General features: G+C 40.5%; 2 protein-coding genes and 1 long non-coding RNA gene across 14 annotated transcripts; 1 reads left to right on the plus strand and 2 right to left on the minus strand.

The window, feature by feature from the left end:
• Positions 1-6,791: 6,791 nt before the first annotated feature.
• On the minus strand, positions 6,792-49,783 carry KIF25 (kinesin family member 25). Its single transcript, XM_050895100.1, has 15 exons — positions 49,709-49,783; positions 48,745-48,810; positions 44,434-44,550; positions 42,358-42,496; positions 37,354-37,457; positions 36,012-36,100; positions 34,440-34,482; positions 28,976-29,043; positions 24,494-24,568; positions 19,991-20,140; positions 18,724-18,900; positions 13,767-13,918; positions 11,025-11,222; positions 8,307-8,462; positions 6,792-7,056 (listed from the first exon to the last, which is right to left on the minus strand). Exons 1-15 carry the CDS (start codon positions 49,781-49,783, stop codon positions 6,899-6,901), a joined length of 1,767 nt encoding a protein of 588 aa, XP_050751057.1. The 3' UTR covers positions 6,792-6,898.
• A 5,354-nt stretch (positions 49,784-55,137) lies between these two features.
• Positions 55,138-188,552, minus strand: AFDN (afadin, adherens junction formation factor). 12 transcript variants are annotated; one of them, XM_050895088.1, is made up of 34 exons: positions 188,151-188,552; positions 150,479-150,674; positions 148,739-148,851; positions 147,752-147,915; positions 146,222-146,382; positions 145,043-145,200; positions 139,238-139,349; positions 138,667-138,834; positions 137,037-137,081; positions 130,463-130,557; positions 129,466-129,728; positions 127,822-127,891; positions 125,597-125,715; positions 118,808-118,869; positions 117,694-117,899; positions 113,958-113,978; positions 113,072-113,217; positions 110,672-110,766; positions 107,638-107,903; positions 106,985-107,128; positions 103,844-104,042; positions 101,951-102,054; positions 99,291-99,377; positions 78,931-78,996; positions 78,699-78,772; positions 78,061-78,179; positions 76,823-77,017; positions 76,474-76,565; positions 75,848-76,036; positions 72,118-73,140; positions 65,380-65,514; positions 62,839-63,130; positions 58,490-58,574; positions 55,138-57,334 (listed from the first exon to the last, which is right to left on the minus strand). In XM_050895088.1, the coding sequence occupies exons 1-34, from the start codon at positions 188,259-188,261 to the stop codon at positions 57,190-57,192; spliced, it is 5,520 nt and encodes a 1,839-aa protein (XP_050751045.1). In that variant the 5' UTR covers positions 188,262-188,552; the 3' UTR covers positions 55,138-57,189. The 12 variants fall into 12 exon arrangements, with proteins under 12 accessions (XP_050751045.1, XP_050751046.1, XP_050751053.1 ...); XM_050895089.1 differs by having other exon boundaries at positions 65,380-65,508; positions 148,739-148,854; XM_050895096.1 differs by having other exon boundaries at positions 63,034-63,130; positions 148,739-148,854.
• A 2,987-nt stretch (positions 188,553-191,539) lies between these two features.
• Positions 191,540-195,516, plus strand: LOC127015082 (uncharacterized). Its single transcript, XR_007766269.1, has 3 exons — positions 191,540-191,593; positions 193,773-193,945; positions 194,101-195,516. It is a non-coding gene; the product is annotated as an uncharacterized LOC127015082 (long non-coding RNA).
• The last annotated feature ends 92,842 nt before the right edge of the window (positions 195,517-288,358 follow it).

Below are 288,358 nucleotides of genomic sequence, written 5' to 3' on the forward strand. Positions count from 1 at the left end.
CCCGGCGAGGGCTTGGGAAATGGGTTGGGAGAAAAGGAGTGCGGACACCTGGATCTCAAACGCAGATGAAACTCATCAGAGCATGTGTAATGCACATCATTGTGTTGGGAATGTCGGCGCTGCTTGGCCAAAGCACGTAGGGCTGGAAGTATTGGAGGCCTGTGGCTAAAGCGTAAAGAAGGACTGCTTGCTAATGCATTGGCTGCCCTGCAAAATGCTCGCATTTCTGAATCTACTTGTGTCTTTAACCTGGAGCTTGTGTTATTCAAAGTGCCAGCTCAGAGCATGTAGTGGGCAGAGTCTGTGTGTGTGCGCTCAGAAAGAGGTAGAGGAGGCTCATGCTGCTAAAAACCCAAACGTCTGAAGTGAGGGAGGAAGTATCATCTTCTGTCTCTTGGATCCTCAAAGCTTCTGGTGTGGCTTCCAAAGCTTTTTATAGCAGTGGGTTGGCTTTGTTGTTGTTGTTTTGTTTTTGTTTTTGTTTAGAAGAGGGAAGGAACTGATTAGTAAAGTCCAGAGGAAAATGAGAAGGAAAACCATTCCTTCTGGTGCTTGCCTTTAAGTGAACTGCTGGGCAGTGACTCATCCCAGCCAGGATAGTAATTTCATGTAACAGAAGAAGGGAAGAATGGACACGTGTTGGAGGAGATACTTGCAAGCATGAAGCTGGAGGAGCTGGAAGAACATGGGGGTGATAATTCAGCTTAACTGTGGCTCCCCAGGGTAATGAGCAGAGGTGCAACAACTTCAAGCCTGCAAGTCTATGGGTAAGAAAGATGTGCAAATCTCATGTTCCTGGAGTTTGATATCTGTGGATATTTCCCCCCATTGTTTCTATCAAAGTTGATGCTAAATATTTGTTCCTGATAGCTGGAGACCTGCAATTCTCTTCTTTTGTTGTTGGATTTAGGCTCTCGTGTTTGAACTGTTAGTACTGACATGTGAATGTCTGGTCACTTGACCATTGAAGGAGTTGAGCAAGTTTTCTGAGGCTGATCTCCAAGTCATTAGAGACATGTCATGTACCAAACAAATGAGGTGAATCTGGAGCATCGCATCATGTTATTCAAGTATTGAGTTTGGGACTCCTCTTCCAAATGCTTTGTCTGATCAATCTCAAACTCTTGGCTATGGGGAAGAAGGATCATCTCTTTTCTTTTTTAATCTGAGATCTTAGGTAAAAACACAGGTGGAGGGGCATGTTGTCATGAAGTAAGGAGGCGGACAAAATCGTCTCTTGAAAATGCTCTCGCAGTCCCAAGAGTTCAGCGAGGGATGTGCAGTAGAGCACAAAGACGCGTTACCCGGTGGCTTCAGCGCACTGTGCAGCCCCACGTGGTTCCTGCTGCGTGCCAGCACCGTCGGGGAGGCCCTAGGTTACACCCGAAACGAACGGCGCTCACGTGCCTTCGCAGCCATGAGCCTGAGTCCCTGGTACCAGCCTATTGCCAGGTGCAAGCTGAAACCTTTCGAACACTGCAGTGCCCCATCCCTTAGCTGCGTTCACTCTCCCTGCCCCCGGGGGCATGCTGTGACATGCTTGCTTCTAAATGTCACCAAAGAAGATTTTGATGCAGCCACGGGACGGTTATTGTTCGGACACATTGCCAACCTTAGTCAAGACCGCGGGCACCTTGCCACTTAAAGATGAATTCAAATAAACAAAACCGAATGCAGCTGTCCGCTCCCCCGGCCTCCCCAGAGATATTTGCGTGAATTCAAGAAGGCTCAAATTTTATCTTAGATTTTTTTGTCTCCCTTTATATAAACGAAATTAAAAGGGGTGAATGCATTGCAAGATAAAACCTGGTTTGTTAAAAATGGATGTAAGAAAAAAGAATTGTAGGCAATGTTTTCCCTCACTCATGCCCTTCAATTAGATCACCCGGTGCCCTCCTTTGTATGGTATGTGGCTTGCATTTTTGTCTGGCTGGGGCTATGGTTAATGTTGTTGCTCAAACGCCAAGTTGGTTTTGTGAAAGGCCGCAGTACGTTTGGCGTTCCTGCGCTCCAGGCCCATCTGCTCCTCTGTGAGCAGACGCTGCTGCCTCTTCCTCTGGTTGGAAGGGGCCTGCAAGCCCATCAGTTTGCAACTGCTTGTCCACAGCAGGAGCCGAAAGCCTTTCCCAATAACCTCTTCATTCTGCCTGTGCCTTGCATTCTGCAGAGGTTTGGAAAAGTGCTTCATAAAATGGAATCGCAATTTAATAACAAATTAAACATTTTTGTGAACCTTCCAATGCTAATTATGGTTTTCCTAGCCTGGCTAAAACCAAGAGCAGCCTTTCTTTGTGGTGTGGCTGCTGCCAAGGCATGAAGCCACATGTGGAAATTAAATATATAATTTTCAAACGTCAGCATAGGTCAAGGTTTTGTTTAAGAGTGGGCCAAATGCACTGGCTGGTTTAATTACTGCTTTTTTTAACCTCGTGATGAGATGCAGCACTGTTAAGCAATTGTGGATCACATGGCTTCCTTGGGCTCTGCTGATAAGAGCAGTCCCAGGTGGTGAGGAAGATTAACGTCTTGTCTGCAGAGGGTGCAGAATGCTATGAACTGCAGTGAGAATTTACAGCGTGCCAGCCACGTGCTCGGCGTGGGGCAGCTCTTGGGGCGCGGTAAGCTGCCCTGCATAAAGGCATTCCCTGGAGAAGCTGAAAAAAACATCCTCACAGGGAACTGACGGGGAGCAGCTCCTGTGCCATATGCTCTGCCCCATTGCACGCTGCCTTCCCCTGTATGGAAAGCTGGGTGCTGCAAGTGAACCGGGGACAGATTCGCAAAGGCTGAAAGAAGGTGCGTTGGACCAGCGCTGCAGAGCTTAACATTAGAACTGAGTAGGCGTGGTAGGGATCAAGGTTGACAAAAGAAGTGAAAAACCTCCACAGCAGTTGTACATCCTTCAAAATCAGGTTCTTGTGCAATCACTTTCCCTGGCTGTGGCAAACTGAGAACTGGGGCTCTAAACCCTTTGTCTGGACTCCCTCACTAGACTAGGGAGGCAGAGGTACTTGTTGAAAGTGGATCTATCCTGTTAATCCCTTTCCCTTGGCTGCAAGGGGAACCAACAACTGGAGTTGATAAATTCCATCTGTAATGATAAATCCACAGAGAAATGTGGGCACCAAGCTGTACTTTTGGGCCAAATTTTGGACTTGTACCTTGAAGGCTACTGTCTGATTCTAGATATGTCTAGAATTCTGCTAACTTTGTGTAGGTCTATGTGTACGCATATCTGTGTGTGTTACCCTAGATGAGTGCTTACTGCTATTAGGACTTGGGGATTGGTCTGGCAGAGTCCCGTTTTCCCTGCCCCAGCTCCAGATCTGCTGAATGTCCTGCAAGCCAGAGCATTCACTTGTGCAGGGAGAGACACACATCCTTTGTCTTTGAACTGGATCCAAATTTTCTGCTTTGGCACATGGGTTAGAGGATGTGTGGGTAGGGTGCCAGGGGGTGAGGGGTGCTTGCAGTGTGGAAGCAGCTTCCACCTTTACGTAAGGTGCTCGGGGTACATTGGCATGAATAGCAGACCCTGGGCCTCCCAGGCAGCTGCTGTGCTGGTCAGGCTTCATGCCATTGACTCCTTGGCCCACTTGACACTAAACCAGGATGCTGAATACCGAAGTATTCAGAAGACCAAATTCTCTTGTGTTTGCTGTGGTTTCAATAATGGGTAGGCTTTTTGAGGAGGAGATGGAGGCTCCTAGCTACTGTTGCTAAAATGGTTTGCTCAGCTCCTCTGCAGGGCAAGGAAAAAGGGAGAATAAATTTGAGAGGGGCATCTGAAGGCCAGTCCAACGGGTACCTGGGGTTTGTGGTGCCTTGCATCGCTGTGTGGAGGAATGCCTCTTTCCTACGGCTAGCCAGGGGATGGCGGAAGGTGCGACGTAGCTGAGCACTGGCTGAACTGTCACAGGAGAAAGTGGGGGCCCAGTGGAGGAGAATGAGAGCCCAGCAGGGAAAGGTTAACGTGTTGACTGCCACCAAGGCATGCTGATCGTGGATAGGAGAGAGGACCCCCCTCTACTCAGCAGTGCTCCCTCCGAAACAGTGACCCAGTGACCTGGCTGAGCAGGCAGGAGGTAGAGCAGGGTGAGAGTGCTCTTGCTTCAATGCACCAGGAGACCAGCTGAGCTCTGGATTATGCATTCATGGGCTTCACTGAAAGGATTTTCTCCTCATTTATATAGTTTTTACTCTCATTTGCTTGTGCTCCTGCCCTCCCAGAGAGCAAAGCTGTATTAGCAAATAGACAGGCACTCTTAAAAACAACCACCTTTTTCCTGGTGCTTGAGACAGGAGGTCATAACTTTTTAGAACACTTTTGAATATCTCTTTCTTTCTCCCAGTGTTGGTACGTGTGTTTCAGCTTTATAGTGTCAAGATGATGAGGACTGGTTTATCAGGATAGGTTTTAGTCAACAAAGGAAACCTTAAAGTCAGCTCTGTAAAGATCTGTCACACCTGCTTTTCTAACATAGCTGTTATTTCACAGCATAAAAGAGCTGAAAACTAAAAAAATTACAGCAGAGAAGTATAGGGCCTTGCATATGCTGTTTTCCTTGCTCCTCAGGACATCAGTTACATGTCTGAAGATCCTTGCCTCTCCTTTAGCAGGTCCGAGTGAATCTTTGGGTAGAAGACAATTCAGCTTAGACACCGGAGTAAAGCTGTTTCACCCTTACAACTCCTTCTTTCCTTCAGTGCATCACATCTGACACTGGGATTGAGCAATCACATCTCTATAACCCAGGAAATTCCAAAACTGAAAGTTATTAGAGCAAAACGTTAACTTTGCTGCCCTGCATATCCTGCACACTTCATTGTGCAGGTCAAACAGCGAGTGATACGCTATGCTGACAAGGAAAACAGGAATAGGGAATGCTGTATATGCACAATTTGGCAGAGTTAATGTCAATGTAGAAACTTAAACTTTTGGTATTTGCTGATATTTGAGGGGTTTATGTCTCAGCTTTAAGTATTGCTGATTTTCCCCTACCACACAGATTGTAAATAAATGCCAAGTTTTGAAAAGCAGCTCCAGAAAAGAAAGCGCAGTTCATGACAAGTTACATTTCTATGTAACGCTTAGGAAATGCCAAATCCTTAAAAATATTTGAGGAACTTACTTACTTACTTAAAGATGTTGGTGGAATCAGCTAGCCCTCCCTTGTCGCTTAACCCCTTTTAGAGCTCTAATCTGGGCTGCTTTAGTAGCCTAACTGTCAGGAGACTAAAAGGCGACCTTGAAGCTGTCTGCTCCTGCATTTCATTTACCAGGCTAACATTCCTCACTCTGACACTCTCTCACCTGAGATGGCTTGAGTGACCATTCAGCTTCATAAGGTCCTGTGTCCAGATTCTTTTTCTACCCATCTGTTACTGCTGGAATCAGGTAAAGTTAAGGCATTTTTACTCTTGCGACGTTACTTAGGAAAACAAGTATTATTACAGCTCTCCAGTTGCAATGCTAACGTTCTGAGCACCAGAGCACTGCATGCAACACAGCAGCTGTTATATATTCAAGGGTGAAATTCCAATAATAGTATGCTATGTAATCTCTGGATAAATATTTATGCTTGTGAAGGTTAAGTGACTTGGAGTACTATAAACTGCAGCCTTTGGGGCAGGCCACTGCAACTTAAGCCTTCTTGCAGTGACCTACCAATGACCTCTCTCCCAGACTAGAGGGAGAGTGATTGCTGGAGGTGAAAATTCAGAGTGGATCCTCAGGCCTCTGCTGAGCAATAACACAGTGCATAAAACACATCAGATGTTATTTGAACCCAACTACTCATCTCAGAACTGCTTCGCATCTCTAACATTGCTTAAATTGCCTTGACACTTCTCCCAGTGTAACTTCATTCACAAATCCTGCATGATGTTGTCTCAATGTTGGTGCAAGAGGGTGAAAGCCTCTTGAAGATGACAAGCATCATATCACAAGCTGAGTTTTTGGTGGTTTATTCATGTGATGTATGGGAAGCATGTAGTTATCCTTTTCTAACGTGCAGGGACATCTTCAAGGTTGGGATGTGGTTAACTTGCTTCAGAAATGCAAGTGAAAGAAGTTGTACAAGTTAGATCCCATTAGGATCTGTAGTTCAGGGCCTTTCGGCCCTCATAGAGCAAAAAACCCCCCCAAAACAGGCAAAGCTGTAGTCTTAGTGAACTCAGCGGAGTTGGGATTCACTCCAACCATTTAATTTGAGTGTGTTTTCAAAACGTTGTATAATCCCTCATTTGCTTCCTAAGCCACATTCCAGAAGGATAACAGATATAGCCTTACTCCTTTTTCTCCATCTCACTAGTGCCATTACTTCCTACCTAAAACCAGAGAACAGAACTCCATTCAGGACAGCTGATGGGTTCCTTTATACTCCTACTTGTTGATAGTCCATTAGGAATGACCCCATCTGTGCTAGACAGAAGAGCAAGCCACGATGATGTGTCTCATTTTAATCCAAGCTGGGAGGAAGTATTTCACTTGCTGCTTTGAAGCACTGGAATGATATTTAGACTCCTGTCTTCTCCTGAGAAGACAGAATGCACCCTTGGCCTTTCAGAAGCGAGCCATCCTAAATCAGGGCTCTGTTGACTTAGTTCTACTTGCCCAAAGGAAACACATCACCAAAACCATGTCTTGAAGCAGCTTTCCTGAAAAAGCCTGATTTATTTCTGTGCCATTCCACCATGGTTGGTAGCTGTTGTCAATACTTGCTATTATCTTTGGAGCAAGAACACTATCAGCAGGTTTATGGCTTACTAATGCCGTGTTGAGGATTGTTTATTTTATCTGGCAGTTGATATCTAAAAGAATGGCTTTAGGACAACAATATACATTTCAGTCTGAGGAACTCATTAATAATACTTTAATCCACAGGAGTCTTAGGTTTTATTTTGCTTTACTCGGCACTGGGAAATTTTTTTTCTTGACTTGTCCTCTCTGAACTTGCCGAGCACGAGTTCCAAATCCCAGAGACTGCATTGATTCTGTTAAGTACTTCTGGTCAGGAGAGATGCACAGCATCACCAACAATTTAGCATCACCTCCTAAAAGCACAAAAAAGACAAAACATACTTATTTACCTCATTATTTTCAGTAAGTTATACACTGCTAATGTATTGTTCTACACAACAACGAGCATAGGCTACCATTGCTTTTATGAAGCAGAAGACTGCCTGTGAAGAGGGCTGTTGAAAACAGACAGCTTCTTCAAGGGAAGTCTATATCTAACGATATGATATTTGCCCCAGTAGAATAAATGTTTCACAATTTGTAATGTAGGTTTTTTTCCCCTTATAGCTGCATCAGTTAGTCAGCATTTATGTTATGGGTCTGGGCACTTCATTAAGCTTTGTGAAATGTTTGTAAATTTGGGGTAATGGCAAAATGGCTTATTTGTGTGACAATAAAGCAAAACAGACTTAGAAGTTCACAGAGAATGATTAAATAAACAAGGAAATTGCCACTTTGAACACTTCACCTAAACAGTGTCACCCAAGTCATACACCAAGCATGGTTAAAACCAGGCTCAGTGCCCATACAACATAGCTCCTAAACTCACTTATTTCTTTGGCTTTCCCTTTTCACAGTGGGGACTCCAGCACTAGGTGAAATTCAAAGTTCAAGCAAAAATTAATAGTCTTTCAGAAGCTCTCAAGAACTGTTACCTCAGTCACTGTCAATGCCTTGAACTGGAGACAAAGCATAAGGGCTGATGCTTTCTGGCTGAAGAAAAATGGACTAACATACTGTATGGATGGACACAAATCTGACATTACTGCAGGAATTACACTTGCTTTAAAACTGTTTCTGCATAGGTGAGGAGCTAGAGAAGAGGAGGTGACTGAAACACAAAAAGAAGTTGCAGCACAGTACCATGCATATGTTCTGTCTCCCTCCTTTGTCTTACTGCTACAGGGCACAATGTTAAGGAATGTGCAAATATGTGACCACACCCTGTAGTAATAAAGATTGAAGCTTAACATAGAAACTGTACCTGACATGAAACATCAATGAAATGCAATTATTACCCTTTACACAATCCTACTAGAGATGCTGTGACTTTTACAAGTGTATTCCTAAACTGAACCGTGGAAACAGCAAGGTTTAGCCAAATTCAGGAGGCGTTCAGAACTCTCACTGTGTACTCACACTGCTCCAAAGCCAGAGTCTTTGAATAGAGGCCCACATACAAGGGAGGAGTACAAGACCGTCCTCTAGTTTTATACAACAAAGGAGGGGAAAGATTGGGAAAAGAAATCTATATTGTTAAACAAAAGTCAGAATAATCCCTCACCTACGGAGTCCTGAAGCAGATGCGTAAGTTTACTGTTTCGATATGGTACATGAGATCGCTGTTCTGCTATTGCTCCAAGAACGTCTGCTAGGGCAGACAAGCTGCGGTTAATAAATGATGTCTCTCTCAGTGCTGCACCTGTCACTCCAGACATACCTAGTATAGTGTAGAAAAAGGCAATGGTAAGACTAAGCAAAGCTGCTTCAGCTGTAACGTGAAAAATTCTGTTGCTGTATCATCTACTTTTGACGCAACATTTTTGAACACAAATTCTGAACCATGACTTCCAGTCCACCCATGCCAAAAGCAAGATGCAGTGGTTTTTCACTCTGGACTGCCAATACATTGTTCAGTACTTCTGCTCTTTTGAAGGAAGGTTAAAGAAGGTTCAGTGCCTGCAGATGGTCTAAAGCATCTCATGTTAAAGTTGATCTCTTCAGCTGTACAATGCATCTTGGCTCCATATGTATTAAGAACAGGGAACTGAGAAAGTAGGAACACCATAAGACCAGACAAGACAACACTGCTTTTGAAAACACCATTCCACAGTGTCCCCAGAGAGAAGCCTGTTGTGTTCCACCATTTTTTATAATAGTTAACTGCCCCATCTGTATCCCTCAGGAAAAACAGGAGTGACACTGGTGGCATAAGCTGCAGAAACAAAGCTGTACAGCAGCCATAAGTGTGAGGGGTTTATGTTCACCAGAGTCTGTAAGGTGCCGTTTTGTGGTATGATTTGCTGTAAAAAAATTGATAAAGGAAAATGATGCCCTTCTACCATCCACCCAGCATGGTGGTAGGTAGCTATGCTGCCCTTGAGCAACACTGGAAAGGTTTGGTCTACGCATCACGTTGCACCAATTTAAAGAGGTGCGGCAAGCTCAACTCTTTGATCAGTCTGGATGAGTGTGCAGTTAAGAGTAATTAATTCCTCCTGTCCTTACCTCTGCCATTTGGGGAAGAGAAGCTTGCTATTAGCATTTTGCATCACATTATTCAAATCCAACCCTTCTTCAAGATAGTGGATGAGATACAGATGCATCTGCAATCACTTCTCATTACCCAGAGCACATGATCCATGCTAGGCACAGCTAATGGTAGCGGGATGATCAGATGGGGCTAACAGTTTCCTCAGCTGCCTACTGTCGCACCTCTGGAGAGGTGCGACAGAGGCTAGGGATCTTGTTTTCCCTTTAGGCCAGCATTTTCCAAACTGGGAGAACAAGAGAGGTGTGCAAGAGGCAAATGTGAAAAGGCACAGTAATAGCAAAAAAAAAAAGTCTGGACAGCGAGGGCTGGAGAAATGTGACTGTGGGAGAGGATAGGGCTGGAGTGGTAGAGTCTCTTGGCAGAGAGGCACAGAGCAAAACAGTTTGGAAGACCCTGCCACAGGGTGTCAATAATCCGAGATAGGATGTACCCCAGACTAACTTTACCGGGGTCATTGTGTATACAGCCATCCCCAGGCTTCTTTTATAGCAAGTAAAGGTGGACTCGAGACAATGGATATCACCCTAGAGCAGAGAACTGCAAATAGGTGAGGAGGTACATGTTTAAAGTGCTGATTATCTACATTTGGTTAGATGAACTTCCACAAAGCATTTAGCTGAGTTTTCAAACTGAAGCCTAGTTTGCTAAAAAGGGACCACTTAGCTTGTAAATGCTGTAAATGATCCAGGATGGCTGTAGAGCTAACAAAGCAGGGCGCTGAAGTGTTTGAGAAGCCTGCTGTACTGCTGCTCACTTAGATTTGTCCACATTTTAAAACAACTATGAGTTAACAGCTGCCCTCACTTTTATCAGAGTAGCTGATGGCAGAGGTCAGTCTGCTGCATGTGCTGGGCCACATCTAACATTGATGTAAGCGAGCACAGCTCTTTCACCGGAGGATCTGGCCCACCAAGCCCCAAACCAAGTAAATGTTTGTCATGGTTGAACTGAGAGAACAAACACACACACTGTTGCTCAATTACATGTTTACTAAACAGTTTCCAGCACTCAGAACAAATGAAAAAAATAATGTTTTATATTAGGTTTTTCTGTAGAACAAAAGTTTAACAGTGAGCAACAGCAAGAATTCTTGGCAGTAAAGTAAAAGGCTCTTTCATAATACTGGTTCAGTTTTCAAAACATTATTTCTGGAATGGTACATTTGGCTGCATGGCTTTTCTTGGTAAGAAAGCTTGTCCTTTAGGAAATAATCAAGTTTTTGAAATTATTGTGTGCATACAGGAAGCAGGAGGAGGAAAATGCTTTGAAGAAACAATGAAAACAGTATTATCTTTTCAACACTAACTTCCTCCAAGACTTTTTCCACAATAAGGCAGAAAAACCCACACGTGGTGATACCAATTATTACAGATATTTGTAATATTTAAATAATTTATGCACTTTAAACATTTCTGTACAAAGACATGCTAATTTTCAGAGTAGAAAAACAGGCCTAATAAAACCAGTCTGAACAAATAATATACCTATGATATGGGTAACCGCCCTAGGCTTATTTCAAGCATATGCAGTCAGATTTTCAGTTAAACTGTACCAGTGTAAAACTGGAACAATCAGCCCCCAAAGTTTTGTTTATGCCAGGATCTGTGGGTTTAAACCACCCGCCATGTGAAAGCAGGGTAGCACGTATCCCCACGTAAAGAGGTAAAGGCAACTATTGTAACCTAGATCTGGGAGGATCCATGCCCATAAACAGACATGTTCACTTACCGACACACTCGCTACCAGCCAGGTCCACCAGCTGCAATCTAGTTTTGACTTGCTTCATTTTCTCAGTTGCTTCAAGTTGTGCTGGTGAAGAGGCTCTAGAAGAAGAGGTGGATTTATTGTCTCTCATTTTTTGTGGAAAGGTGCAGGAAACCTCTTTATTTAGTCTCTGACTGGTTTGTTCATCTTCCCATGAAGTACCTGGTTAATAGAAAAAACAAACAAGGAGAGCTTCTCACTGACACTGGAAATGGAGATGGGGAAAAAATGGTGCATCAACAGGGGACGTGCAATATCTGCTGTTTTAGGCTATTCTAACAGAAGCAATATACAAGTCGGAATCAATGACACGGGCAGGCTGAATGGCTTTTTCTATCTTATTTAAGGTTTTGTTCATCAAACTGATCGTACAAGTTGGTAACAAGACTTGGTGTATGTTGTCTTGTATCTAATATCCCCGTTGTTCACACTTCTGTGTGGAAAACAAGAAACAGGAGTCCAGTAAGGACTTAAAGAAGCATTTTCTCATGTTTTAGATTGACTGCAACCAAAGTGAGATTTTGCATATTTGGGAGCAGTAAGCTCTGCAGTCTGTTTCTATATATTTGAAACATGACCTGCTGGTGCTCTAGCAAAAAAAAAAAGTTCATCCTGCGTCTTCTATTTTGTCCTTTGCCCCTGTTCCTTCTAGACTTCCTTCAGCCCTCATATCCTACTGCTGCATCTCCACGTGAGCTATTAACCTCAATAGCATTACTCCCACTTATTCAGGTTGGTTACCTACTACTGCTGGTAGTTCTGTAGCTGCACTAGACTGCTTCATATCTTTCCTCTTCCTCAGCAGCAGCATCTGGCTTTCACTCTGCTGGGAAGGAAGAGGAAGACAGATTCTTTGGGAAAGCTGCTTTGACATTAGCTCAGCAGGAGTATATGCAAAAGGGCTTTCCCAAAGCAGTTTTGCTTTTCTTCTTCAGTGTTCTGGTTTTCATCCACCTCTCTCTCTCTCTCTCTCTCTCTGAAAGACATAAAAGAATAGAAGCTGCATACTCTGCTACAGGTAATAGAGACAACAGACTCTCTTGGGGACTTAAAGAGTCTAGTTGCGATAGTACAAAGTTCCCAACTGCAAAACTTGAGTAGGAACAGACTGAATTGGGTTGCAGAGCTCTGTACCTCTCCAGCTAGGCTGTTGCTAAAACTCAAGCTAGATGTTCACAGTGTAGATGGAGCAGCTGTGTTGGTTTACACAGAATAAATGGCTTCAGGCTATACAATGTAAAAATAAGTGTTCTCACTCCTCTTCAATTTGAGACGAGGAAATTAAGTAACTGCTCTCCTCAAACAACAGAGAATACTGAAGCAAAATGCTAAAAGACCTTAATCAAACCTGAAAAAGTGCTGGCTTGTCAACCCTGGCCCTGGCTCTAGGTGCAGAACTTATCATAGACTTCATAACTTTTTATTTAGTGACTTAGATCTCCAGTGTTGAGATATTTGACAATTGCACCTAGCTTTTAAATCAGGAATTTCTCTTTTTAAATAAGACAGAACGCGCTGTCACACTGCTGTAGCGAGGTCCCATTTGCAGTGCTGCTCTATCCCCCCACATTGCACATCTTCATCCATGTGCTATAAGCTGAAAGCCTGAGTCTGCATTCAACATAAATTTGACATTTCTATGGAGTTTTGCTGCCAGACAACATGGCATAGTAGGGTGACTGCAATTAGAAGTGGCAAAGGGAAGTCTGGACTAGACAAGATGGCTGGTGCGCTAACAGTGCAAACACTGTGTTTTGAAAAGTAGCATCTGTCTGATTGACAAGAATCTGGAACTGGCTAGAGCTAACATCTGGAACGCTGGAGCTGCAACTTGGGAAGTAACTGTGTCTTTTGGCAAGGCCCATAGGTAAGCGAGGGCACTGTTTGTTCTGTTTTGCTAATATTTTTGGTTTAATTTCTGATAGCAATCTAAGGGAAAAATGTTAAATATTTTCCACTTTCTAAAACCATATTGTTGTTGCAGAGTATGAAGGAGATGGACCACAGCACTGGAAGCAGAGAGCCTAATTGCAACATGAGCAAAAGAAAACAAAGTTAACCCCCAAAAGCCAAAGTTATTCCTAAAGTAATAAACTGGTAGGTCTTGGTGTGGTAATGAAAAGTAGAAGTATAGGTTTTGCCATAGTAAATAAGGCAACTATGTTGTCTGTTCCTACAGTGGCCTATTATTAACAGTTCAAGAGACTCTGAATTTAATGGACGTTTTTGCAAGGCAGCAGGTAAAAAATAATTTTCTCACCCAAAAGCATATGATGATCCCTAAAACGCGTGGTTAGTTTTACCACAAACTTAGCATGAATAATTATATATGTCATACGAAGTGATTTAACTACTGTATTTGAGTATCTATTATTGATATCTTATCTATCTTATACCTTATCTTATGACTTATTGATAAAATTTATTTCATTAGTTGTTTCATGCTATAAAACTTCAAGAACTCTTAAGTCAAGACGTGAAGAAAAGTGAGAAGTTTTTATGAAAGTGAAAGTTTCAGTAGCATTCAAACATCAAACTGGTCTGTTATTTAAGAAGGTATGTAGAAGTTAAACAATGGAAAAGAACTGAGAGAATGTGTTAAACAGTGGAAAAAGGAGGAAAAAACAATATGAAAATCTCTCAGTCCACAGACTGTTTTTCAAAAACCAACTGGCTCTAGATGTATTTTAGTAACATCCTACTTACCAAAGTTATCTCCAGAGACAATTGTGGTTATGGTCAATGTAACTACCAGATGAGAACGAGAGGAATGAGCATGCACCAGTGTTGGGTGCCTGACTCTCAGCTGTAGGCCTTTGTTGACTAGATGCAAAAATTCAGATGCATTTTCAACAGTCCTAGAAAGTAAAGAAACAAGCAGAAGATTTAACTGACTCACAGTAAAAATCACACAAGAAAGCTGACAACTTAGATGCGAATCTGAGCATTTCCACTTCCCCGCTCTTCTAACTCCTAATACTAATCTCAGTTTTGAGCTGCACAAACAACTGTATCTAGACTTTTTCAGGTGGGATATAGTCCAAGATGAAAATTCAAGACAACAGCTGTGATGTAGTACTGAAAGTGCTGAAGAAGTGGCCTGCCAGCCTTGCAGGTCTATAGGTACTGTAGCCCAACTCTAGAAGTGACTGAAATTTCTACACCTCCACACTTTGGAAGAAAAGACACAGATTTAGACATTCCTGGAATCTCTGGTCTTACAGAAGTGGAGTTGTCCAGTTTATGTTAAGGTAGCTCCTGTTCTTTGGGAGGTACAGAATTAGGGCAAAAAAAAAAGAAATTTCTCTGGGCCTTTGGAAATCATATTTCACATTTGGAATTAAATCCAGAATCCTTGGAAAAAAGTTCAATTCCACTGTTCGATGAGCAGAGACTCCAGCACAGTGTCAGAATAGACAGGCATAAGTTTCTATAGACCATTTTATCTTGTACTATCTGTCGTCTTTTCCAGTTAAAGGAAATACTGCAAATATGACCAATCGAAGGGCAAAAACCTAACACAGAAAGTGAAATAAACTGATTAGGTAAAGAAAAAAACCACTATGATTTCCCCCAGGTTTGCAATGTTTAAAACAAATGAGGTAAGATTGCCTACCCTTTCCTTTCACTGCATTGCCTTCTTCAATAATCACTCAAGTTACATCACCTAAACATTAGTTTCTAGATGGGAGTATAAATTATTATGACTGCATATCACAGCCTGGTTACTGAATGCCCTGTAACCCCAGAACCATTAATAACTCTCCTGACAGGCTACAGGCTTTGTTCCACATCACTGCACTCAGCAAAAGCAAGCATGCAATAGAAGGTAAGGCCTTGATGACTTAGATTTGGCCGATTTCGGTGAAAGTCACACTGGGCACAAACTTACTTTATGCTAAGAAGAGCCATACTCGAAGAGTTTAGAGACCAAAGAGCTATACCCAACTAAAACAATTGCCCCTGAAAATAAAGCAAGGGCATCTGAAGAACAGAAAAACACTTAGCCACACCATGCTTATAGACACTTAAGAGAAGCAGCCACCTAAAAGCAGCTCCCTGTGTAACCAGGGCTGCAGGAGCTAAATGATCACTATAGACTTCACCTATCAATCCTGAGCCGCACATGCTGGCCTGCCCTGTAAAATCTCTACCTCTGTGCACCCACTGGTAGTATCTCCTTGGTTGTTTGACCTGGCACCAACAGGGAAGCAGTGGCTGTAGTTCCTACTGTGAGAGAAGGCAGAGCCTCACACTGGGGTGATCTGACTATTGCCTCAAGTCCAAGGAGGCTGATCTTGCCTTCCTGAGTTTTGAACTGCATCTTCCAATAGCTGGTCAGCCAGGACTGGACAGCCTGAGAGGGAAGCAGCCTTCACTAGGATGTAGCAACAGGCAATCGGCTTCTGCAACTTGCTGCTGTGCACTGGCAAGGGGTCAGTGCTAGAAGCTGCTGTCTTCTAGCTAGCGTTTGCAGAAGAAGGTAGGCCTCAGGGTATGCGGTCAGTGCCGGTCACCTCCTGGGAAACTGCAGTTGACTTTGGAGGTAAACAGCATCCCCAGCCCAGTGCTGCAAGCTTGGCACAGCAGCTTCTCAGCAGGACTGACAGTAGTCATTTTTTAGTATAATCTCTACGACTTTATCATGCTGTATGTATTGCACGTTCCAGGACCAGATTCTACAAAGAGAAGCCCTGTTGTGGTTAGGTTAAAAATTTGATGCTGAATGTTCTCCAAAGTCAACCAAGCCATAAAAGAAGAAAGAGACTGAGGCTTTTGTGATTCAGTAAGATGTACATGTTAGCAGGAAAGAGACTACTGTACCTTAATGGATATATGGAGAAGCCAATGAGACCCAGCAGGCCAATATATTCTAGATGAAATATTATCACAAATGAGGATGTGTTTTTATTCAAAGCACCAGCTGTTTACTTTAGATTTCAGGCAGCTGGGTGGCCTCATTTAATGGTTCCCTTACTTTGTTTGGGTTTGCTTTTTCTTATTAACCTTTCTGTGTAATTATTAATATAACCTGTTTATGAATTGGACTTTTTTCGCTGCTTGCATTGTAATTGAGATACAAGTCCATATTCTTATTTGTATTTGCATTAGAATTGAGTATTTATCAATTGATTGAGATAAGTGGTTTTTGAGAGGTGCTTAGTTCAAGGTGCCAGGTTCCTTTGCCATAAATTAAAATTTACAGAAATAAACAGAGCAGCCATTTTATGAACTGGAAGGACAAATGAAACCTTATTGCAGTTCTCGTTCCTGCCTCTAGGGCACAAGTCCAGCTACATCTCACCCCTTCCTTCCCCAAAGCCTAGGAAAAGAGATGGGTCACCCACTAACTATGCAAAGCTCCCTTGGGAAGGGGACTTGGCGTTTTTCAGGAATGAAACCAGGCCAGCATGTTGGTTACTGAAATACCATAATTAAAAATTCCTTGGAGGTTCTGATGAAGCAGGAAAAATTCAACTCCCATCATACCCACACTATATGCACCCATTTTCATTTTCTGTCATACAGTTCCTTTCTTCTCTACTCAAAGGAAAAAGATTAGCTACTTCAAGAAAGATTCAGCACACACAGGTTAGGCTCCACTCCCAACCTCTTCTGCAGGAGTTTTTCTTTCCCTTGACAGCAGAGTCTTAACCAGATGCTAAAAGTTCGAGTAGAGTCACAGTTGGGGAAATCCAAGAACAGAGACTGAGAGAAACCCACCAGTCAGCATAAGACAGACAGAGAGGGCAAAAGGATTCATCACTTCAAGCTCCAGTCATTTTTAATTCAATCCACGCTCTTATGGAGCATGCGGAGTGCAATCAAGGATGCAGAATTTCTGTGGAAATCATATTTAATCTCAAGACTGAAGAGCAGGCATACCCCAGATACAGATGTTAATCCTTCCTAGAATATTGCAGTGATTATTACTTCATAGAAAGAAAGGAGAGTTATATAGCCCCCATGGTGAAGAAAACCACTTTACAATTTCTCTGGGGTCCCACCTCTTTATGAGTTGTTCAATGGCTAGAAAATACAAGTCAATAAATGCGTATAACTAGGTAGAATAAAAGTATGTTTGCGCAACCCTCCAGCACATTCTTGTATTTTTATCAAGGCTTTCTGGCAATAGCATAAACCCACATAAACAAACAACTACTAGTCTGCTTATGTGACCAAGTCCCACAAGACAAAAATACTGACTTCAATTATTTACACTGAGGGTGTGTTTTATTTTAATGGGGAGGGGGGGAATGCTTTTCATATCTGACTTCTAATTCCTCCTGGAAAAGTAAAGATTAGACCACGACAAGCATTATTATAGAGAAATGAAGAAAAACATCATGTTTCCCCGAGAAACATAAAACACTATAACACTGTGCTAAACATGTCAATAGGGCAAGATGTTTCTTTTCACAAACATTATCTGCCCAAGGAACAGAACATTTTTTCGAAGTTGCTAGACCTCTCCGTAGTGCACAAGCAGAAATGTTCCCTTCTGGAATCTGTTCACGTGCTGGGCACTCACAGGGAAATGTCCAGTAGCTTAATTCCACTGGGTAGCATCACCTCTCTGGTGCCACTAGTACTGCTTGTCATAATTTGGTTTTGTTAATGTTGATTTAATACTAGCATGAACACCCCACCTGTTACTAAAATGAAGCATCTGAAACAGATTCACTCTTGCTAATGCATGAATTGTTATAAATGTGATTTTTACCATCTAATTAGCCAAGGTGAGTGTTTTACATATAACAAGAAAGTACTGCACATTTGCTTTGTATACTACAACATAGTAACACCAAGAATCATTCCCATGTTTACTAGAACAAGCCTTTGCAATGCTCAGGAAGTAGAAAAAGGCATTAAAATAAGTAGCCTTAACTACCTTAGGTCTCCCTACACTGTCACGATATGTAAATAAGAATCAAACTTACCGTACACCGATGCTGGGAAGGTATGCATCTTAAAACTGAATGAGTAGAAGCTTAGCTACTTCTTAGCTTTTAGTTTGAAGAACCTGGATTTTCAAGAACTACAGGTTCAAATACCAGCATATCAATTCCCACTTTAATGCCTCCAGTTATGAAAACAGAATAATAACCAGTGTAAGATGGGTATTTATATTAAAAGATCACTTAAAATCTTATTCTTTCTGAAGTATTTTTTTTTAACTCCCAATGTGTGTAGGGAAAGCTAACACTCTACAGCGGCTTAAAAATCTGCAAGAAATACATACATTTGTATTCTAATCTGTAAATTTTATGATTTAGTAAGACTAAAGGGAAAGTGCTTTGTGACTGGGTTACCCCTTCTTTTTCTACAGCTGACAAGGTGCCCTAGATCCAGCAACAACAAATCCAGTAAACAATACACAGCTATCTTCAGACATTCTGAGTGGAAGGCGCTTAACACAGGAGTACAACCAAAACTAACTGTACTGTTACTTCAGAAAGTATTTTGACATTTGCAGCCAACTGCAGTCTAATAGACTGAGCTAATGGAAACAGTGAGAACCATCCAATTTTTTCTTTTGCATATGATAAGAACTCATTATTTAGAAGTGATAACTGGTGCCTATAGTGCAATTTTGTGACAGCTATGCATTGCATTGACACCAGATCATAATCGGATGATAAGGATCAAATCATGTACTTACTCATACGTAAGCAATGGAACATCGCTCTTTCCTTCTCTGGTTGTGACAACATCACGTTTGACGCCAAATACTTTTCCACAACTATCTTTGGCCAGAAGATCAAAAATTTCATTATTATACACTTCTACAACAGAAACCTCAACCCAGGAACTTCCTGGTGGCTTTTCTGAAATAAGCCTGGTGAATAAAAATAGAAAAAAAAAAAGGAAAGAAAGCCAAAAAATGTAGAAGTCAAACTCCAAGCGAACAATCTTTAAATAAAGATCTATTCTTTAATTGTAATCTAATTACAATCTGATAAAAGTGCTTATTAAATGTCCACAGTTGTGGCTTTGCCTCATCCACATGCTAATGTTAAGCTGAAGAATCAGAATACACAGTTAAATTATATGTGAAGCAGCAAATAAAACTTCATTTTCCAAACAGCTGTGCCAGCTTAAATTGTTTTACTCCACTAACCTCCCTCCCTCCTCAAGATTTTTTTATACCATTTCTCTGCTGGACATTATTGGATTCAGAGCTCAAGGTATGATAAACTCGGGCAGAGTGCAAGCAACAAACAGGCAGAGATGGTAGACTGCACAGCTAGACCTGTAAGAGGTTATCTGTCCACAGCCTCGGAAAATTCATAAATTAAAGGCTTGTCTATTCAGGAGAGTATGTGCAGTTAGACACAGTTATTCTGGTACAAAACTGGATCTTTTTGATTTAACTTATACCCTTCTCCACGAGAAATAGGCTTAGCTGGAAAAACCTCTAATGGCTCTTCTATTATAACATAACAGCATATCAGTTCAAATCATGCATTAGGTTCAACTAAAAAAATCTAAGAATTCTCAAAGTGAGAACAGATCATGGTTAAAAATCCTACTATCATTCTTCTTTGGGACTGGGTTTTAATCTGGATCCTCTTAATCTATTCCAATTGTCAATTTTTACAAAACTTATAAGAACTTAATTATGTTTTGGACTCCCACAACTATGGTTGAAACATATTCAAAAGTTAATTAGGAGTCTGAAGGACAGATGGACTGATAACACACATCAAGATTGCATAAGCTTATTTTCTTAGAAAATCAGTCTAAGCAGGAGAGAGACTAGAAATCTGTATCAAAACTCACATATTGAATGGCAGTCAGCAAAGCTATAAATATTAATAATTGTGAAGCTGAAATCTGTAATAGTAAATATATTACAAACACTATTTTATCCTTTCTATAAAGTTTAAGGTGACTGCCACTGACACGAGCCTTCACTTAGTTGTTACCTGAACACTTCTTGGGTAGCTCGAGGAATAATTCCAAGTTCTGATTCATCTTCTATGGAGAATGCAAAGTTCTCCTCTGACTGTGGTCCCAACATTGTGTATGTCTTCCCACTTCCAGTCTGCCCATAAGCCATGATACACACATTGTACCTGAAAATTAAAAGGGCCTTCATTTATTTTACCAGTACCAAATGTGTGTGTTAGGTGGCAAGTCAAACCCCAAACAACTTGGGAACACAAACTGAAACAAAAAATAAATACACTGCCCTGCAGATTTCTTTCTGGAGATCTCAAAATCTAACAGAAATTAAAGTACTGCTCATAACATCGCCTAAACAGATTTTTATTTTTTGAGCAGAGCTGAAGGGCAGGGAACTGACAAAAGAGGGATGCTTAGCCTGGAATGACTGATGAGGTTAGATCTCCTGTCTGCCCAACTTCCAGTTCGTGCACTACCGAGCTGCTTGTTAATCAGCTCCTGAACCACTGCAGTTTACAGTACAGCATTTTAAAGTAAACCATCGCTGGGTTTGATTTGTCTTACAGTGCTGTGCTGCAAACCACAGCACTAATATCTTAACAGCTGGGAACAGTACACTCTTCAGCTCTCGTAGTCTTTTTCAGGCAGGCTCATCAGTCATAGCCCCCAGTCACCGGAAAAGATAAGACAGCCCTAATAATAAGAGGTACAAATTTTAAACCAAATGCATTAGTTCAGTATAAGCACGCACACAAAGATACTCTGGAATAAAGGTGGTAGGAACTGCTCTGATATGGACTTGTAGAAGGTGAAAATGTACAATGTCACTGCAGAGGTACAGGCACCTAGGAAACACAATTCATCTTCTGAAGTAGACATGTAAAATACGTCTAACGAACAGAACTCTGAAAATGCCTGTTTCTCTGCACTGAAAATAATTTTTAAAAAGTCCACAGCTGTGAGCTCTGTTGTGATGTCTGTGCCGCAGAGATCTGAATTTAGATGTATGAATCCTATCCAGAAAGTGTGTTTCTAACAGAGTCGGATCAAAGTCAACATCTTAAGCAAAACAAAAAGAAGTCCCTACTCGGCTGCATCTGCTCTGCAGCACCTGCCAGCACCTTGGTGTTGACCACAGAACTGTGCCAGCAAAAACTCTTGGAAGACATGCAGTTATGCTGACAGGACTGCTCCTTCCCTGGAGTATCATCTTGTTTGTTCAGAGACACAACACTAGCAGAATCTCCATACACAAGGAGTGCTTTGCAGTATGCTGAAATTTCTGCTCTACTAGAGAGTTGCAAGAATGGGCTTGCTCCTGGTCTGCCAGGGAGTAAAATTTCACTGCCTAAGCTACCTCCTCTGTGGGCAGACCTGAACAGCTGCTTTTGATTATCCGATGCTTTTCCTCATATCAGAAATGTTGTTTCAAGCACATGCCAGCAAATTTCAATGAACACCCCTCATCTAATTGTTTTAAATTTATGGTTTCAAGTCATGAAGTACTTACATGGCCGCTGCAGAGAAATATATTTGTAGCGATTTTTTGCATATTAAACATGCCTATAAGCAATTATTTTTGGAGGATTATTTAGAAAGCTTTCTCTTGTTAGAAAGAAATGTGGGCTGATAAGCAACACAGCAAATACCTGGGTGCCCCTTCTGGGGATGCGAAGTCAAAGTTGCAGTCAGTGAACCTATAGTAGCGTCCCTCCACATTTCAGGATGCAGACTATAAAATAGAAGTCTAGTCATAGATTTGATGAAATAAAGGAGATGAGGTAACTGTAACTGAAAATAAAGAGCACTACAGCAAAACGAAATGTGCTAGAAATTAGGGCTGTAAATCTGAAACAAGAGATTTCTCTAAGTATTCCCTGCTGACATAACTCTACTTGCATTTATGTCAGTGGAAAAGCTCCCACTAATTTTGGTAGTTTTCAGCTAAGTTAACAATGAGCAATTTTCAAAATTCCACGCCTAACGCACACTGCCTCGCCAGCCCGTAGCTTATTGAGACTTCTAGCCTCGCTTCAAAATCAGAGAGATCTTTGGAACCAAAAAGGGAGCCAGAAGTTTGCAAATAGTAGTTTTCCTTAGGAAAAACAGAATGGAAGTCTTCTTAGAAGTCTCTCAAACTTTCATATAGTCCAGCTATTCAAATTTTCCTTAATTGCTACTTGTTAGAAAGTAAGCATCATGGACAAAATAGATCTGACAAGATACAGATGATATGATTAGAAGCTAAGTAGACAGATGCTTCTAACATTGAAGATAGAGATGCAAATCAGGTATCAATCAGTGACAACTTCTCTGCCAAAGTCAAAACAGTATTTCAGTAAGCCCCAATGAGCTAAAACTATCCGAAGCAGTATTATATCTAAGTAGGCACAGGAAAGAATGAATTTTTGGGTGATTCAACAAGAAGACAAGCAGCAGCAGCAGGCTAGTTTATATTTACCTAGTTTACTTCGTTGGTGTTCTGGTTCCAATGTAAGGGTTTCAAATAGAGCAACCTGAAAATTTCGGACTATGATTCACCTATGTGCCCTGACATTCCTCCTTCTCCACTCTGCTTCATAAGTTATATTCTTGTTTAGAAAAGGTCTTATTGTCAAGCTAGAATACCAATAGTTTTGTAGTATTTCTCTCCTGAAAAGAGTGTGGGTGTTCAGTATAGCAAAGTTATCACTAGGAAAGAACACTGTTAAAGGAAATCAAAGGAAGAGAAATGTATTCTTCTTCAAAATAAATAAACAAGTTTGATTCTTCAATGCTGTAAAGAAAAGAAATGTTATCTTACTCCCTAGCTGGCCCTGTACAGCTAACTGTAAACTTTGAAGCCTGCTGTACTTTGTCTGTTTTGCATATGGAACAATCTTTTCTTCCTGTATATTTATACTGAAAAATGAAACAATTCATTAAGAAAGAAAAATAAAGAAAATATAAAGGAGTGGAATACTCCTTTCTACTTAAGCTAAAAGTTGTTACAGACCACTTTGGAGCCCAGACTAAAACAATCAGGAGCAGCAAAAAGGTTCAAGGTTCAGACTAAGTATGTCTGTTTCCGATTTGCAATGGGAAGGCTGCTGAGAAGCATCACTGGCACACACAGCCTTGCCTTCCCTGAAAATCCGCTTCTGTTTAAATGGCACTTCTGGAAGAACAAGACAACTCTTTTGTTTTCAATAACAGAATATCTCCTAACTGAATACAAAAATCCTAGCTTTTAGGACAGGATTCTCTCAATGTGGAAATTAGAAAGAGGGAAGCACAGCAGATCAAGGTACAGATCAGATATGTCTGAAGATACATAGGCAACGTATTGAGCCAAAGAAAACATGTTCATTGCAAAAGGAAAAGCAGAGAGAGAAAACAGTAGTTATAAGGACTTCTTCAGACTCCGCCAACCTAGTGGTCCCTAGGCTGCTCAGCTATGGAAACTGTGGTTACTCATCCTTGGTAAACTAGAATAATGCCATCTGGGCCATATAGGACTTCCCTTAGCCCAGGCAGCCCTTGTGGACCCCTCTGTGGCATGTGTAAAGGGATGGCTGGCATTTCCCAATATTCACAATATCCTGATATGCCTCTTCTAGGCTGCTTTTAAGAAGGAGGCTTGGAAACTTCCGTGTGCAGACTGCCAGGAACAAAGATTGCCACTGTTCAACTACGCCACTGTGGAGGGAAAGGGACTGGCTTTCCCTCTACAGGGAGGGAAAGGTCCATGACAGCTCTATAACCACCATCTATAATTGAGTGGAATTAGAGTGGGGGTGAGAAAGGACCAAAAGGGCAGTTCTGCATAAATGTCAGTTCACACCTCAAGGATTATAACAGTATGCACTTCAAGGCTTCTTTGCAAGAGTAGCTTAAGTTGGGTCTAGTATAAGCAAAGAATCACACTTCATGAACTTAGTGGCTAAAAGTAATTACACATACTTGTTAGCGGTTGTTACTGATCAGTTTTGTATTCAAACCAGAATTCTGTTTTAACCCCAGTGCCTGAAGGAGCATTAGAGCTACGACTGAGGATGCTCAGTTCTGGTTCAACCAGGAATTGATTATACCACCTCCTATGGCCTGTGCTGTACACAAAAACAGAGCAGAAGATCAGAGAGTGGCCCTGGCAGGCCTTTCATATATGAATACACTGTTGGAAAAGGTTTATCATATTGTGTCTACAACTGAAAAACAGTTATAAAACATAACCTACCAAAACACAAAAAAAGATAGTATCCTCCATTAGAAGCAATGCTTAAGTTTGCCAGAAAGAGACCAGAGAAAAAAACTAATTTTTTTTTCCCAAATTTGTCTGCTCTGCTAAATTTTGTAAACAGTGTTTTCACTGTTTATATGGGGAAACAACAGTCACTTGGTGTCGAGTAGAAAGAAAACAGGAAAATGCAACTGCAAAGCCACAAAACTTGACAGGACTGCCACTATTAAGACATTTTTTTTTAATTGATGGATTTCAGTAGATTATTGCCCTTTAGCTTTCTTATTCCCACCTTTTAACTTACCCATCCAGGAGAGATGTTAGCAAAGGGGCCACATCTGCAAATACTGTGTCTTGAGACTCCGAAGCATTGTAAACTCTGAGGAGCAAAGTGCAATGATTAACTGAAGAAAAAATATAAATACGTTGTCACAATACAGGAATACAAACTAGGGAAAATGTAGCCCAGTGACATAAAACTTGTGACCTGCTGACATTTCTATGTCAGGGGACTGAAAATTAGAACTCCAAGATTCTCACCCACTTTTGGGGAGTGGCTGTTGTCTGTGCTGGAGGGAACGACCCGCAGGTGTACACTTGTGGCTCTCTGAGCTCATCCTAATCCTTCTGCCTGCCTCTCTAGCAGACGGAGTCTTTTTTCAGGCTGTACTGGATCCCTGCTACTTTCTCCCACCTACCAGACTGCGAAATATCCCTGCTGCCTATGTCTCCTTTGTGTCACACGAAGGAAGGGAGTGGTCAGGCTGCGCTTCCCTTTAGATGTGGACAAGGACTGGGGAAAAAAAAGAGGTAGAGAGGCTGCAAACTTGCCTCAGGACTTGTCTCAGAAGAGTCAGTGGCAGAGCAGAAATCAGAAGGCCCCTGAGGGTCATGTTTAAGGACACACTGTCTTTGCAGGCAGCATTGGCCTAAGGTATTTCCATCCACACCCCTGCTGAACTATCTACTCTGAAATAAACACTTCTCACTCCACGGAAGACTTTCTTTTACATTGTGATGTGGATTTCGGACTAATTTTTAAACAGAATGAAAGCCAACTAAATTGAATGAGTTATTCCACCTCTTAGAAAAGAGCAACAACAGTACAATCCCAAAACAATGATGTCTAAAACAACTGCATACGTTTCTTTAAATTCAAGGGGAAAAAAAAAAGATAACACAGGTCTCTTCAAAGAAATTTTTCGTCCAACCCTTTCAACTATAAAGTTTGTACAACATAAAATCAAGACCTGAAATAGGAAATCATCAAAGGGAGGAAATTCTGATTGTAAAACGTGGACATCCTAACTCATTCATTTCTTCTCTAGCACACCAAAAACGTATCCTCCCCAAAATAACAGCCTGCAGCAAGTACTGTTTATACAAGACAAACAGAATCTAAAACATGAATGTCATTAGCCACACTTAAGTATTTGAGGTATGAATGTTTATCTTTGGAAAAAGCTTCCTTTTCTGATATCTTTCTGTTGTGATTCTTGGGGTTTTTTGTTTAGCTCTGTTTTCCAATGAGTGATGTGTGTTCTTTATAGCTTATAGCAAAATGACTGATTAGAAACAAGAATTTTGGTAGCAGCAAACATTACAAAGCATAGTTATTTCTCTGCGTATATAGTATACTAGTACACTTCACTTAGCAGTATCCCACAGCTTGTATATGATACTACAAGTTTAACTGAATGAAGACATAGTGTGTCCTTTAACATTTACTCAAGCCTCTTTGTATATTTGACCAGGATCTGGCCACTACAGTCTGTAACCTGCAGAAATGTAGATTTTGTATTCATGTTCTCCATAAATAAGACTATACAGAGGGATCACTGATAAACAGATACAGAATTAGAGCCAACCCACTTAGTTCAGCATTTTGTTCCTGACAATAGCCAGAGGAAGGAGCAAGAAACACTATGGTGGCTGGAGACACAATAATTCATCTCTGTGCCTCATCCTAATCCTTAAAAGCTGTAAACTGGCCTCAAAACTGAAATATGAATTGAATCTCTGTTTCAAAAAAAATATTATTAGAATTAGTATTCAGTTTCTCTTTGCATCTTGCTGAATAACATCCTTGGCCTGGAGTAACATCCTGCGGCAATGTGTTCCACAGTCTAATTGTAAGTTGCATGAAAATGTACTCTCTTTAATCAGGAAAGGAGCACTTGTCTGGCTTGATGGACAAATACTGCTTGTCTTGCCATTCCACTCATGTGCTGTCATACTACACTGGGAAACCAACAAATATGCAGAGATGTGGCACAGTTCACACTGGGAGGACACAGACACTGAATAACAATACTCCATCCTTGCTTTGCATGCATACACGCATATGCTTCAGTAAAGTTTGCACATCAAATCTGCAAGGTCAATATAAGAGAGCAAAAGCACTTCCAAACACTTTTCTCTGCTTCATTTATCATCTGCAATCGATGAAATATTCATTAGCACCAAGTCCTCCATCTTAACCAACTAGGCCTCTAACTCAATATGTGTTGAAATAATATTTTCTTCTTAACACATCAAAACATCTCAGAGCCACTACATAAAAAAAAAAACCCAAACTTAAAAAGGTATTTTAGAGATGAGAACATTCATACTGCCTTCACTTGCTGTTGATGGGTTTTGCTGTCAAATAAAGCAAACAGATTGCTACCGACCACAACCAAGGCTAGAATCAACCAGTCTTAGTAGTCTGTTTGCACTGCAAAGCAGTACAGCCATAGCTAACTATGTCCGGTTCAGGTTCTGGTAGCCGTTCAGAGGAAAGGCACAGGGCTCCATGTTACAGTAACTACTCCAAATATTTACTCAACTTCCTAAAGGGGTTTTACTGCCACTACTTAGCTGCTGTGGCTCAAATGCTACCAGTACCCAAACGAAGTAGTCTGAAGTTGGCTTGAACCAGTTTATGCTACGCTGTAATCACAGCACTGGCTGAAGCATGGACACCCACTTAATTAGCTATCATCTGAGACCATGAAAGATGCAGCAAATCCAGAGAATCTCTTCTATAAGCCCATGTACTTTTACCAGAATGATGACAGATTTGTCCCTGTGTAGTGAGTAATGTTAATTTCACCTTGAAAATTCTGAGCTTCTTTTTTATTTTGCTAACTGATTCGCCAATAAAATTATAAAAGCGTAACATGCTGAAAGCTGGAATTTTCTTCCTGAGCTGAAATCAAATATTTTGACATTTATTAGTTCCATAAAACGTTGCTAAAAAAATAAACATTTTTGAGTTCATAAGAACCATATGCTCTTCTGTTTATAAAAAAGAGCTGTGCTGGGACACTGAAAAAACATTCCCCGAGAACTGCATTCTTTGGGGGATTTACATTTTTTTAACCCTTTTCCTGATTATCAGGATCTACACCACACATCGAGAATCACAGCACCTCTGGAGTCCTGTGTCAATACCATTAACTGTGTTGCTCTACAGAGTTGAATTCCAGCATTATTCTGCAGTTACTTCAACTGGTATGGCTGTGATAGCTATAGCTGGAGGGTGAAAGGAATTACTTCAAGTAGCTTAGCAGACATGCGAGGGGGCCGTGTACCTTGAGAGATCTCATATGCCTTGTATCAAGGAAGTCCTACAACCTATGGGGTCAGTAAAGCTTCCCCAAGATTTGCATTATCTCAGGAATTTTCAGTTGTTTGGTGGCCTACACAACAGCAGTCCCCAGTCTTCATGAGTAGAAAAAGGCAGCATCTTAGAAGAATGCCTCAGGAAAGGGTGAACGACTGGCAATGTTTAGCAAATCTACAGGAGTTCAGGCTGAACACGCTCAGACCTCAAGTTTAAACCAGGACAGATAATCCATGTTGGATACATTTGACTTTAAATCAAGTTTTGCCTTCAAGCAAGGAAGCATGAAATTGTCCTCATGTGTTCTGTTTCCAGAGGGTTTGAAGCATGGTTCAGGGTAGAGGGCCTACTGTATGAGTCATTGCAATGTATAGATGCAATGTTTGCATTAGAAAAAAGGCATGGGGCAAAATTTTGTATTTCTTGGTTTACAGAGATCTCATTTGTATTAATTTAACTCTTCATTCCTGTTTTCAGAGGTTCAGGTCAGCTCCATTCTGAAAGAACATAAGGCACCTTTCAGCCTGACTCCCTGAAGTTTTCTGTCTCGCGGACTGACTCTCTGGTGTCTCATAAGGCACAAACACCATTAAAACCCTTATCACAGCTGGTGCATTCAAAATCTCTCTCGTCTATGTGGATTCTTGAGCATCTAATAAGGAAAGTGGTCCCACTACCGCCTTTCCCTTGGGGAGCATTGATTTACATGCCACTGCTCTACCTTGCTGTCTATGTTCAGGCCATTTTAACTCTAAGTTAAAAGTAGCACAGCTGAACATCCGAGTCTTACAAGTCCTCAGTCCAGTTTCTGGCTCAGTCATGCTGCATGTCTAATGCTGAAGTCATGCAATCCACCTCAGTTCCTTCCCTTTAAAATGTGGATAACACTTTGCTATCTCACAACATGTTGCAAGGATCACGAGAGCTACTCAGACTCTGAAGAGCGTCAAATAAGTCTCTACACAGGTTTCAAACTTAGGCATATCAGTAGTCTTCACTGAGAGGGAAGGCTAGGTGTGTCATCTGTATCCTGAAGTGCATTACTCTGTCCTAGGAAGAACGTGAATACCACATAAATAAAAAAATATGAACATTACCTTCTAACCAATGCCTAATAAAAAATTAGCCTTCACTATACAAATCTTCCAGCAACCCAGATCGCTACACAGGACTACACACCTCTCAAACTGAAAAGTCTTGTTTACTGATGCATGACCAGGACGGCTACACTTTACAAGGACAGTTTCCTAAGAGAAAAACAGAATACTTACAGTTAATGTCATAGGCACACACACAAAAAGAAATATTTATCATTTCTAACGTTCCAGGTGACAGCAGTAATTAAGGATCATGAAGTCCAAGGCCCTTCTCCAGCAGTCACCAACACATGAGGCTTTAGAGCCTGTATACTGCAGTGAACTAGCGAGACCACGAGAAGGGATCTCAAAGCACATTCAGATTATTAAAGAACAACCAACACAAACTATGCGCACTTAAGTTCACGAGAAAGATCCAAACCCTTACCTGAACTTTTTATGTGCCTAGAAAGCCACAAGCAAGTAAACCTAGCCTCCCTAACTGCCACTACAGGTAGAAAAAATGGCAAAGAGAGCCCTTTTTTTATTATAGGGCCAGTTTTCACAGTGCCTTTTCAGACTGATTTCATATGTATTTGTGCCTAGAACTGAGCAGAAGATGCACGTCATAGAATAACATGCTAGTCCACAACTGTGAGAAAGAGCTGCACTAGCACAATTGCTAGAATTCCACAAGTTTTTAGTGGAATCCACTTTCCAGATGGATTATACAGTAGTTTTATAAGTCTGACAGATATGTAAGCAGCTCTTTAATTATTACCAGAGTGTAATCACAGCAGTCTGGCATGCCTTACGTAGCAACTTGTGTGCCCTTCCGCTCCTCATGGCATACGTTGCTTAATTGCAGAGAAAAGTAAAGAAAAAAAATGTGGGGGTTTACAACAATTTGTGTGGAAGCTCACTAGCACACAAAATACTTCATCTAATTCAAGGAGGTTTCCTAGCTTACGAACCTGCGGTTACATTACGGCATTTGATGGGAGTACTGAAATTCCTACTGTGCTTCAGACAAGTAGCTTGGAGTGCTGAACTAATGGCCTTCAAACGAGTATTGACACAGACTGAAGTCGTAAAGAGCTGAGCAAATAACGATTGCATAACAGTATGTCCAGCATGCAAATAGCTACTAAAAATCAAATTTCTTGTTTACAGTTTACAAGTATTTCTTCCTCTCTGGAGAAGGCCAATGTATCATTATCAACCTAATGATGACAACACTTACTCTACAGAATGAGCTATGGTACCCATCCCAGTACTGGCAAATCTAGCAGCAGTACAGATGTGAGCACAACACTTTGCTACAAAATGGCCTGACACAGAAATTCTAATAGGATCAGTAACCAACAGGCTCTGGAAGAAGAAAAAAAAAAAAGGAAAGAAGAAAAAAGAAAAAAAAGAACAAAAAAAGAAAAGGATATAGAGTTATGGAACACATTTCTGATTCAGATATCAAATTTACCTGCAGAACAGCTTTCCCTAAGGTGAGAAATGGGACAGAAAAATCTCTATTTGCATAACATAGAAACAGAAGAATTGTTAATAGGCAGAAGTTTCATACGAGCATTTGTAATGACCTTCCTTTCTCAGGAGATCAGTATGGCCTAACATATCCACCACGGCTGCTGGCCTACAGTATCTCGTCAGGTTTCCCTGTCAATAGTGCTTATGAAATCCATACAGCTGTCTCACATGAACACTGAAGAACCTTATTTTCACCCCAGAGTCACAGAATACTCCCAGTCTGAGTTCTTTCAGGGCAATATGAATCATGGAAATGACAAAAGGATACTTCATAAATACACACAATCTGTCCTGACACCCAAGCCTGACTCCCCAAGCCTAGGGAGCAGTTCAGTAAGTGAAATTCAGTAAGGCAGAGAAATAGTTTTAAATCAGTTACATGGAATCGTGGATATAGACATGATCACAGAATCCAGCTGTGGTAATTATAATTTCTTATCGCTTGTTACTGCGTATCTGCTGAAGGCTATGCCCCCTTTCCCAAGACTACCGCTCCACAGCAGAGCCAATGCAAGGGAGACTGTGACTGCTCCTCGTGTTTCACTGTCAACTTCAGTGCAACTGGCTGACATAGCACTGAGGCTGACACAGACAGCTTGAAGGATTTCCCACACTGGGTAAGCACCAGGGGAAGAAACCTCTAGCTGGGGATGGTGATAAGCAACTGGGGAGCGATAACGTCTCCAACTGCTATAGCTACATCCATCTGATCCATTACAAAATTATCTTCCAAGAAAAGGAGGGTCTTGGCTGTGTTAATTCATGTTTTCCCAGTCCTACCTTGAAGAAATGACAGAATCTTGCACCTTCCCTGATATTCAGAGCAGCCTCTTTGCCATCCCCTTTTTCTCAACTACTCACAAGTGAAAACCTTCTCAAAATGATTTGAAAGGAATTAATCATGTAGAGGCAGCCAGTTTCTTTTCTCTGTGCCAAAGGAAGTTGGATTCAAACATCACTGCAGGTATTAGGCTAGGGCAGGTGCCTCAGGTGCCTATGTAGTTGTGGAGACAGACAAACATATTTGAAGTTTAATTTGATCTTAGGTGAATGACTTTCCCTCTGGAAAAACATGACACCTATATTCACTAGCGCACACAGCACACACTGCCAGAGATGGACGAAATTATAGAAAAGCAGCAGATGGGATCCTAGACCAGAATCACAGAATGGCTGAGGTGGGAAGGGACTTGGAGAGATTGTCAAGACCAACCCCCTGCTCAGAGCAGGGTCAGCTACAGCAGGTTGCCCAGGACCGTGTCCAGTCAGGTTTTGAGTATCTCCAAAGATGGAGAGTCCACATCCTCTCTGGGCAACCTGTTCCACTGTCTGACTACCCTCACAGCTTCTTCTCCTGCTTAAGCTGAATTTCCTGTATGTCAGTTTGCATCCATTTCTCCTTGTCCTGTCACCACCAAGATGAGTCCGAGCATTCAGTACCTCATCTACTCACTTTCTCTGGTAGCGACAATACTGACACTGCTCAGTGTCCTAATCTATGTGAAGTAGTTCAACCTGATGTGTAGTGTGTACTCACTCTCCACCATTATTGCACAACAAGCTTCAGGAGAAAGGCTCAGACAGTTGTTACTGTTATGCTGAGGAGCTGGGCATACACAGGAAAGCAAAAAGAAAACTTCAAAAATCTTAAAGTAGCTCAAAAACTGAAATGAAATACTCTTCTCTACATTCAGTAAAATCCTAAGCCTTTTTTAGACTTAGAATCAGAATAATGGTTCTCTAGACAAGATAAGCAATATTATAGAAAAGATCACGTGTCTTTTGAAGAATGATATGAATCTCTAAATAAACAAAAGAAAAAACACTCAAAGACTAAATGGAATTCATGTAGTCTCAATCTCACAAAAAGATACACAACCATTCTGTCCAAGTGTCAGTTCTGCCTATCTACAGACAGTTTGAAGGAAGTCTTAACAAAGCTTCCGACAGAGGCGAAGCAAAGCTACTTTATACGGTGATTTCTGTTGTGGTCTTTCTCTACGAGACAGATGTTTTCCCTATTCTAGTTACAGCATGACAAAGTTGTAGCATCGATGAGACAGATCAGCATATTACTAGAGCTCCAGTCCAATCCAGGAACAATGTCAAGCTGAAGCTTGTCCAGAAGATCCAACCATAGTTTCCGATATGTATGCTGGACTGTGTTGTGACTCTGGTTCTCAAATGCAGCTCTGCTTTCTAACGCACATTACCTCTAAAACAATCATGGCAGATAACTGCCTGGTTATGTTATACATATATTTTCAGAGAAAAATCTGGAAAGACAGCCATGATCTAAAAAGCAAAACTAATAAACTCAGCACCTCTATCACATATAGTCTTCCTTCACCTTGATCTAAAATTTCCTTTAAATCATAAATACTTGTCTGGAAAATGGTTAACTTCTTTCCAGAAATATGAGCTTTGACTGTGTTGCAACTAAAAGCTCAATAACAAACCAAGCCCCATAATTTTATCTGAAAATTGCATATTTATCCTAGCCACAAGCATAAGACCTTCAGTTGTTAAAAGCAAAATAAGCAGGCAATAAACATTGTTTTCCTTTACTTTTGTTAGATTAGTCTGAATCGACTGCTTTTTGTAAAAAGTCAGTTGTAGTTTTATCCTCCCTCATGAACTTGGATACTTTAATGAAAAATATTTTCTTTAAAAAAAAAATTCGTATTAAGAAACTAACACAAAGACTTAAGGTGTTTGATCAAAACTAGACAGCATTTTAACCAAATAAATGTCAAGGCAAACCAATAAAACATTTGAAGTCAATGTCGTGTTTTCCAAAAACAGGAAGTTAGTATCTTGCAAATTTCATTTTACAATCAAGTTCATGCATGCATTTATTTTCCTGGAATATTTCATAAGGACTTTTAAATATGAGAACAGGTTAGCATATTGAGGGTTACCGGGTCACTGTTTCATACAAACTAAAATTCATAAATTGGCATAAGTAAGCAGACACTGCTTTGCCTGTAAACATATAGATATTGTAATACATCAGATATCTATATGAAATAATCCCAAACCTAAATATTATCTAATTTTATCTTTATGCAATAAAATTTAACAGGTCAGAAATGGTTGTGGCATTTTATAGTACAATAAATGGGTCATGGCATCCAGAATACTATGTTTACCATTACAGATCCCTGTTTTTTATGTCCTGACATATTTACTCTTTCTTAGCTGACTCTTCATGTGCTCCATTAGTTTCCTAATTGCATATATATCTCTCTCTCAGTATCCACTTTATGCAAGTGAGATCTGCCTAATGAAGCTATAATTTGGGAGATTTAAATGCATAACATACTGTAGGTCACTTCAGCAATATTTTAAGCACCATACTATAGAAGAGAACTTGGCTAATCACCATGTAAGTAACAGTGAGCAGCCAACTAAGAACTGTGGCAGCTAAGAAAACTAAAACCCAAGTTAATACTTTGACCTTAGCTCACACTACTGTGCCTTTTAAAATTTTATATCTTGGTTATGGCCTCAATTAATGCTGGAATGTCATCTGGATTTGCAACCTCAATGCTTACTCTCCTTCCTCTGATGGATCTAAGCCAGGACACTTTAACATGCTTGACTGCAGTACCACATAGGCTGTTGTGGTTCATGAGATACCATATTTCTCTCCTAATGCATTAGTTGTATTGCAATAATAAAATGAAAAAAGCCTGACATAATTTTAGAAAATAGTTACAGCAAATACAATTGGCTCAAAGGGACTGACTGCAGGAAGTCTGCAGCAGTTTGACTACTGCAAACACACAACCTCTGGTTCATGGATGGCTGCACCAGCAGAAGCTCCAAGGTATTACTACTACAAAGAGTCAGGATGAAAATAGCACAAATCACCTGCTATTGCACCCATGGGTGATCAAAGCTGGGCACCAACTGACAAGAAAGTACCTCATTTTTTTAAAACCCATGGTTCACATGTCCCTCTTGTTTCTCCTTCCTAGTATCTGTGAATGTGCTTTTGAATTTCACTGTCAAATACTCACATCATCAGCTGCATATGCGACTTTTTCTGAAATGTTTCTTTGCCTGTAAGAAAAACACCAATTATTTGCCACCAATAGGGGGGAAAAAAGGTACCTTTCAAAGCATAAGTGTTCCATTTAGCTGAGGAAAGTCAATGCTCAATATGTCTGTGAACTACACATTGACTGAAGAGTACCTTTCAGAATTGCCATTATTATTGTACCCGATGTACATACTAACACCACAGTTAACTGTGAATAAAAAACAAATTAAAGTGCAATCAAGCAAAACAGTCTGCTTAAAAAAAGAAATTTGGAACAACTCCAATTAAGGCTAATTCACATGCAAGCCATTCTATTATTTTGAGATTGTAACATGAGCTTATAACAAGAGGCTTTCACTTTAGAATATTAAAGTGAAAACCACCCTCTTTTTAGGTATTTGTCCCTGACCTTGCATCCATTACTAGTCCAAAAACTGATTCGGATTGCTGAGGTGTATAAATTCATTCATGTGTGTAAGTGTTTTGAGAATCAGTCCTTAGTTTTACAACAAAGTTTTATTTAAATTACTTTTTGATATATTAAGAAAAGTTAGTCTCAATGATTTTTTGTTTGGCCCAGTCCATCCTGTTTTACACTGCAATTCAGCACCTGATTGCACTATTCCATACAGCAACAAAAACAGTGAGTGGGTTCCTTCCCAGGTATATCAAGCACAGGCTAATGCAAGTTTCCCCTTCAGGCTCCATGGAATTTCTTGTCTGCTGGTTTTGATGTTGCTTTAATTAAAAAAATTCTGTATTTTTTTAAAGATTTGCCAAAAATTAATAAACTTTAAAACACTGAATGTACTCTTTCAGAATTACCAGCCAACAAAAGTAAAATAAAGCCCCAAATCAGTTATTTACTGATAGAGGAAATGATAATGTTACTGGTTTCTAGCCACCCACCTAGTTTTCCCCTTCTTTCTTTGTTTATGTTTCAATCCCTACCTTCTTTTATGTTAGTCATCTATAGAGAATTCAGCTTGTTATAGCACATACTTGCATTTAATCCCTCTTTTCCTTTTGGATCTTGGAATGTTTTGACACTTCAGTTACAGTAAGTGTATTATAAATTAGGGATGCAGAGCCAAATTACACTGAAATAGAATTACCAGTGTTTGGCTGACAGCAAATCTGTTCTATAGCATTACAAAACAAATGTAATGCTGAGTGTGTTTCTCTACCCACGACTTCTGACAGTTATTACATTACTGTATCCCAGAATTTGTGTAGGATAGCGAATATACTCTAAACTGATTGCAGCTGTGTTACTTCTGCCAAGCCAGGCATAATCCTGGCTTGGCAGAACAGCTACGGCTTTCTATTCAGGTGGACATACTTTTAGACAAGGGGATGAGATTAGCTAAAGCCAATTCAGCAGGACAAAGAAAAGGAAACAGCAATTAGTTTTTATACCATCATCGTCTCCTCACACATAAAACCAGAAAAATCAAGAACACAGTTGTTCTTAGATACATATAACTATTGTTTTCTCTGTATATTAATTATGAGTCAGCTAAGATCTAACACAGCCAAAGTAAGTTACCTATCTTGTGATATCGAATGTCCAGCAGCAGTATCAAAAGGTAGTAATGGTCGGATCCTGCAGTGGACTCTGATATTTCCTCTCAGTTCCTAGGGTTAGAATATTAAGATGTATTTAACACAAACTACTGGAGAGGACAAATACACTGGAATTTGTAAAGCAGACATGAACGTGTTTAAGAAAGCAGGTGTTTACAACATCACAGCCTTAGACTCTGTGGAGAGAAAAACAGTATCAATATCATTTGCTTTGAGAAGTTAGGAGAAAGTACTTGAGGAAGTATGAGCTCTTTAGAGCTCTGGAATGGTGTAGCCCTCTCCAGTCTATATGGACAAAAAAAGGCTTTCAATCTGAGCCATTTTTCCCTCTTCAGTCTCCTTCCTCTCTACTTGAGCTTCTTCCGACACCTATATTAACTCAATAGACAAGATTACACACTCCATTTCTCTTCCACCAGCCCTGAGGAAGATGTGGAATATGAAACATTTTGTACCTTTTCCTCTCCACCGTGTGTTCATACATGACTAAAAAGCCAGTAACTGATTTTTCTCTGCAGGCTGTTTCAGACTTCAGTTTATCTAACCTGGTGTTTTTCCTTCCTTTTTGTTGGTGATCAGTTCTTCTCGTTTTGTATTAGTGAAAACAGCTTGCCTGTGATGACTAGTGACCACTGGCATTAACTCCTCACTGCCTTGGCAAACATCCTTGCAGTAAACTGCAACACAAGGCAGAGTTGGGAAGGTAAGTAGTAAGTACTTTTTAACAAAGAGCGAGCTTCATTTTCCCAGGCAGAAAAACTTAAAAGAATTTTGTTTGAAGGCAGCTTGTGTTTCTAAAAATCACGTCCTGAATCAGGCAACCCAAAACTAGTCATTTGGGCAGGTGGGGAGGCAGAGTAAAGCTAAAATACAAAAAAGAAAAAAATAATCCCAAATGAACCATCACTAATGGCTGAGCAGGATACAGCTAGACATATCTGGAAAAATAAAAGATGACCATTTTGCAATTTCAAGTTGATCATTTTAAGAATTCTAAAACAATTTCAGAAGCTGCAAATTTAGAGAAGAGGATGAAGAAACCGAAGTTTTGTCCACTATTCAAAATGGATGATACTCCTTAGGGCAATATGTTGCACGAGTGCTTTTGGAAGATGCTTGTGTAAAAAGAATGGGGTGGGGTTTATTCTAAGACAAATGTGCCTCAGCAAAGAAATGCATCATATATAGGCAGCTGGGGGAGGTGATATATCCATGAAAAATATATTCATTAGTTTTATCGGTGAGGAAATTATGGGCATAATTACAACAAAATAAGAAAATGTTCTGTCATTAAATATACTTACAACTAAGCTGTTATGTAGAGCTCTCCTCTTTTGTTTTTCTTTCTCATATCTCTCTGTCACCTCTTGTAGAGACTGCTCCAGATCAAAAACTTTTATCTGAAACACTAGAAGAAAGCTGTTTCAAAGAACTAAACTCTGTGACTTTACAAAATTAATTTTCCAGTAGCACCTCATGAAATACAAGCATAAACCTTTTTAACTTCTACCAAACTTTAATTAGGAGGGTTAGTTCCTGATTTACTAGACACCTGTGAAAAATCCCACCATACTTCTTGCTATGAAATGGCTATGTGAAGTTACAGATAATTACCACAGGTATACATGTGAAATCTTGAAAAACAATCAAAAATACAAGATATTTAAAGGCAGTTCAAATGTGTCAGTTTAGTTAGACTAATGTTATCTGTCAGTGAAGCCTGAAACCTAAACTTGAAGCAACCTGCTTCTGGATGGGGCTGTCACTTGCAAGGCTCATGCCATATTTGCAGATTATTAGATTCATGCCAGCTAACTCTACAAGAAGCTAACCTATCATTTATCCTCAGACGCATTTACCGTGCTAATAATCCTGTAAAAGAGCTATAAGGTTCCCCTTTAAGATAGGTGCATTCGCTTCATGGGTAGGATTTCATAAAAAAGATTGATCTTTTGAACCCCAGGGAATCTCCATCACAAAACTGAGGAAAGCAATATGAGTCATTATAAAAGCCTTCTAACTTCACAAATGGTTTTATTTCAGCCCAATTACATTAACACTGAGCAGGCCTAAAACAAACATACAGCCCAGAAGGCACATGTGACTGTAAACCTGTGTAAAAAGCAAGCTTTTAGGAACCCCAGTGGGAAATCAATCTCCCCAGCAATTAGTGAGCAGTTTGAAGACACAGAGCATCAAGCAGTCAAAACCATGGTCTCAAGAGCTGAGTTAGCAGGATGGCCACCAGCCTCAGTACGTGCTACCTTACAAAGAAAGGAACAGACTTAAAATCTCAGCATGTCACACATATGATTTATGCTCTCTGGTATAGACTAAAAATCAGATAACTTCAAGGGACATTTGTCTACACTAGAGATTTCTCAGATCTTATTTCTGTAATACCCACGCTGTTCACCCCCAGCTCATAATGTTCCTCCACAAGTGCATGCATGCAGGGGAAACACGATGTTAATAGCTGGGGAATCAAAGTCGAGGAGTTTCGCTAAGAAAAATCCTTTTCTTGCATCGTGTATGTGGAGTAACACTAGTTATGTCTTGGTTTGGAGAATCACATGCAAATATGTTACAATAAATTGTCAAAAGTGACTCTTACAGTCACTGACCCCTAATCATACAGTATTTTTCAAAATATGAGGTTGGAATCCATTGATTATTTAAGTAATCTCCATAATAAGCATCTTCATTTATAAATTTGCGTACACACACTTTCAGTTCTTGAAGTCTCTTGAACAAGCTGTAAAGCAATAGGTGACAAGGGTACTCTTCCATTCTTCTAGTCTTGAAAGTAAAAAAAAATTACTAGTTTTTTCAAAATTTAAGTGGTCTCTTCATCAGGACTCTGAGAAGCCTACTGGACATTATAGATCCAGTTTCAGTTAACTTAGGCCCTGATTACTCTTTTTTTTTTTTTTTTTTTTCTAACTAGCCTTCCTATGGTGAAGATGACTGTGAAAACAGAAATCAGCCTTGGGGCTTCCTAATTTGACACCAGGGCTTATGAGCAGACAGGTGAAAGACTGCAAGCTCTAGAAAATGAGTCAAGTTGTCGCATTTAGCAGATGGTATTTTGATATTTGTAAGAGTGAACCATCAGTTTTAACGTCCATCTTCTGTAAAGCTTTATGTGCAGCACAGAAAAACTTCTTGAATAGAAGCTCCACAGAGCAAGTTTCCTAACGCATAACTTATTTCTGACCTTTTAATTTTTCTGAAAGTAGAGCTATATAGTTATAGACACTTATTTAACATTTTCCTAGTGTTCGCTTGGCATCAGCTGCAAGCTATTCAGAAGTTACATTTTCATCCATAACCTAGGGGCAGCCACTGGGTGCATCTGTTTTAAAATACTACTAACGCACTCTTCATTATTCAAGAGAAGTAGTCACTACATGCCTGCAGCCATTATAGACATCCCTTTCCCTCACGCTTTGCCCATCTCATTGACCTATACAGAACCTTTCTGGGAGAGGGGAATGCTGATTTTTCTGTTTAAACATCACTGAGCGCAGTTAGGAACTTCATCAATAATGGGACTAACAGTTGTAGAAGAGTGATGGCTTGCAAACACGTTCGGGATTGTAATGTTTCTTTAATTGACGGTCCTGGTTAAGGAGCTTTTCATCCCCTCCCGTTCGGTGCTGCACCAGACCTTCTGCTGCGCTTGCACAACTGCTTCCACGGTCACGTGGAGGTCTAAAAGCAATCCTTCTTACTGAGTAATTTCTGTCCCGCATCAGCTCCCTGATCTGTTTTTTCTGCAGTCACACAAACAGTTATACCAGCATAATGGAAAGGTCCATGACAGGGACATGAACAACAGGAACAGCATAACGTAGCACAGCCACAGCATAGCTCAGATATGGATGTGTAGCTGTCCCCATAGTTCCCTGGGGGTTTTAATGTTTCTTTCCATACTAGATTCCAGTTTAAAAAGGAGGTCAATCTGACCATGCCTTCTAGGATAAGCAGCTATGATGTAATAGACTTAATTCCAAAACTTCTTTTGAATTCAGCTGTGTTTTATATCCTGGGCTATAACATTATACTTTGGGCTGCTGCAATATTTGTGTTGCTGGATCCAAGGTCCCTCTCATCCTCCCCCCCTACTCTACACTAAGAAGGAAAGGCTTTCCAAAGGCAGCTGAGCTGGTCAGACTCTGCTGTCGAGTTGAGGGTAAAAGATGATGGTAGTTCACATTCCACAAATACAAGTCATCAGCACAGTGCAGAGCTCAGCTTTCTCCAAGAGGAGCACAGCACATAGGTGCCAGCATAAGAGCAAAGTGGGAAATAAGCTCCTTACCCAATTTTTCCTCTTCTCCACCCCAGAGAGAAAGTGTCCTGGAACCACAAAGGATATCTAAGTCACTGGGCTGCAGCAGCTTTCACAAAATGTGTCAGTAACCTGCAGCAACTCCTCTGTCATATATTCACTTGGACGGATTTTGCTCCTTAGCACCCGCCACTTTGCCAAGCAGTGAGAACAGCGGTTTCCCCTCTCTGAAAATACGTTCTGCATGCACAGATACTGTCGTTTCCTCTTTCTGATAAGACCTGTGTAGTGAAGCAATCTAAAAAGTCATCTTAAATTTTTAGAAATTCCTACCCTTCCAAAACTCTACGGAACTACTGCATCTGCCTCAGCAGCATCATTTGCAGTCAGGTGGCCAGTATTTTTGCTAAAATGATAGCAGCTTTGTTTATGAGGGAAACAGGCCTATAACAAAAGAATGGGTACTTCTCTCTCTTATGAATTACTACTATTTAAATTTCAGTGGGAAAGATGGCAATAGGCTGGTTTTCACACTGTGAATAAATATTTCTAAGCAAGGGACTACTCAGTTATTACAGGAAAGTTTTATAGTTTGCTGCATGCCAACTACAGCCTTGAAATTAACCTACTTGAATGTTTCTTCTATAATTCTCTCCCTCATTTTCAATCTCTATTTTAGGATTAAACTGATAACATATATTGTCTCTAGAATACATACTTTGGGCTTTCTGTTTACAAAAGATTATATGTAATTTAAGGATGGCAATTCTGACTGTTATATTTAACCTTAACAACAGAATCTTCATCTAAAACATTTGACAGAGAACTGAAAAATGGCCCAATTAAAAACATAAGTCATCCACCTAAGTACCAACACACTATTTTGTTATAGGCAAGGAAGCTTCTCCTGGTTATGATTTCATAGAACAATGCACCACAAAGGACAAATTGAGAACAGTCGAGGAATTTGCAAGGCCTCATAAGGAATACTTACTATTTATTTACACCACAACAGCTCAAGTGCCAAATCCAACCTCCTATCTGTTCATTTAGCCCCCTACTTCAATAAGGGAAACATTCACTTTAACTAGGGTTAATTTTCTACTTTGTTTTTTTCCGTTTCAAAGACAACTTGATTAAGCATTTTCTCTACATGGATAATACAGTAATCAAATCAATTTTAACCATAACTTAGTACATAACATACAGGGACAAGTTCTGCAAACACCCATCACTGAGAATAGGGTTTGTTGCTATTGACATGAGTAATCCCATAGGAATCAAAGCAGTCCCAAAATTAAATATTTCAACCAAAAAGTAAAGCAGGAGAAAAATGTACCTTTTAAATGGCAACACATGGATATCAGAGCATCACCCAGGGACTCTGATTATAAATTTGTGTATTTGTTGTGAGTTCATCAGGCTGCTAAGCTTCCAACAATTTAAGCTCCGCATGTGTCATATGCTTCTCAGGCCTGGTAGGAGCTCCACCAGAATCAAGGATATTTGAAAGCAGGTGCAGAGATCCATGCCAAGAGATCCAGGTGTAGGATCAATGTACTTAGTCCTCAGTGATGAGGGCAGAGAGCACCAGTGCACTGCAGGGTCTGTTTTATACGTACACATGACCTGAGTCCTTTTCTGGTACAGTCAAAAGCAGACAAATTTCAGCTAAAGCAACACACTCTTTATTCAGCTATTCTAAAATAGTCAAGATAACAAGCCTGAGAACTTCAGATTAAGAATGTTACAGCTGAGCCAACTCAGCAGCAGTCTAGCAGGAGCTGCAATCAACACAAAAGCTAAATCCAAATTATCAGTCATAACCTCTGCAGACTTATTTGTACTCTAACGCTTCAGAACTCCTTGATGATCTAATGTCAAACAAAAAACAAGTGCTACAATTTCAGTGACACGTTTCTTAAAAATCAAACTCAACCTTTTAATGTTAGTAACATTTAACAATGACATTGTTGATGTTAGATGTTTGAAATTTAAGTGCAATGAGCCTTACTTTGCATTGCTTCATTTTGCAGCTGTATCCCTTGGACTGCTGTCAAAACTTGGTAAATGTAAGTTTTGCTTTGACGCTGAAAGTCTTTTGAAAGCTCAAGAGCAAATGAATGGAGGCTCTTCAGGTCTTGCTTAAGCCTCTTCTCAGCAAGAAGAAAAAAATATGTTATAAAGACACAAAATAAGCAGTTAAGGAAGAATCAATGTAACACTACCACAAATAATTATGGTAAGATATCACAGTCAGGAAGAACCCTCTACTTGGTGAAAGGAAGTCTTCAGGATTGTATCTTTCAGCATATTTAGAGAAGGATCCTGCAAGATAGTTAGCAATGTCATTTCCGAATGACTTCAGCAAGACTTTATGGATCCTTACCATCTTATGGTATATACTTTGACCATAACACAGCTTCAGGTATAACAAAGTCTCTTCCTTATTTCATCAAACAAAAATAAGTGTGTGTGAGCATGTGTGTGTTCTGTCCACTTATAAGACACATCCAGAATTAGCAATGAAAAATTTGATCCATATATCCCTTACTGCATTCATTTTCCACACTTTGATCAGGAGGTATTTGCTAAGCTTCACTCTAAGTCATTTCTTAAATAAGCCAGTTCTATGCCTTCCTATGAGAATAGATGTATTTTGAAAGTTCAGAAACCTTTATTGTTCAGAAAAGTATTTGTATTATGGATATAACTCAGCATAAGATACATGATGAGACTTTTAAATGTTTATAAGAGCAGCTTATATTCACTTAAAAGTCCAAATAAAGTAAAAACAAATTGACCTGATTTTAGGATTAGTAGACTTCTTGACATCTAAGTCTTGGAACGAACATCTAAAGCCATCTGTAAGATGAACTTAACAATACCTTATCTCACAGAAGCACTGCGATGTTTCATTAGTCAGCCTGCTACAAGGTGTTACATATTCTGTGACATTTTATTTTTCCAACTGTGGTACTGACCTTGAATTAATTGGCTAGTTTCAATGATAAAACAATAATCTAATCTAAAGGGAGAAAATCACTGCATTTCTCACTCTCAAAAGCCACATAATATAACTGGGAAGAAGTGAGTGGGGGTTTTTTGTTTGGGTTTTTTTTTTAATTACAGGTATAGGATTACCATTAATCTAGACTTATATTTGGAGAGCTTTACTCTCTCCTAACATTCATCGATCTCTGATAGTAAACCATCTCAATCCACTGGTATTGCATCACAAGCAGTTCTGCCATTCTAGCTAACCTAAAATGTAAAATACCACTGCAAAATTTACTGAGCAGAATCACTGTAATTAGAATAGAACAGAATAGTTCAGTTGGAAGGGACCTACAAGGATCATCTAGTCTCACTATGCTACAATTAAGCCACATCCTTCTGCCTGTTAAGAAGCAGATTTCTTACCTGAGATACTTTTCAGTCATTTTATGCAGGCATTCAGTGCTGCTCTGAGAAAAGCTGACATTTGTTAGTGTCCCTAAAAGGAACTCACTATTCAGCAGAGCAACTTAAGGAATAAGTACTTCAACAAAGCAAAATATTATGGTATTGGTACTGGGAGAACAGTTCCAGTCTCTCTGATGCAAGATTAAGACAACCTGAGCGAGCATACAGCAAACTACTCCCTCTTGTGAGGTCTGCCAGAGCAGAGCTCTTAGTGAAATCAATGGGGCTCTCCAATGCTTTTTTAAAGGATCTGCCTATCTAGTTAAAGTATATCACAATTCTTGGTTTTTAGGGAATGTCTATATGATAGTCAAATCAGGGATTGCAAGGTTTTTATTACAAAAATATCTAGTTCGGGTATTGATAGCAGCCTATACTTAAGATCCTGGAGCTCAGGAGCACTTTTACCAGCTTCTCAGGTGACTTTGCAGCCTATTGCAGCAAAACCACTGTAAATTTTATGCTAACTCAGGCACTCCTACACTTCACTGCAAGCACTGCTGTAAATACAATAAAGCCATAGATCAGGTTCATATCTGACCATTTTCTGGGTTCTACTATATTTGATAAGCATGTAAATGTTTAGGGCATAGATTATGCCTACATTATTGCTAAATGTCTTTACCTTTATTGCTCCGTGCAGCTGGGTTACAACAGAACTCCTCTGCAATTTCTGCTGCTGGCCATGAGCAGAGTAGAGCTGCAATACTTCCTTAGTGCTTCTTCCAGCCAACCCTTGATACTGTTAAAAAAAAAAAAAAAAAATCCCCTAAAAAATCACTTTAAAGCACTCATGTGTTCCATCGCATTCTGTCCCCTTTGATTTTACGTTTTTCTGAGTCATGTGAAGGATCACCTCGAGGTAACTAGCTAACATCAAAATATTCTACTTCCTTAGGGTGGTAAACCTACTAAAATGCTTTTGCAGTACCTAAAACCCCTTACTTATGTTTGAGGTGGATCTAAATGGTTAAAACTGTGCCTTCACTTAAGGAAAAGGGCTGGTTACATAGCTGGTTTAAGTGTCTTCTAGAAACTAGATTAGATGGTAACTTTTAGGCTAACTTTTAGACTGGATAGAAGGAAGAAATTTTTTACAATGAGGGCAGCGAAACACTGGAACAGGTTGCCCAGAGAGGTGGTTGATGCCCCATCCCTGGAAACATTCAACATCAGGTTGGACGGGGCTCTGAGCAACCGGATCTAGTTGATGATGTCCCTGCTCATTGCGGGGGGGTTGGACTAGATGGCCTTTAAAGGTCCCTTCCAACCCAAACTATTCTATGAGCTACATTTAATGCCGAAAGCTCTCTGAAAGGACATAAAACAGAACGAGGACACACATACACATGTGTTAACTGCCTAAGTCCTGAAGGAGCTGGTAATACACAGCCCCCAACTTAGTGTTCATTGCTCTAGCTTCCTGCCAGCACTGACTCCGTTATATTCAGTAGAGTTGCAACGGTGCAAAAGTGTACCAATAAAGCACTAAGCTGGGTCTTCAGAGATCAAAGCAACCAAAGCAATTTTGAAAGGATGTGGAGAAGAATGCTTTCTAATAATCTAAAATCACCCATTATGCAAAAACAATTTTTATGGCCAAATTTTTTTTGAGCTGTTGAAATCAAAAGGAAAACAGAAATAGTGCAACTTTAGATATTTACAGGCAAGAATACAAAAAAGAAATCTCTGTGGAGTACTTGTGAAATTCTGCAATACGACAGAATCTGTATTATATGAAAAACTGCATTTTCATCATTTACTGACAGTACTGGTGCTTAAAATGAGCTGCAACTTCTTCACTTACTTTCCCCTGCAACCTGTTGACATCTATCATTCCTTAACCAGTACTAATAGCCTCTTTCCCTATTTTTGGAATGCACTTGTCTCTAGCGTATATTTAGTTCCTACTTTATTCAGGCCATAAATTCTGTGACTGCAGTTCCCTGTTATTTAAACTAACAGAGCATAGAAGACTACAACGACATGAAAGAGCTAAATTTATTCACATAATGGATTAATTCCAATCATCTGACAATGGTAGGTAAAAAGTAAACATTTAACTGCAGTTTAACTACAGACAACATCTGCAAGAACAACAATACAATGTCCTGGAGCTGTTAGAATAAAGAAAGACTATATTTTCCAAGAAAAGTATTTCACTTATCTAAACCAATCTTTTCCTGTGGCTTTTTCACCTTCACAAAGCATGCATCTTCTATTTACAAATGCAACCTGATGTCCTGCACAGCTATACAACACCTTAGCACCAATATAAAAAGTTGTTACGTGGAAAAGAAATAGCAGGAAGAGATGATTTTAAAAGAACTCTCATTTTTTTGTTACAGGCTTTAAGCTCTCAGAAATTGAGACTGATTCTATACAGTGTTCATGTGTTCTTTTACTCTGAGAATTTTCAAGACTCATGTTATTCAGATGCAATATTTACAAACATGCTTGACAAAAATGCATACAAGTAGCTCAACAGAATTAATATCTCTAATCACATGTGAAAAGTTAAACATATGTATAAGCAACTACAGCACTCAAGACTTATTGTTAAAAAAGCTTAAGCTAGTTAAAACCTACTTTTAACATCCAATGCATTTTCCATCATCTGCACAGGTTCCCCCTGACTCCTCCATTTTTCTCAACACGAACAATAAAAGCGGAATGGTCAATTCCGTTGCAGTCAACCTCTCATCACTTCCACTATCAAGTTTATCTTTATTGCAAAGGCTGCCTTGGTTTTGAGGTTTTCTCCATTACAATAGTTTTACCACTCATCAGTATTTTTTGTATGCCAGAACTTGCAAATTTGTGCTCATGCATGAGAAGCAAAAAACTGACTATAAAACTTTTTATAGTCAGCTTTATTATAAACAGAAGTGAAACCGAACTATTTAATAGTGTTCTCCAAAGTGAAATCTCAGTTCTGCAATCAGATCCATTCTGGCAGACTTGGCTTTATGTATGGAAGACAGCAGGATCAGGACCTCAAGGACTGCGAACAAAAGCAAGAGGTGTGCAGGTAGACAAACACATTTCCAAATAGGCAAAAGCAAGTCTACAGAGAAAGAATCTGACTTCTTATGTTCAACAACAACCCTTACAATATGCTGCTAGGATAATAATATACCAGGCTGCAGATAACAGTGGCAGTGCTGATATTTGTGATTGTCTTAAGGATACAAGCAAGGGAAGGTCTATAGCAAGAGGTAACATTTTTATTAGACTGATGCATCCTATAGACACACATTTACACTGCAAATCCTAATTTATGGCTATCCTCATAAGTTTGTCTCCAAAGCTCCCTCACTCACTTCAGTCAAAACGAATCCAATTAGCTTTTACAAGTTAAGAATGAGACCTCTGTTAACCCTGGTCACTGTGACTGAACTTGTTACAGCTCAATCATTCAGGCAGCTCCACCAGCAGATCTGAAGGGTCAGTGATTGATAGCTGAGGGCAGTAGCTTTTTTTCACCAGCATAGCTGGTGAAATATTGGGAGATACGGTGCAACATTACACGACCTTAAATTCATCTAATTAAAATTAGTATTCTTTTTAATAGAGACTCTTCAATTAAGGTAAAACTATTTCATAGATGTCAGTTTAGCTCATGTTGTCAGATTGCTGGGTCAAATTAACCAAGGAGAAGCAAAAGCCTAAGTGTATTTAAATAACCACCTGAATAGAAACATCAGTGCAAGGTTAATCGCAAAGTATTTCCACAAATCATTTGACACTGTGTCTGACTGATGGTGGTAACACTGCCATGCTCCTCATGTGTCTGTAGGTGCTCGTATCTTCCAGGGCATTTTGCAATAAACTGAAACAGTGTTGTAGTTGGAAAACAAGTCTTCATTATCTAATACTCAGATAACTTCTTCCTACATCTAATGCATCTTACTGACTAGAACAATTTATTTCTTGTGCTTGTGAGAGTAAAAAAAAATCAACTGAAATACTTCAGGTTTTTGGTAAATATTATAAAGCAGAACAAAAACAGAAGAAACATATTCTCAGAATCAGTTACAGTATTCTTCTGTATATCTAGCAAAACTCATTTCAGATGTACCATCTGCTTCCAGTCAGACTTTGAAAAATGTTAACCCCACTTTTATCCACAGGTGTTAACAAACCCACAGGGAGGGCAAATGGCTTTCCTGAGGTCACCCAACCATTTCATGTTTCAGCCCAGATTAGAAACTCTTGGCCAACAGTCTCTATCACAACTAATACTCACAGCTGGCTCCGGTCTAGCAGTGTAGATCAATATTCAAAATTCTGTAAATCTCTGAAATGCTACCTTTGAAGACCCCAAACATAATCACAGGCTGCTCCTTGTTTCAATACTGGTCTAGGAACAACATATCCTTCTGTAGAAGGATGTAAGGAAATCAGGACATCCAGTCGTTGCTGTATGCTCTGTGACTGACTTCAGCAACAGTACCTTGCCTTTTCTAGACAAGTCTAACACTAGTGCTACGAAGACATGCAATAGGGCGTCTTTGGTAAGTCTACTCATAATGAAATGTCTTTCCTGCACTCTATGAGTAGTGCTTTTTAAAGGAGCATCCTAATTATGTCTAAAAAGTATTCCTTCAAAATCTACCCTTGTCTTTTAGGCAAACATTTTCCCTGCAAGCAGAAAGCAGTATTCCGTATTTAATGCTTGCAGAGTCGTTCCCTCAGTTCACTTCTGTAATTTAAAACAATGACAATTATTTAAATGTATGTCCACTTCTAGTTACTTAATCAGTCTACCATTGTTGCTGATTAAAAAAAAGAAAAAAAATGCTGAGCCTTAATCCCTTCATAGATTTCCCCAACAGGTAAAGAGTGCAACACTTGAAAATAGGAAGGCAGATTTCAGTGTCTTTTTTTTTCTATTTTCATAAGACTTCTTTTTGGAAAAACAAACAATAGTTACCTCTGCAAGTTTTAGACGAAGAGCAGCATTCTCAGTTTCCAGGACAACTATTCTTTCTTCTTTGGTCTAAGGAAAGAACCCACCCAAACCACAAAAGTAAAAACAAAATAAACGTGACTCTGATGAACATCATTTTATTATAATAGTTTTATTACATTCCTCCGTTTCTCTGCCTTCCAAAATCAAAGGACTACCTACCCCCAACCTCCTCAGCACAGTATTTGTCTACAAGCACATGAAAATTAGGATAAACTCTTAATATTCCATGATTACGTGTGTTTTCTGTCCCTTTGCCTGCTTACGTGGAAACGCATATGTACAAAACTTTAACTGCTTTTGCTTTATAAAACCATCTCCTGACGTCTTCCAGGTCATTAGAGAAGTGCTATTTTATTTATTTATAAATAACCACATTTCCATTTGCAAGGCTACACCGTTAGAGATCTTCAACGCTGCTGCAGCAGCAAGACTATTCCTCCGCACAGCTGCTGCCTTCCGAAACAGCTGGACGCCCGTCCTGCCCGGCAGCGGGGCGGGGAGGCCTCTTCACAGCCCTGACACCCCCTTTCTAACGCAGCCCCAGGCGGAGCAGCCTCTCCCCCACATCAGGCTGCCTGCCAAGTCCCCATAGGCTGCTGTATTTAAGATTCTCGCCTAAATTTTAAGCCTGGAAATAGACTTTTAACAGAGAGGGGCAGCAGAGGAGAAGGCCGGGCAGGCCGTACCGCCGCCCTCAGCGGGCCGAGGCGCTGCCCGCCGCCACGTGCCCCGCCCGACGGGCCCCGCCCCGCCGTCCCCACGGCGGCCGGGGCGGGCCAGCTCTCTCCCCCACCGCCGCAGCGCCCCCCCTCGCCCCCCCCCCCCCCCCCCCCCCCCCGCCCCGCCCCGCCCCGCCTCGCCTCGCCCGCCCGCCTCGCCCCCCCCCCCCCCCCCCCCCTCCCCGCCGCCGCGGCGCGGGGCTCACTCGCAACCGCTGCTCCAGCTGCCGGAGGCGCTGCGCCCACACGGAGCCCAGGTCGACCCCGCTCCGCGGCCGCATCGTCGTCCTCCCCGCTCCCGCGCCGAGGCGGACCAGGGCCTCACTCGGCCCCCGCACCCCCTCGGGGATTTAAATTGGCCAATCAGAAATGCAGCTGGGGTGTCTGCCCGGCTGCCATGGTGACAGGGCCCGCCTTCTTCCCCTCCCGCCAGCAAGCGCTTCGATTGGCTGGGCGAGCGCCTCACGCGCTGCCAGCGCGCCAACTCCGACCGTTAGCGGAGCTACGGGAGTGCCTGCCAGCCGCCCCTCGCCGCGAGGCCGGCGGCAACGGACGCGCCCGTGAGTGGCAGGGAGGCCCACCAATCTTCTCATAGTGAGGGTGGGAAGGGGCGGCGCCACGGCGAGGGCCCGGCTGCTGGCGGCGGCCCTCGGGCCTGTCAGGGAGAGCGCTGTCGGAGGGCACCGCTCCCCCCTCGCCCCACACCGCATTTAACGAGCGTGCTATAAATAGGGACTGGAGGTATCCCTCCATCTGTAGCGTCGGTTGGGTAAGTGACCTCAGAGGCCGAGGTCAAGGATTAGGGTGGGGAGTGCGGGGAAGCCTGGAGCTGCCAAGGCTGGTGTAAGGCTGCTGAAAGATTTCTCCTCAGAGCACCAGTTCCTGGGGCCAGGGGCACAAGCCCCGCGTTCGGGTTCAGCGGCCACAACAAAGGGCGAGGAGGAGGACAGAGCCTAGAGTTCCTATATTGGCTACAGGATTTCTCCCCTGAGCAGCTGGGGGTGCATACCATAGGCTAAGTCTGCAAAGGCCACAAAGAAGATTAAGGGATAGAAACATCAGTTACACAGAGCATAGTAGGGGTTGTTCAGCCTGGACAAAAGAAGGCTGAGGGCGATCTGATTAATATGTATAAATACCTGATGGGAGAGTATAAAAACAAGACTTTCCTCTGTGGTGCCCAGTGACAGGACAAGAGGCAGTAGGCACAAATTGAGATATGTGAAACTCCATCTGAACTTAAAATACTTTATTTATTCAAATGTGAGGGGAATCAAACACTGGCACAGGTTGCCAAGAGCGGTTGTGGAGTCTCCATCCTTGGAGATACTCAAAACCCAACTAGACACAGCCCTGGGCAAATGGCTGTAGCTGACTGTGCTTTGACCCTGGGCTAGATGATACCCAGAGGTCCCTTCCAGCCGCAACTATTTAGTAACTGTGAACAAAGCCAGTGTCTAGGACTAGTCTTAGGAGATGGACAAAGCTTGCAGGTCCAGCTGGTGTGGGAGTCTTAAGAGGCTGCCCAAGACAGGCTATGGCTGGGGGTCTTACACCAAGGTTTCTGAGGCGAATATGTGACATATGTTAGTAATACGACTTAGTGCTTTACTGTATTGCACTGAAAGATTAACATTATCCTGAAAGCAGTCGGAATACTGTTTGGCTATTAAATGTGAAAGTATGCCAGATACGAACATGTCAGCTTCTTGGAAGTGGGCAATAACACTATTTTTGCACTACAGTTTGTTTTTTTTTAACCCAAAGCCAACATCATAATTACAGAGGAATCCAGTTCCACAAAACAGCAGTCTCAAGTTACTGTCTACTGAACATGGCGAATGTGCTCTCATATGGGCAGTAGAAAATCCAGAGGCATACAGCAGTGAATCTCGCCATGTTTGGCACGAGAGGGATAGCAATCCTTTACAGAGGAACCCAGATGCAGCCCATCTATCACAGCCCAGACCAAACCAAACATCTCTGTGCAGCTCTATCAACTGTGTTCTGTGATACTACAACTTCTTCCTGCATCACCTACAAACTGTAGCCTCAGTTTAAAAAAAAAAAAAACAACAAACTAAGTGGAAGCCCCTCAGCAGTTCATCCTTGCAACTAATTCTGCATTAGTGGAAAAATGAAAACTGACAAATGGATTTAGGCCAAAAAAAAAAAAAGTTCCAAAGTACTGCAATACTGTGGATGTTAAGAGATGTTGGCACTAAGTAAGGCAGACAGGATTTTATCAACATCTGCTATTTTGGGGGGACTATTTTAGTAGCTTGGGGGGTGTTATGACTCACAATTCTTGACACTGAGCTGTGATTTTTATATGCAATGCTTATCCTGCACCAGCAATTGAGTCAGAACAATGTTACTTTCCAACGTAACTCGGCCTCATCTCAGAAAGATAATCTCTGAAGTGTAATGGTTGATCTCTTCCCTGCTGTGGGTTTTACCCACTATGAATAAGATCAAGAATCTGGTTTCTGTAGGCCGTAACAGAGACGACTGTTTACTATCACTCTGACTTTGAACTAGTAACCTAAAACTGAGCATCCCTGGACTATTCTTATTTAGTCATTTCTGTATGCACACCTGAAGGTTGGATAGTACTGAAAACTCAGTTCCATCTGTATTAAAAAAAAAGAAAAAAAAAAAATCACAATATGACCTGTGATTCACTGTAACAGCAGCAATTCTTTTTTGGGAACTTCCTTCTATTTCCAAAGCTCAGGAGAAGTTGCTTGACAGGCAGGGAACAAAACCAGTCTGTCAGTGAGATCTAGGCAAGAAACAAATACAAAATCCAGCTATCTTCTGGAAATGCTGCAAGGCTGTATTCCAGCACACCTTTCTACGCTGATTCTCTGCTTTGAAGAATCTTGTTTCTTTCCCCAAACTTCTACCAACTTGATCCTGTCTTCCCCCTGCAGATGTAGAGCCCTGCCTTATTACAGACCCTTCCGGGGAACCAGAGGGCCAGAAATTTAATGAAATTGCCTAAATCCACATTTTACTCTACTAATTTTAGCGTCAGTGAAATACCGTGGTGGATTATAAATCTTAAGATACTACTAAGCAAGCATGGTCTTGAATACTTCTGATGCATTTCACATTAACCCCAGTAGTGGAACCAACAAGACTAACGAGGTCCCAGCTTCAGCATTCTGATACGAGTCGTCCATTACAGCATTCCCAAGTGCAGTTACTAGAAACAAAACGGGTAGAAAAGCACTTGGGGAAAATACCAAGACAGAAGGTTGCTATCCCTCTCGTGCCAAACATGGAGAGAGTCACTGCTGTACGCCTTCAGATGTTCTACCGCCTGTACGAGATCACGTTCGCCACGCTCAGCAGACAGTAACTTGAGACTGCTGTACTGCACATGGCCTATCACTTGAACCTCCTAAAACATTATTCAGTGAAGCTGTAAATATTTGCATTCCACATTTTTAGCAAGACATTTGCTTCGGTAACTGTAGGTCAGTTCTGAACATCCGTTACTAAGAATACACTGAGATTCGCCGAGCAGGTGTATTGCGCTTTGGTCTCCTTAAGGAGTTTACCTGCCATTACAGTTAGGAAAGAAGTCAGCTGACTCTGAATTTTTCATCTGTGAGGCTTTTTGCCTTCTGGGCCACACAGCCACTAACTGACCGTTTGAGACAGCAGTATCATTTGACAAGCCAGCAGGAAGAGCCATTCCCATTCGTATTATCAAATACATGAGTTACTACGTGTGTTTTAAGACTATTCTTGGTGAAGCTCATTTTTTGTCATCGCTCTTTCTGTTACGATTTCTCATGTTATCTAATTGAATTAGGAGGTAAAGAACAGTCTTGCTTGTGTACTCATTGCTTGACCTACAAACAGCAATCTGTATGATCAAGTGTATTGTTTATTATTTCAGTAAACGGGAGGTATACTATGGACTTTGTCAATTTCTTCACTTCCCTGCCTTTTCCTCAATTACCAGCAAGACTGTAGGACAAACAGTACATAAAACCAGCTGAAAAGCAGTGTATGTGGATGATAGGTGCAGAAGGGAGAATTTGACAGAGGTTTAACATAATTACAGAGTCTCTGCTGGGAGCAGCAGACCTGGCTGCATATGCAGATGTAATTTCACACAGTTATCACCATAAGGGTCATCATCAATTAAAATATCAAGAGCTTTGCTACTAAGGATGGCAACTCATGTCCCCAAGGCAACGCAGATGCTGCACCGTTCAACTGTATCATACTAGTGTGCTCACTTAGCAAACTTGACCTGAACTGTGCAAGGCATAGCTCAAAACTTGTTTTCCCACTGAAAATGCGTTACCACTGTTGCATATCACACAGTTCTTCCCCCGCAACCCCTGGACTACTTTAGTCTGGAAATAAATGTTTCTATGGCACAGTTCACAGCTGCAACAACTATAGTCTCATCAAATAAATCACTTTTTGCTTGTCCCAGTTCTTTGCTCTTGCTTAGACTGAGGGACTACCATACAGAAGGACAATGGATTGTTTCCTTTTTCTTCTAGACTACACCTTCTATATTCAAAATTCAAATTTCTTTTTCTCAGGCTGTTCTCACAGTCAAAAACTACAGACTCAAAACATGCATAAAAGATTCCCCTCAGCCGTGTCTTGAGGTCCTGGCAGTCATTTCCTTGCAACATACTAAACAGCGCTTCTGGCTTCTGTGGTTCCTTTAGCTTCTTCCCTGCCTTTATACACACATATCTCATACTAAAATCCAGAACGTCCTCATTAGTGATTTTGAAAATTCCAGAGTGTAGACCACAAAACTCAAGAGATTAAGGTACTCACCTGGAAGGAGATGTAGGTGGCTCTCAATCCCGGCTCCAGTGGACGTTCAGCTACAGCAGAAGCCATCCACAGCACTTCACTGGGGCCTGGTTCCCTTCCCCACCCTCCCTAAGCAGAGCTTAAACTGTTGTCTCCCATCAAGAGTCAAGTCATCTAACCTTATCAATCCAATGATAAAAGAGGAGCACCACCATTCCTAAGTCCTTTAACTCAACCTTCGTTCAAAACTATGCACTGAATTTGAGTCCACCGCTCCCAACTTCCAGGTCACCCAAGCTGATTTTTTTTTCAGAAATTGGACAAAAAGTTATCCCGTCTTTGTGTTCAAAATAAAGAGATCAAATGACTTTTTAACCACAGCAATCACAATGGAGCCTCTGGTTGTAATACTCCATACTTTTCCAAAAGAAGCTGCATTCCAGGTTCCTCTTCGCTGTTAGAAATACAGCTTTGCACTTGAGGAGGATACAAACACAGTACGACTAGCCTGCGTAATTGACCTCACCAATACGTACTATTTCATAAGTTGCTGGTTAAGCTGTAAAAATCACTACTTCTTTCAAGTCACTGCTACAGATACTGAACAACATGAGGCCAAGAAATTCTCCCCTCTGATCAGTGAGAATCAGCCTCCTTTGTTGATTCTCCATGTAAAACTAATCCGAGTTTTTCATCTATTCATTACGAGATACACTGACTTTGCTTGTAAATATATTTTAAAAGGACAGGTAAGGCAAAACATGTTAACAAGAGCCCCTTCGGTTTACGATAACGCTGTCAGGAATGCAGAATCAAATAAACAGTACAAAAAACATTTAATGCAAAGTTAAATACAATACAAACTTTATTAAAAATAGGTTGCAAGTGAAATACAGTAGAAATGGGAAACTACAGCAGTTTTGATGTTTTCATAATAATGCACAGACAAATATGAAAAGCACTTTTACACATATTCACACTTGACCCGAATGCCCAATAGCGGCCAAATCCACTCGACTGAAGGTTATAGGTATTTTTTTGCTAAGCCTTTTTCAGATTCTAGCAGCAACAGTAATTCAGCCACAGCATAAGTTTTTTTTCCTTAAGAAAAATTTGTCACTGTAAGGCTGCTAGTGTTCTCAAGATAAATTGGGAGAGGCTTGCTTTTCCTGATTAACAGACATAGCAAGCATGCAGATCCTTCATTAACACTTTGAACCAGTTTAATCTTCTACTTCATATTTAACAGGTGAAACGGTAAAAGCACACTTTCAAATAAGAAACCTGAAATACGTAAAAAATATTTACACTCCAATTTTCATTAACTTGCATTTATTTATCATACAACTCTTATTAAAAGTGATTTCTTTCCTAAGGCAGTGAAAGTCTACCCCTTTGTATTTGGAAGTGTGCACAATTCCCTAAATATATATTTATAAGAGAACAATATGATACAGGAAAACAAAAAATCATCTAAAGCCAATAAAGGGCTTTGTCAAATAGAAAATTTGTTTGGAATCACAATATATATTGTCTTAACATCACACAATGAGAAAAATTCTGATGAGGTCCTTATTCCCAACATCGTCAGCTACATACGCATAGCTGAAGAAACAGTGGGAGGAAAAAGATTAACAATTTAAAATTAAATAAGGCTATTACAGTGTGAAAAAATAGCTTGAACTGCCAAAAAGATTTTCAGTACAACAGTAACAGGATGTCAGTAAAGCCAGCTAGACTTAAGAAGAGCTGGCCAGCACTGCTTCCTCAGCGTGAGCAGAGATGGTTCGCTGCCAGCACACCAGCTCTGTTAACGACCTTACTAACATTCCCGCTCCCACCCAGCAGTGTTGTATTTGATGCTTCGCACTTTACTCTTTTTCTCTAATATGCCAGTCCGCTTCTCCATAGAAAAAAAAAAAGGAAGATATTGCTGAACTGATAATAGCAGACTTATCAATACTGTTCCATGCCTAATTGCCTGATAGCTTCTAAGCTACCTTTCTCAGAAGACATACCTATCTGTTCTGCTCACCTTGGAACTGGAATTGTTACTTCTCGCCTTTAACACATTACTAACATTTTGGTCCTAGCTGATGAAGGGCCACTAGTGTAGCCTACTATCTATTGCTTATGTAATTTTTAATAAAACAGTTATCCAAGTATCTTCACATTTTTGAAAGTCTGAAGCACATATAGTGGGGATGCATCAACATACAGACTTTTCCATAACTACAGATAAATTCTTAGGCAACCATTTTAGACCCAACAAATACGTAGGACTAGAAATGTTTTTATTCCAGGATTCTACCTACAGAATGTATGTTATTCCAGTACTAAGTAATGGTAAGATCTGTATTGATATGCTGATCATTCCATGAACACCATACAGTATGTCAAACTTGCATATGAAGTCTTATTTAAGGTGGCCCAGATATTGGCTTCTTATCAAACAACCTAAAATACTAATTTCTAGTGCACAGTTTAGTTCAGGCAGTTCAAGCTATTCTCACTCTCTCTGCTCAGCAGCTAAAACACAAGTGTGTCTGTAAAACACCAGGAAACAGAACTTATCTTTGACAAGTGCTACTTGGTCTGGTGCACAAGAACTTAACCCCCAAAACAGAAAGGAAAAAAGAGTTACCTTCACGTGATTCATATCTTTAAAATTTTACAGTGCTTTCATTGTATAAACCACAAGCTCCTGGCAAAGTAATCAGTTTTCTTGCTATTGCAACATGTCTAAATCTTAATTAACAGTCTTAGATATAGAGGAATCAAAGTCACTCCTTTCAGAAAACATTCATTTTCTGTTCATTAGTAGTGCCCCCCATCTCAATCCCTCAATTTAGAGATCTTCAGTTACGTCTGATAAGGTGCTTTAATCTTATTTTGTGTTCAACTCATTTTCCAGTTCCATTAATTTCCTAGAAGCTTTTACTTTATTGGATACATCCTGACCCTGTGAAAAAAGTCGTTGGCGTTCCCTGAACGTCAAGTTTTCTGGTGCTCCAGGTAAATCTGTATCTTGACTGGAAAGGGAAAAAAGTCTTTGTTATAATTCTTATCTACAATATCCTTAAATATAATAATTCTTAGTGACATGTATTGACTAATAGCTTTTTTGACTACAGCAAAAGATTCTCCGCTTAGCGTTCTGCAAGGTTTTGTTCCCCACACATACCTTTAATTCTGACATTGTGCTATCACTTAGACAAATTAATGGCTCATGACCATCTCTGGCACATTAACATGAACGAAACCACTTTCCAATTTTCAAAGTGAAGTGCAGGTGTAAACTAAGGCTCTGTCTATACTAGCACAGCATTGCTGTTACGGCTAAATTAGCAAGCCTTCCTGTGGTGGCACGTGTCTAGGAAAAAGCACTGGAATACAAAGCTATTATGTCTGGGTAAACAAAGCTACTAGTACTGAGGCATGCTGCAGCGGCTGTGACACCTCTGTGTTTCATTCTATACTGGCAAAGCTGCCAAGTGCAATCGTTGCCTAAGCCTTTGCACTTATCTCTTACCCTTGTAGCAAACCAATTTTTGTATTATGTGTTTCTGACCACCGCAGTGAGGATCTCAAATCAGTCTTAGCTGTAGCTGTAACAATACTTTACATATGTGATTAACCCTCATATAATAAAGCTTTAATATATATTTCAATTTCTTGATCAGAAGAGGTTTCACTTTTAGTGCCAGGAGTTCTCTGCTCTGCACACTCCACTGAAACATTGACTACATTTTAAAATGCAGGAACTGGGCTAACAGCTTCTACAGAATCCTAGCCAAGCCCAGTCACGTCTTCAGTACGCTACACAGTAAAGCTTGCCACTCACATATAAGATACAGCCCATATTATTTATGCTTATTACAAATTTGGTAAGAATCCCACTGGAGAGGTACTGTTCAGATTTATAAATACAGCTGAAACAGCTGAAGTTGTTCATTTACAATGATCATTCAGTTTACTCAGTTGTAGTACTGAAATTTGCTGCTGTGAAGTAGTACTTCAGATCACCTAAAGACTTGTGGAGAATTTAGTTGTATTTTATAGTAAGCCAAGATACTCCAGAGCCAACTGCAGAACTTTTGAATAGCCCACAGAGATACAACAACAGAAAATATTGCAGAAGTTAACCAAGTCAGGCGTATAAAAGTTAATGGACTCCTGCACGTCACCTTTTAGATCTTTTGTCTCTTGGATCCCGATAAACTTCATGGGCCCCAACAGCTGCTCCTGTAGATCCAGTGTATGAATTTATTCCTTATGCAAAAGAAAAAGTAAGTTGAAGGATTGCAGTTACAACACAAAAGCTTTATATTGTATTTCTTCAAAAAGGTGCAGTGCTTCTTTCAAGAAATAATCTCAAACTAGGATCAGAAATAAATTTAGAGGGTCATCTGACCTCTAGAATATTTAAAACCAGTACTACTAAATTCCACGCCCCCTCAAAACAGCTATAATTTTTTTATTCCTAGTTTTGAGTCAGAACACATTTTGTTTAGATTATCCAGCACATATCAAATCATGGTCTTTATCTTATTATGGCTCACTGTGAGACAGACATTAGAAGTTGTTCAAGGAGATTGATGGAAAGAGCAACACACTTCATTATCCTGTAACAAGCTCCACAGGAAATAAGTTAGCTGCAGCTGCTCTCTTTATGAGGCTAAAAGTAAGCTAAAATTAGTATATACCACCTTTGCAATTCAGTAGTCAGAATTTTTGTCTGTTTAGTCTGATTGTAAACTGTATCACTCCAAAAATGCGCCCTTCTCTCCTGCCCTTAAATTTAAATTTCAAGCAAGCATCTTGCAGCACTGCACCTTTAGTTTAAGTTGCTATAACACACAGGTTTTACACATTATATTAATTCTTTCTAAAGGCCACAAGACAAAACCTTTTCTTTCCAATCAAAAAGTTTAATAATTTAATCTATATTTAAGACCATATTCTCTTAATAACTGTCAAGAAAAGAGTAAAAATAAGTGTCAGCACCATACTCAGATTTGTCTTCAGACAGTTCTGGTCTCAATATTGTACGTGTTATGTCTTGTGAACCTTCTTCGGTACAAAAGGAAATGTTTGCTTCTTCCACTGGTATATGTAACTTCTCATAAATATTCAATAAGAGACAGATGAGGCTGGAACACACAAGCAAATTGAGCTAGTGTGTTGTAGGCTAAATTTTTTCCACCAAAAATTTGTAGCAGACCAAATCACACTAGGTACGCCAAGCATATGAAGATTTTTTTCCTTTCAGACATGAGTCTTACATGCATGGAAGTACTACCTTCCCTGCTTTGAAAAGTCTGGATCCACATGCTGTGGTTCACACTTCCACCTGCTTCAGGACAGTAGTTTTGATTTGGGTGTTGGCTTTTTTCTTGGTTAGCTGACAGACCCAATGGTCTTAAGAGACCCAGTGGAAGAAGGTACGAGAGCAAAATTTGCAGAAGCGTGGTTTACTAGAGTTAACATTCAGAACAGAAAAGAGCTGTAAAGGACAGTAATGTAACAGAGTCAGCGAGATGGGAGATGGTAAACTGCACAGTGAATGCTGCATTTTGTGCAAACGGCTTTGTACGTTACGCAGGCAGTCTTCATAGAAGCTTGAGCAATCAGGTGAAGTTAACCTGTTCTCATGGCTATTTTAAAAATTATGAAATAAGAGTATTCAGAATTAGTTGTATGGTTTATGAATTAGGTTATTAAAGGCGAAGCATCATACTACAATATTCTTTTATTGTTACCAAAACCCTAACCAAATCTTTGTAGATTGTCCTTCTCATTGTTTTCCAGGAAAAACAAACACGCACACACAAAAAATATCACTGAACATTTCACTTCTCTGAGATTCATTTTTCCATTAAAATTAACAGAAAGCAGGATTGGGAAATGCAATTACATATGAAATGGCATTCTGAGTTGTGGATGATGGGAGGCAGGAAGAGTGGTGGTGACAACTAGTGACTGATGGTTCTAGAGTTACTTAATTCATTATGTGTACAGCCCTCAAAGTGCCAAATAAGGAAGGGAATTAAGGGCCTTTGAAAGCCTACATGTTGTGATGGAAGGAACCTTTTACATTCTATTATAGTCAGTTTCAAATAAGAATTTCTAGAAAAAGAAAGTCCTTTGAAAGAACAAAAATTCAGTACAGACATCTTTTCCACGTATTTCCTGTCTTTCTTTAATCTTAACTCATTAATTCTGTGTGATATGAGGTGCTCAAAAGCTAGAGTCCTTCTGATACAAAACTGTGATTTGGATTCACTTGTTGTGGGTTTATCAGTGGGCTCACATGCATGGTAGGTAAGCATAATGGAATTATTTGCATTGTCATGGTAGCATATAGCAGGTAGTATACAGTGTGTCTACTTATACTCCAGCCTAATGACAACACAGTGAAAAGCTAAAACCTACCCTCACCTTCCTTTAAGACTTGGAACCTATGACAGAGCCAGACAGGAGTGACAGAATAGCTTGCAGGATCCATCACGAGATCTCACAGGCAACACCAGGGTAAATTAATAGGTTGTTGGTTTTTTTTTTCCTTTAAACGAGTATCAGTGTGGATACTTTTTATACAGCTTGGGTGCTGTACTGACCCCAAACAGTGAAACTGCTAAGCATCAACTCTGTCAGTTGGACAATAATTATAACTGAGCTAAACTATTGTCCCTTCAGCAATATTAAAACTACACAATGCTGTGCAGAGCTTCTCTTCGGCACTGGAAGCAGTCTGACTGTAGCAGAAGCTAATTGGCCCTGCAAAGGAAAGGATGCCTTGCTGGAAAACGATGACTTGAGCCTTAATTGAAAAGGATGCAGACAGGAAGCTCAGAGTATCATGTACCTGTATGGCCTCACACGTATCCTAAATCAGATTCATATACTACTGCAGCTGGATTAGAAGTGCTTCTGATAGATGGAACCCATTCTGAGGCTTATATACTCCCTATGACCAGGGCACACCACACCTCTGATTAAAGAAAGTAAGTGATTTTCATAATTCGTTAGGTGGCCAAAAAGGTGGTCAGGGATACACCGTATTGTAGGCTTCCACATTTGTCATTGAGACTTGAATCCAGTAAACAAGTTAGCCATTCGGCTAGAAGCCAGCATAAACACTTTCCCTTGCTACTCTTTGCATTTTAGAAGGATGATTTCATCAGCTGGAGTTGTTTGTCAGACATTTGTTGGCTTCCAGCATAAGTAAAAAGAATGAACTAGGGGAATGTCATGGCCACCATTCCCTTCAGAAGAACACAGAAGAAGAAAACAAATGTAGGGGAAGCGCTGGCAGATGCTGCTATCTAAAGACAAAATCTTATATTAATAAACTGCAAATTTATTAGAGCGAGATCTACACAGACACATACTCAAAGAGTAAAGTATGTAAGATTCCTCCTATAAGGTAGCAGTTTAAAAAAAATTTAGCATGGAACTTTGGATTGAATTAGCTTTGAATTCATGAGTATAGCTAAACTAGTACTCTGCAGATAAAATATGGTGCTGAAGTCACTAGCAGCTAGAGCTCTACTTGAAATTAAACTCCATTATGGTTGCCCACTTGGAGTTATAAAAGAAACAAGATGAGGAGACAAAGAAATACAGGGGTGTAGAAGGGGAGGGAAGGAGTAAGGCAAAAAGCACTAAGATGAAATTTAGATTTTTTTGTCTCTCTGCAAGAAAACTGCACTGTACAAACCAGAAGTAAAGGAATGGTGCCTAATACATGAAACTAACTGCATGGCCTATATGTCTCTTGGTGCTTGCATATTTAAGAACTACGTCTACAAAGGTCATTTTTAAAGCCATTTGCACACGCTATTAAAAGAGAGAACCCTGGTACCAATAACGAAAGCAGAAGATAAGCTCTGTCCATGAACCCATTAGAAAAGGTTTCCTGTGTCGAAGAAAACTGCACTTCCAGATGCCCTGAGTAACCAGTGGTCAGTCATAGAAAACAAATCACTGAAAGATACAGAGTGAAAGCCAAAACCAACAGTACTTTGAATTGGTTGAGTAACAGTTAAAATAATTTCTGATTCATTGTGTGAAAGATGGAATTTTTGCTTTTGAAGAGTTTGGGTAAGGAACAAGAAAATTTGAGAGATCAAAACAATTAAAAATTGGAGGATTCATATTAATATCAGGATTTAAGTTAGATCACCACAGTGAAAATAGTGATTAAGTGCGAAAAAAGTAAATCACAAAGTAAGTGATTCAATCTACAGCACCAGAGTTGAAAACATGAGGATAGTTCTGTAGAGACGATTGATTTCTTGGTGTCTACCTTTAGAGCTGCTGGCATGGATGAAACTCAGTTTGTTTGGTGGGGGCAGGGGCTGGCTTTTTTTGGCAGCAGTACTGTTGGCATTGACTGGAGATGACTGGAATGAGTTGGAAAGAAAGAGGCCATCTGAAACTGGGCGAGGCTGGCGGGAGGGCTGCTGTGGCTTAAGGGTGGCAGGAGGAAAGTCACCATAAGATTTTCTTGTGCTGGAGTACTTATCCTGACCTGCTAGATTGGAATCCTCCTCCTCCTCATCATCATCATTGTATGCAACAAACTTGGCAGTATAAATCGTGTCAGGGGAGAGGACCTGTGTTTTGAGGTAAGAGGTGTTTCGCTGAGGTGGGGGAGGAGGAGCGTTAGATGAAGGGGTTGGGGATGGGAGTTCATATTCCCGTGGAAGCGGAGGTCTGTACAGACCAGGCTCGTCAGGTTCCAGTAATCTTCGTTCTGCTTCATCGTGCTGCCTGCGCCTTTCAGCCTCTAAGCGACTGTAATACTCCTCTTCCTGTCGCCTCTGTAAGTCCAGAGGAAACAGAAACACAGTGGTCAGAAAGACAGACATTTCAATCCAAGAGAGATTTAAGTTTTCCATCACCGAGCTACAAACATCTTTTTTTGTCTCCTTTTCTGGCAATAAGCAGGGCATCTATATGGACTCATACAAAGAATATTTACTACTATGAAAAAAATGGCAGTCGTCCTGTAACACAGCATTGCTGTTATTTCCAGAGTTACCACTGCCTGTGGTAACTAAGGCAATTGCCTGTGTGAACTAAAGGCGAGTCCAGTATTTATTACTCAAAATGTAACTACAGTTAATAAGGGGTAGATTTACTAAAGCTGTAAAGAATCTGTGGGAGAGGAAAATAACTAAAATTAACTACCGTCTTAAAAAAGGAACTTTGTAATTTTGCTGCATGCTTATACAATGTAAATTAATCAACAGAGCCTTGGAATAGATGACTCCTAACAAAGCTTCTAGTATAAATACCAGGAAAACTACTTTCACGTAGAAATCAAATTACAAAGAACTTTTCTAAAATAGACATCAAATAACTGTTTTTAAAACACATTTATAAAAAACAAATTAAAAAAACCTATGCTAATGGTATTTATATGAGGCTATTGACCATTTAAAAGGCCATGAAATACCTTCTATGTATTTTTCCAGTTTAAAAGATTTTTACTGTTTTTAAACTAAATAGCATTTAATTCTGTTCGGCTCTTGTCTAAGCCACATTGTGAATTAATACAAGGGTCTATTCAGTAGTTCATTTGATAACGCTTGAAAATGTGTATTTGGAAACTGCATGTTACAAAAAACCTTCTGTCTAAGCATAGTATAACTTCTGCTGACAATTTATGACATTTTGAACAACCATCTTTTCTGTTTTTAATCCACGTGTTTAAAAAAAAAATCCACCTTATCTGCTTATCTGCTCAACACCGTCAGTCAGTTATGCTAAAAAAAAATAATAAATCTGATGTTGTTCATCTAGAGCAAAGACATGAAACTCATCTAAACTCATCTCATTTTACTCTCTAAAACCATTGTAGTGGTCAGATGGTACTGAGTTCTGAGTTGGTAGATGTGCAAGTGTCTCAGTCAAGATCTGTCAGTGAAAACCCTTTCAAGTGTGTGATCCGAATGTCATTTGGCTGCGTCATTGTCAGAAATTAAGAAAGCCTTGGGGGTTTTTTTTGGTTGCCTTTTTTTTTTTTTTTTAAACTTCCTACAGTATATTTTTAAATACTTTCCTCAGTCCAGATACACCTTCCTCACTTCTCACCTATCACCACCCCCAGCTTAGCTTTCATCTACTCATCAACCCATACTGCTCATGGAGAACAGTCTAACAAAGCTTGAAAACAATCTAACAAAACAAATTAACAAAGTGAATGTAACTAAGGGTTTGGGTTTTTTTAAATATATTTGCTCAATCTTCCAAGATGAAATTTCTCTCAACATTAAAAGCTAGCCCTCTTTCTTCATTCTGAAGTCAGTGTTACTAACAGGCAAGTCTCCAATCTGAACAAAAGTAACTGTTCTTTCTCTAGGAAGAAGAGGGTCTTCGCAAACATGCTAAGAGTCAAATGAGGTGCTTTGTCTTCCAGTTTTGAACAATAAAGCTTCTGAAATTCATGTATAATGTTCTGAAGGAACCTAGAAGCCTGAATTTTTAGAATGTTTGATTGCACAGTGACTTATCTGCTGAAATTATTTGCTTCCTTTCTAGAAACCAATTCCCTTTCCTCCCATAGTCCAAACATAAAAGACAATATGGAGTACTCATCTCCACTCCACTGATTTCATACTTCTCTCTCTCTCTGTATAAAACAATTACTGCAAAAATATTTAAGTGCCATCTCTGAGACACAGCAAAACCCAACACCATTAACTCAGCCGCTATAATAAAGAAGGTAGGCAAGTCATTTTGGGGGCTGAAGGAAACCAGGAGATAATTGATTTCTGCCCTAACTTTCAGAAAAGGCTCTGAAGGCAAGCCCTTGCCACTGCTAAAAACCTTCAGCCAGTAAGCCTACAGTACTATTTCTGCAATACCAGTCAACTCCAGCCACCGCAAACGGGCTATTTGTTTGATTACTTTTTGTTTTATATCGGATAAACTGAAGCCTTGGGCCATCACCCTGATCACTAGGGCTAGTGTGTTTAACCCCTGCTGACCCAACACCGAGCTGTTACTGGCCAGGCCAAAGAGGAGAGGCCTGTAAGAACCCCTGCAGCACTCAGAAGACCACAACCTTTTCTTCAGCCTCTCTTCTGGTCCGCTCCTCCTCTTGCTGTCGGCGCTCTTCTTCCTGCCTGGCCCTGTCTTCTGCTTCTCGTTTGCGCATTTCTTCCAACTGTTGTTGCCGTCTGCGTTCTTCATCCTGTAACTAACAGAGACGCACCTTTAATTTTTTCATCGCTCGTGCGTAAGATGGGTCAAAAAAAATGTAACCCAAGTATTTGCATCTAAAAATAACTCATTCAGTAGAAAATGCTACACTACAGATAAATCAATATAATTCCAGCGGTTAAGAGTACGCTTTGTTACACTGGTTTACCTAAAATCTCTTAGGGGAAAAAAAAAAGGAAAAAAAAAAAAAAAGAAATGCACAGAACTACATACGTAAAAGCACAAAACACACAAGGAGACATTTTTAGCAGTCGTATATGAACCCCTAGCAGAAGACTGAGGTGACTCAAGTTCCAGACAGCTTCAGCAACCATAGTCTCATAGGTACAGTAAAGTGAAATTAAATACTTGGAACCCACAGTCCACAGCTCCAGCAGCCAATTAGTTCTTCATTTTGGATTAGTATTTAAGCACCGGAAAATCATGACTCATTAGTCAAAGGGTCAATCCATTTAAAGTAACAGGCTCATTCAGCAAGTCTGCCAATAGTCTCAGGAGATAAATAAAATCTCCCACTGTATCTGCAACAGATGTGTTTTGGAAAAAGCAGAGAGCGAGGCAAAGAAATCTTTGACTACTGAGATTAAACAGCTCACATGAACAACTGATGTCCAACAGACAATACTATTTTATATATGCTTATGCTAAACACTGCACAGATAAGAAAACTGAGCAACAATCCCAACTTTGCATGATTCTCTAAAGCTAACAGTATCTAAGCCCTTGATGGACAGGAATATTCACTAGCACAATAATATTCACAAGTAGAAATTAACTGGACTACATGCTGTGTTATTTCTTACTGCAGCATATGTTTTAAAGTGATTTCCGCCCGCCCGCCCCCCCAAGATCTTTTATACTGATTGGTATAAATCAGTAAATCATTGGATCGTGCTATAAGCTGCATGTAACACGGATACTTCTCTGCTCCTGGATTTGTTTTTACAATCCAGTTTAATTTACAGAGAAAGGCCCTTAATACACAAAGCAATAATGATATAGTAAGAGAAAATTAGTTTTAATAGACTTTGTGAGGACAACTTTCACGTAGGTATCTCTCCCCCCCAATTAATTAACAGGAAATGTGCTTTAAAGCAGATGAGGTTTTCTAATAAATTCTAAAGACAAACTTTTTTTTGGACTAATTTTCTGGTGATTATCTCCCCTCACTGTTCATGTCATATTTGTGTTATGGGTATCTTATGACCTTGTACCACAGGTAATTTTGAAAACATTTGCCTTCTACATCTTCAAACAGCGATACAGACTAATTGCAGTGAAAACACCTCTCATTTGAAGTATTAAACCCCACCATTTCTGAGCATGAAAGCTAAGTAACAAAATTAGTTAATTTCATTTAGGCAGTAATTTGGCAAACGTATACTAAAGGATGCTACTTCCAAGTAAATTCCCCTTATTTACGGCTAAAACTTTTGTAATTCCTAACTGAAAATGACATAAAGCTCAGTATATATGGTAGAGCAGGGAATAAAGTAGTTAACCAATTCCCTGCTTGGATTAAGACCTCCTCTTGTCTTGGTTATTAAAAAGACATTATTTTAGCAAAGGAGATAATATTGCCGTCAAAAAGAAAGACAGCTAGTAATTCAAAAGAGTTTATAGAAGAGAAGTAATTTCCTCTTTAAAAAAAAAAGGGGGGGGCGGGGGGAGGAGGAACTGCACAGTGAAAAGATAGAGGAAAACTCCTTGACTCTGTCCCAATTGCATTTAGAGAAAAACTCTGAACATGGCAGTTACTGATCCCAGGTTATGGCATGGATGCCTTCTTGCTTAGTAGCAAATATTCCTATTCAAATGCACTTAAACAAGAAAATATTTCAAACTAAATTAAAGGGGAAGTAGGACTGGTTTGTTTTATTTTCTTGTGACCTTAACTACAGAAAGAAGGGAAAACTGGGCAGGGTGCCCACCTGGGAACTGTTGTCAACATCTGAACCATAATAATTGCAAAGACAACTGTATCCAGGTCAGAGGCTATTCTAAACATAATACCTAGTAAAAAGGCCAAAAATTATATGTAAGGCACAAGTGGGAACAGAGCAATTATTAAGAGAGTAACATGTCATTTCTTTATGATTAGTAACTAGTTTCTACTTTGGAGCATTTCCAGACCAGGGCAGGGAGCGGTGGGACGGCGAGGCATGCCAGAGCGCTTGCAGGCATTTATGTTTGTAACTGTGTACAACAGTACCCAAGTCAAACTTCATCCCAAATTTTCAAGATGCTAAGGAAGATTAGCTTCATGTCCCGTTTCTAGTAGGAGGCCTATTAGATTCCCAGACTGAATATTTTGATTCGATAATTCTCTATCCCAATTAGTTTTTCTCTAGTTTAAAAGTCATGTTTTCATGTGATTTACTGTACTTCCAGGGTTTCTCCAAAGCTGCCCGTGTTTATATTGTGACAGGTAGAAACAACGGATCCGTACAGCCAGAGTGACGGAGAAGAGCATTCTCCCAGCTGTAACTGAGCAAAGCAGCTAAGCACAAAGCACTAATTCTTTCCCCCTGCTTTGTCTCAGCTCTACTGCAAACTGCCAACAGTTCGCTTAGCTGCACAACTCTGTCCCCCTATTGCCAACGTATGCTTGCAGGACTCCTCCTACCTAGGAGGGCGAAAAAGGCCACCTTCCTTCTGAGCTATCGGGCTGATCTGTATCAGAAATGTTAAGATAGTCACGGGACTGGCAGGCATCCAGGAAGTCTCAGGTTTCAGACAAAATTCATTTCTCCAAGCGCTGCTTAGAACACTTTAACAGATGTTCCAGAAGAACTTCAAATTTATACCTTTTTATTTATGACAGCTAAAGCTGGGTCAGATCTGTTAGTGGCCCAGGGAATTTAAAAAGACAAACACTAGCCAAATTGACAATTCATGCATTAACTATTCATCACGTTTCATCAGCCTTGTAATTAGCAGACCAGCTATCACCAATGCTCACGTTAAGACATACATAAAAAGCACTAAGCATTCGAAAGTGGTGTTTTTTTCCCCCGAAACAGGTAGTTACTTGGGTACATGAAGTGGCATAGGACAGATGCAACTATGCCCAGAAAGTCATGTGAACAGTATGAAAATGATGAAATTAGGAAAAAGAGGTATTTGCTGGGTATAGCATTCAACATCATCTATTTCAGAATTAGCTTGCTTTCTTTTTTTAAAGCTAAATTTATGAACATCATAAATCCTCGACTGATTCAGGCCATGAATCCATCTAGCGCAGTATTCTGTCTCTGACCATGGCAAGAAGAGCTGCACATGAGCCTGGCCATTTCTTCTAGTATTGCCCCAGCATTCAGCAGGGCACTAGAAATGTCAGCTGGTACAGCCTTGTGTAATCCTTTGAGTAGCTGTTTACAGGCGTGATTGTCTATGAATTTGTCTAATCCATTTTTAAAGCTGATGATACTGTCTGCCTTCACAACCTCCTGTCGCAGAAAGATCCAGAATTTTACAGCCTGCTTGGCAAAGTACTTTATCTATCCGGTCGCAGCTCTGGGGACCAAGGCTTAAGCAAAAAAATACCCGAGTAGTAATAAGAAAAAATATTGATAGATACTAAGTCTGAAAAATCCATGACTCCTGGCTTGTCCATTACTTCAGAAAGCTGACACGCTTCACCTGTTTCACTGCTGTCAATTGCTTAACACTCATGTACCACACAGATACAAAACCAAACACCTTAGACAGACCAAGTTATCTGAAGTATGCATTTTAAAAGGTGATTTTTTTTTTTTTAAATAAAGCAGTGTCAAATATCCAAATCCATATTCTGAACAGACTATGTTTACAGTTTTTTCCAGCAGCACAAATTAAATATACTAACAGGACTTGCAAGCATTACCTTTCTTTCAAACTGGTATACTAATTATATAGAAATAGACTTTGAAGGGGATGTATTTCTTCTCTAGAAGACTACAGAACTCTTTTTCCATGTACCCATTTCTAATGACAGCAATAAAGTACAGAATTAGCTGAAGTCATAGCAACTACTGCTCCAATCTGAAAGCCTGTCGTGTTAGATGCAAAAGAATAGTATGAACCAATTGAAACTGAAATTATATGGTAACTTAATAATTGCATGTTTATGTGACCTACTTGGAAATACTAGTTCAGAAGTAATTTCTGAGTTTACAATCCATTTTTACTTTAATGAGAAAATTGTAACACCTGTAAACAACAGGATTTCAGCATGTGCTGAAACAGTATGCTGTATTATTAGGCTCTCAGGACAATTTCACTTCAAATTGGAAAGGAATGGTGTTGCTAGAGCTCTTCTAAAACCTGCACGGGTAGGGAAGGGAAGGGAGGAAATCTTACCTCACAGCTTGTTCGTTCAAAGTTATTAGTTAAGATTTTATAAACATGATTGTACAAAACGTCAAACACACAGTGTTATATTAGACCACTGCTACAACAAACAAATCAAGCCTGCAAGCAGAACACAAGATCTAAAAGGAAGGAAACATAGGGAAAGGAGTCACCACATCTGGAAACATTCAAATGCATGCTTACAGTTAACTTACTGCTTATTGTATCACAATGATTTTTGAACACCCAAAGATGCCAAATCATCATCCAAAGCACATAGGGTGGTTATTAATAATATCAGGAATTGAAATGGGAAAGAGATATTGAAGAGAAAGAAACAAACATACCAAATCTAGAACAGAGATTGCTGGCACAGCAGTCTGCTGCAGGTAGTAAGAAAGGGGAAAAAAAGAAAGATGCACAGTGAAAATAAAGATAGGTTAGACTTGTGCTATTTCAAAAGCATTTTCTTTTATTTGTTAAGTCAGCTGCTTTAGAACGAGGAACTGAATTTACATAATCCTGAAATACAGAAATGAAAACAATCAAATAATACGAAATTTTTATCAGTATTGGTTTGACTCATTCAAAACCTCAGTAATTCTCCAAAGATGCTACTTATTGCATCTCTAGTAGTATAGACAGTGAAATGTAACCAAAATGCAAACATTACTTCAGTTCAAGACAACTGTTATTTTTTTAGTTTCAAAATGTTCCAAAATGCTGGGAGAACTTTATGCACAAATAGTATTTTAAATCCAGCACTTGCAGAGAAGACGGATATAATGTTATGCAATACAACTGGCTTTCCATTAATGACACATGGCTTTTTTAGCCTTGCTACAGTAAAATTTTAAAGACACTGTTTGTTAAAATGGCAGTTTTACATGCATTTTTTATGCCCATAGGTAACTGCCTATGTGCTACAAATTACATGCTGGCGATGCTGGGCTTTAACGCAACCTGTTTGCCAAAGATATATTTAGCTTTTCCTTTCTTCAGTTTCCAAGTTTGAGGTACCTATTGTTTTACACAGTAATAAAGTTAGCCACAAGAAAAAAGGAAAGCAATGCAGACTGCAGCAAATGAGAAGAGTAAGTTTAGGAAATCAAGCTGCCAAAACAAGCCTGAACTCAAATACTACTCAAGCCGATAGCTATTTCTGAATGTCAAAATAAGCATGTCCAAACATTTCCTCAAGAATTAAAAATTGCTTATCACAGAATTAAGTCAACTTTTCACGATAAACAAACAGAAGACACTCAGCATATTACAGAGCTAGTTTTTAAGCCTGTCAAAGCATAGCTATTGGTATGTAACTTTGGTATCCATGCTATTATTGAGACAAGAAAACAAATTTTCCTATAGAAATTGTTTCTCAGTAACAATAAATTTAACAGATTCTGAGACAACAGCCACCAGCAGAGTGATAAAAACTTCATCATACTATTCAGTTGTATTATCTTATTACATATATTATGAACTTTCACAGTACTGAAGCTAAGGCAGGCAAACCTTGTCAGATATTGATTAAACTGGACACCATGCAAAATCCAGGTATGTATGAGCTGGAGCCCTAGACAGGTGTATTAGTTGTAACAAACACCCAAAACCTAATGCTTCCCCCCAGCACTGCTGGGGTCACCACTGAGGTGGTAACAAAGGTAGAGGTAGCAGCTGCCTTATACCCCAGCCTTTAGTTGGAGCAGACCAGCAAGGTGGAATCTCAGTTCAGTTCACTGTTCCCTGGAAACAGCATGCATTCAGTGTCTGTGTTCAGGTCCAAGACTAGAAATAAGAACTCTTAGAGGTAAATATATCGGGGGCGGTGGGGGGTGGGGGGTAGGGAATCACACTATTTTTGTTCCTGATTCTCCTAGAGACTTTCATAATTTCAAATGTTTTTGCTTACCTTCCTGTAAGCAAATTCCTGCCATATTTAACTTTCTAATCCTACTCCAGGTACATGGCAAAATCCCTTTACCCAAAGGGAATTTCTTTCCCCACAACCAGAAAAGTAAATTCAACTGCCAACTTGCATTCTATAATAGGTAGCTATGACACTTTCATAATACATCACTTAACTGCTGAAGCCACTGTAAGTTAGCAATTTTAAAATTCAAGGTATTTAAGAAAGCTTCATCCTCCTTTACCCTGTAAGAACATCAAAATACTCTGACAAAGCCAGAGAACCCACCAAGATATATATTTACAATACTTTTGTCTAGAAAGGATTATCCCCTTTTACCCTTGCTCTTCTTTCTGCCTCCAGTCGCTGCATGATGAGCATAGTATCCACATCATCATCCTCCTCTTCATCATCATCTTCATCCTTTTGCTTTGATTCTTGAAGTCGCTTTTGGAACTGCCACTCAAGCATGAGTTTGCGGAGGCGGTCATTTTCTTCTGCTGTACGATCAGGCTTGTTCTGAAGTTCCTGAATCTCTTTACTCAGCATGTCCACAATGTGCATCTGTTGCTGCTTCTCCAGTTTCTCCTTAGCATCCCGTTTCCAGGGATCCGGAGAGAGGCTATCACTAGAGGACAGTTCTTCCTTGCTGATAGTAATGTACTGCAGATCTCTCCGCTCAATAGTCCGAGGCTGCTGTTGGGGCTGCAACTCTCGAATGACTGTTTCTTGAGACCTCTGCAAAGTTGAAGGTTTTTCTGATTTCACTTGTTGAAGGGACACAGGAGGAACCACAGGCTGAGCAGGAATTAGTGGCTGAGAACGCATTTGGCCCAGTTTTCTCTCCTGCTCACGACGTTTCCTTTCTCGTTCTTCTTCCAAACGTGCCTTTTCCTTTTCATACCACCTCTGATGCTCTTCTCTTTTTTTACGCTCGGCAGCAGCTACCTGGGAGGATGCTTGTGCTCCTACCTGATTTGGAGGAGGAGGGGGAGGCAGAGGCAAATCCATTTGTAGTTCATCAAATTCAGCTGCATAATGCACTGGAGGAGGTGGCGGTGGAGGGGGAAGATCTGTTCTGATGGGCTGGGAAATGGCCACTGGAGTCGGCTGGCTAGTAGCTGGAGTTTTCCAACGGCCAGGTCCACTTTTAGTTAAACAAGAACCAGGCGACACTGGTTTGGATGAATGGTTCAGGTGTTCTTGGCTAGATGTGCTAGAATCCACAGATGAGTTCATCCACTGATCGCTGTCTGACTTCCGATCAATGTACTCTACATCCTTCCGTATAACAACTTCCAAACGATTCCTCTCTGGCTGGAAAACTTTATCTCTGAGTTCTTCCTGGGAACGAGCCACACGCTGGAAAAAATTAAAGAAGGCATGTATTTCATAGTCCATCTATATTAAAACATATTTGAAAATGGCTCACAAACCGCATTCTTATTACTGCAAGTAATTACTTTTAGTGAATTTCAGCATTTCCATGCCCAGTAAGTTTCCCAGAACCAACAATAAAATATTCTTCTCAGTCCTTTTAACTCATTCAAGCCATGGAAGACTTTGCAACCTCTGAAATGCCTGGAAACCTGGTCTGGGAGGAAGGATGAACACAAAATGGAGCTTAAGCTGAAAACCTCCCCAGCTCGCACAATTTCTCAGGACTATCCCTGACACCCCCTCCCCCACATGTGAGCACGAGAGTCCTGGCAGCTTGGAACAGCAGCTCAGGCAGACCAGCTCTGCCATTCAGCCTTCAGCTGGCTTGATTAAACATTTTTCCTATTGGGAAGGCAAACAGAAAGGCTGCTGAGGAAGAGACACGGGAGCCACTGCCCACCCTCCTCCATTAACAGGCGAGATGGCCTGCGGGAAGCTCTCATTACTATAGCACCATTCGCGGGTATGGAATCTGGGCAGTCAGGTCTAATTCTACCTGCTCTTGGGGCATGGGTGTATTGGTCTGTGCTTTTGTCGCTTTTTTAGTGTGTCAAACACCACGTCTTTTTTTATACAAGCTCAGGGTCTCACTGCACTGTACAACCTCCTGAAAAGGAATGCTGGACCATAAGTTAGGCTTATCAAATCTGTTAATGATTTTCTCGAAGCAAATATTCATACTTTGAATGTTAGGAACTACTAAGCACTGAACACATAACGTACCAATTATCAACAACTGAGAGAAGACTAACAAAGCAAACTCTTTTTCTTTTTCCTCCATCAGTGACCTTAACCATGACCTCTAAAGAATGCCTTCTTTGAGATGAACAAGTGTATTTTTTATGCTCTATTAGTCCAGAAGAGCTGAACACACAGCTATTTGTGTTAGACTTGCTGTAAAGATGCATCTAGCCAAACAGTTTGCTAATGCCTTCGGAACAGAGAACAGGCATTTCACATCCGTCAGTAGCTTACGGCAGGGTGTTTTTTTTGGTTGTTTTTTTTTGGTTGTTTGGTTGGTTTTTTTTTTTTTTTTTTTTTTTTTTACAAGCCCAGTTCTCACTGTAAAGATTAAAAGGATATTTTTTTAAAAAGTCTATTTTCCTCTAATTTTCAACCTAAAAGAACTATTGTATGGTGGGGAAAAATTGTGTACACTTTCAATGCTTGTAAGGAGCTAAAGCTTCTAGCCGTTTGCTTTATGAAAATGCCTTTCTGCACTGCATTCAGCCTTAAGACCATAGCTCAAATTCAGTATCTGTCAACAACTTTAACAGATGGGGTTCTTCTCACCAGTTTTAACCACCTTATCTAAGCTACTCATTTAAGCTTGTCTTAAGCAGGGGAGAGATGCATGTCCAGGCAGCAATTCATCCCATTAAGACAAATGGGTAGGAACCGTTCTCTGGAGGTACTAGCCTCCCCGTGTCCCATCATTGACAGAGAGAGCCTAGACATTAACTATGCAGCTAAGATTAAGTGAGATGAAATCACGAAAGGCAAAGGAGTTAAGCATGGAAATTCAGCAAAATATTTCCATAGCTATTTGCCACAGTCATTTAACTTGCAGCATTCTCCTTCAAAATTACCATCCTACTTCGGGTATAACATTTATTTTCTTAACAGCTGAAATAATTAGGATTTGGTATCTATAATACTGGGGAAAAAAAAAAAGCACTAAGCTTTTATTCAATTGACTTTTTACTGAATTCACTTGCTGATACATATGTGAGTAATCAATAATCAATCTTTGCTTTGATTCTGTGATGCAATCTCAAGATAATTTACATGACACTGCTTTTCCAAAAGTAAAACATGCAGAGCCTTACACCAGGCTCAGTTTTTATCACAAATTAAGAAATAGCAAAAAAGTTTTCTCTCTATATTTTTAAGTCTCTGGTGGATTAGAGAAAAAGATGATCCAGTGACTGGATTTAGTAGATCTCGATTTAATTTCCTGTATGGATTTGAGTAAAGTCCTAATTTACAAAGAGCAGAACAACATTATTTTTTGAATTTATAAAGGTACAGTGGGAGTAAATTCGTTTCAGGTCAAGAAGCATCTGCACTTTGATAACAGATGCAACTTGAATTTTTTTTTTTTTTTTTTTTTTTTTTAAATGAGAGCAAGGAATGTGTTTTATTGAAGACCTTGGATAGGTCTCAAAGTACTGTTTTATTTCATTTTTAATACTTGACTTTGTCACTTAAACAATGCACCCTGCAGTGAAAGAGATTTTTCCACATCAACCTTCTTGGAAGAGTGAAAGATTTAGTTTGCTTTTCAGAAAACCACAAAACATTTTACAAGACAAACCCTTGTCTTGTAACCCTTACAAGACAAACTACCATCTACACCCCATTACCTCTAATGGGGGATTAAAACATCCCAGACAACAGGTCTGCAGAACATAACAACATAAATTCGGGGCGGGGGGAGAGTAGGGTTTCTGAACCCAAGCCAATCTTGGCAAAAGTACAGTTGTTCCCCCCTGTGGTATAGTTTTTCCTCAACAGCTCTGAGATTATCGAGTTGACTGTTCTGCAAAAATGTCTCCAGCAGTCTGGGAGTGGAAAGGAAGCAGTTTCTTTCTCGTTTTTTCTTATATTGAAAGAAATTACTTCTCACCTGCATTGTAGCATTGATCGAATGGTTACTTTCTGCCTGGACCTGTGGTTTTTCTTCATAATTTGGCCACTGACTCTGAGCTGGACCCATTCGATCCTGGGACTTTGAAGCTGGGAATGTGAAATATTCTCTAGTATAGGTCTGGGTTGGGATGGGATAAGCTTCAGGTCGTGGGGGCAGAGTCTGTTCCTGAAAAAGGTAGAAAGAACATAAGGTAGAATTTTCTAATTACACAGATCTGTATGGAATATTATTCTAAACATGCATTTTCCAAATGTTTTCTTTGGCTCATAAGAGCATTATTTGTCTGGAACAGGAGATAAAGAGGTTGTCTAGTATGAAATATAATTGTGGTTATGACTCATGTTTTTATGGTCTGAAAACAAGTACGCAATATTGTACAAACTTAAGAAATCACAAGGACAACTTCATGAACAAAATCTAATAAAATCACTCAAAGCTGTCTCAATCTTTCATTAGCTGTAATAAGCAAAACCCCCACCCAGCCACTAGCACCAGCATTATATTCCAATAGTTAAGCAAGACACTGGTTTGACTCAAGCACACTGACGCTATTGATAGCTAAGGGAAGTTTAATAGCCAGCATTTTGCTTGCCACTTCTGACCTCTGTACAAAGATTTCCAGTAGAGACTGAGGTTATTTTGGTGGTAGTTCCAGATGCATAAGCATTCTTTCCCCCGGGGCTTGGAGGCTGATCTGTTGGAAAGTTAAAGAAGCATACATGTGACTGTTAATAATAATTTACATAACTTAATAAAATAATAGTATTCACAAAGTAACTATGATTTTTCCTTTGAATAGTTCTAACAAGAGGCTTGCTCCAAATGTTACTACTACATTGGCATTTTAAACTTAATCCATTTTTAAAAACAATCATCCCCTTTTCGAATTCAACAGCCTCTAAAACTAGTGGAGGAGGCATCTACCCCTAAAAGAAGGATAATCTTACTTACTTGCTACATTGGGACTGGAGCGATGATCGGCTCTGTTCTTCATTAATCTATCATCCCCTGGAAGCTTCTTTGGTTCACTGTACTCTGTCCACGGCAGCTGAGGGCTCTCCGGTGACCCATTTTGAGTGGAGTTATTATACAGCTCAAAACCTTCACTCTTTGGTCGGGGTTTACCTGAGCCACGGCGGTCAGAAACTGTAACAGTTGGATATGTATTTTCCCCCTTTCACTTACATTAACTACTGTCTAGCATATTCTTTTTCAAACCAGAGCTACCCTGCATTTGTAATTAAAAATGAGTTCCCAGTAAAGCAAATGCTAGATTTTAAAATCGTTACTTCTTCAGATACAAAACCCACTCTTGTATCAACTATACAGGATTTATTTGATTTGTATGCTTCAAAAGAGCTTTTGAAAAGGTACAACAATATTTGGAAAAGTCAAATGTGCTTTACTGAAAAGTCTCTTGCTGACTCTCAGAGGCATATGGCATCTGGGATGGTGTTGTAAACTGGGATAATAAGGATTTATTCTTTTAACCCATTCTTTTCTATACTGTAGTACTACCCTATATGTAGAAAAGGTCTTCCTTTACGAAATTATTTCATTTACAACATTATTTTACGTAAGACTTAAACATGTCTTTTGTTAGTTCACTGAAGTAGGATGATATAACACTGGAGAAACATCCAAGAACTTCTTATGATCAGACACAGAAACTTAGGAAGATACATTTCAATATTTCTAGTTTAAAAAAAAAATAAAAAAAAAATCAATGGCAAAACATGTTCCAGGGGCTTCTGTTTCTATTTATTTCTCTCTTAGTAATTACATTGCACTCTCTGGTTACAAGGAAGTCATATTCTGAGAGAAGGAGAGAAGCTGTTATGAAAGGGATATGAAAGTCATTGAAGTTTAATACCCTTTGTATTCATTATATTCCATTTGTTAAAATAAAAATTACTTCAAACCAGAACTGTGTTTAAATGCATAATTTAATTTTTTAAAAGGCATATATGCAAAGCATTTATTGATGATTAGACTAGCATAATTTCAAACAATATTTAAAAACAGATGAACTTTTGATAAGAAAGGAAATGCTTCTTTTCTGTGCAATTGTGTTTCTTTTCTGATTTAATATTTTGGTAATATTTGGCAAGCTACTGTGAATTATTACATTTTCTGCGTTCTAAGACTTATAAAGCTGTTATCGACATAAATAATATTAGTATTTTTACCTCTTTGCATCATTGGGGATGGCTGATTAAGCAGGGTTGCCAGACCATGGTAAATTGCTCCTTGTTTTGCTACTTCTAGTGTTACTACAGAACCTGTCCTAGTCATAAGTTCTGCTGCCCTGCAATAAAAACCAAAGCAAATAAAACAAAATAAAATTAGGCACCGTATTACTTAGTCCTCTTTATTATCAGTTTGTATGTCATGATTTCTCACATTTATTCTAGTAATGTTTTGTTTGACAAAACACTTTTTCTGATTAATACTTAAAATCACTTTGAAAAAAATTAGAAGATGATGACTAGAAGATATGCTTATTAAACGGACAACACCTACAGGCAAGTACTATTTCCAGTTTCTGCAGTTAAAGGTCAGAAGCCAAGATATTTAAAATTAGAGCTAAATGAAGTTTGCTCAAAACTAAAGCCCAAATGTGTAATACAATCTCTTCTATATAGATAACATGTATCATATACAGAGAATACTACACAAACAGTTGAACTTACTAAGGTTATTCACAGGCAGTTATAAAAAGCCAAGACAAAGCCTAACGTAAAAAAACCGACCTTCAGCCCTTTTCAGTAAATTATTACTCTAGCATTTTCTTCACGTAAAGACACCCAAGGAAAGCATTCCATACCTTTCCTGGGACAGGCCCACCAAACTTCGACCATCCACACTGAGCAACTGATCCCCTGCAGCCAGACGACCATCCTAAATACATATTCAACAGAGAAGAAAATTCATACACCAATGCTAACATGGTCTAAATTAAAACAATTATTCATACGTACTAGTAAACAAAGGATTTAAAAGCATTTCCAAAGGATCTTTCTACCTTTGAGCTTCCGATGTTTAAGAATATTACTAACCACATCTGCAGCACCTCCTTTCACAACAGACTTGACATATATTCCAAGTTTGTCTTGACCAGCACCCTACAGAGAAAGTGGCATTAATTTATTACATTTATATTTGATCTCTTAAGCATTCCACAAGTGTTAATCAGAATTTTACATGGCTAGATAAACCTCTAAGTTCTCATTACTTTTATATAGTCCCAAACTGGAAAAAAACCAATTATACAGAAACAAGTTACATTCATTTAAAGTCAAAAGAAAATTCTAATATTAGGCCTATTGAACCTGCAAGCATTGTTAGAAGCAAAGAATATTTGGTCTTAATGCAAGCTTGAATAAGAAAGAAAATACATTAACTAAAACATACTTCAGAAGTTTGTTCTAATCCTCTTCTAGTAAGAAATACTTTTTGCACTTTTACATGCATGTTGTTATTTTTTATACCTCTATGTATTATGTTCCAAAAGACTGCACTGTTTCCCTTGCTAATACCCACAAGAAACAAGGTAAATTGCAGATTACAAGAAAAAGGAATAGAAATGCTTTTTACATCCATTAGGACTGTAAAGGAGCTCGTGTAAAGGAACAAACAGTGCCTCTAGTTTTACAATAAACAAGTGAAGTAGACATTAACAAGTCTTTTAGAGTTGACAGAGCCAATATTTAAGTCTACTGCAAAACCATGCAATTTTGTTCATAAAACATCTGCCTCGAAGTATACCACTAAATTTGGAAAGGACTGTTAACAGTGAACTTACTGCGAGACAGCCAACAGGTTCAAGACAAGAGAACGTAAGCATCTATTCAAGCCATGCTGTTGCGTCATCCACATGCTCCAATTTACAAGACACCACACAGATCAGTCTAAATGTTAGTATCACAAACCTTTAAATTGTCACTTATAAGACAATCACTTGTGATTTCATTATCTACTATAGCAAACAGTGTCATTTTACTCTGCAAGTCACTTGGAAGAAGAGTGCTAAGGTTTCAACAGAGCACAGTTTTTAATGTAATGTCGTTTTCTAAAATAATCCCCCAAATTGCTTTGATATTGAATATGCAACTTCCTCCTCCTTTTTTCCCCAGCTTCTCCAACTCTTTTCTTTTGGCAGCAAAAGCATTCATTGCTCCTGCTGTTATAATAAAGTAAAATAGAAATCAAGGTGAAGATTATTCAAAAGCTAGTGTTATACACGGTTTTCTAAGCAAGTGAAAGACCTATTTTTATTCATTAAATCTTGAGTTAATCCCAAATGTTTACTCAAAAGGAAAGGAAAAGGAATTCCTTTGAGTCCCATGATTCCAGATTAACATTCTACATGTCCAAATTTTTCATCATAATTGCTTAAGCTCTACTTACAGAAAAAAAGGAAAAAATATGCAATAAATAACTGAAGTAAGGACACTTTCTTTGTCTGGAAAGAATATAAAGGCAATTAAAAAAAATTGTTACTTTTTTTGTTTGTTTTTTAAAGGTCTCTAAAGAAACAAAGTAACTGCAGAATATTTTTAACTTTATACCAGAAAAATCAGCTAAAGTTATGAGAAACACAAGTCAGAAGACAGCTAGATAAATATCAAGAAAAATGAAATCATGCTTCACAAATCTCTTTTTTCCCCAAGCAACCAAGAAGCACATGGGGAAGGATGATCTGGTTGGCAGAACACCTAGACTTCCAAGACAGACATGGCAAGATGTCTCACCAGGAGTTCTTCAAGACTTTAAGGTGACATGGGATAAGAAGGAACTTGTCCTTTTGTATTAATAACTGGTTCAACAACGGATAGGAAGTTGTTAGTTTTCACAAGGAATGGAAGTTCAGAGAAGCCCTAAATGAATGTGCTGTTCACCATGCTCATAAGCGTTCCAGAAAAAGGACAAACAATAATGTAACTAAATTTACCGTATAGAAAATTTATCAAGTCAGTTGAAACCAAGAGCTGGAGAAGGATCACGTGATGCTGAACACTGGAGCAATAATGGAGGGAAATGTATTTCACTGGTCCAAATGTGAAGTAATGCTCCAGCCTTGTAAGGGACCGATCCCCATCAGGGCACTGTTGGCAGAACCAGTTACCACCTCCCCTTGTTGGGAACTGCAAACTAAGATGATTGGGTTTATATGCTCCTTCCTCTGCCTCCAACCACTAAATATACCTAGAGGCAAGCTCCTTTAGTTCCAAAGGGCAAAAGAGTCAACAGCAACTCACCCACCCACCCTCGTAGTTACAACCTCATGCATCATGTAGTTATATGTAATTGCAGGGACTGAACAGCAGCTTTTCTTGGGAGGCCAGACTGACCAAGACTAACCAGAAGCCTCTGAAGCCACCTGGGACTGACACTGCTTTTATTCAGTCCTAACTTCAAAGGATGGTAGCAAGAATCTCATCCCCTTGGGTCCAGGAATTCAGACAAAGATCTGCCTAACACAAAGATTAGGTAAAAACAGCAAGCTTTTGGAAGAGCATTGCCACTTAAAACAGTGCACGTATTAATCAAGCAATTGTATTACATTAGACTCTATATCCATACACATCACCTTTCTTAAGCTTGATTATGATTGTTAGCGCACATTAAATGAAGTTGAAACCTTCTGTTTAAGCCCATGATATGTGCACTGGTTTGCAGATAGTGATGAGATAAACATTTGCAATTGCACAAACATCCATGTAATAATTTCTAAACTGGCTTTAACTCCTCCCTCAAGAATGATCTTTTTAGTCATTGTTTTCAGAGCCATCTTCACCTATCAGCTCAAATATCTGGAAGCCAACAGAACTAATAGAAAAGAACAAACAAAACAGAAACCACCACGGTCACTAAAAATCTAAAAGGTTCACATTTAGAAAACTGTTTATAATTCTGATTACTCCCTTAGAAAATGACACCAGCAAAACCATGAGGCTCAGAGGATAACAAGGATGATCAGAAACATGGAATAGCTTTCTTGAGAGAACCAACTAAATAGACACGGACTCCTCAGCTTAGCAACAATCAAGGAAGTGAAGGTCTACAGGATTATGAGTCGCACAGATTGGATTATTTATCATCTCTCTAATCAGCCAACAGAGAAAGCTTTCTTACTCATGCTATCACAGCTGGCATATTTTAAAAAGTAAAAAACCAAAAATAAACAAAACACAACAAAACACCCAAAACATTTTCCATAGGATTTCATAATTAAATTGGGGAACTGCCAGGAACAAGACTGCTGTAGATGCCAAAGTGTAAACACGCACAAAAGAGATCACAGATTCATGGTATGGCCCTTCAAGGGCTTTCAGGGGGAAAAAAAAAAAAAAAAAAAAAAGATACAGATATAATGCACTCTGAAAGAAATTCTGAAATTACAGAAAGCTAGAAACCAGGAGGAACCATCTTACACTTGTTTTTTATGTTCTTTGGCTAAATACCCCACAGCTGGAGGATACCAGATCAGATGGATTTTTGCTCTAACTGTTCCTATGCTCTAAGCCTTACAGTAATTCTTCATTATAATTTGAAGGAGCTGACATTTTACTCCTTGTTTCTTCTTTTTTAATGTTTTTATGAAGCCTATACAGTTTGTCAATCCCTTTCCTGTTCTTTTAAAAGAAGTTATGAGCAGATGTGTTAACTCCAAGTCATCTCACTTAATACAAACCTAATGAATTTTTAAAGCATAAAAAATGATTTAAAAATAAATCTCTGTTCAGATTACATTAAAAAAAAAAAATCTTTACCAGCTACCACATCTACTCACATATTATTAGGATAAATGAGTTCCTTCTCTGCCTAATTCACATGCCATTTAATATGTTTCTAATGACATGCCTGTGCTCTTGCTTATGCTTGGGAAGACTTCTCACTAAGCATCCTCAAAGTTAACTCATCATCTTCCCTCAACTTCTACCCTAAGCTTTATAGTAATTTGAATCCAAATTCTTAATTTGTATTGAAACAGACTTAATTTTGCTTCGATTCCACCTTCCAGGAGACTGCATCACAAGGAAACATATAGTTATTAAGGACACAAAAAGGATGTTAATATGTAGTTAGATATGCATACTAAGCTCCAAAGTGAACAAAATTCTCATACACAGCACATGGATTTTTCTCCTATCATTTACCAACATTACAATAAAACAGGTTTCTTTGTAAACTGCTTATTAACCTGCTTTTCTTTCAAAGGAATGTGAAGGTCAACATAACTAAAATTATTTCCCCCCCAAACAAAACAGAGCAATGACATATGTGTATCAGTAACAATAATACAGTAAACATTCTTTTCAGTTCACTTTATTTTCTCCAATCCTGAATACCAAAAGCATGTGTATCTGTAAAGCTGTTAGTCCGAACAGAACTACTCAACTGTAGAGAAGTTAGATGACTGTGGAAAGCAAGAATGTAGTAAGCATAAAAAGATGGTTTATTTCCCCCACCCCCCAGATTAACATACTGAAACCTGCAGCATATTTTCTCAAATATATATAGCCAAATACAAAACCTCAAAAACCTTTACAAGTATTTTTCAAAAAATAATGCAGTAAATTCTAGGTGAAAAAAAAAAAAAAGCCTCATCCACAGTAGTAAACTGTCTAGTGCTACCTATCTACCTGTTTTCCTTCACACTTGAAGCAACTTTTTCCCACAATCTTTGCAGAAAGTGAAACGATAGTACCCTTGTCAAGAAAAATTTGGGAAATCCTTCCCCTTAAGTAATAATTTAAGGTTTCAAGGTGTATAACAGGAAAAAAACCACAAACCTACTACTGCTGCTTCAGTTCATCTGGGTGACAATATTCCTGAACTGAACTGCGTGAGCGTAACACTCTACTCTAAAGACCTCCTTTGTTTAGCTCTAAATGGTATCTGTTGTTAAACTGCATAGCCAAAGCAGAGAACCATAGGGAAAAAAGTTTTATAAGGAAGGTATTAGCTGATCAGAATTAGACGAACAGTGAATTGTGGACTGAAGAAAGGGAACATGATATTTAAAAATTCTGATACCTCAAGTACATTAGATCTAAGCTTCAAAATGAGAAACACCTCCATTCTGTGCTTTTACAATACACTTAAATAATCAGTATGAAAGAACAACCCAGATCATAAAAACTGCATAAAGCACAGAGAACTAACTCTGGAGGCCAGCAGTGGAGCACTGTTTACACATTTCAGTATTTTTAAAAGAAATGTTAAATCAAGTACAATGACACTAGCAGTGCATTCATACAGAGTGTCAGAAAGAACCCCCCCCGCCTGCTCCCATGCTGTCTGGCGCTTGGCCCTGCGCAGGCACTACTGCGTCACGGCAGGTCCCACGACAGACCTGGCTGAAGGCTAAGCTGACCCCTGTCCCCAGTCCCCCTCCTCCCAAATAAAAGCTTTGTTTTCAACCAAATCAGCTTCTTCAAATTGTTTACAGCACAGCATGACTGTTCATAACCGTACAGGAAAGGGAGTTGCTAGGAGGGCCTGGATCAGTAATGGGGGGTGACATAATTCTTATTAAGCTGTTGTGCCAACGTTTATCAGGTTACAGCAGCTGTGTACCTGTGCTAACAAATGCGTAATCGTCAGGGGCTGTAAGTATATAGGGCAAATATCAGGTAGGCTTTTCACATCAGACTCCGACCTGGGCTTTTCACTGCTAGAAACCCAAAAGCCCTCTTTGAGAAGGAAAATAAGAGCCAGGAATTGTTCATCTTTTAAATCTAAGAACGTTCACCCATGTTTAGAGCACATCTGTGAACTACCACTAGGGAAGTCTTCTTTTTAATAAGCAATATAAAAAAATGCCAAGGGAGTTTGACCTAACAGAGAATATTTCAGTTTAAACGCTGCCCGAGTAATTCCCAAATGGGTTAAAACAGCATGACATAAAATAATCAGTGTTTCTCCGCTGTAGCCTTAGACTCCACTATTTGGTGAATAATGTGATTTTTAATCCAACAATTTAAACTGTTTCTAATTCCTAAATCCTACTATAGGTCACCTATTGACTTGTCAAGCAGCTCTGAGCAGCGTCTGCAGAGCAACAGTATTCTAGTGGAAGCTGAGTCCCAAAACAATTGCAAATCCAAAAAAAGGCCACATACATGCAGATTCTCACACAGAGCAGCAAATTACACAGCGGAAAAACATCTTCATTTGAAGCTTTTGATAGCCTGCATGGCAAGTGCACCCAAAAGGCACTTCCCAACTTTGCCAAGGGCCACCCATTCACTTTCTAAACGTAAAAGATACAAGTCATCCTAACTTTAGCAAGGGATGGAGATGAATAGCATATCTAGAACTGAAGTAAATGCATCCTGTTAAAAAAACTAACACACCTTTACTGATGTAATTACACAATGGGATAAAGATGTCCCCCTTTGTTTCCAGGAAGCATAATTAGGTCTCTGAGTAAAAACACAAAAAGATTCTTGAAAATAATCTTCTCCATGCTGGGGCTTATTCATCTTTAAGATGGTTGTACATAGCCAATGCACGTGGGAAACTGAGGAAAACTATTAGGTCCGGTACCCAGAATGAAGCCATGCATTTGCATGAGATGCGGTACCTGTACAAAATTTTTCGTATCATCTTACACTTATCTTAAGAAGTAATTTAATGCTTTAAAACAGCACAAGTTGAAAGATGTTAACATATGGCACTTGCAAGTTTGGCATGCACCTGAGTTTAGTCAGAGTATGAGAATAATTAATCCTAAATTTGCTGTGACTTACAGGTTACTGCAGGAATTCTATGACAATGGGGAACTTTTGCATTTAGATGGAATTTTAATAGATCTTCTAATCCTACTTGGGAGGTAAAGGCAAACACTGGACACTTCTGCATACAGAAATCTGCTTAGAATGGTAACTCAGGTCTTTATCCTAAATCTAAATGAAGAAAAGAATGTATGGGAAAATGTTTGTTTAAGTGACCAGACTACCTTGTAAAAAGTAAATAAACAATGAGTCCTCCTCATTGAGAGCAAGAATAAAAGGAGCTACAAGTTAAGAGGATAAGCAAAAAACTGAGGTATGAAATGCTACCAATAAACCAGCAATTAAAACTCACCAGAAGTTCTATTTCCCTTAGATCTGGCTTTATTGCATCTGTGCGGCCCACATACACTGTGTAACAATATTTAAAGTGGGACAGAAGGTAGGTAAGCTTTTAGAAAAGAGGACTAGCTTTATTTTTGTCATAGTAGCCTAGTTTCAAATAGTTCTTACCACAGAACAAAAACATGTTTAGAAAAATCTTACAAGATGGAGTCTAAAATTACAACCTGAGGATATAAATAAAAGCAAGGAAATAAAACACAGAGAGGCTTGTTAAGTTTATTACACATTTGGATTATGATGATTGTCGGGAGTTTCATATCACTACTGTTCATAGGTCACGGGTTGCATAGTCCATGCAAATCTAACTCTTCACGTGAAATTAAATGAAAACTTCAAATTACTGAAGTGGTACTAATTAGGCCCTAGTTTAGTGTAAGCATTGGTCAATGTTCAGCTACATTCCCATCTGTCTAATACACATAAGGAAAACTTAATTATAACAAGAGATACTTATTTTTCTGGTGGTTTGTAGTTGAATTGACAAGGGACCTTCTCAAATAACCGAGTAGACCCTACACACGAACTGACACTGAATCTCCTGCGTCTGAAGTCTATGCATGTAATAAGTATTGCAATTCAACTCCCAAACACTGTAAAATACAAAAATATTGTAACTCAACTCCAAAACACTATAACCTGATCAGAAAAAAGTTGATCTGCCCCCTCTAGTACCTAAATTGAATATTTTATAAAATACTTATGAAACTTCCTAAATCAATTCTTTCCAAAGCAAAAAATCCTGACCTGTTAGAAGAAACTAAAATTGCACACTATATTCCCAAACCATAGAGCAACATGTATAAATACTAAAATAGCAGAGGATTTCATGAACAAGAAAGAAGTAGCTTATACGAGCAAGAGAGAAAAATTATAATTTCATTTGTTTCAGAGGATGTTTTATCATTCCTCCATCATGCTGAATCAAACCCCCCCCCAAACCCCCAAACAAACAAACAAACAAACCACCAAAACAAAAAAGCCAAACCAAAACCCTAATACACTTACAATATCAACAGAACTTCATCTGAAAATACAACCAAAGACTGCAGAGCAGAGCACAATTAACCAGCTGGAACTTCAGCAAGAGCTTTCAGCTCTTTAAAAAAACCCTATCTCAGAGATTAATGAATTCAAACAGACTGGAGCCAACAAAAAAGGGCCAACATTAAAATCTCACCTGAGACAACTACTTTTTAATTTTTTTTATTACATATGTAATATAAATAACATTGGTATATACTGACATATATGTTTTTATATATATATACACACACACAAATATATATTCTTCTCTACTAATTCAGAAAAAGTACTTGTTAAGTACTTACATTTGAAAAATTAAGTAGTAACAAAAACTCCATAAACTTTCATTTATAAATGTCTTCTAAATAAGCAGCAGGACAACTGGAAAACTTAAGCTATTATCCCAGGACATACCACCTGAATTTAGTAAAGAATTTACTGCATAAACAAACAAATTAATTGACTGAATGACTTTCCTGTAGGGTCTGAAAGATTAGAAAAGTTCTGAAAACTCATGCAACTATGGCAATCCATAGAAGTTAAAGAGCAAATTTTGGCACCTCTGGTCAGCACAACTTCAATCTCTAGAACGCTGATACAATCAGCGTTAAGAGTCACGGCACTGACACAGGACAAAGGGGGAACAATAAAAAATAAAAGAATAAAAAAATAAATTAAGAAAAAAAAAAGGGGGTGTCCAACACTAGAGTCCCTCATTAAAAGAGAACCTGGAAGCTGAAGAAAATAACAAACCCCCCAAATATTAGGTTTGTTTACAGGATTTCCACTGAACTCACAGAGACTGCAACCTCAAAAAAATCTGGAAATTCGCTGGGAGCAGGAGGATGGAAGGAAAACAAAGTTGATACAACAGAGCCAAGTCAAGCGCATTTAATGTATCAAAAGAAAAAAAATACAAAAATATGCTCAGCTGACTAAGATTTATGGCAGACAAAGGTATGCAAAGTTTTCATACCTGTTGTCCAAATGGGTATTTGCCCCCTTTAAGCCTGGTATGATTCTCTGCTTGACTACAAAAATTCTATCATGTTAAAGAAGCCAAAGGACTAAGTTGGATAATGCAATCTAATCTCAGCTTTTGAGACAGCCTAACAAGAAGCAAGTCATTTTCCATCACATCCGCTTATCATCTGGGCCATCTATCAAGCAACACATCAGTGTACAGTAGTCCATACTTGTTTTCACAATTAGCGTTATTTTGCAAGCCCCTCCTTGCTCTAACAGGATTGCACCCAAAATACCGCATTTGCTTAAAAAATTACTGTGAAAACTATAGAAGAGGCAGCATTAAAAAGAATTTACAGCTACTTCTATGGAGTAATCAGACCAATAAGGAAAAGAGAACAAGATGAACTACAGTGATCTGAAAAAAGAAACAACTACTCCTACGTCAGAAGAATGTAAAATTGAGGATGTACAAGACTACAGTAGCAATGAATTAATAAAAATGACAGAATTAAAGAAAGTATTCAAGGAGAACAGATTTTATTGCTAGTGTTGCTATGTCGCAAGACGAGTTTTATAAGACTTCCTTGTCAGTAACAAACACAGAAAACTTTGGCTCACATACATTACATCAGCTGTAAAATCGGAACATGCCATATAGCGCAACTGTATATAAAGTAGCAGTTTGGATAACAGCAACATCAGATATAGTCTTCCTAATGGCAGCATCACAGCTAGCCCACGAGCTGGTGACTCAGTCACCACGGAAGCATTAAAAGCAGGCAGAAGAAATCCTGCCCACTCCTCCTTCCCATTTGGTATTTGCCAGGACAAGCAGCCGTAACAGCATGGTGGGAACAACAGGCAGCTCCTTCTAGTCAGCGTCAACATGCAGCTGCATTCCCAGGCGAGCCACCCATGCCATGCCACGCCACGTGGGGACCTGCCACCAGCGACACGATGGGCTGGAGGTGCTGAGACATCACGCAGCCCCACCAGTACCCCAATCTAAAGGTGTCACAGTGGGAATGAAGGTCCATCTGTTGATGAGGTGATAACCTCTTAACAGTTAAGCTACTCCCATCCTCAAACATCATGCCCCCCAGCTAGCTTAGGTGGATCACAAACTAGCCGTACTTTCTGCGAGGTTAGTAATATTCTTGCAGTTTTAGTAGATCTGTAGGATGACCTAGTTATTTCAATACCTATCATTAGAATTAAAACTATGAAAACTATTACAAAAACACTCTTCCAGTTGTTAGGAATGACAGCAAAATTGTAGTATTAAGTAATTAAGGAAAAACTATGCAAAACATATCTGCAGGTACGGCATCTAACCAAACCGGTAACGCTCCAGACAATTAACAGTAAGGTCTTGTCATTACTTGTTCTAAACCACCATTTGCCCATACTGGTTTAGCTTCACATACTTTGTTTATCACTCCAATAAAACTGGAACAATGAACAGCTTCCAATCAAGACTGGCAGAATCACGTTTGATTCAAGAAAAAAAATACACTTCAATAACAAGGTTTTTTTAAATGTTACATGTATTAAAAAATACTTTCACTTACATAAAATGCAAGAAAGTCTTCCTAATGACCTTTCAACAGCGATTTGAAGATTTCTGTCTTAAATACGTGAATATTTAAATGGTTTCAAGCGTCACATAAATAGTAATATGAAAACGTAGTCCTGAAGTGAAGGTATCTTCACTCTCCAATTATAGTTTGACTGAATCCACAAGTGTCATACAGTTACCAACCTTTTCAAAGTAATATTCCAATTTAAGTGGCTTCAGATACCGAGACTACCTGTCAAAACACTCCAAAGATTCACATAAACCATTGGAGATTTTAAAAAATAAATAATTTTCAAGACTTTCTTGGATTTTGCATAATTATGCAAAAATTTTAAAAGATTTAGTTTTAACAATGTAGAGATCACATATATGTGTATGTATATACATACAAAAATATACCTTGCTGAAATATTAGGACCTGGTATCTCTCATAACATTTCAAGGATGACACTGTTTCCCCAAGTCAGTCTTTTTTGTTAAGCTTCTATTGTATTTTATAAAAACGAAACAGTTTAAAAACAGAATGAATCCCTGCAACTAAGATGTCTTTAAGCAAAACAGGACAGAAATGTAGCTATCAAGCCTGATAACAGCCATCAGTCCTGAAATCTTTTCTCTGCCTACACCCAGAGTAGATTTTACTGATTTTTATCAAGGCTAATTCTCCGATTCCAGACTCTTAAGTTTACATAGAGATCTCTGTAAGTTTCTATAAACATCCTTAAAGGCAAGTTTATGCAACAGAATCAAGTCTCAGTCTGACCTCCCTGGCAAGTAATTAGTCTAGAAGCATTTAAATAACCCAAGCTTGTAAGCATTTTAAAGAATACCAGTTTACTAAACTTATACAGCCAGTTTAAAAATGTGCTCTCTAGGAGGCAAAAGCAATGGTTTCTGATCACCCAAACACTCACATTCCCTAAAGCTGCGTGCATTTTGTAGGTTGTATCTGGATAAGTACGTATTTCCCTACATTATGTGCCGAACATACTAAGTCTACGACTCATTGAACTACTTGCTGTCAGCCCAGAGGAACGAGAAAGGCCAACTTTGTAGCTACTGGTCCTGCCTCCAGTGAGGGCAAACTTCTCTGGACTTGAAGATCAGGAAAAAACCACTTTGTCAGAGGAAGCAAAGGCCTCGGCTGTCTCAAGACCAATGTAGAGACTTTGGAAATCTGTCATCGTTAGACAGAATACTTCATAGCATGCCCTATATAATTTCCAAATATAAATGACGTGAACCAGCCTACTGTATGTAAAACTGGTCTGTTAGCTGTGGCTACAGCTGCTCTGAGTCACGTTGTACCCTGACTTAAAAAGAATTTTAAAACTGACCCATGCTCCACATATGTAAACTTCTGCTTTCCCCTCTCAAATTCTCCTCCGTGGTGGGTGGAAAACAACAAACATTTTTGGAGTTGGACAAACTACAGTCATAAGTGGGCAAAACATTTCCAATTAAATAAAACAGGCAGTGGAGATTCAAACTTTGGAGACAATCAACATTATTCACAGGCAAAGAAACATCAAGCATTTAACATCTATGAACAATTCCGTTGCAGCTTTAAGTTGCACTGGGTGGGAAAACCGATGAAAAATAAGTTTTACTATTCAGAGGAAAAAAAGCTAGACTGCAAGCAGTACAGTATCACGGGACTCTGAAGCATCTGACAACCTGGAAACCTTACATCCAGTGCATCCAGAAGCTCTATTTACAAACAGCCTCAAAAGGACTAAAGAGAAAGGACTGAAGAGTTTTGTTGTTCTCTTTAATGGAAAAAGGGTTACCTGTTACTTTTTTATAAAAGAATGTTTGCAATCAAGATTGACTTGCACACAGAGCAAGCAAGTTAATATACCCTCTATCTTCCTAAAGCGTGCTTCTCCCAGGAGATAAAAGACCGAAGAACCCAGGATGTTCTGTAACAGAATTCCTGAATGGCATTAATAAAATATGCAGTACTGTAGTCTTGTGCGTATGTCATCTTCTTTTAAAAAAAAAAAAACAAAAACAAAAAAAAACCATAACAAAAAACCCACAATCACATTATGGTATTCAGAAACCTTAATAAGGCAATTAGATAAACATGAAAAGCAGGCATGCTGACACAAATAGCTGTAGCATCTTTGGTGCTAGACAGAAGTTTATCCAATTTGTAACAATGTGATTTCTCTCACACTCTGGAAACTGAGTGCTTCTAAAGCATATCTTCTTTAATGAAAACCAAAGCAACTAAACAAACTAGCTAAAGCAATTGGCCTAAAGTCTCATTCTGAGACTGGAATCAAGTATGCAACAGTTCCTACCTAATTGTACTTTACTCTTGCTCTCATGATATGGGAAAAGTGGTAAGTAAAGGGAAAATGCTTCATATATGACATTCGTAAAAGACTAAGCAAGTTTTATTCAATAACAAAGGTCTTTCTTAACCTTTCTGAAAAGGAAGGTTCTTTTATTATTATAAATGCTGCAACTTAAGATTCGTATGATATTCTACAAATGCATAAAAGCACTCTTAATTTTTAACAAAAGAAATTAAATACATGAACCTGTTTGATTCCATTTCTCTTGTTTCAAAGGAAAAATCTTTTGCTGAGTTCAAGGAAAATATATCGCTTGAGCTCTATTTCCCCAAACAAGGGTTAACTTTTTAATGTACGTTTGCTATAAATACTCTACGAGCAGTGACACATTAAGGGCTATTCAGAGTTATGTACCAATCTACAAGTTGTATTGCAGATTCTGTGATACTCTTCCCTGTTAAGGCAACTCTGAACTAATTGCTCAGCTTAATTAGGTCTGTGGATAGGACTTTACAGGCAAGACATACTGGGCAATCTATTCTGGAAAAAACCCACCCTATACCTCTGCACTTTTTGGAAGAAATGGCTCTTGGCTCTATAGCCAAGGACAAATTACAACTGAAAAAACAACCCACAGCACAATCTTCCACATAATGCTGCTCTGCAGTTTCGGATGGTTACAACTTAATCCAGTATCAGTGCGTACACTATCACGTACTATTAAGCACCTAAATTCCTACTCCAATTGAGAGTATTATTCATACAGGAAAGAGTCTACGCAGAATTTGTTAACTTCTGAAAGTCTTTTTCATTAATAGGAGTAAAAAATTTAAAATTAAAATGCTGTATTAACATGTATCTAAACAGAAGTTTGGAAGTTATTTGAATGCCAGAATTGAATGAAGTCTGGTAGAGGAATTCTAGCTAAAGCATATGTGCATCGTAACTTTTGCAGGCTTGCTAGCAAGTGCCTGCATACAGAAGGTGTTAGTGCAAGGAAGAACTGACACACGAATTTTAAAACCTGTTTTGTTCTGGAAGGCATTAAATACAAATGTCTGGGTGACCCATTTGCAGTATCAATCTAAATACAAGCAAATAAAAAAAAAAAGACAAAAACACTCTACTTGAGCAGAGCTGCGGTCTCACAGCTAGCGAGAAGAAAAATCATGCTGTGCTGGCATAAGCTTTAGTTTTTACACAGCATATGAAAGCATTAGCAAAATTTTATAGAACATCTACAAGGTATCAAACTTTAACCAAAATCCCCACTGGAAGTTATGAATCAACAAGAAACAGGCGAATTGCTAACACATAGCTACTTATTTGTTCATGATGAAGACTAAACTGGCAATTTACATACTATCTTATTCCTGCAAGACTGAGAAATCTGTGCTGGAAATGACAATACTACATTTTTACTTTAAGTTCCTCCTAAGAAGCCTGTTAAGGCAACATCAGTAGTTCAGACCGCTGATGTGAATTAGTATCGAACATTAAAAAAAACATAACAAAGCAACTTCTAAATCTTCTTACTCAAACATTTCAATTAATTCATGATAGGAGGAAAGGGCAAAAGTTTTCCTTCAATACTTCGAAAGCACAGACACAAGAAGACTTCAGATACTGAGGTATCTGAAATCTTAAGAAATCTTAAGACCTGGAACACAAGTAAAGAGCTAACAAATAGTTAAAAAAAAAAATCCCATCAACTGTCTATATTTGCAAACACAGGGTAGAGAGAATCACATTTGTGTATTATGTTACCAGTATTATTAACTACAAACCTAATTTTCAATTGGGGGGGGGAACCAGATTTTTAAATGAATGTTTAAGCCTGTTCCTTCTACATAGATCACCTACAAGATATTTGTAGAACAAACTTTCTGAAAAATTTCACATCAAAACTGATATTCCTGGTAGTCTCAAACCCTCCTTAAATTTAACACCTGAAATTGACTGTTAAATATAAAATCACAAGCAACGGTTTAGAAAATAAAGGAACTTAGAATGATTTAATTAAACCTTAAGAACAAGGTTGCCAAATAATACAAATTATTTATGGTTAAGATGTCACACACTTGTTTTTAGAAAAGTAAGCCCCTTCCCCAGAATATCTACTGATGAACTGTCACACTCTGTGTTTGAAATGCTTCTGTTAAAAAAGAAAGACCTTATCACCATCTCATCCTATTTTAGCAAGCGCTATGAGAATGTTTAATCTGACCATCTGTTAAAAAACCCTGGAAAATACACTCTGATTTATATGCCAGTAGGGGCATATACATATGTATTTTAAGGTGCTTGTATATATTTTAAGGTAACTTTTTCTGTTGTACTAATAAAAGATGACTGAGCAAGAAGTAGGTGTGCGCCATACTTCAAAGAACTAAATCATAGCACACTAATGAATATAACCAGCATGTGAAGATTAATCAACAAAACCTGCTCTATCATTCCTGCAGAACACGGGAATCCTTTCTTTTGTGCAGTAGCAATCTAAACAGAATTTAAATGCCTCTACTCTGTGAATGTGTTGAACATAAGATATCCTACCTGCAACATATTTGCATGTTCTGGTCTTTTCAGAAGGGTCCACAGAGTATTGAAAATCTTATATATACTATTTGGGATGTCAATTTTAATTATTCTACCAAGGCTTTATAAAGGGAAAACAGACTTTTAGAGGAACCTGGATTAAAGCCAACTAATATGACAAGTAAACAGATCACAGGTCATGCTATTCATGCTCTGCCACAGTAAAACAGTAGTTATCACACCTGAAACTTTCCATATTAATAGTCACTTCCACAAATTTGAGAAGTGCATATGAAGAACAAGCTAAAAAATTAGTGAAGTTTTTTCTTTCTAGATTTTAGAAAGTTAGCTACTAACATCTGACTATATTTAACTGCATGCTGTATTACATTGTTGCTACACGAACAAATAACTACTGGCAGGTTTAAACAAGCAAGAGAGCAGGAAAAAGTACAGGGATAGTATTTAAAACTTCAGAGAAAAACAGTCCCAACAGAAACCTGAACAGACTTACCATGGATTCTGTTCTTCCAACAACAGAAAACCACATTTTGATCTCCGGGACTACAGATCCTTGAAAGAAAAAAAACAATTCTCCACTTCTCTTTCAGACCTCAACAGCAACCACTGCTCTAGTCTGCTGGATTTTCCAAGATACCCATCAAGATAACTCTGAGCTGGATGCTATGACACAGTGTAGCATTTATCAACACCAGCTATAACCAATACAATATTCAGACTCTTACGTAATCAGTTATGCTGTTCTGACTTCCATTTACTTTAGAGGCTTTATTAAACTTTGAAAACTGCTAGAAAAAACAAAAAGGGAGCCCTTTTGTACAAGAGACAAAAAAACTCCAAATTAAACAGGAAGTAATGTGCTGGCCCACAGATGGCTAAGAAGTCACATGCGAAAGCCCCCAAAAAGCGATATATTTTTAAAGTAAACTGCATGCACACGCTGCTTCCAAATCATCTGGATTTCATAAAAACTTAACCGCAATGTGGTTGGGAGTCAGGCAGCTTTTAACATCAAAACATCTTTCAGGGTTAGAGCAACCAAATTCTGCACACAACCTCAAAAAGCAATACTGTTCCCGATGCCCGACCACTCCTACCAACTACATTTCCATATACCTATTACAAAAGCTACTGCTAGTAAAGCTACAGGAGTATTACTGTAAGAAAACATGCAACACCTACAAAAGAGTAGAACAAGTTACCTTTTTGGATCACATCTGAAGCTATACAATTTAACTTTAAATAAAAATAAAAATCTGTGTAAAGTACTCAGTTTAAGAAACACTGTTAGGTATTTTCCCAATTTAAAAAACCCAAACAAAACCCAAACAAACACAACACTGTTTACAGTGCTCTGGCAGCTAACAGCTGTTTCATAACTAAACTTGTTTTTTCTGGTATGTTTGCATATAGTGTACATGCTTACTACACGGTTGCTCAAAGGGGCTGTCCTGCCTCGGAAAACACCCTTACAGCAAAGTGAGGTGAACTAGGTGATGCGCAACATTTCTGCTCTCTCTGGCACTCCTGGCAGGCCTTTAAAACTTCTATTTCACAGCTACTCATATTTTATTTAATTAGAAGTAATGCACTTAAACATTTTACCGGTCATTAGGTCAAAAGATGATCAAATACAGGGTTCCCCAGGGACCTAACACTTTCATATACTCCTTGACTTACCTCCTTTGGTTTTGTTTTTACATTAATGTCAATGTGTTTGCAATCACCTAGTGTCACAAACTGAAACCATCTATCATAAGAATAAGCAGGTGCACAGCATTTCAACGCAAGTTGCATCACTTCTCTGCTTGTATAACCTTAGCTTCAACTCCAATCATCTTTTTCGATTGCAGCAGAGAAGGCGTGACAATCACTTGGTAATTAATAACATTTGGTGTGGAAGGGGTATGTAAGGTATGGTATCTAATTTTCCCATTAAAAACTTCTAATTGGCACAGAATTTATCTACAAAACTCTGAAAACTAATAAAAACTCAAAGAATTATCGAATGATAAATTCATTAGATGTTTCCTCAGAGATGAGCACAGATTACTAGGAAAGCGTAGATTTTTTGCAATGGGTAGAAGGAAGAAAAGTAGTCAGTAGGAACTATTTTTCTTTAAAATCTCTGAGAAGCTGCCCATTTCATCCATCTCTAGAATACCACTAACCTACATTTTAACCAACTTCATCCAAAGCCAGTGACAAGTACGAGGAGCCCATTAAGACTTAACAAGAAAGGCAGGTCAGCACTGACATGCAAAGGCATTCTCACAGCATGTTACTGAAAGCAACTGTTTTGTCACATCACAGGAAAAAACCAACTCTTTTCCTAACCAAAGCTGAACAGATTCAGGGTTGTCTTTCACCGGTTGGAGCAGGGCCACCTGTTGACCAGCCGCTGCATATTCTTTTATTACAGAACTTTTGAAGCACTCTAGAAATCAATAGTTCAATAAATGTAATTGGGTCAGCAATCAAACTGGGATCCTGTGCATGGCAGCAGTAACTGTGTATTTCTGAAACTGAACATGAGCTTTCATTTCTTCAGCTATAAGGTACTTTCATATGAGCATTTGATAGCCAACCTTTTACTATTAAAAAAGTTAGAAAAACCTAAATCTATTCTCACGCTTGCCTCTCCCTCTCATTTCAGGTATGCTACCCAGTTAATATTTAGAAAATTTTAACAAATAGTCTACTGCACTTCTTCCTCCATTTTCCTCAGCCAAAAGAAAAAATGAGAATTTTAATTTTTATGCTGGGAAAAGATACATGACTTGAGACATGTCAGAAAAATTATTAGTAAAAGTCAACAAGATAGGAACAGAAAGAAAAAACCCACCCACTATTGCTAGCTTCTCGGTCACACTCACTCAATTCTTTAATCTGTTCTGCTCTGGCCAGACTGAGAAAATTAATGCCTATGTATTCTTCCTTGGTCTGTTGTTTTTATGAAGCCTATTATGGGAAAAACATGCTATTAATTACTTACAATAAGCAACTTTGAACCCCTTGAAACAACCCCTTGAAAATAATCCTATTTAACTACTACAGCAACTTGTTTCAACAATAATGCAAAACAATTATTTCTATCCAATGAACATTCTGCTGACTTCAAATTATGCAAAAGTTTCTATTCTACGTACACTGAAACTAAAATAAAAATCTGCCTCTTGCTTATTTCAGATCAAGATTTAAGACATAACCATTTTAAAATCAGAATTCCAATATTGTAGCAGGCACACAGCAGCAAGATGAAATGCAATCGCTGCCTGACCCAGTGAGTGTTTCTGCAACTGTGCTGAGATGAAGACTGCTGCTTCCATCACTGATCATGTTAAAGAAACCATGAAATTGGTTAAATAACTTGTAAAAAACTTTCAAATCAAGCTTACACACTGACCAGTAGCGCTGTTACATACTGCTAATGGAAGTTAAGAGTGTCAGTTGTTAAAACAACAGAGAAGCTAGCCAGCTCCAGTGAAAAGGGTAACTTTTTCCCCGTTACATCCTGCTTCTCTCTACATGAGAAATCAGATTTCACAGTTTAAAGTGAAAAAAAATAATTTCCACTGCACATTTTGAAACATTCAACAGAAATGCAGACGACAGTCAGAAATATGATACATATTTAATCTGGCGTATCTCAAGATCTAGTATTTGCTTCTCAAATTATTAACCCACTCCACCAAAATAAGAGCAGAATATTGAGTTACATTTTTCAGATCCTGAATAGTTTCCTCAATAACTGCTGATTGTTAGCAACATACACCTGACACCTGGTATTCCTTCACAGACGTCAGAAATAAATCTTAAAAGCTGATACCATGCAAGATTACCACTTCAAGAACAGACTATGAAATGAGCAAAGTTGTAGAAAAAAAACCAGTGCTGTTTAGAAGCAATTAACTGTGTGAGATAACTTAAAAGCAGTAAAACAATCATGTTTTCAGCCCATGCAGTAAGTGCCAAGGAGGACTACAGCATTCTGAAGTTTCACGTACTACACAGCGAAGAGACATTAGGAAAGACTTGTTCTATCTGTTGTACACCACATAATTAGAACAAGGACTTTTGGATATCACCATTGCATAATTTATAACAAGCCTAAAACTCAAAGATTATGTCTGCTATGTGACCCAGTCAATAAAGCAAAACCAACCAACTAGTGGAGTCCTCCATCTGGTGGCTGGAGTTGGACATGCATTCTATACATTACTATCTAGTGCTACTAAGAGTAGCATACACCCAGAATTTTGGCAAGTCAGGGCAAGAGGTGTACCCTCCTTCACCAAGCTACTTAATATGCTGTAGCTCTCTACTATAAAGAAGCAAAACTGAAGTCATACATGCACCTGTACACTGTGCAAAAGATAAGGTGGTATCTTCACAGCAGAAAGTATACAAACTTTAATGTATATATTTGAATTATTTTATTTATTCATCAAATGTTAAAAAACCCCACACATTTAATTCTTTATATTTACTGCTTTTCTTTCCTAGACACTACTGCTACTTTTCAGCAGAAGTGCTAAATAAGCCTGTTTATTAATTCCATTTAATAATGCTGCCAATTTTTGGCTCTGACGAATAAACCTGTAGTAGGGGTTTAAACTTAAATGTCATAATAACTACATCCATATTATGTTTCCTCTTGTATTGTTCACATCTGTGTATTTTACAGAAACATTCCCCAGCCAGAATAAAAGTATGATCAACACGACGTACACAACAAACTTAAGGGAAATAGATTTTTTCCATTAATATTTTCCACAGCAGGCTGATAAAAAAAAGCTTTTTTCAGTAACACTTAAACAAACTGACTTCCATACCTTGGCAGCAACAATGCTCAGGCCCATTCCATTTTGTTTTTTTAGTGTTACAGTGATAATTTCAGGTTCTTTCCTCAAAGGCTGAGCCTATCAAACAGGGAAGGAGAAAGAATTAAGACAAGAGTTCATATTCACTGCCAGGCTAGGAAAGTTACTGCGCAAAATAGTTCATCTACAATCAAAACTAAGTTGTAGTGCAGCAGAAGATCTCGCACCCTAAATAATATGTCCGGTACTCCATTTTAAAGGTAGAATCTCTAACGTTTGATTAATATGGATTCACATTATCAAGTACTACACCTGTGTTACGAACACTGCCGAAGCTTTGAAGTCTACCCATTGTTTCTCCTTCTCTAATTCAGTAAAGAGATTATTAATGATTCACAATTTGAAATGTAACAGGTCTATAGAACTGTAGTAACTTTTAATGAAAACTGAAGTTCAGACTCGGTAGGCTCCTATTAGAAAGGTGAGGGTGATCTACACGAAGCTCAGGTTTTAGTGCTGCATCTATAACATAATAACTCTGCAAAGATATTAAGAGGCCAATTAATTTCAAAGGCAGAGTTAAAGCCTTGAAAGAAAGTTCAAAAAAATTTCACTTCTGAAAACTCTGTAAATCGAATACAGCCCAAACTCCTGAATGTGTTCAGTAATTTTTTATATCTTTGCAACGTTGCCAGTTCCCTCTACTCAAAAAGTTGCCATCACAGCCTTCACAGCTGAAGCGTTAAAAGCACCCTATCTTGTATTCATATTAAAACCTGCTAACTGCAAGTTCCACAAGACCCATGACAAAGTAAAAATACAAGCAAAGGAAATTAATTCAAAAAATAACAACACTTTTTGATTAAGTTCAAGCATTAGAAACGCAAGTAGTTCTTAGGAGTATTTTAGCACCCCTGTGCCAAGGATGGCAGAAGAACAGAATCTGTTCCGACTTTATTCAGGATTTTTTCCATTAATTTAAATAGAAACATTATTAAACTAATCAAACAAAAAACATACACACTGGAAAAGGTAAGCTACTGGGAACATAACTTTGCTATCAGTCTATACTGAGTTTCTCTCTTGGTCTAAGAATAAAAGAAATTCTTCAGTGAAAATTTGAGGAGGACTGCTTAGCCTGGGCAATTCCCCAGAATACCAACAGAAGCAGAATTGTGAGAATAGTTTTGGCTTGGGGCAGGGGGGAGAAAAGGAAAAAAGGAAAAAAAAAGACCTTACAGCTATAAAATGGAACATTTACCCAGTATTTAGATTATGTAGACACGTTGCACCAAGAGGTGATTTGTGAACTGGCATTGAAAGCACTGCTCAGACACCAAGACTAAAGACTTTTAGCGCTCTCAAGCTTAGCACATTGAATTAATATACATGCACCAGAGAGAAGAATGATTTCATCAGGTTATTTGAACAGTCTAACATGGTATTCATTTCCATGGATGAATGAAATAGCAGCATCCACTCATCCTGCATTTCTTTAGGAAGGCTTTTTAAGGAAGACTAGCCACAACTCTACTTTAGCTTTTTCTTAGCATGAGGAACAGCAAGTACCTAGCATAACTTAAGATGATTTTTGTTTCCACTAGCTCTAAAAAATGCATTTCTTTAGAGCAACGAAGGGAGGAGGAAGAGCATGATGTCTCAAGAATGTCTCTGCTATATTTTCCTCAGTCAAATGCCTGTTTAGGGAGATACCAAGCCTGCAGAGCCTGGCTTATCAGTCCAAGACTGGGCTCTGCTGTATCAGTCATACAGACTTAGGAGATGCTCTCTTCTGTAAACACGTTCTTTAGGCCACTGTAGCAAGACTGCATAATGTCATCTAACAAGTGTTGGGTTCTGAACAGAGTAAATTAAGCTTTCAAGTCCCTCTGAATAGTGAGGGGCAAGTATTTTTCACAGAAGGCCTTAGGAACATACGTAAATTCTAGTTTCATGTTGGACTTCCTGATTTCATTGAAATACTAACTATAAATATGAAGCTATTTCTGTTTAGCTGCTCTAAAAATTATTTCACATAAAGCCACCATCTTTCCAAAACCAAGTTCTTCTGTAACTTTGATATTCTTGGTTATCACATATTAAAAAACAAAACAAAACAAACCACAACAAAACAACACAAAATAAAACAAAAAACCCTACAACAGAAAACAAAAAAAACCACTTTACACTGAAGCGAAACCTTTCTTTAATAAGTATAATGAAAAGGAAAACTAAAGAATTTTTCCTGAAAACCTAGCAGGAAAAAAAAATACCAGATCACAACTTAATACTAACATTTAGTTGGCAACTGCCAGTTTATAAATAAAAGCAGCCTGCAGCTCCATTCACATTATAAGTTATTTACAGATGCATGTCCACATATATTTTTGCCTGTGTTTAAAAGGAATTTCTTCACTGTTTACCCCCAGGGTTGGGGAACAACAGACAAAGTTTGCTTACGTGAGAATTATATCATGCCACAGTCTAGAAAAACAGACTTATAAAAAAATCTGCAAATAGTTCCTTAAGTTCACCAAATCACTGATGATCTACACATTTAACGATGAAGCCTGTTCTTCCTAATAAGGATTAAAACTCATCACATAAAACACAATGGCTTGCCAAGAAATCACTATTCAGTTTTGACAATTATTCACTGAATCAATACTTACTAGCTCAGCATTCTCATGTGACAGGTGACTTTCATAGTCTGCACCTTCAAAGTATATTGTCCACGTGCCTGGTGACCGTGAATGAGGTGTTAGTCTACAAAAACCTAAAAGAGAAAGGAACATCAACATGGTTATTTTCTCAACAGATTAATTAAAATCAAATAGCCTGCCACAAGGAAATACCAAATAGCAGTATTTATCTTTCTATATTCATTAGTATGTTGAATCTTACATCTTACACGTCATTATGCGCTTCACTGCAATTTTATAGTGTCTACAAAATCCTACAGTTCTATAGTTGCTGCTTCTGAGAAACATATGTATTTAAAAACACTACAAGCTCATAGAAAACTCTTGGGCTGCAAAATACCGCTTATACCAACCAGGCTCAAAAGAGGCGTGAAACACCAAGTCATCTTTTAGAATACAAACCACCACAACTCTGAATAAGACAGCACCGCAGAAATCTTCTGCTTTGCAAAGAGTCTAGCTAACCCGTCTCAGCATAGATGTGGCAGAGGTGAAGCTTCGCCTGGACTCATTACTTTTTTTAATGCAACTATGCAATTAAAAGTGCGGTTTTGTTTGATTTGTTTTTTGTTAATTGAGAAACACCTAGAATTTTAAAAAAAAAAAAAAAAAAAAAAAAAAAAAGAGCCACAGCAGCTGAGAGGTATCCAACATTGCTTCCTAAACGAGGGACAGTGAGAATCCACATCGCAGTCAAATTACAGATCACTCCATCCAAATAGATGAGATTCTCCTCCTCACAAACACCATCTTTCAGCAATTCAGTTTACACTGATTTACTGCAAATCAGTCCCTCAGCACAATTTAAGGGATACCTAAAAAGTAAAATTTTGAATGTATGCATTAAAAAGGCCTTCCTTATAATAACTATACAGACATTTGTACGGCAAATGAATTACACTTACTAATTGAAGAATTTATTCTACTAGTTGTCTTTAATCTCAAGACTACATCCTCTGTAATTCACTGTGCTTTCAAAACAGTCAGTTTCCTACTTTTTTTTTTTTTAATGCAAGAGTATGGCTTTTCTATAAACTAAGTTGGAACCAACAATTGCAGAACTTCACTGTAGGATAGAGTAAGTCTGCTTTGTCGACAGCCTCCTTTGCTGTCCTACCTACCATGATATTCCTGTAGAAATGTTTAAACAACTGCTTTTTAAACAAAAAATTATGAAGAAATTATGTAACAAAAAAGCTTCTAATAAAATTGAGTAGCACAAGATAAGGATCATAACTTGTTCATTCACTGTAAATGCTCTGACAGACCCCCTGCTTTACTTTCTCAAGTTTATGTCACTTTCACCCAACCACAAGAGCTCTCTACTTGTCATCTGAAATTTTGTTGGACTGCAAATGCCCAAACCATACATTCTGATGTTGATGAACATTAAAAGAACTATTTTAAGCTCGTGTTTTTTTAATGTTATATGGAAAGAGCTGATGAGTAAAAAAAGTGAGTTAACTATTTAATTCACATTAGCTTTAAAAGTAAGTTGACTGTGAAATTGTTGAAGCATTACAAAATTTATATTTATGTCAATTTTTTGCTGCTCTAGCACCAAAATCCAAAAAACCTCTGGAGCAAAGGCAAAATAAAGTTTCAGTAGGCACTAGTAACTCAGCACTGCTTATTTAGAACCTTGAAAGTGAATGAAAGGGACAGGGAGAAAGGGTAAAGATTAAAAATTCCTGCATACTTTTTATGGGTTGCAAAAGTAAACACTTAAAGAACGCAGTATAAAAAGATTGAAACATACATAATGAAAAAGGAAGTGGTTTACATATAACTAAAATATATTTTGCATTCTGTGTTCACTACACCGAGAAAAGAAGATCATTGTAAAACAACAGAAGAACTAACCTCTCTGACAGAGTGGATCTAAAAATTCTTGTAAACCACTTGGAACATTTCTGACAACATCGCAGGAATAGCCATCTTCTGGTAAAAGAAAAGGTAGCTGTAAGTCAGGATCCTCTTCCAGTTGGACTTCTCGGCCATCGCTGCGAGCAAGTTCATCAGCCGTATTTTCTGCAACAGTTACTACATTCTCTATCAATTCCTGAACAGAAGGCAGAAAGACATTGTTACTATAAAGGGATAATTTTCCTTAAGGAAAAAACTAACATTAAGAAAAAACTAAGACTGCAAGAAAAAGGTATTTGGAAAATAAATTATCAGATACAAAACTTCTTCAGCTCCACTACGTACAGTCAGTATGCTGCGTTGCTTTATTTGATTAAATCCCATAGATTATGTAGTTAGAGAATATAACAGCAGCATTTATTTTTACTTGAGTATTTTCAAAACTTGTGATGCATGTTTTTACTTGATACAAGAGCTGTATTTAAAAATATATAACAGAGAACATGCATATGCAGAGGTGGAATCACAGGCAGCTTTAAAATTTTCACATTTTGTTGAGTGTATATATACTTCTGTAAGACTAAATATATAGAAAAGAAACAGACAACTTGTGTAAAACAGGATTTTCAGCTCCATCACAACACATATACACACACAGGACCAATGGCATACACATTTCCCTAGTTTGGAAGCTTTATAGAACTATAATTCTACGTTTCCTGGGAGCTCAGTATAATGTGAAGGATCCCTTAATGTAGATACCTATTTTTTAAATAACACCATAGCAGCACACAACACAAGAGCAGGATCACTCAAGGTGCAGCAGGGAACTTTTAAGTTTTACATTTGGTGCACAATTGTTCTGCTTAGTATCACGAAAAGCTCTATGAAACCAGTGTACTTTTCACAACGTAGCTACTGCGGTTGTATGTAGCACACAGTAGTCTTCCTTCTACATTTTAGAGAGATCTGTAAAATTTCAATAGGATATCTATTACTAGATTGTATGAACTGAGGAAAATTAATTCGGACGTTAACAAAAATAAAATTCCTAACAACTTTGCAAAAAGTAAAGGTCCAAGCAGTACTTTGTTTCTACATTCTTCTGTTTATCCCAAATTACTCAGAAGAGTGCACAATGAAAATGCTCTTCTCTCTCTCCTCAAGCAGTTCCTCCATTATTCTGTTACTTTATATGCCTTAGGCTGCCCTAAGTTTTAGCATGAAAGTATTCAGTTGTTAAGTGAAATAAAAAAAAGTTACAGGCAACTTTTAAAAAAGATGTAAGTAGTAATTCTCTGAGCACTCAGCCTCTTGCAAGTTGCATGCTCTGCCTTAGGAACCAAGAAATCACCCCAGGTTTGACTCATCACTACATTTGAACGAGCAGGCAGCATCAATACTTAAAAGTATCTTTACCTCTAGTTAACCACCATTCTTTCTGGAAGAGAACTCACTCCAGAGATGTGTGATGTTGCTGGCATCAAGTCAGAATTACTACAATTAATTTATCTGAAGCTGCTACAAATATTACATATAGATTCCTTTACTACAAGTATTTGCTTTACCAAAGATTCAGATGTGATTTCTGGTCTCTTTCTACAGCTTCTACATGGCTCCCAAGACCAGCTTAACAGTTTGGTCTTAATCTCACCTCAGTTACACTAACATGCAACTCAGAATCCGTAAGCTTGATACAACAATTTTATTACTGGAGCACAATGCAGAACACAGTTGAGACAAAACAATGTAAGTGTTCTCATCTGAATGTTCAGTTTCAGCAAATTTCCAGGGGGAAGTCAGATAAATCCAGCCTGCCTTTAGAAGTGCTCTTTGAGAAGGGCCTTTTTACCATAAAAGGTGCTAATTTTTAAAAGAATTACATCAAACTAAAGTTTGTAGAAATAAATACATTTATATTCCTTTGAACAAATTCGAAGCCTTGAAATTTTTCAGATTTGGCAGCAGTAAGTCAGAGTTTGAGTGTTCAAGTCTTTTTCATAGCAAGGAGCACAGAAGTCCCAAATACCACTTCATCACAACAGAACGAACTAGCCATATTGTAATCCTCCCTCTGACACAAAGACAGCCTGTCAAGTTTAGCACTGTATTTCTTTGGTGGTCCCTAAAGAACAATAATAATAAACTGTGGAATTCTACCTATGTGTAAACAGGAAATACAAGCTATGTTCTTCAGCAAAAGACTTTTTGGTTTGGTAGCCAATATATAAAAATATATCCAAGCTACAAGTCCCCTTTAACACCTTTAGAACCATTAGAACATATTAATACCTTTGATTTAATAAACAGATGCATCCAAAGTTATTAAAAAATAGACTTTGTAGACAATGCATTCAGTTATATAAATATTAGATTATCTTCACTTTGTAAGATTTTTGAGATCAGTCAACTATCCTGTAATCAGGGTTTACCTTGTTTTCATCCACATACAATTACAATTCTGCAAGGAACACAAAATCTCTTTTGACTCTTGCCAAAGAGATGTTTCCCATGGATAAAACTTAGAACAGTAAGTTATGGCTTAAATATCAAGATAAAAACCAGTTCTGAAAACAACATATATCTCTCTCTACATACACGTTCCATGTAACAATCTGTCTGCTGCTTATATGAAGGGATTCAAGATTCATGGATTTTTACATCCCACATGTAAAAAGAAAGAAGCAGGAACACTAAGCATTTGATTTCTATAGTCAAAATTTCAATCTTTGTTCCTGTGGTTATACATAGAACTAGCTTTTGGGAGTGCTCTGTGCGCCTCTCCTCTACGGCCTTACTTGTGGATTTCATCCACAAATGGTGTAAGGTGCAGTGACACCTCTCCGAGTATGCTCAACATGCAGTGTTACCTTACGTTCCAACTCTGTGCAAGAGAGATTTTTGGTAATATTCTGCTCGAGTTGCAGTGAAGTACACCCACCAAAGTTGGTGCCCAGAAGCAGGCTGATACCACCAATACTTCTTATTGTATGGAGAGCAGATTGCCTGCTCTGACTCTTCTCGTAACAATTCCAAACCAATCAACAATAAGACAGCTATTTTCAGGCAGTGTTTTTATTTTAAGTCTATATTCCTCAGGTATGTTAAGCAGCACAGTAAGTGATAGAAGAGACTTACTGTTGGGATGAGTGGTTCATCTGGAGCACAGTGATAATTCTGCAACAAAGCTTGTAGCTGCAGAGAATTCAGCTTAAAGCAAGTACTGTTAATATTTGGAACATCTGCATGTGAATATTTGTCCATGGTAAGCAATGTGGTTGCCTAGGAGAGAAAAAGAAGTCAGAGGAGACAAATCCAAACCAGACTGAAACCTTAAGCCTTGTTTCTGAGTTTTCTTTAGATGAGAGATAGGAAGAGACAAAGCAAGAAGCCAGATTTGTTACAGAAGCAACATAAATATCCTCAAAACAACCACTAAATATATCTCCTGTACCTACAAGATTAATTAATACTAAACCTATCATAAATGAGGCATATCAATTTTTCAGCTACTCTTCTTGTCTCTGTTCAGCATAGTTATAGCTCAGTCTTATAAACAGAAATTGAACAGCATGTTGGCTAAAATCACTAATTATTAATTTCACTTGTAACTTAAATATTAATTATGTTGAAAACATATTTTGTGTTTTTGCATGCTACCTCAATGTTACAGGATGGATTCACACAAACTACACTTGTCCACATGCTATTCTCTAGGAACACAGAATATACAAATACTCTCTTTGAATATACAATTATGGGAGAAGTGTTAATGAGAAATACACACTCACCTGCACTATTCTGCTCAGGTGGCAATCAGCAGCCAATTCTAAACCCTGTTTTTCTGCCCAGGCTTCAATATGGCCCAACTGTTGACGAACAATAGCTCCCCAATAATGTGAACATAACCCTGAATCTGGGGCCGTAACTAATCTGTTAAAAAGCCACATGTTGATAAAATGAAACAGCTGGGAGAAGAGCTGTATAGTCAGAGCAGCATTGACTCTACATCGTCGCAAAAGGGACATAGCTCCAGTCAATGTATGCAGCACATCATCTATAGAGGTAAAACAAAAAGTAAGTCACATTCACATACTGCAATGTACAACTGGTTTAGGCCATAAATGGAGACACCTAACCCAGGTTGGTGAATGCCTGGTAGAACCTACATGTATTTAAGCTATACAGACTTTCAGAAATAAATTCACTGCTTTGTGGTTTTCAAGATGGAACAACATTAAACTGATAGCTGAAATATATTTTTTAACTCCTGAAACGACAATAAATTATTCTGGGGAAATATTTAGTATACAAGTATATCATTGGTTATATCTGACAGTTAAATCATGTCCTCACTTGAGTAAACTCATTTTTCTGTTCTTTTTAATAACAAGTTAAAAACTTTATATTCTACTCTTTCAAATGCATATTGCAATTATTCCATAGCTCCTTGCAGTTAAATATGAAACTGTATTCACAAATTTCAGCAGAAACTATGCGCACTGCATGATGTACTTTACACATTAGTTTTTTAAAATATTATTCAAATTTCCTTTTGCCCATTAGTTCACTGCAACATTATGTAAGAAGCAATAAGGACCTCCTGTTAGCTTCACCAAGAGCAAATATCCTTATATGCTTCCTGGTGGAATATATTAATGCAAGCAGAACATTTATCTCAAAGCCTTCTTTTAAGGCAATACGTTTATCTGAAATCTCTATTGAAGAGACCATCAAATTAATTTCTTTAGCATTGAAACACAGGATTGTGACTGAAAAAAATTATCTGTATAAGACAGAAATCTATAAAGCAGCTCAAAAATAACTGAAATAATGAACATCATCCGCCTTTATTCCATTGTCAGTTTGCTACTTTTTCAGGGTTTGTGTCCCAGAAAGTTCTCTCTCTTACAGTATAGGGCACTAAAAACAAAACAGTACATCTTTTTATTCTTCCTTCAACATTCAACACAGGAAAAAAAGCAATTGCAGCAAGCTTAATACCCAAAAGACCAGGAAGTATATATGAACTTTGTATAAATACTGTTTGTAGTTGAACAGAATGACTGTACTTAATAGCTCTGCAGATCACCTTTACTTCAATTATTCAGAATATCACTATTTTCTTAACTCTTCCTAACCTTTTATCCCCAGTTAATCCCTTCAAACTTGAGTATTTTTTACATTTTCCATTTTCTTCTTTAGTCATCAGGCTACATCATGTAGGAGGCTCTCACACTTTCCCCATGAAAAGCACAACGGGGGGTCCTATCTCAGGGGCCTGTCCGTGAATGCGTTCAGCATGGAAAACAACAAGAGGCATTAGAAGTCTGAGCACAGTCACTGAGCCGTGATTACAGACATAGTGGGATAGCACACATGACTAGAATGCTCTCATGGACAGGAACAGCCCAGGAAGGCTGACATCGCTGTGAAGCACTATCATATTTAAAGTATCATGGCAGGGATCCTTGGCAGGAATCTACAAGGCCAGTCATCTTAATCTTAGTACCTGGGAGGTACTTTGTCAGATTCTCCCATAGCATCCTTACAGTGAAATTGCTGAGATAAGGACTGGATAAGCAGATGATAACGTAGGTAGAGAATTGGGTGGACCACTGGACTTGGCGGATTTGTGGATACAAAGTCCAGTTGGCAGTCAGCTATTACTCGCTTCCCTCATGGATTGAGGCTGGGACTGATACTGTTTAATGACTTTATTAATGACCTGAGTGATTGGATGGAGTGCATTCTCAGCAAATTCACAGATGATACCAAGCTGGGGGGAAATATTGATATGCTGAATGGCAGCGATATTTTTCAGAAAGGCCTCAGTAGGCTGGAGAAATGGGCTGACAAGGGAGTTCATGAAGTTCAAAGGCAATTGCCAAGTCCTGCATCTGGGAAGGCATAAGTCTATGCAACAGTATAGGCTAGGTGCCATCTGAATAGAAAGCAGCCCTACTGAAAATGATGTAGAGATCCTGGTAAACATCAAGTTGAATGTGATTGAGCAGCGTGTCCTTGCTTGAAAGGTAGCCAGTTGCATACTAAGCTGTTAAGTTAGCAGCAGTGCAGCTAGCAGGAGGGAGGGAAGCAATCCTTCCTATGCATTCAGCATTTGTGAGGCTGCATCTGGAGCACAGCATCCAGTTTTAGACTCCCCAGCACAAGGAGGATACCAATTTAATGGAGCAAATTCAGCAGAGAGCCACCAAGATGATTAGGGGGCTGGACAAAAGGACATAAAAGAGGGACAGAGAAGTGGATTTGGTTCATCCTGGGGCAAGAGAAGGCTAAGGGCACAGCTTATTGCTGTCTTCATCTACCTAATGGGAGGGTTCAGAACAAGGTCCCTCTCAAAGGTCCACAGTGATTGCACAGAACAACAGACAAACCAACACAAAAATTGCAACACAGGAAATTCCAATTAGATATAGGAAAAGTATTTTCACCATGAGGGTGGTCAAATGTTGGAAGAGGTTACTCAGAGATGTTGTGGCATCTCCATCCTTCACTGGAGATTCAAAACTCAACTGGGCAATACTCTGAACAACCTGATCCAGTTGCACCTGCCTTGAGCAAGACACTGGATTAGATGACATCCAGAGGTTGCCCTACAAACTAAATTATTCCATGATTTTTAAACCCGATATAGATCATTTGAATGTCACTACTGTCCTTTCTTATCATCCATAAAAAATTGATCCAAACAATTCTCAGGGGTTAGGGCAACTTGTAAATGTCATATCACTGTTAAGAAAAATTTTGTTTATTGCTAATTGTATGGTTTGAAAGACACAAGAAAAGATCAAGTATTCTAACCTATTTTAGGCCTCTGAGGATTATTTTCCTCTGGATCATCAAGGAATGCTGGCATGTAGTTATTAAGCTCTGATTGCAGACAATGAACCAGGTACCTGGAAGGAAGCGGGGGGAAAAAAAAAAAAAAAAGAAATTTTAAAATCCTGTATGTGTTCATTATGGATGCTTCTAAAGAAAAGAGATCTATCGAATCACAAGATTCCTGAAATCGCAGTGTTATGTATGTGACTATAAGGAACCAAATAATACTTTTTAAAAAGCCAGAGAGACCAGTTCTCCCATATCTTTCCTAGAAATGTTTGAAAAACAATTAGGTTGTCAGGGAACAAACACAGCCACTTAAATGCAATATTGCTACCACACTTGTAAGCGAAGGTCATATGCTTCATCAACAGATGCTGTCAGGCCAAACTTTGTTCCTGTAAGACTGTATTTCTGTTTGGAAAAAATAGTTCTTGCACTTTTCTCTGTTTTAAAATCTACCAAGGGTAGTGGTAAAAAAAAAAATAAATAAAATTTTCCTATTTTGAGCCAATACACAAGATCCTGAAATGGCCCTAGTGTTTTGTGCAAACAGTTTTTTGATTCTTGTATTTCTCTTACCTTTAACTACAGTGAAATGAAAAGCATGTTCTAGTATTCTTTCTCTTCTAATAATTAAACATTTTCTTTAACACGGTTTTTGATAATTTATACATTTTCTGTTAAGAACTGAAACTAAAAGGGAATCAAATTGTAATGACATATATAAAGGAAAATATTTCATGGCTTTCTACAGCTCCCGTTTCTGTTTCACTGGTAACATTTTTAATAAAATACTCTCAATTGCTAGAAAACAAAAGCTATGGCAATTTCAACCAATTCTGGTGTATGCCAGTTGTTACTATTAAATAACATTTTCACAGCAGATTTCTTTCTTTTCATGCTTCTGTTGTGCTTTTTTATTTGCCTTCTAAATATATATTCCACAGTTCTCCAAAAGTTTAATACATCCATTTGGAATCTGCCATGTTACAGTGTACTTAGGGAAGAACTCGGACACAGCTGAAATCCAGAAATACCCTTTTGCATCCAGCCTGCTTATCGTGTACAGGGAAAAAATACAGGGCCGTTCCTTCCTAGCTACAGCAATATTCTGTATTCAATGACTATCTAGCAAATTGAAGTAGCAGAGTTGTTTCAAGACACCAATCCAAAACACTGACCTGTGGCAAAAAGGCATAGCTTCATTAACAAGTCAGCAATTTAAAGGTGCTATACAAATTGAAAGACTTTGTCAAAATAATTACTTGCTACACCCTATTTGCCCATAATTCACCAACCGAGGGGCGGGGGGGGGAAGTCTGTAGGAGTACATACAAAGTGGTTTGGTGCATCTCTGGTACCTTTCAAAAGTTCAGAAAGCAATGATAAGGTTTCACATACTACATATTGCTCTTTAGAGCAATACAGTCCCCCTTAAAGCTAAACAGTTAAACCACGGTTAGGTGTCCCAATCCTGCCACAGTATAAAAAGAAGAAAGATTATATTCTGTGCTATTACAGAAGTGTGAAAAGACTATATTTAAAATAGACATCCTACAAGTGCAGGAAGGCTGGGTATAAGTCCCCTAAGGTACACTAGGACTTGTCTAAACGTTAGTTTCAGAGACACAAATTTGCTGAGAAATACTTGTTCAATAGTGGCTTGGGGCGGGGGGAATCTAAATATGAACAAAAACTAAGCCTTTCTTGTTGATCAGTGCTGTTCTTACTCAATGTTGTTATCTTTGTTCGAGGACCCTTTCCTCAGAGGATTTCCCTTCCCATTGGATACTTCATTCAATTTTTCTTTTAATCAGTACTGTAATTGCCTGAGCTGACAAGCACAGGTTGGTTTTACCCCAAGCCAAAACCTCTCTTTACGTTTTTAAGAAAAAACTGTGCAAAAAAACACTGTGCAAATTGCTATTTATGCGAATTATGAAAGTAGATTATAATTAGAAGCCCTTGAAGAGCGCAAGGTTCATTACTGTAGAGACCCGTAAATATTTAAGCCTATGTATTTAATATATTAACAGCAAAAATATCCTTTCCTCACACCTCCATAAAAACCTTAAATTAAGAGAAAGCAATCAAACTAAATTTAAATAACATTTCCGTAAAATTTTCATTGGCAGTCTCAACTATCACAAGAACAGCTAACAGGTGAAACTCCCTGCATAGCCTAGTGATCCATATTCATAAAACAAAGTACCTGTCTAAAGAAGTAAGTCTAGCCTCTATGTCCTCCTCTCAGATATTTAACAATACACAAAAGACATTATTGCTATACCTAAAATTTTACAAAAATGTGAAGTTATTCTAAAAACCACAGAAACATAGACTATGTTAAGTGAAACAGAAGTTTGACAGCCTTACTTGAATGCCATTTGAACCAAGTGTGCCAAAACATCTTGTGCATCCACAGTAATTCGGCTAAGATCTCTGTCTTGCTTTATGAAATTCAGTAATTCAGATGCATTTGCCATCCAAAAGGCAAGTGCCCCAGCAATATTCTTCTGTTTCTGTAAGCAGAAAGAAGCAGGAAATAATACAGGGAAATAGTTTTCTGATAAAGCACAGCAGTTTAAAAAGGCTCCAAAAGATAGACCAGTACCTTTTCCCATTTCACCAAACATATCTCAGATACCAGATATTTGCAAAATGTTTATACGTAATATTGCAATTGCTGTAACTGGTAAGTGCAATTTTAACACGTTCACTGAACACATGAAATTCTGTTAAATTGCCAATAGCCGTATCAATAAAGCCACTAGATAAGCATCTAGTTATATAGTGCTAAGAGCTTAGCGGAATGCAGTATCTGGTAATCTGTGCACTTTTAAGCGCATATTCACTACTGCCCACTGCCATTCTGATACTGCGCTCACTGGCTTTGATACCAGGTGATTCAGTATCAAGTACTGATCTATCTCACCATCTCCCGACCACAAATGCCAGGCCAGGCAACCTCAGATGAAATCCAAAGAATAGGAACCACAAACAACAAAAAAGAAAATAAAGGGAAGAAAAAGAACTTTGGTCATTTCATATCCACATTGAAGTGCGTTAAGCAGAAATTATGGAATGCCGTAAAAGTTGCAAAGTCAAAAAAGGATTTTAGTACTGCATGTTCCAGTTGCTGAATGAGTGTTATGAACTGTTCAAGTCCAGCTGTTTGAGTATTGTATTTTGATATGGAAGCAGCATGAGAAACTGAGCTAAGCCAACATAGCTAGGATCAGTTCCCAGCAATATATCCTACCTGATCAACCTGGTCTACCTCCTGGAGAAAAACGGACGAAGGAAATCAAACAGAATAGAAGAAAGAAACTTGTGAACAATCATGATAGCTTTAGAAATCAAACACTAAATATGAAGGTACAACACGTTCACAGTTATACACAGATGCATTCATCAGTAGCTACGATGCAACTGAGCCCCTTTTAAAAAATGAATTATTTTAATAGGACTAGTAGCACAACAGCTAAGAACTGAAGTGCCCACGTCACAAATAATTCAACGAATGCCCTATACTACTTGACATCCCAGACTAGCTGGTTATTCCACGCTCAGTGCACCACAGAAACCCTGCAGAACTTTTTGCAGGCAACGGGGTAACTAGTCATCCAGGTAACAGATCCAGGGAGCTATTTGCCCACACTGCTGCAATGAAGACAGTGTACAAACACACACAAAGGGGGACAGAAAATCCCCACCAGAAAAAAAACCCAACAAATAAAATCAAACAAAAAACATAAAACACCTAGGACAGATTTAATACATGGCTTTTCAATTAAAGAACAAAAAGACTGTCTTAAACAACAAAAGAGTCAAATGAAATACCACACTAAGCTTCTTAAATGCTGTTACATATAAGCTACACTGAGTTAAGCAAACAAAAAAACCAACCCATCAGATATGTTTGTCTGATTATTTAAAACTGAGCTCTTACTTAATTCTTTTTGGCTTTCTATTCAGACCACTCTCCCCCACCTGCAACACAGTGAGCTTAGATGCAAAACTTTGAGGTGTCATTTGCTGTTACTATTATAATTTTAGTTAGAGCTCAAAAAACCATATTGCCACTGCTTTTTTGTTTCTTCCCCCTTTCCAACCAAGACACTCTGAACTGACTGAAGACGTGTCGGCACAGAACAAAAGGAGATGCTCCTTCTACAACAGGAGATGTTAAAATTTGCAGAGGATCAGAAATGCCACAGAATGATTTGGGGAAAAAAAAAAAATTGGCTTTTTTATATGAATTAAGTTTCTATTTCTAGATTTTTATTGAAAGCACTGAGCCTTCTCATAGATCTCTCCAATTTTATCCTTATTTCATATGAAGTCTTCTGTAATATTTGCATACACTAATGCAAAGACTACAGAAGTCACTTAATTTGTTAGCAAGTATTTCTTGAGTAACTTCAGAACGCCATCAAGTCTCCTTACAATCTAGGCAGGCAAAATTAGGATCGAAACAATTTATTTTACTCCCACAGTACAGCACAAGAGCTTGTGCACCTTCCCTCTACTTCTGTTTTGGGTGCCTCTCTCCCCTTGCCTCCCATCTGTCTTCTCCGTCTTTCACACCCTCAGATCCCTTTCAGTGCAGGCATGCTTTACAGTTGAGACATACAAAAAAGCTATTGTGAGATAGCGACTTATTACATGGTAATTTAACTGTGCCAGCCATCAATATAACCACTCATTCTACAGCTTAGATGAAGTAATTTGACTTAGCTTAGCTAGTACTGTTTATACTCCAATAAGACAGGTCCAAGCTAATGACATTTTCCTGGTCAAGCTCTAGAATCAATGCATTTCTTTGTCTCCAGCCCATTAACCCTTCAAACTCACTGAAGTTCTACTCTTTCATCACATTTGTAATTTTCCGCCTTTCCTCCCGCCTTTCCTCCAGCTTCTTCAGCATGATATTTGAAAGAACCTCCTCCCAACTTTCTTCAACCTCCAACTCTCTTCAGTTTATTTCTTTCAACTAGAAAACATCTTTCACAAACCACAAATGCAGCTACCACTTCCTCGTTGATGTCTTCCTTAAATTTTAGGTTGGAGATTAGATTGCAACTATAGAGTTGCAAGACTGTAGAAATGGGCTTTCACAAAGGACAGTCCAGACAAACACTTTAACAGTTTTGTAACACTATTAGCAGGATTATATAAAATACACTTGCTTGCAACAACCGCAAGGCTGGACTTGATTTGCGAAGCCCTTCTCAGTGCTGTACATGAATGTTTTCACAGGATAATCTATTTTCTAGCTTTGTTTTCAAATCAAACTGATGTTTGAGTCCACCTCTCTAGTATCTTCTAGCAGCTACATGGTTATCCATTTTGGTTCAACACAAAGAATGCAGAACTTTATCTTTGCTTTCCCACTGTACCCATCCCTGTCACCCTAAGTCTTTTTGGGTCATTGTTACTAGTTTACATTCGTTACATAAACCTAGTGACTTCCTTTGATTCAGCCCTGTAATTTCCAGATTATATTTGAAGCCTACCCTTTCATTGTTTACTTTCCATTCTCCCAACTAAATTGCTTATGTTCAGGCTCTTTGCATTTCATGTTCTCCACTACTGCCACAGTCTCCCCTCTGACTTTAACAAATTCACTCTTCCACAACCAGATTTTATTTTTTTATCGCAGAACCTAAATATTTAATTTTTGATACCATTTCAGTTTTATCAAATATCCATTTATCACTGCATCAAGACTCAAAGCAATGTACTAGTGCTTCACTTCAGATTCAAACCACCTTTCAACGTCTCATCAGCTTCAGAATGTACATGAAAGGCTAGTCTGTCTTTTCTTACTGTAAAGCATCTTCAACACTAGCATTTTCTCCCATTCTTTCTTGTGAAAGGTGGGGGCCTGTTGTAACTGTTTACAGAGCTGTCTAATTATAACATTCTCCCTGCTGAAAACTCCACTAGATCTTTCCAAAACCTGAACAAAAGCTGAACAGTTTTGGTTTGCTGGGACTTTCATGCCACTCTCCTGTTGTTCACTTTCCTCTTCTCCCTTACTCTGTTGTGTAACACTTGCATCGTAAATTCTCTAAAGCAGGACTGATGCGTTTGTTAGGCTTGTACAGTGCCTAGCGCAGCAGGGTCCTTGCTCTGTATGGGCTACTATGGCAGTACTTTTTGCAACAAACGTATGTGTTTTAATAAATATAGAAATATATTTCAATTTTCCTCTGAGAAAAACCTGCAGACAAAGAAGTTACAATAATTAATTAGTTAGTGAGGATACCTGAACTAGCACTTCTTTTTCAGGAAATGACCATTACGTTTTATCAACAGTTGCACAGTGCAAGGCATTGTCTAATTTCACAATCCAGTGGATCTTATCCTGCATTCCTACACAAAACAGAACTCTCCCTGTGCTTCTGTAGAAGTCTTGCACATGTAATAGCAATAGCATCAGACTACATATAAGATGTTGGAACATTTGAGAACTTATATTTCCCTTTATAAAGCAATTGTGTCAGTTTGGTTCAAAAAGTCCAGTTTTACTACCATTTTTGTCGTTACAGAAGTTGTAAAAAGTAACAGGATCAAAATTAAGAAGTCATGTTTCTTTGTAGTATGTTCACTTCAAGCATCAATCAGTGCACAACTGCTATCTATACGATATTCTCTAATAAGGACATCCAACTTATTTTACAAGAGCTCACGGCCAGAAATGCTTGCAAAGACCTTACCTTCTAGAGAACAGAAGAGTAACTTCTTGTCAGAGAACGTATCTGCAGAGCAGCAGCCCCTCCCTAACCTCCCACATTGCTCAGGAGAGAGTTTTTTTACTGCTGACATTATTCATTGACACAAAAGCAAACCTTCATATGGGCAATCAATACAGATATTAGTCTGACCCTTAACAATAGTTGGTTAAGCACTAAGAAAAAGACTAAGAAGGTTACTAGATAGTCTACAACATGTATTTAATTCCCTTGACATGTTTTTGCAGAGAAACTCACCTGTATCACTCCTTCCATCATGTTCACCATCTTGTTGACTATTGCAATGACTTTGTGAGTACGCTCAGCAGGAGTGATGTCAGGTCTGTACTGGCTTGACAATACATACCGACATGTCATATATAAAACATACGTAGGTGACAGCTTAAAATGAACTGTTGAGCTGTTTGTGTAATTTATAATGGCAGATAAGAAGGCATCTTCAGCTGTAGAGAAAGAGGAAAAAACCAACATGTCATAAAGCCAAAGACAGAAAGAAAATGAAATAAAATAATTTCATAACTTGGGGCATAGAGGATTTCTTTTTGGAGGAGGAGGGGGAGAGAGGAGAGCAACTTACAGGAATTTGAACTCTAAATTGTCTATTATGTACTACAGTTACTTAGGCACACTAACAACACACTTCCATATAAAGCTAGAAAATCTGATCATCAGGAAACATTTCTGTACTATTTCCTATCTCTGCTGAAAATATGCATCTTCAAGGGAACAGGAAAATGCAAGGTTTCTCTTGTCCATTTTATTCCTACAAAGCTTCCTTATCATAGGGAATTTTACACTAATAAAAATCTGTCTTTACTTGCTCACAAATCTATTTAGTTTCAAATATCTGAAGTCTGGACAATCTCTGGTATGACACTTTTCTACCAGATCTGAGACCTTAAAAACCTGGGGGCTAAGACAACAAAAAATTAAATTCTAAATGAAAATTTAAACTTAATCAGATTTTACATAAAATGGATTTTGACCAAGATGCAATCTATTATCCAAGGCATGGAGAACTGTGTAGAAGAGAATGAATTCAATGTACTGTTGAGGAGGTGACATTAACAATTTTTTCACAGTTATATTTGAATATCTGAAGATAAAGAGTTGAAATGCAATTAGAATTAGATATGCATGAACCTGCCTCAATACCTGAAGTGTCTGTTCACCCTCCCCAACAAAATAAATTATATTACTGGATTAGCTATCATCTGTTCCATCTTGATAACTTATTATTATTCTTTTCAATGTTTACTTAAGTTACCCTTAAGTTTTCAAACTGACTGAAATTTTACACTATAGAAAAACATGTCAACAGGTTAGCGTTATAACTTCACAATTTACTTACAGCTTTCCCTGAATTCAATACTGGCAGGTAGTATCAGTTCTGGTCCATGGGTATCCTGAGGTCTAAAGAAAGACGACAAAAATTGAACAAACAATCCACATGGGTGATATTAATTCCACTGTAAAATGACAGATTTCTCCAAATACAGTGGTTCCAAATGCTGACACAACATCCTTCCCCAAAATAATCCTTTTTTTACCTTTCCTCTAGAATCATTCAAGCTGTATTTGCCCTCCACACAACAGATCAAAATACAGACTGGAACTGTGGAGTCTGTGATATTAATGAACACCCTCTTCTGCACTGTATGGCAGACTGATGGGATCAGTTTGCCATCTGCCATTGACAGGATTCAAATAACAAATTATTCATGGACACGTGAAAAAGTGAATGAAGCTTCACCTGAAACATCAGCTCGGTTACAATAAATGTACTTTGCTATCTTTAATGCCCTCAAAACTGATGAAAACTTGGTCAACCTATTTGTCCTTTCTTCTGGTAAGGAGGAAAAGTAGGTAAAATCTAGCCCCTGCCCTCACATGGCTGTTACTATGCTATGTTAAGAAACAGCAGTCATTCCTTGAGCCCTAGAACTATGTCCTCCTTAAGCTGACTGCAGTGCTCTTTCTTGTCAGTACCTATCAGAGAATTCACAGAGGAGAAAAACGAACAGAAAATTGATTTTTCTGGTGTCTACAAAAGGTTAAGCACATATTTCATTCCTCCCTTAAGCAAAAGCATTAACTGAGCTGTTCTCTGGAGTTAGGCATCTATTTTTAGGAAATATGTAAAAGCTTAACATCTTCTGCATGCAATAGCCATTTTTAACCACATGTAACACAATAGGTAGCTTTATACTTTCCCCAGCAACTTTGATAAAGAAAGAAATGTAATACGATTATATAAGCCTCATTCTCCTGAGAAATATTAGTTATGCCACAAAGAAGAGATAGGATACCGAAGGCCTTTATTCAGCTATCTCCTGTAGTAAAAATCCAGAAGATAACTTTGAAGGCTGATGTCAGAAGATCTAAAATTAAATTTTAGCATATTCAATCAAAAAACTAAAAGGTACCTTTGGGTTTTGGTGGGGTTTTTTGTTTTTTAAACTTGCAAAAACTTAGACCAACAGAGAACTCAGCTATGCCATCTAGATAATGCTTTTTTATAACAAGTGCTCAGCAAAATGAAGTTCTGGGGAGCTGAAAGTTAAGGAACAGCAGGCACAGCAGGGCAATATGTACACAAATTTCTGCCAGTTCAGTTACATTTCAAACATGACAGCACGCTCTATGAAGAGCACTCAGCTGGTGTGTAAATTGTAGCATTTCCTCTGTTTTTATTGCTATATATTTAGGCTGAACTAATTCCTCACTACCTCCACACTGTCAAAAGTGCATCATCTTCACTGAGAACTTAATTACTTCTGTAGAAGAATAACTACTACTCACACAGCATTATCAAAATAGAACTATAGTGACAACTCCAGAGAAATTTTTAATCTGTCATTATAGGAATGGTAGTAAGACAAAGAAAAATTTCAACAAACTGGCTGGTAAACCAGTGACAGATTTCAGCTGATGATTTATTTCCTTTTCTTTAGAACAAAAAGACAGTGATCCCTTTCAGCACAAAAGGAAGGAACAGGATTCTCAGACTTCCCTCCAATGGGAGAGAAAGCGGGACAAGAGATGAGAACTGATATGGATTAGTGCAAGATTGCTTACAGAATTTTGGAAATTGGCTTTAAGAAAGAAATGAATATGAAGTAGGAAGACTTCTTTAAAAAATGTTAATTTGGTTTTACCTGTAAAGTAGTTCTCTAGGAACAGATGCAGTACGTCAATTATTTTAGCTACCTTAATAGGAGTTTCCTTCAACAAATATACCATTTTCTGCCTTCCCTAAGCACACACAAAAAATACTCTCTAATTAAGCTTTGCAAATTGGTAATTTAAGTTAAAATAACTCTCTGTGCTTCTGATATGATAGCAGCTAGCCAACCTACTTTGTTACTGGATACATTTTAAGTATATATTGTCTTTGTGCTATTGCTTTTATAGAAAAATCCTCTCTGTGGTGAGGAAATTCTCTGAGCTAAACAAGTCTGAAAGTCTAGTTAGGGTATATCTAGCAAGGCCATAAAATATTGATTAGGGGTTGCCTCCTCTCTAAGTATAGTGTCAGGTAATACTACACTTTAAAATTGCATTAAAAACAATAATACATTCTCCAGATATTTCTGTATTCTCCTAGATTAATTGTCTATGATAAACTGCATAAAAAAAATAAAATATCCTCTCTCCTTGTGTGGTTGTTTTAGCCAGCATACTAGCTGTGTATAAATTTTGTAAGGCATGTTAAAATTAGGAATCAGGTAATGTCTGCATTCCATTAACACCACTTATGTATCACTATTCTCATTTCCAACCAAACACATTTTTAAGAACTCCTGAAGGGTTTCCAAAGAAAAAATGATCTTTTTTTCTTTTTTATTATATGCTTGCTCATGCTAATTGAAGTCAGTTATTTAACAAGGATGTATGACCATAATTCTTAACTAGTCATCATCTTTTATTTCACAGAATCACATTTCAATCAGAACAACCATACCCAGTAAGTAAATTGGAGTTATGCTCTCAGATTTCAATTTTTTTTTTTCTAGAGATGAAAAAATAAGGCAGCCAAGTTCTAATCTTTGGTCTTCAACCCATTCAGTGAGTGACTGGAAGAAAGTCTTACTTGCCTTATTATTCACCTTTGAACAGCAGTGATGAACACACACAAAAAGAACAGACAAGGACACTTAGTACAGAGGTGGACTAGCTGTACAGTAACAAGAACCTGGAACTGCTCAGTGAAGATTTTTTGGTTTTTCAAACTAACATAGCAGTTACTTCACTCCATGATTACTGTCCCTACAGTTCACAAAATGATACCAGAGTATCCCAGAGGAAGCCTAACTAAAGATTCACAAAATACATCCACAAAGGGCAAGAATTCAGTTTACTTGAGCAACTCATTGCCTGGCATTTCCTAATTTGACAGCCTGACTTTGCTAACTTGTTAATCTCAGCACAGTGAATATATCTGAAAAAGAGCATGTGATAGAAATGCTGTATTTAGATAAATAACTCTCAATGTAATTACACAACACATACTATACGCATATAAGATATACACAGAAACAAAATACCAATGTCAGCCTGGTGATAAAAAAGATCTCTGTGGTTGTAGCTATCACAAATCTAATTGCAATTTGGATGCCTCTCTAAAAACATTTTCTGCACGCAGGTACCAAGGTGAAAAAAAACCTGTGTATAGTAACAGTAAGACCAGTATGCGTATTCTCTTCAGAAGAAATTTAAAAAGTTTAAAAAAACAAAGTAAAGCCAAGATGCAGCTCCCAGATGGCTTTGTATTTTTGAAATATACAACTATAGCACAAGATAATCCTCTTTATAACAAGTGCTCTTGCTGAAAGGCAGAAACACAGAAATTTAATACTCTTCACACATATACAAATGCACAGCTAGAACTCAAGACATATTAACAGTAGAAGCCTCAAGAACTTCTGACAGGCTATAAAAAGTTCACAAAGAAGTTTTGTTGATCTTTTATGAGAGAGGAAAATTACAGTTAAAACACTAGTAATTCAACAAGGAGTTAAATCTTCAGGTACTGTAATAAAACCAGTTCTGAAAAAAGACACTCAAGATGCCCAGGCACTCCTAACAAGAGAGTGCAGAGTAGAACCGAGTTATATTCTACTGTAACTTCACTGAAAGCATTTAAAAGATGTCCCTGATACAAAACACTAGAACATCAGGAATTCAGTTCAGGTAGAAGCACAATTTTCTGCCCTTTTTCTTCTTTTTTCTACCACTCACATCTCTGAACTCTGTTTTCTGTCTAGTGAATAATAAATCCACCTAAAGGTACTAGAAGCTTTACAACTGGAATCACTGCACTTTTTAACCCTGCAGCACATTCACCTTACCTTCCATCCATTTATCATAGCAGTTAATCTAAATTTAAAAGCTGATTTATGTAGACAGCAATACAATCTTGTATTCTTCTTAAGATTTGAAAAAAATTCTTTTCACAGAATCACAAAATCGCTGAGGTGTGAAGGGACCTCTGGTGATCATCTGGTCCAACTTCCCTGCTCAAAACAGAGTCAACTAGAGGAAGTTGCTCACAACCTTGTCCAGTCAGGTTTTGAGTATCTTCAAGGATGGAGACTCCACACCCTCTCTGGGCAATCTGTTCCAGTGTTTAATCACTCTCACAGTAAAGAAGTTCCTCCCATCAGGTATTTACACACATTGATAAGATCCACCCTGGGCCTTCTCTTATCAAGGCTATGTAATTCCAACTCTAGGTACCCAGTCATTCTTTTCATAAATATGTTTTTATCAGAACTGACCAAGACATGGGATTCCAGAGAAAAAAGAATCGCACAGAAGCCTAAGTTGAAATGGACCTCTAGAGATCATGTGCTCCAACCTTCTGTTGAAAGCAGGGCTTTATCCAGGGTTATCCAGAGCCTTGTCAAGCAGAATCTTGAAAATTTCCAGTGAGGGAGATTCTACCAGTTCTCTGGGCAACATATCCCAATGTTCACTTGGTCTCACAGTGAAGATTCCTCCCTGCCCCCCCCCCGCTCCCTACAGCCAGACAATTTTCCCCCGAAGCAACTTCTACTCGTTGCCTCTTCACCTGTCAACCAGCATCCTTGTGATGACAGCACCTCCATCTTTTCTATAACTACCCTTTTAGGTATTGGAAGATTGTGATTAGATCCACCCTGAGCCACCTTCTCTCTAGACTGAAAAAACCCAATCCCTTCAACCTTTCTTCATACATCAAGTTCTTTAATCCTCTAATTATCTTGGTGGAGATGTCCCTTCACAGGACTGTTGCCAGTTTTTCAATCTCTCTCTTGAACTGGGGGCACCAAAACTGGACACAGTATATCAGGTGTGGCCTAACAAGAGCCAAGTAAAGTGGGATAATCACATCCCTTTATCTGCTGGTTGTGCTCTTGCTGATGCAGCCCAGGACATAGTTTGCCTGCACTGCTGCAAGGATATGCTGCTGACTGAAGTTTAGCTTGCTGTACACCAGGACCCCAGGTTCTTTTCAGCAGAGCTACAATCCAAATGGTCAGACTTCAGCCTACAATGCCTCTTGGCATTTTCTGTCTCACGTCCGGGGCTTCACGTTTACTTTTGTTAAACTTCATGCAATTCTTGTTGCATAGGTCTCTCTGAACAGCGGCTCTTCTTTGTGGCTTATTTGCTGTCCTCCAAGTTTGGTATTACCCACAAACTTGGTGATGATGCATTCAATCCTGTCACCCAGATTGTTTATACAGTTACTGAGTAGTATCAGATCCAATATTGACCTTGAGAAACTCAACTCACAACGAGCTGCCAAGTTCAACTTTGAGCCATTAACCATCACCCTTTCAGCCTGGCAGTTCAGCCAGTTTTCCACCCATCTTGTGGTCCACTGATCCAGACCATATCTTATCAACAAGGATGTTCTGGGAGCTTGTGACAATGCCTTGCTAGAATCAGGTAGATGACGTGATGTCCAGAGCTCTCCTCTCATTAACTATGCAAGTTGTTTCATCATGGAAGCCAGTCAGGTTGGTCAAGCATGATTTATCCTTAGTAAATCCATGCTGTCTTTTCTTAACCACTTTCTTGTCCTTTGTGTGCCTTGAAATAGCTTCTATGAGGACTTGTTCTGCAATTTTCCCAGGGCCTGAATTAATGCTGATTGGTCGGTATCTTCTGGATCTTCCACTTTGTCTTTTCTGTAGATGGGTGTAGTATTTGCCCTTTTCCAGTCATTCAGTACCTCTGATCTCCATGACCTTTCAAGGATGAGACAGTAGCTTTGCAACAATGTCAGCCAACTCCCAGCATCTTTGGATGCATCCCATCAGGTCTTCGCTATTTATGATGGAAAATAGAGACAATTTTTGAAGCAATGCTAAAACTAAAAGACATTGTCTAACAAGGAGTTGGGTCCTTTTGGATGGGCACAAACTGAATTTGAACAAGGTATTATGAATACATGGAGACTGACTAGCAAGAAAACAACATACAATTTGAAGTCAGTGTTTTCCATTATGGCTTTGGAAACAAACTGAATATGCAGGGCATGAAAAGTGTCATTCTGTACCTGAAAAAAGGGCCTATGAGCAAAATGGGATAGCATTTACCTACCTAATAACTGCCACTATAGCATAAAAGAAAAAATCAAGAAGTTGTTACATGTATTTATAAGTTACATAACTTTACACGACAAGCATGTAGAGATAGCTAAAATTCTTGCTCACAAGACTTGCCAACAACACTACTGCAGAAACAGGAATGACCTCGTTAGTTCCCTCTCCAGAGTAAATCACATCATCTTGCCACTGACAAATGAAAATTTCAAATAATTGTACTTTTGTTATTAAAGGCATTTCATATGACATGCCTAACCACAAATCAACAATGATGTGACATGACTATCAGCTTGGCTTTACAAAAAAAGAACTACAAATAACAGAATATTGAAGCAAAGGAATAATTTATTTTTTTAATATTCTGAAGTTTTTTGCTTTGTTTGTTAATCCTGGGTTTTATTCGGAGTGAGGTCTCAAAGGAAATCTCATTTTCCATAGGGAAAATCAGGTAGTTTAAAATATTTTAACACACTGCTTGATCTATCAGAAAAATGTATCCAGTTTTTTCCATTATGAGAAGTAACGGATTACACATTTCCTACCTGCTTTCCTGTCTGCGGTAATCTTGCTGCTGTTCTATTCTAATCATTGGCTTCACCATTCCTCGTTCGGCTGTGCTGGATGCTGATGATGTCCTGTCACCATCAAGCCTGCTGGTGCTCTAATTCAAAACAGCGGAACAGGTGCTTAGCATGCAAACATTGGATTAGCCAGTATTTGTGCTTGGCACTATTAAAATGAAGTGTCAATTTGAGGCTTCAAAAGAGATGGGAAAACAGAAAAGAGTACAGCACAGAATCCAGCAGCTCAGCAGCTGTTTTCACCACAACGAAGCATCGAAGAGCACACTTGCAATTCAAAAGATGGCAATGGCCAGCTAGGAGCAGCTATTTGTTAATGCATTGCAAGAACATACAATGAAAATTTGAAACGTCTTTATTTAAAAGTTGCATAGTTATCAATACAGAGTAAGAATGAATTGTTAATGAAAACTTTAGCTAAGAGACAAAGTTAAACATATTAACAGATTTAAAACTGGCTATGCTCCCCCATCCTGCTTCTGCAATAGTTCCAAGTGCTTCCATTACTGATCTATGCCATAATTTATCCTGTTCTTAAGGAAAGTCTGGTCTGCTAGACAGTACGTAATTTTCCAAGACAAGAAGTGGCAATTTAAACTATGCAATTTTTTATGTACAATTTCGTTTGTTTTCTTTCAGTGTCACAAGCTCCTTAATAGGAAGCTTTTAATTTATGATTTCCAATTACATCAAACCCTATCAGGAAGGGGAAAAACATGCTGCTTTAAGCAGCAAAATATCTAGCAATTATTTTTCAGTATAAACAGTTGAAAACAAAACATCAGTAAAATATGAAGTGCTTCCACATTTCCTAAGAAATTTCTAGGACTAAATAATTTGCTTTGACACAAGAAAACCTACCAAAAAGTGCATCTCAAAAAAAGAGTTTGAACAAAATAGTTTTTTCAGTACTGACATGCCAATCTGCGAATCACTTTTCATCACCAGGTCTCAGAGAACTTTCATTAAAGTTATTGTTACCTCTTTTCCAAACAGAAAAGCAAACTCATAAGAGCAAGTGCTAGAAAACAAGTGATTCACCAGTGATTTAACAAGATGTCATGCACATTCTCAAACAGTACAACTCAAAAAAAAAAAAAAATTTTTCCCCAAGCTTCCCTAGGTCCACTAAAAGTATTTTTCTAATGAGTCTGAAAAGAATATGAGGTATGCTATATAATAATGTCAGAAACTCCAATTCTGAACAATTTTGAGGCATTTTAATAGTTTACAAAGTTTCTTTCTTTTTCTTCCAAAATGTCACTAAATAAATTCCTATCAGAAGTATCAGAAGTCTGTGGCAAGAAAAAAAAATTTTAAGACTAACAACTATATTCAAAAGCTATCAGAGTATTATTAATACCTACACTGCCACACCAATATCACTGAATTTCTTTACAAGTATTTCAATTTGATAACAGTAGTAATAAAACATAAAAGGAAATGCATTTCTGGGAGGACTACTACTTTTCATACTGCTGAAATAATTCATTCTCTCATTTCATCCAAGGCATGTGATCATAGCACCAAGAAAGGCATTAACCATTGTGTCATTTTACTCTATTTGTTTGCTCTTGGAAAATGCAACTCTGGCACAGAATTTATTAACAGAAAGACAGTGCAGAAAGAAAGCAAGAAAAGATTATCACCTCATAAAATGTTTATAACTGACTGCAGAGACAGTCTGTTTAGTCAATGTGTGTACAGGAGCTCTATTGAAGTCAGAAGTCACATCCATTAAATTTTAAAAGCCTAGTTAAATTAAAATTGAGCACCCTTTCACATTTTATATAAAACATTTATTTACCCTATCGCAGATGACAATAGTCATATGCTACATACATGAGACAATGATGTATCATTTCTATTATGAATCTCCACCTGCATGTAATCTGCCTTCAACAGGTCAGTTTGGGGAGAAACTGTCCAGGCTTGAGGAATTTCCCTAAAAGAAGCTACTATTCTTGGCACGGAGTGCATGCCAAATACTAATACAAACTTAAACAGAACAGTTTTGTGGAAAAAAAATAAAATGCACATGACACCCAAGCCCATCCACAACAGGAAACGGCTGGGGAGAATGATGAACTGGCTGCACTTTACCAAATACTACTGATGTTATAACTTTGACATAACTTACACATTATCTTTTATTACTTATTGCTAATTTAGTCATAATATAATACCTTGCTTGCTGGTAGTGCTGTTCCACTGTGAACATCTCCCTCCAGATCAAATGTGGTTTCCTGAACAGCTCTAAAAGCAAGATAACATTTCAAGTACTTTTTAGAAATTATATTGTTAAACATTTAACAAACAAGGAACAGAGTAGCTAAAATTAGTAAATTAAAATTCAAGAGGTATACCACGAGTCCAGTTAATATTCACTTTTTAAAACACTGTATCAGTTCTTTATATAAAAACACTACAAATATTTATACAGATAATTTCCTTTGGAAAAACAGATTCTTAGTTACATTTTTTTCCCAGTCAAGTGAAAAAAATATAAATACACATAAATATAAATAAATATAAACCCACCTAAAAATATATTCAAGGTATTGTATTCACTGTAGTAGACTTGCTACAATTTTTTGCTCAGCTCTTCAGTACTAAATGTACAACAATCTCGATAATGTAAATCATTCATAAATCATAGTAATGCATTTTATTATCTGCTTATTCTAAAGATTTAAAGAAATATTTGATTGTTCAAGCTGCACTAGCCCTTTGCCAGAGATTTTGCTGTCCAGGTAAAACTCTGCAGTAGTACAGTGCTTTGCAGTTGACTATGTAAACCTGCGAGAGCATTTGTTTATTGATCTGCAGGCTAGATGCAGAACGAACTAAAGATTTAAGCAGAAATATTACGTGACAGCTGAATGGCTAGAGGTCTTCCTGCAGACAGGTCCTACAACAAGCATACAGTGTACTTCCACATTAAAATGAAGTGGAGAAAAAATAATAATGGTTAAAGTATACATCTATATTAACTCAGCAGATTAGCCAGAAGAGCCTCTTTTCCTAGGTATCTTTCTCTCATTCATCTCCAAGCCAATTTGTTTCTTTTCTAAACCCCAGTACACTACAATAGTAGCCTCACTTGGACTCAGAGAGGATGGAAGATATGATGTTATTTTTTTCCATGCTATACAGTCTGATTTTAAGATTGTTTCTCCTGAATATTTCTGTAGGCACTGAACAGAATACTTGAGCCCCTACAACTCACGAAATCTATAATCAGTATTTTTATTATGCACCTATCAAAAATATGAATATACAGAGAAACAACAGGATGGAATTCTGGACTGTTAGTCCTTGCAACACAGAAACTAGAAGATAAGTAATCACACTGTAAAAAGTAGTTGCTATATTGAGGCATTTAGTTCCCTATCTTGACAGTCTCATTTTGTGACTATCCTACTTGATTTCCAAATCCTTCTAGTGGAATTTTAAAAGTTACTATCTGAGAAAAACCAAAAACCAGGCTCTCTGAAAACATTCAGTGAATTCTTTTCTTTTCCTGGAGGTTGGATGAACTTTGAAATACATTAAAATAAGGCATTCCACTGTTTTTAACACAGAAGTGAGTACCAGGAAAACGTGTCCGAATACTTCATAATGAAAAAGACACTTGCTAATCCTAAAAAAAATCACAAGGTGGAGCTCAAGTATTAAAATAGTTATTATATATTTAACGCTTAAAAGCAGCTACTCAGAACTCATTTAAAGTCATACTCTAGTCACACGCCATTTATAATACTCCCATTCTCTATTTTTTCCAAGGCTCCCCCCTTCACCTTAGTGGGAAGAAAATAAATTTTACTCACCCAGTTTTGTGTCTTGGACCTTTGACCATAAGACTTGCATCAATAGGTCTTTTAGGAATAATGTGGTCCTGAGTGGGATCCACAAACTTAAATACATGAGATGACCCAAACTGAACCTTCATTCCACTTTGCAGCATAGTGGTTTCTGAAATACGCTGACCTTCCACATAGGTTTCGGCATCAATGCTTCTTGGGGTTACAGTAACAACTCCATCCATATTAGTGAGGTCACAATGATGTGGCTGAATTCCTGGACCAAATAACTGGAAATATAATTAATTAACAGGGCATAAAATAAATTATACAGCAGCAGAAATTAAAACAAAAAGATTGAGCTGCAGCTTACCCTATTTACAGACCAGTAACTTAAATTCATAAGCAAGAAAAGTTAACACAGATGAGTAGTACTAAAATCAGTTGAGTTTCACTTCAATTTTCCTTGCAACAGAGATCATAAAACACACATTTAACTAATATGTGCAGCAGAAATCCCTTAATGAAAAGTTTTTCATTTTTTTGGTCATATGCTGTTCAGAACTGTTTTCTTCTGCTTGCTGTTTTGATGTGAAATCTCACAATGCAAGTATTTACAAGTCAACTAACTGCACTGATGTGGACCTAGGGTGCTATAAGAGACTCCTGGCATGAACTTCATACAATTATGCTTGTTTTATACATTTAAGAAATCCCACCTCACTCAAAGGGGTTGACACTAGGACCTGAAAGCCATTAAGCAGTTACGATAACACTGATACATACCACTTGATCCAGTGACGAAAAAGAATACCCCATTTTAAATAATGAAACCCTTACTTTCCTCTTAAAGCAAGAGAGGGGAAATAAATCAGAGTTATGACCATTAACATTAAATCGCAGCAATATTTTACCCTTCTAGCTTTGAAGGGTATTCACAGAATATTTTACTAGTTTCCACAATGACACATAACTGACCAGAGATCGGATCAGTTCTGTCATCTGAGTCTGCTTTTTTCCATACCTGAATGGAATTGTCATCAAATTTTTCGGTTCCAACTTCAGTGACACTTAATTGTAGACGATAAAGCTTTGGCTTATCTCTGGAGTCAGAACCATCTGTACAGCAAGTGACAAATATTAATTTGCAAGTTATTAAAGTTCAAATACACAATATTTCTACATTATTGCAATTTAGTTCAGAGTAGCAATGTTCACCAAAAAAATAACTCGGCGACATTCTTCCAAGATTTGCTGGGAACTTAGTTGTTCATCGAAGTGTAAAAACACTGAAAGTAGGCAAAGCCCACTCAGAGTGGCTGTTTTCTACAAGTGCAAAGAAGAAAGTAATCAAGAACATACTTTGAAAAACTTTCTCTGTTTTGTTAGTAGTTTAAGCAATATAATTTTTGTTAATCTCTAAGATTATATGGGTATACCAATGTGGGTTTAAAAGATTTCGAAAATAAGATATCTGCAGATCTCTAATAATAGTATTTATTGATCTTATTACTAAGTACACATTATCAGCAATATCTACTGTCAGGTGGCCAACATGCCAGACTGTTTCCTATTCATCAGATACTGAAATAGGGCGACATTAAAAGAGAATCTTACAAAATGTTTACCTATGACAGCTTTTGTCTTGATATACGGGAATGTAGCACTTCTGGCCTTATCTTTATAGTCCCATTGACCTATATTGCCATCTCGCAGAAAACAAGGTCAAAGATAAAGTTCATCTTCCTTCTCCCCCCAGAAGAACATATTGTCCAAATAGAATAAAATTTCGCAATATACACTGGATGCAGCACAGGATGTAGCTGCTGCCTTCACAGGCTAACACAGATGGGTTTTGGCGTACATATAAATCCTCCTCGCTTCCCAGAAAATACTACAACTTTAAATACTATTAATACTAAACTAATACTGTCACTTCTGACTTCTCTCCAATTCCTCCTCCAAAGGGAAGATGCAAAAAAGGGAGGCTGCAAGACAAAGAATGTCTTACCTACGGACATGAACAACGATTTCAAGTCATCCCCAAAAAGCATTAGAGAATATTACTAAAGCCATGGCACATACAGTGATACTGTCTTCAGTAGGATACTAGTCATCTTCAAATTTTAAATGAAAGTCAACATAAACAGGACCTCCATAAATCTAATTATAAACTCCCAGCATTACTACCAGGATCTGTTTATTAAAATCACAATGTAAGTCATTTAACCATAAAATTTCACTCAGTCTATTAAGTCCTCTATCAATCCTTCAGTGAACAGTATTTAAAGAAATTAAAAGTCAACAGCACAGAGAAAACTTAACAGTTAAGAACTATACACTGACTAAAAGCAGAAGATACAAAGAAAGGAAGGCAAGAGTACAAAAGAACAGAAAACACAAAGTGAATGGAGGGGGGAAGAAGCTGGGTATCAATAAAGAATGATACCAACAGAGTTTTACATGATTTTGACATGGGGAAAAGTATAATGGGTGCTCCTAGTAGTAAGCTTCTCCTGGGGGTGTTGTGATGTTATTGGGACATAAAGACATCAGGCAGAGACAGTCCATAGACTAGTACTATAAATACCAAAGTTAAGTGCTGATACTATAGTAATATCCAGTTATTGAACATATTTAGAATCACTATTGTAATAGTAGTATGACATCCATCACAAAAGAGTATTAAACATAAGAGCACTCAGTCCTCTCAGCATTTTTCAGGTACAGGGATAAGCCTTTTACTAAATCCCAATATTTGAGTCTAGAGAGACATACATCTAATATTACTGTACACTAAAAAAGGTCATGCTAATACAGTATCTTCAGCAATTTAAACTGTGTGCAGTTTTTAATACTTAAAAATGCTAATCAGAAATTATATGGCTGTTTCTTCAACGTCACCAAATGCAGACATGTAATACACTACTGAATACATCTGGCTGCTTACCCGCAATTCTCTAAGTTGTTATTATGTCTCCCCACAACTTACACATCAAGACCCAGAATAACTCCTTCACTTATTTATGAATCCGAAAGTCAAACATCTCCTCCTCCTACCCACATCCCAGTTTGGTAAAACTGGCACCCAAAAGATATGAGAGTCAGTTTGGAGGCAAGGACCCTTATTCAACATGCAAAAATACTGGAATTTCAGAAATCAGTGGCGTAAGAGTGAGGGCTAGTTATCTAGGGCTTATATTCTTAATTTCTTATGGCACTTTCTCCTAAGCCCTTTATATACAGACTAGAGAACAGGCTTTGTGGTCTAGTGATTTCACCCCATACTAAATATACACACACACCCCTTTTCATTTTTGACATCTTAAAAAAACCCAAAAAAAACCCTTAAAATATTCCTACATATTTCTGAAATATTCTGTAAAATACATGATAAAATACTATGTTTTTCAAGTGTTTGTTTAAGGTAACTTCTGGATCTCATTCCCAAGTTCAGCACTTGTGAATAATCAATCAATACCAAGTTCCTGCTAATAAACATTTACCTCACACCACCATATATCCTCAATATAGAAATGTGATTTCACATAAGAAATGTGTTTTAGTATCACTATGTTTCTGCTGAGGCAAATTAAGACTCTTTTGTTTCTCTGGAGCGTCCAATATAACAAGAAAAAACTTACTTTAAAACCACAGCACTAGATACAAACACTTTTTTTTTCTTCCCAGCAAAAAGAAAAATTCAAGGAGTTACTGAGTTATTTGGAGCATACATGGAATTATCCATCAGTAAAAGCCAATTTCTACAGTAAAAGGTATCTTAATCTTGAAAAGAATTACTACAGATTCTAAAAAGGATGAAAGGCCTTTTTGTTCTAGGGGAGGGATGCAGGAGGGAAGGAAGGTTGCATTATACTACAGTGTAAAGTCTTGTATTTCCTGTTTTTCAACAGCTGGAAGCTCGCCCAAATGTTGTTTGGAATGCATTCCTCAACTTACTGCAGCGGGATACAGATTCTGCCATACCTATGGCAAAGTCCCTGCTCCCCAAACCATGACAGTCCAAGAAGGCTATTCTTAGCCTCTAAGGACCAAACTTTAAAGCCTTCCGATGGTTCAGAAAGGTGGTACATATGATCTAAGTCATATGACTTAAGGTCCAGAATTTGTGGGGGAGGGGAAGGGAATAATATATCTGGGGCTTTTATCTGACACAACAATAATTTTCTTTTAATTCAGAAATTTGAAAGGTCAAAGTTCTCAGAAAGGTGGGCATTAATAAACAATACAGAAGAAGCAGCAAGAGGTACAAGGAAAATGTATGAATTCTACAGAAACTTGTTCATTTTATACGCGTGCATAAGTAAACACGTGGCATGGAAAAAAGATGGCCTGTATTCTATTTATGGCACCCATGACTGAATAACATTAGCAGAGCTAAACAGGTGCAGAAAACATCTAGTTCTTTGGGGTTTTTTAAGCTTAGAAAATTGAATTGGAAGGTGCCTCCCAGACGTGCCTCCAAGACACAAGCTGAAGAACTATGATTCAAGAGACCAAGTTAGCCACTACTGCATACATTAAACTATATCTACCTGACAAAGCTTTTCCCAGTGACATCATATGAGGGTTCAAATAAACTTGGTACAGTTTGCATTTGAAATAACTTTCACAATTTATTTTCCCCCATGACAGAAGTATACATACAAAGATACATATGCATCTGTGTATACTGTCTATCGCAGATTGAAAACTTGTATTTCAAGAGCTAACCCTCAATCAGAAAGCAGACCTTATCACCAAAGAACAGGCAGGAAACTGTGATTTAGAAAAAAGTGTTTTTCAAAAACACTAAAGCATGTAAATGCACAGTAAAAACCGCTATAAAACACACAGTGTAGAGTACAAAGATGCACACTATACTACTGTTCACCTATAGTCACTAGTGAAATTGTTTATGTAAAACCTGTGAGAACTGTGGCTTTCTATCACTTTCCATGCCAAGGATGCAATACAAATAGATTTCATGACCGGGTTTATGCAGTTACGAGTCAACATTCACACTTCAAATAGCAGTGTGTGCTGTGCAGTGAACAAAGAGTCACTGTAAGCACATCAACTCAGTGATTCATAATACAAATGTACATTTTTGATCAACAGAAAAAGACAAGGCAGGCCTCCTTTCACAGATATATATTTTAAAGGCATTACTTCACTACTAAAAGGTGAACCCTACACCACTTTGGAGATGATAACTTTAAATTGATTTTGCTAATCCAGTGCTTGAAACAATGCTGGGAAATAGTATTGACTTAAAACCAGACTAAATCAAAGGATGAAGATCAGATCATAGACAACAAGCAAGCGCACAGTTGAACAAAAACGTCCACACAAGGGACTGCACCTACTGACTTAAAAATTAGTTAAATCCACTTTTGAAAAGCAGCAGATTTCCTGCACAAGTTCCTGAGTGGTAACAGTTTAGACAGTGAGAAGTTTAAGAGATTGGTTGGGCAGATTTGAAATATCACGTCAAATTCAGGAGATAATTCTGCTATTAAATTTCAGCAGAAAGAGCCAATAATAAACATTTTTGGACAAGGAAGATTCAGTGAGGAATGTGACAGACAACGAAGCTCCTTCAAACTAACGTGTAGAAGTGTTACCACATACCATACCGCAGTTCTGTTCTCTGAAGGAAGGTTGACTGGGGAAACCGCCCTGGCCAAAACTTTCAGGCTTCTCCAGCCTCCTGTAATTCTTCTTTCCGAGTTGTTATACCTGCATGTTCTCAGCATCCCCCATTGCTGTCAATTCTACAGCTCAGGGTTGCTTTTTTGTGATGAGGCAGGGAGAAAAGGCTTAAGGTTTTGGCCCCCCCCCTTTTTTTTTTTTCTTAGATGCTTTATAATTTTTATTTCAGGCTTGTAGGATAAATCTCAGAGGCTCACATCCTAAAAAAAATGGCTTTTTGTCATTTTTCTCAGCCTTTAAATATTATGATTGAACAACTGAAGTTAATAACATCCCTGAACTCATCAGCAGCCATATTCACAGATAACATAGACAGTATCAGCTATTCAAAGTGCTCACTTCAGTCTATTCCTATTACTATCAGATTCATCTCAGTTTATTGCTTCATTTACATGACTTGGAAGACAGAGACAATTGCTGACTGCCACATTTAGAGCCACAAGCTACTGAAGTGCATCCTTTACCGTACTGTGCAGAATCTGATCTTCAGTCTATAAAAGTCATACAACCAGCAACGCCAGCAGCTGTGGAGAAGCTGAAAAACGGGACATACTTCCAGTAGTAAATTTACTGAATTTGTGCAATTGCACAGGGCATGAAACTGAAGACTGCCAGGTTCTTCTGCAAGAATATAAACAGCCAATGTTTTGACAGAAGGACACTTTTACAGGAGTTATTTCTATAATAAATACAAGTATCCTGAAATGCATTGTTCCAAATAGACAGACTGGACTCTAGAGTACTAAGACCTCTTTTTCACACTCTGAGATAAAAATTTAAGAAATTGTAATTTTTTTTCCAGTGAGATGCAACCAAATTTCAAGCTTCCTACTCAATGGTCAGGTGTTCCTGCAGAGCTTTTCTATGCTTATTAGTTCAGCACACTCTACGGAACTTTTCTGCTCTCTGGAATAATAATATTAATGAAATGGAAGTCTGAATTCATCAGAAAGTTGAGCACTGGAGGCTTAAGTTTGAACAGTTCTTTAAACCCCAGTATTGTACTCCACAGCCATGAACGGGTGAGCAACACCGACAGACATACAGTACTTTTACAGCAGTCTAGAAAAGAAACTGAGGAAACATGCTAAAAGCTAAGGAAAGGAAAAGGTATTTTGGTAGACATTTCACGATGAAGAAAGTGGCTTTGTATTCTTGTCTATTTGGCCAAACCAGGACATACTTGCACATTACTCTAAACTCCAAGGAGAATCAAAGATCCATAACGATTTGCAGGTTAGGTTATCAATTTCAAATGCTACAAATAAAACTGAACAAGACTCTATTGTCTAATGTGGCTAAATCTCTTTGACGTACACTGTTAATGTTAGACAACATCACAAACCAGGCAGTAGAAATACCAAAGGATGCTATGGAACACCACAGAGCAGAAAGTGAGGTCACTTTACCAGTGGTCCAAACACTATTTCACATAAAAATCATTACGGATTTCATCCACTGCATCAATGCAGTCAAACATTGAAAACCACAATTAAGTTCCATGCCATTTACCCAATTCACACTTTTTAACTATGAATTCTGCAAGCAGATGGATCAAAGAATGTTCTTCTTTCTACCACAACACTGCTTGTAAACCGCCCCATGAAATTTAGTTGTTAACCTTAGCTGGAAGGTTGAACTCTTTGGATGGTAGCACATTCATGATCTATTTGATGTTTGTTCACAGATAGAATAATTAAATATTAATTAAAATAATAATTAAATGGCAGCTGACAAGACAGATGATTACTTCACAGAAGCAGTCCCTTGGAAAAAAGTAATATAAGCAAGATAGCCTGTCATTTGTCAAAAAGAAACAGAAGATTTACAGCCAGCGATGTTTCTAGTGACTAATGAGAGAACAGTATTAAATACAGCGTTACCTTCGTAAGCGTGATAGTTGTAGTAGGCAAAGTGATTCCTTCTCCCTGGGGTTAGAAACACATGCAGAGGACCCAGGTGAAGGCAGCACCAGCAGGACAGATACCATGCAGAACATGCGGAAGAGGGCAGGAAAAGAAAAAGACAGGAAAGGGTGAAACTGTAGCCAGACAACACTTACTCAATTTATAAGGATGAAGTGCATTAAACTCTTTCACCTTTAGAAACTGCATAGGATATAAAGACATCAGTACTACAAAGCTACTGAATGAAACAATCCTTATTGTTTAGAAAAGCGACAACAAGCTGTTAGAAGAAAAACATGAACAATAGGTCAGTCCCATAAGCAACGTGCAAAGGCTTAGTACACAGCGTTGCCACCTGTGGCATTTCAGATTGTTTTTCCTCTCTCAGTTAATGGATGTCTTGCTCCACTACCCAAGCACAACGTTTTAATACTAAAGCAACTAGGCTCCATGAAGAGTAAGAGTTTAGAGCACAAGAAAAGAAATTGAAAGTACTATTAAAAGAACCCAAAATATTAATATGCAAATCAAACCTCAGCATATAGAACACAATATAAAAAACACTTAATATATTCTGTCTACTGCTAATTTCACCTGGCTCTTAAAAAAACAAACAAACAAAAAAAACCACACCAAACCACCAAACACACCACCCCCACCCCCCACCCCATTTGACTATGAATTTAACCTTTTGTTTGCAGTTCCGGTCAAAGTTCTCAGCACCAATTTCCAACTTTGCTTCCCAAATGGTAAACAGCCACACTTCAAATTGTAAATCACTTGTTTGGATACCTCAGTGTACCCAAGTTACACTTAATAGGAAAAAGAGCTGCAAATAACTAAATCACCAAAAATTAAAGTCCTTATCCAAATCTTTAAACACGAAGACAATAGAAATTAAGAGTAGAAGCTGTATGTGTTATCAGTTGTTGTGCTATAAACAATCAAGCTCCCCGGCTGTTCCTAGATCATGAAATTAACTGTAAATTACAATGCAGCCCAGAGAGTTGTAATGATGCCAAAATAAAACCCAGCCTTGCTAGTGATTTGAAGGTTCCATATAGGCTGAAAAATGTTTAGCAAATAAGTTTGATTTAAAAATTCATGTTCTTCTAAAAATGTATTTTTCATGTATGGCACCGTCAAATATATCTTACTAGGTATGCTACAGTGTACTTCTGAATGTAAAACAAACCAGATTTAAGCAGCGCTTTTCTGGTTCCCCCCCAAAATCACAAGACGACATGTTAAACTGTTATACTTATTATCAAGTTTAAAATCCAAAGCAAGTTGAAGATTGAATGAATTTTTTGTTTTTGAAACACTTAAAACTTCATGCTTGAAACCACGCTAATAGAGACAAAGTCTTAGTCAATCATTTCTCCCCTTTTTTTACTCCAAACATTTGCTACTAAAATGCTGCAATATGCAGCTCTACCTCTAGATAGCTCCAATTCAGAATCTGACATCAGAAGAACAACTGATATGGCATTCACTTACACTGTCAACAGACTTTCTTGTGCTTCCAATGAAAGTCTTATTTTTGGAAAATCTAAATGACTATGTAATAATGTAATTTAGATTATTAGATAACCATAATTCTTACCTGGGCTTAATTCTACCAGGTATGGTAGTTTCTCAGGAGGAAGGCAAGAGCCATAGCCAGACCCGTCAACTCTTTCCTTCCCCTTTAATGGCTTTCCATCAGTTATTTTCTTGGATTTCTTTGGGACATAATCAGGAGGCCGCCTTTTCAACTGAAAGACGAGTATTCCTAAAACACAGTATTATACATCCTTTGAGTCTCACTATCAGTGAACAAGCACACATCCAACATCTATTAATTTGTAAGTGTTCCATAGGATTACTTTCAGCTTACTAAGTTCCCGACACTTCTTTAAGTTAAAACTTTTTAAAAGATTAATAGCATACTTCTCCACAGCGGATGATTTAGAAACTTTAGGATAAAATGTAAAACCCCTCTACTGTCTAAAGATGTATTACTATAAACAGTTCTGAATGAACTAGTAAATAACTCTAAGAGCACCTAGTATTGAAAGTGCCTGAAAACAAAACACTGTAAAAATGTATGTTCAAATTTCTTACTTTACAGGGGGTCCACATCATGGCTTACAACACCCAAGGCACAAAAATCTCTTAAAGCTTTTTAGACATACCTTTATCACTAGGCCACTCCCTGAATATCTGCAGTGGACACTCATCATCATCAAGAATAGTTTCTTTAGCACCTTTATCATCAGAGTGCTGAGCACCAGGAGGCAGCGTGACCTAGAAAAGAACCATTATCGGTTTTCAGAGCTCTTAGCGGACAATTAAAACAGAAGATTCAGGGGTATATCTTCTGATTTTTTTTTTCTTGTTTGTTCGTTTATAACAAGAAATAAAGCAAAAGAATTCAGTAACTTGAAATGCATTTTGCTTTCCAAGACTTTTTCTAACTCTCTCTCAGCTCTTGTTACAGTTAAATCACACTTCCCAGAACACCAGATACATTTAAAAAGCAAAGAAAAGCAAGTTACACTTAAAGTAGACAAAACCATCTTCCAGTAAACAAAATTATTCCAATTTCTCAACAGCCAAGGGGAGGAAAAAAAAATTATCTGTGGAGGTGATAGTTAAAAAATAAAACAGAAGTTCCCTTTATTATCTCACACACTGGAATCAGCCTTTCATTTTGCTAATGCCATTCCGATAACCCAACACGCAGGTATCTTTAGAAATGGCAAGACAAGCTGGCAAAGAGAATGTCATACCTCCTGCATCCTTGTCTTACCCAACCTTTACCTGGTCTACCCAGAGACTAAGGGCACGACTGGAGCATTTCACACAATTGCTTCATGCTGCTTAGCTTTAAGGAAGAACCAAAACTAAGTATACTTTGGGAACTGAACCACAGACTGTTTATAACTTTTACAGCTATATCCTTACAAGGTCGAGGAAGGGGGAAACCTTGATTCATGAGTTCTGACTCTAAAGGAGAAACAGCCTGTGATTTCATGCACATTTGCTTGCATTACTGCTTCCAACAGTGATCAAACATAAAAAACAATGACAGGTAGTATTACAGTGCATGAGTACCTTCTAAGTTAAAGTTATAGATCTTTCAAAGCTGAATAAATAAGTAAAATAAAATACATTTTACTCCTCTATTTGTGATCCTAACAATGTTATTTAAATTCATAGACAGCACTATTTTAAACAAACTACTCAAAATTATTCCCATCTCTGAACTATGACCCAGGTAACACCTTCTGAAGTAATGCAGCTATTGGCTACTGCACCCCACTATGCTGCAGCCCTCAAGAGCTTTCCACTCTTATTTGTCGCCTCCTCTCCACACCCATTTCAGTGTTAACTAAGTTCTCACAGATCCACCTCAAACATCCTTTCATCTTCTTCCAAGCAGGAAACAAGTACATTTAAGATCAAAAGTATGTAATTGAGTCATTGGCCTTTCCCTAAAACATTCTCTATGCAAAACCTGGCTAAACATAGGACTAATTAAATTATCTTTAATTAGATTTTCAAATAGACAAGATATTATAAAACAAGGAAAACATTAACATGTATAAACCAAAGGGAAACAGAAACACGTCTACACTCAAATCTTATCTTGCCAAACCACTCTTTTCTATTTCACATCTCAGATTTTAAAATCAATTATACCTACGGGATAATTTTGATTAGCTAATTGAAGTAACACTGTTTCAAGCCTTATTCAACAAGCAACAATTTTTAAATTCCAAAGCCCTCGAGACAGAAGGTAACTAGTTATAGCACAAGAACTACATGCTACAACATGCGTACCGGGGGCTGACCGATACTGGACTGGGGAGCAAACCAAAGAAAATCCGAATGCAGTGAAGTTAGAGGACAGATGAGATATAAATACATAGGTGCTACTACTTGACCCCGATATTACTTCTGCCTTGGAACTTGGATGAGCACCTGTACTTGGTGTTGGCCTTAACAGCAGCAATGGTAAACCAGACAAGTTAGAGAAAAGCTGTCAAAAAACACTAATCCCCTCGTCCTCCCAGCCAGTTACCATTCCTCCCATCTCTCAGGAAGCGTGAGCCAATAACTCAGACATTTCATGAATTTGAATCCATACAGGCTGCTGAGATCAGGCCCAGGCATTTCCCTGATTTCTGCAACAGCGTAGGAAACGGGAGATGGGTAAAACCAGCTTAAGATCACAAGTCTTGGAAGCAGGTTGTCAGCTGACAACCTATGAACTGAAACAAATTCATAACAGATAATTAGGAAGAATGTACACTGCTTCCTCATAATTGCATTCATGAGCATATACAAGTCATTCCGATCTATTAATTTAAAATGCAGCGAAACATGAAGGAAATACAAGCTAACAAATTTAAACGAAGTCCATAGCAACTTAGGACTTAACTTCCAAGGCATTTGCTGGGATAAACAAGAGAAGATAATACTCAAATACTTAAGCCCCCTGTGGTAAGTAATAGCTACAGATCAAGTTATCAGATCCATCCTTAGCAAAAGTTTCACACAAAAAACCCCATGCTATAATAGGTCTTCAATAAGCTCTTTTATAATTGTAATGTTTTTTAAATAAAAAACTCCTATCTACTGTATGTTTTAATATATCTGCTTATTCAAATGAATTAGTCCTCAATTTTCCTTACAAGTTGGGAACACAGGCTCTGCACATGCCCCTGAAAAAAAACCAAAACAAAAACAAAAACAATGGAACTTGCTAAAAAAATATTTAATGCCTCATGTCTCTAATGTCTATTTCTTAAAAAAAAAAAAAAAACAACAAAAAACCAAACAAAAAACTAATCAGCATGAACTGCATATTTTTGCTTGACATTACAAAAAGTCATTTATGCCTTATCCTCAAGTAAAAAATAAGAGCATGCTAAAACAAAAGTCTAATCAAGATTCTACTTTCAAGAGTTAACTGGTTTGCTGCATGCCTCAAGTCTTATGCTCTAAGTGAATATGCACAGGTAGCTTGGAAGACTAATTAATTTGACATCTTGAAGGATGTGCAGGGAACCCCATATTATTCAGGGAAACTCAAACCAAGCAAACTGAAACAAACAAAACGTATATTGGAACAAACTTGTATTTACTTGATTACATAGAAGAGCACTTTAGAAGTGGGCATAAAGGTACACAGCCCGATACACCACAAACCGTAGTACGAAAGCAAGCAACTAACAGGAAACTGCCATTTACAATAAAAGTTGTCAATGGTAAGTGTTAAGAAAAATTCTTACAATGTTCATCTTTCAACTGAAACTTCAGAAGTGAGTGAACTTTATTACAGGTACTTATGCAGCCCTATAAAGGTCTTGTCATATAACTTAAAATCCATCTTAATAGTTAAGTAAATATCAACTGCTTAAGTCTTCTTTGAAGACACTTCACCTGCCACCCTGTCGTGGTTTAACCCCAGCCGGCAGCTAAGCACCACGCAGAGAGAATAAAACATTTAAAAATCCCAACCAACAAGAAACTGAAGTTATACGTTCCAGAGTACACTGTTTTAAACCCAACAAAAAGTAAAGAATAGGAACATGTGCAATATAGCTTTGTCTTCCACAGAACACTGTAAACTGTCAGAACAACAGGGGCAAAAGCCCCACCAGGGGTGAAGAACAGCTATAAGACTTCAGTGTAAAGGAGTACCAATGGCCATGACACCTAATTTAGCACTGTATTTGTGACTTTCCAAAAAAGAAAACAGTGATGAAACACATATCAAGCTAAAGCTAGGATATTTTAATGTTTCAAGCAAGGAAAGCAACTTCATAAAATATTTGGCAAAAAGTAGATTTTAAAAGTTAGGTTAAAAATACTCAACTTCATTAAAAAAGGAAGGATTATCATATTTAAAACCCAAGCACTGTATCAGCAGAGGCACTGAGAAAGGCCAAGTAGATTTCAGCCAACTACAATGACTTATGGTGAGCAAAACAGTACAGTTTTCTACACTTAAAGGTATAAAAAAAGATCTGTTATTAGCCAATGAAGACCACTCACATATTTCAAATGCAAACATAAGCATACAACTTATGTCAGTATAGAAACTTACTATATCAAGACGTGTTGCTCAGAAAAGACAAAATATTTTCCAGAAGTGCTTTCCAGAAAACTAATCTAAATCAATTTGCTTCACAGCGAAGACTTTGTTAATCTTTCCCAAGATCAAAGCAACATTCCTCAGACTATTCTCTACATTAAACATCCCCACACAAGATCAGAGAACAAGGGGAGGTGAGAGAGAACACCACCACCACAACAGTGACTTGCAATAGTTTCCCTGGTAAGTGTGCAATCAGTTCAATAAATTCCCTAAAATATAAATATCTCATAATACATAATAATACCTTCTAACTCTGAACTAAAGACCGATGCAAAACTATCTTCCAAATTCAGTCACAATGTCTCTGTTGTAGCCCACAATTCTCTCAAACCAGCAGAAAAATGAGCGTATCAAGTCAGCAGCCTATTTAACAAGCTCAATGACTGAGAATCATTAATTTCATTCATAGAACCCACAATATGAAGATAATTGTCATAATTAAAATTACACATAGAAAATACTTCGCAGCCAAAACTGAGAATCAATTTTTAATATGCTGTGTCATGAAAAAAACCCCTATTACTTAAAAAATTATTCCCCCCTATAATAAAAATATATGTAAAATTTTACTGAAGTAAAATTAACTTTCACAGTGGGGACCTCAATTACAGGTTAATGAAGACAATGATAAAATATCTAGAACTCCACTAAAAATATGTCTAGAACTAAGACAAAACTGTTGAAACAATAAAAACTAAGATTAGTTCACTGTTACAAAACTACAAAAGCACTACCACCGTACTGTTTCCTTATTAATAATTAGAACAACATTAGAGCAACATGTCAGTTCCAGCTAATTATACCACTAGAGGCTGTAAGCATAGCAAAAGTAGACACTAAGGTTACTCAAGGATATCATAAAAAACAAATCGGAAAGCAACTTTAAGACCAAAGATATATCTACATCCTTTAGAAAAGCTAGAAAGCATGGTGAATAGCAAATAGTATAAGCTTCCTTACTGTTTTCCAGTGGCACTTTAAGCACTGGAGAAGGGGCAGGGGAAGAAAGCACAATATGATGAGACACAAACATTTTTCCCTTTCTTTCATCATTTTAAGGAGCAATAAATCCAAGTTTTTTAGACAAGTAATAGCCACAAATGTAATCAAAGACTGGACTCAAACAAGGATCAAATGTTTTCAAGTCTCGCTATTCTCATTCAGAAGATGATACAGACAGAAGTTTGTAACCTTTAATCAGTCCTGCCCATGGGACTTTTTGATAAAGCCACACCTCTAAGAAACAGCAATTCTATACAATTCATTTAGAACTCCTAAAATAATTAAATTCTGAAAATAAGCCTAACTTTCACTTAAATCTTTTCTGGTGTGTAATGAGGGTAAGCTACCACTGAAAGGCATAAGGCAACAGTATATAACATATACCTTTTATAATGGAGTTCGCCTCAGCACTTTTGCCTCTGAGCAGACTCTCTTAGTTCAGGGGAATAGTTTTGTGCACAGACAGACAAATTTAGGCATCCGCAGGATTAACTGTTAGTTTACGCATCTGTGAACTATCAGCACACTTAGTGGTATAAAACCACAGTGCCAAATACAGAAATATGTTACTTTTATTACTAATGTTTATCTATGTAGCAAGTAATAATTTAGTAAGATTGGAAGATTTAGGTTTTAAAAACAAAAAACCTGACAAGTCACTTCAGAATTCCTGAGGCTGTCAGATTTAAAGCAAACAAACAAACAAAAAACCCTCAAAAAAGGTTAGTCATAGAACTACTAGAGTCTTTCCCCTTAGTTTTAAAGCTACTGCAAGGAACAAAATCAAATATGAAGCACAAGAAGATTGTGACTTATTAACTTCACTTACACGAGCAATACAATAATCCTTGGGATTTTCCTTCTCCAGACCATATTTTTCCAGTGCTTCAATAACTGCAAAGTCTGCAGTATCCGTAGTGGACAGCAGGATTGTCTTGTACGGTATATTTGGTTTTAAACTGTCTGCATAAATTCTCAGTGTCCCACCTTGGAAACAAAATTTAATAAACAATGCTACCGGAGAATAAAAAGACAGACATGAAGCCATTTATTGTATTTCTAACAGAATATAAGAATGAACCCCTTCAGAAATCAATTTAGTCAATTCACTAATACAAGAAAAGTTACGTAACGTCCCCAAAATAAATTTGTCTCCACCATTGGTAAAAACCTCCAGTGATGCTTTCCTAATTTCTCTAAGCAAGTCTTTTCCCTAGTGCTTCACCACTCTTAGTATTACCTGAAGTTAAAATGAAACAGTGACAACAACTGTATGAAGACCTGACCTTTCCCATCTTGCCAGCAAGTTTGTGCTGACTTTCAAGAATCTCCCCTCTCTTTAAAAAGCCCATTTAAGATTTCCCTCAGGTGATGTTTTCTACAGCTCTAACTGCTTCTTCACTACTCTTCCACGGACAGAATATGTCATTTGAGGCTTTATCAGTACTAACACTGCTTCATTGTTCACTTAATGCTGATGTTTATACAACCACTGTTGTTGTATCTCCACCACCCCCAAGAATGTGAAATACTTGATCACTGATATTCACAAGATCTACCAGAATCCTTTGTGAAGACCTGAACAATCACTCCTTGCCATCCTGTACTGGCGCTACTGATTGCATTTTTACATTCAAGTCATTCAGCTTGTTCTTAGTAAAATGAATGACATTTATTTCGGAAGACTTCCTCAGTTTGTCAGTTTAATAAGTCTAATTCTGTCCTTCCTTCTTTCCCAGTTTAGTACTGTTGGCAAGATCACTGAGCTTATTCTCTCCCATCAATCTGCCCATCACTGAAAGCTTTGACTTGCACTCATCACAGAATACACTCCTGTGGAATCTTACCTCTACAAATCCTTCATTCAGTTACACCATAGATAAATTAGCCATGAAGTACAAAAAATGTTGGTGAAAGCAGAAGTCAAGTCAAATTTACATGAGTTGCTGGCCTTAAAAATACTCTCTCAGTAAACAGTTTACAACTTAACCAGAAGAAATCTAAGTACCTGAGTCTGGTCTGCCATCAGAACTGCGAAATTCCTGCATTCTCTTCTCTAGTTTTTGCTGTCGCCGCCGTTTCATAACCACCTCGGGATTGGATATTGTGCGAGTGAAGCTGGTCTCAGGCATATCTTTGTAAACCTCAGCTGCAAGGCGAGAATTCTCACTGCCAAGTTAGTTTAAATAAAAAGAAAAAATCATCATTAATAGCTTAAAATACATATATCCTCATCACTTCATAAAGGATGAGAGGCAAGTAGAATCCATACACATAGAAGATCAGTTAAGTTATTGTAAGATGGCTTCTACATGAACTTCACTTTTGCTAGGATTAACACTGTTCACGTACCCATGCTCACCTGAAATAGACAATAATCAATTTAAGTGTTGATGGTTGCTAGTTTTCAAAGAAAAAAAAAAAAAAAAAGAGCCCTTCTCCCTCTTAAGGGGAAAAAAAAAAAGGCATTAAAGAAACTTTATATTACATCCCTAACTTTATTCTGATTTACAATACTGCAGATCATGTGAAAGCAGAGTTGGTATGTGCTTGCAGCTCATGTTTTTTCTTTTGCTAATGGACTTAAGTACAATTCTATTTTAATTTTTAAAAAGTAAGATCAAGCTAAGTAATGGCATAGAATACTGGAAAGATCATGCTGACATCTGAAGAACATTGCAAACATGCAGAGCAGTACTACACATGAAAAACAATCATGAACTCAAAAAAAGAAAAAATTTAAAAAGAAAAATCAAGCTGAGCAGCTAAATCCTCTATTATATGTCAACCACTCGACTAATTTCTTTCATCTCTGAGAATCTGTTATCAATTAGTAAGCTTTTATCATTCATTTTCTTTCTGGGTACGTTAAAAATCCACCGTTAATGATTTTTTTTTCTGGTGTATTACATATGAAACCTACAGAATCTGGTACAGAGACAAAGTTTAAATTAATGTAGACCTTTCTCAGCTTTCTAGTTCTACATATTCATGCCTGACTCTTGTGCTCCAGTTTTCTGTACGAGGATTAATGTATGTCCTGCCCTGTCTCAATGAATAAGGTGCAGCAGATTTGGGAGCAAGAGTTGAAGAACCTAGAAGACTGGCTACCAAAATACATCTCACAGAAAAACAAACCGATAGTCAGGTGGCAAGTCAAATGCAAACACCTACACGTACTAACTTTTCTGGCAAAAGACAGAACAATCAAACATAGGGAGAGGAATAAACCCACTCTACCGTAAATGCTCAAAAATAAACATAGTGGTGAAAGTCCACGTCACCAAGCATGTGTCAATTTCTGTACACGGACAAAAGAGGAGGAAAAAAAGCTTATTTCATGGTTTAAAAACAAACCTTGTGGCAAAATGTACATACAAACCACAGAAATTGCCATCGCATATTTTGGTTTATGATGATATTGCACCCTTGTCAACTGCTTATCTTTCAAAGAAACAACAACTTACTTGGTAGAGAGGGTGAATCCTTTAAAGTAAGATGTAGGTTGTATGAACTGATCAAAGTTTAAAACACTTACATATCATCCCCATGAAGAAGTCTATCATCTTTATCTGATGCTTGTCGCAATGCCTCTTTTTCACGCCTCTTTTTTTCTTTTTTTTCTTTTTTGGAGAGAGTTCGTTTGAAATTCTGAATTACTCCCTCTTTTTCTTGTTTTTCAGGGCCATTACTCTGAGCTTTCTGAAATAAATGAGTTTAAAACAACTTCCATCATTTTTAGTCCAATGAAAAGTTAGTATTGGTTTTAACTTTCCAGACAAATCTGATTAAGACATAGTATCACTAACACAAAAACAATACTGCAGGCAACAATACTCCATTACACAGGGATGGGACTAATACTCTCTGGAATAACATAGAAGGCAAAAATAATTTCATATTCCAAAGCAGGTATGAACTGATTAAGCACCTTGTACTCAAGAAAGCAAAGAAACAGCAGAATTTTACTTGAATAATGCCTACTATCTACTTGGCCTCAAAGAGTAACTGAAGGCTGCAAAACAAATTTCTGCCTCCCAGTGAAAATACTTCACAAAATAACACCGTGCTTAAATCTGTTTTCAAGACAACTGTGCTGGGGCATCAGATAACAATAAACTGTAGAAGGAAAAACATTATAGAGGACATTCCCCCTATGGCGTATTTTTCTGAGTTGTCCTTCCAGTGTTCTCTTCTCCAATTCCTGCTCCTTGCATGCACAAGATACCTGCAATCCTAGGCTCATTTGCTTTCTGTAGAGAAAATAATACAAGATGAGAGAAGGAAGATGCAGGTTTTTTTGCTTCTATCAGGAAGTGAAGAACACAGAGAAGGAAGATTGAAGATTACTTAATTCAATGAATAGGAATAGCAAGTCTGGTAGATGTAGTGCTCCAGATATCAAAGGTCATCAGCAGCAGTTGTTTTCAGGAATTAGAAAAGTAGAAATTATGTTTTGCTATATAAGCAAGTCCCATACATTTAGAAACTGCTGTTACCACTAGCATACTCCTTAAAGACTCACCTTTGGAGGAAGCGTATCATTTTCATTCTTGAGAACAAATCTTCCCTCTCGATCATCTTTGTTCCAGTTTAATTGTACAACAAGAGGCTTCTCATCCACATCTAATCTTCTTTCTTCTTCAAAAAAATGAAAAGCAGTAACAGTTACTTGGCACCTCAAGAGCAAAGATATTTAGAAACAAGTTACGCTCTTAAAAAAACAGAAGGTTTGCTAACAGTACACATCAGTTGATGTTTCCCTGTTAAGCATAGGGACAGAAAGCCTGGAGAGGTAGAAATACACGTCCCCTTTCCAGCAACCAGCCTAAGTGTATTACCTCTATCTACGTAAGCTAAAGGTCCACATAAAGCAGTCTTGCATACTTCCTTTGTCAGAACTAAGCCTGGGAACACAAGGTTATCACTCAGGAGGAGAAGTTACATCTACAGTTATAATGTTTCAAACTTTATAACTTCATGAGACTTCCAAATACTCATTTTCCTTATTTTACATTTAACCAGTCTGACTGTGGCTCAAGAACTACTATTCTGGAAAGACTGCACAAAAATAAACCAGATTATGAAATTAAAAAAAAAAAAAATCCATTATGCACATACACTAGACAAAACTTCATTTAGTGTATTGTATCTATTTTAAGTATATGAAAAATATCTGAGTGGTGAAAAAAATTAAACAAGTTTTGCCATTTGATCTCCCTTCTAGAAGTAGGAGACACTACATATGCATAGCAAGACAATGATTGATGTCTTTGCAGTTACATTTTATTTAATGAGAAACACTCCTATTGAATGAGGTGCCTCTCATGAGCCACGTTTTAAACATCAGGAACTTGCTCTGCAAAGGAAACCATGTCATTTTGACTACAGGTACAGTGCTAACAGATTTTTTAAATCTCTTTTTAACACATAGCAGAAAAAACACACACTATTCATTGCTTAAATTAGTGATGACACACGCACTTTTCCCTAATCCCATATAATTCACATCAAGTCATCATTTGTTGACCATGAAAAGTGACATATATCCCAATAAATTTCCATTCTCTATCTCAAATTAAATTATTTTCAGTCTTTCACTTGTGTAAGCTTCCGAAGTACAAAAAAGAAAAAGCACAACAAAAAGCTAGTTTCTCCTATTCCTGTCTCCACCACCACCACACACACTACCACCTTCCAACCTGAAGCCTTCTACTGGGGTGGGGAGACACAAATGCTAGCAGCATCAAAAGGCTATTTAGATATCCAAGTTCTTCACAGGTAACACGAAAGGATCTGTTTAAGAAACACAGTGGCTTCGAACAATACTATGTTGAACTTCCCCCAATTCAGCAGTAAAGGAACATGCATAAGGCTACCTATCAAAGGCCCACAACATCAAAGAACTGAGGATGTACTCTTAAGTGCTCCAATTTAACGCTCCTATTCTGCCATTATAAATTCAGTCTTTACCTACTAGTCCTAAAAACAGCAAATCTCTCACAAATGTCAACAAATTAACAGGATGTCAAGTACAGCATTTAATAGATCATAGTCAAAACTTACATAAACTGCAGGCCTGATAGGCGTACTTACATTTTGAAATACCACTCCCCCACATAACAATTAGTAGCAATATACTTAGGAACAAAAAACCCAAGTCTTATGTGGTTCAGAAGCTGGGGGCAAACCTAAAGATATTTTGGCTGGCAGTGGATAGGAAGGTGGTGTGGATGCAGGAAAGACTTTGTGAATAAATACTAACCTCCACTGACATGCACCTCATAAAGCGAGTATTTAGGGGATGACAACATTCGCATGTCTGGTCGAAACTTCTCTGCAAGAGTTTCTATCACATCTTGAGTTGTGGCAGTACTAGAGACACGGATACATTTTGTTGCAAAATTTCCAGCTGCTTTGTCTTGAAAGTAGAATCTCATTACCCCATGAAACTCCAGATCCTGTAAAGAAATAAAAATACAAATCTGAGTGCTGGCTAACAGTTATAAGGTTCAGAGTTCTTTTATTGTTTATTAGTTACAAACATAGTACAAAAATATAAGACATTCAAATATCGCACTGGTTTTCAAAATTTTGAGGACAGCAGAATTTACTAACTAGGACACCATAAACTTGAAGAAACAAGGATACTCTGCAAGAAGAAATTAAGTAATCTCTATTACTGGAAATATTTAAAACTTGAATCTTTAAGTATTCAAATTTACAGCTACTGTCAGGTTTACCTGAAGGACAAGTAATAAAAACTTTTTTTTTTTTTAAATCCAGAAATGCGTCTCGAGACTGGTCTCAATATATTTTGTTACCCAGAGCAGGCCCCTGTATCCCAAATCTGTAAGAGTGCAGGCTAAGTATGCTCAAAGAACAGCAATGTGTCTCAAAGAGAACAGCCTTCTGTCACAGCAGTCCTAAGCATCATCTTTTCTCTCCTCTTTCCCCCCCTTCATGCACTCCTCTCTCGTATGTTGGCACCTTTTTGTCCCAGAAACAGCCTGTTCAGGAAGCTAAATCATTTGATTTGTTTTATTTCATATTTTCAGAAACATTAGTCTTTGGTACAGCTCCCTAAACACTCTGGGAGGAGAGAAAAGCTCCAATACCAACACAAGGTGAAACGGAGGGAAGAAAAGGACTGCAACTGTTAACCAGATGGCTACACCACAGCTGCAACATCAGGCTGTTCAAACTACTGTAAATTCACATCCTCAAATATTTTCCTTAGCCATCAGAGTCCTGTCCTCCACTCCAGCTTACCAAACTGCAGTAGGATACTGGCTGCTCATGCAACTCCATTACTGGTCTGAACACCAACTCCAAATTAAAATTTTAGTTCCCCAGCAGTCTCCACCTGGCTGACTCTTGCCCCTTGCACAAATCCCAGCACTCATGGGGCCCTGCACTCAGGGGCAAATCAAGAAGATTCAAGTGCCCTAGTTGACATTGCCAAGTCTACTCTACATTGCTCCTGTCTTCATTTTCCAGAGGCTTTGAAATAGATATATCCTTTGGTGTTGGGTGCAGTGGTAGATTTCATGCTAAGCACAGCCCTTTCGAGTACTAGATCTGATCATGTGAAACACATCACAACATTTCTTTGAACAGCAAAGAACCCGAGATACTCACTGAAGCTACTCTATCATTCTGGAGACCTTCACAAAGAAGAAGAAAAAAAAAAAAAAGAAGTGTTATAACCTACACAAAGACAAACATCTCAGTCACCTAGACACACACAGAAGTAAGCACTGTGCTTCCCAGGGCGCTCCCAAGCCTGCACCAATACAGCAGTCAAATGCAAATGCACCATGGACCTAGACAATGGCCGATTTTGTTTTATTCTCTGTTGTTATCCTAACAATTTATAGAATTAATCTTTCTGAGCCTAAATCAGTGTTCCCACAGAACTATCTACTGTAATCCCAAACTAGTGTTCCTTCCTGCAAGGAGTTACAGGTTCCACATGCCTCACTTCAGCTTAACTGCCACCTCCTCATCCACTCTGGACTTAACTGCAATTATTCAAAGGTGGGTCTCAATTCTTCTACCCTGAATATTTTTTAACAGCTACTACTCACCTCTGAAAAGCATCCTATCCACTTCATTTCTTGTCTCTAATTATCTGTCTCTAATTATTAACTAATTATCCATACGAGGACTTACCCATCTCATGCAGAAGGCTACCGAACGACTTCTGGAAATCCTACCTACCATAGCAAATTGGAACTTCCTTACATGTATTCTTGCTAACTCCTTCAGTTAGCTCTAAAAGGTTTGAGGCACAACTTCTTTTCACAAAGCTCTGTTGATCTTTCCACAATCTATTATAATTACCACGTGTCCATGAATTCTGTATGTTACTGTAGTTTCTAATCAGCACAGACAATATCCTGGGTAAACATTCTTTTAATATTGGCCTCACACTGTGTTTATATCCAACGACCTAAAGGTGTCTAGCTAAAGTAGTCATTACATACCAGTTAGTAAAGTTACTTCATCCCTCACTTTCTATGGTTATTGGAGGAACATCATCTGGTTCTAGTAACTTGCTTTCGCATTGTCCAATTGTTCTCTAAACTCTTAATAAATGCGGATTTGAGAGTATTCCTCTGATGAGTTACCCATAAAAGGTTCTTGGCAGGGCAACCTTTCCAAGATTTTCAACAATGAACACAGATGCAAAGTAAAGTTTTTCTGCTATCACCTTATCTTCTGAAAGTTTCTTTTATAAAAAGTGATCATCCCACAGCCCTATGGCTTGTGGTAGGTTTGCTACTACTAATGTGCTGAAAGGCAGCTATTATTAAAGACTTTTCAAAATGTATTACTCAAATTCTTTTGTTCTATCTTATGCTTTTATATTCTACTTGCCAAGATTTTATATCCTTACAATTTTCCTCATTTGGATACTACTTCAGCTTTCTAATAACTATCTTTGCCTGATGTTCAGCCATGCCAGCTTCCTTTCACACTTCCCTTGATAGCTGGCATGCTTTTGGTCTGTACCTTCAGCATGGCATCTTTAATTCTCAGCAGGCGGTGAGTACTTTGCTACTAGTTGCCTCTTTTAGCTTTAACGAGCTTCCCTAGTGTAGCTATGCTGTATTTCCAATTCAGTTGGAAAATTTTGTAGTTCTTGCAAGAAAAATGAATCTAAGCATGTTATGATCTCTGTACAGAGAGCATTCTCACAGGTAACATTTTGAGCCACATCCCACACACTCTTTTGGACCGATTTCAATGGTTGCCTCTTCCGTAAATACTCCTTAACCATGATGTTTCACAAAACAGCCACGGCTATTTTTATAACCAACTTTAGGTTTTGATCCACTTGTTTGATGGTTGCAAAAGACGATGACATATGAGCTTTCTGCAGAAGTGTCATGAAGCATAATCACATCCCATTTATAACATTTATTTCCCTTTACACAAAGTTCTCCCCACCACCATCTCAAGGTACTGCTGAAGCAAGAATTAAGAGAGAAAATAAGTATGCTGCAAATCTTTTTTTCAGGCATTACATATTATGTGAGTTCCTATACACAGATAAGGTTCCAGTTGATTTTTTATTTTTTTTTTTTTAAAGAAGAGGAGATTATTTTACTGAGGACACATTCCACTGTCCATTAGCCATGCTTTTAATCCTACAGATTTTTTTTAATTCTCTACAACAACATAGCAGAGATTCAAGAGCAAGGGAGTGCAACATAGATCCATTCAGAGAAGATCTAGAAAACAATTCAAGAAGCTCTCTAAACCACCATGGGATTATTATTATTTGAAGTTTTATTGCTAAAACTTATTTCTACTTCCAGACACTAAACAAAGCAGAGAGGTTACAAAACTGCATTCTGAATACTCAAGATATGATGTCAGTATAAAGCGAGTTTTGTTTTCCTTTTAGAAAAGTAGTAATGTGTTCCTCTGAAGAATCATCACTTGAGTTTTGTTTCATTGCTTTGACAATCTGGATATGAAAACAACTGAATGCATTGACCACTGACTGTCCATTTCCCCCCATCCTCTTCTATGGCGGCTTCTCGAGCTGTGTCCCCACACTCCATGCCCCCCCTCTCCCCTGCTCAATTTTCCACTAAAAAAAAAAAAAAAAAAAAAAAGCTAGACGGCACAATTGCATCACAATGCTCTACCACTTCCCAATATAAAGCTCTAGTTAGTTGAATGTTTCATTTCCACTAAGTTCCAAACTGTTCCTTTGGGCACTGCTAGAGTATTACAGTATTTAAATAAAAGTGTTCAGTGATATGGAAGTAATTGGTTTCACATTTCAAAAAATTAGGAAAGTAGGAGACTACAAAAAGAAAAAAAAAAAAAAACAACAAAACCCCCCTCTAGTCTTCATTATTATTATATATCACATGTGTGTATATATACACACATACATATTATATATATTTTATATAATATATTTTTATATATATATATAAAATATATATCATCTCCAGTTCAAGACACATTTAACTTTCTGGCCACGTGCTTAGCAGATCAATAACAACACAGAGACCAATGCCACCACTCACATTAAGACAACAAGGTAGGCACCACACTTAAATTTCCACTCTCCACTCTAACTCTGCATTAAAGCGTTTATTTTTCAGAGGTACATTTCATCCTCAAACTCACTCACTTCTGAATTTCTTTGTCAAGATTACCAGGTAGGTTCACTGCAGTTTATAACATGGACTTGTGTCAAGAGAAGAGGCTAAAGAATAAAAATCACTTGTCCTAAACCAAATAGATATACAAGTATCTATTACTGCCTAACATATACTTGTAAGTGGAGAAATCTCCCCAAAGCATTTACAAATCTCTTAAAACCATCTTTCTCTAAAGATAAGAACTGCCATTTATAAATTACCAAAAAGAAGTTAGAATGTTTTCTGGATTTCAAAAGTGACTAATTACGTAAGCATATGAACGCTCTTTTAAGTTCCTCTCGGGAGTTTATATGCATCATAAGCAATTTTAGCTTTCTCGTCTAATCACATTTTAGATATTTTATGTATCTGCTACGCAAGTCCATGGCTCCTTATGTAGGAATGTAAGCATACAGAACAGTCTCTGGCTACACAAGTACAGTCAATTTTCACAAAATTTTAATTCGGATCACCTAGACTGCTCTTTTTTTAAAAAGTCAGCTCTTTTTAAGCCTTTCAAATCATAAAGGCCATTCTCCTTAAATACAACGCCTAATCATTCTATCACTGTCAGAAGAACTTAGACTAGTTTCCAAAAGTATATCCTACTCAAAAGAAGGTTCCAACTTATATAATAAAAAATTGCCAGTTAACCATTGTTTCTTGGTTTTACAAACAGAAGTAAAAGTTCTATCACCTCTTCATTAGGCACAAAAGAGAGATGACAAAAGTGCTTCACCTACTTAGTTATGATTTTTTGCATAAAGTCAATGGTAGGCAGTAACTGCTTCAAAACCAACAGGTTAAATGTTCCAAAAGTGTGTCTTCAGAAAAAGAAAATAAAAACACATGAAAGCATCAGAATGGCACACTTGAGACAACACTTTCACAATATGAAAAGACTTCAAAATTCTACAAAATATTGTGAAAAGCTTTGATGAAATATTCTTAGAAAACATCTGCGTTATCAGTGCTATCGCCCTCCTCTGACATCCTCCTCGATGACCTCAGACCATCATCAACTGAAAAAGAGCACTACAAAAGCAGGAAGCAAACAAACTTTAATACATAACAGTCACACAGCTCACTTAAGTCACATTTAAAACTGAAAATGTGACATACAAGTTTCTAAATCAATCATCAAAGTTTTCCATGAAGCTTCAGCAGTGATTCTTGTTTCTCAAAATGGTTTGTTTGATCTTTAAATCTAGCTCCCAGCTACTTACTATCAAGCAGGTATTTCTGCTTTAAAGCAGTAAACAGTAATAATCAAGGTAATCACTTATTCGAAGTTACGTTATACAGAAGTGCAAATAAGTAAAAGAGGCAGAGGAGAGCGTCTCAAGCTTCTGTCTCCGATTACAGAGGCTGGTTACATACACACATGAAAAGCGTTAACAGTTATGGAAGACAGAGGTATTTAATACTTTGGTTATTTGAAGATCACCACAGAAAACCAGCTCTCTTTCTTCCAATCGTCCCATTCTTTTTACACGAGAAGAACATCGTCAAGAAGGAATACGAAAAACAAGTAGAAAGAGATAAAAAGACTGTGCTGTAAGTGAGGTTTGGAAAAAGCCTGCAATGTGACACAATGGGATTTGTAGAAGGGAAACCTGGACTTCCTGAAGAATCACAGAGGCTTCTGCAAACAAAGCAGTAATATCCAGGAGCAGTAATCCATAGCCATGCTCACATACGAGAAAGGAAACTCCTCCTTTCAAGTGTCAGAGGAGGTAATGAGAGAGTATTATCCCAATATGTAGGGCACAGCAATGAACGAGAAGATCAAGATCACTACTCCCACAAGCCAGGCAAAGAATACTCACAGGCTTTTAAACTACTATCCCACCCATATCAATTACAAAGCAATACATATTTCAACACTTAAGCATATTACACGCTATCCATTTTGTAAACTATACAATCTCTGGAGCAGTAGAGAATATACAAGTTTCCCTTCAGAAACGCTCATCTGTAACCCCTCCAAGAACCTATTCTTGATCTCTTTTAGCTGCATTGATAACAGTGTTTGCCTTGCAAGCAGCATTCTGCATGACTGCATCTAGAAAATACCAAAAACCAGCATTAAGAATGTCACATCTTTCTTCCTGCCCCATTCAAATTCTACAGGCAAAAAATCTACCGAAGACTAACTCCTAACTAAGCTGCAATTATTATTCAGGTACACGTACTTGTTGCTCAGGAGTTTTGCTAATAGGATATAAATCACAATAAAACCAATCCACAGTGCAACAATTAGAATTAAAGCAAATACAAGTTGATTTCAAACAAATTCAGGTCACAATATTGATATAACAGGTCATCATAACAACAGTATTATCACTGCAGGATATTCTGAAACATTCACGTAACGCCTTTGTACCTGACCCGTTGACATTCTACAGAGTAGAATGGAATTGCTTCCTTTGTCCCTCCAAAAGCCATAAGTACGCAACAAATCTGTGCAATTCTAATGAATATATAAATACTAAAAAAAATAATTCCTACAAGATTTTAAAACCTAAGCATATTAAATCACTAAGGGAGTAAGCACTGAAATTACATGAGGGTCAGGTTTCTAAGCACACATTCCCAGCAGTGAATTCTCAACTTGAAACTAAAGGATAGACAGTATTTTTGTACGCAGACTCTACAGCCAACTATTAAAAAGGAATTCCAAGTAGTCCTTAAAAAAAAAAAAAAAAAAACCCACACAAAAAAAAACCAAACCAAAAAACCCCACCTCCTGTTAACTGTTACAAACTGTTTTCCATGTAGCGGAGAAAAGCAATGTTCTTGCTAAGCTACAGTTTATCAGACAGCTTCAAAAAGTGCAGCTTCAAGATTAATGACAGAATACCCTAAATGGTTCCAAGAGAAGAGAGGAAGAACAATACAGATGAAAAAACAGCTCCTATAAAAATCATTTTTATCAGCTTTATTTCCTCTTCCAAACCTTTAACACCTGGATCAACAAAGACTTTCCACTACAGAATGACTCATTCTGCCACAACAATTTATGCATACCGTAATGTTCACAGAAGCAGGACCAACAGCTGAGCTTTCTATCAGAGAGAATTATCAATAACCCACAACACAAGGAGCATAACTAAATGAAACCCCCTCTTTATTTTCCTGAAGAAAACTACATCTTAGGAACCAGCCCCACTACAATATGAAACAAAGCCTCAAGATCAAAAAACAAGAGGTACTACAAACATTTTCATAATATAAATGTAATGCAATGAAGTAAATGCAAAACTCACTGCAGTATATGACAAATGCTACACAAATAAAATCTTAAGCTAAGGCCAAAATTCATGTCTATAAATATAACACATACCCTAAAAAAGGATTTACTTTCATAAATGCAGGTTGAATGCCCATGTGAACCTTGAGTTATCACTGATGTAAATATTCTACTGTATACTTTATATGCATTCTCCCTACTTCCTATTACCTATCCGCCCACATAGCAAGACTGATTAATATAATAACTCTTGGGATGAAACAAACATTACTGTAATTTTGAATATTTTCCTGGTGAGTTACACCTCACAGTTCAAAAAATTAAACTTCAGAACAGACCCATTTACACGAGGCAGATGAACCAGAATATTTCCTACCTACTTCAAAACAAAAAAAAAGTTGTTTTCAGAATGGTATTTTGCCAAAGCCACCAGACTCAGTATGCAGCCATCAATCATGCTTCATTCTGAAAACATGTAAGTTTTCACAACCTTCTGCAAAAGACATTGTTATATAAGCAACATGAAGTGTCTTCAAGCAAGATTTATGACTCCAGAAGCAGCTACCATTAAAAATAAACAAAAATCTGCCAAGGGTGCTCTGCAAAAGCATTATAGGCTTAACCTTCTAACTCTAATTTTCAAACCTACAGTAAGTGATCGGCAAAATCTTAACAGCACTTGCAACACACAGCAACTGTCTGCCACCTGCAGGACATTTTTCGTTAAGCTGTGATGGACAGCATCATTTAACCTTTCACATTTAACCAGAGAAAATGTAGGTTGTTGTTCTTACAAAATGAAATCTACTACAGTTAACTGAAAAACATTAAGACAAAAATATTTTCAACAATAAGCACTACCAACAGTTCTGTAACTATTTAATCATTCATTAAACTAGACTGATTAAATTAAAAAATGCAATACATACAACTTAAATCGTACCCCCAGGTTAAATCGTACCCCCAGGTTAAATCGTACCCCCAGGTTAAATCGTACCCCCAGGTTAAATCATACTATCCTTTATAAACTGTGTTGATGCTGATGTCATTCAGTGATTCTCCCAATACCATAATACTGAGGATCTGGTAGTCACTGTCAATAGACACTTTGAAAATATACCCAAAAAAGTTTTTAAATAAAATTATTATTATTAGGAAAATTGTTTAAAGGAGATGACATGACAGAAAAAAATGAAAAGTAATTGACACACATTTGGTGTACCAAAATACCCTGAAACAGTCTCCAACAACAAAACAGAGATACGGGCAGAGTTCAATCATATTTGAAACCAGGTAAAAAGCCAGTCAAAACCAAAACAAAGCCTCCTTTGAATTAGCCATGACATATTTAAAAGCAAGAGCAAAAATAACGAACAGTAATGGGCCTCAAGAACACATTGCTTACCTTTCTCTATTTACCTACAACCTGTCACTGTTGTGGAACTAACAACCAAATGCTTATGAGCAACTCCAGAAAACTTAAAGGAGAAGAATCAGAAGTACAGACAATCCACTATGGCATCTTTCAGCCATGTCTTAAAAAAAAAAAAAAAAGTTGAAATAAATCAGAGTTCTCCATATTATTTACTGTGTTAAAGACCGTTCCTTTTAGTCAGTCTGATTTGGAGGAAGAGGAACAGGTTATTACATTCACCTCAAAACAAAACACAACAGGAAAATTGTACGGGGGAGAACGAAAGTTCAGGCACTGGAAGTCTGATTTTTCATTGGCATTGCTACTTGCCAACCTGCAGAGCTGCAATCCCTGTATTTAAGCATCTTCAGGCATGAATCAGGCCACAAAAAAGACTGCCCTTACTCACTTTAACATTAAAAGTGTAGGCACATAGTCACTTTAAAGCAACAGAAACTCTAGCTGCTGCAGAAAGCCCTTCCTCATACCGAGAGACTTATTCCCACCTCCTCCCTTATGCCAAGCACCAGCATCCTGCAGCTGTACAGCAACATGAATCAGGTTAACTAACTCGGAAGGGATTTTTTTTTTTTTCCCCTCCACTCAACGTGGAGGAAACTGTGTCAGTGCTAGCAGTTGGAGGAAACTGTCCTTCTGCTGGCACCTTGTATTAACTTGAAGGAACCATGAAATAGCAGCCTCTGCCAAGCTAGACACTTTATTCCCACTTTTGCACTAGCATCAGCACATACCTGACCCTGCACAGAGACTTTACAGCATTATAAACCAGCAGGTACTTCCTTTTGTTTCAGGCTATGCTGGCTTGGCATGCTGTGAAGTCTTTGCACAGGTCAGACAAGCACCAGACCAAAGGAGGCAGCAGACATGTAGCAGCCAGCAGCTCATCTATCCAACCTAATCTGACTGCTCTCACTTTCACACCTGCTGAACAGCATGGTATCAGCAGCAGCAGCACGTCTGGTTGACTTGACAGCACCCAGGCAACACTTAATTGTATTTCTGTTTTCTCATGCAGTGTTTATACATTTCTGAAGGAACAGTTAAGAGTATAACAGCACAGCAATAAGCTGTTTCTACGTACAGTGACAATCCTACTTTCAAAGTGGAATTTTAAAGCTAGAGGCAAGCAGGTTTTCAAAGGTGCATTTTGAATGTTGCATGTTAGAAGTGAAGATCTAAATGGAAATTTTTCAAGGGAAATGTAGTTCTAGCTCATCTGTACAGTGGCATCATCACCAAAAAAAGTTCTCTTGAGGATGCTGACACTGATAGGGTAGAACTGTGTCCTAGAAGAGACTGACAGTCCTGATGAGCTAAGTGGAAATTGTGGCCTGCTACAGGAACAGCAAATCTCTCAAATATTTTAAAGACTCATTCCACAAACGCATGACATTTAGAAAAATAAACAAATTTTTTGAAGTCACAAACTAAAGTTTAGAATACTGTCGTCTTGAGGGCATTTCCATAACAGGCATACTGCACGAGTTGTTGGATACTGGAGTTACACAATAATTTCTCTAGAATTTAAAAAGATCAAATTTTTTCCTCTATAATAAAACTTCGGCAGAGGAACTTATTAGGAATAATGTTAAATTCATAAAAAAATGACAGTACAACTAGTTTTCAAATTAATCAGTGAAACTACTAAAAACTGAAAAGATAATTTTCACTCAAGGAGCAATAGATATCTCTAACAGAAATGCCGATCTACTTAACAACAGAAAGCTGCAGTATTGAAACAAGCATTTCCACCAGCAATCAAACTCATCAAGCCTAGTTTCTTGTCGCTGTCCTTCCCAAAGCTGATCACAGTTTCATTACAGGTGGCGCAAATCAAATTATTCCTAACATTTCCCTCCTACATGGATTCTCTAGTGTCCAGAAGTATACACACTACGTAGTGGAAACTAAATTAAGACTGATGTCTTGTCTCTATCTGACAAGACTTACTGCGGCAACCTCACAGGGGCTGAAGGTTCAATCTAACAACCAATAGATCAATTAAAAATCAAATCTGATGAGCTGGTGCCCACTGATAGGCTGACACCAACCAATACACAGAGCAGCTCAGAAACCATCCTCACTTCAACTGTCTGACATTCACCCAACAAAGTATGCATTTTTATTTGCTCTCAGTATAACCTGTATACTGGAAACATAGGAAAAAAGCTCTCATTGCATGACAAAAAAACATGATAGCAACAATCCTTTAAATAAACAGCTGTCTGGATTAATTTCTTGTAACTAGCACTGCATTTTTACTATTTTAGTATCAGGCTTTAGTATGATGCAACTGAGTATCAAAAGAAACCATAAAAATAGGGTCATTTTTACACAACGCAACCAGGGGTCATGTCATCTATTTATTTTTCTGCTGACACAGCCAGGAAAGACTGACCCAACTTCTACTGTGCAATGACAAACTTCATTGTGTTACATTAGTTTCTAACTCGTGTGGGATGAGCTGGAATCTGCACCATACAGGGTTAAGACACCCAGCTACACTGACTGAACTAGAAAAACGCGGGTGCCATCTGATACTCTGCATGCAAGTGCTCTGGCAACCAGGCTAATTAGTCAGGAGTTTAAAGCAGGAATGCTAACAAGCCTAAAAGGAAACAAGCACCTGATTCTCCTGGAGTAGACAAACTGCGGTAGGGAATCTACTTGAAAAAAACTGAAGACTTTACCAAAAAAAAAAAAAAAAACCAACCAAAAAACCCATCCAACAAAAAAACCAACAAAAAACACTTCAAAACCAAACAAAAAAAAGAAAAATCAAAAACCCATACGACACCAAAATGTGCTTAGACCCTTACCTTAACACAGAATCTATTCTTGACTAGCCGCAGTTCCCAAATGTCCCGCTCTATCCTCTGAGACAGGGCGGACCCACTTTAAAAACATTTTAAAAAGGAGCAAAGTATTTACTTCTTTTCTGGGAGACCTTAGGGTAGCTGTGGATATGAAGAATTATACAGCCAAACAAAACGTAAGAGGATGCTACCTGGCAAAATGCAAAATAGGCAGTCCAACAAGGGATTATTGTGCACTTAAATTTGGGAAGAAAGGGGTCCCAAACACAAAAAACACTCTCAATTTGTGTTCTCTTGTTTACAGCACTGTTAAGAGCTCACTGCCAAACTGACATTGCTAAAGGTTTTATAGCAGGTCAAGATCTTGCCAAAAAGCAATGTGATAGCACAGGAATTGCACCGGACTGTTGCCAGCTTCATTAACCTTATTACCCATTTTACTACCTCAAGAGACACTAATGTGCAACATTTAAATTCGTTCCAGTTGCACAATTACTGTCGCACTGTCTTGGAATTCGGTCTACAATCATTAAATTCATACATTCCAGATCATAATGATTCAAATCCAACATTTGACTGGATTTCAAAAAGTTATTTTCCAAGTAAATTAGGTTAGTCAAGCAGATTTGAAGGAATAATACCATTTCAAAATGTAGCCTAAATGCAATTTTGTTGTAACAAATACTATGGAAATAGGGGGAAGGACCTCTTTTTGAACTATTATTATTTTTCCTCTCTACCTGAAATACTTACCTTCCCCTTTCCTTTTTAAGAACAAAACAACCATACTTCAGGCTATATAATCATCATCATCTATAATATTAGTTCTGTAAAAAAACCCAAACCCAAAATCCGCACTGTTGAATGAAATTTAGTGAGATCGTCTGTGTCATAGCCAAAGATGCAAAACCACAGTGCTTATATGCAGTTTCATCTTGAGCACACACACACAAAAAGCTAAGACATCCTTTCAGTTACTTCTCCTATACATCCAGAAAAAGGATATTCATGCACTACAGGTACAACCAAACAGGTAGCCAAATTTACACATGAAAATGCCACACACTTTTAGACATGATTAGAAGCATTAACTGTAACCTTTTTGAACATTTAAAAGAAATACTGGGTCCACGTCGCAACTTCCAAACAGGAGAGAGAGTCCAAAAAAGCGGTGTTTTTTAAATTCTGTCACTCAAAAACTCCAGGAATTATCATTTTGAATGACTTGTTTATTTTTTTATTTAAAGGAATCAGGTCAATTCTTAAAACCTACGAAGCAGCTTATTAATGCCGTTAGTTATCTTAATGTTGGTTGACAGGACTACCAAGGGCACAGATAGCTTGGAAAAAATCTTTACAGTAGTTGTAATACTTTGGTAAAATTTATCTGTTGATAGCCTTCTCTCTGCAAATTCTACTTAATCCTGTTGTATAATCTTTGGCAACAATTTCATCAAGCACCATGCTTGATGAATGACATTCAGCTTCAGTTAGTTGCATTTAAAAACAACTGCTGACAAGTTAAAAAAGGGCTTTCTCTGCAGTAACACCATCTACAGTATCTTCAGACTGACAGTGATTTTGCACTCACTGTTTTGTGAAGCTTTCTTTTGACTATTCTCATACTACAAACAAATTCCTCCATTCTAACACAAAAGCTAGTTCAAAGTAGTCCTAAACATAAACAGATTTCTTACTAAGGTACTTGCACAACCAAAATATTGCTTTGGTTCTGATTTTACTCCCTCACTACTCTATTTACTTTTAGATTTGAAACAGAAGATACCGTGTAGCTATCAACATAACAATACACTTTAATGCTTTGTACTTGAGCTGGCACCCTTGTTCTCATGAAGAAGCATTTTACTTTCCAATTACCTACCAGTTTCCTTTTCTCCTAGGGGGTTCCACACTTGCTCCCATCTACAATAGTGTCTATTTTGCCAGACTGGAAGCAAGTTCATTGGCTGAAAGGTCTTGCTCTGTTCACAGGTTCATTTAACAAGAAAATCTCTATACCTGAATACTTTCTTCTTTTATGTATCCTCCACGTTACTATTACTAGAACAGAACATGGAATGTACTATTCACATAGACCTAGAAATAAATTCCCCTAAAGTCCCTAATTACCGATTACTGCAAGGTTACATCAGGAGAAAAATTACTCCGTGTGTCCTGTTTGTCCGTGGCAGTGAGGGAGAGCACGATATTAAGCTAATCCAATGGCAACTACCAGTTACATTTGAAGGGGCTTTCCCTTTCCCTACCTACCCCCCCTCCAGCTACGTGTCATTTCAATTGCTTCAACACAAGCATTTAAGTGAACTCTAATGAGCTAGTTCAGAGAGAAAAGCCCAAGGAGAATTAATCCTAGTCCCCCAGCTTTCTTAAGAACTTCACCATTGAGTCACATAAGACCCAATACCAGCATAAAGGAGGGATTAAAAAAACCGCTCAATTGAAGAAGGGGTGAAGGGAGCACTCTTTTGCTGCTAGAAAGCCATTTTACTAGCTTAAGCTATAAATACGAAATCTCATCCTCATCTTTTCCCTTAACCAAGAACAATAGTTTACAGAAGCAAGGAACGCCTCTGCAGATCCAGAACCCCAACCAGCCAGGAGCATGGTAGAGGCTAGCTTTAACAGCATATAGTTGTAATGAATTGGTTATCTATGGGAATTCAGGTATTTCATCATCCCTGTCTAAACATCTATTTCACTTGTCTAAGGCTCAACAAACAAAACATTATGAAAGTAAGACGGTATTTGAAACTCAGTATAAAAGGCCTAAGAAAGGCTATTAAAATAAAATCAGGCTATATTTCAATTAGTAAATCATTTAACTGAGGAGAAAGGAAGTCATATGTTTGTTTATAATACTAGAGGACATAGCATCTAAAGTCTAAGAGTAGCATTGCATAGAAATAAATATAGCTTTCTTTTATTTCAGCTAAAAGTAACTAAATAACAACTAAAGTTATCAAATACCAAGGTGATGCTATTTTCTACTGGAAATAACCTTTTCCCCAAAATGTCAGGAGCCAATGAGTCCAGAGTACATTAGAACTACAATCACTGTCTGCTAACACTGGCCTCTGAAATATTTTTCATGTCCTGGGCATAAAAAGACAATACTGACAAGGGTTCAGTTAAAGTAGGAATGACACAAATGGTGGAGGAATTACTCAGTGGTGCCAAGAGACCTTCTGCAAAACACTACATCAGATGTTGTCCACACACAAACACTGACAGAGTTTTACAGTTCTGAGAGTCTCCAACATCCTGCAGAGATCACAGTAGCACCATTTCAACAAAACAGGCCAGAAGAGGAAAGTAAGCAAAATTATTAAAAGAAAATGAGACTTGAGGAAGTGGTCATAATTAAGAAAGTCAATCCAGAGATAGGGTGGGTTAAACGTGTTTAAAAAAGCTCAATTAAACCTGCTAAAAGTAACATTTAATTGTGCCACCAAAGAGTCATCAAAAAGAAGCACTCGAAAGCACCTCATAACTATGGGAGTAAAAAGCTACTCTCTTCCTATAATTGGAGTATTTCAGCCATGGCCACTGTATTTTCTCTTTCCCTCCTACTGCTTCAGAGTCTCTTATTCCATGCTCAGGACAACAATGCAAATGCAGTGACTGTGAGTAATCACCAACGCTATTCCCGATAGAGGAAACAGCAGTTGACCACTTGATTACATAGGAAGCTCCTCATTTCCTTTGCAGTTCTCTTCATAATAGCATAAATAATCTAGAAAAAGGTATCGTGGTACAAGCATAAAGACCAACTTTAGCGACTTTTTGTCAAAAGGAATTCGGTCAGAAATCACCATTAATTTTTCAAACAATGGAGCTGAGATATATGCCCAAGTTAAAAAAAAAGTTTGAGTTACTATTTTATAATTGTTGATCTTATCCTTTCAAATATTTTGGGGTTGAGTCTCTAATTAGATTTAGTGTTCTGTGCAAGACTATTCATGTTTTCTGAAAAATTTCTATTTCCAAACAGTAGCAAGGCAGCTCTTTTTCCACTCATAAACACTGATATTTCATTACTTCTTTAAAATTATAGAAAGCATCTCGAATTATCATTTTGTTGCAATACCAGGTAAGATAAGAATCTGGCTTCACTTTTAGTCATGGTGAGCGGCTGAAAGATAAGTATGGGATTGATTCAGTTGATTAAGTGCTCAAAACTCAAAAAAATGACAGTCGCTCACTTCTCATTTAAGCATCACAACAAATCTACTCCAACAGATGAGCAACTAAACCAGTACTGCCCGATCATTTCATAGCAGCTTGCTCCTTGTTTCACAAAGGGTTGCTACCAGCTGCTTACAGAAGAGTGAGGAAGTTTCAGAGGGCAGGTTGGTCAGATCACCAATTACAAGACTGGGGGTGTGGAGTTGGGAGGAGACAGGAACAGCTGAATGCTTAATCAACACATCAGCATCCCTCACATTACTGCTTTCTTCCTCACACTTCCTATCCACCCCTGGTCTGGAATAATGCACTTAAAAATAAACAATACATTTCTGTATTTGTAAATTGCTTAGACTAGGCAGCAGCTTCGTTCCTAGAATTGAGAGCAGATGGTTACAGATCTTACAGAATACAACTCAATAGCTCCTTCAAGAGTTTGTTCATTCAACGTTAAGGCTTCATATTGTCATAACATAGGCAGTCTCTCTCCACTGCACACTGCTGCGGCTGTCTTCAGCTGAACAGCTTCCATTTATGAAAGGAGGCTTCTGGAAGGGTATTTTTCTTGAGGAACTCCAGATTGTGATCTCTGAACCTCTGGGACAAACCAGTCCTGACCTACTGATTTTCCAGAGTGCGTAATAAACCTTTTTAACCATGTTTTTTGGGTGGAAATCCAACAACAAGCATCTGGACCTGGGGGTTATCAGCTGAAGCGGTAACTTAGCTACTTAAGAATGGGTAGCAAGTTTGCATCAAAATAGATTCCAACATAACATGCAGGAAAGGTGATTTAAAGCTTTGTTTAAATTTAGTATCAACATATAAAATTTAACGAGTTTTGGGGGTTTTACTTGTTTGGCTTATTTCAGTTTTAAATTCCTGCTATGTTAATACTGGCCTTGGAACATTTACAGAATTAACAGATTAATACTACCCAAGTTTCAAAGTAGTAATTTAAATTTTAATGGTAAAAATGCCCCACTGAAGTGACAAATAGTAATATTAAACATCTGTAGCCAGATGAGATTATAGCCTACTTTCAAACTAGTACTTCAGCACTTCTTCCACCCAAAATGTTACACTATCACCATAGCTATATTTCCATGCAATTGACATAATCTCCATATCTAAACAACTATACCAGATGTTTTGAAGTTCTGATACCATGAAAAAAGACCTTTCTGTGGTTAAAATTAACATTTCGTAGATAAAACTTCTTGTTTCTAAACATCACAAATGCAAGATACATTCAGCAGCTACCACTTGCCCCAAGCAACATGTGCTGGTTTTTTAAGACTTCTTTTAGGCATCACACATAGACCCATATCACAATGGCAGATTTCGAAACACAAAGAACGTGAGGTTCAGTACGGAGAGTTTAACTAGTCAACACACTGTACTGCACAAAATACAGTATTATAAAGCTAATAATAATCAGGAGTGAAAGCAAATACTATTCACAATAAACACATATCAACAAAAATAATCCAGCATAACTCATTCACTGCAAGTATCTATTGCAGTAACTCATACAGGTGTGTGATCCGGAGAAGAAAGAAACACAGGAGCAGAAAATGGGAACAAAACAGAGTGGAATTTAGACAACTTACAATCACTTCTTGTCCTGCAGTATTAGGACCTCATCCAATCTCCCCCCGCAATCTATCATATAAGCAAAGTATGTTCCTTCAACATATGCCTAAATCAAAGGATACATAAAGTGATCCTGAAACGTTAAGGTACTTTCAGTCATAAAAGTTGGGTAGGAGAGGGGTAGAAGAATGCTGTGCTCAACTTCAAAAAGGATCTAAGCATTTCAATATTCAAAGCACTCAAGCAACCTGCCTAAATGTTTTGCCAGAGGAAGTTCTACAAGGTGGGGGTTTGCGTTTTGGTGGAGTTTTTTTGCTTTGGTTTTTGTTTGGGTTTTTGAGCTTTTTTTAATTCCATGGAATTCAACGAGGACAAATGCAAAGTCCTGCCCCTGAAAGGAATAATGTCTTGCAACAACACACGCTCAAGAATGACTGGCTGGGGAGCAGCTCTGCTAAAAAGGACCTGGGGATCCCGGTGGACAGCAAGCTGAAGATGATTCAGAAGCATGCCCTGGCAGCAAAGGTGGTCAACATCCTCCTGAGCTGTATTAATAGGAGTACAGGCTTTAGATCAAGTAAAGTGATTATCCTCCTCTACCCATCAGTCCAGTTTTGGACCACCAATACAGGAAGGACAGAGGGCCACAAGACAGTCAGGAGACTGGAGAACTGTCTTAGGAGGAGAGACGGAAGGAACTGGGTTTGTTCCCCCTGGAGAAGAAATGGCTTTGGGGAGACCTACAAAGCAGCCCACAGTATCTACAAGGAGGCCGTCAAGAAGATGCAGCAAGGATCTTCACAGTAGTGCATGGTGGGAGGACAAGAGACAACGGACATAAGTTGAAACAATAGAGGCCTTTAAACTGGATATAAGGAAAAGCTTTTTCACCATTAGGACAGTCAAGCAGTGGAGGAGGGTGCCCAGAGAGGTTGTGTAGTACCTGGTCCTTAGGGGTTTTCAAGACCCTACTGGGAAAGCCCTGAGGCCAGAAAGCCCTCAGGGCTGACCTTGCTTTGAGCAGGATGTTGGACTAGAAGCCTCCTGAGGTGTCCTCCAAACCAAAGTATCCTATGATCTTATTTAAACATCTATGGAGGACAGGCTAATTGATTTTCCAAGACTATTCTCCTGCAGAAAACACTAATTATTACACCAGCCAGGCAGGCAGATACCCTTAATTTACACAAGTTGACCTCCAAGCACAGAATAACAGAGGACAAGACGAACAGGAAAGCTCCAATGCTGAGATGTCCCTACGTGTATGTCACAAGAAGGGCCATGACAAAAGAAGGGATGAAAAAAAGCTAAATAGTTTAAGTAGCAGCATAACATTTTCAAATTTCTCTTCAGGTAAGAGTCCAACTGGTAGAGACGAGAGACAGTAAAATCTATGTAAGTGGTTCTACCACACATATCAAGAGTCATTTCTCCAACTAATGCAATGCAATCCATCCCAGATGGAAATAAACTGGAATGGGCCCACACACCATTCATCCATGTAGGATCACAGGATAATTCAGGGAGGAAGGAACCTCAGGAGTTTCCAATCCAACCTCCTGCTGAAAGAAAGGTCATCTCTGAGGTCAGATCAGGCTGTTTGCAGTTTTATCCAGTCTGGTCTTAAAAATCTCCATAGACAGAAACTGTACAACCTCCCTGTGCAACCTGTTCCACTACTGACTATTCACTGGCATTCGAAAAGTTTTATTTTGCAGAACACATTTGTAGTTAGTGAACTGCATAATGATTTCACTTTTAATATGGATAAAGTGAACTGTAAGCCTGAAAACATTTTTTCAAATATTATCAGGTGAACCACTGTACAGCGGCTCTAAAATAAGCTTGCTTACTCTATTCACCAGTGCAAAATACTAAGACTAGCCTCTAACTCATTTTTCCTTTAAGAATACAAAGTGATATTTTATAACATAAATAGGTCATCAGGAATTTTCAGGATGATTCTTTTAACATTTAAGTCCTCTTCATTCTTCAAGAAAGCTTATACAACCAAAAAGCAATGAAAGATCAGAAAAGGCAAGACAAACACAGAAATTTAAGGCAAGAACTCAGAAGAACAGGCTTTTAAAAAAAAAAAAAAAGTAAGAAATTAAGTATTCCCTGCCCTCCCTATACCCTCAAACTGGTGAGATTTCCTTAGGTTGTATATGTTACTTTTGAACACAGTTCAGTTCTGAAGTTCCAGACAAGCATCTGAGTGCAACAGGGAAAGTGATTCACCACCATCAATACCAATTTGTTACTACCCTCTAGTTGCTACAGGGTATGTGGGGCACAGGAGGGCGGGAGTGGGTGGAAATATTATTATTAATAATAATCACATGCTAACCACAGCAGTACAACTTGATTTTGAGGAGAACACCACAAAGCAACAGAACATCAGAAGAAAACAAACTCAGAAAGCGGGAACGAAAGGAAAGTGTGGTAGACCAAGACAAAATAGAGATCAAGAGAAGAATGAAGAAACACTGGTCTAATTACATTAACAATCTAGTTTCAAGCTTCTCAGTCATTCACTTCATACAAGTATACATAGGAGGCAGGAGGAGGGAAAGAGGCCCAAACAGTATCTGAACTTCAGACACTAAGAGAAGCCTCTTTGTTTCAGTGTTCTCATGAACAAAAAACCAAAATGAAATAAAAAGCCCCAAATCGACAAAACAGTTAGAGGATCAGCCTTCCTCCTGCACACTTTAAAAAAAAAAAAAAAAAAAAAAAAAGGAAAGAAGATAACAGTCTTATTCTAAGGAGAAAAATCCACTTGTGGTTCACCTTATCAATCTCAAAATACTAGGCACCCAATTCAACTTAAATCTCTCCTTAATTTCAATTTGCAGACGAGAGATCTTATTTTCTGAACTTAATTTAGTTGGCACACCAGTATGTACCTAGGAAGTTGTATGCAACAACAGTAAGAAGTCAGAGTCTTATTTTCTACATGCCACTGTATAATTACAGCTGTATGACAATGGAGATACTGTTTATATGATACAGGTCTAGGATCTGCATCGTCTGAATTTGTCACAGCACTGGTTCTAGAAACCAACTACAATAAAAATGAAGATTTTCCTAATCATTGTCAGTAATTTCATGATCAAAAATTCCCAAGTAAATATTCACCCCTGCTGAGAGTACTAGACTAACAATAATTCATTGTAAAACCTACATGGCCTACATCTGCCAGTAATGAGTTGTTTCCAAACTGTAATCTGGATACCCAGAGCAGTCGAGAGGACTGCTCCTCCACAGAGAGCAGAGTAAATCATGTCACTGACACTACTTTTAACATGTGGATCATCTTGTCATCTTTTAGAGCAATTTGCTGTTTAGCAGTTGTTGTCAGGTAATCACCAAATATCTGAAAGATATGTACGTTCACAAAATCACATGGATGAGTCTCTCCATTTCAGTACTATAAAAACGTGGTCCTCTTGTCAGAAGTTTGGAAATTCTCAATATAGAAGGCATATGGGCAAGTATCAAAGCAATTTGTATCAGTTTCTTTTCAAATTATTTAATGCAGTAATTAAATAAGCTTTTTCTTAATGCTAAGTGAGCTACCAGAGCACTGAAGAACTAGGAAAACTAGCTCTGAGTTTTTTTGATGTCAAGCAGATAAGAACAGTTGTTTTTGTTCATCTTTTTGATCATACCTTTCAAATGCATATCCAAGAGACAGCACGCATTTCAGCCCCCAAAGTTACAGTCCAGCAATTTTTTTTTTTAAATTAAAACGATATAGAGAAGAAATTAGAAATAATGAAATTGACTAATTAGTTTGACTAATTGTAGAAGACAGGAATCACATTTTTAGTCTTTTGTCCTGAAATCAAACTGTCATACAGTAAAAAACACATTTGGGCCTCTACAAATTGAGATACATGACCAACTATACAGAAGTCTTGACCAACTATAAACACTCTTCCCTCTCAAGATGTTAATTTCCAATGATGTCACCTCCACAAGGTCTTCAGCCTAAAATTTTAAGCTATATAATGTCTCAAATTGCTAATGGTAAACAACAAACAGAAATAGAACAACTTTTCCCCAAAGCCAAATTTTTCAGAGGTTCTGCTGAACAACAAAAAGGAGCAAGTATAGTTTTCTCTATAAGGATGTAGGTCTCCATTTTGCAAGCTGTTCTGTTTGGACAGACCCATAAAGTGAGATGGACTAATTTGCAGCATGAGAGTCAGAAATGGTAATTCCAGCATCCATTCATTTTTAAACTGTGATCAAGAACTACTGAGCTTAGACATGGAACTCCTCCCTGTGCCACAGGCTACCCACTCTTCATCATCAGTAAGGTTTACAAAACTAAGCAATGAAAATTTTCATGCTTGTTTCAAGAAGAAAGTGATCTCAAGGAGCAGATTTTGACAATAATCAAGCCCAGATCAGATACATTTTTATTAAAACAAGACAAATTTTTTTTTTTTTTTTTTTACTAAAATTTGTTCACTAAAAAAATTCCAACCCTCTGGAATACGCTTCAGCTTTAGGAAAAAAATGCTTGAAATGCTTTTCAGTCTGAAAATACAATCTAAGCCTTTCAATACATTGAAGTAAATTTTATTTTGCAATTTGCAGCATTTAAGTTTTCTATAATCTGTTTCAGATATACAGAAAAGATATACTTTTTTTTTTTTTTTAAATGTAGAATAACAAAGTGAAAAGCACTTCCCCAGTCAGGAAAGTAACTTTGCACCGGGGAATTCACCCATGAATGTGCTCATTTCACCCTTCAAACAGCACATTTGATTACCAAAGGAGCTATGTTTTAAAAAGCGCTACCAGCTCTATTTTAAGGATTTCTTCTAGAAGACAACTAATTATGGTTTTTATCATGTAGCACTGGTTAACAAAACTGGTCTCTGCAGCCGTGTTAATGAGGAGTCGCCAGAAGAAAGCGTCTGCCAGTGTACTGTGCATGAATTCTTATTCTCAGCAAGTCCTGCACCTCTGCCCAGTAGGTAGTTTTGCAGCCAGGGACATGGCTTTTATGTTTAATTAACTCCATCTAAAAAATTGCCACCTTTCATTTTTCATCACTACATTGCAAAAAAACTACCAGAAAATGAATTGGTTGCTTACTTTCAAGCATTTTCTTGCTCTAAAATACAATTCTATCAAATAACTTTCATTTTATTCTTATCAAGAGGCTGTCATTTCAGTGGCTCATGGACCAAGGACAAGTTACAATACAAACATTAATGCAGATGATTAACTGTGAACAGGAGTATTTCGAGTTTAAACAGGCTCAGATTACAAAAGCATTTAGTAACTTGGTTTGGCTGACTCAGATATTAAACCATAGTTAATGAAGGCATAAGTGATACTACCATGCAAGATTTCAAGTATATTCTGACTCACTGTGAAACAATTTAGGCTTTAACTGGTGATACTACCCAAAGAACCTTTGCAGCAAATCAGGATTAACGTAGCTGAAAAGTTACACCAAAAGACAGGTCTATCCTCTCATTAGTGAGGGAGTATGTCACAAGAATATGCAGATGACCCAGGGGGAAAAAAAAAAAAAAAAAAAAAAAAAATCTGTCAAGAAGCAAAGATTGCAGTATACAGAAGTGGAAAGGGATTTAAAAATATAAGGAGTCTCTAGCCTCTTTTCCTCTTATTTAATTAACAACCAGTAATCTCTCCCAGTGTGATGTGTGTGCTGACTACTGTTTTATTTCTCTACTACTGAGGACAGTACACTTTTCCAGGCTTATTTGTACAAAAATATTTTATTTGTACAGAAATAAAAACAAGCAAAACAAAAAAACCAAACCAAACAAAAAAAATGCACATTTCATATATTCTTAGTTAACACCATATTATCTGTGTTGTGTATTTTTTATTATTATCCACAATGAGAAGCAAGCTTTCTTTAGGATTAGGTACTTTGACTAACTCATTCAAGATGATTTTTTTTTTATTATTATTATTATTATTGCAAAGCATTTGGGGATTTTTTAATTTCTTCTGTATTCAGTATTTACTTTAAGAATGTTAATAAAACATATATACTTGTCTTAATTAACAGTTTATAAGCTTCCTAGCAGTTTGAATACCAGAAAGTTACACATGTGGAAAAGAGAAATTATTTATCAAGTTCAAAACTTAAGTTACCTATTTACTGAAATGAGGCAGTCTCATGTAGATTTGATATTTAAGTATTTTTGAAACAAAAAAATAAACCCAAAGATTAAAATTATTCAAGTTTTCTATGAAGATACCTAACCTACTTCTCACTGGATGCAGGTACCAAATAGAGAAAAAAGGGCATTCTGTGCTATACCATACAAGTCAGTTTACGATTTAAACCAAGGGTGGTGTGGTGGTGTATGACATCTTAATTGTTATTAACTGCCCCCCTCGCCCTATATTTTATAAGGTAAAATCTCAAATTAGCATGACCCAGCGAACAGCAAACTGCATACATGCATAAATCTGTCTTCTTTCTGGCTCTGTAGTAACCAAATTTACAATACGGTTTTCAACACATTACTTCATGTATCTGCATCGCTGTTTTCCCATCCCACTGTCCTAGAGACATTATAACAAAGTGAAAATGCTAGATGTCTTTTATACAAACACAAGACAGTTTAAGAAGAGGCTACAACTACACACATGTAGAAGTTAAGTATGATCTAAATAATCTCATCTTGTTTAATATCATCTAGCAGAAGCACTCTAAGCAAAAAAAAAAAATCAAGTAATATCATTAGTTTCCAAATATTTTTGATTGAGCATTGCCTATTTTCAAGAATTAGACTCAAAATTGCTCATTACATAAAAAAACGTATCATATACGTTCTACCTACAAAATGTTTTAGATCGATAGTCAATGTAAGGAAAAAGTCAGACTACCATGTTATTTTCTACTGGCATATCTAAACAGGAAAGCTCAGTAATACTAAAAAAGAGTCCACTTGCGTATAGCAAGTAAGCAGCTTTTCCCAACAAATGCAGTAAGCTTTAGCAAAACCTAAACTTGTCAAAATTGTTTTTCATTTGACACAGGTTTCACATATGTAAATATGGAAAGAAATTTTTGAAATAGACTAAGCACAAATTAAAATGTTGTCAACATTTAATGACATTTAAGTCAGATGGACATTGTGGGTGGACGATAAGGCAGAGAAAGGGCTGGCCAAAGTTTTTGAAAGCCACAGTAAATACCAACATACAAATTTAACTGCTACTATTCAGTACTTCTGGATGCTGTAGAAGTGGTAAGGATCAGCTCAAAGCAACTGCTAAACATTAGCAGCAGAAAAACCTATCGCTGCCTTTCACTATCATCAACACCATAGAGCTGGAAGACAATCAGAGATGGACAGTTCTGCATTGCAGAACCCCATGACGGCAATCAGATGGCAGTGATGGCAGGAAGAGGGTCAACACGACCAGCTTGCTTTCTGTGCTTCAGAAGTGCTGGGAGGTGGGTGAAGAAGTGCCTGCAGAGCAGAGTATGTACGTATGCATGAAACTATTCATCCTCTTTTACAGCTGCTGAGCTGGAAAAGGCTTCAGATTACTTAAGCATCTATCAGCCACGCCAAAGAATAGTCCTCTTCAATATTTTACTTCAGAAATGAAGGGTATAAAGGTATCAGAAATGAAGGCTATAAAGGTATCAGAAATATGCTGGTGTCTCACTCTGCTTGCAGACTTCTACTACTACTGATAACGTCATGGTATGACCTTGGAAGTAAGGGAGTTGGAACTAGGAAAAATGCATGTGTATCAAGGATCAGAGCAATTGCCTTGGCCATTCTGCACCATAAAGAAACATGCTGTTTATCCTCAGGATTTGGCTAAATTTAGCTCTACCCGCTGTGAGTACCATCCTAATTACCTTTGAGGTAGCTAGGAAGGAATTTTCCCCCCTGGTGCAAGATTCCCTTCCCAGCAGCTGAGGAATTTAGTGCAAGGTTAATCCAGAAAGCTCATTCTGTCTCCACCTAGCAGGTACCCAGAATAGATGACACTCAAGCTGAAAGCATATTAGAAGAAGGAATCCTCTCCAAAATAAGGAAAACATATCTATGGTTATAATAGTACAGCAAGCAAGAAATAAACATCTTTTCTCCCCACTCCCTTAGAAGAAAACCCCACTGTCACAGCCACCATCAGCACAGGGACTAGCTGGTTATAAAGAGGCCCGACCACAATGGTCCAGCCGTTCCGAACTCCAAAGTCCACATGGCATGTGCTAGCAGACTGGCTGACCAGTAACCTCACCGGAAGCTACTTAAAAAGCTGGAAAATCATGAAGTCATGCTCCCGGGGTCTTTCCGAAGCCCGTGTAGCAGGATGAACATCTGAAGACTGTTGTAACTGGCATTTTTCACCCTAAGTAGAAGATTGGGGTGTCCGGTTTAGGGTTGTGGATTTGAGATTTTGGTGGCAGAGTGTGTGTCAGGGAAATGTGGAAGAGAAGGGTTCTACATATGCAGGTTTACTAAGAGAGCTAGATCAGTGCATTTATAATGATATACATGGATATTTATGGGCATCCATGCACACAAGGATGCTCAAAGACCTGGAGACAAACATGGAACACTGAAGATAAGACGGACACTTAAGGTAAGTGCTGAGTTTCAGTAGGTTTTTATAAACTTCAGACTACCACTATCAGAGTGTTGTACAATACTTTGCTTCAGTACATGACTGTCTCACATTGGTACAATACTATCCAAGTTTTGTGCTGCCACTTGACACTTATCACTCAAGATGAATGAAGATCACTTTGAGAAGGCAAATTTTTTAAATTTGCCTAATCTCTTATAAATTTGATGCACTGATTTTCTGAGTTCATGCTTAACCTTAATGCAGGTGAGAAAGCAAAGCATGAAAGAAAAGTATTCTGGAGCTTGTAGTAGACTGCAAACAATTTATTTCCAACAACAAGAATTAGTAACTCCTTCAGAACTACTAATACTCAAGATACTGAGTCAGTATCAGATTGTTCAGAGATTTTCTTTATTACTACCTCAGAAAATTCTACTAGGATTTTGAACACACTAAAATTCGAACACTGTAAGTCATCACAGATCCTATCTTATAGGCCAATTTTAGTCAAAAGCTACATACAGACAGACAGAAATCAGAAGGTAACAGAAAATCAGGTTTTTCACTGTAAATTCTGACATAGGCTATAGGATAGAGACAATACCTCTCTTCCAAATTTTTTTCCTATTAAATGGCTAGAACACCTGAGACAGACTGCAAACCCAGCTCGTGTCTTGAGCGCTTCCTGGCACTGTAATAATTTCATCACTTCGGGATGGTTAGGTCTTTAGACGCTTGTAGATGGTTTCAGTGAATATGCCAATAGTCAGTGCATAAAATTACTTCATTGTTCTTTTTTTTTTTTTTTTTGGTAGTCTACATATCAATCCTTATCTGCCTGAAAACAGTTTGTTATAAGCATAACAGCCAAATTCATTGAAGTAGTCCTTGTTGCGCTATGGCAACAACTAAAACACTCTTGTAATACTAGAAACAATTTCAGTATTTCTGGTGACTTTATCGAAAGTATTCCAACACATCTCTTACACAAAACAAAGAAGGGCTTTGTTAGAGCGTTTTACCAGTTTTTGAAGAAGGAAACAGTTGTTTGGCCTTTTTTTTTTTTTTAGAGGCTTCAAAGCTGAAGAATTAGATCGCAAAATGCAGTAATCTTAAGTAATTCCACTTTTGAGTTTCCTCACTATACAGGAAACATTAGACATAACAGGCAATCCACGAAAACCAATTAGCAGGACTGAGCAATGTTTTCAATTTTCAAATTATTTTCCTTTTCCAGATATGAAAACAATCTATCCCAGTCTTTCAATAGCCAGAATAAATACAGTAAGTGTTAAAGAACTCTTTTAAAACTTCCATTCTGTCTACATTGAAAATAAGTAGTATTCATGTTCAGTAAGGCTATCACTTTAAATGGAAACAACTTACATGTTTCCTAATAGAACGCCCAGCATTCTACAAGAAGTATGCAATGCTTGGATATGATCCGAACACAGTAAATATTATCAAACCATACATGAAAGGTGAATACAAGCCAGATTTCTCCAGATTTCTCAACATAAAAGAAATTACATTATAAAGACTATTTTATCAATGCAAAGCTTTCTAAAATACAACCTGGTACAATTTGGTCTGTTGCCACATAAAAATCTTCCTGTCCAGGAGGACACTGCATCACAGACAGTATTGTCCTGATATTTTTCAAATTAAGAACATGGAATAATTGTTTTTACTAAAATTGAGAACAACAACAAAATGGTTAAAGGGCCTTTTTTAATTTCAAGCTGATGTATTACTCAAAGTAGAGCACCTTCTGGGAGGGCAGAGGGAAGGAGACCTTCTCTTGTAATCACTGGGGGAGGGTTTCTTTGTTGTTGTCATTGGGGGAGGGTTTCTTTGTTGTTTGAACTCTTTTGCCCAACTGTAGGCTATGCAACAGCCACTAATCTTCATTAAGAAGCGGGATTCTGATCTTCCACTGGGTTTTGTGAGCCATACAATATATGCATAAAAGCATGACACTGCGATTAAGTTGTGTGTCTGCCTGTAAGAAAATACTCGAGTGAGGACTGACAAAACTCATCTGACAAAGAGAAAGCTCTACTAAACAGCTCATGGGGTGCCTGAAAAATCTAGGCACTGAAACTTTAGTTCATAGATACTGATATGGGCACCATACTTTGTTGGCCAAATAAATATTGTTGCCAGACAACTCATTCTTTCACTTTTTCCCCACTATAAAGGTGCTTTCACTACAGAGTAGACCAGAAATTCAGCCATGCCGTGAGACACAATTCACCAAGGGCAAGCCTTAAAATAGTTCATCAAGAAACTGTAATCTAGTACTACGTAGTAAGTTATTGTGAGAGCTTTCATATTTCTTAGTTCTAGTTACAACAGAGTACAACATATCAAAGTAGCAATAAAAACAATGAACAAATAAAACAAAAAAACCTCACTACCCTGAAGCCATTAACATACTACATCATTTTTGTTTCAGTCTGCCACCAGTCTACAGCAACTAGTGCTGTATTACACAAAACCTATTCTAGAATATTTACCCAAGAGTTAACCTGGCATTAGGAGTCATATACTCAAACAGATACTCCATTTCCAATTACATCACAAACCAGCAAGTTCTCTATGTCCTTGAAAAGAATCACCATAGTAACTCAACTATTTTTTTAAAGTCTAGTGTATCTTATACTCTTGGAATACATGAGTAAAATTAGAAATCCATTGGTAATTATTCTTAAGATATACCAAGCACCGTTTAAAAAAAGCTTAAAACTTGCAAAGTTTACGATGTGTGATTTCTGCTCTTGATGAACAGATGACATGGACAAACTTATAGAAGTATACACAATTTCATCAGTACAATCATAAACTCTATTAACAGACTCTTCTATTTATATGATGAAATTCAAAGACAGATTAGAAATCTGTGTATTGGAGTATTATTTACATTTCCTAGTGTCCCATTTGCACTTACAACTAACACCGTATATTGATCTTCTAGATGACAACCCTAAGCCCTAGGCCTTTTTTCCAGTTCTTTCAGGATTCAAACTCTTAACGACATTTCCAGAAGTAATTAGTAATCTACACAAAAATTGTCCAAGACAGATCAGGGCAACAAAGAGCCCTGTCCTGCTCAGTGTGGAAAGAAATGAAGAAAGCAGTATCTAGACAGATGGCTTCTTCATAAGGAGACAAGAATGGAGGTGGTATCAGAGGAATGGTTCCCTGGTAAGAATACCAGGCTAGAAGACGATCTGAAGAGGAGTTAGGCAAAGGGTCTAACTTACAGGTGATCACACAAGGAAAGAAAGCAGCTCTAGAAAATGTAATGAAATATAACATATGACAATACTAACTAGTTGATAGCCTTGAGGCTAAAACCTGTAACAGAAATAGATGACCATAATCCTGAAGTATTACACAAAATTATTTTACCAAGTTATACACACCTAACAGGGAAAAAGTAAGAGTCACCTAGAATAAGAAGGTATCAGCAAAACAGGCAAGTACTGGAAAAAAAGAAGCAATGAACACTGGACTTCCATCAAAGTAGATTTTTTAGTCTTACTAGAGAACCAAACTAGACAGCAATGAAAGGCAGAATTGCAATTTGATGATTGAGGGCAACCAATCACATGGAAAACTTATCCTCCCACTGCAAAAAGTTATGCTACGACCATATACATTTGTTCATTACGCAGAAGTTCACAAGGCACAATACAGTCTAGGAAGATAGCTTCAATGTTACTGCTAGACCTGAACTACCTCTCATCAATAGAGTTTTATCTCTGTTGTCTCCTGTTTTCATGTTGGATTATCAAACTTCTAGACAGGGACAGTTACAGAAAAGCAGTAATTTTTACCCGCAATTAAACACTAAGGGCAGGAGTGGGGACTCTCTGCAGACTGTTTAACTAGAATTATGAGCTAAGTCATGTATGCATCCAGAAGAACTATCTAATACCTAGTTTGACTTATCCTGATAACATTCATTGAAAGAAAAAAAAGTTAGCTAAAGAATATTTCTAAGCCCCTTAGTCATAAAGATAAACGAAGCCAAAGAAAAAGCTGGCTCTGATACACACCTTGACTACAGGAAACACTGAGCAACAACTTGGGAAAGAAAAGATATGAACATCTGCTTTACAGGGGCCACTGAATTGAATGAAATGCTAAAAATTAGTATTGTTACTGTAAATTTTAGCTTCAATTTCCACATTCTTAATTGATTAGCAAATAATAAAAATGAAAGGAGCATCTCGATGCAAATCAGTAAACTTTACATTTCCTTCCTTGAAAACAAGAGAGGAGCGTGAAAGGAGGTAAGGAAATGAACAAGCGGAGAGAAAAGAAGGCAAAGGAAACCCAACAAATTAGAAAAAGCAATGGTCCTTGAGCGTTTTCACTTTTAATGATCTTGATTCCATCCAGAAAGAGAAATGTATGGTACTCTATTTTTACACAAACTTCAAAAAAATGTCCAAGGAGATGTATGTTCAACATTATTTATCACTTCCAATCTTGATGTACAAAACTAGATAGCAGAAACTCCACACTAGCTGTTTATACGGCAATTCTTACCTCTGCTATGAGCTAGACCTAATGCAACATGTTGCCCACTTATCTTCATCTCAACTACTTAACAAACATAATTAATGTGAATACATTGCTTAACAGTTACTGAAATCATTCATATGTTGGGATTTCATATCCAGTTAAAAAAAAACTATCCTCCTAAAACGTTATTGCATTTAACTGCTAGCAGCTGATTTTTTAAGGTAAAAATTAATGTTGCGAGGAGAAAAGATCTCAAAAATCAACATAACAACCTTAACAGCAGAAATTAATAGGCTCTAGCCTTTTCACAAGCTAAAAAGCAAAATCTCATACATCTCTATTCACTGGAATGAGCATCACTCGAAATATATTTTATACGTAAATATTTTTCCTAGCCAAAAATCAAGAATTACCTAAGTAGTGCTTTACTCAAATATACTTCAGAAGAGGCTTCCATTAGCGTGACATTCATTTTGAAAGACAGAGCAAATACTCCATTAGTTCACAGAATCACAAAATGGTTTGGGTTGGAAGGGACCTTAAAGATCATCTAGTTCCAACCCCCCCTGCCATGGGCAGGGGCACCTTCCACTAGACCAGGTTGCTCTTACCTGGAATATCTGCTAAACACTTAAGTTTATCATAACATTCAGTTTATTACTTCACACTGTGATTTTCAATTCCACCTTCATCAGAACCATGTGTCAAAACCAGAAGTTATTCTTTATGCAACGCTCTGAATTCTGCGCAGCCACAATCTATTTCCCTTCATTTGTAACAAAGAAACTTTTCAAACAAATACTGACACAAACATAAATTTGGAGTGGTTTCTTATGATCTACATCCTTATCACAAACACCAGTTCATTTCAATTTTTAACACCTTCCAGCTAAGTTTTAGTTTTTCTTACCCCATTTAGATGAATATTTCTTAAGGGCAAAAGCAAAATTTTATTAATGACAAAGCAAGGTTTTCCTCAAAAATCATAGACGTGTGTTCCATTCATTTTGTTTTAACCTTTTTGAAAGAGAAATAGTTTTGTCAGAAAAAACACACTTGTGAAAACAAAGTAAATCCCTAACATGTCCAGAGGACTAGGTTTTTTTCCAACTGAAAAATAGTGTTTGTCAATGGCATTTTAGGCAGGGAACAGATTCACACATCAGGAGGGAATTCTTAAAGCCAGTATGTCTGAATTGTATGGACCTAACTAGCCACTAACTCAAGAAATAACCTACATAAGGAATATTAAAAGCACAGCATAAAGCTTCTTCCTAGAAATATTTTCATGCCATTATGTTGTCTGTGGATTGTGGTCAAAATCTTAATTCAAACTTATCGCTCTCTAGATAGTAGCAATCATATTTCATTTGTAAAGACAGACTATTCACTTTTAACTGAGTAAAAGGAAAACTGGTCTCCAAATAGTCCTTTTGATGCAAATGAGCAGACCTGTGTCCATGACTTCTTTTCTCCAGCCATTTCAATGCAGAACTGGAACAGACTCAGTATTTTTACCTCCTCTTGAACTGTGCCTGTTTAGTGGTAGTAATTATTGGAAAATATTCTACTCACTATAAAGTGCAGGCATCAGCCCTTAAAGATTACAAGACACCTTTCCAGACTGTCTAAATATTGGCTTAAACATTCATTGCAAAGGGAATTTTTTCCATCATAGGTTTGGTACACTTAAAAAGACGGTATTTTCAGATATGTTCATCAGCTTCTTGATACCTATATAGTCTGCAGAGTTGCACTAGTTAAAACTACTGAAAGCTGTGGAATCCAATGCATGGAGAAAGCACAAGCATTTCTACCATTTATATTATGTTTCCCTACCTCCAGACTTGCAATTCCATTACTAGCTTCACCTGTAATGCAATAGGCATAGTCACTGGTAATCCCAATCTTAAAACACGAGTCCTTTTAAAGTCTCAGAGCCGGATTTTTAAAAGCCTATGAGTGAGCAACCATGCAGATGGGTTTTAAACCCCCTGTACATTCCTAAAAGATTCCTAATTCATATTGCTTTAACTAGATTTAAATAACGAGCTTGTGTAACTACTTTGAAAAGACGACAAATTTATGTCATGTATCAGTCTTCCCTATGACCCTTAATGAACCAGAATCAGATCTGAACTCAAAGAATAAAGACAAAAATTGCATCAACTTTAACACATCCTGTCATCCAGTATCCTGTGTAACATCTTCCATTAATAGATTGCTTATTTGTATTTAAATCCAGTGAAAATAATTTAAAACATACTGACTAGACCAAACATAATAATACCAGAACAGGGGGGAAGTCAATATAAAAAAACAACAACAAAAACCCCCACTCTCATTCTGAAGAGTTATTCCTAATACCTTGCTGCAAAGCCTACACAAGTGATTTTCGGACCAAAAAAAAAAAAAAAAAAAAAAAAATCATCAAATAGCCATAAAGACCTTCCAAATTCCTCATTTTATTTTTTTTAAACTATGGCCATTTAAAAGTTAAATACTCTACTAGTAGTTATTCTTAATGCAAAGCATGCTATTTCTCCAAGCTTTTTGATTAGACCTTCCTACTTTTGTTAACACATAGGTATATTAGATCAGTTTAGAACAGTTTTCTCCATCAGAAAACAAAAATACAACAGATCAATGTTTCTGACAACAATTGATTGGGGGGGGGGGTGTGAAAGCATATAAATGCAAATAATTTCTTATCTACAAGCTTCTGAACAACTCTATGCACTTGTTACCAAATCATTAATTCAAACTTATTCCGTTTTGAAAACTTGGGTACTATAATCACCAAAAACTTAAACCAAGATCAAAACATCAATTTATCTCCTACTGCAAAAGGTCTGAAATCTTTTTACTGCGTTTCTATCCTTGGCCAAAAAAAAAAGAAAAAGAAAAAAGAAAAGAAGCAAGCCAAATATTAAAAGCATCCAAAATGGTAATACCTGGAACAAAGGCAAGGAGAAAGCGGAATGGAAAGGGGAAACAGATTTAAACATTTCTTAAAGGTTTAACATGCTGTTTCATTTTGAATTTTACTGTTGATTTATCTACAAACAAAAACATGATTCACCCCACATTTTCCCAAAACCTTCTGTATGTTCTTTAGACTTGCAAAAATGAGTAGCTGCCTCATCATTTGAAGTAGATACAGTAAAGCTTAATCAAGTTCAAGTTAGTACCAGAATTACAGAGCTATTTAGCAAAGGTCTATACCTAGCATCACTCCTGACACCACTAGAGTTTAACTAGTATTAACTAAAACTTTAAAAAACAGAATTTTGGGTTTGTTCATTTATAAGCTTCTCAAGCCACAGAGCTTCTCTCAGCTACTTTCTGAATAATAAAAAAAAACCCTTCAAAATGAAAATAATGCAAACTATTAACAGATTTCTCAGAATAGCAACAAGCGTTAAAATAGGCAAATACTTAACAAAGTTAAAATTACCACCTCGCTCTCAAGCATGAGTCCACAAGTGACTTCAGTGAAAGCATAAGTGAAGATATGAAACCCTCACTCCCAAGAAGTCTTTAATCTTCTTCACATGGGATACAGATAGAGGAATACCCAACTTTGAGCATGGAACAGAAAGTTCCCTTCATCCCTGTTTTGCTGGGGAAAAGTAGCACGGAATGACTTAGTTAACTGTTCATATCACACAACAAGTTAGGAAAAAGTTAGTAACAGCACTCTACAACATGCCCTACCCAAGGCTCTTGCTTTTCAGTATCTTACAGGTAACATACTTCAAGAAATAATTTGTGCCTAACTCTCAAAAGAGGCAGGTAGACAAGTGGATCTCTAATCCCTTAGGACTAGTCTACACCATCAAATATTAACAGGAATTCAGACTGATTCGTTTCATGAAGCACTTCTCTGAAAAAAACCCACATATTTAAACTACTTTCAAAATCCTACTCTGTACATTCAAAACCAAGTCACATTTTACACTCTCCATTAAAGCCATGAGGACCCAATGGACTTAGAGCAATTGTGTCTCACCAAAGAATGAGACCTTTCAGACTAACCCTGAGGTACACCAGTAGGTCACATGTGAGTACCTTTCACTGCCACTGCCTAAGCTGTACTGTCAGAACTCTAGTCAATTTACACTAGATTTCACGCTTCCTCTTCTTTTCTGAACATATAAATCTCCCTGAAACCCTACTATTAAGGAAGTGATTAGCTCCTCTGGAAAATCCTACTCTCTACATATAGGAAACTTAAAATACAAGTCACTTAAACCAGATTGTTTACACTGAAGAAATGCCTGAGAAGCACTATAATGCATCAGGTCTTGATATTCTAAACATGATATATACAATCAGAAGCTCCTGGGTGACAGTTTGCAGTATGGGCACATGCTAGCTGCAAAGTTAACCCAGCAGGCCAACAATCACGTCTGAACAGTTTAAAATGACCCAGTTCGACCCAGCTCAGGCACACTCAATCAAAAGTCATATCCAGGTTACTGCATCTTCACAGATGCCACGCTCGCTGCAGCCCCTACAATAAGCAAGATGTGCCTTATGGTCAACCTGAGCCTGGAAAAGCGGGGAAAACAACAGAGGATTGTCAACTTTCAAGCAGTCTAGTAAAAGAGCTTTTATTTAAGCTGATAAATAGTATACATGTGAATCACACCTTCATCTGGGTTGAAAATATTGCCAAACTTGGGTCAGCTCAGGGTAACACTGAAAAAAAAGTGAACATTTGTATTTGGAATTATCTAGAAGGAAAATATACTTTATTTACAAAGCTGTTACCTACTGCCAGTTTGTTGTAAATGCACCTGCAGCCTTATCAAACATTTTTAGAGCTAGTAGTCTAAAAAGCTCAGATGTTCAAAGAGATAGGCATGCACTTAATTTTTACTATCAGTAGTTCGACTGAAATAAATGTCATCATTGACAGTGGTAAGTATGCTCCTATACAGGTTCAGAGGCTTAACTGCAGAAGTGTGGAGCTAATGCAAATAAAATTATTATTTCTTTCCATAATAACTATAATGAAGCTGGTAGCTTTTGTGCAAAGTCTAGTTAATTATGACAAACATGTAAGGCTGACCTAAAAAATGGTAAGATTTGTTAAACTACTTACTAACGAAAGTACAGAAGCACAATCTCCCATAAAAACAAAGAAAACAGGTTAGAGTTAGAATGTATTGGGAACGGACAAATGCATTAATCAGACAAAAAGTAAGCCACAGTTAGCAGTCAACCTGCAATTCCACAAAGACTGTGCTATGTTCTCAAACACAATCAGGAAAGCTCCTTCACACTAGCACCAGCCCACTTTTTTGAACAAGCGACTGTCAGCCAACAGTGATACTGTTAAAACCTAAGCAATACAAGCAAGGAGCTCTAATTATGATAAATATTGAAAGATGTAGGAAATAATCACAGAAAACGCTCATCTTGGCATTCAAGAAACAGTCTGCAACGAGCAGAACTGAAAATACCCAAAGCAATTCTTCTGAAGCTATCACAGACTTAATAAGCTTAGAATCGCTTTCAAGACTTTTTCGTGGCTACGCTAGCAGCCAGCACCTGGGTGCAGAAACAGGAGCAAGCTCCAATACCAATCCAACGCGATTTCTCAGAGGCTTCTGTTAATAAACAACCAGGACCAGGGCCAGGCCAAGAGCAAGTGTGAATTTCCTCCTTTTCCCCGGGAGCACGCACATGATCAGCCTCCACCCTCCGAGGAGGGAGCGCGCTGTCACACACAAACAGGGCTGTAACCTGCCTCCCCAGCCCTCCCCCCCCGCCGCTTTCAAACCAGACGCACAGCACTAACCAGCCAAAGGGAACATGACAAGGGGTACCGGTAGGGTGTGGTCTGACTATTACTTTTTTTAAAAAGAGAGTAAAACCCAGCCTCTCTCGGCCATCAGAAACACCCATTTCATTAGGAAGAAATTACCCGCTGTGTTTTTCCGGTACAATATGTGAACTCAGGACTACGAACCTGCTCCTGATATTTACTTTATACTGAGGGCTGGCAGCCTTCAGACACAGCGAGCCAAAGCGCTCCGTCCGTCACGCCCTGGGAAAGCTACCCCGGAGATTGCACCAGCGGCCCGGAGAGCCGCTGAAGTAGAGCGGGTTGCTTTGTAAGAGACACCTTCGGCACAAAGCTGAGTATTTAAAGAAACAAACAAGCAGCAACAAAAAAAGCCCACCACCAGGCTCCTCAGTCCTTCTCTTCCAGCAGCAGCCTTTCGGCTCTGTTTAAGTCACAGACAGACAAAAAAAAGGCCACAGAGGTAACCCGTTTCGGGGTCGGGGGGTGTTAGCTTCTGTATTACCGCCCTTGCCCGCCCCCTTTCGCCACCTTCAGCTCCCAGAGGGTTTCCTGCCTCGGAGCCGTCTGTCCCGCAGGGTCGGGCCGGCATGTGCCTGCGGGAGCGGAGGGAGGGAGGGAGGGAGCGGAGGGAGGAGGGGAGGGCTCCGGCGCTGCGCTCCCTTTCTCTCCCCTGCCGCTGCAACCTGCCTTCACTCGAGCCGCTCCGGGGAGGGCAAGGGGCCCGACACTCGCTCCCCGGCCCTCTCCGCCGAGGAGCGGAGCCTCCTCCCCGGCCAGAGCGGGCCGCGCGTTAACGGAGAGCGGGGGGAGGCCTGTATCCGAGCCCCCCGGCCGGGGGTGGAGGGCCGGCGCGGGGGGCCAGGCTGACCACGGGCCGCGGGGCGGAGGCGGGCGCGGCCTGGCCCGGGCGCGGTGCCTCACCTCCCGGGCGGCCCGGAGGGGGTGGCGGTGCGGGCCGGGCCGCGGCGGGCCGGCGGAGCGGGGGGGCCGCGGCGGGGTCGCTCACCTCGGTGGGGTCGCTGATCTCGAACAGGTCCAGCCGGTTCGCGTTCCAGTGGTTGATGATGTCGGCGAGTTTGCGCCGCTCCTCCTCCCGGCTGCCGCCGCCGCCCGACATCCTCGCCGAGCCCGCCGCCGGGGAGCCGAGCCGGGGCCGGGGCCGGGCCCTCTCCGCCGAGCCCCGGCGAGGGGCGGAGGCGGGGACGGAGCGGGGGGTACCTCAGTCCCGGCTGGGGAGGGGAGGGGCTGGCTCCCCCCTCGGCCCTCGCCGGCACGGGCGCCGCGGAAACGCCCGGGGATCGCGCCGCCGATAGCGATCGGCCCCGGAGGACAGCGGGGAAGGAGAGAAAGAGAAAGGGGGAAGGGCGGGGAGGGGGCGGAGAGGAGGAGGAAGGATGCCCCGAGTCGGCGGCGGCGGCCGCTGTGTCTCCCGGCTCGGCAGCGTCTGTCCCCGCTCGCCTGCCCTGAGCCGAGCGAAGCCGCCGCTGCTGCCTTTCTCCGCCCCGGTATCGCCCTCCCCTCGCTCGCTCGCTCCCTCACTCACACACCGTCCCGTGCGCGCCCCCGCCCGGCCGCCCGCCCTCCTTCTCCCGGGGCGCGCGCGCGCCGGTGCGCGCGCTCTCCCGCCGGCCGTCACCTCCCGCCGGCGGCCGCGCGCCTCAGGAGGGCGCCCCCTCTCGTCCCCTCCCCTCCTTCCCGCTCCCCCCCAGCGCGGGCAGGGGGCCGGGGCGGCCGGGGCGGGGCGGGGCGCGGCCAGGTGCGGCGGGTGCCTCCGCGCGGTGAACGGGCGCGGGGGGAGGGGCGGCGGCCGGGGACGCGCGGCGGCCGTTGAGCGCGGCGCGGGGCAGGCACGGGCAGGGGCAGGCGGAGCGGCGGGGGGGTTGCGGGCAGGAGGCCCCCTCGCCGGCAGCGGGAGCGGCAGCGGGAGCCCTGGCTGCCGCGCGGGGCTCGCGGTCGGGCGCTCGCAGCAACAAAGGGCCTGGGCCGCCGCGGCAACAAAGACCGTGCGGGCGGAGGCTGGCGCGGCCCCGCCGTGGCCTCTCCGCGCCAGGGCGGGCGGGAATGCCCCCGCTTCCCAGCCCTCCCTCCCAACACCCCCCCTGCCCGCGGGCAGAGGTCAGGGCGCACGGCCGGGGGGGGGGGGGGTGGGGGGGTGGAGAGGGAGGACCGGGTCAAGGCCGCCGCGAAGCGGGGCGGTACCGGCCACTCACCCTGCGGCCTCCAGCCCGTCACCTCGCCTGTCTGTGCCTCAAGTTTTCCCTGCAGAGCGAGCAGAATAATGCTCTGCTGCTTCCCCGGGTGCTGCTGTGTTTAATAATCTTTATGGAGTGTTTTTGGAGTGCTACATGAAAGGAATTGTCTAAAGAGACTGTATTGACAGAAATTTCCACAGCTTGAGATGAACCTGAGATGAAGTTAAAGCATCAGATATGTTTTAATGGTTTTTAGAGAGATAATTTATGTGTGGTTTCTCACAAAATGTGTCAGTTGTCTGTAAGAGGCATCGCCCATTGTATAGACTGTGGAATCCAGTACAGCTCTGGGGGTTTGACTTTGTTTTTTAACCTGCTGAAGTAAGTAATGCATCCTGATACTTCAGCGGTCGTATTTGTTTTGCATTGGGCATCCTCTGGAACTTAGTCCATGAACAATCATATTTGAACTCAGTTGTCTGAGTGTGTATCTTTTTTGGTTTCTTCAGGTGGTTAAAAGGGGAAATACTGTTTCTTTTTAGTGTACCTGGCAACGTATTTCAAGTTACTCTTTGCTGAAGGAGTTCAGATGAGTGGATTTTGCTGATGAAGTTTTGATTGGCTGGGTTATTTGAAGAAGGAGATTCCTCAGAGGCCTTGTCTACATTAAGCAATTAAATTATTGTTTTTATCCAGCAGTATAGCTCCTGTATAAGTACCAGCAGTTCTGGTTTTACAGGTGAAGGTCAGTTATACTTTTGCCCTACATCTGTAACTGTGCCATATTAGAGCTTTGCAGTTCCGAGGACGGAAGAGATCCTATTTCTTGGGTCCCAAATTCTGAGAGGTGTTGAAAGCCCTTCTGAGAGCCCTTGGAGAACTTGGAGGGGGGGACAAAACCTCAAGTTCCTGTAATATCATCATCCTAAAACTATACTATATTCCTTTTAGAAGTAAAGTGTAGAGAGAAGAAGGAAAAAACCGAACATAACTCTTCTTACATAAAAGCGAAAAAAAAAAATATGCTGGATTTTTTTTCCATATCCAGAAAGAGTGTGCTACCAGATAACTTTGGATGTTCTGGCAGTGCCTGCAAAGATCAAGAAACCATGTAAAATCTGTGATGCGATAGTCCACAACCCAGGCAGATAGCTGCGTGCTCTGTCACAGATGACATTTGCAGAGTGGTGTGCTGATTTGGATGCTTGGCTGTCTGGATAATGGTGAAATGGGATTGTTCAAGACACAGGATGAGAAACAGTGGCTGTATTACTTCAGGATTAGGAAGGAGACTTTTAGGTACAGGGTGTGCATAGATCACCATTTTGCTATTACAAGCTACACAGATAAAATTGTTTTTCCTGGGGAAAAGAGGCCGTTGGTCTGGGAAAACTGGCTACTGAAAGTGGTTGATTTAGCATTGCTGGCATGCCTGGGTTTTCAAATGCCGAGGAGCACCAGGAATAAAATTATCACTGTGCTGGACCCACGTGGTGTATATAATCAGCTGTGAATTTATTTATTTCTATTTTAACTGCAGCTAGTCAGCGTTTCTAAACCATAGCTAGACTCTAGCCTGGATACAAACAAATGCCTCAAACTGAGCAGAATTGGAGCAGGCTAATAACGTTTAGATGTCACCTCTCAGAAATCCCAAGTCACTACAATATATTTCTGTAGTGGCGGGAGCAATGGAAATGCTACTGATGGTCAGATACCAGCAGCGACCACGCTGCTGATTAGCTCTGCGCTGAGCTGGACGGTGCTGAAGCAGTATTGGAAGAAACCAGGCCCACTTGTACCTGCAGAACAAGTTGTTGCCATCAACAGTCAAATGGCAGCAGCTTTAGTACAGCATCAGGGTTTAAGAAAAATCATAATGTAGACAAGAATTTAGCTGTCTGAGTGAACCAGCAGGACAGTATGCATATGGAGATCGTACTGTGGGAGATAAAGCCTAAGCCCTGATCTCCTTGGAAAAGCTGGTGTGCAGAGAGCTAAAGCATGAAATTATAGTGTACCAGCTAGTTTACAGTGGAAAATGTGTGCTGCTTCACTTTCAATCCCTATTTTTTTCATAGGGCTATTGCAATGAGAAGTAAAACAGCTGCTGTAAAGCCTAGCAAGTGACATGATTCCTGTGAACAGTTGTAAAAAAAATTCAGAGAAATTTATGAATGGAAAGCATTATGCACATAAAATACATTATAAACAGGATGGTGTGTTTGAGCTATCATCAAGGCATCTTCCATTTAAGGTATTGCATGAAGTTACTTGAAGCCATTAAATTAAATTTTCCTCTGTATTCTTTCTGAGATTTTTATCATTTACATAGTGAGAAGACAGAATCAGCATTCCTGTAGGTAGTCCCACTGAAGCCGGTGGCAGAGTTAGATTTAACTCTATAAATAATCACATACTTGATAAGAAATAATAGGGTGAGAGAAGCAAGAGAACGGGGAGCAAAAACTGCTTTACGTGCAAGTGATAATGAAAAATGTTTTTTACTTCTTTCCTTACTGAAAAATGTTCTGTTCTTTTTTAAGGTGCTTAAGAGAACTAAGCTACCGTAAGCCATTATTGTGATTGTTTGTTCAGCACTCAAAGTATAATATGCATTTTACAGAACAAATAAGATAAATGCCTTCCCCCGTAGAGCTTGCAAGCTAAATTTTGTCACAGGTGAGAGCAACAACTGGGAGAGAGATCCATAAAGAAGAAACACAGATATACAAGGAGGCCTTTGCAATCCTCTGCGTTCCCCGAGACATCGAGAAGTGTGGTGCCCATGTGGTTACCTGCCGCAAGGGGGTCGTGTCTGTGCAGCTTCTCTCATTAATCATAGTGGCATACATCTATCCTGGGGATCTGATGGTTATAAGCAACAACAATGTACAGGATCCCTTTATTTCTGCTCCTTGGCTAGTGCAGTTCATGCAAACAGTTCTCTTGCATAGGGAAGGTTTGCGTGAAGGTAGGGTCATGCTCTGCTGGTCTCCTGGCCGCTCGCCAGCTGCCCATATGGTTGCCAGAATGCAGCATTAATTTTCTGAGGCAGCATGCATCTGATGTATAGTGCCACGCTGTATAAATCAGCACACTATTGGAAGTTATAAATTCATAGATAAGACTGCAATTGTTAAAGTAACCCTTCTCATGGCTTCCCGAGTGTGCATGCGTTTCTAGAGCAGAAGTATCAGAGCTGTAATTTTGCATAACGCAATGCAAAAGCTTATGTTAGAGCAACATTAACATTGCAAACCTGGGTCATCAAACTGCAGTCCTTACATAGATGACACACCCACTGAGGTAAATAAATTAGCTGGAATAAGGATTGCAGCTTTGGACACTATAAACACACATGAGTCAGGGAGGGAAAAGAAGTTTTTCATTGCACCATTATCTCACCTGCATGAATTGCACACACTATGTACATCAAAGTATCAATTTCATAGCGTAATTGGTAAACAAACATAGTACATATAGGCTACGTGGGCAAATTCATGCTGCATGAAAAATCTTTACTATATGTTTAGATCCCACTTTTCTTACTGTATGAATGTAGGAGCTTATATTTAATAACCTTGACCTCTTTAATACAAAGTATTAAAATACAAGTAAGGGGGGGAGTAGAGGGGAAAACAGGGCAAGTGTGGCAAGTTATATAATTGGTTTTCGGAAATCTTCAGGTTTTCAGTTCAATTATCCTCGCTCTATTTTTAGGGAGAGGGAAGCACAAAACTGTATAAATGGCAGCTATCTTAATAAATGTATCTTAGTTTTGGTTTATATATGGATGAATTACAAAAACTGTCAAGAAAATTCCCTTAAGGAAGATGCTTAATTTTTATTATATATAGAAGATCTTTCAAAGTAATTTATTGGTAAATGCTTCTTGGGTCAAGACCCCTCGAGTTGTATTTGTACTAATAAAATTGGCAGTTTCTCTAGCCCTACAGCCAACTGACCTAGCCTGGCCACCTCCATGGTTTTAAATTGTTTTAGCTCTAAAATAGGGTGGCTGCATGCAAATTGCATGCTGGAATGGTCGCTGGCACATGCTGACTCCTAGTCTGTGCCCAGGAGTTGTCTGTGAGCTATCCGGTTCATAGCCAGACCGTGCTAACAATTTAACTTACAGATGGTCGGGCACAAAGGGGTGGATCTGGATGCTGAAATGGTCAAGCAGACCATTTAGCAGTGGAGAAAGAGCCTGGAAGCTCTTCTTGCACAGCTGGCTCCAAGGCAGGGTCCTCTGCCTGGACAGGGTACTTGGGCATACCTGTGTTTGTAGGTTCAGAGCACGCACAGCCTCTGTCCTGTCTTTACTGAAGTGTGCTCTTTGATCCACGTTCAACAAGGTGGATGAGAGTTTGACTGTCTTGCAGCATGTGAGCGTTCGTGTTGACTTCAGCAAGATGCATGTTTGTCTTCAGGTGAACGGCTCCTGGAAATCAGAAGCACATGGGAAGAGGGTCAGGTCCCAGTTAGACGTTTGCAGTCGATGTCAGCCTCATGCTGGAATCCTGTTGGAGTCATCCTCAGATGAATACGGAATGCTTTTCTGGAAAACGCTCTTTATCCAGGGAGTGCTGTTCTCGATGTAGAGGTATTGGGGAGAAATTTAATGGCTGGTATACACATTAGATTATCAGATGATCTCTCCTGGCTTTATCCCATAAAATTCAAAATGCGATCAGTTAAAGTTCAGAGCTGCCACAGGTACCACAAAAGCTTTCTGATAGTTTTTATTTTTAATCACAGATCTCTACTTTGAAGTATTTTCTCCCAAACTGCTGTGTTGTGAAAGAAGATGAGAAATTGGCCAGCTCTAAGAAGGGAAAGGAAGAAACGGAGTCTAAGTAAAATTGTCAAGTGGACAGTGTAAATAAACGGACATCCCCTGTCTCTAGAAATTTAGCTAATCTCTCTGTGGTATACAGTATTATTTGCAAAAATGGTAAAGATGCTTAGATAGAAGTTATACATTTCTTTTAAGTTGAGAGTAGCTCTCCAGTCAGTGGTCCAAACTAGGCTGTTAGTTACAACAATGTGTAATAATTTCAAGGCTCTTTGAGCAAGTTGTAGTGGGTGTTTGGTCTTGTAATTAACCCGCTGCCATTGGCCATGCATTCTCTCCACCCTGTAATTACTTGACTAAAAAAATAACGCCATTCAAAGCAAACATTGTATAGAAAATTAAGAGCATTCATTTTAATCTGTTTTCACGCTCACACCATGACTATAACTTGTACATACATTTCATGTATAAGCAGAAGTTGTTTGGCCACATCTGAGCAGTTTTTGTTAGAGAAGTTTGATTTGGAAGCAAACTGGGTCAGCATGCCATTGGCTTTTTGTTTTTATTTCACTTTTTTAGAACCAATCTGAAAGTATCAAAAGGATTTTCACGTAAAAATGTCTTACCACTGAGCTAAGAATGTAATGGATATTCAATTATTTGCTCCAGCAATCGCTGTTCTTTTAAATCATATTACATGCGTAAGTCCTGTATGTGGAGAGCTTTAGCCTCGAAAACAAATACTTCAGGAAGCTTGTAAGTGAAAACATTGGTGTAAACCTGTGAAATGAAAGTGCCTGCTCAGGAAAAAAAGGCCAATCCTTCCCTCGGCATGTTGTCCTTAGTAATGCTTCTGCGTTCTTGGGGTCTTTGTCCAGAACAAGTACGGAATAGAAGTGGGGTTTGTATGTATGAATGAAAAGCAACAGAAAGCATCAGGGAACTCCTCTGTAGAAACCTGCATTGGGATTTATTTTATCTAACATGAATTGTCTAAAAGTTAGACCGAGAAGGTGAGTGTAGACTCCCTCTATAGGTAGTGGAGAGAAGCAGCCATTCCAGAAAGCAGTTGACACCTATCTCGTGACAGGATTAAACCCTAACTTCTAGATGGCTACGGAGAAGTGAGGTGAATTCCTCCTTGAGAGTAATGCTGCCATCCTTCAGCTTCTTCAAAGCTTCAGTCTTCTGATTGTGGCATAGGCTTCACTTCCAAGCCCACCATTGCTTTAGCCAATAATGCCATTTTTGTATCATAAGGCATGATGCAGCTGTATTGGTCATCTCATTTATACAAAGACGAGGAGTCCCTCCACCTGTGTTAAACCGAATGCATCAAACTCAATGAAGGACCTGTTTTTCAGTTGATGGATGTCACAGCTCAGTCCCTCCCAACTGGGTAAAGAAGGCGGGGGGAGCATATTAGGGAGTATATTTACATTGCAGAACGTGAAATAGAGATACTTGGGCTACATTTAAAAGTGTGTCCTTTTCAGCTGGCTAAACTTGTCTGTGTGAAATTTTCTCCTGCCTCACCTCCTAGACAGCTAGCTGGGATGTCTGCGCTCAACACCGCATCTGCCAGCGTAGGAATACCCAATAATTACACTTTGAAATAACTGAGCCCTGACTCTTCTCTGTGAGACCAACCTTTAATACCAGGTTGTGCATTTTTTCCTCAAACACCCTCACCTTTCATCCCATGCCACTCCTTGATTGTGGGAAGAGACCCAGCCAAAATCACAAAGGTACTTCCTTCAGATCCTTCTAAATTCACTACAGTCATGAAGCTTGTGAACTACTAGCCTATGGATAAGGCACTTGGTGTGCTGTGACCTCTGCTTGTTATGCTAACCACAAGCCTCACATTTTTACTGTGTTTTCCGCATCTTTCCCCTTTCTGTCTGGTCATTATATTCCTTTCCTCCTTACTGTGTTTCAGTATGTGCTGGGATTTGCACAGTAGTTTGAGGCAGGGACCATCTTCTTGTGCACGTGTGCAGCAGTTAGCACAGCTCAAAACGGCAGGGGCAAGATGCATCACCACGTGATAAATATTAAAGCTTGCTGGAAAGCAAGTGTGACTATCAGACCCTGGTACAATAATCATCAGCGTTTTGTATCCTTGTCTCCTTCTCCCATGAGTGCAGTTTTGTACAACAGGGAATGGAAAAACCAGACCATCTCCTGGCGGTACAGGCAGGCTGACACAATGGCAGCTAGAGCTTGTTGTTAATGACCCTGTCATGCACAACATACAGCCTCATAGGTAATTTAAGATACGTGTAAGAGTGTCCTTACTTGATGTTACCCAGCAAGGTACTGTGGGATCTATTTAAGCAAATCCTAAAGACAGCATACTCTACCTTGTAAGCACCTTCAGGGTCAACACCTCCCAGACAAACTTTCCCATATGCAGTTTTTCTAAGTGCAAAATTTGTCCTTACATTGTTTTCACATTGTAAAAGTGCGTTTACATGTTACCAAACAAAAAAAACCAAGCCATAAACAGTTTGGGAGTAGATCTGACATAAAGTACGGTTTCCAAGGCATATATCCCAAGGAAGGTTATCCAGATCCAGCACTGCAGGCCAATCAAATGAGAAACCAAGAATTAAAAGATTGTCATAGACAAAGATTATGGAGGAGTACAGCTCTCTGGGTGAAGGATCTCCTGAATCACATTACTTCTACATTTCAAAACAGGAAAATCACCACTTTCACTATGACTAAAGTTAGAAACACATGCACAGAAATAGGCACCTAGATTAATGACCTGTTTTCCAAAATGCTGTAAATTCCCAGCCATCAAAGGCACCTTTGAATCTTCACTTACAAATTTAGACCACGAGGCATGAAAAATGTGTCCTTTGCCTCCCAATAGCACCTGTCTGAATATGGGAATTCAACAGAAAGGCTCCACAAAAAAAAGTCACCCGACGTGGTTACGGCAGAGGGATGTAAACTGCTTAATGTAACAAATCACCGGAGTCTGGAGGCACTGCTCCGAAGCTGGGGCATGCTGCCAGGCTGCTGGTTTTCCCTGCCAGGGTCTCTGCCTGCTCAGCCCTGGCCCCGGAGCACGGCGGAGATCAGCCACTCTGGGCCCATCTAGGTTGCGCTCGCTGCGATGTATTTACGTGGGGCTGCACTGGCCGCTTTGGGTATCGCTAGCAAGGATGTCGTGGCAGCAGGGAGCTCAGCAAAGCTCACCAAGCACGCTGCTGAGTCAAGGAGTCAGTCTGGTGGGCCTCTGCTGTCAGGGTTCTACTGCTAGCAGTGTTTTAAAGCTAGGGCAGGGTAGTCTTACCAAGACACAGGCACTTCAGCTTGAGTAGGGTGTTTCGAAATCGAAGCCTGTGCTGGATTTCCTTGCAGTTATTGACCCTAATCTGACCATCAGAATTACCATCATGTGAGAAGGCAGCGTGGTGAGATTACAGCTCCTTCTCACTGTAACTTCGGATTGACAGTGAGCTAAGAAAACATCATCCGCTAAGGAGACATAATATAAAATGCCCTGCTGCAGGCATGAGCTGTGACACAAGTGCCCCGGTGCAGAGGGAGCAAATATAGATGAGTCTTCATCTATATTCCAGTAGATTATGAGGCAGAATGAGCAGCAGATCTGTTCTGGCTTGTTTAACACAAACTGTAGAATTTAATTCAGCTGGTCTTTGGATTAATTCAGGGACTTACATTTGGTGAAGTCCTATCTTTCATAAAGACTTGAACTGAAGATGGCAGGAGACAGAGGATAAAGAACCTCACGGGGTTTGTTCCAGCTGTTAATCATCCTCACCGCTAAAAGGTGTGTCGTATTCAATGTGTCCAAATTCAACTTCCAGGCACTAGCTCTTGTCACACTTCTCTGTTTTGTTCAATAGCCCTTTGGTACTTCCTATTTTCTCTCTTTTAAGACACTCATATCTTACCTGCTGGTTTATAAAGATACCACTTTATCTTCTTCTTTTTAACTAGCTGAACAGATAACCCTCTCTCTCACTGTAACACACTTTTTCTAGCTCGGAAGTAAGCACTAAGGCTGTTCACTGCACTTGCAAGTATATCTTGACTTTTCTGAAAGGGGATACTAGCATCCAGCAAAACAACAATTCGTCTTTCTGGCTGTAGGAGTTGGAGCACTCACTGAGCCCTTCGGGGCCTCCTAGCATGAAGGTTAGCTCTGCATAAATCAGGCCGTACTTCTTGTATCAAGTTCTTCCTGAATCTTTGGGCTGTATTGTATTGTTTCAATTGAGAGTACAGAGCATTACCAGATTAATAAAAAAAAAGTATGTATTAAGACAACATTCCTTCATGTGCACAGTAGCATTCTTTCTAGCCATACATCTTTTTAACAAACGTGAAATATTTTAAGGAGGAACTATTTAAATTCTATCTGCAGTAATACAACTAATTTCATCCCTTAAAACCAGGCTTTTTGATGTCTGGAAGTGCAAAGAAGCTTCTAAACGCTTACAAATCTCTCTAAATGGAAATAAATATATACAGTCAATACTTCTTTTTTTTCCCCATGTCATGCTTTTAAGCCAAGAAGTGATGTGTTAAGTTACATCAGGGATGGTCTAAAGCTCAGTCCTAATGATCTGATGGGTTGCTTATAGAGAAAATGTTAAGACATCCTTAAGGAAAGCAGTGGTGGTTGTTTTCAGTGAATCACAGATTGCTTGCAATGGCTCCGAAGACTGTGTGTATATATATGATAACTCTTCTTTTGTTAAGGATTATAGACTGTTCTATTACTTGTTAAACATAGTAGGAGCGTTACTGCAGGTCAGAGAGCACTGACATTGGTAAAGATTCCTGCGATCCATAGCTTTGCTGAACGGCCAGTTTTGGGGTTTCTGTCTCAGAACAAGCTACAGCACATTCACTTCAAGAAGGATTAAAAATATGCAGGGATATGAAGTGTGCTTTCAGAAATATTTACAAGATCTTCCAAAGTCCTAGTTACTTGCATTTGTCCCTGGAAAGCAGATATACCAGTGTTACAGCCCTCAGCCTTTCAACAAGAGTAAGAAATTGAAACATTTAAAGAAAATAATAATTTAATACTGTCATATACAAATAAAGTCTTGAGCTCAAAGGGCTCCATTAGACTGAGCAGAGAAAAAAAAAGTCTTTAGAAATTATTATTCCTTTTAATTATAATTATCTTCCTTAAGGAACATCTCAAAGAGACTGCAACTGCCCAGCCTTGCCGTGATATCTGTACTGCAGCCTCTTGGATTAACTGTACAGGAGATTTAAAAGGGTTATTCCAGGTTTCTCACCGGTGCTGGAAAAATAAAATTACACCAGACCCAAACTGAATGAAGTAGTTAAGAACCCAGTCTAGCACATTAAAATGACCTTGTCGCTACCAATTTAATGTTTTTCAAGCAAAGCCGTGATCCTTAGCCACTGGTGTAAATGGATTTGCTATTGACTGTAGCAAAAACAAAATTGAGGCTCATTTGTGGTTCAAGACTTCTTGCAAAGGGATTTGGCACACTTAATGCACAGTGATAAAAGAAAAGCAACATTAAACATGTAATAGATACACAGAGAAGAGACAAGAGTAGAATAAAATAAAAGGTTGTCCATTTTAGAAGGAAGTTCCCCTTCCCACTCTACCTTTTCCATTTTTCCTGTTCTGTTTTCCTCCTTCCTTCTTCCTTTCCTTTTCTTTCCTTTAGTTTCTTTTCCTTGCTTTTCTTTGCCTTGCCTTGCCCATTCTAGAAGGCAGTTATATATTTGCTGAGTGCCTCTTTACTAAGAATGTAACTCAGCTCATGCTAAGTTATGCATATGCTTACATATCTTTCCTGGCTACAGATATTTAGGTGAAGTCAGGCCTTAATTAGGATCTTCAAGGATTTCTCCAGCCGATAACAAGATGCTCACAGAGGCTGCCTTTACCACAGGAAAGCTACGCTCACTGCGGCTTCTCTGCCATTAAAAAGAGAGGCTCTCACGGAGGGCACTTCAGGGCAGGATCCTCACCTCGCTATTCTGAATCAACCCCTGGACATGCTTCTCCTCCTTAATTTTGGAGCAATGATAGGAAATCCTTCCCATACTACGTGCCTCATGTCTCATCATGTGCCAGACCCTGCACCCCGTGCATGGAAACTCCCATGCCAGCCCCAGAGCGAGGGGCTTTGGTCACGCTTTCTGCTGTTCACACGGTGCCTGTCTCTGGCCTCCACAGGGCTGGAAGGCAGGAGTGGGCAGAGGAGCCCGGTGCAGGGCAGGGGGGCAGGTGACGTGCCTCAGGCTTGCTGCTACTGCGGCCCCAGGAGCTGAGGGGCACCCGCTCCCCCAGACTAATGTCAGCCGCAGCAAATATCCCTTCGGTGGCCCTTCCTGAGGAGAGAGTGCTGGGTAAAAGCTGAGGTTGACAAGTCCATCACATTTATCATACTATGTTTTCTTTTAGGAAGAGCATGCCACACGCATACATAGGCAATGAGAAAGGGGAGAGGACACAGCCATGTGTACCAGAGACTCGCGTCATGCTGTGGCGGATCCTCCATTGCTTGGCGTTTTCATGGCTGTGCCCCAGTCTACTCTGCTTTGGCACCCACCTTGTTCCTGCACTTAAGTACCTAATGACGCCGTGTTCCTGAACAAATGCCTGAGCTGCTCCTTAGGCAGGGCAGAAGGAAATTCACCTACCGCAGAGGGAGATCCTGTCTGACAAAATTTGAATATCCAAGTCAGGCAGACGAGTTCCCTTGTGGGAATACTCCTCTCCTCCGACATGCCCAACCGGTGAGTTTGCCTACGTTTTTGAAACTGCCATACCTCAAAGAGTGGGGTATAAACCTGCCGCATGAGAAGGTTCGGTATCCACTGACTACTGAGTCTTTCCGGAGCTGGGGAAAGAGTCAGATCATGATCTCAGTCTGACTTTCTCTTTGACAGAGCTTTTCAAAATCATGAGCAAGCCTAATAGCTGCTTGTGAAACTTAGGGTATGAAAATTAATCATAATGTGCATCACCTCTTTTCATCCAGCTATCAAAACTGGGAGTGAACTTAGAAACTCCCATTTTACAGAGGAGGAAGCAGATGCTGAGTGAATCGGTGAAGCAGAAAGAGGAGGCAGGCTCCTGACTCCTCCTCCCTACCTGCTCACCCACTGTGCCTCCCATAGGTACCTGTCATGCTGCTCTTGGCTGTCGTTTGTGAAAGGTGTTAGCATTTAGCAGCTATTCTTAGCTGTCCCTGGGCAGAGCCCATGGACGCCACCTCAGGCTGAATACCTGTCAAGTACCCTAGATATGTCCAGGGACTTAGGCAAGTGCTGGTCCAAATGGCTCCCATGCCTTAGGGACTGTGGAGAGGGTGGAGGGGAGGTGCAAGTGCGTTTTCCATACTCAGCAGCAGCAGCAGCAGCAGCCTCAGCATGCCACCTGCCTGTCTGTCGTCACATTCTCCCAAAAAGGACTGTGGATGAGCACCTCCGCACTCACAATATGTTCATGAGGCGTACTACTCGCAGGTGAAGAGTTTTGTTATAGAGGGAGGTCAACGAGAGTGTGTTTGAATCTCAGCAGCAGAGGCTCTGCTTGCACCCTTCTCAGATCAACCGTTCGAAGGCAGGACTCCACCACTCTGTTGTGACTTACTTACTCAGTAAAAGTTGTGTTACAATCAAAGAAAAAAAGCTCCAATTTAGGCACCAAGCAGAGATGAGATCCTAGAAGTTAAGGCTATGCCTGAGGGATGAGTGCTGAAAGATGTCTGGAAAAGGAGCTAGTAGCAAAGTCCACAATGCCAATGTGCCAGCAAGAATAGATTGCAGGACTCAGAGAGAGTTTTAAGGGTTATTCAGATTATATACTCATGTATGTCAGCAGTGCTGGCAATTTGCCTTCTACATAGTGGCAGTGGGTATCAGCTTAAATCCACTTTGTAGTTCCCTAAAAAAAGAATGCATTTTCTTAAAGAGCTTTAAAGAAAAACAACGAAAACTCAATACAAATTGACCTGTTCCTTAGGAAGAAATCAGTCAGTTATTTTGTTAGTAAGTTCAATAAAAATAATTACTTTACTGATACATAATAGTACCCTGGCTCTAGCTATCAGGTAAGCAAAACCTTGGTCACATGGATGAGAGCTGGAAGAAGTCATTAGCAGCAGAGTGGCAATTTTAACAGTTCTGTGTTTGATTCCCATGGAGAATTTCGTATGTCAGTCACATCTCCTAAACAAAAAATTTTTGGCAGTCCCATGGAAAGTAGTATATATACAGATAGACTCGTTGGCTTGCTTTCACCTGAGCTTATTTTGATACAAGGAGATAAATACATTAGTTGTTTTATGAGGGTTTTTAATTCAGATTTTTAGCTGGCAGAAGTCACTGCACCTTCAGTGATTCAGGTCTGAATTACATTCACACCAAAGTCAAGGCAACACACTGCAGTGGAGCTAAACTGATTTACACTTGCTGAAAATCTGGTGAATTTTTTAAAGCCTCTTTTGTAGTGATATAAATACAGTGCAAAGTCAGTGTGAAATCATGGATACATAAGAATTTTAGCATTTGGCTGTAACACATATGTATGTGGCTACGTAACTAAGAATGTATGAATACACGTTTTAGTCCCCGGTGTTTGTCATGGGATTAATGTAAGGGAATACAGCTGAGTGACCCAAAGTCCACTCATTCCTTACAAGTGCCACTCCTGGTGCCACTGCGTCTGTAGGTAAAGGTGGGTCCTTACACAATACTCATGTTCCCTCTGTATTGTTACGGGAATTGTAGCTCAGCCAGGTGTGGAAGCTCACATAGATATGACTACCAGCTCCAGCAGTTGTCCATCAGCCCAGGCTCCCCTCTGTTGTGACCGTGGTAACAGCCCTTGTCAGAGCCTCCTGGGGTACCAGACCCCTGGAGTATCAAATACCCCATCCCCAAGCCTTTTGGTGTGCAGGAGAATGGGCAGGGTGACTGGAGCAGCAAAAGATGAGAGGGAGAAGAAATATAAATGTAAATAATAAAGAATTAAAAGTGAAGGACAGTAGGACAAGAATTAGTGCAGGCAAGAGATGCAAGGTAAAGCATGTAGACCAAAGAGGCACGGGCAGAGATAGAGATGACAATAAAACTGTGTCAGGGCAGAGACCAAAGAAATAGGAATAGTTTCTAGGCGATGGTAGAGGAAGGTTTCCACCCAAATCCAGGCATCCTAGCTTTGAAGCTGTCTCTGAGTTGTAGCTCTCGATGATGCCTCTCTGATAATCTGCCCCTGCAGCCTGCAGAGTTGGTCCTTCTTGGCACTGGCAGTTTGTGAGCAGACTTTTCTGTTTGCTCTTCTCCTCTTACTGTAGATAAATGATGAAATCTGCCCTATAGGGAGTCAGTCACGGGAACAGTTTCCCTATAAGAGTACATGTGGCACAGTAGTACTGCGAGCAGCATGAATTAACTCTGTTTTTCAGAACATACAAAGAATTAGTTGGCATTTATGCTTCTAGTCCCTTCTAAGAGTCGTCACAGGTGTAATGTTTTATGTCTTGTTAATCACCTTCACCAGCACAATGTTTATTTTCTTCTGTTTGCTCTGACTTCGGACAAAAGGTGGCTTGCTATGGCATGCAAAGGCAGTATCCTAGGAGAGGATGATGTAAAAGTCTACATGGATTCATGTAAATAATACTTTCTACTGCCCATGGTATTGGGAGATGGTAACATTCCCATGAATGCATCTCCCAGTGGAAATAACACAATGGAAGAAACTTCTACAGCATTTGCTATATATTTCAACCATTCTCTGCTATCAACAACAGGGAGCTGTGAAGCCCAGATTTCCTGCATGGGAAGAGCAGTTTAAGGAATGCAAATCTGATATATACAGTTTAGTGCTTTACATGAATTTCACTCCTGAATGGCTTTAAAATAGCTTTTCGCTTGCAAGATGAAATTTCCAGTTGACAAACAGCTTGACTTGGAGCCCATTTGTGTGCTAGGAAAATATTGTATATCAGCTGTTTCTGAGAAAAAACTCACCATAGTGAAACTTACCTTTTAGAATAACCATGCAAAATATCGCTGATGGGCAAATGCTTGGTGATTAATGTTTATCATGGTTCCTTTTTAAGTAGTGACGTCTATTTTTATGCTGAACTTTCTCTAAATTGGTGACACAATGTTATCTCAAGACCTTTCAGCCAGATAAGACCATGCCAGTTTCCTCAAAAATGGTCTTCTGTCTATGGATTTTGTATATATTTGGGGTAGGGAGGCACTGCGGGAAGCAAAACACTGACTGTATTTAAATTACTTTTTAAAGTAGAATTCTTAAAAGTTAACGTTAGTTGGGGAGTTGACCTGAAAGTTTTTGGTAACTTGCATAACTTCAAGATAGGCCTCATACCAGATTTGTCCAAAGACTTTGGACAGATGCTCTGGAAAGCAAAAAGAACCAGCCCAAAAAAGGATAAGGAAAATGAATGTTCTCAAATCTCTGTGACCATCCACCTTGGGCAGAGAAAAGTCACAGCACTAAAAACTACCCCCTACCAACATGTGACTAGTCATCTTGAGTGGAGCAAAAGTCTCTTGAAGAGATGTGATGTCCAGCAGATCACCATCTGGCTTATTGGCTGCAATCCTAAGTTTTACTTTGTACAAATCCAGAAGCCTGAAAGAGCTGATATGTTTTCAGACTCCAGCTATCTTCAGAAATTTATTATTCTTTTTTTTCCTCTTATTCTTCTATGCTGTGAAATGCCGTGGTCTTTTTATGTTCCTTAATCTTATGCGTGAAAGCAGGCATATCAAATGCATGCATATGAGCACATGTAGAGTCAATCTAGAGAAGGCTTTACTGTTCAAATATTATTTTAGAAAATTGTTTTTTAGAGTGTATTCTATGTTTAAAAGTCTGAAAAGAATCAATTATCTACAATTCTTGGTAAATAAAGTTCTCAAACTTCTTATCAAATTGATAAACATCTCTGAGGGTGGAGGCAGGGAAAGGTAACAACTAGATTTTCAAGGTTGCCAAAATGATTTTCAAAAGCATCAGAGCAGGCTGTCTGTTTAAGTACTCAACCATTCAGCAACATAATTCTAAGAAGAAAGCTTTAATAACCGTCCCTCAGACAATCAGATTGTCAGACGGTAGTTTTATTTCAGCACAAAGAAGGTTAACGTTTTCAATCACGACAGGTTTTGGTAAAATTCTTCAGCAGTACTTTCTAAACAGAGGACATCCCTCATCTTAGATTCTTTTTAAAATGCATAAGGACTGATTATTTTTGAAGTAATTTGACTAAATTCCTGTATAATATTGAGGCTCATCTGATTTTGGTATGACAGTTGTAATTAATGCTAAATTAATTATATAAGATTATAATAATAATTAATTCTATCATTTGTTTAAGTGTTTGAATTAATGAATAGAGTAGATACTGAGTTTCATTTCTTGCAACACTCAGGATCTATGAGGCTGTTAGCTGGTCAACCTAAACACCTGACCAGCTTTCCTGATCCCCATCCAATTTCCTAGGACTTTCCCACCTACTGAGTTGTGCTGGTTGAACTTAGCTGTCGTTTTAAAGCTGATTAAGAGCAGCAAAAAGCTCTGATTTAAAATATTTAAATTTAAAATCTTCTACATTAAGCTGAAGTTTGCCCAAAGCACTCAGGAATAGACCAAAACTGAACCTAAGCTGCGGACAGACAAGACGGGCCAAACCCACCAGTGGTTGAAGGTAGTGTCCCAGCTGCCTGTTCATGTATCCATTGACATGGCAGTGAAATCACTGGGGACCAGCATGGATGGGTGGGGTTGGCTTAGCTGCTTACCTTGGCGTGACAAAGTTTCTTCCTCACTGCCTCTGCTGTCCTGTTTGCCATGCAGATGCCTGAGCTGCTCATGCAACGGTCCCTCCGCTGCTGCCATTCACAATGGGATGTCTTGAGCAAACCAAAATCGGTGAGGGTTTGCTTTCCACTTCTCAACTGGAAATCACAGAAGCTCAGACCTGATTCATGAGTAGCACAGGGCCAGGTACGGCGGGCATGGGGAAGACATCTAGAGCATCATTGTTTCAGGCGTCATTCCCCAGGACAGTCCACCCATAAACCAGAGGCTGAGGCCTGTTGTCCTGACTCTGCTATGGGAATGGTGATGGCTGGCAGGGAGGTGGCGAGAAACAGAGGTTAAGAAACTCTCCTAGTGAATTGTGGGGTGAACATGAACAAAAGACCTCAATTAATCTTAACCTGAAGAAAGAGTCTGCAGGTAAGTCTGCAGCTGCTGGATTAAATGAGAAAGACCCTGTATGGAGGGGGAGCCTTGCTGCAGACTGCCTGTCCCCTAAAGTGAATGAGCTTGGACAGCTTCCCCTTGCTCGCTTAGACAGGGCCATGTGTGAGCACAAGCACGTGTGTGTTTGGTGGCCTCAGCTCCTACAGTGTGGTGTAGTACAGGACTAGACAAGAAGAGCTAGATCCAACAGAGTTCAGGTGGCTAAAACTGGGATGTTGCATGTTTCCTTGCATATAAACCAAAGTTGAGGGGCTTGGTTGCCTAGAGAGCATTGAAAAGGATCAGTGACTCAGAATAGGATGCAAACAGACTGCACGCTGAATGAGGTGGTGCCCAACATCAGTGTGCTGCTGCCAAGTGTCCCCATAGAGAAACACTGGATGCAGCTGCCTTTGCACATTCTTTCAAAAACATCACTGTGCTTGCTCCTTGTATCTAAATGTTGATGGAGAGTGTGCATCTCCTATGTGTATAATAAATTAGTGGTTAAGGAAACTATGAAAAGACAGAAGTCTTCACACAGCCAGTGGCTTGCAAGCACAAAAGCAATGCGCTGCATTCTGCTTAAATGAAAATTGCTCAGTACTTTTGCATTGGCATGCTATTATGTCAAAAACTTGTAATTTGGGGTGTGAGTATACAGGTATTTATTTGATTTTATATCTTTCTTGCTAATTTCTGGGATGAAGACTAGGGGAGTGCTTCTGGCCCACTTTACGAATTCTGAATACCATCTGTATTCCAAAATATCTAAACAAGGACTGTTCATTAGATGCACTAAGAAAGTGTTAGTATTTTACAGAAATTGTTGCATACATTTCACTGAAGTGACAGGCAGAGCACACTCCTATTTTTTGGTCCCCATATGTCAGCTGCTTTGAGCAGCATGGGGGGACTAGGAGGTTCCCAGAGGTTCCTTCCAGCCTTGACTGTTCCGTGATTCTGTGACTCGGTGATTTTATGCATAAAACACTGGTTGAGAGAAATGCTGTTTTCCAGCTATGTTTCATTTATGTTTTCATTTCATCCATTACAACTGGATTTGCTTCTGAATTGACAGCAAAATGAAGATGCTGATATAAAAAGAAACAGACAGGATACTTTCACAAATTCTGAAGAAAGTGGAAATGACAGAAATCACAGTTGCATCACTTTCACCAAAAGGAGAAGTAAAAACCACAGGGGAAACCATCAAAACCAACTGTGTCACATCTTCCTGTATGTAATTGTTAGCTCTCTTATAGTGAGTAGCTGGCACAATATTTATTTCATCTGATTACCTGTTGGAAAACAGCTGTCAAATACGAACATCCACAAACCATCTTTTTTTTATGGTGGACATGTCTTCTCTCCTCCTCAAAGCCTAAATTCTACCAGTTTGATTAAAAAAAAAAAAAAAGTAATGATCTTCTTCAGTTAAAGGAAGATAAAAATGAAAATAAAGGAAGGCTAACGTAAAGCGGCTTTGTATCACACCTGAACTTGGCCATATGTCTTTTCTCTCTGGAGAATTTTGCATCTCCTCCCTAATGTTAAATAATAAGAAATATGAATCATGTTTTGATCAAGTTTAGTTTGTCAGAACTGAGAGTCTGAACCCCAAATTTGTGTCGCCGTATCTTCTGAGATCAGTTTAAAAGATGAATTTTCGGTTCCCTTATTACCCTTTGCCTGCTGCTCACGGAGGGATGGCTGCCAAATTCATCAGCGACGCACCGGTGTCCACTGGGTCCGCTCGGCAGTGCCAGCAAGCCGCAGCGGTCCCCAGCCAGCAGCCACCTGCATTGGCCCCTCCGCTTGAACCAGAGGGACCTGCCCGGTCTGAGCAGCCCTTCGGGCACCACGCCATCCCCTCCTGTGCCACAAGCCCCCACGCACCAGGGAGATGGTGGGTTAGTGCAGGGAGGCTTTGCTCTTCCCCTGCTGCTCACAGATCGCCTCAGCACCTACCCTGGGGTCTCTCGCAGTTTTCCCTTCCGCACACCCTTCATTTCAACAGCCCCCCCATGCCATTTCTTCATTGGACATAATTTGTCCAGCAAATGAACTGAAAGTAGCACTGTTCATTTGTGCTTTTTCTGGCGTGAGCTGGGCGGGAGGAACAACTTCAATTTTTTCATCTAAAAATACGACCGAAGCATTGTCTTGCAGCTGTGAGTTAGCACGTGCAGCACCCACAGCCAGAGGAAAACTCTCGGCTGTCTCGTTGGTCACCTGCAGATACTTGCTTGAGGCCTGTGAATTTGTTGCCTCGCCTGGAACTGATATCTTTAAGCTTCTGCAAGAGAAGTGAATCTTGACCTAGTCTACTCTCATCATGGGTCAAAAGGAGGAGTAAAATGTGCATGGGCTTGAGCTAGGGGCATTCCACATACCATCTGCACCATTTCCACCCTCCACAGGTCAGGGACCAAAGACCTGACCTTACTGGCTTCAGATAAGGGCGTATGAACAGGGAAGGCGGCTAGATCTGCATACCTCAAAACACGGTCTTCTGGAGAGGTGCCATCACAGTCACAGGGATGGTATGGATGAAGAAGCGCTGCGCTGAGAGATGAATGCATCCAGGAGGAGGAACAGCTTAGATAGAAATCTGCCAGTCCTTTTAATGTGGCATCTATATAGCACTTCTTGTCGACACGTCTCAAAGTGCTTCCCTGCCTTTGATTCCAGATCCTTGTCTGCTCTTATTTTTCACACCTTGTTATCAACCCTCCAGTAAAGGATGATCTGCACTATGATGATTTCAAAACACAGACTATTTTTAAAGGTTCAGATTGGAGAGCAATAGAGCTCCTTCTAAGACATACAGGCGTGCAAGGCTTGTAGTTATTAAAATGAGGCTTTTTTTTTCTGATTTTGGTCCAGCATTCTGAGTGTCCCTGGTAGCCTTCCTTTGAGGTCTATAATGTCACTGGGCCTGGGTGGGAGCCAAAGGGGAGCACTGAGGGCCAGTTGCCTGCGCCCTTTCCTCTTGCCTGTGAAATAACATCCACGCAGCGCGTTGCTGCGGTGCCGGCCACTGCCTGGGAAGGGGACGCACTCTGGCTACCGAGCATGCCTGGGAGGGGGAAGGCTGGTGTGGAGGCGCACAAACCTCCCCAGTGCTGACCCATGAAATGCATAAGGGTCTGGGTCATATTTGAACACGCTGTCCCCAGCATCCCTCTCTTGGGCTTCAGCTTTCAATAGCTGTACCCTGCTGTGCAGACATACCTCTTTCTGCATGCTGATGAGCAGTGCTGAAGACAGATGTGCCTGTTTTCAGGCTGCATTCTGGCTGGACTCGTGTCAAGTGCAGCAGGACATACTGGAGGCTTACGGTTCTCAGCAGTTGCAATGGGTGTCCACCAGCATGCTGCTGCCCACGGTCCCACTGGCTGTCACCTGCTGAGATTACACATGTGCACCATCGCCACATAGAAGACTTTGTTCACACACACCAGCAACAGGGTCACTACCCAACAGACAAGACGTCTGCTCATTTGTAGTTTTCCCTATGAGAAACGTTCATTGGGGCTTGTGCCCCTACACTGGTAGCCACAGTGCAGGTCAGCAAAGGGGTTGTTGAAAACACTCCCACTCCAAAGCACAGATGCTGGCTGTCTTATTCCTTGTACTGCAGGAAAGCCTGCTTTTAACTCTTGCCTTTTCTCACTCTCATCTCCTTCATCTAGTGCACCATGACTTGCACATGTCCTGAGCAGCCCCTGAGGAAGGGCTCAGGACTGTGTATCGCTCATGCATGGGCTCAGGTCCTTGCGGTCCCCTGGGCTGTGCTTGGTGCCAGCCCATCTGTTCCTCCTCTTGGGAGCTGCTGAGGGCAGGAGGGGCAGTGGGTGAGGAGAGGCCTCCCCAGAACAGAGGACAGAGAGGGCAAAGACAGGTGGCAGTGAGAAGGGAGACTGTGGCAGGCACAAGGTTCACCAAGACCACGGCAAAAAACAGGTTCATGATGTAGGAGAGCAGGGAGGTAACAGGAGGAAAAGGAGAGACACTGGCAGATGGAGAGACGGGGGAGCAGGGGGCAAAGGGGAGGCAAAAAGGACAGGAGAGGGGAAGAGAATAGCTAATGAGAAGGAAGATAGCAATAAACAGTATTGTGAAATAAGTAAATGGCAATTAATAGCAATCTGCCCAGGGTACTGGGCAAAGGATGATGAACTTGCAATCAATTAAAGGCAGTGAACAAGCTATCTATTAGAGTCAGCCAGGCAGCACACAATCAATCAATAGCAATGCAGAATTGGAAGATGGGGAATAATACTAATAGCAGATGGATAACACATACATTGCCCTCTTGGTGGGATGCTCCTAGAAGAACTGTAGACCTGCATGTGTCTGGAAGTCACGGACGCACGAGGAGAGGAAGCGTGCTGACGGAGTACTTCTGCACATCAAAGAGGTGTAAAACCGGAATGGCTGTCAGGATTCTCATAGAGATTCTCTATCAGATTTCAGATGTGCTTTGAATTCGTGCCACGCCTTGAGGAGGAAGACAGAGAGCTGCCCATACAGTTTTCTCCCTCTGGAAGATATTGGCAGGTGAGAGGCTGGAGCGCTTTGTGGCAAAGGGGTAGCTCTGATAAATGGCTGGATTGTGGCTGGAATTTAGAGAGTCTCCTCCACCCCCCCAATACATCTGCAGAGAATTGAAACTACCTTTTTTACTACTCTTGCCCACAAAAAAATGTTCAGATCTTCCATATAAAATCAATCAAACTGACACCAGCCAAGAAAGCACAGCCTAGATTTCCCTGTAACCGCATTATGCCCCCACTTCTTCCCTAAAAGTGCTGGCATGCATTCTCCAGGACTCTTTCTGAGTTTGGATCTAGGAGTCCCTCGTAGCACACAGGGAGGACATAATTAGTCTGGGATGAAATACCTGCTGATCAAGATAAAATACAGGTCATCATTAATACAAGAAAAATTACAAAACCGTCTGCAGAAATTTTTTTTAGTCACAAATTTTACACAGAGGGCCTGACCTGAGTGCCTGATACACATCTTTGAAATGAGCGATGACATCCTATCCCATTTTAGCTTTAATCTGTAACTCAGCTGGATTCCTGCCATGCTCCCAGAAGTGTGCTAGGTGGCATATGCGTAGTCTGTTGTCCTATCTCCCAAAATGTGTCAAAAAGACACACATTTTATAGAACATGCCAATAGCAACCCTGCATGCTATGCCATCTTGTCCTCCTCCCAGCCAGCGCTTTCATGCTGTGGGGTTTGCCTGCTGCCTTCACGAGCGTGCCGGCCCAGAGGCAGGCACCTGAGCACAGCGCACCCACCTCCTCCCACCCCTCTGTGCACCGAGCCTTGCCAGATGTACCGTGCCCCATAACGAATGAAGAAGGGATGGGATATATTATCCAAGGAGGGGAAGAAAATTCAATCCGATGAGCAATTTGCCATATGAGCCATAACACATGGCTGTGTCCTGGGGAAGAGCAAACCTCTGCAGAAGGGAGCAGCAGCTGTCTTCTCACACAATGGTTTCCTTGCAATGACCTGTTCCAGGCCATCCAGATGATGGGGTGAGTGAAGGCTAGCTCGAACTTTTCTTTTGTGTGGCATTCACATTGCATGGCTCCTTTGCATCTTGTGCATGCTCACAGGAGTGCTTGTCTGTAGTTTGTTGACTTCTGAAGTGCTGAGAAATACTGCCTGAATGCTGAGCTGTCTGTGGCGAAGAAGTTGCACTGTCAGGCTCGAAGATTCTGTATTGCTCTTTATTGTGACGTGCCCTTGAAACTGCACAAAACAGCTGCTGCTGAACAGCTTCTCAAGACCCTGGCTCACAGGAGTCACAGCGTTTCTGCTTCACCACCTGCTCTGGCTGACTCTGGGTCAGCAGCGTGCTTTGGCATTTTACACTGAGCAACTTGATCCAAACAGAAAGCCTGAAACGATGCCGTGTGAGTTGGCAGCATAGCTGCTGCTAATCACAAGTTCCAGCTGTGATGAGAGAAGGTGTACCTGGCGGGAAAAATGCAGACACCTTTTCATTTGCCAGTACACCACAGGGTTAAGTGCACCTGAAGGGACATTGGTCCCATGTTACATGGCAGACCTGGAAGCTCCCAGCACGGGTACCATTCAGCACTCTAAGAGAATAACCCTAGGAGCTGCGACAGCAAGGCAGAAAATGCAGTCTCCACCTCTAGGTGCTCCCAGGCAGCTGAAAGCCTGGTCCTCCCAAGCACTGAACAGCACAGGAGAGCTATAGGGTGCTCTCTAGTCATTTGGATTTCACACGGTTTGTGAGTAATTAAAACCAAAAGGAGCAGATCCTTTTTTTCTGCTTCCATACAGCTAATAACAAACATTTTTCTTGCTTTTGGGGAAAGGTGAAAAACTTTATTTCTCCTTGAATCCATAGTTTTTTCTGTTGGTGACAAGCCCTTTGAGTGTGTGCCCAAGGAAAAAGAAGTGGGGTTTTGTGTCCTGTTCCACTGTGGAGCTGTATGATGGCATATTGCTCATGAGTTGTGTCTAAGGTGCAAGAAAATACTTATGTGTCAGTAAAGTAGACTGTGATTATGGGTACAGCTGCTTGCTGAATGAGAGACTGCAGGAGCACAGAAGAAAAGGAGAAGGCTGTGACATAGGAATTTGGGGTTCCTTTCCAGTGGCAAAAAGAGAAAATAAAAAGGGACAGTCAGTGGCCCAGCACAGTGAGCTGAAAGGCCAGAGCATGGCCTGGAGTGGAAAATATGGCCCTGCAGAGAGTTACTGGTTTTTTGGATTATATTCTCTTCCAGAGTCCCTCAGAACAGGGGGAGAAAGAAGAAAAAAGAAATATTCTGTTTTCCCTGTTAGAGCCTTGATACGTATCTGCAGACAGCATCGTCCTCCTTCTTGGCAGTCAGATCTTTTTTCTCTCCCAATAAAAGAGCCTCTGGAGAGCAACTAAGATGAACAACTTCACTAGAGCGGCTTAGGACAGCACGTGCCGCCCTACATGGCCAGATTGAAATCTGAACTTCTGCCCCTTCCATGCGCATGAGTTCATATTTTGGCAAGTCCATAGAGTTTCTAAACAATTATGTTTAGTTTACTGGTATGAAAGGGGAAGCCACTCCAGACAAGTAAATAGGATACAGAGATAAGTTTCTTGAGAAACTAAGGTCTCAATGAATACACAAATATACAAAGGATGTATAAATAAATGACATTTATAAATAGTATACTTAGTGTACCGTTATTCATACTAGCTTTCTTCTCCAGTTAATGTTTAAAAGAAAGTCATTCTGTAAGGATATTTTCCTTAAGTGTATTCAAGATGGCCAACACAATGCCTTTAAGTGGTTAGAACACACAACAAAATGATGCTGCTTCACTACAGTAAAAATAAACATTCTTGTATAGTGTCTTTCATTTAATTTAATGCATTCGGATGACTTGTTGGTCTCATTCATGATAAACCAATAATTTGTCCTATTTTCCTCTTGCTAATAGCAGGGAGCAACCTCAGTTCCCAGTGTGGTTCTGCTTCTCTCACTGTCCCTAACACCAGAGCCCAGGGCTACTGCGGGGGCAAACAGGAAAGGAGCAACCCAAAGAAGCTGCAGCCCCTCCATGCTTTTCTGCTGCTCCATTAGGAAGCCCCGCTCAAAGACATTCCTGTTATTTTGTCCGGTTATCAAAATGATAATCTAGAAAAGAAACATCTGTGTATTATAATGCCCTGTAGTCCTGCTATGTAGGTCTCACTGGTCTATTTTACATGTGGATGGTGCCGTACTCGCAGTCATTGTGCTCACAGTCCTCCTCTGCCGTAGGAGCCTCAGTTGGGCAGACAGTAACGCTGAGGCACAGAAAGCTTCACGGATCATTTCAAAGCGGACTGTAATGCCCAAGGGATGAGGCCAGCAACGAGCACCTCTGAGAAGCCTAACAGAAGGCGACTTGCTCAAGGGCACACAAGAAATCGGTAGCAGAACTGCTACTGAAAGTTAGAGGATCAAACTCACATCCATCTTCCTAACTGGTCGTCTTCTGACAAATAATAGGGCAATACATCATTGATTGGAAGATGATGGCTAGGGATTTTCAGAGTATGCTATTCATTTCCACAATGTTTCATGTTTTGAGTTCCAGTTTGAGAGAGAAGGTCCAATTTTCAGAAAAAAATAAGCACTCACTTCCTGACAAACAGGCTCTTTAGATTCTGTTAAATTTGGATACTCCAAATACAAGGCAGCCAAAATCACTAGCCAGTTTTGCAAATCTTTCTGCCTTGCAAGATTTCAGCTATCATTTGCCTTAAAAAAAAAAGAAGAAACAGAATTTCATTCATTTTAAGAAGCTTATGATGTCACATGTGAAATGTCAACAGATAGCAACTCAGACTAATCCCTAAAAGATGACCTACTTGAAGGTGTTTGACAGACCAGGCAGTCTCTCTATACTGCATCAATGAATGACATTTTTATGAAGCCAGATTTTAAATGCATCAGATTTTGTGCTAACCAGCTGATTTACTGTTGGATCAAACTTTGATTTCCTAGTCTAACATTTAAGACAGAGAGTGTTAAAGACACAACATATTCATTCTCCGTAAACTGCCTACACACCTGAAGCTTTCCAAGTTCCTTTAATTCATTTTTTATCTGATCTGTTCTCTTTTATTACCATAGATATGAAGTTAGAATTTTCTTGTAATTGCTTTTCTTTCCACGGAGGTCTAACTCCCGCCGGATAGAGGGTTTGCTTTCCCTACAATCAAGGGAGTGTTAGCCACAGACTGGTGGGAGCAGAAGTATAACCTTAACAGACATAGATCAAAATTACAATGCAACATATATCATCTGGATAATTTTAGGGAAAAAGAAAATTCCATCCATCTAGACCTTTCAAATAAACAGGGAGGGTTTTTTCTCCCAGCAGAGGTATTTTTCCACATGGCACCGAACCCAAGAGGTTGGAGATTACTTCAAGATAATAAAGATGTTGGCTGAGCAAAATTCACCCCTGCCCAGAAGGCCAGCCCAAGGTCTTAAATGATCTATAGGCTTTGTGCTGACCCCTGGCGCAGAAGCACTTTTCACCATCTATGCAAATAAAACGGGCAGGCTTGCCTGTGCTGAGGCTAGGAAAGGGCAGGGGCCAAGAGTGGTTGTACTGACAGACCATTCATTTCATGCTCTTGTCTCCTTAATTTCCTTGTTTCGCCAGTGCTTTTTGGCTTAAAGATAACGTTTCCTGGACACGCCTTTAAGAAGTCTGCCAAATAGGAGATATTTGGTCGGGAATGGTGGCAGAGAGCCCCCAGCGGTGCGGGGAGAGGGGCCCTGAGCTCCATGAGTGCAACCTGAGCACAGCTGGACGGGATGCACCGGGAATCAAGCATCACCGCATCACCCTGACACGCTCCCGCGACGGAGGGGCGGATAGGGACGAGTCCTCGTTAGCACGTGAAGGAGATTCATATTTAGCTGCAGGTGATTGGGTATGGAAGCCTGTGCCTCCATGTGCCACCTGGTGTGGAGGGACCTCAGAGAGGCTGGTCCAGGACCAGACAGATGGTTTAGTTAAAATGGAAAAGGTTGGTGAAAAAAATAGTACTAAGGTGATGGGGCCAGCACTGCAGAAATAGCAGCTTCCAAAAGGCAAGATCATTCTGTGAATGTTTATTTGACAATGCTATATGCCTAGCATATTTTATAGCATTAAAAAAACCCCAAACAATCACAATAAAGAGGATCCAGTAAATAAAACATAATTAATATGTGCAAAACAGCTATGTTGACAGTGACTACTTAGGAGACCAACTTTGTATTCAGGGACAGCTCCCATACCTTAGTGAGAAGCCGAGGACGTACACAAACCTTGCAATGCAGAGTCAGATTTATGCAGCTTTAATTTCTTGCCTGTGTCTGTTGGCTTCAATCAAAACTGAAAAGCAAGTGAGAATGGATGTGATATCTTCTTAAAATGCAGGAGGAGTACAGAAAAAAGAGGCCTTCTGGAACGTTACTAGCTGTTCTCCACCTCCACAAAGGGAGAACGCCTTTTATTACACATCACTACTACATTTTTCAATAGAAGTAAAGCCTGGCACTTTTGTGAATGGTATGTATATTTTATTGATCTTATCCACCCACTGTCGATCTGATAGAAATTACTTTTTTACCTAAAAGTGTATTAAAAGAAGAAAAGAAAAATTGAAATACCGGATAAGCAATTGTCAGGAAAATTGGGACTTTATGTGCTTATCACATTAAATTAAATTATACTGGGTCTTTACTATGACATGCAATTATCAAGGCAGTCTCACCTGCACCTGTTTGGATTTCGCACATTTTCTACAGTCAGTGTATTAATATTTTACAGGCAGTTTGCTGCATACAAAGGAATAAAACAAATGGGGGCCAGTGGGATAGCAAATCTTGTAAGCTTGTAATAGCGGAAAGCTCAACAAAGCTTGCAGTGGACACAGAGTCTGGATGGGAAAACAAAGCAGCCTATTTATTATAGCACTACAATTATCCAGACTGCAGGATCAATTTTAGACGGGCTAGCTGGTTATTTTCCTTAGGTCTTCACATAATCCTCGGTTTGACTTTCTGTGGTATGAACTCTGACTGTTCGAATGAGCCAGGGAAAACCTGCTCACTGCCTGCAATGATCTGTGTTCTGGGAGACCATCACTCGCGGTGCCCTCTTACTACTGCAGGCACACTCAAGAGGAGGGCGCAGATTATTTTCCCTCTTTTAAAATCGCGGTGTAATTTGTGGAGGGAGAAATCATTATGACCTTGCGTGAACTGTAATTTTACTGACACCTCACTTATTTTGGGAACGACGGGGAAGCCTATGCTGGCAATTTTGCTTGACTGCAGAATTGTGTTTACCTTTGAGTCTTCTTCAGAAGATATGCCTTTTGGTTTGGTTTGTTTTGCCAATATTACCTTATGGCTAACAAATACATGAAGATTCAGGTGTGGGCAGTGAAATACTATTTTTTAATCCTTTTTACTAACAAAAGTCTGTTATAAAAGATAGGAAGCAAATATGACTTTTAATTGCACTCTTTGATATAAATTACTATGCAAACTTGGCTTTGTTATGTTTTGCGTTTCCAATCTAAGAGCTAGGGTTTTATATACTCTCATGCATACTGCCACACTTATTACTTATCTTAGGGGGTTTTGTTTATATGTATATACACACACATATATGTATTCATAGTGCATGTATACATGCATGTATATATACACACATGTAAATGCACAGGACAGTGGCAGTGTGATTTACTCTTCCTCAGAACATTTATTAACTTTTTAAGTTGTTAAATGAAGACAGAAAATACATGCTCTAAGAAAGGATGTGAAATGACTCAGACTTAGTGTTGTACCCAAGTTTGGGCTAGCCAGCTTAGAAAAAAAACACATTTTTTGGTGAAGAGACTGTTTTCCAAAATCATTACATGAGCTAGGAACTAGTTAAATGAAACCCTCCTCTCAGCTTTCCCAGTGTCCAAAACCTAGGTCAGGACAGAATGAAAACTGAAAGTCATTACTCTTTGGGGTGGAGCCAAGATGGGAAATGTTACTCATATCTCTGCTTGCAGCAAACTGCGTGACTTATTGCTGGGAGTGAACCCCTGAGGACATGCTGCATTTTTTAATTCTCTCAGCCCCTGTCCTCTCTGAACAGGCACAAGCTTTGCAGAACCAGAGGGTAGAACCATGCTGCAAAATTTGTCAGTGATGAAGTTTTGTAGGCAGAACAAAGGGTGCTAAAATATAAATTCTTTTTTGAATATATACTTACACATACACACACGCATATAATATAAATAATATTTATATATTTTTAATATATATATACATATATATATAAATAAAAGTGACTTCAAAACCAAGCTTTGCATGGAAACATGAAAGACATTCCAGGGAACATTATAGTGCAGTTGAGCTGGCCACTAAGGTATCTTCTGCAACAACAAGTATTTCTTAGGTAGTTGTGGGAATCTTTTCTAAAAAAAATCCAGGGATTTCAGAATTAACTCTTGGACAGATGGATATGGAAGAAAAGAGGAGGAAAAAATTTGCAAAAGAAAGTGACTATAACTTGTTTCATTGACCTGCTTTGCTATTTGCTTCCGGCAGCTGCTTTACTGCTTGCTCTAAGATAAATGGCCTAAATGTTATAGAGTAGCAGGAGCCGCTCTGTAGTTAAAGTTAGTTTTTAGGCCGATTTTCTGTCTTACAACTTCTCCAAAAATAAAATTGTTCCCAGTAAAAATCCCAGCTGGCACATCCCATCCCAAGGAGTGGTCTTGAAAGACACCAGGCAGCAATCCACCTATGGCATTTTAAAGAGAGGGGGTCAGTTTTGAAATGTCCCTTTTCCAGGTTTTAAACCCTAATGTTCTTGGCATATTATGTCTTGCTTATGGTTTGATCTACAGGATGCCATTATTTGTTGACTTGGCTGAGATATATCTTTTACAATTGTCAAAAAAAACGGAGATGATTACAAAGACCTGGTGTGTTAACACCCGTCTAGTTTAAATGTACTAAGGTAGGCAGGGCAAGAATTATCTGAGTGCTGATCAGAGCATTGATAGTGAAGGTACAAAGTAGCTGGAGAAAAGCTACCTTGGAGAAAGCTCTGAGGAGAAGTATATATATATATATATCCAACAAAAGCCCATTTGAAGTATGTATGTAGACTAAGACTGCTGACTCCCACCTCTCAAAATGGCAAATACCAGCCTTTTACCTCTAGATGCCACTCTGAATTTTTTCAGATAGCTGGTTAGACAGGCTGGCCTAACTGGATGCTGGCAAGCTGTCCCTGTTCTTCCTTTCTTTCTGTTTTTTATTTTTTAATTCTTTCCACCTCTGTTTTATTAGCTTGAAAGTTAACTGATTTCATCAATTCAATGTCCTCGTTTCCTGAATGGAATAATCACTTAGATTTCTGAACACTTGTTTTTCTGGAGAATGGCTTGGTTTTATTATTCAATACCAGATTGCCAAGTTTGCTTAGTGGTTTGGGTTTTTTTTGTTTGGTTGGGGTTTTTTTTTTTGGTTTTTTTAAGGGCACACTTCTAGTCCATCTCTTTTATTTAATACTGTAGAAGTTCCTGGTAAGTCCATGACAGGTGTGCCAGTTGATTTTCTGCTCCTAAAACTTTCTGCAGCTGGGAAGATGGCAGCCTTGCAGCAGCAGCCTGACTCCATCTTTTGTGCAAGTGTGCAATGAGTGGGGTCAAATGGAAGGGCAATGATCAATGAAAGGTTCATTGTAAAGTAAAGATAACCTAAATTTTTGAGGATAAAAAAGCCAGCAAAGAATACCCAGAAATGTCTGGGTGAATGTCCATGTGAAATCCCGTGAAGACTGATCTATTCTGGACTGAGTTGGAAAACCCCTCATGTTGCTGGCTAGCCCAAATGTTCTTGATTTCTACCAGGCTTTGGGCTACATGCAAGGCTGAAGTACAAAGTGTCTTGATTGTTTCAGAGACTATAAATGCAACCCAGACTCCCTAATAGGATAAAGGTAATGAAAAATGCCTCAAATTGAAATTAATTGGATTTCCTTGCTTCAGGAAGAGAAGAGCAGCCACACTGGATCTGACCAGGGGTCAGCCCGACGCGTTGCCTTGGACAGGAGTCAGTGGCAGGTGCCTAGGGAGAGTGCAAGAACAGGGCTTGCATACAGTGATATTCTCTTGGAATGCTTTCCCAGCTTCCAGTGATTTCTGTCTCTGGGTTTCCATGAGAAAGAGGAGGTGCATTTGTATTTAATAGTCCTCAGTGGAAAGTCCATGGAAGAAAAATCACTTCTTAAGCCCCCTCTTCCCCACTCAAGGCATGCTGTTACCCAAAGAGTTGGACGTGAGCTTTTGTTGCATACTTTTGTTCTTGCAGTGGCTGGAACATTTGTAGTTCTTGGCAAGGGCCATTTACTTATCAGTGATTCAGCCTTCAGTAATCAGCACAATGGCGAAACTATACTGCGGCAGCTCAGGGACGAACTTGCAAATCCTACCAGCATCTCCCTTGTCCATTTTCTTCCATTTTATGAGGTGGGAGGAATGTTGTGAAGCCTTCTTCTGACATTTAAATACATGATCTGATGAGTTATTTCTGAAAAACACTCAAAATAAAAAGGATGGTGAGAAGACACTTGGTTCTTCCTACTAATCAGCTGTAGCAACTTTTTATCTCCTAGCCTTTTCTAAGTTTCTGTATTAATATTAAATCCCCTACTCTTAGCATTTAGATTAATTATCTGTTTGACAGTTAACATTTATGTTACTGCATTTTGCTTATGTTTTGGATTTTTGGGGGTGTGGGGTGTCTGATCTCTGCTTGTAAAACAGAAGTTTACTTATATGCAAAGGGTCCAAATCTGTTATTTTGGATTGCCCCTGGGCCATGGTTTCATGAGTCCGGAAATGAAATTTTGGGCACCTGGCACTGTGTCAAAAACATGACAGCCACAGGACATTAATCCATTTATCAGTCTAAAGAGACTCTACTGATTCAGATGTGCTAGTGTTTGAAAACATTTTCCCAGCAGATCTGCAAGGCTTATTGTCTGTAGGCCTTTGACTGGACCTCCCGTAGTCTTTTCTTGCCATCTACACGCCAAGGTCATGGTCTCTCACTATGGCTGTGTTGCTCTGTAAGCAGGTTTGGACTCAGGGACTTCCTCTTCTATTTGCACACTCATCAGGCATGAACTGTGCTCATGCTTCTCTTGCCTACTGCCAACATGCCTCAGTTCCCAATCGTGTTAGTGCCTGGACTCACTCGTGCACAGCATGAGCAGCGTGGCTCCACTGCTCTGTCTACACCTGCAGAGGCAGAATCCACCTTCCACACGTCCTAACTGGATCCTAACTGGACCCAAGTACAGGTACTGGCATGGTGTCCTGGTTTCGGCTGGGATGGAGTTAACTCTCTTCTTAGTAGCTGGTACAGTGCTGTGTTTTGGATTTAGCATAAGAATGATGTTGATAACACACTGATGTTTTCAGTTGTTGCTAAGTAGCGCTTAAGCAAGGATTTTTCAGTTTCCCATGCTCTGCCAGCAAGCAGATGTGCAAGAAGCTGGGAGGGAGCACAGCCGGGGCAGCTGACCCAAACTAGCCAAAGGGATATTCCATACCGTATGACATCATGCTCATTATATAAACTGGGGGGAGTTGGCCAGGAGGGGCGGATTGCTGCATGGGTATCGGTCAGTGGGTGGTGAGCAATTGCATTGTGCATCACTGGGTTTTTTTCTCCCCCCCCTTCTTTTTTTTTGTTATAGTCTTTTTCATTATTATTATTATTATTATTATTATATTTCATTATTATTATTGTTAGCATTATATTTTCATTTAGTTATTAAACAGTTCTTATTTCAACCCATGAATTTCACCTTTTTTCCCCGATTCTCCTCCCCATCTGACTGGGAACGGGGGGGGAGTGAGGGAGCAGCTGCGTGGTGCTTAGGTGCTGGCTGGGGTTAAACCACGACAAATGGACATGTCAAGAGACGTGTCCACGCACTTGGCTATCACCGGAAACCTGTGGAATAGTACAGTCTGTCATACCATCCCACACGATTATTTCAGCACCTTGTATAGGCCCTTTTGGATTAATTCACTCAGACAGCCCTACAAAAAGCCAACAATAATGTGTGGAACTAAGTGTTTTGCTCCTCTTGGGGCAAAGGAGTTGGACTGCATTACAATTTGGGACATAAGCACGGCCCTTGAATATGACAATGATGCTTTGTGGGAGCATCTCTTACCCCGTTTGTTTAGAGGCAGTTGATGTCTTCTGAAAAGGAAGGGGAGGTGAGAGCATGAAAGACCACCACCAGTACACTGTCTCCATTTACCTCACTGCTCTCTGTAACAGGAGCACACTTGCTGGTTTTGCATGCTTTAGCCAGGCAAGAGCTATGGAAACCAAAGTGTTGTGCAGCTTGCCAGGCCAGCAGAGCAAACTAGCAATTGCCATCCGTGGTGATCCACGAGGTCCTGACACAGAACGCAGAAGGACAGAGAGAGGCACAGGGCAGGCATCGGCCTCTTCTCAAGGGTACCAGCCCTGGAGACACCCATATAAGCAAGCCCTGCCACACCATCCATCTGTGCTCATCACCTGCAGACAGTGTGCACAGAGACTCTTCTGGGTAGCATAAGTTATCTTGCTGGTTGTCCAGTTTCCACACCAAAGCAGAGTGGCAGTGTGTGGTGGATAACTCTTTTCTCCTATTAAGAAAATAGGCTGGCCCTATTCATCAACAGGCAAGGGATCAGGAAATTAAACAACAGGATCTAAGTGAATCAGCTCTGCCAGGTGTAAGAATGTAGCTAGGTGTGGATTAATCCTGCTACTTAATGTGACTTGGAAATATTTTGCTGGCCACAGTGCTGAGCTTCCCCTGAACACCTTTTGCAGGACCCCATTGGAAACATGCGTGACCTGTCCTTAAAATTGGAAGGCTGGTCCCTTGGGATGCCACCTCCAAACATCCCCTCAATGCAACTGGGACAACGCTCCTCAGTCACACAAAGGCAACCAAAAAAAGAGGGCAAATGCAACACCAGGGCTGCCAGGTCATGATTGTGGCGCAAGCTGGCACAGACTCCCTAAAGTACACAATTGCTAACCTGATAGAAATGCAGTTGAGGGCTTGTTTCTGATCTGGATTAAACTTGTACTGCCAGATGATCTGGTAGATACAGAGCTGGTGTTAATGAATGTTGAGTCACAGACTCAGTGAATGATACGTGGGTCAAACTCTGCACTCCAAACCCCTATATTACTGCTGCTGCTGAATGTCCCCCCTTATCCTGCTCAATGAACTGATGTGATAAGATAGAAAACATTTTTATTATTTATACTGTCTCAGGCAAGAAAGTGGGTGCAGGTAAGGAATATAGGAACAGTTAGAGTGGCACTTAGAGCTAGTATTAGTCTGACTGACCTGCCTTGACATTAAATGCCTTGGAGAATTCACTCTGCCATTGCAAAGTGTGCTTTTCTGCATAAGTGATTAAAAGGAGGTAAGTTTCATGCATATGCCATTAGAAATGTGTAAGGATATCTCAGCAGGTGCAGGCTGATCCTGGTAGCAGCAGAACCACTGCATAGGTAGAACGTGACCACTGCCTTCAGGGAGCAGCAAAGAGGGAGGAAAACATATTCTGCGTTAGAAGGAGGTGGGCTGCTATTTAAATTAACAGGAAAAGGTAGCTGATGTTTGTTTAGTTAACTTCTATCTTAGGCAACAGAATAAATAGTTCATGGCAGCTAAGTGCGAGGCAGGACATACTCTGATCATCCAAACCCATGAAAGGATGGGAAGAAATAGTGGAGGGCAAAGTCCCCCCCCACCTTCCAGCATTTCGTAAGACATACACTCCTCTCTGCCAGATAATAAAAATCGGAGCTCACCCCCAAATTCAGCAAACCTGTTTTCTATTGCAAAGCCATAACAGTGACCCCATCACGTGCTTGTGCATATCTGCAAGTCAGCACGTGGGCCTGGCAGCTTCTCTGCCTCTGGGAAAGCAACTGGCCTTACTACCACCGAGACCACTGCTAAAGTAAAGAGCGCGGTTCTTCTCAGGATGTCATCTGGGTCAAGTGTGTGGTGTAGCGCAGTAATGTGAGTGAAGAACGGTGCAGGAATTTAAACAGCTCTCAGTCTCTGCTCTCCTCTTTTGCAGCCCAGCAAGCTTTCCCCCAGGCTAGTGGGGTATTTGGCAAGTGGTGGCGTTCATATGTCAGCTTGTTTATCATAACATTTAAATTCAGCGGGTTCAGCGTGCTGCATATGTTTGCTGTTAAGCTCAACTGGTGCAAAATGCTCAGTATAACTGATGTGCTGGGTGTTAGGACACAGGAAGCAACAAACTGGTCCAGACTCAGAGGGTGTTTAGATGTGTATAAAGAGAAGCAGGGCAAACCATTAAAAATGAAAATTACTTACAGGATTGAATTCAAAGCACTTTTTCACTGGTATTTAATTTTTTCACCAACTCACAGTGAAAAATGCATTAGAGTTAAAAATATATATTATCATACAAAAAATAAAGATTTAAAGCTTGTGCTGAAACAGAACACCATACTACTGCCATAGCCATACCCCTGGAGAGGATATAATGCAGATAGAATGGGTCTGGCTTAAACACAGCAAACCTCCCAGGTGGGACACATATTCCTTGTCTACACTAGCAACCTTGATACAGATGTCTTGGCAAGCCCTCCTGCTTCTTACAACTCTTCAGTATTTTTACAGGTGAAAAAGAGGTTGCCAGCAGGGAATGTCGCAGCATGTAGAGAACTAATTATAAGTGATAATAATCCAGCAGACCTATACTGAGATTAAAATGTCTCATAGAATTGTTTTTGTCCTTGAAAGGTGAACGCTGGCTTTTTTGCACAGTCTAACCTAGGGACATGTAGCAAAAAAGCTCTCTTGCAAGTCCCGAAATGAAATGAACCGTATCAACAAAAATACTTTCCCCTTAGCAAAGTGCCACAGGGCATCAGCTAACAGAGCTGCAGCAGTTGGCTCTGCAGACTTTCCACACTGCTGGCAAAACTCAAAGATGGACCAGGTCCCAGATGTTTCTGAAGGTTTTCCATAAGTGAAACTATGGCTTTCCAGTCTTTTGGCTAGCTGTGCTATGAGGATGTTTTTGGCAGCGTGTATGGTCTAATCAAAGACGATGATCTTGGTGGCCTATGTGTTTTATCTAAGCCCATAATAATCCCTTCGTCACCTTGCCAGCAAAGGCAATGTGAGACAACAGATAGTGGCAGAGTCAGCTGCCAAAATGCTCCTTGTGCCCAGGTATTGCATGTGGGTGCAATCGCCGTGGCAAGGTGGGTACCATGCAGCAGCACAGCCTTTTCTGCATTGACTAACATGACCCCCATCCTGTATGAGACCTATTTGTGGCATGGGAGGGCTGCACCCTCGTGATCACTCCCGCTAAGTCCTGCCCTGGATGCTGCATGGTGGCAGAGCAAGGGGAAACATGGAGCTGCTGGCCCTGAGCAGCTGGCCCTGGGCCAGGGCGAGCGGCCAGGAGATCCCGGCGCTGATCCCCTAGCTGCCGCCGACGTGACCTCCCTGCGTCTCCCTCTTGTTTCCTCTGAGGCAGGATATGGTTTGACCTTCCAAAAGCCACAGAAGGGTGCTGGGGATTGTAGCTGAAAACTGGCTTTGAAATGGTGATTTCCAGCTCCTGTTATCCTCAGCACTACAGGGACAATGGCAGGGACGCTCCGGAGCTGCAGAGGGGGAGCAGACCCTCTGGACCACATGGCATACCCTAAAGCTGCCCACCGACCTTGGCAGATGGGATTTCACCTGCAGTCCAAAGCAGCATGCTGCGAGGAGGGACCTACCACTGCTTCCCCTTGCCAAGACGAGTCTACTGAGCATCATTGCTCCTAGATCTCTCAGGCCCTCTTTCAGCAAGGTATTAATCTTACAGTTAATACAAGCAGCTGCCAATTGTTACGCTGGGATTATGCATGTGTTTATGTTTCTTGCTGAATGGGAGTCTTAATGCATTATGCGGAAAACATTAAGGAAATTGGCTCGAAGGCTTGGAAAAATCATTACTGTGTCTGACCAGACTGAAAATACGAAGAAAGTGCTTACCTCTTACTTTTTTTTCAGGTAATTAGCAGATCCTACTACATGATAACTTATACCTGAGCTATCAAATCTAACACTGACCATTTTTCCCATTAATTAAACACTGTAACAGCAGATGGAGTTTAAAATAGATACATTTATTAGATTTGGGATGAAACAGTATTTTTAGAGGAAGTATCTGGTATACTGTTTTGGAGGTGGTGATGAAACAGTGCTTAATAGTCCTGTTATCTAACCTACTCATCGCACAACAATCCAGCAGCAATTATCTAGTATCTTATGGGGAGATGTATGAGCTGCCGAACTTGCCGAGCGAGTCTCTCAGTACCCAGATGGATGACAACAGGCCGAGAGTCACAAGACGTGCTGGGATGTTGCGTTGTCTCTCCCGTCGCAGCCAGGAGAGCAGCAGCCTCCCCAGAGGGCAGCCAGGATGGGCTCTCCTCATGGAGGATCCTGCCCATGCCGATGAAAAGCCATTTATCTTTCAGAGGCTGGAGACAGACTAAAAAACCCAGTCCCTCACAGCCTCAAAAGTGAGCGTGGCCTTTTCTGAGCCTGTTTTTCTTTATCTTCTATATGAGCTTCTGCTCCTCAGTTCCAGTTTTATCCATTCTCCACATATTCATCCTCCATTTACCATTTTCTCACTATCTTCAGACCCACTGGAGGCATTGTGGGGGAATGAACAGTGGGGAGTTCATTCTCTCTGGCTGAGGCTCATGCTCAGGCTGAGATGCCATGGGCATGAGCAACCAGAAAAAAATCCTAAAATCTAGATAGCTGCTCAGTTGCAAGACAAAACACTCCCATTTACAAAATGCAGGAGACACACCTACAATAATTTGGAAATAACAATAATAAAACAACGTGTGCCCTATACACACTGTGTGAAGAGCAAAGGCAGGTTGAATGCTTAGGGGAAAAGTGGTTCTAAAACCCAGCTATTACTGCTGTTTTCCTAAAACAGAGTCAACAGTGAAAGATTAACAAGGCCGTGGCAATTCTCAGGCTGCTCAAGGAGCTTGAGAACGGTGAGACTAGCAGAAATCTTGATGTTAACCCTGACGTTTGGACTTTCCAGTGTTCAGTGTTGTTCAGACCCACATTCTTCAGTCAGCGATGCAAATAGCAGCTACTTTCAAAGATGAGATCAAGGGATGGCTCAGATTTTGAACAGAGCTTCACTGGGGGGACGCTGGATCCCCCTACAGTAAGAGTTTTTCATTGTCAAGTACCACAATTTGGCATCTCTTGCCTGTAAAAACTTTGTTTCTGTTGTAAATCTAATTGACAGTTTTCCCCACATTAGCCCTTATATGTAAAATGGCAACGTGCACTTCCTCATAAGCATCTTGGTTTTGCTCACCGATTACTCTCTGGGGTAAAATATGTCCTTCTCCTAAAAGCTGAGCGTGGAAATTTGCAACCACAATTAGGCCCTGTTACCAGCCCAGGGCCTAATTTAGTCCAGTCATTACTGAGCAGCAGGCACAATGCATCCCAGGTTTTTTGCTTGTGAATGCAGCAACTGTCCAAGGACTTTTTGGGGGCAAAGCCTCCCTGAAAAGCACACTGGTGGTGTCAGAAACAGGCCTCCCTGGAAAGAAGAATGAGTTTGGAAGATGCTATTTAAAATCCTGGAGTTGTGAGGGATTACCAAACAAGTTTCTCACTGATGGAATGAGACCTGTAACTGAATTCCTATCCAGGGAGCTTTCTGCTGCCTCTCGCCATTGTGCAAATATGCACTTATATGCCACCACCAAGGCTGTGCAGTTGCGTACCTCTGAAATTGCCAAAGAGCGAGCTCAATTAGCTAACCCCATCATAATACACTTAGCACTGTTTGTTTTGCTTTTGCCTTTGCTTTTTAACTAAAAGAGTGGAGGAAATTAAGTAAGCACTCCGTTGATTAGGAGTTACCCTCTCCAGTTTGCAGATCTTGGGAAATGAGGGTGCTCGGCGATAACTGGCAACATGAGCTGCGGATTTGCCCGGAGTCCCCTGCAGTGCCCCTGAGCACGGTGTGGGCTGTGGGGTGCGTGAGCCAGCGGAAGCTGTGGGATTGCACGGCCGCCTGCGCTTGCCCCCAGCTAAACTGGGGTTGCATTGAACAGGATGTGTAGCGTGTCAGTCATGCTTGTAATTTAGTCAGGCTATTCACTAATGCCCCCTATGTCTCCAGGTAGGGAGTCCTGGATGGAAAAGAGGGTACAAAATACATGCGCAGAGTCTGCTAGGTATCTCAGACCTCTAGCACTTATCCTGCACCAATATATAATATCTCTGCAGAGGCTGAGACAAACTGAGCCTATAGCAGGTGTGCTGTACAGCTAATTGCAGTAAATCAGAGGTGTCCGCAACACGTGGGACTTGCTGAGGAAGTGGAGGTTGGTTGGGCAGCACAGCCACAGAAGGTCTGCCTTGTGCATAGTTGGTGTAAGAGTGTGTGTGTGCGCGCGCGCGCGCGCGTGTACAATGACTTTGGAGTCAGTGTGAAGCCATCTGATGAGACAAAATTTATTTGACATCTGCAAAATCTGGAAAAAGTCCAAATTCCTTTTTTTTTCTCATTTGAACAAAATTTGTGTGCTGAAAAAGAGGGCATGCTCACATAAACCCAGACTTATTTGGCCCTAAATTCAAAGTATTTAACTCTCCTGAAAGTGCTTGTATGGGGGGGAAGACATTTTAGTACTCGACCCAGCTGCTCCCATGGAAAATGGAGAATTGTATTTGCTGAAGCTAGTAAACAATATTGTGCAGGCTACAGGTGCTTCTCTCACACACCTGTCCTGCTCTCTTCAAATTAAGTTGCTGGTGATGGATGTGTAATTGTGTTTGCAGATGTGTATCTGATGGGATCTTGGAAGTCTTTGCTCAAGAACAAAAGGAGCAGCACCCAGCCCACTCCCCTTTGGCTGGCGTGGCTCTGCAGGGTGAACTTGAGAAAAACAGCGCTTCAGACTTGTCTCAGCCCTGACAGTGATGGAGATAGCTGTATTACCTGCTTCGCATTCAGCGACCTTGCAGGGTTTGCAGGGCTGTGACAGTCTGGGGAGATTTTAAGAGGTGGCTTTTGACTTGTCAAGCGAGCAGGGTTGGTGTGGGAAAGCGGGGCAGACAGTGAGCATGCAGCCCTGCCGTACCCCAGGGGCAGGGATGGCCACAGCTCCCTTTCCCTCCTGCCCAAGGCCCAGCTCCGAGATCCTGCTGCAGCCTTCCCACACCCAGTGCACCCACTCACCCCGCTCCTCCTCCCAGCCCAACCGGCTGCTCCGTGCCCTCCGTTCCCCGCATTTCTCTTGGCAATTTCTTGCATGCAGGTCGGTGACTGCAGGCAGCCCCAGCAGGACTTCTTGAGGAGGGAGAGGAGTAGCCCAGGGCTACAGAAAAATAATCTGCTGTGTCTACAAAATTAATCTGTTGTGTCAAGGCCGATATTAAATTATGCCTCTGTTCTTCTCGTCGCTGTGTTCGTCAAGCTAGGTTACGCAATCACACAGCATATGGAGTGCCTCCACCGCACCAGGTCCTACCTGTAGGCTTCTTTCCTGCTCCCTCCTTTTCCTTGTGAAATAGATCAGAAATATTCTTAATTTACAAGCTGTGACTAGTCAGTAATCCCATCAGTATATTTTTCAAGGACACAAATATATAACAGATTCTGGGCATGTCTGCAAAATCCAATTGTTTTGAGTCAAGAAACCATCATTTTCGATTGCTGTGCTCCCTCCAAATTACATAGTCATTCTCATCTTATTATGTTTTATTCTACTGCTGTGTACTGATTTACAGCAGGGGAAAACCTACTCAGTGAAATACCTACTGTCACTGATGAATTCTGCATGAGATACCTGATTAAATGTTATTTAATTTTTTAATGATGTCCATAAGTGTATATGAGTGTTCTCCAGGGAATATAAATTTCCATGCAGCAACACTGAGCAATAAGCTACTCAGAGATTTGATGCGCTAAACAATTCAGATAGGTCAGATGATCAAATGTGACTGTTCCAGCTTTAACATTTATGGTTCCTGAAGAACAGAAACAAGCTTACCGTGCCTGCAAAAAGAAATCTTTCCTGATTTGATTTTGTACTACAAGCATCACCTGGCAACTTGATTGTAGCCTTGCCTCTCATCTGAGTACATCCATGCTGATCTCTCCTTTTGCAAAAACATTATGCCTTTTACCTTGATATTGATCTGCTTGCCAAGGATTAGCATAAAATTGTACAACCCTCTTAAAGCTCTATCATATCTTCATTGCAAAACCCATATAAGCCCTTTTCTATTATGACAGAAGAGTCTATATCGCATCCCTTAATCTGTCAGCCTTCTGTAGGAATGAAAGCTGTAGACATGATTGCAGAGTTTGAAAGTCCTGTTCTAGGCCGGTCCAGCTGCCTGGAAAAGGAATCTAAAGAAGATAGATCTATGCATCCCACTCGCCTCAGTCCCTCTTCCGGAGTTTTGTAATGCAAGATGCCTGCACATGCCGTTTTAAACACCCAGTCCGCAAGTGTATCATTAAGTGTATTCTGTATCATTAAGAATATACTGATAAAAATCTTTTCTTAAGATTGATTTTACACCCTTTTACCTAATGTGTACTGTCAAATGCAAATCTTCTTCTACGCAGAATGGAATTCATAATCTGTGATGATAAATATTGATACCGCATTGGCATAACTAAAGATCAGTGAAACAACTTTCATGTGCTGCTGGAAGACTTTAGGTAGATAATGACGCTAGAATCACTTCTGTGGCACTCTGCCTTCTCTGCTAAGGCCAGTATTTGTCAAGGATGCCAGGAGAAGCATTTCTTTTCCTTTTCACTGCACTCCTCTGACCTGCCTTATGCACCAGTACTATATTGTTACAGCCAACTGGATCAGAGTAAAACATCAAACTTTTCTAAATACAGTAAATGAAATGCATGTGCTGTTATAATGACCATAGTACAGGTTGCAGAATTCATTTCTTGCTTTGCTGTCACACACAGCCAGGGGCTCTGCCGCTTCCTTTCCCTGCCATCTTCCCCTCTTACTCAGGTGCCTCCTTCAGTTTGCTCTATCCAACAGCTATTCCTCTGATCTGGAGAAGTCAGAGGCAGCGGGATGGGATGCTAGTGGTATCGTTTCACTCTCACAGTGTAACAACTGTGTTCAGGATGGACTTCTGACAGGCCCCACTGCCCTCCTCCCAGCCTTGACTGGGAAACGACCATCTCGAAGTTTGCAAGGCTGGGACCTGACATCTGAAACTTTCTGAAGTAAAGGTGATGGTTTAGTTACGTGAGTGTCTAGTGAAGTACAGACTGGGACACTGGCCCCCATAGGCATACTGCAGTGCACATACATCATAACACACGAAACCACTAATTTATTTGGATGGACTTTGATGGATTTTCTTCCAGTCAACTGGAAACTGAGTCTTACAGAGGACAGAAACTATTTAAGTTAATATCACATAAATAATTAGATCCCAGAGTGCTTTATACAGATGGCATCACCTTCCTTTTCTTTAATCTGTGAACAGTTTGCTCTTGCTGTTCACCAACATCTTTCCTTTTTTAGAGAAAATAAATTAAAAACAAAACTAAGAGTAGTTTTGTCTCCAGTGTCTTACACCATAGGACCACAAACCAGGCACAGCTCAGTTGCAATCACACTTTTTTCTCACCAGAATGTCCTAAGAGTTTGGGACTGACACGCTGAGGTGGTCCGGTGTCACAGTGATACTGGTGCTCATCCCATGACACTTTTATGAGAGGTGAGAAAGCTGTTTGCAGAGTGAGAAACTCTGCATATAAATAGCAAAAAGTCCCCCGCACCCCTTGCTTCCAGTGGGCGGTAATAATAACTGACACGTCAGCCTTGCTCTGGGTGGGCTCTGCAGAAGCTGGTGGAGAGGCAGATAAAAGGTAACCCTCAGAAAGACCCAGCGAGCAATGGAGTGTGTGCAGGGAGCTGTGCGAGGAGGGAGGGGAAAGGCAAAGCCCAGGGAGAAGTCAACCATGCAGCAATCTTTCACCGAGACCAGGCCTTTTCAGGCATTGCCTTTACACGTACCACTTTTTTAGCAGAGAAATCTTTCCATGGAGAGCTTCCTCCATAGACCTCGACCTCTTTTCCTGACCCAATGTTATACTGGCAGGCAACCGTTTGGAGCTCAGAGTCCTACAGGGAAGGGGGGGGGGGTCTTTCCTTGCAGTTGGCTCTGGGTACTTTTGTGCAGGGGCTGTTACTGCTCTGCTCCACCTCCAGCCTCTCTCTCTGGCTCTGGAGCCCTTGCTCACCAGTCTGCATCAGGCACGCCGGCTCTCCAGTGACTCCTCCCTCCCAATGAGTTTGTGGGGTGCACCTTGGATGGGGGCTCCTCTACCTGGGTATTCCCTTCGCTGGACTAGAGTCTCCTGTTTAAGTCTCCCCATCTTAAACTTACAGAAGCCTTTTGTGGAGTTCTCTCAATGCTCGTTTTTCACTGATGCTTTTGCACTGGCCAGGCCTAACAACTATAGAAATATCATTAAACAAAATGTCAGGACTGTGCAGCCGAAGCACTGTAGAGAAACAGGAACAGCTTCCCTTACCCATACTGTGATCCCTTTAGTGGTATTCCCCGGCCCCCATTTTAGAAAAAGGTCAGATTTAGCAGCCGGGTTACTTGCCAAATTGTTTGTAAATCCTAAGCCAAAACCTCTGACACAAACAGTACCAGTATGTGACAATGTGATACTCAAGCATTCGGTCAGTTCCTATTCCAGCTCAAGCTAGCTGAGGAATAATAAATGATACAAAATGCTGGCTTCCCAAAACATTTGGCTGCTCTATCCCTTTATTTCTGGATCTAATCAGTATTCCAAACTAATATGTGTGCAGTCTTGCATTTATACATTTTTGTTGCTGATCCAAATCTCTTACTCTGCATATCTGGAAGTCACTTTGCTCCTCGTCCCTCGGCAGGGATGGTGACAGCTGTCCCGGGCTGACTGCTGCACCCTGTCAGCGGGAGCTCCGGGAGTCGGGAGGGGGGGAAGCAAAGCGCCGTGCAGGCGTGAGAGCTGAATTTTGCCTCAGGGTAAAAAACTGGGGGAAAATAAAGGCAAAATCAGAACACAGGCTACATCAAAAGGAGACTGGCACATCAGCTCGCGGCGGCTGGGGGAAGGGACGGCGCTGCAGAGTGCCGGGCAGCTGCTCAGCACTGCCAGCTTTGCTTGCCAGCGCCCCGGCTTTGAATTTTTATTTTATTTTGAAATCTCACGAGGGGTGAGACGCTAAAGCGCAGTGAAGAACCGGACTGCAAATCACTAGCCTGTCTGGCTGTAATGATTTGAGGGCATGGTGCTGCAAGTGCTTCCCCATCTGCGTCCCCCTCTGGCCTGCACCTCAGCTGTGCTGTGCAGTGCTGTGCGGTGCTGAGCCGAGCCGTGACCTACCCAGTGTAGGGAGGCCACAGTCCGCCTTGCAGCTAGCCCTGCCAGGGAGGGGAAGGGCAACCCAGTCCTAAACCCCACTTATTTGCTTCTTCACACTGAAATCCTGCAGGAAAAGGAAGGGGAGGGAAGATCGACACGTTCAGCATCGCTGCAATCCGAGTTGGGAAATACCTTGTGTGCTCTCCAAGATCTAAGATCAAGACTAAGGCAGGCATTTGTTTCTAAAGGGAAAGCGGGTGATTCAGCGCAGCTGAAGCCAGCCTGCTCCTTCTGCCCAATGGTGGTGGGGAACAGCATGAGCATATCCCTGGGGACTGAATGGGATCCACCCTCTCGTGCGTTCAGGAGTTGTGTCTGACTCAGAGGCAAAGCAGAATAAATGTGAACCTTTCTCAAAGCTGCCATTGTAGAAGCTTTCCAGTTAGTTAGGCATGGAAATACTGTGCATTTGCAAGTATCCGAGATACCCATCCGTCGCCCCACTGAGATGAGCAGGCTGCTGCCGAGGCGAGGTGCAGTAGACTCCTTGACGGGGCTGCAGGACTGGGTCCTTTGCACGTTAAATAATTTTTTCACTGTCTTTCTCATGCCATTTTGTCAGCAGCCAGTAAGCTGCATCAAGAGAGGGCCCCAGGGCTGTGACTGGCACTACTCCAGAGAAGTTGCTTTTTCCCTCTCTGCAGGCTTGGGATCATCCTGTGGCTTGGACCTTTGCTCCCGGTGAGTCATGATGCCAGCTTGTCATAGCCAACGTGGTCTGGGGGGGTGGCAGGAGGGGCTTGGGGTGCCCATGGCTATCGGATATGGCCCTGCTTCCCTGGGCATGGGGAGATCCTTGGAAACCTGCTATCAGCATGCCAGGGTATCTGGCAGGCAGCAGCAGTGGGTACAGGCACATCAGCAGGGGCTCAGTCTAGAAAAAAAATGACTAGAGCAGCTGAAAGGAGGACAGAGGAAGGGCCTCCATCTGCTTTATTGAAGGTTGCATTTAGTTTCTTGGCAAGGAAACTCACAGAGAATATTTTTTGGAGCCCTGGCTACCCTGAAAGATTTGAAGCTGACATGGCTACCACTTCTTTCTGTCTTGAAACACAGGTGAGAGAAGGGATGGTATCTGTGAGGCAGATTTAAGTGCTGTGACTCACGCTTATCACCATCCCGCTAATGCATCTAATTTGGACAATGAAGTTAAACTTGGTGTTAACCTTCCCCACACTTCTCTGAAAGCAAAACAAAGTCTATCCTGGCCAGGGGTACATAATCCTCAGACTTCCGTGATTAACATCAAAGGGCCATCGTGCATCTTAATTTGTTATTGGTTGCAAGGTACGTTTAGATCTCAGAGTGGTTGTAATGGTGCAAAATATATAATTAATAATGAGTAATAGCTCCATAATCTGTGGCTTTCCCCTCCTTCTTGATGTGTTCTCATCCCAGTCACAAGCACAAAAACCCCCAAGCGTTCCTTTATGTCATCTTAAAACCATCACTCTAACACTTTATTTCTGTTCATTCTTTTTCTCCAGGTTATAGCTACATGTTCAGACTACAAATGATATCAGGCAGAGACCTTATCCCCACTATATTTGAAAAATGTTTGCAACAGAATGAAAGTGTTGCTAACAGAAAAAACACTGTGGTAATTAAGTATTCATTGAATTTTAGGACCCAGTGGTAAGAGTAGATCCATTAGTTGGGCCCCAGACACAAAGATAAGCACCAGTCTGCTGCAGCACACACCATGCCCTGCTGGGAGATTAGAAACAGAGGGTGTAGAAGTGATTGCCAGAGAGACACCGTGGGGAGGACAAGCTGGAAAAGACCAGCACAAGCTCTGCTCCTCTGAGGCAACTGACCCATGGGCAAGGGCATCCTCAGGGCTATGCCAGAGTTCACCTTTGGTGTTTTTTGATATTAGCACCCCTTCCACTACGGGTATTATTATTATTATTTGATATTACCACCCATTCACTGCAGACATGGTGCAGAGTAGCCTAATTGAGGCAGCAGATGAATATAAGTGCTCCTTCTGCATCCTCCCAGTTCACGCCTGCCGACCGCAGTGCCGGTGCTACTGCAGCTGGGCCTGTGCTGAAGAATCGGGGAGCAGCCGGAGGCAGTGGAGGCAGCAGCGCAGGTCCTCTGCTGATGCCGCTGCTCGAGAGCCGACAGCGCACAGCAAAGAGCCCTGCACACAGCCATGCACTGCAACGTCAAACTCTTGCAGCTAGATCTTCCTATGTGTGTGCCTCAGAAGCCATGGATGCCCTTCTGCCCTTCTGGTCATGTCATGTTGCACTCTAGTTGCATCCAGCAGCATTTAAGGACATGGTCTCGCTAGTTGCAAGGTCTTTCTCCTCACCCTGTTGAAAAACCTTTTCCGACATCATGTGTAGGATTATTAAACTGTCTCTTCGCAAAATGTTTCCCTTCTGAACCAACATGGAAGGAGCAAGATGCAGCAGCTGGGGTAAGAAGGGGCAACGATGTTTTTCTGTGGGCCAACAAGTGCCTCGAGAGCTAGGCACAACACTCTTTCATCATTTTTGTTCAGCACTCAGCAAATGCAGAGCCATTTATTGTCCATTGAATAGTCTGTAGAGCTCTGCTTTTGCTGAGTTGTACGTGGAACTGAGCCAAAAGGAGAAGAAATAATTAACAGTCTGCCCTGTCCATATGTTTAAAATACACTACAAAATGAAAACAGTCCTGTGGAGAGTTCTCTACATTAAAGCTTTTCCATCATGTGGAGTTGGAATATTTTCTCTGTTCCTTAGGGGAGGACTTAGGACAATATTTGAGAAACCAGAGTTAATATTAATTTTAAGAATCTTTCTTTCCAATTCTCTCAATTCATTATTCATACGTTGTACGCCTGTATAAAAAAAGAATTAAGTTATAGTATGTATTGAAACTATTTCAGATGTTCAGAATTCGTAAGAATACTAAGGAAGAACTGAAATGAGTTTAGACCCTGATAGTACAATCTGGAAAACAGAATGATTCCTGTTTAAAGCCAGATGTTTACTGAAACTTTATGGTCTAGACCCATTTATTTAAAATGGATCTGACATCACCAGACCCAAACCCATTTAAAGCAACTTCCTAAATTTGAATTTCTTAGGAAAGAAATAACATACAAAAGCCTGTTAATAATAGGGGGTCCTTGTATGACAAGGGAGGAATTCGTGTCAATCTCTACTGATGTGAAATGAAGCGTACCCATGTGAATGCTGCCCTTTCTTGTTTAAACGACTAACTTCAGAAAATCTCCTTAGGAATCGTGATAATAGCTCCTCTGCTCCTATCAGCGCCTGTTGGCCTCATTATCAGACTCATTGCAATTGCTTTCTGGTGAATCACCAGTGCAAAGCAAACAAGATCCCAGCAGAACCAGCCAGCCAATGATCCTCACCTCTCTGAGCAGTCACGACTGACTATACATCCAGTTCCTCACTGTTGTCACCAAAGGTTGTGATAATGGTCAAGCCGAGTCTTCCAGCTTACCCTTAGGGGGCAATTACCCTTGGCCTGTCCTCTGTCCATCCGCACTTTGCCAAAGCTTGGAAAATTTTCATGTGATAAAACCAAGTTTAATGAGGCTGTTTGGCTGGGTTTGTTTTCACATGAAGGACCTGCACAAAAAGCCAAACTCTCCTCTTGCTGCTGCTGCTGTCCTCCCTTGGGCTTTTCTGGCACCCTGCATCAACAGTCTATGAAAGTTAAATTGGCATAACCAGTCTGGTTTAGGACAGATCCCAAGGTCAGCCATCCAACCTGTGCTGAGTGTTATCTTGTTGGTAATCTCAGCAGAAAAGCCAAGCACTGAACAACCTACAGGCCAACCAGCAGCTCGACCCTTAGATATGGCCCTCTGGACTCGCTTGACCCTTAGATATGGCCCTTTGGACTCATGTTCAGGTCCGCTGGCAGAGCCAGGTGGGGATTTCACTGGCACAGCCGCACCTGTAGATTTTAATCTCTCTAATCATTAATCTGGCACCTTGCAGTGCAAATACTCCAAGCAGACGCATAGCTATCCGGGTTGGCTGGTCAAGGATCAAATATTCCTTGTGGAATCCCAAACATCCGCCGCCACAGACATCGCTGGACTGGCACATCGGCTGTCCTCGAGGGGAAGCCAACTATTAGCTCCCCAAACAGCTGGGGATGGTTGTTGTATAACATCAGCAACCTCTCCTCGTTCTCTGTGTCTCAGGGGCCTATTTTTTCCGTGGTCTTTTGCGCCACAGCTCTGAGTGCTATGGCAGGTTTGCACGGGGCCATGCTTATGGGGCACATGTTTGCAGTTAGAGCACAGCTAGAGCTGCCTCTGGTGGCAATGGGACAGGAGGGACGGCAAAAACTTCAGTGTCAATGCTCTGCCTTCTGGGAAAAAAATGCAAACAAAGGGTCTCTAGGGCTAAGAGACGTATTTCACTGGGTGGGCAGCAGGGGTGTCAAAGCCTTCTCCTCTGAGAAGATAAAATACTCTGTCTTCTTCATGGGGACCAGTGCTCGTCCTGTGACACTCTCCCAGCTCAGACCGTGTGCCCTGGCTCACTGCTGCCAAGGCCTCTTCCCCAGCTTTAAATGCCAGAATATATTGGCATAACACAGATTTCACCTTTCTTTTATTTTCCCGCTAACTGAAAGGCCAAAACAAATTGAATTAAAGAATTATGATGTGGGGAATTTAGTAATTAAAAGCTTGTGAGCAGGTATAAAAGCTAATCGCAAAAATAAATAGTTACTCAGTAACTTCATTACATTAAGGTAAGAGCCATATATGCTACATAATATAATAGGAGCTTAGGGAGCTGAAACCACTGAGAAGCCATAAGTCATAGTTTGAATCACAGGAAAAAACCCATATTGCTGCCACAGTCCCGGCTCATGAGCAGGCGAGGAGGCTGAGCTCTGGGCACAGATGACATCCTGACATCCTCCTTAAATTGCATGACGTGCATGCCCTTAGGTACCATCTACCATCTGCGTATGCGCAGCCTCCATTTCCTGAGCTGGCCAGCTGAGGGGCGAGGGGCAAGTAAAGCAGTGGGGACGGGTATGCTGGAAGTCTGTCCTGTTATAACCAGCTTGTACTCTGATAAGGTGACAAGCCCCACTGCGAGGTGTTTGCCCTGGGAATGAGACCGCTAGGTAGTGTCAGCTGGGCTGAACGCCACTCTTCACACAAAAGAGGGAAGGGGGTGGCGGGGAAGTAAGAAAACTCATTATCAAATCAGTAATGTCATCTAAATCATTCTATCCTGATCTTGTCCAGAGGGGAAAAGCCAGCAGGCATCTCCTGACAGCAGAGTAGGAATGTCCTGCAGAACGGGTTGCACCTCTCCTCCTTCCCCATGCAGAACAGGATTGAATAGGAAAGAAGGCTTTGGGGATCCTGAGTATTTTCCCAGCACCCCTACTGCTGTTGAGGGCGATATGCAACCATTCCTTCAAGTTTCAGGCCACCAAAAAACCAGGGCTGGATGGGAGTGCCATAGGTCACAGCAAGGCAGAAGCAACTGTGCTAACAACAGCCCTTGGCAGACACAAAGCTGTCCTGTGAGGTGAGCATAGCTTGGACAAGAAGAGTGAGTACTCTACAAAGAGCTATCACTCAGGTAAGGTTTTACAGGTCTGGCAGTGTCTCACAGCCTAAAGAACCAGTGCCTAGATTTTAAACCAAATCGCAAAGTCCCTGGTAAGTGGGTAACTCTCTGCCTCTTGGAGATGGCTGTTGAGCATTAGTGACAGCAAGATTTTCAGTGATGGCGAAATCAGCCTAGAGGTAAGCAAGGGAAAAATATACATGCAAGATATTTAAATAATGCCAACCTTGTTATTCAAATAAGGAAACACACCTTTCTGAAGCAGCTGAAGGAACAGTTAAGTCTTAGCTAAACCGTGGGCCTCGAAGCTAGAAGAGGCACCTCCATTATGTCCTGAGGTACATTCTTCAGGGAGAACCAGTTGTCAACAATTGTTCGCAATACAACTGACACAGGGGAAAAAGAAACCTTGGCTATTGCTAAAACTCTTTTTTTTTCTTTTTCTGCTAAATCAGTTTGATCCTGCTGGGTCATCAAATTGAAATAGTTCTTTCCATTAAATAGTTAAATTTCTGTAGTCCTCAGATGCTGAATTTTCTACTGATCCTTCAGGGCAGCCAGTCTGAAGGAGAAAGGGTAGAGGCATCCCTTGTCCAGCCTTTTTTAATTTTAATTTATTGCAGTCAGTACTGTCCTTTACCACTGCATAGCTAGGGGGAAGGGAAGAGAGCTGAGCCTTCAGCTGGGGGATTTCAGTAACCTTGGTGTTTGAACACACAGCCAGTGCCCAGCAAGAATCTACTTCGCTTGTTATACACTTTTTCCCATAATACTAAATTAACTCATTTTCTTAAAACTGAAGTCTTCCTAATGCAGGGATCTTTTTTAGATACAAACTCAACATTATGAAATATACCACATCACATCTTACACTAATGGGTTATGAAAATATAAGCTATCAAAAGCTGAATCTTTTCTGTGTACTTAAGCAGCTGTATTTCCTGAGCCCAAACACTAGCTGTGTTATTAATAACTAGAGCGATACAGTCCTACTATTTCCAAACCCACATCAGCTCAGGTATCTTAGTAAGCTTTGGAATGAAATAACCCAGTTTCAATATCTACTTTTTGCAGTAAATCAATTTTAAATGGGGAGGAATACATCTTCAAGTAATATGAAGGGGAAAAAAAAATGTTCACGAAACTAGTAGGAGAAATCTAAGTTTTCTGAAGCATTTTATGTTTGCGACAGTAAACTCCACCCTCAAATTTGTACAATTCACCTTATAACCTTCACATTATCAGTTTGTAGACTGACCCGATATGGGAAAACTGTGATAGTATCTACAGGCCTCACTAAAGTTACTGTCTTTTGGGTTGGAAATGTCAGCAAGGTTACCATGCTGGTACAGTATTATTTCCCACCAGTCTGAAAATCTTCTGAGTTTACAGATCCAGGAGTTTTGATCACTAACCAGACTCTTATTTGAACCATTAAATCACAGCATGGCCCCCCCAATTCAGCAAGATGCTTAAGCACCGAATCCGAGCTTTAATGCCAAATAAACAAGCGTATCATACTGTTATGCCATTTAGGCTGCTATACAAACTGAAATAAAACGCATCTAGCTTAATGTGTGCATTAAACATTCTGTGTAAGCACACAAAATTACAATCTTAGTGTTCTATAATGAAATCATAACCGCTGCCTGCAATAAGCTCAGCATAAATCTTCCTGCTTTCCCAATGAGGCAGTGTCAGACTGCTCTGAAATCTTCTCCATAAAAGCAATAAAATCATGATATGGGAGAAAAAGCGAACAAGAAAGGTCAGTCAGGACTGAGTCCTCGGCAGACAAACATTTTCATCCTCCTAGAAATCAGATTTTTGTCCGTGTTCCTATCTCAGGATTCATCCCCATACCATCTCTTCCTTCCAGCATGCTCTTTTAGCTGTTGATTGGAAGATCTTGCAATTCTCAGCATCATTACAAGTTATGACTTCATTCCCATCTATTGATGTGTGTAGGTTTATGGCTTTTTGCCGACCTCTTGAAGTTGTGGTCCAAGCCTTCAATTTCTCATGCACAAAAGCCAGAAAAGTCTAGATAGCACTCAGAATGCCAAAATCTTCTGATCTTGGCTTTCTTCGTAAATCAGATGATGCATTGTCAGCAGTGTTTACAAATGCTGGACACCAAGAAACCCACAGTGGGCTTGTACTGGTCCTTTTACAACATGTACTGAAATGTCTTAGTGACTTCTGTTTCTTGCAAAAATCATAAGAAAACTCTCTTTTCAGCTCATCACCAAGTCCATGGTTTTCATTAATGATTATTAAACCTAACTAACCAATCTTTCTGCCCATCCCTGCCACATGGGTCAGGCCCAGATGTGAGCATAGTGCTGATGGTCTGCATTCACCCTCTGGGCATTGCTGCCCCTTGGCAGAAGTCAGCAACGCTCTCACAACAAGGTGCATGCCACCATAGCCATTCAGAGCAGAGGTATAAAACCTGGCTTAGGATGGATGGCTGCTTGGGGTCTAGGCGGCAGCAGGCTGAGCCCTGTCCATGCTGGTTCCCTCTGGAAGACCCTGAGGAGTGCCCAGCCCAGCGTTGGCACCAGTGCCAGCCTTCATGCCACGCCAGAAAGTGGTGGGAAGAGCCTCAGCCAAGACTGGACTCAAAGCTGTGCTTACCTGAGCATTTAGACATGCTCAGGGAAGCATGGGTAAGTGCTCTCAGTTCCTTTTGTCTTCCCCTTCAGCTTCATCAGCCGCCTTAGTTTAATGTGAAAGAGCTCAGAGGGAGCATGGTATTTCATGAAGCCTGCTTGCACCTCGTGCTTCGGTGGCCCTGAGCAAGCTTCTCTCTCAAGTCCTTCTTTCCCCATCTGCCATTGTAGGCAGCTGAGCTCTCACAGCCAGCAAAGCCTTCAAGCAACATTTCCAGCTGACCCCAGGGCGCAGAGGGATCCCTGCTTCTGTCAGTGGACTCTTGGTCTTTGAAGCCTCCCGGCGAGGCTGGCTGGGGAGCCACCGAGCTTGCTCTGTGTCCCTGCTGGGCATGCAGCCTCTCCCCAGGATTAACAAGCCCTTCTGTTCCCTCGGTTATTGCCGGTTTAAAACCAAAGCCAGGGAAGCAGTGCTTTGGTTGGGAGAGACAATATGCTAAGGAAGCATGCCTTAAGGAATAGGCCGTTATTACTTTTGCATTAAGATTGAGAAGCTGCGGGGAGGAGGTGGGGAGGAGGCAAGGAGGAAGGCTGGGAAAGCAGACCTAGAGCCATTTGAAGTGGACAGACCGGATTTATTGTGCTAGACACTGATAGCAGGGATGCTGCTCTTTCATTTGCAGGCTCTGTGTTTGCCTGATTAGCAGAGTCACATGTAAACACTTGGTAGGGAAGCTTGACATTAAGCTGAAAGCAGCAAGAGTTGAAGTCACTGGCTGATTGCAGGAAAGCTCGGAGCCTTGTTATTTTAATCTTGTCTGGAGTTCAGCCTTTGGGCCCAAGCTTAGTGTTTTTGGAAAACCCATTCCTCATTCTGAGTCGGAAACATGCTACCCTTATGATATTGCAGAGCATATTTGGAGCATATTATTCAGCCCACAGCTCCTCCTGCAATATCTTAGGTTCCTGCATGCAATTCTTCCCCGTCTGAGGAATACCAATGCTGCAAGTCCTAAGGAGAAACCCTTAATTTAAAAACAAAAACACAGAGATCCTTAACTATGTTTTTATGCCAATGGCTAGCTGAAGCACGTGAAACATGCTGTTGTATTGCTTAGCTGGATTCAGACAACACTATGCCAGAGAAATATTTAATTCAGTTAAAAAGAAGAAAAAGAGCAAGTTTGGGGCACGTGAAAACATTTGTCAGTTCAGGCAGAATGTGGCCCAACTAATCTAGTTGGAAAGAAAAGAAGAAAAATCAAATCATCATTTCAGCATTCAAAAGTTCCCAATTTATTTTAAAATGAATTGTAGCTAAGTTGCAATTTTGAAAGCAGAGAGAGAAAAAAACTAAAAAAAAGAAATAAAATAGCCTGGATTATCTTCATAATTTTCCTCCATTTTTTTCATTTGGTCACAGACCCGAGGTGGGTGGCACTCAGCTACCCGGAGAACCAAAAGAAAACCGCTGTTAGTTGTGACCTAAAGCCACCGTGACCCAGCTGAAAGACATCCATGACTTGCTGCAGGCTTCGGGAGAGCCTCTTTTAGCTCTGGGAGAGGCGCTGTGTGCGTTTCACTCCTGATCCTCAGTGATACTCAGGCAACTGAGAGCTGTTGAAGCCTAATTTAAGAGCTTCTGAGGGGCCGAGTGCTTGGGAGAAGCGCCCCAGGGTCTGCAGCAGTCCTCGGTGGCCATAGGACACCACAGTCAGCGGCAGCTCAAGCCACTTCCCTCTCAGGCTGTGTATCTCCAGCATGGAGGCACTGTCTGCAGGGACCAAGTACAAACTGTTCTCTATACGCATTCAGGACCCACTCCCTCCCCTCCTTCTTTAAATCCGAAGTGTGTGCTCATGAGGTGGGTCAGCACTGCCATGCTCTTTTCATCTGCTGTGACTCGGCAGGAGACTGAGGCGTTGCCTGTGTGGGACTTGTGCCAAGAGCAGCAACAAGCTTTTCCCATCAGTGCCAGGAAAACACAGCCCTATTTCAGACCATACTGGTTTATCCGTCCTAAATCTCTCCAACCCCCACAACCAGAACAGACCGTCTTATAAACTGCCCCCATCCTCACTACAACCCCATTAAGTGGGAAAAGAGAGGGAAGAGGAGCAGAATCCACATTTGATAATGCAAGGTGACTGAATTTGCTGTGCCTGGTGAGAGGGGTTCCAGCTTGCTTTCACAAGAAAAGGATGTGTTATTGATTTCACTGCCTCCTCTTCTGTCTGTCTATCATCCATCCCGCCCCCCAGCAACATTTTAGGCTGCTGGATGATCTGAAACACCACCGAAGGCAGTAATGGTCTCAAAGGTGTTCCTGAAAGATTCATCAGAATCAGCAGCTGGGTGGAGACAGGACAAAACCAAGCTTCATTAGCTCTGGTGCTCACAGAGTGGCTTGTAATAGTGTAAATATGTTTAATTCCTTAGTGCCTCTGCCCTAGGGATTTGCATTTAAAAGAGGAAGGGGAGCTTGCAGATTCAAATGTGTAGTTAGGTCCCCTTAATACTATTATTCCAAAACTTGCAACTAGGTAAGAACACAGTTCTATAGGCACAGGAGCAACCAAACTTTAGCCTTGTGTATCTGACAGCCAGAGAATGTGGTTGTTTCTTTATATGCATCACTGGAAAACCCAGGTTTTATTCCAAAAGAGAAGCAGGGAACTGCATCCCAGGAAGCACGCTGACACATGGGATTAACATAACGAATTATCACACAATGTGCTGCAGTTAGAGGCACAGAGATTAATTGCTGAAGGCCAGATGGGAGCGGTAGGGGTAAATACAGCCTTTTGTTGAAGGAAGAGGGTGAGGGCTGAGCATGCAAAGCTGCAGTGACCAGGAAGAGAGTGTGAGTGCTCCTGGGGATTTTGCCTTGGCAGGGCAGACACAAGCGGAGCAGCCCCGGGGAGACCTGCCCTGAGCTGAACCGCTCGCACCTTCTGCAGAGAGGCAGCATGCGAGCACCCCATCATCTGTCAAGGGAAGGGGGGCCACCGCTGTGTCCCCAGCTGCCTGTACGCTGCTCTCCAAGATGGTGCCACATGGCCTAACACCGCCCCTCTCCTCGCATCCTTGCTCCTGGGGCTTGCCCATGCGGGCTCTGAGGGGCTGGATGCCATTTGTTGTACTCAAGCCACTGCCTCTCCGCTGGCAGAGTTGAAACACCTTTTTTTTATTCTCTCCTTCTGCCATTCCAGGACCTGGCCTATGTCTTTCTGAATGTGGTGGGATTTTAAGCAAACTTTTAAGTAAGTGGTTTATGGCGATGCCACAAGTATAAAGCCGTATTTCATATGGACAGAAGTTAAATGTAGATCATGAATGAAAGCTGAGTGGGACAACTACTGTAACTCACTGCATTTCATGTCACCATTTAAACAGGAATGCTTTTTTACAAGAAAAGGCCCCTCTTTTAATATGGATCTAGAAACCATTGCCTACCTATTTGTTGAATATGTCTAAAAAACCTGCTTTTGGGGATCCTGCCTTCCAAATATCACCATCTAGTGCAACATTTTGATTCTGAGCTTTAAAACTGAATTGGCAAAATGACTGCCAATGGGGCTAATTTACGGGAATATGCTTCAGTATCACACAAAAAATTTAGAGATGTTTCCCACTGTAATTTCAGCATTGATGCATTTCAATTGATTTACCATCACAGAAAGCATCTGGGCCCTAGTCCAAGAAGTGCTGTATCATTTTTCTATTATGGTGACACCTTGCTGGTTGATTTAGGAAAAAAAAAAAATGTAATTAACACAAACACTATTCTTCAGTTTACTGGCATTTCAAGAAGGACACATTAAGGCACGGTGCTCTGGAGCACCGTAATGTTGGGCAGTGTAGGATCAGTATAGATCCTGAGAGTGAAGGGGGAAGGAACAGCTGACTTCTTGGTAGAAGCAGGAATTGCCATTGCTACTGACATTTACACTTCACCTAATTAAAGGCACTAATGGGTTTTAAGCCCTCCCAACCATCCACTGAAATAACCATGTTATCCCTCTCTCATACACATCCCAATCTTCAATTTCTCAGGTAATGCCAAATAGGAGAATCTATATTCCAGCAAGGAACTTGTCTGCATTTCCAGCCTCATGTTTTGATGATAAATGTGTTTATCTATCTTTTTACCACTGAAAACCAGCATTCATTTGGCTGGGGAATAGGTACACAATTTGTCCTCCTCTAATAGGCAAACCTCCAAACCTCTAGTTCCACAGGATATGCCTAGACTATGAAGTGCCCACATTTAATGAAACAGAGATCTTTAATTCAAAGCAAACATACTTTGTTGTAAGCTATGCCATAGTGGTTAATCCACCAAGGCTGACTTTTTTTCTTTGCTAAAGCACACAAATTTCTATAGAGGATTGAGGCTGCTAACACCATGTCTGTCTGCCTCAAAGTCGCTACCTATTACTAACTGGGAACGGTCTTCAGAGAGACTCTCGAGCAAGGCATAGACTTTTACCCCTGGGTCCATGATGTCTTAACAGTTGTGCCACAGATTGCAGACTAAACTTTCCAATGTGAGCTGGCAGGAACAATGCAGCCCAGACTGCCTGACGCTATGTACAGCGGGCTGCAAACATTCAGAGAGAAATGAAGAAGTCCATTTGGTTCAGTGGGTTGTGAATGCAGGTACCAAGCACTGTTGCTTTGAGCTCCACCATTGTTACCTAGACATTGGCAGCCAAAGCTTGCCAGAAAGAAGTGGTCCATGCTGGAAATCCACTTTTCTACATGGAGGTGGAATTTGTGAAGTAGTACTTAATACATCAAAGAGGCAAAACCCACTAAGAAGGCCATCAAGAACCCAAAAGACATCTAAGTCCTGGCCACGTGAATTGAACTCGATGGACTGAGCAGAAGTCACAGAAAAATCTAAACTACATCTGGTCAGGAATTTTCCAATCATCTGACTAATCAAAACTAAAGTTTTTGTAGTAGTTGGTCAGTTTTGAGGAAGTTTTGTTGGCAAAATGCGGCTCAGTTAGGTTTCCTGCTAGTCCATGGAGCAGGCTGATGGATAAGCCATGCTTCCAGAGTACCTGTTTTCATGGCAACCCCACCACAGAAATGTCTCACTCAGGAATTTCAGACCCACAGCTCCAGGAGCCTGGAAACTTGCACAGCCAGCTCAGGCCAGGGATTTCAGAGTTTCAGGTTCCCAGGCATGCAGTAAATGGGCACAAGTTGTTGTTCAGGTTGATTTTTTAAGGGGAAAAAAAACCCAAACAAACAACATGCACAATTCAGCCAGGGAGAAGCATTTCACTTTGGAAAAACTTAAATTCCAGAACTTAGTTTCTCTGGGAAATTCTGGAGTTTACTGCCCCGGTTCCAGATTTAGCAATGTTGGAGTTTTCCATGAATGGAATTTTGACAAGGTCTAATTTATCACCCTCCGTCTGAAAGGAGCCAAGTTCCCGAGACACAGCAGATAATATTATTGCAATTATCTGCATGACCTTCTGCCACTGATATCTCATGTTGCTGTGTGGTGTGGGGAGGGGGAAGGAGAGTTATTTTGCGGGTGAACTCTGATTTTCATCCTTCCTTCCTTTCTAACCTCCTGCATAATCTTAGCAAGATAAATTTCACAGAAATCCAAGCCCACACATCTTTGGAAACTTACTGAAGAGCATGTAAGGAATGAAACTGGTGAATCTGAGCAGCTGGTAGGTCTATTCCCTTTCATTTTGGTTTTAGTTGCTGAATTTCTGCAGAGGCGAGTGTCACGTTGCTTCCAATGTTACACCTCTGATTTCTACTCTATGCTTAAGTGTATTCCCACAATCATCAGGGAAAGAAATAAATCTTACCATATATATTAACACATGCCTCTCTTTTCTGTAGCTGGTTGTTTATTGCTGTAAAGGAATTTATATGGAGGACATATTAGAATTTAAGTTGGGAAGGAAGAGACAGAAAGATGGTTAAATATTTTTTTCTCCTTGCCAAATAATGTATATGCTCATTTTTACATAATACTATCATCTCTCAGGACGTATAGCTGTCATTACCTAAGCGAAAACTAAAAATCACTTCACAACAAAATATCTTGTTATATTTTACAGCATAAAAGAGGCCTCAGAGACAAATAGACCAGGGAAACAAAATAGCCAAAGCCAATTTAAGCCAGATTAAAGCTGACCAAGCTTGCAGTTGAATGACTTTTTGAGATGCAGTGTTAGTGCTCATATGCAATTTACTTTCAAGAGTCAGGATCCTGTAGGAGGACTGGCCAGGTATTCATTAGGCCACCAAGCATTCTTTAGCTGTATTTTAAAGTCTAAATTTAGATGATGGGAGGGCTATTTCAGGCAATTCAGTTAAAACTAGCGCAGACACTAACTGATATGGGTAATTGTTTCTAGAAAAGCTGTTGACCTACCGCATACACTTGAAATTCAGTCACAGCTGGAGCAGGGATTTGTTGAAGTTCTTTTTATAAAAAAAAAAAGAAAGGAAAAGAAAACTATGCTCCCCGATTAGTTAAACATCAACAGGTTTGGCACTTCTTATTGCTTTATATACTACAACTTTTGAGAAAGAGGCTACTTCTTGCCACTTTTTACTCAAGAGAGCTGAAGAGCAAAGGCGACAAAGGATGTGGTAGATGACAGACTGTGGACCATCACAGGGCCACCGATCCTCATTCCTCGTGGGCCAGACAAGAGCCGACTCTGGTGTGCTAAGCCGCAGTCAGGAACTGAATGCCATGCAGGGGCTAGCACGAAAGCCTATCATCGTAAAGATTAGCGATGCAAAACTCAAATGCCTGAACTTTACCTGAATGTCTTTTGCTTTGGATGGTGCAATATCATGTTGACAGCAAAGATGGCTGCACGGGGCAGGCTGCCTGGCCGTTACCAGCAGAGGGGAGGATCAGATGATGAAAGCTTCTCAATGCGGCACTCTGGTGAAGAGCAAAGTGCCATGAAGAGCCAAGCAAATACTGATGCCCTAGGTAACCACATACGTGCTGCCAGTGGGATGAAACTGTCCAGCTGGGCAAATGTATTTGGTGCAAAGCTGAGAGAAAGCACGAAGCACCGATCAGGAAAATCAGTAAGGTTTGTTTAATAGGAGTCACCAAAACAAGAGATCTCTGATGGGGCCATATTCAACAAGGGTGCAAGAAGGTCAAAACAAAATTCAGCCACTGCAGAAGAGATTCAGTGTTTAGGGCACTCGCCTTAGATGTGGGAAAGCCAAGCTCCAGCCCATGACTGAATCACATATGCAGATGATTTGTGCATGTGTCTCCTGTGTCCCCAGCTAATGCCCCAGCCAGCAGGCTCCAGCCTTGTTCCAGGAAGGGAAGATACCTGGACAGCTTTTCATTTCATCCCAAGCAGAAGCAGGGAACACTTCTGAACTCTTACTCTTTTGCTAGAAGGACGTGTTTCTTGCCTGGCTCTCGCGTGGTGTGAAATGACATTGAGCACAGCTCCTTGCTTGTGCGCAGTCCCACAGACCAGCTTACCACCACTCTCTCAGCAGACGGGAGAGCCTGAGAGTCGCTCACATGTTGAGGTGCCAACAAGCAGACACAGAAGCAGGGTAGGAGCGAGGCAGAAACACTGTCATGCTGGAGAAGTGCTCACTGACTGCTTTGTGCCTGGAAAGCAGCACTGAGTTCAGCAGTGAATTGCTAGAGCGGAGGGAGAAAACGCCTCAGGCAGGAAAAGGTAGAGGAAGAAAGAAACATTTAGACCATTCCTGTTAACCATCATAAGGGGAGCAAAATTTACAAGTCATCAAATTGAATCTAACCAAGTAGTTTCTCCTTCTCTGATCGTTTGCCATCTGCTCAAGCATGTACCTTTAAAGTACACGTATTTGTACAGGCTCTGTCCGTAGTTTTATCAGATAATCAAAGTCTTCTCCAGCAGAAGATACAAAAAAATACCAGCAGACTTGGAAGCTGCACAGTGCAAGAGGCTGTAAACACAGCAGTGCAGCCTGCAAGCCACTCTCTGGGAGCATGTGGTGGCAGAAAGGGGAGCTTGGTGCCTTCATTTCACAGGAACATTGCTTACATAGAGCGTGCAGTGAAATGGCACCTCAGGATGTTACCCTTGCTACCTCCACTAGAGAAAGGTGACAGTGAACCCGTGAGTTTCCAGGCAGCCGGGAAATAGGTCCCCAGAGCCTGTGACAGGGCCAGGAATAGAGCTGATTCCCGTCTTCCTTGCGCATAACCGTGATACAGCAGAAAGCCTGTGCTGTGGCTCCATGCCAGAGGAATAAGGAAAGACTCATTCACCTGCCCGTACTGTCCTGTTTCCTTTCATTTTGCAAGTCAGGAACAAGGCAATGTTTGGCCCCGAGTGTGGACAGCGGGAGAAAAGCAATAATGACTTCACAAGAAATACTGGGCAAACAACTGAACAACTCCCATTGCCTCACATGCCTGCTGTACATGAAGATGAGTGGCTTTCGGTCAACTGCATATTTACTGAAACAGTCACATGAGGCTGGTCTGACCTAAAAATATGAAATAAAATGACACAAACTTACATGGTTGCAGGACTTGAGTTAACTAGGACAAAAGTGCATGACCCTCCTACATTAAATGGTAAGGGTGGAACAGGAAAGTTGATGCTCTGTCAGGAATAGCACAGATAAACATTTATTTCAAAATAAACAGGTAACTCTCTAGCCTCTGAAGCCAGTATATTGCTTCCCTTCCTGCCAAGGATGACGGAGTAAGGAATTATTCTTAGATTCATAACTGAGAGTGAAAATAATCACGACCCCTCTGCAAACCTTAAGGAAAAGTGTATCTAATGTTTTATTTAAACAGGTCTTTGCAAAATTCATCAAAACTATTCCAAGAATGCATCAGCAAATTACTCCACCGCCCTTAACACCAGGGAGGGGCGATACCTGTCATGTCATCTGTGACCAATTCTCAAAGTCAAGTAGGTGGTTCTGCCCCTGTCTTGTGAGTCTTACTGCCATCAATGGGAGTTTCACCTGTAACCTACATGACTACACTGCAAGAGCTCAGTTTATTATTTGTATAGCAAAGGAATAATGTTCCCATGGGAGACATGCAGGGCTGGCAGTCTGGTCTGATACAGGCTTTGGCCACATCTCCCGCATGACACTGGGCAAGCCCCAGAAACACTTCCTAGCTTTACCTGCTGCTTGAGGAGGAGCACTGTGACCAGCAGGGAAGGAAGGTTTTGGGCACAAGGACTAGCTCCTGACCTCGGCCACCCCAGCACTTCCATCTAGTGCAATTTGTCTTCGGACAGGGAGTTGTCTCTGGATCACTCTGGGGAACTAAGTCAGATCCATTAAAAGGTACCTCAGTGAGACTGAGCAAGGCACAGGTGGTCTAAGCATAAATCCCCGCTCAGTTACTGTCTAACCCAAGAGAAGCTGAAATGCACAAGCAAGAGCACATTGACCAGGAGAAAGGAGGCAGCTGGGCACCCCCATTTGCTGTGGGACATGCTTGTGATCGGGCGCTTCCAGCTGCCCGTCCCACGACACAGGGGACCGGGCAAGGAACTCCCCTAATAAAGAGACACTGTTGAGGTACCTGCTTGCTTCTCTGCACATGCCCACACAAATTGCCCACAGGGAAAACTTCTCCATAACCATCTCAGTTAGAGGCTAGCTTACATTTTTGTTAGGCTGGCTCTACATGAGAAAAAGTCTCTTCTCCTGGAGATTGCGGGGTAGATTACTCGAGCAAGTAGGTTCAACTGAAGTTCAGATTAGCATCTAGACTAAATTAACAAGCCTCTTTGGTTGGCCCATTATTAATTCTTAAGTTGGGACACCACATGAATTTCTATACCTGTGACTGAATAAGTAACCTGTAAACGTGCACATGCAGGGGTTTGTCAGTAAGAGTCTGTTGGGACTCTGTCTTGGCCCTGATTTACTGGGAAAATCACTTATTCTTTGCTATTTTTTTTTCAGGCCAGATTCTCTGTACTCAGTTGGAAAGAAGTACGAGGAATTTAGGGGGCATAATTACTAGAATTCCTTATACCTGCCAATCTGGCTGCATTGTGAAAACCCCATTAAGTGTATTGGAGAAAACCTCAGGAAAGACACAAAGAATTTAAGCATTACCTACCTTATTAATCTGTCTAAAAGCATTGCTCCAAAGAGGAGGTCAAGTATAATTTCAACTGTTTTACAGCCACTGCAGTTAAATACCTTCAATTAAATCTCTATGACTACATAGCATCATAATAATACCTTATACCTCCAGGGCCTTTAGTCAAAAGACCTTACCATTTTTATAAACCTTCTAAAGATTAAGAAGTTGGTCTTCAAGCAGCCCCATGAGATGGGGCTAGACTTCAGAATACCCAGTCTGGAGAGCACAAGCAAAGCATTCCACCCCTCTTCCTCCAGTTGCGATGTCCAAGTAAAACCCCTGAAGGAACCTCACCGCAGGAGCTCTTCTCGTGCAGCTCTGTTTTAGCAGCCTCCACAGCCTCGTGCTTTATGTCCTGGCTCCTCTACAGGCTGCAGAGAAATTAATCACTGAGAATTTTGATGCATACAAAATGGGTTTAGGCACAAAGTGCCAGGAACAGTGCTATAGTGCACTATATAGTATATCAGTGTCCCTTCTGATAAATATATTATGGTTGTATGGCAGCAAATACGTCCTACAAAACACAGAATATGCCAACTGCTTTAATGAGATGCATTATTGTTAAAATTAGTCTTCAAATGCAGCATGAGATGTTCCCCATAGCTGATTACCACAAACCCTGGCATGTTGTACAAGCCTTGTACGAGATACCTCATTTACAGATAATGCAACTAACAGATGAAGGAAGGAATTGCTTCTGAGATGACTTAGGCTCCAGTTGTGAGCTGCCATGATGTCTCCTCCAGGCTCCTGAGGATGTGCCCCCACTCAGCTTGGATAACTGGTCTTCTCTTTGAGGCAGGGTGCAGGTTTCAGAGCTGGTTTTGATCTTTGCTCTTCTCATCGTATCTCCCCCTTTGCTCCATCTCCTCCCTTCACCTGAGGATGTATTAGGACTACTTATTCAGGCCCCAGAAACAACCAGAGGGAGCACTGAAGAGCCTGTGGTCTCAGAGAAACCACAAAATAATTCTGCTGTGACAGCTGATGCTGCAGCTCCCACACCTCTACAGTGGTAATACGGCATGTCAGCCTGCTGCTTTTGTGCAAGCAGTGATGGGATTACCTAGAGATTACAAACATGGTACAAATAAAGTAACTTCTTGCTCTGTGCCTTCATTTTAAACTCTTCTTTCTTTCAGTCTGGAGGACTTCTGCCAATTTCCCTATCCACCCCTCGAAGGCAGCAGGGAGCGCAACAGATGGGGAGGAATATATCAGCCTAACACTGTATGCCCAGCCGAACACTAGTCCTCAGTTCAAAAAGCTGGGTATCTTCAGGCGTGGCTCCACTCTGAAATTAGCAGATTACAATTTTGAAAAAAATGATGCAGTTACATTTCTCAACATACTTTTCTGGATTTGACCCTTCCTCTCATGTCTCAAACTTCCATTAAACTAAGGCCAATTTGAAGCTTAGCACGTATCATAGACCATGCATGTCCCAGTCTCTCTACACATGCTGCTTTGGTATTTATGAGAGGAGGGTCCAAGACTGCTTCAGCCATGTGATGGTGGCTTTCCCAGGGCACCAGGTGCGAGCTTGGCAGCCCTGCCACGTGCTCGTCAGGGTCACAAAAGTCCACCAACACAGGCTGCCAGACCACTTGCACAGTGTATCTGTGCTGGACCATGGCTTGCCCCTCACCTGGATGCTTGGGGAAAGGGGAGTGGCTGCAGCATCAGCCCCCCGCAAATGCCAGGTACATTATTTCACCCCAATGACTTCAGTATCTACCACTCCCTATCTCCAACACCCTCTGAACAAGCAGGATGGCACATTGTGAGCAGACCTGTTTGTTAAGCACACAGGAATTTCCAGGATTTGCTCTCAGACAGGCCAGGAGATTTCCTCCAGGAAAGCCAGAGACGTGCTGTTCTGGTGAGATTGTGCAGAGTTTTCAGCATTTCATGGTTCACTGTAAGTGGCACTTAAGGTTGCTAATCCTTTTAAACTCCTGCGCTGGTTCTTTTCATTAGGTTACTATACCCAGCAATTACATATGCAGGGCAAAGGAAAGCTCAGTTTTCTCCCTCCTCTGGCTCAAATTCTCAATACCTTGGGAAAATCGAAACAACCCACTGTATTTAGGCTGTCACCTTCTTTTTGTGGATTTTGCCATTCAAAGGCAGCTGTATTTACATAAAAATGTAACATAAGAATAACCAAGTGTCCATCCAGCCAGTATCTTACACAGCAATTGCAGATACCTAGATAGGAACAAGACAAGCAGAGATATTTTCTGTGCATATTCTCTCAAACTCAGCTTGGGACTCTGGGATTTCCAGAACCCAAAGTAATTTCTTTGTATTTGGGTCCCTTCCCCCTATGTTTCTCCAATTGCTTTTTGGATTCATGTACTAGATGCTAAAGGTTTAAAACATGTGGCAGTGTTATGCACTTTACCAAGGCACCATATGAAGCAGACCCTTCTCTTCCTTCTTCTGAGCCTCCCGAAACATCTTGTTGGTGGAGACTACCTAAGGACTTTTTTGTCAGCCATGCTTCCACCTCTCTCCAAACACCACTATACTGTGGGCTACTGCAGGCTTTCACTGGTTAACAAGCTGCCAGGAGTCATTGTCACAGGGTATTCACCTAGAATAATCTCAGACATGGGCATAGTTAAAACCTAGAGAGGAGTGAAGGAGAGAAAGGACGGATTTCGCCAGCAGCCTGGAGCTTCATGCATATTTTGAAAGAGCTGTTATCACTTGAGATAAGAGGATGAACAGGTGAACACTCCACCATCTTTTGTTTTCATTGTGATGAGTTGAGGCTTCTGAGGACACCAGAGCTGACTGAGCCTTCCTGATATCACCTTTTCCAGACCATGCCTGCAGCGTGAGTGTGAAGTGCTGGATGCAGACAGCAGCCTGGGTGCTGGGAGCAATGCAGCCACATAAGGGCTTCTTGCTCCACAGACCTCAGCAGCATGGGTGAAGCATCACCATGGATGGCTCTGCTGCTTGCGGCTCTGGAGCAGCAGTGCGTGGTGCGGACATAGCTTTCCTGCCCTGCCCAGCCTGCTGTACACTCCTCCCTGCACCAGAGAGTTTTTCATTCCGCTGCATTCCCAGGAGCTGCAGCAACACCACTACCCTCTGTTTCCTGTGGGGTTTCCTCAAAATGTCTTCCAACTTTCTTAGTCCTATGACCCAGCATCGCCCTTGCAATCACACGTCCAACATATACTTCAGTGCAAGGTGCCTATCAAACACCAGCAGGCTAACACAGCAGAGACTTTATTCTCCCATGGCTGCAGTGAAAATGACTGTACAACATGTAGAGACAGGCTTTCTGTGTATGAGTTGCGAGAGTGAGTATAGTTATCGGAGCTGCCAGCCCTTGCATGAGCTAGGCTCTGCTTGAGGCCTATTTACTTAGTATTTTTCCCAAACTGGCAGTGAAGAAAACAGTCCAAAAGAAATACTGCCGTGACAGGCAGGAATCTTGCACACTTTATCATATGTCCTGGGCCCAGCTGGGCTTTCTGGTCGAGTATCTTGTGGGTTGAGTCACCCCGTCAGCAGTTTGGTACCCCTGGGTGCCTAAGGCCAGGAATGTGTTTCCCTGTCTGAAAGCACAATATATATCCATGTATGTCTGTGGGAGTTAAGGCCAGACCTTTGCTTGCATGAGGAGGGCACATGCTCTTCCAGCAGCGCAGCCCTAAGGCATGATGTCTACAGAAGGCAGAGGCAAGAATAATGCTTTTATAGAGGCTGGTCGAGTGATTTGTATGAGAGCCACCAGCAGAGCATACAAGGGCCTTGGATTCACTTTCAGCTTCTCCTGAATTGCTAGACAAAGATCACTTGTTCAGATCCAATTTCTTCAACTGTAGGTGAGAAAAGACCCCAGTAAAGACCCAGTTACTACCTATTTTTCTTTTCCTGTGTGAGTTTCCCCCCTCTCCAGGTTTTTAAGAGGTGGTTTGTGCATCACCAACGCCTGTGTTACAGTATTTGAAGGATTTCCTGGCAGGCAGCAAGGAGCACCCAAGCCCAGAAGTGACTGACAGCAAAGGAGATCAACAAAACCCACTCAGGATGGTGGAGCAGGGGAACATCTCATTGCAGGGAAAGTATCTTCCATTTGCCCTTGATAGTCACCCATGGGGGAAGCAAAAAAAAAAACCCCAAATCCAGTATTGCATAAGGTAACTCTTCCATAAAGTACAGTACCCTTCCCATGGATGGCCACTTGAACACCCTTCTTTCATCTTAGCAGGGCTTGAATATGGCTTTAAAATGATCTAGATGGGGTAGAGAGAACAAAGAATGGAGAGAAGGAGGTGCAGGAGGAAGTAATACTGGGTTGGAAGAGCCAGTTTGCCGAGAGAAGCAGCTAAGAATAATCCTATAGTTCTTGTGCCCCATTTATACATGTACTAATAAGAAAGGAAGGCACATTCAAGTGTGAAGCTGCTGCTATGACTTTAAATCCTCCAGTCTGAGTCAACACCAAAACCCAATAAAGAAAGCATACTAGTGACTTTTCCAGCTGCCTGGGGTCACCAGGGGACTACACAGACAAAAAGGCACCCAACTGCAGCATGGTGTTACTGCTTTGCCTGCCACATATTGCTAACACTTCTCTCAGATGAGTCAATGAACACTGAGTACCTGTTGGGTTGATGAACAGGCAAAGCCACATGAGCCCTACTAAATCAGCTGCCCTAAGATGTCATGCACTTCTCCCCCTCGCCCTGCCACCTCCCAACCTTTCTGCAGCTGCAGGGGGCCTGAGCACTGGAGACTAACCACTACATTTGAAGATTACCTACTTTAATATATTGTCTCTAACTGTTGGGAAGCTTCAGAACGGGAGCCAACCCAATCACTCCCATTCTTAAATTCATTGCAAGCCTGTTGGATTGGACAATAGAGCAGAGCTACCATTTACTTGCCCTACTTGAGATCATCACCTCCACCCTTCCCACCACCCACACAAACACTTTTCCTCAGGAAGCAATTACATTGCCATTCACTTTAACAAAAGTTATTCATCTTCTGAATTGGCCTTCAACAAGGCCAGCATCAGACAGGCACATTCATTACAGGCTCACCCATGAATACCAACCCCTCCCTCTTACAGAGGGCTTAACCCACATTAAAGCCCAGTCTTTTAGAAGTTGTTTGCAGCATTCCCTCCACAAGAGTTTCCCAAACAATGTGCTCATAGTACAAGTCACATTGATCAAACAGGTTAGCCATTAAGCAACCTCTTCACTCTCCTAGCTTCACACACAGACAAAGTCTCTCCCTCTCTTAAGATGTAAAAGACCTTCCTTTAAGGTATGAAGCCTAAATAAACTCAGCTGCATCTTATTAGCCACATGATGGGAACTGCTGCCTGAGTGAGGGCTGTGCCGGGCCAAGGAATGAAGCAACCAAAAAGCTGGCATGGCTCAGGGCATGGCCAAGATATCTCAACTCCTATGTCCCAACAGAGAAACCAAAGACCTTGGTGCTTCTTGACTTAGAATTTTCATTTTCACGTCCTGAAGTTTTTTAAACCTCATTTTCTTCAGAAACAAGGCTTAGGCTGTGCCTTGTTTTGTGTGTGTGTGTGTCTACAGACTTTTGAACTGATTGGCCAGTTTCAACCACATTTAACAGATGAAAATATTAAGTTTTCACAGGTTTTATGGAAACTGACTTCTGAGAAAAAGACAAGAGTCCTGAGTCAAAGCTGCAGCGTGAGCTCACTCCCTATTAGCTATCAGTGACTACACTTTAGAAAGGGCCCTTATAAGAGCTGAAAAATTTCTTTCAGATGTTATGGAAACATAGCTATTCAGTGGCTTGCGTGTTAGCTACCCAAGGGTATTGCCATCCTTGAGCTGCACATCTGTAAGAGATCAGTCCTTCCTCATTCTGGCACTCAAAAAATTCTTGTTTGAGTTCTTATAGACCTTGACCCCCATCCTACTCCCTAACTCTGTAGATTTAGCTCTTCCAGTCCTTCTCACTGACTTCTTTGCAGGCTCCTTTCTTCCCCATTCCAGTGCCCTTTGTTTTGTCAACTTTGTGATAACTAGGTGCCAGGATCTGAATGTGGCATGAAAATAAGCTCCCTGTTGAATAATGCATCTCTCTAACCCTTACCTTCCCTCCCTTGGCAGGGAAAGGTTGTCACATTTGTTTTCACCTTTCCATTCAGCCAGCTGAAGAAAACTGCTGGCACCTACACCTTGTGCAGACTCTTGAAGAGGCCGGAATTGCAAATGCGTGCTCCTCGTGCCCGCATCATCATTACAAATTGGTAGCTTTACATCTTCACGCTTCTGTGAGCAGCAGAGGCAGTTGATCTCTCTTCTCCCTCTGTACAATGCTGGTAAGCAGACGAATGGTCATTTAATATTTGCCCTGATTTTCAAGCAAAAGAGTGTGGATGGATTGGTCCAAAGAAAAGGAATATTTTTTGCACATCAGCAGAATGAATGAGAGAAAGTGCCTCAGGCACCTTATCAGCGAAATGTGAAGGCAAACTTTGCTGTGATGGGTCCAAACTCTGAAGACTTTGTAAGTCCTTAGCTCTTGCAGAGATGCAGTTCCTAGTCAGCTCACTGGGAATTTCTACCTGAACACAGATTGAATGAAATGAATAAGTTTCAGCTCCAGCCCCAGGAAGTTCAAACCCTTATTTCAAAATCTGGCTTGTTCTAATACATGCAATAAAAGTTGCAAGTGGCTCTTTTGGCCACTTTTTTCCTATATTTTTCCTTTTCTATAAAAAGGGAGCCTAGGGAATGAGATGAAAAGTGACCTCCTCTTAACCCAGGGACAGGGATAGTGCAAAGGGTTGCCATATAAGTTTTTTCAGTCTCCACCCTGCCAGGATAATGCACTGCCCACTGTGGAGCCACCTCCGGGCTAAAAGAGCCGTGCAGCCCCCATGCTGATTTGGGAGTTTGGTCTTTCTGCTGTGGCTGCCAAAAGTGACATGAGTTAGTGCTAGGTTTGCTTTCTATTAACAGCTGTGCTGAGATCATGGGGTTTCTTAAGCTCTCAGTGTCCGACCGAAAACTTTCAGTCAGCAGTGCTGTTTTCTGATGGAATCACACTGGTGACCTGGAGGTGAAAGATGATTTCATCTGTGTTTCCACTAAAACAACTTCATGGCTCAGAGTTCATTCTGTCCATAAGTACTATGAAAGCAGCCCTAGAAATGAATGTGAATGTGTGTGGTTGCATCTACATGCAGCAGTATGCCTTTGAGTGTCTGCACTTGAATGCAAAGATCTGAACTACTCAGTGAGTGATTTAGACATTTGTAATTATGGCACAGCCTGGGTTTATTAAGGCTACTGAAGCTCATTAATGAACTTTGAAGTATACTTAAAATATATAGGAGTAGAGTTAAGATGAGGCAGATTCAATTTCAAATTAATAGCTGGAATCCATTAAAAGGGCAATAACAGAAATACTGGGGATCCATAAAATCTGTCAAGTTACCCCATGTTGCAGTGGAAAGCAAAGAAGCTGTAAGAGTGCACATGACAGTCAAACAAGGAGCTCTGACTGAACCTCTCTGCCCACTAAACACAGGTCTGGGCTAGCTCTATGAAGTGGTTGAACTGAACTCAGAGCCCAGCTATTCATACTGAAGGAAACAGGTAGCAAGTCTATCTAAGTAGGTCCACAAATAAGAACAGAGCTGGTATTTTTTGCTAAAATTATTGAAAAGGTCCTGACAATCATTTTTCAGTACATTTCAGTAAATTTCACGAGTAGTCTAAAAGCACTAGTCAGACAGTTTCTGTTGCCTTCTTCTTGCTCCAGGCCTCTCAACACTAAAATTGGAGACGGGCCCAAGTCTAGGTTTAGATTCAGACCTGGTTTCCAAGTTAGCTTTAGCCTAAATCTACAGATGCATCCTCCTAAATATTTTAATCCAGGTCAGGCATGTACTTTTGAAGCAAATCTCCTAATCATAACCACTGCCTGCTCTTTGGTTTACATTGCAGAGAGGTCTCAGGGCACATGAGACCTCTTTCAGATGAAACTAAGCAGTAAGATGCACTCCCACTGCCAACGTCTGGAGGCCCGTGCCTAATTATGGTGGGTTGACCCTGGCTGGACGCCAGGTGCCCACCAAAGCTGCTGTATCACTCCCCCTCCTCAACTGGACAGGGGAGAGAAAATATAACGAAAGGCTCATGGCTTCAGATAAGGACAGGGAGAGCAGTCAGCAGTTACCATCACGGGCAAAACAGACTAGACTTGGGGAAAAAAAAAAAATTTATTTATTACCAGTCAAATCAGAGTAGGATAATGAGAAATAAAACCAAATCTTAAAAACATCTTCCCCCCACCCTTCTCTTCTTCCTGGGCTTAACTTTACTCCTGAATTCTCTACCTCCTCCCACGCAGCGGCACAGGGGGACGGGAATGGGGGTTTGGGTCAGTTCATCACACGTTGTTTCTGCTGCTCCTTCCTCCTCAGGGGGAGGACTCCTCACGCTCTTCCCCTGCTCCAGCGTGGGGTCCCTCCCACAGGAGACAGTCCTCCACAAACTTCTCCAACGTGAGTCCTTCCCATGGGCTGCAGTTCTTCACAAACTGCTCCAGCGTGGGTCCCTTCCACAGGGTGCAGTCCTTCAGGAACAGACTGCTCCAGTGTGGGTCCCCTGTGGGGTCACAAGTCCTGCCAGCAAACCTGCTCCAGCGTGGGCTCCTCTCTCTCCATGGGTCCGCAGGTCCTGCCAGGAGCCTGCTCCAGCGCAGGCTTCCCATGGGGTCACAGCCTCCTTTGGGCTTCTACCTGCTCTGGCATGGGGTCCTCCATGGGCTGCAGGTGGATATCTGCTCCACCGTGGACCTCCATGGGCTGCAGGGGGACAGCCTGCCTCACCATGGTCTTCCCCACGGGCTGCAGGGGAATCTCTGCTCTGGCGCCTGGAGCACCTCCTCCCCCTCCTTCTTCACTGACCTTGGTGTCTGCGGAGTTGTTTCTCTCACATATTCTCACTCCTCTCTCTGGCTGCAATTGCTGCTGCGCAGTAACTTCTTCCCCTTCTTAAATATGTTATCCCAGAGGCTCTACCACCATCGCTGACGGGCTCGGCCTTGGCCAGCAGCGGGTCCGTCTTGGAGCTGGCTGGCATTGGCTCTGTCGGACATAGGGGAAGCTTCTAGCAGCTTCTCACAGAAGCCACCCCTGTAGCCCCCCTGCTACCAAAACCTTGCCACACAAACCCAATACACTAACGTAAAGGCATCAGGATGTCTAATGTGATCACTGGATCTTTAGCATCAGTGGTTCAGGCCAGCAGATCCGGTACCTGCCCTGCACTACTATCTAACAGAGGCATGTAGACACCCTGGCACAGGAATATCTGAAAAGACACTAACTATAAAGCATGTTGTATGGGGTTTCCCTTCCTTCTTCAAATGTGCGTGTTCATATTGAAAAGAAGGAAACAAGCATCGCTGTCATGACTAGAGACCCCAGCCATTGCTCAGCGTAATCTTGGTTCAGACTATACGGACAAATCTCAGAAATGCCGTTTTCATGCATTGGTAAAACAGAGAGCAAGATGTCAGCACAAAGGCTTCCTGCTACATTTCCTGGGCTTGATTATTACTCTGTGTGTGAAAAACGCTCATTCAGAGGTAGGTTTGGAGAGAGCAAAGCACTGGGTGTGGTAGCAGCTCTCAAAACTGCCAGTACGGTGGTAAAAATGTTGGCTTGGGCATTGCAGGAGGCCCTTGGGAGCCCGAGGGACCCTGGACGTAAGCGCCTGCCTACCAGAGCAAGGCACCTTCAGGCATGTCCCCCCAGGCAATCAGCCAGCTGCCTGCATGGCCTCCTGTTGTTTAAGAGGCAGCTGGCAGTGGGGCACGGCTGCTTGAGATGATTGTTTTTTCAGAGTACAGAGCACAGCCAGGACCTCTGAGTTTTTAGTCTGTAAAATGGCATTGCTGCCAGGAGTCCAGCTCTGACTTCTGTCCTACCGGTGGTTTCGACTCTAGCAAGGAAATGTTTTCTGTTGCTGTGTACAAACTGTTGCAGTAGGCTATAGTATATTAAATACACAAGACAGATTAAGCCTGTTAAGACACTTGTTTACTGAAGATAATTAACGATGGCTTTAGAAGTTGTATGTAAACTGTGGTTTAGCAGAACTGGAATAAATATATAGACAATATTTCCCACCTTAGCTTTAGTTATGATATAGGAAATAAGGTGACCAAAAAAACATCGGAGGTGAGAAGATTAAGAAGTAAGCCCCGGGTTTTCTGTGGGCAGTGTTCAGCAAGATTGCCTTATCATCACAAATGGTCAGTAGATGAATTTGTCACCTCATACAGGATAATATAACTTTGTATAGTTCAAAGTTATTTAATATGAACAGTAATACTGATTACCTTTATAGCTGTAGATTATTTGATATTAAAAGCAGCAGAACTTCCCAGATAGATTAAAATAATTTTGTATTAGTGATGAGATACAAAGACAGGAGATTATAGGGAGGACTCTGGCTCACATAGGGGTTGTAGGAATGGGTGTCCATCCATGCTGAAACTTCCACCTGCAGATGCCCTGAGATCTCCCCTGAAACTTAGTCTCTGAGTTTTGTCAGGTAGGATTTCTTTCCTAATAGGCTGCCCACCTATGGACATCCCTTATCATATATCTTCAGTTTTGAAAATGAATGTTTTGTCTCTCTTGCTCGTTATCCACATAATCACACAATTAATGACTTCTATGTCACTGTTGGCCATGATTTCTGCATGCCATTAGCTCTGTTTCATTGCTCTGTGCTCATTGCATTACATGTTTACCTGTATAAGTAAAATTCTTCTCTGCCACTCCAAGTTCCCAGTTTCTTTTCAGCAGGTTTCTCCAAGTGTCACGGTTGCCAGCCCATGGCTACGGGTCAAGAGGCATCAGAGCTTAACTTTCATCATATGGTAATAAAAGCGCCTCCTTTGGTCGAGTGCCTACCTGCTGCAGCTGGGCCTTTGCTGAAGTGGATTCCTGATTTAAATAAAGCCCCGGCCACTTCTGCAGTGCACACCAATAAGGTTCTGCTCGTGCCCAGGAAGGCAAGGCAGCCCTGCCATCTCCTTTGAGCCCTTTACACCCTAGTGATCAGTGTAACGAGCAAGCTGACTCTCTCTCCACTTGCTGCGCACTACAGAGCAGATGACAAAGTGGGCACATTAGTTCTTCCATATTAAAAATGCCAACAAATATTTGACATGAACTCTCCTTTCTTATCATGCATATGAACTTGCAGGAAAAATAAACCAAAAAACAACACAGGATCTTTTTCTCTCCAGAGGATACAAATTAGGCCTGTCTATCTTGCTTAGCCATCCTAATACAGACCTGCTGCCTGATGCCCCACTCTGCTCCAGTGTGGATGCAGTGTATGCCAAGCAAAGGATTTTTCTTGGGCAAAGTTATGGTACCTTCCCAGGCAGTGGAAATGAGGATAGGAACAACTTTTTTTCAACTGAGAGGTGAAAAACAAAAGAGACACAAAAGTGACAGCAGTGACAGTCCTTTGTCATAAGGGCCTGAAAATTGCTGCAAACAAGTGTGCGACAGGAGAGAAGAAAGGCCGGTGGATGGTTTGCCATGTAACGTGGGGGACTTAATCCTGCAGGAGAGGCACCTTCAGTGTTATACTTGGCCAACGCACTCCAATGAGCCTCAGAGGCACAGCGGGCTTGGCAGATCACTTGTGTGGCATTGCAGTCCCTGAGACTCCTCTCGCTACGCGTTTGGGAATCCCACCAGCGCCAGACAGCATTTGGTGCATGCTGGGGTCGCAGCTGAGGTGTATCATGAGGGAAGCAGAGTTTGGCCCCTACTTTGAGGGATGACACTTTGAGAGATGCAGGCTACCCCCTGCATTGGGCACACAGTTACACCGGTTCAGGCTCTGCAGGGCAGATGAGGCTGTGCACAGACCAGACCACCTTGGCTTAGCTGGGGCTACTCTTGTACTGCTCTGCAGGGCTGATTTTCCCTGCGATTATATGTCCCTGCAAATACCTCATGAAAACTGATATCATCTGAATGCTGACCTGCTCCAAAAGGCATTTATGATACTTGTGTAATTAAACATTCATAACTTCAGCTGAAATATAAAGATGAAAGATACAAGATGTAATTACGAAGCATTATTATGGTGATTATGTGGCTAAAACTGAAATGATCCAAGAGGGACAGGTCTCCAGCCTCGCACCTTTCTGTCAAGATCTTTCCCTCCTTAGGGGATAGGAACAGAGAGGTGGGGGGACTAAGTTTGCTGTATGCTGCCTTATTTCATACGTGGCCAGCAGCACCACCGTGCACGGCAGGTGGGACACTCTCCTCCTGTGTGCCAGGATGTGGGGGCTTTCAGTGACAAGGCATTTACTCACCAAGAACCATTAAGAGGGAAGAAAATCTCTAGAGAACCTGCCCGCTCGCTGCGTGCACTGCAGTTTTCATTAGCTTCATAAATAACAGCTGAAATACAAGAAAAAGACCAGAGCAGAGAGCCTTATCAGTTAAAATGTCATCCATGGTCATGAGATATGCACTGCTCTCTTTTGGGCTTCTCTCTCCTCTCTGGCATCCCAAGCTGCTGGAAAAAAAAGCCCTGAGAGCAAGAGCAGGACTTTCTCGAAGGACCGTTAGCAGGGTGTGTGGGAGTAGGTGGATTAGGAGCACTTTTTCCCTTGTCCATGGGCGGGAATGCAGCTCAGAGCAGTATGCCCAAGGCACCTCTTGAATATTTGGGGGTGGAGCTGAGAAGAGCCATGTCTGTACCTCTCCATGGAGATTTTTTAGGTTACGATTACAAAAGCAAAATGAAGTGAAGCTGAGTACCGGAGTTTCATCCCGCACCATGGGAGAGGGCACTGCCTCTGCACCCACCTCCTCTGTGCACCCATCCCTGGGGAAGCATCACTGCAGCTGTGTGAGTACTGAGGCTGATGAAGAACCCAGCCACATCTGGCACCGCTGGCTGCATCTGCACCAGGAAACAAAGCAGGGTCAGGGCATGAGCACTGGCTCTGGCCTCTGACTGTCCATACCATTGCATTTTGAGCATGCTGACTGGTATGATTTTGGCCCATGACAGCTAGTCCCCCACCAGGCAACAGCTGGGGAGAGCATAAGCCAGAGGTGATCCACTCTGTTTTGGGGACTGAGAAAGTTTAGCAGTGCAAGCAACAAACTGTGACACCTCACTTGGCCTCAGAGCCCAAAAATGGTCTCTGGGGAGTGTTATTTATTTGTATAGAGAGCTGCTGAGGGCCTGAGCACAGAGGCTGTGGCCAGAGCAGGCCTGGAGCACAGACTTGTCTCTTATCTATACAAAATGTCCTGCTAGAGCTGGCAAGAGGCTTTTACCTCATTTTGCTTTTGCTTCTGTGGATAAACCCAAGATATGATGCTTGAGGGCTGTCACTGCAGCAACGGGCGTCAAGCGTGCATCAGCCCCATGGCACCGGTCCTATCAGGTCTGTGTGAAACACAGGGCTCCTGCAAGTGTCTGACCCCGCTTTCTTCACAATAACTGTAATGGGTGGAAAAACAGAGAGGCACAGCTGAGAGGGCAGCAGCCACGGGGCAGGCAGCATGGCCGGCTCAGCCCGTCCCATCCCAGCACCCTGCCAGGCAGCTCTGCTTTCCTGTGGTACGGCTTTTCTGCCAAGACAAGCCAAAGAGTTAATCTGGCAGGTAGATCCAGCCCGAATTGCACGATACCGCTGAGTTCAGATTGAGTAAGTATAATTAGATGATGAGAACCTCATGGCAGGGCGTGCCCTAGTTTCAGTCAAAGGTGGAACATTATTAAGTACCATTTACATCCAGCGATTACACCCACTTTTGAAATCGCTGATGCCAGTAACACATGCTTTGTATTTAACTCGCTCGGTGAAATGGGAAGTCAGCGGCAGAACAGAGTTTCTAATTTGCTTGCTGCCAGCACGGTGATTAATGGAGTTTCAAAACACTCCATCAGCCAATTATGATGGATACTAACCCTTTAATAGGAATCTCTGGCTGGATCCTCGTTACTCGGATTTAGTGCTCAGACCAGTTAGACCATAAATTATTTTCCCTCTGGGAAAAAGAGCAAACTTCTCTGAGATAAGCAACTCAAGCTTTTTGTTTTGTAGAGATCAGCTGCAGGAGTAGGGACATGGTACATTTTGTGCTCCTTGCCTATCAACATGCAATTAGGAATGATCACTCTGCACCATAGGCTACCCTTTTTGGGGACTGCGCTCCCTTTCCGTGGGTAGAGGAAAGGCTGGGGGCAAAAACCTAAACCTTAATTTAAGAATCATTCTACAGCAGCGAGCCCAAACTCTGCATCTTCACAAAATGGATGTGTTGTAATGTATTATTATTAATAAAAAAAAAAATCAGATCCATCTGCAATATTACAAGTGTTTATGGTGCTTTTAAGCGAGGCATAGTTTTGTCTTCCCCTCATGAAACCATTGGGGAAGAGTATGGTGAGGTAGCTGCACCTCGCTTGTTAGTTTGCTTGTGTTTGATTTATCACAGTTTAAATATAAAATGAGTGGAGGGAATTCTGTACCCCAGAGTGAACAAGAACAGGTGGAAGAACCATTTTCAGGTTTCTTTTATTTGCATGTGCTCTGTTTTAAGTTTTGGACATAAATTAACTCATGTGCACCTTGAAAAAGAAAAGAATGTTTCTCTTTTCTATTACCTGTTGCATAAACACAGCAGTTGCCAGTGCAGGAGCCTCTCCAGTATCCAGGAGAAGAAGAGTGTGAGAAGCCAGTCCCAGCCACTGCAGAGGGAGAGGTGCAAGGACCCCTGCAGCTGGCACACACTGAATAATTATTCTAACAGAAGAATAATGTGCAAAAATATTTGATCAAATTATTTTTTATTACAGTGAAGCAGAGCACTGTGGCTGAGGCACAATGAGATTTCCACACAAGATCAGATCATCCATCCACCGATCCCAGATGCCTGCCTCTGGCCGTAATGGGGATAGCTTTAAGCCAAGTGTGCTGCTGCTCACTTAGGGCCCTGTATCAAATTATACTCATTTACAGCTCCCCAGAGGAGCTTGGTGTCTGCCTTTGGCAACGAGAGAGGAAGGAAAGAATGAACCATTGCTGAGTTTCCACCACTGGGCAGGAGTAAGCCCACCTCCTGCAGCAAAGCCCCATTCTCTGTCCCTCCGAACAGTCCCAGCTCCAGGTCTTGCTGGCCGACCCACCACTCCTCAGCAGCACCGCCACAGAAGCAACAGGACCGTCCCTGAAATGTTTGAACCAAGTGCTCCTGCCCCAATTTCAGATGACCCTTTGTGTCAGGGACTGTCTTCATTCTGGTTCTGTACTGCAAATAGCACAATGCAAGGCCAGGCCATGATCAGGGCTCCTAATCCCCATAGTAATAAAAAGAACATCAACAACCATAATAATCTGCATTGTGAGAAGAGCATGTGAGCATGGATCACTTCCAGCACCTGCAACAACCCTTCTCATTTATTTAATATAAAATCACTAGCTGAAGCACTGTCCTGTGTGATTGCTTTCCTTTCATCTCAGAGCACCCTGAAAGCATGCTCTCCTCCCTTGGATAGGGAGTACAGAGGTGATGGGGATCCCTGCTGGATGTGGCTGGGGAAACCATTCACTCCAGGCAGCAGTACTGCTGTGTCTCCTCCACACCTCACTCATACTGAGGGGAGAAGCACAATAAATGGGATTCTTCTCTGTTTGTCACAATTTCCTATTCCTCGAGCCTGGGCTCAGAGTGCTGCCTCTTATTAAAGAAGAAGTGCTGAGAGGCACAAAAAATGGTGCGGGATGTGGGGATAAGAGTAAGGGAGCAAAAGGTGCAGTATCACTGTGTGGGTGATGGCCCATCCCCTCCCTCCATCTCACCCCGATGCGGGGCTTTGGGGCCTGCAGGTTGCTGCGAGCAGGGGGAGTGGAGCAGGGAACAAGAGGAGGTGACAGCAGAATCATAGAGGTCTGCCTAGACTAAGGGCTGGGAAACTTCTGTATCAGGGAATCACTTTGGTCTCTATTCTAGAACTTCTAATAAATGCCACCCATCAGTTTGTGAAGCACGTCAGTAATTCATACTGACTCCATCCACCATGGAGCTGTCTCACAAATCTGTGCTTTCATGCGGCAGCTGGCACCTGGGATTGATGCTGCACATGGGTTTGCAGCAGCAAACACCTGTGGAGGAGCAGTTAATCTGCAGGATCTGTGTCAGAGTTTCTTCAGAGCCATTGCAACGTGAAGTATCATTGCAGCAGCTAACACAGACCTGTCCGTGGCCTGTGCTAAGCCCACCTGCAAGCACAGAAGATGGAGCCTTTCCCCTCTTGGCCCATCAGTTAAACTTTGCTGCAGTGACTGACAGTGACAACATGCTGTTACGCTCCAATGGACGTTTTGTCTCTGGTACAAAAAGGATATGTCTGTGGTGGAAGAGCACGTGTGCAGGTCTTGCTGCTGCAGCCAGGTCCTGCCGCAGAGACAGCTGGAGGCAGGGACAAGACCTGGCGGCAGGGCTCGGCCAGCGCCTCCCATCTTGGTTATGGGTCCTTCTGGCCATCTGCACCATTCGTCCCAAGAGTCTCCTTGCAAGTATGAGTGGGACTTCATGAAAACTGAAAGGTGGAAACTTTCCAAACAGGAGGCCAAACTGCTGCTTATGTACAAGGTGTAAGCAAGGACCAAAAAAGACTCTCCCTCAGTAATGATGTTGTCTGAGCCAACATACTTCTCTAAAGTATACATACCAATGGCAAATGTAATGTGCTCTTCCCAGGAGCTGTTCAGCTCTGCTCAGCCCTGTCCCAGCTTGGATGTCATCCTCAAGTGGGTATTGCAGACGCTGAGGAAGGAGGACAGAGGCTTCAATACCCTTATTCCCTGCAGCCATGAAGATCCAGGCACGAGAGTCACCTGGAATTGTTTGGTATGATGTCGCCTTGCCAGGTCCAGCTCAGCAACTCTGCTGTCCTGGGCTGCCCCTGTAAACGGCACCCTTCAGAGACAAGTGCTGTCTGCTGGCTTCTCTCTGCAATGCAGCGACTGGTCTCCCTCTTTCCAAACTCTGTCCTAGCCCATCACGGTCCCAGCACTAGCTCTTGGAAATTTCCCTTTTGTAAGGGGGGGACACTCCTAATGGCACCTCAATGCTCTTCTCCTTAACAGGGCAGCCAATGCTCACTCCTTTTTTTCTCATGCCTCTTCACAGGACTTCCGCTGTCTCCCAGCTGAAGCTGGATGTCAAAGCCACGCAGGTTTGGGCCTGTGCAATGAATTTGTGTCATACCGCACGAGAACAGGCCTTGTCGTGCCTGGCCTCACCCTTCAGCTTTCCTCCGGTGCTCCAGCAAGCTGAGCCACTGGGGCAGTTCGCCCAAAGCCCAGCACCTGCAGAGCCTTCAGACATATGCTGTTGTATGCGTGGAAAAAGCAACCTACGTACTCCAAGCTCAGAATCAACACAGCTGTCACAAAACGCAGAAAAAAAGCAGGACATTTCTTTCCTGTAAAGGTCTTCTGTCCATCACCTGTTCACAACTAGGCTGCTCTTCACTCCTTTCTTCCCCTCAAGCCTGTAGCATCGTGGCATGATTAAACTATGAATGGGCTGCATGCAAGGGATATTAAAAGAAATGGAAATGAAATATGGAGCTGATTTTTCCTGGCAGTATTCAATTCTCAGCTCTGGCAGAGAGCAAGAACCAGTAATCATTTCAGCAACTGAAATTCAAGCAGGCAGTACAGAGCCTCATGAGAATAAATGATACAGCAGGAATCCAGCGGCATCTATTATAATAGGTAAACAGGAGGAGGATGCATTGGGTGCTACCTGCATAAAAAGCTATTAAGTAAAGATGACAAAGTTCACCTCTTCTCAGGATCTGCTGGAAAGGATGTCAGCGCTGATGTAATCACTGGGCTACCTTTTAGTCTCTTCATGTAATCAACACTTTTCCCTGGGTCGAGAGTTCTGGGTTACTAATGGATCAATCAGTTCAGCTTGGTCATATGCCATGTCAGCTTTGTTTAGGACCGTTGTCAGAAGTCATAAATCACAGCCCAAATTTAGTTAATTATCCCAGTTAACAGCATTTTTCCATCCTCCAATGGACACAGTAACAGCTGAGCCACCTGCACAAAATGGGTCAAAATACTTTTTCACTTCTATACAAAAAGATCAGTGTTCTCTTTTTAGCAAGGGTCTGTGAAGATTAAATACCTAAATAATTTGCTAGTCAAAGTGAACTTCAAGAATGTCTCTGTAGGTAGCCCCAAACCAATTACAGATACTGCTTTTCCCAGTATACCCCTTACAGCCAGAAACCTCATGTAAAAAAAATGTTTCTTGATTCTTACCCAAGAGCAATAAGGCACATTTCCCATCCAACATGGGTAGCAAAACCTCCTTTTGTCTCAGTGATTTGATCTGAGCTGGCATTTTACACTTCTGCGTATCAGTCTGTATAGGTTTCTCCATTTGTTACATTTGTAAAGAAATTATATTTAGTAGGTAATCACAACAACGGACTTGAAAATTTGCTGTTTGTGACTACAATTGCTTTCTCGGTGGCTACTTGTGCCCACCTTTAAAGCCTAGCCTGGCTATGCACATTCAGCTGAAAACTGTACTCTCCCTCTCACTCCCATTTGTTCTGTTTGTCCTACTAGGGATATATAGCCCCCGATCTAGTTACATCTAGCCCCTTGATAAAGACAAAACCACTGCAGGACACTGTGGAAGTACTGAGGCTGTCAACCAGTCTGGATGTTCCTGATACACGGAAACCTAATAGGGGAGGGAGGATATGTTTCAACAAAAATAGTAGCTTTAGCAAGACAGTATTTTTCCCAAAGTTTCACCTTCTGTGTCAGGGAGCTGAAACATCCAGCTCTCTGTAGATCGTAGGGACCGGCTGGTTTTGCACTGCTTTTTTACACAGTCCTCAAAGTCCTAGCCCACAACTACGATATCAAAAATGAAATAATAAGCCTAGGTTTAAATAACAGATGCATTTTGTGCGGGGACGTGAACACACATGGACAAATATAGGCTGGAAGAAGTGCGTACACAGTGCAGCGGTGCCCAGTGGGGTGGTGGGTGCAGCTGGGCTGGGGGTAGGCTACAGTCGCTGGCGACATACTGCAAAGGGACAGGCTGCAAATGAGAGCTGAAATCCCTCACCACCAGAAAGCAGACTGCAAGAGAAACCTTAACCTAATTATTTCCTCACAGAATATTCTTCAAGAATCATTCCCAATATGATTTTGCCTTACAGCTTCTCCCACGTGTTACAACTCAGATTTATCTTGAATATTGCAACAGTAAAATACTTTGCTAGATCTTTTCTGTCCCTTAGCCAGATAACTCCAGATGACTTTTTCCTGTCAAAAGGCTTGTGAAAATCTGGCTGTAAGTTAGATTTGAGTGCAATCACTGTCCCCAAGCACTCCTTTTAAGCTTGAGGTAATAAGTAACATGTCACCAATGGGCAAAAATATCTTACTTATAAAAGCATAATGCATCTTTAGTATGCCCACTAAAATGCAATAAAGAGACTTTTCCTTAGACACAAAAGAGTGGTAGCTCAATGCTACTGCTGTGTTCAGGGTACAATAACCCCAAGATAGGTGTATTCCTAAACACGGTGCTTGGCATTCACCTTAAACCTCATTGATTGTTGCCTTCAGTCATACTGTTGTTTTGTATCTGGCGTACATCAAAGCAAGTGACACCCACATGAACTGGAAAAGCCATTAAAATCCCACATAGTTTCCCTTCAAAGAGCATTTATGGAAATAGCAAGATCTATAAGCCATTAGAGAAAGACAAGAATAGATTCTGGTAGAATTGTTTTTCAGCCCTTTCTCTTGTCAACCTCAGAGACTTCCAGGATGCTTTTTAAGCTAGAGAAACCGTGCTTAGTGAACCATTTGGAAAAAAGGTAGACATGTTGTTTACTATGAATCTTTGAGAGAGTTCTATCCGATTCTTCTGAGCATCAGTATTATTTTTATATGCAAAAAAATTTGTTAAGGTGCAGGTCAGCAAAATCAGAAAATAAAGCCAAACACATGTTGCTTTGCACCAGCTGCCTAGCTTAGCTCATCTCGATGCAATGGGGTGAAGCTGAAAGATCCTCAGTGATATGTCTGAGAGTGGGGACATTTTTACTTTGTGTGGCTTTGGTGGGAACTTGCTCACCAGCCATGAGCTGACTCCCAGTCAGCTGCCTCGAGCCGTCCTGCCCCAAGGAGAGCTGTGGTCCACGACACCCTGTCCTCATTGCCCACCAAAGTGCAGCTGCTTGAGCTAAATTTGTTTCAAAAGCCCCTTCAACTTGAAAGGAGGGCAGATTTGTATTTTCTTCTGCAGTTCTGCCACGTGGGAGGTGCCTTGCTAAATTAATCTGCTAACAAGGTAGCTAGCTGTTTAAATAACATCCAAGAAATGCCACTGATACTTTATAAACTTGACAGAGAAATCTCATGTGGTTGTTTACTTCTGACCTTGACACAGTGAGCTCCTCATGGCCAGATTTGCAGCCTGAAATAAGGTCTAGTCCATTGTAAGCAAAACAAAAATAGCAAAGCCTGAAGTCGTCCTTCGTTCCTTAGATACTCGTTCCCCTGTCAGCCTCTGTAGGAATGAGTCCATGAGTCTGTGAGATGGGTATGAGGAAGCCCTAAGAGAACTTGCTCTTCTTTCCTTACACCACAAGCCTTTCAGACTTGCTCATTCATTTCAACCCAAACCTCAGGAAACAGCTTTAGTCAAGCAATTAGCAGTCCTCTGGCACGTCTGCCACATACACATCATTGATAGCCCAGGTTAACCCCACTGGGCCACCAGTCATGGGGCTTCATTGCAATTGGCAGAATGATGAATGCTTACACCTCATATTGACTCCAAATAGAGCTGACTGAAACAGTTTGGTAGAAATGTTTATTCACCTAAAAAATAAACAGCTTCAGATGAAAGGAAACTATTCACAAATGAAGTCAAATTTGTTGAAGTTTCACACACACCTCCCACCTTCCCCTCCCATGATAAGGTTTGGGAAAGTAAGGGAAGTTATTCTGTCATCTTTTGAAACAAGATTTGCTAAATAGGACTGACCCACATTCATTTTGCAAGAATAAAAACTCCCTCACATGAAACAAAACATTTTGTTTTGGACTGAACAAAGTGTTTCATTGAGTCTTAAACATATTTTACATAAGGCTCCTTTCTGTGAGAAATCCAAAGCATTTTCATGCTGACTTGACACAAAATTACTAATTTTTTGCACAGTTCCAAGGGTCTGGGTTCTATCTAGCAACCAGGAAACATTGAAATAATTACTGTTATTGAGATGGCTTGGAGCTACTTCTCATACTTCAAGAAATCCCCTTGTAATAAAACCTGCTGCCAGGCAAAATTCACCAGGCAGTGTTAGGAGAACTTGGGATGAATTTTGAGTATGCTTGGGTCAGATTTCAAGTTCAATCTGACAAGCCTGTGGCTGTAAACTAGCAGGAACTGTCAGCTTTGAATATATTTCTATTTGGGTTGTGCAGTGTGTTGGGGCCTGTTATTCAGACATAGATCTGCAGAGCTGAAGTCACAGGGACTGAAACTTGATTTAGAAACCGAAGTTGGTTGGCACGTTTCCCCAAACTGAACTCCCTATCTTAAGATCTTAAAGAAGTAAATACCTTAAATGTTTCTCCCCAAAGAGAGAAAACTCCGTTCGAACAAGACCTCTCAGCATGCCACTTCTATCATTTGGTTCCTCTTTTATATGTAGGTCATATTAAAATACACGCCTACGTCATTTTAAAAACATCTCAACTTCTCCCTGGGTAGCGTCACTGATTCGAGTGGCACCTCTAGGTATAAACCACAAAAACCTCTTTGTGAGATGATGGCTCCACAGACACATTGTGAAAGAAGGTCTGAAAATGGTCCAGAACACTGTCAACATTTTCAGTTTCAAAGGCTTCCTTCAACCATTGGTCTTGCTGTGCAGACTCCTACTTTCCTAATCCAGACTAACATCCTATAGAAACAATGGAGATTGTGCATGAGTGAGGATTACGTAAAATTAGAGAAAGGGACCTTGTTTAATCCGTGCCTTTCTGCTAGGTACACGTGAAAAAAAAAGTGATGTATGCGTTGCCCTGTTCAGCACAGCTCAGCAAATAGCTGATTTTTCAGTTTCATAGTTGAAAAAACAAAAAGGAAGAGGGGAAAATTAATTCAGCTCATAGCATATGGAAAATGTTCAGGGATTTTTGTCAAGTAAAATTTAAAAATTTACTTTATTTGTACTGGAAATGTGTTGTTTACTTTTGTTATGGGGCAAAAACTTAATCTTGGCCTATTTAATCCTTGTTTGACTTAATCCTTTAAAAATGGGATCAGTTTTTAAATTAAAACTATATTTCAGAATGAACATCAGAATCTTTATTTTAAAAATACCAGAAGGAAATGCATCAACTTTTTTTTCTAATTCTCTATTTAAAAAGAAACTCTTTTTTTGCCCCAAATTCACCGTACTTAAAAAATGGTTTTGGTGAACGTATGTTAAAAAACAGAAAAAAAATTCCCATAGGCTAAATTTTCTTTTCTTGTTTAAATATATTTCTTCAAATCATTGTGGCTAATTTTAAGTGTCCTCACTGGGCAGTCTGATATGTTTTATTTTTTTTTGCCATAAAGTTTTCAGCCATCCTAAGGGCCCAGCCGAACTGTCTATGGTCTATCATAAATTATGGGTCAGATGGAAAATGGCAAGATAACAAATACCTTTTATTTCACTGAGAAATACAGAAGGTATTCTATACAGGGGCAAAACTCAGATCCTAGCCAAGGAGTCTAGCTGCTGAGCAGGTCCTCAGCAGGTGAGGTGACGGCAGATGGAACCTGAGGGATCCAGGGTAGCAGAAGCTAGCGAGGCCATCCAGAAGTGCTCGGAGGAGAAGTCTGACACCTGCATCTGCACAGTGTTTTCCCCACCTTTGCCAGCCCTCCTGCAAGGAGCAGCACAGGCAGGCAGGGTGGTGGTGGGGATGGCAGAGGAGCTTGGCACCACCTGGTGCTGCACCTGTGGTAGGACAGATGCCACCTCAAGCTCAGGCTCTCTTGTCACAGCCTGGCAATGAGGCGCTCTCACCCTGCCAAGGCTTCCTGGGTGCAGGAGTTTCCCAGGACAGCACAAGGTCTGTCCTGGAGAGTTAACCTTGTGTTTAGCCATGCGATAGCATGGGATGACTGGAAGCATTATCAGCTGGGCTGGAGGAAATGATTTGTGTCCCATGGATGGATGTTTGGACTACTGCCAGAGGTGGGGTTCCACCAGCCAGCTGACTTAAGCTCGCAGCCCTCTCCCAGCCCAAGCGGGGAATCCTGTGTGCGGGCCCTCCAGAGAGGGCCACCATTCCAGCTAACGTTGAGTCAGCTCTGCAGTGTAGGAGAGCTGGTTCCTCCCCTCAGACCTCAGACCGCCTCTCTGCTCCGCAGCTGAGACCTGCTGATGCTGGAGACCACAGTTGCACCATGGCTGCCATGTGTAGGATTGCCATATTTTGTCCAGGGCACTGGCCTCTCTGTATAGACACAGGTACACACGGCTTATGGGCATACAGCTGGCCTGACATGTATGACTTGGTGCTCAGTTCCAGAGGAAAAAAGCTGTAGGCGTCTGAACTCATGAGATCCACAATACATGGTGTTCACAACTGTGGGGTTGTGACCGTCTGCCTACAGTGTCAGTTTTCAGATACTTGCAGAGGTTGCACACATCCAGAAAATAAAAAAAAAACTTTAAAAAAATGGCCAAAATCCACTTAGATGACACTTTCTTGCAAAATAAGATGAGATGTCTCAGATGAAATAGAGCTAATTACATGCTACAACAGTTGATGTGACATCACGTATGGGATTTTATAAATTCAGCTCATGGTCTAAAGCCATTCAAGAAACACCAAAAAGGTCCATGGTGTGAAAAAAAGGGCTTTCCAAGTTTGTTGCTTAGCACAATGTAATAATTCATGTGCAGTTAAGATGTGCAGCGCACGTTTCTGATTCACTTCGATGTCAATCAGGAATAATTGCTGCAGTCAGTGAAGCTATGCCAGTGTAACAGACACAGAAGAGACTAGCACTCCAAGTCTCTCAGTTTACCCTAGCTGGAGAAAGCAGCTTCATCTAACTGACAGTATTGCAGATTCTATGCATTTTTAGAAACACAGGTTTTGTGGCATAATTGCAATAGTTGGAATAATTTTACATTTTTCAATTCCTTTTTATGAAACAAAATCTTGCATTCTAAACCTGGAACTTCCCTTGACTTCTTTCCACTGATGGTGGTCCCACTCCAAAGAAAGCAGCTGTCTGAGTGTATTAGCAAAGTTGTCTAGCCTGACTTCAAATTTACTAATTTAATTTGGAAGGGGCTGGAAGAAACAAAATGTTCTCACTCTTGGATGTGATCATTGGTCCTCAGGGAAAAGCACCCTCCCACTGGAGCAAACATCTATTTTCATGCAATTGATGGCCTCTGTGATCTCTGGTTCCATATGGGCTTAACTTGATGAAGAATATGCAGCTACAAACTCTTTTTAGGGGTCCGATGTGACTTGTTTAAACATGAACCATTATTAACATGTGTCAGGATGCACACCTTGTAGTAGTCACACTGACAAAACAGAGGGAGGTTACTGCAGGCATTACAGCCCTGTGCAAGAAAATTATTCATCAGCACACCCTGATAAGCCCTTTTAAAAGGGGCTCAGCGTGATAAGGCGGATGTTGGATTGACCTGAGATGACAGATTCAGTGCTGAGAAGGAGCAGTCAAGTCTCAAAGTTTGAGGAAAACTATGGAGGCAGCACAGACTACTCTTAATATGGGAAACAATAGTGGTGAAAACCAGTTTTTCCTCCCACACTCATAAAATGTTCCTAGTCTTTAAATTTATTTTTTTTCTCCTGGAGGCCAGTACGGATTAGCATTCCTTGCACAGGCTTTGGGTATTTTATAGAGCAGATCTACCAGCACTTCAAAAACATTTACATTAAGTGCTGGACAGTAGCCTGTTCTCACAGAACATATTTCATTAGGCCACACTACAGTTATATATTGTCAAGAGCCCTATTATCAGCCAATAACTGCACCTCATTTTACTTCCTTGCTGTGCCTTATCACAAGCCAAGTGCTGACATCCTTGCATGGACATGACTCCTACTGCAATGACTGATGAGAGTAACTGCCGAAGCTCTGCAGATGAGGCTATCCATGGGCTCAAATTCAGGCTGGGCTCAAGGTGATTTCAGATGCTATGAAATAAATTCAGTGACACCCCTGAGAGAAATCTCTTCAGAGAAGGTGTGGCTATTGTCCAGGATATTGCACGTCTTCCTAATTATGGGACCATTGATTGCATCAAGCCACCGTACTGCACCCATCGGTAGGAACCACGATCCAGCAATTAGAACAAAGGACTGCAAGTCACCATCAGATTATTAGTTTCTTTATGTGTGGTCTTCCTTTTCCTAGGAGTCAGTAACCCATCTGTAAAGCAGGGGCTTTAATAATATGCTAATAATAATCAGGCCATATAGATTTGCAAAGAACTCTTTGGTTGAAGTCAATATAGGAAAATATTACGAACTGTGTTGACATTTTGCATTTCGAAGCTATGCAGTGTTCTGGTCCACTGCTGTGCTGTAACCTGTGCAACACTTTCAATGTCAGGGCACTAAACTTCTTCTGCTTTAGAAATCAGAGCTAGAGGCTGTAACAAATAATACCCCGAGTAGAAGCCTGTCTTTGTAAGCATGCAAATCTGATGACAGGTTTTCATCTTCCTTCCCTAAGCATTGCAGAGAGTAGGAGAGGAAAGGTTATAATTCCATTCTGCAGATTTTCTAATGGCACGCTTTCACATTTCTGTGTCCAAGACCCCCAGTCAGACTGGATCCACTCTAAACACCGGCAATTGTTTGTCCTGCTCCTGGGTCATATGTGAGATAGCCTTGCTAGGCTGGGTTCCTGTTTTAGAAGTGGTAGGCACATTATTTTTTATATATTTGTACATTGCTATATAATGCTTCTTTCATGTGAAAATACACTTCAATATAAAATGACAAAATACCATTACAAAATAAAAAATTCTCATGCTCCCATTGGCTAACTAGCAGCCTATTTTTTTCACACTGCAGAGTACTTAATATGCTTCACCCTCTGCCTTGCCTTATCAGGTTTCCCCTTTCATTCAGCTGAAGACTTCTTATTTTGCGTTCTCTGTTTGTTCGTGTGCCTTATCCGCTTCCAACTTAATTGACTAGAAAAGGTCCCAGTAACATCAATGTCATTTAGATCAGACTCTTTCTCCTCTTCTTCCCCTAAAAGGCAAATAGATGGTATGTTTGTTTCCTGATTTTGATGTGGCTGTTGTAAGATCATGGCCTATGGATTGTGCAGGTGGTGCAGGTTGTTGACAGTACTGCCCAGAGCGAAGCTGCTGCTGTCCCCACCCAACTCAAGAGCAGGACTACGATCGGTAGTCATAGCCTGCTCATATGCCTAGGATATAAAAAACCACATTTCATAAGGGATCGTGGTAAGCATATAATGCACCTATTCAATACATATGCTCGTTGGAGATGACAAGAAATATTTAAAGACTGGAGTTCATTTGTGCCCTGTTTCCTCATCAAGAAGGAGGAAATGTATTTAATGCCTAGTTGGTTTAGCAGTGGGAGTAGGCATGCTTTTTGTACTGAACCAGACTGGGCATCAACCAAGCCCCAGTCTTCAAGACCTGGCTACAATCAGCTAGGAACACCCAGAAAGGTATTGGTATCATCAAGCCTTTGATGGGGAAGGCTGAGGTTTCAGAGCATGCAAGGCGAGCTCTGGCACTGACTTGTCCCCAGCCAGCTTTCCATTGCGTTTTACAATTAGCTAAATCACAGCCAGGATTTTTTTTTTTTTCTCCTTAATGAATATTTTCTTTGTCAGTGTCTAGTACACTAGGTGCTAGTGAAAGAAACATGCACTTTTTAAAGTAAGTATTCATGCCCTTCCTATTTACCTCCAGCTTTGAGCTCCTGTGTTTCTCAGGGAAAGCTGTTTTTTCTCTTTGCTCTCACAGACCTTGTAGGTTTGGGAGCTCTGCTTTAGGCACAGGAAGACCCTTAGGTCACCCCACATACCCGAGCACCATGACCCACCCTCCCTCTGCTGCTGGAGAAAGCCATTTCCTCTGTGATATTTCGCTGGAACCTGGCAGGCTCCCTTCGCTCACCAGCCCCAGAACAACCTTTATTTGCACTAAATCACAAGTGAGTATTGCCCAGGCACTGAATTAGCAAACATGGCTGTGGCCAACACATGCCTTCCAGAGGGGCACTGATTTTCTCTAGTTCTCTCAATGGTTAATTACCCTCACTGTTAAAAATATACACTTTGGACTCAGCTTCCAGCCATTGGTTCATGTTTTACTGTTCTCTGCCAGAATAAATAACATTTTAATGCCTGCAAAAGGACAAAATATTTTGTAATCAAATAGCCCTGGTAGCTAAGCCTTCAAATAGTTCCGTGGCTCCTTTTTTCACACTTTCTGAAGTTCTAATACTATATCTGCCAAAAAATGTTGACACAACACCTGACAACTCTGTTATATGACTCAGCTTCATGTAAGACGTATCCATTCTCTGCTTTTTCCCCTGCAGACTGTTTATTGCCCTTTTTGCCTTTTCTACATTATTACTAACAATTTTACCATCCCTATCTAGCAAGTGGCCTAAATCTAGTCTACACTTGTGTTTGTTTCTAATATATTTCTAGTTCTTCTTATTGTCCCTTGCCTTGTGCTTTAAATAGCTACTTATTTGTGCCCCTTGCTATCTATTTTCCATGTGTGATATATTGCTTTGTTATTTCTAATTGCTTTCTGTTTGCAGATGAGCCAAGGTCTGTTAGCCATAGCTCCTCTATCTCTGGAGTGTGAAACTGTGGCTTTCTGGCCAGCTAATTAGTTCTCTTAAAGGACTCCCGTTTCTCTCTTTACACCTTTCCTCCCAATTTCACTGGTAATTTTCTTTAACTTTGGGAAATTAGCCCTTTGGAAGAACCAAACTGCGACCATCTTTTGTCTGCCCACAGTGAATGCAATCAGGTCATGATCGCTGATCCCTAGGCAACCAGCGCTTCCAGACAAGTGATTAATTCATCTTCACCCATCCTAATGAGATCCAGAAGAGGGTTACCTCATGGCGAGTGCAATACCTTTTCTGAGAGCTGTGGGAATTATCGCCTGTAACTTTGAGAAATCCTAATAACGTCTCGCTCCTGGCTGCGCGGAAGGTGTCAGCGGCCGCGTCACACCAGAGCGTGTGCCCTTCATTAATTAATACCTCCCTGCCGGAGCGCATGGGAAAATGCTGCAGGAGATGTTGTTTTTCATTACAAACGTGATACACTACATCTTCAGCTGAAAGCGACACCTGGCCTGCCGGCTGGTGACCAAACTTGTGTTTGCAGCTGTTAAGATGCTCAGTGGATAAACCAGCTCCTCCTCCCTGGCACAGCGGCAGCTGACGGGTGGGTACGTGTGTGCAGCAGTTGTGAGCTGGTGCAGGGCATGGTTCACTGGCTGCCTAAGTCACTTTGAAGCTCGGGCACTTCTCCAGATGTCACACGCTTCACTTCCAGTAATTAGATCACTGTGACAATTCAGTACAAGAGGTTGAGCCTGTGCAGTCTGTCTCTGCTCCAGGAATTCAGCTTCCCAAGTCCTCCCGTGACACCCTTCCCGCCCCGCAGCACAGCCATTGCCACCCTCAGCTTGTGCCTGAGCAGTTGTGGTGCAAGCAGGACTCTGTTATACACCGGGAAAACCAGTTTTCCTAGAAGAATGGAGTCCTCGGAAGGTTTTTTGCCCTCCATCAGGACAAGGCGATGCATTTTCATTCAGCTATTGATGAAATAATCACGGCATGTGAAGCTGTGGGAATTTCTATCCACGTTTTTTTTCCCCTCTGCATCATCATCTGTTTGCTATTTTTCTTTAAGACGTGCACTGCTAGCAACTAACTTCTCTCCCCCACTTTTTACCACTACCCTTTTAATGCACGTCCTGGCATTGAATTACTTGTGCTCAGCAGAAAGGTGGCTCAGTCCTTCTGAAAAACGGCGTTCTTTTCAACCTGTTCAGCAGGAAGCCTATCTCCACTCCTTAGCCCGTTCCAGAGGGGAGAGGGGTAGTGAATAATTCATTAAAATATTCCTTTTCCTTCCACCAACATACTGATTCACAAAAGAGAAAAATCTCCTTCTACTTGACTGTGTGAGTTTTTGTTCATCTTGGAGAGTCAAATTAGCACTGGTCACAAAAAGTTCATACCTCTTCCTGCTGCAGAGGTATTTTGGGTGTCCTGCTGAGAGCAGGGAGGTGAGGCTTTAATGCCTACAGCTGTTAGTGCTCAGGTATGAGCTTTCTGCCCTGTGCTGGGAAGGGTGCCCTAGGCGTACTGGCAGTGGGGAGTGCTCCTCACACCAGGGTACTGGTTCAGGGCCACTGACGCATGGAGGGAGCTGTCATGCAAGTATCACCTGCGCTGCAGCAAGGACCTGTCTGAAGCACTGATAGTCTTACATGTGCTGACGTGCTCACATTTGGCAATAAAATAAATGGCTGTCTACTCTAAACGGAGAGGCAGAAGATAAGTGGATTGCACGTGGTGGTTGGGAAGAGGCAGGTGGCATTCGGTGCAGAGCCCTGGCTGTTAGGATTGCTGGAGGACCCTGTTCTGCTGGAGGTCCTGTGCGTAAGCTTGGGCAAGTACTCGACTCTCTCTGTCACACAGTTTATCTCCCCATCCTAAATCTCTGCCTCTCAGGGCAGCAGGGGCAGTTCTCGTTTTGGTAAGCTTGTGTGGGATCCTTTGCAAGATGCATGTAAATATTTCACTGTTGCAAGGAATATAAGGGGGGAAGAAAGAAAATCATGTGAAATGCTTGTACGTAAAAGTGTTTGTATGTAAAAGTGTTTTACAAAGTATCTGCCTTAGAAAACAATGCACAAGGCAAGGCACACATTCGAGCCAAGGTGAACATGTCTGACGAATAATCTCTTCTGTTATGCAGGAAGAGATGCAAGCAGCTGTCTGGGCTGATATGGGTTTTTTTTCCCCTTTGAAGCCTTTTCAGGAAAGGCAAAAGAAAATTGGAGGCTTGTTATAAATTAGGCTCAGCTCTGTGTCCGTTGCTGTTAGTGTCACAACTCCTAGCAAGGGATGCTCAGAGAAAGAACACAGGAACAGGGCAGGCATGCAGAGCTAGAGCCTTATTTGGCATCCTCGTCTCCAGTGACCTACACCTTCAAGACTTCAGGAGCGACAAGTGGTATCCTCATGTCAGGTAACCCATAATAGACTCACCTTCCATGAGTTTGTCTTAAGTTTTTTTTTACCTGACATGAAAGTTTTGTCGTCAAGGTCATCATGAAGTGATGACTTCCACAGATGACCCATCCTGTGACCCATCAGAGTGACCTGAGCTACCACTAGGTGATTCTACCTAACAGCCCCCCTAGCTCTTCTATTGCAGGTTGCAGTGAACAGCATTGCCCCTTCACCTTTTCTGGGCTTCTGATGATTTTACAGGCTTCTGTAACATTCCCCCTGCAGCCATCACTTTTCTAGGCAAAGAGTCTTCTTGTGTTTAACATCTCTTCAGGCATACCTTCCATATAGCAGATCATCTCAGCTTCCCTTACTGCACTCTTCCCTGTTCTGCCATGGTTTAGAGGCTGATAGGGCGAGCAGATCTGCACACAGTTTAAAAAATGCAAGTACACCCTGGATTTATTCAGAAGAATAATAATGGATTATGATTTCTTATCTCTTTCCTTTCCTCCTAGTTCCTTATGCTCTATTTACTTCCTTGACCTCTCAAAATATTGAGCTGCCATTTCAGGAGCGCTCTCTCTGCTGTCCTCAAGATCTCACTCCTGAAAGGTAACAACAGTCTGCAGTCAATTGTAAGGCACACAGAATTAAGTTTGTGTGCTCTCTCTTATCAGCACTGAATATGGTGTCCGTATATATTTCAGCAAAGCAAAGGAAGAATGAAAAGAAAACACCAGTGAAGTGCCTGTGTGCAGAAGCACAGCTAGATGACGGCATTATCAGCCAAACTAAGCAGAAGTCAGGTGAGAGTCCATAAACATCCAGCCTGTCCTAAACATCATAGCTACGAGTCTGGGCATACCCTCGTGCGTGGTGCCAGATTTTGTAACCGCACAAAGAGAGCCTGGGGTTGCCAAGTTCAGCCTCCTTCCCTGCATGGAGTCCTTAGCCCTTGGGAATTAGGTCCCAGTGCAAAGCCAGCGGGGACAGAGGCATCCCCAGCAGCCTGCACATTGACCAGGCGCTGTCTGGGCTAGCCAACAGGACGTGCTGAGGAAAAGGTTGCTTCTTAAATTGTACCCCTCTTCGGAGCTCAGTCATCGATTTCCAGGCTGCAGGGAAGTCAGTCTGTCAGACCAGGATTCACAGCCTGTAATTCTTGTTTGTGTTAGATAGTTAAGCATCCCTTCCAACAGGACAGCTGGGGGAGGGAGGAGGAGTGCCAGTCTTTTCTGTGAAAGTATGGCTGGGGCAGAGTGCCCACACCTCACTTCACACAGGGGAAGAGCTGTACACCACCCATGCAGTCAGCAGGAGCCGTGGGTTCAATCCTTCTCCAGTCTGAGAGGGTGAGCCCAGCCCCGTGATCACCAAGCTCAGGGGCAGTCCAAAAAAGGATCATCCCTTCCAGGTGGGACCTGAAACTGCCATCTGTCTTCCATGTTGACTTCTCCTCCTCAGGCTTCTTTTTCTGAAGGAGTTTTATGGGTCTAATTTCTCTTTCCTTGACTTATAATGAGTCTGCACATTTCCAGGTCAGAAACTTTCTCTCTTGCATAATGCTCAGCACAAATGACGAGCAGTCTGTTCATAGTTACTGTTAAAATTGTATCATCAGAACTTGTATGGTGTCTTGGCAAACTCTCTTCCCCTCTTCATGTACAAAGAGATGTGATTAACTGCTGCGTTTCCACACTTGCATCGAAAGGCTTTGTGGGCTTTGTCAGTAGTTAACATAATTCACGGAAAACCAGAATACAACCTTGAGGCTAAATGTGGCCCATTGAATTCCACAATGGGGCAATGGTTTGATCAGGGTACAGCAAAGCATGCCAGAAGCAAAAGCCTTTGTGGGCCATAGCTCCGTGGGAAAGATTAAATCAGCCACAATCTGCTCCATTTTATGTAAAATAGGTGCAGCCCTAAAGCTCTTGGCAAGTGGCCACTGAAGCCTTTGGCTGGACAAAATTTGGGCATCTTTGTCTAAGTGTTAATTGCCAGCTGTTGGTGACTGGAAGGTTGCCAGGGATGGAGTGACTGCAGCGGTGTTTCTGGCTGAAATATGGCTTTTATAAAATAATCATCTCCAATCTATTTAATGCCTTGCAACAGACACATCTGTACTTACCAATTCCTCTGTCTAAAGCATCTGCACATGGAGATGACCTTAAAACAGCATTACAAATACAGTATATGTGACATTCAGGCTGCCTATTCCAACCTCACAGTGGGAGGCAATGATAAATAGCAGCTATCTCCACAGCAGCGCTACATGATGGCTTAACCCACTCACGTTCATAGCCCTTCACATTTGATTTGCAGCAAGTCTGGGATACTGAGCATTGAGGCTTTTCAATCAGGCTGCAGGAGCCTGTGCAGCCCTATGTGCTTCAGCATTTTAAATAACAATATAACCATCTCAGCTCTTCAACATTTGAGGTATTTGCAGATGTTGCAAGTTTTGCAATATTCAAACTGCAGATTTTCAAATATTGAGGATGTTTGCAGATATTCAGCCCCACAATTGTATGACAGATTAAATGGTATTTCACTCTTAGAGAGAACATGAGGCCCAAAGGCCAACATTTTCCAAGTGAGTATCTACAGATCAGTACAAAGCTGGTGATCCAGATTAGTTATCTATATGGGAAAATGCTGCCTTAAGAAACACTTGGTGGAAAGTCAAGCAGGCACTGCCAGACTGCAGGAAGAGGACCTGGATGCCTGGAGAGCAGCACTCATTCCATAGACAAGTGTAGCCTGAGAAGGATGATCCTGATGGTTGGAGCACAAGACTGAGTGAAGGCCTCTAACTCTCCCATACCAAGAAACTACCATTTGGCTTTGAGGCTGATGATTTATTTGTGAAACTTCCTCACCATCATTGCAAGTGATTGAAAACTTAATTCACAGAAATCATCATGCCCCTAAGCTGCTGCTCATTTTGATGCATCCTCTCTCACCACACATCTTTATGTCTCTCATCTTGCACTTCTATGTCATTTGGTACATCAGTAACCTTATAACTCTAGCTCTCACTCCCAAAGAGTGTGCCCCCAGGAGTGCTCCTGCCTGATCCTGGCTCTGGGAGGTCCACACTAATTTCACTGCTACAACAGAGATGAGCTCTGCGCCGTCAAATGCCCTGCTCCAAGTCCAAGTCTGCAAGCTTGATGCCTCCACTTTCTCCATTGCCACATGTGTCTAGGTCTCCTCTTATCAAATGCAGTTCCACAACACAAGGTCCAAAGGGACCCCCAGATTCCTAGGCTAAGCCTTTGCTCTCTGAAAGACACCTTTCTGTTGAACTTGAATTTATTTTTTGATCTCAAGCTACCAGCTGTCAGTGCAGGATAAGCAACTTCGTTCAGTCTAGACCTCTCCTAAAGCCACCGAGGCACATCATTTCACGTTCCCATAAACAACAGACGCGCTCCAGACACTGTTAGACTCAGACCATTTCATGGAGCGGCAGGTGTGCGCTTTCGGTTGCTGCAAACTGTGTTGGCTAGAGTTATGATGATCAGCAGTGATGGTAAACATTTACATTGTCACACGGCACAAAAACCACAGAGGGGAGACTCACTGTGCTGGACACTGCTTAAATAAAAAGGAAAAAATTCGGTTCTGTTCAGTCATATTTTCTCTTTGTATCCTGAGAGCTCTTTTCCCAAAAAACTCGGGCAGTCTGGTAACGATCTGTTTCATTCATCGCCACTCAGCATCCAGCATTGTCTGTGCAGCGTAATTCCTGGTTCTGCCTGGGGAGGTAAGCCAAACAGGGCGGCTTCTCTCCTCGCCTTTGTAATGAGGCATCTCCCCTCCCCTCCTCTGTTGTCTGTTTAGTTCAACCAGCATCATGGCAGAGTTTCTCTCCTATTGTGTCTGTGTGCACATGGCATACAGACTGATTGCAGCTGGGGTTTCTGTGTGGGGCTCCAACATGAAAATAGAATAAAAATAAAATGCTAATAGAGTATAGGTGTGCAGGCACACACTTCTGCCACACTTACAAGTGTTTGAGCTGTCATTAGAGCTACATGTCAGGCTGCACAGGTTTTCCATTACAATCTGCTCTTTTGCCACTGTCTCTCAGCTTGTGAAATTTCCAGTTCCGTTGCGTGTCTTACCATGAATATTATTTTTGAAAACCTGAGTAAAAATTCTTCACCCATATAAAAAATATCTCTATATTGCTGATTCCCACTAATCATCACAGAGCTGAAACTCCTTATGGCTCACAGATCTAGTTTAACAAATGTGTGATGGCTATTAGGCAACCGAATAGCCGTTCTCAGTTGGAGTAGTCGTTCATGAAATCCATTATCCATAGCTCCTTTTAACCAGGCCTGTTTCCATGACTGGTGTGAGAATTTTGATGCTAGTGATTTAAACACACAGTGGAGCAAACTCCTACTGCAGTAAAGATTTTTAGCAACTCCCTTAGCACCTTCTTTGGCTCTGCTAAGCAGCTAAATGCAATTTAATCCAAATGGCCCAGCAATTCAGATGTGAACCTTCCATAAGCAAAGACTATTCTGCGACTTATGCTGCTCCTAATGGGAACATATGTTGCAATACTTCAGAATGATTCAGAAACCACTTAAAAGAGAGAGTTGTATTTTTTTGCCTTTAGTATCTGAGAATGACAGTGGTGCTACATGCTATATTAGTCTTAACTTCACTTTTCATTTTGAGCCAGTACAAGCTTTAAGCAGAGCAAAGATTTAAGCAAAGTCTCTTCAGACAGCTTTCCTTTGGAGAAAAGATGAATATTTAATACTTGCCACCATTGTACTGTATGCACGTGCAGAACATACAATATAGATGAATGAAGGTTCAGTGGCAGGCCAACAACATCATTTTCAACAAAAAGGACCATTTCAGAAAAGTCCCTTTGGAAAAAGAAATGTTATTTTTGCTCCATTTTTTTTTTATTTGCCATCAGAAATTCCTTTCAAAAAATAAATCAGTGCATCAAGATCAGTGGAGGTTTCTTGATTCAAATTGGAATTATCTGAACTTTAGAGCAAAGCTGACCCGTGAGTTCATTAGAATGAGATATATATAGCATTATCCCCCATGAGCGAACATGTACCTGCCAGATTTCTAGCCAAATAAATTACACCATTTCTGCAGGCTGGCCTCTTCAGAAAGAGAATAACAATGACAACAAGGCAGAGATTTTAAGGAATCTTAACCACTACCCTTGCCCAGCACTAAAAGGAATGCAAAAAAGCCATTCAATAGATGTATCTGCTCTGTATTTGGAAAAAGGCAGACACCACACTGATTTTCTAAGCTGCATAGAATGCCCTCTATTCCAAAAGTAACCAAGGATAATGCTAAACAGCAGCTACTCTCCCTCGGCTTCTAAAAATCCGGCAAACTTGTAATCAACAGCTTCAGAAGAGCTGATGAATGGCTCTCTGCATCAGTAATGTTAATTTTCAATGCATCTTGAAACACTGGGGAAGTTCCGGGGCAATGGCAGGAAGCCAGTAAGACGACAATGTTAAAAAAGGTAAATGAGATGATCCCATGGTACCAGCCCTGTGAAACTGAACTGATCCTTTGCAGAATAATCAAATAGGTGATGATACAGAATTTCATTGCCTAAAGAAAGAAAGAAAGAAGAAAGGTACAATTAGTACAAACTCACACAGGTTTTGACAAAATAAAATTATATTAAACGAATGTGATTTTATTCTTTAAAAATCAGTTAAATTCCAAGCTTGACTGATACAGAATAGGGTTGAAACAACAGTCTTCTGAAAGATGTTTGGGTTGGTACCTCTTGACATTTTGAGTAAGAAACTAGAAAGACACAAAATCCTCATAGTAGATGAGGGAGACTAGAAACTAGTTAACTTGGAGATCTGAAAATATAATTTTAATTGGGAAATCATTTACAAAAAGGCCTGATTTTGCAGATAGTCCATGAAGCTTAGTTTTTGTACATATGCTATTCCAAATAATTGCCCCTGGTCTGGAAGGAAATGTAGAGTAATGCC

This window comes from Gymnogyps californianus, chromosome 3 (assembly GCF_018139145.2).
Source record: "Gymnogyps californianus isolate 813 chromosome 3, ASM1813914v2, whole genome shotgun sequence".
Classification (NCBI taxonomy): Eukaryota; Metazoa; Chordata; class Aves; order Accipitriformes; family Cathartidae; genus Gymnogyps; species Gymnogyps californianus.

Coding starts and splice junctions, on each gene's coding strand:
- AFDN (XM_050895086.1), bottom strand. CDS start 188,261: ATGTCGGGCGGCGGCGGCAGCCGGGAGGAGGAGCGGCGCAAACTCGCC. Junction 118,870..125,596: donor TACCGCAGACAGGAAAGCAG/GTAGGAAATGTG, acceptor GTCTTTCTTTAG/ACCTCAGGATACCCATGGAC. Junction 78,180..78,698: donor GTGGGCCTGTCCCAGGAAAG/GTATGGAATGCT, acceptor TTTTTATTGCAG/GGCAGCAGAACTTATGACTA.
- KIF25 (XM_050895100.1), bottom strand. CDS start 49,783: ATGCGGCCGCGGAGCGGGGTCGACCTGGGCTCCGTGTGGGCGCAGCGC. Junction 48,811..49,708: donor AGCTGGAGCAGCGGTTGCGA/GTGAGCCCCGCG, acceptor TTCTTTCCTTAG/ACCAAAGAAGAAAGAATAGT. Junction 13,919..18,723: donor GTTCCATTGCTTACGTATGA/GTAAGTACATGA, acceptor TTTACTTTCTAG/GACTGTTGAAAATGCATCTG.